Below are 255,106 nucleotides of genomic sequence, written 5' to 3'. Positions count from 1 at the left end.
ATACTTATTATTCAAATTTAACTGTCAATTTAACGTTGAAGTGTATTCAACTGTATACTGTGTTAAATATTTATGTTAATGTACATTTTTTAAAATGAATTATATTGATGTAATTTTTAGTATAAGATACATTTAGAATTGTGCATAATTTAAAATATTTTGATATTTTAACACTAAAATATGTGTATGTATGTGTGTGTGTATAGATATATATTTATTTATTTATGTATACGAAAGGCTTCAAAATTATTTATAGTTTATTAATAATACTTTTCAAACTTTGTAAAATTTTTATTAATATTTGTTGATTTATTTCCAATTCACCCCTTAACCCATTAAAGCCCATGCTAAGACTGGTTGAGATAGCGATAAACAAACTGTGCTATCCTTTGCATAAGTGAAAAATAAAATATACGTATTTTTTCTTATGTCATTTGCAATTGTTTATAACAAATTATTTAAACAAATTACAAAAAAATTCATAATTTTCCAAAATCTGAATGCGGAAATCGATTCTGGAGGTAAAATCGAGACGAAAACCTATATAACACTTTTTTGTCAGAGTTCAATTTGTTATTTTTATGTAGAAATAAACTATTGACAAATAAGTGTTTTCATTCTCTTGCATGGTATGTGGAATCATATCAGTATTTTTTACTGATAAATTTTGTGATCTTATACTGTAATTGGATAAGTTTACTTCATTTCAGAAATCCTTCCGTGTTAGAGATCACGTTTGAGTGGCGGGCTAACGGTTGAAAACATTCATACATTGGATCTATTCTTTGAAATAATAATTTCGGAAAACTTTTAGATTTTATTTTGTTCTACATTGGTAACGTCACTGATAATGCCGAGACGGAGAATTAGAGATCTACCAGATTTAGTTGAAGATTCTGATAGTGATGAAGGTCAACATATTGATGTAGCATTCATTTCTAATGAATATGAAAGTTCAGATGGAGATTGGGACGGTGATCCAAATGAAGATACATTATCAAATGAATTACCATCAGGTTCTTACGAACATGTTAAAAGTACATACACAAGTACTCAAAAATTGTTGGAACCGAATCATAAGTACAGTTGGAAAAATGATGCTTTGAATGATATTTCTCCTCATGTCGAGAGCAACTTTAATATTTCACCTATTTCAATAATTGCAATCCAAAAATGCTTTGGAGTTGTTTGAGGTTTTCTTTTCGAAATCAATGAAAAACCATATCATTGAAGCCACTTCTGAAAATCATTTTGATTTATGTATGGATGATCTAGAAAAATTCATTACAATCATAATGATTACTATCTTCAATTCTAGAAAAAGTATTCATGATTACTGGTCAAAAAAGCGAATCCTTCAGTGTCCAGTAATTGCGGAACTTATGTCTAGAAATAATTTCGTTGCCATAAAAAAGAACATACGATTCTATAAACTTCAAGACACTGATCAAAATGATAAAGTCTGGAAGGTTAGAACTCTGTATGATATGTTTCGTGAGAATTGTATGCAATTTGGTTTCTTTGACTATAATTTATCAATAGATGAGATAATGGTAAAATACTTTGGTAGGTTTGGTATCAAGCAATGTATATGGAATAAACCCATCAGATTTGGAATAAAAGAATGGGCACTCTGTTCTTCTGATGGGTAATATGATCTTGATATTTACACTGGTAAATCAGGAATCGATGAACGAAATCCTTTAGTTGCCGTTGGTTTAGGGTCTCGAGTGGTGATAAAGTTACTTTCGACTTTATTAGAAAAAACACAAAGAGAAGAACTGAAAAAATATCATATTTATTTTGATAACTTTTTCACGAACCCAGATCTTATGATACATTTGAAAAAAAATGGTTTATCGGCGACAGGAACTGTTCGGCATAATCGTGTGAAAGTGAAAGTCGAAATGCCAAAAAAAGCTGAAAGAGGATACACTATTTCAATGCATGAAGTGAATTCAAAATTGAATTATATTACAGTTATGGACTCAAAGCCAGTATCGATTCTCTCTTCGAAATATGGGAATGAACCAAAAGTTGAAATGCAGAGATGGCAGGAATCATCGAAAAAATCTATTCTTTTTCCTCATTGTTTCTCTATGTATAATCAACACATGGGTGGCGTCGATCTACATGATCAACACTGTAATGCTTTGATGCCTACAATTCGAAGTAAGAAATGGACATGGTGCCTTGTATTACGACTCATCCAAGCATCCTTAGCAAACGCTACAGTAATTTACAATAAGTTACATCCAGACGAAAAAAAAGGTTCCAAAGATATTGTTCAAGATGTTTGTGAATATTATATTGACAAGTTATCTTTCAAACGTCCCCCCAAACGACAGAAACAGAGTGAACCTTCATCCCAAGAACACGTGATGAAAGATGGAAGTCTTAGGAAATGTGGAATTTCAACATGTCGGACAAGAACGGAATGGTTTTGTGAGAAATGTTCTATACCTATTTGCAAAAGTCATAAAGTAGGACACGACAATGAACAATAATTCAATCCCACCGAACATATTTACAATAATTCATGTGAATATTGATGGATAAATACAATAATTAGCTTCATTCTATACGATTTTATGAAACACTCTCAGGAGGCCGAATGTTTCTTCCTACATTACACTAACAAATTGAACTCTGACAAAAAAGTGTTATATAGGTTTTCGTCTCAATTTTACCTCCAGAATCGATTCCCGCATTCAGATTTTGAAAATTATAAATTTTTTTGTAATTTGTTTAAATAATTTGTTATAATCAATTGCAAATGACATAAGAAAAAATACGTATATTTTATTTTTCACTTATGCAAAGGATAGCACAGTTTGTTTGTCGCTATCTTAACCAGTCTTAGCATGGGCTTTAATGGGTTAAGAGTACTTCAGCATATATGCATCATTTTGGTTATTTCCTGTTCATTTTTGGTATATTTCTGGTTCATTGCCGGTAATTTTGTATTTTTTCCGATCACTTTTGGTCAACTTCCGGTCAACTTCGAGTCTACTTCCGGTGAACTTCCTGTTCACCCCAACCCCCAAGGAGGGGTAGTTTTGGGGGTGAAGTGAACTTATAGCCAGAGACTACCAGACACATTTTAATATAATAGAGGAAGACGATGACTTGAGATTTGTGAATAGTTTTATGAATGATTTCTGACATGATTTTTCACGTGAAAAATCACGCTACGTAATTCATTACGTAAGAATTCAAGCAATCTATCACGTAATTGATTGTGTGATAAATCACGTTATTTTTCTCGTCAAGGTTGGTAAATAAAATGGAATCCCTTTGGTATTATATTTAATACATCACATCGCATACATTTAAATAATAAGTATTATGTTTTAATGTTATAATGCAATTACTTTTGATTTTAAAATGAAATTATATTTAAATATTGATATATTTTTTTATTATTGTTTTTGTTTCATATTTCTATTATCATCAAATTTATGGAATATATATATATATATATATATATATATATATATATATATTTAAAACGTGAATCAATGTTAAAATAGAACGAGCAAGCGTTAGCGAGCGAGTTTTTAGCTAGTATATATTATTTAGTATAGAAGAATCACTACAATTTATAAGGATTAAAACACAAAATAATAGTACATGACGATACGTGTGATTTAAATGGTTCTTTTTTACACGGCGCAGTTAGCACCTGAGCGTAGCGAGGGCGCTAAGCGCCGTGTAAAACTGAACCATTTAAGTCAAGAGTATCGTATAAAATTTTATATATATTTGCACCGTGAGGTTAGCGCGCGAGCATAGCGAGTGTGATAAACACCGTGCAAAAAAGAACTACTTTAGTCACAGATAAGCATGACTTAACAGCGTATTTTAGCTACACTGTGCTATAAACGTATGTTAACTTGATAAATTAATTTTTATTTTAAGTAATAAAATTGTTTTCCTTATTTTATCGGATAACAGCAGAGAGTCTGTACACGCAAATAATATATTATTTAGATTTATATATGATCTGCAAGTCATCATTATTAAGACAAGTAAAAATGGCTCAGTGGGTAAGATAATGGATTGTGAAGTTGAAGACCGGGGTTCAATACTTGGTTAGGACAGTTTTTTTTGCGGTTAATTAAGTTGGATTAGCATCAAAAAACATATTTTTCGTAATTGTATAGTAAAAATAAAATAATTTATTTTAGTTAAAACAAATACTTGAATTTTATGAGTAATTTCTGACGTGATTTTTAACGTGAATCATCACATGAGAAATCACGCTAAATAGTCATGTGAAAAATCACGTTATTTATTACGTGAGAATTCAAGTGATATAATACGTGTTTAATCGTATGATAAATCACGTGATTTTTCTCGCTAGGGCAGATCTTCGCGAATTTCCCCTTTCACAAACTTTGCAACTAATCAAATCTAATTACCCCTTCTACAGTGTCTTAACTACCCCCATTCCTATTCGAATCTCAATAAAAGACGACGTTTCTACTGAGACAAATCATTCAGTCTGCGGAGCTTGAGAATTTCAATCTCTCTTGAGATTAAGACTTCTCTCTCCTGAGTATAATCAACATCATCATGGCGCAGTACTTCAAGGAAACATCTCTTCACCTATGGAAGTGCTATCTAAACGTGTTAGCTGGTGACACTACCCCTGAGAACATAAGAAGATGGTTAGATCTTGGTGATTCGGCCACAGCTGACACAATTGATTTTGCATATTCTACGAATGACAGTAGCAGAAAAACAAAAACTGCAATCTGCTCATTTAAAAAGTGCTGTGCTTTTTCTACGCGAGCATAAACTAAAATGTGTAGTAGCTGGTGTAGGTGTTGACGTAGTGAACAATCAAGTGAACGTTCCATCCGTGAAATAGGACAACGTTGAAAATGCTTTCAAAAATCGGATAATAACAGGTGTGATCACGAATCGCAAACACCTGGAGATATCCAAGTTTTTGAAAAATGCGCGGAAGCAGTTCGTTGCAGAAGTGAACAAGGCTCTTGCAACAGATTATAATATTAAAGTGAATACTATGTTTGATGCTGCATATGTAAATGCGAAAAATGGTGAAGAGATATCGGACATAAAATATTTTAATACAAAGGCAATTCCAATACACTCAAACACGGACTTGGACGAGTGGTTTAGGTCGATTGTTATACAACGTATCGATGCGGACTCTGAAGAATTTCTAGGGCAAGAATGGGACTGGACTCTGCGAACGGTGTTGAATTTAGTTGTTAAAATTAACAAGTACAGTCCGTTGCAAGGTAGTTCTTACATCGATTTGCCGCAAATGATCAAAAACAAAAAAGCCTGTATAAATGGTATAAATATGAATGATAATAAGTGTTTCAAGTGGGCAATCTTGTGGGCTGTACATCCCGTTGATAGTAATCTACATCGAGTTTCGTCTTATACACAGCACACGGACAAGTATAATTTTTATGGAATTGATTTCCCCGTGGATCCGAGGAATATAACGAAGTTTGAGAGACAAAATGGCATTTCAGTCAATGTATATTTTTTAAAGAAGAAGGGTGAACAGTACACTGTCTTACCTCGACACTTGACTGTGCAGAAGAAGGATAAACATGTGAAATTGCTACTCGTTAAAAGCTTTCACAACGACGACGACAACGACGATGAAGAAGAGAAAGAGCCTGTGAAATGTTACCATTTTCATTATGTCTGGATTAAAAATCTTTCTCGGCTATTAATGAGACAACTTAGTGCACACTGCAGTAAAATACACGTATGTGATCATTTCATTCACTATTTTTACTCTGAAGAAAAATTGACATCGCATACAGTGGATTGTATAAGACTGAATAATTACAAAGTAGTGCTTCCAAAGAAAAGGGACAGTGTATTGCAGTTTATAAACTTTGTGCACAAAAATAGAGTGCCGTTCGTGGTATACGCTGACTTCGAGTGCTTGTTGGAACTAGTCAAAGATCACAAGCGCGCATACCAACAGCATAAGCCCTATAGTGTAGGATATTTTATTAAGTGTAGCTATAATGATTCATTATTCATTTACAAGAGCTACTCTAGCAATCTCTATGCTGTCGCTCTGGAGATATTTGACTTACCAGCAAAATCTAGAATTCACCAGGACTCGTCACATATGTGAAAACCCATTTACTCCAAAAGATTACAAGATCCGAGATCATTATCATCTCACTGAAGAGTAAGTTATCTCTCTCTCTCTCTCTCTCTCTCTCTCTCTCTCTCTCTCTCTCTCTCACACACACACACACACACACACTTATTACGCCCGGGCGGCCGCACAGAGCGAATACTCGCACGTTAAAAATACCAATTCCGAGTCAATGAGACATTTTATTTAGCACAGTTCGCTCACGCGATACTGGCTAGGGAAAAGGTAAAAAAGCGCGCAATTTAACCGGTAGCTCTACTGACGATGCCATAGTGATAGCTCACGGAGTGACGAGACTCAGAGTGACTTCCAAATATATTGAAAAGGTTAAGATACGACTCCATGAACTGACACAATAACGTTGCATACGACACTGACGTTAACGTATGAATAAGGATAAGGACAAACAACTTACTTCGAAAGTGCTGAGTTGTAGTTACCGACTGGCTGGCTTGCTCTCGTTCTGGTGCTCTAGCTCGTCTCGAGATCGCGGAGTTTTGAATGGAGTAATTTGTACGCAAGATTTAATAGTTAAGTGAAATGATTTATTCAACTTGTCTGATTATAAATGGTATAAGATATAGGACCTCGACTAAGTAGAACTCGTGTCTGAGGCAGAAATACGACTAAGTCCGAAAACTAGGCGAACGCTCTGAATCTAAGTCCAATTACGGAAAAATATTTTAAGTCGCGAGTTGGGCAGAGCTTCGCCCTACCAGTAAGAACTCCGGAATCCGAAAGATGCTCCTCCTTGCTCTCCAATGGTATTTATAGGGATGAGGGTAATGCATAAGCATAGGGAAGGTTCTAGCCAATCAGGAATTTGGGAGGGTGTGTGTCTCAACGGGAGTGACGCGTCCTCTAGCCTGGCCGTCTGCAATGGTTGTCTTTGCTGTAATTTTCCTCATTGTGGCATCGATTTCTACTTATCTTCGTTTGGTTGCCAGAGATTTGTGGCTTCCTTATTATCCGGCAGCCCCGGGGAGTCTCCCCTTATTTGACCTGGTTTATTCAGGATCGTCGCCCTTTTTTCTGTAGCCGCACGTGTCAGTTGCCAGCTGTTATGCCTACCGCGTAACAGCCCCTGTTACCGTGGTAAGGTAGCTTGTTTGTACGACGTGATATTCGTGTTTTGCTTTGACCGGCCAGTCTAGGTTTTGGTAGGCTGACGTGACACACTTTATACGTGCGTTCGTATGTACAACTACTTATATTATTATTTTTTTTATTATACATCAAAGATATATCTATATCTGCTGCCGCAAACTAAGGAGAGATACATATCTTTCACGAAGTTCGTCGATGACACAGATATGAATATACGTTTCATAGACTCTTCCAAAGGAAGATTTTTTCAGTAGTACGATACTCACATCTCTGACGAAGACTTTGATCATGCTCAAAAAGTATGGGAGGATTTCAATGTATAAACTCTCGGACAGTATTCTGATCTGTATCTCAAGATTGACGTTATACTTCTAGCTGAGGTCTTCGAGAATTTCAGAAGTAACTGTCTAGATGCGTATGGCTTGAATCCAGCAAACTAGTATACGACACTAGGTCTGTCATGGGACGCAATTGTGAAATGCTCACATTCTTTCGCATTTTGATATATTAAAAACAAGTAAGGCTAATTATTATAAAGTAAATCAATACCCTTCCCACTAGAATGCAGCGTATAGTAAAATACGCTCTCGATAGCACAAAGTATAATACTATACTTGGCATCGGGATTCTATCAAATTATCATTAAACAGACCCTAAATATCAAACCGATAGTAATTGACACATTCCATAATTAATGAAATAGATAAGAACAAGGAACGACAACGTAAGGCGAAGTAAGAATAAAAACAAAATTAAATTCGATGTTGACAAGTAAAATCAGTTAAGAAATCAATAATAATAGTAGACTCACGTAAGACAATAATGATAAATTAGAACAAAAACATAATAATGTAAAGACACGCCGATATACACGCACATCTTACAACTCTACGGCAAGAGGCCACGCGGAGCACACAGATACGCACGCACACATTGCGGTTCTACAGCAGAGACAAGAGACTAAGCGAAGCACACCGATATGCACGCACACATTACGACTCTACGGTAGGAGACTAAGCAGAACACACCGATACTAAAACCGAGCTGCTACAAAATATAACAAATACGGCACAGCACAAGTAGAGAGAAAAATAAGAAGCCTACTGTACATCGTGGACCGCGCATACCAGAAGGCGATGCACGTGCAATGAAGGGGAAACCCACAGAGCACGCAGCGCTATCGGCAAGTGACACATAAGTCACGCGCGCTGGAAGCTCGACGAGCCGCCAACGAGGACATCGCGCGAGTCTTCTCAAAATGCATAGAGGAGCTTCTATAAGCCGGCAGATAAAAAAAAGTAAATCAGAGGCGAGTTTGACAGGAGAGGAGCACAAGGGGACTCGATGTACTAGAGGAGAGGATTTTTACGCTGGTTTTCTGATTGGTCCTCCCTGCAACGTCACATGCATTAAACGCTTTAAATAAGGCAATGAGCTGCATCTAGGCCTCCTGATTGGCCAAACACCCACCCCGCCGAGGAGACGAAAATCGGAGATCGCCTCTACTACGAGAGCATAAAAGAGCCCAGCAACAGGTCCACACGTCCTTAGTCTGCTTCAAAAATCGTCGCCAGTATAATCCCGTCACCTGTAATATCAAGACGCTCATATAAGATGGAGTAGGCAGTGGATATGTAGGGCTTCAAGAAACCCGGAAGACTTCGTCTTGAAGAAGCTGGCCATACTGCCCCTCAAGAAAGACGCTGAACCTGTTATACAATTATTCAAAGAACCATTTCCTTAATGCAAGTTATCTCAGAAGTACAAGCGTGAAAATTTATGGCTTGAACTTTATTATCACGGATTAAGCTGGGACTCCGGTGATCACGAATACACAGAAATAGAAAATCTTCTTCAAGATGCACTCAATAACGCCAGCAAGATTTTCATCAAGCCACTGATCATGAAAAACTCGTCACCGTATATGCACGAATCATAATGGAGCGCACAGAGCCACATGTGCACGACAGAACGTCAGACTCATGAGGCGTTACTACTTCGATAACGTGTTCATGGAGTAGGATGACATCTCGTCCGATGAAGCATACTCGCGCAATTGCTCATATCGAGTTGTAAAGACCGTACTTCGTATAAGGACGGGCTACGTGAGTTTACAAATAATTATTTAAATTAAGATAACTAGCCTTTGGTTCGAGAGCCTTCTGTTACTAGAGTTACACGCAGACTGTAGGAATAGAGTATGTCGAATTTGTGCGCGGACGGGTATTCTGTCCGTGACTGCATTTGGCGGACGTAGGAGTGTCCGATGTTACTTACGGTCATTGCAGGCAAGTTGCTTGTGACACTTTTGTGTCCTGCGGACTCAGCGTTATGTTCCGCTTAATTCACCTCGTGCGTGGACGCTAATGATTCATCCACAAGTATCGTACTCTTACCTGCACGTCGTGACTGTGTATCTGATTTAAATTTATTTGTGCCGATTGAGGTTTAATTATTATTAACAATTTAATATACAAGGTTCTCAATTATATTGATTGTTTTGTTTTTATTGGCCCAGAGCACTTCATTAACCTCAGGATCATCCTGACACCTGTTTTCGGTACATTTGTTGTATACTTGGTGCGTTGTATTATAGACCATGTCTCGCCATTCGGATGATTTTGACACCAGGACATCGCCTACTAAAAGTGAAAATTTTTTTGGTAGATTTGTTGTATCCTTAGAACATTGTATGGTAGACCGTCTTTCGCCATTCAGGATGTGATTTTGCAATATTTTTAGGTAACGATGAAATTTTGCACTTTCCAGATTTTTCAGGGAATTTTTCTAGACTTATAATTTTAGTCTTCCTGGAATTTTAACGCAGATCATATACTTATGACTATAAACGAAGTTTATTGTGGTTAACCTTATTGTAATTTTGAAGGTAGCACTATATACCGTTTACCATAACTTTAATAGGTTAATCTCAGAATCATTTTGACACCTAGACTTTGTTTACTAAAGATAAAAATTTCTCGTACATTTATTATATACTTACTGCTTTGTATCATAGACCATGTCTTGCCATTCAGGAGAAGATTTTGATACCTTGACATTGTCTGCTGTGGTTAAAATTTTTTTTAGTGCATTTGTTGTATACTTATAGTGCATTATATCATAGACTCTGTTTCGCTATTCGCTATAATAATAAGTGTCAAATGTTTATGTATCAGTAAAAAATGTATAACCTAAATTAGGGGCCAATTTTACCCAGTTTTCATCGTGTAAAGTACACGCAGAGAATTTGTTATTGTTTAACAACCTAAAAAACTGGACAAGTAAAAATTTTACTAGTGATTTTTGTATTAGGTATAAAATATACCATTTTTATTAAGACATATATTTAATCATAAAAAACAATTAATGATATTTTAAAAAAGGAAGTATATTAAAAAAGTATATATACACTTATATTTAATCAATAGTTAACACTAAACCATTAAATTAAAATAATAAATATTATTATTAATATATGAACCTACGCAATTTATCCTGCTGGTTGACATGCTACCACACGCCCAACGAAACATGGCTTATAATATCACATTAATATAGTTTTTAATTTTATATTTTTTAACTTTTAAATTTAAAATTATCATATTATTATTTTCAACTTAAATTAAAGACTTTAATGTTATTAACTTAAATTTTCATATTAGTTTACAATTAAGTTTATAGCATTAACTAATAAATAGACAACTGACATAGTAACTTTGATAAACGCGCCATAATATGGCAACAGATCCCGTGTTAAGTATATTAGAAAACCGAGTTAAAACAATCACAATTCCATATATCTGTTGTATGTCTTTAACAACCAATCGAAGCAGTTCAATTAACATGGCATCGACATCTATATTATATCGCGCCTTTTTAAAGTTAATTCGTCTTATCGTCAGATCGCGATGTAAACAACATCTAAAAAACCATCACGAACATTTCGCAATTTCCCATTTATCGTCTACAATGATGAAGTTGTGTCTTGACGTCAAATTTAGTCCTTTTTCTCTGGTATTTTGTCCATCGTAAATAAAATCTAATCCCTTCGGTATTATGTTTAATACATCACATCGCATCAAAATAAATATATTTTTTTCAATGACTACATAATATTATTCAGTAATCATATATTCTTCAAATTTAATTTAAATTTAAATAATAAGTATTATGCTCTAATTTTATGGTGTAGTTACTTCTGATTTCAAAATAAAATTATATATTAATAATAATAGTATATTATTTTATTATTGCTTTTGTTTCATTTTTCTATTATTATAAATTTGTGAATTATATATATTTAAAACTTGAATCAATGTTTAAATATAACAAGCAAGCGTTAGCGAGTGAGTTTTTAACTAGTTAAAATTAAAATCCCTGCATTTATACTAAAACTACACTACTACACGTATCCTCCTTAAATTTGAGCCCAAAAGAATCATTCGTTCACTTGGAATCCTACGGACAGTGAACAAATTCACAAAACATTGCACCGAGTACCACAATGGGCCAACAGAGATTATGAAGCTATCTGTTGTAATATAGTAAGTATCATAATTTTGATTATTGTAAAGGTAAGAAGATGTGTTGAAAGGCTAGTAATTTTATATGGTAACAGTATTTAATCAGAGTAGTATGAAATCATGAAGATTTGTATATGCACTGTTGGAATCAGAACAGAGAATTCCATTTGCTTATTTATTGTAAATGTACAAGCCTAGCTACAAATATAACGTATTGTAATATGACGCGCAACGACTGGTAAGCGCGCGTCTCCCCCTTATGATATGTATGTGAGCATCACGTGACTGCGAGAGCTGTTGAAGCTATGCGATGCCCTCGCGTCTTCCTCTCTACTGTAAGACTCTGATGTAGTCGGACGTGCCGACTTGGCTTTTGCCACAACTTTATCATTTCAATATATTATATATTATCAATACTTATTATCAAACCTCAGTGGTAACCATCAGAACGGTAAAGTTAAAAATATTTGTAATAAAAATCACTTAAAAAAATTTCAAATGATTTACTTTAATTTTGTCAACTTTACTCATAATTCATTTTTTCAGGATTTAAAGGTGTTGTGTCCCCTTAATGCATCATAGTTCATGTATAGCAGTTATACAGGAATCAAAATTGCAGTTAGATCTTCCTTTTTCATTTCTATTTTAAAAATGTACTGAGCCATACGTGTGAGCAAAGCGAAGACAAACATATATCTTGAGCAAAGATAATTATTAATGTCACAAAAAATTTTTTTAATTTCAAAAAAGCATTGTAATATCGTAATAATACATTAACGTGTAATATTTAAATAAGAGGTTTCCATTTTATAACATTACGTACAGTATTATCCTAAAATTGTTGTTATTGTATACATGAAATTTTTCAGTCATTCAAATTTTTAGTATATCAATAATTAATGCGAAAGCGTACATAACATTTATAATTCTGAATATAAAAATATTGCTTATAGCAACTTTTTCCAAGTTAATATAATCAGAAAAGGATATTAAAAACTTCCCAGCCAAACTCTCTCAATTTTTGACGAGTTATTAAAGATATGTGCGGTCTAGCGTTGTCGTGATGGAAGACAACGCCTTTCCTATTGATCAATTCTGGCCGTTTTTTTTAATCGCCTGCTGCTATCACATTAGTTGTTGACAGTAGACAATTGAATTAATAGTTTGTCCAGGTTCGAGCAGCTCATGATGAACAATACTCTTATAATCCTATCAAACACTCAACAACACCTTCCTTCGCGTCAATACGGGCTTCGCACTGTTTGTAAAGCTTCTCTGTGCTTCAACTACGATCTCTTTCGCACATTATTGTCGTACGTGATTCATTTTTCATCGCCCGAAATTATTTTTTTCAAACATGGCTCAATTTCGTTTTGTTTCAGCAGGGATTCACAAATGGAAACTCGATTCATTAAATTTTTTGACGTTAATTCGTGTGAAACCCAATTACCGAGCTTCTTTTTGTATCAAGTCTTATGTAAATGGTTCAAAACTGTTTTATGGTCGATGTTTAGTTCCGTAGCGATGTCGCGAGATGAAATATGTCGGTCTGTCTCGATTTTTTCAAGAATTTCATCGACTTGTTCAACGGTTCGCCCACCGAGGTTCATCTTTGAGAACAAAGTTTCCTGAACGAAATCGAGCAAAATAATTCTGACACTGGCGTTCACTTAAGCACTCATCATGAAAAACACTGCACAATTTTCGATTAGTTGCGCGGCAGTTTTCCCTTTTCGGAAGTAGAAAAGCTAAATGTGACGAAAGTGGCCTTCTGGAATCTCCATTGTTAAAGAGCAATAATATTTGAATCATTAAACGAATGACGCTACTTTGTACTCTAAAATATTCTATAGACTTTAAATTTCTAAACATGCTATAGTATGGTTTCATTGAATAAGCATTACTATAGATACACAACTTTAACGCCATCTATTAGGGATAACCGAAATTATTTTATCCCCAACCTAATATTACATATGTCGAAAATATAAAAACCAATACATTGATTCCTTTTATTTTTTTGGAATTGTTCTCACAGATTCTAATACATCTGCACCAAATCATTAAAACGTTTGATGGTAGGAATGTATATTTTTATCATATGTACCTGATACCATTTAATAGTTTTTTATTTATAATGGAAATTTGATGCAATAGAAATTTTTTTTCAGTGATCTGAACGATTTAAGTTCAAAAAACATTTCTACCGTAAAAAAGATTTAATTTTTTTATTTCTATGAGTTTTGGAGGGTTTTTACAAAATCTAACAAGTATACAATTTTAATATAGTGTAGATAGATGTAACATAGAAGATATGCTGATTTTAAGGCTTTCACTATAAAAATTTGAGTATAAAGAAAAAAAGTAGAAAGAGTATAAAAGATGTAAGAAGTGGTAAAAAAAGAGACAGAAGGAGTAGTAGAAGGATGTACAAAAACCAGTAGCAAATTATAAGAAAGAACACTAGTATTGTAAACGGAAACTACAGAGTGGTAAAGATTGCTATCCTCTTGAACGAATATACATCGGAAATTGAAAATAAATAAATAAATAAAACAGGTAGAAAAAATGCTTCTTAGAAAAATGACGTAATTTTGTAAAAGTAATGTATTGCAGAAATATGTACGAGGAAGAATAAGGAAATGGTGACTAAAAATCGTGTATGTTAATTAAATAAGTCAAGTTTTTTTAACTCTTATATTTACAAGTTCTATAATAGCTTTTTTTATTTAATTGTTTACATACATTCGCATTATGATTCTTTAATTTTTGCTGAAAACGCTATTGCACTAAGCATGGGGGGGCCACGACCATTGATTTGCAAAATTTTTATTTAAAAGCGGTTCCCATGGTTTCCAGTCTAAAAAATTTCGGACCAGTTTCAATTCTTTGTCAGCTTGGAGTATTAATTCTTCTATTTGTCCACAATCAATTTTTTTTTCGATTTCTGCCACAGATTCGATCTGCAAAAAGAGAAGTATACTATTTATGAGTTGAACAACAACAAAATAAGAAACAAGCCTAACACTTAGATTAATACTTCAGCATGAACACTTTACAAACAATTATTAGTTATCAACTTATTAGTCTTTATCATTTAAAATTTTATATTAATTCTCTCTAAACGGTATTTGTTATACAGGGTGTTTCATTTTAATCCGACCACGACAAAAAACCATGGAAAAACTAATTTTAACGAAAAATGACCTTAAAAAAAGTTGAAGGGGGTAAAGGGGGCCATCGAATGACACAAACACCTATGACCTTGAACTCGATTTTCAAGGTCATTTGAGGGTAATTGTGATTTTTTTAAAGAGGAACCTCTATTTTTGACCTCGGAATACGGAGCAGCGGAAAAAATTACATCGGAAATGATATTTCAAGTTTGCCTTAGTGACCTTGAGAAGGTCAATTCAAGGTCAAATAAGAAATATCAGCCTAAGATTGTTTTTCTTTCAATTTTTTCGTACAATTATCATTTTGTTATTGTAATAAACATTAAGAGAATAATTGACTTAAAATGTGATTATGCTTTGCTGACTTCAAAGCCATTTTGTAAGGTCAAAAGTGCAAAAATGCAATATCAAATGTTATGTGGAGTCCATATTTATATCCTAACTTTAGTGTTGCCCAGGAACAACGACGTGGACGTAATAGGATTGTGTTCCCTTTGGGGTGCTTGATTAGAGTGAGTCTCCTTGCCTCTCACTTTTATTATGTACAGATTTGAATGTAGGTGCCCAAAGACACCACCATTTTTTTGGATTCTATTCAGTTCTTGGGATGTTTTCATAAGCGAATTTTTATCCTATCTTTAGCGTTACTCAGGAACGACGTGGACACCATTGGCTACTAATTTTCCTCATCGAATTTTGCCTGAATTTATTGATGAAATAAATAATTTATTTTGTAAAGATGATTTTTCATGTTGAATTTATCCTCTACTCATTGTTACTTACACTTAGTATTCAATAGTTTACTAGTTATTGAATAGTTATTGATTAGCCAAACTAATCAAATATCATTTGTTTAACATTTTCTCTTTTTCATTCATTGACCTTTATTTTTTCTATTAAAATTTATTACTCATCGAAAGCTATCTAAATTGTTCAGTTTGGTAAAAACAAAATTATTTATTGAACTCGTTATAAATTTTTAACAATGGCTGATTATCCAGCCGCTGAAAGGGTTAAGATTTTATTGATTCTTGGTGAGTAATCACTCACTCTATCACTCTATCACTCTAATCAAGCACCCCGAAAAGTGAGAGGCAAGGGGACTCACTCTCATCAAGCACCCCAAAGGGAACACAATCCGATTACGTCCACGTCGTTGTTCCTGGGCAACACTAAAGTTAGGATATAAATATGGACTCCACTAATCAAGCACCACTAATCAAGCACCCCGAAAAGTGAGAGGCAAGGGGACTCACTCTAATCAAGCACCCTGAAAAGTGAGAGGCAAGGAGACTCACTCTAATCAAGCACCCCAAAGGGAACACAATCCTATTACGTCCACGTCGTTGTTCCTGGGCAACACTAAAGTTAGGATATAAATATGGACTCCACATAACATGTGATATTGCATTTTTGCACTTTTGACCTTACAAAATGGCTTTGAAGTCAGCAAAGTATAATCACATTTTAAGTCAATTATTCTCTTAATGTTTATTACAATAACAAAATGATAATTCTACGAAAAAATTGAAAGGAAAACAATCTTAGGCTGATACTTCTTATTTGACCTTGAATTGACCTTCTCAAGGTCACTAAGGCAAACTTGAAATGTCATTTCCGACGTAATTTTTTCCGCTGCTCCGTATTCCGAGGTCAAAAATAGGGGTTTCCGTTAAAAAAATACAATGACCTTCAAATGACCTTGAAAATCGAGTTCAAGGTCATAGGTGTTTGTGTCATTTGATGGCCCCTTTTACCCCCTTCAACTTTTGTTAAGGTCATTTTTCGTTAAAATTAGTTTTTCCATGGTTTTTTGTCGTGGTCGGATTAAAATGAAACACCCTGTATGTATAAATTAATCCATTTTCGCTCCCTATAAGGTAGAACGAGCCTACAATAATTTGAGAATCGGAAATCAAGAGGAGCAAAAATGCCCCTGGGGATGAAAACGACCATTTTTGCTCCTCTTGAATTATTTTTTTTTTCATCTCCTTACTAAAGCTTTAAATCATTAAAAACTTTTGAAACAATTTCCAAAATTTTGATCTATATATATACATCTATACACGCACACCATAGTTGTCGACTCGAAAAACTCTATTCTCGATCTATTTCATAGGTGACAAAAATGGTATCCTTACACACATGTTATAAAAAGCTCGTGCTCAAACATCATCCTCGCTTAGAAAAGCCCATTTTTGCCCCTTGTTGTACAATGTACTATTGTCAAATTCCATGTCGCCTAATTTGTTAATTTTGGACATGTTTATCAATGACGCATATAAAAAAACTGCTGCCAATTCATTGGCACGTAGCTTCCTCCAACTAAATTTATAGGTCCAATAAATAAAATATTGTTTTAATATATTAGGTTATGCTGCTAATGTATGAGGCGGTTTTTGATACATAATTTAATATATAAGTTTTGGATGGTTCATTGTCCACAAGTTTGCAGACCCCTCTGTTTTTTATTATAGAATACGAACACTGCCATCAATTTTTTTTTTCACGCATGTTTATGTGTTCCTAACCAACCTAACCATCAAAACAACAGGCTATTCATTAGATAGGTCGATCGCGCAATTTTCGAGAAAACGATTTTTACATTTTAGCTCTTTACTTGACAACCGCTCGACGTGAATCACCAAATAAAATTTTGAAGCATTTGACTACATTGTTTTAGAGATATGAGGAATCAAAAAATTTTCAAAAGAAATTAAAACATTGATATCTTAAGAACTATAGGGGTTTGAAAGCTGTCCTATAAACTTAGCAGAAACACATAAAATATCTACATTTTCCTAAAATCTTAAGTGCAATAAGGCTTTTTTACGTTCGTAATCAAAGCACAAAAAAAACTTTTTTTCAGTTTTCGATTCATTACTGAAAAAATAAGTAGTCATATCACTTGAAATTTTAATGGGATATAGTTTGACACGTGAACCATCGACATAATTTTTTTCGCGAGGTTATGATGTTTAGTTTCAGAGATATGAATTAAAAAAAAATCACCTTTTTCATTTCATCTGCCGAATAAAGCGGTCGATCACGAGGACCAAACGATGAAATGTAGGTAATTTTATTCTCTTTCAAATGCATTATAGCTAAATTGTTTGTTACAATGGGATGATTGAAAAAAACGCAAAATAGTGTTTTTCAAAAATTGAAAAATGGCAATAAAAAAATAGTTGAGATAATAAAAAATCACTGTTTTTCCCGAATTCAGAATCTAAAAATATACATGCACTTGGTGAATCATTTCCCAACCTGCAACGACATAGAGCTGCCTGCTCGGGGGCCATATTGACCTTCTGGAGAAGACCTGACTTACCTAAGTAGGAGAGTGTCTATACGGAGGGAGGTACAAGGGAATCTGCCTAAGTGCCTGTGGTGTTTACGCCCCCTCCTCCCCTCTCTCTCTCTCTCTCTCTCTCTCTCTCTCTCTCTCTATATATATATATATATATATATATATATGATAATACTTAAGAATTACTTGATAATTACTTGATAATCACTTGATCATAACTTGATAATGACTTGATAAATATTTTTTTCACTGTAGGAAATTTGGCCAACTCTTCTAGCAAATTTGAACTAGTAGGCATTTCCAGAAACTTGAATAATTCAGTTTCGTCTTCATTATTGGAGCAAATCATAGGAAACAGGGAACCAACAGTAGGCTATCCAAAATATTTTTAACTATAGTCAGCAAGTTATAAGGTTTAACAAAAATAATAATTTTCAGTTATACAGAGTTTACAGGGTGAGAGGCAAAGAATTCGAATCTTAATATTTTTAAAACTAATCAGTTTTATAAGCTGCAAAAAGAATTTGGTAAGATAAGCAAAAGATATCTTTTTCCAAAATTTCAACTTAATTAAATTTTTTTTTACTCCCGTAATCGTATGACATAAAAAACGCATTTTTGTTGGTTTTCGATTCTTAGCTCAAAAACTAGTAGCCAAAATGACCGAAAATTTTTACAGCAAATAGAGATTATCGTTTTTTATTGCCTTACATTTTTTCAAAACGTTTGACTGTTTAGTTACAGAGTTATTAATTTTTTCTTTTAAATCACCTTTTTTATCATAACAATTGAACGGAACGGTCAATCTTGAAAATCTCTGAAAAAGCGGGAAAAACTAGGCAATTCAATCCTCTTTTAGATACATTATTGTTGAATATATTGTATAAATCATATCATTAAAAAAGCAAGTATATTTTTTCAAGAATCGAAAAATAGACAGCAATTGACCATAAAATGGTCGGAATCATAAAAAAAAATTTTCCGAATTCAGAATCAGAAAATATATATATGCATGTCAAATTTTATTACGATCGGTCACGTACTTCCGGAATCATGACGGTATACATGCATATACACACACAGCCATCCGCACGGTCATTATCTTAAAACGTATGGTTCAAACTCCAAACTCCTTCAAATACGTTTCTATGAAGTTTTAGCGAAACTGAAAATTTTACTATCACAAAGCTTCCTCTAGGAGGAAGCAATTTGAATTTTTAGATTTTGATTTAATATGCTCATACAAGTGAAATAAATTATAGTACATTCTACGAGTTTTAATTTGAGCTGTGGAAGAATCTCTAGATGCTTTGAAAACGGAATTATAATATTCAAGATTTTTAGACTTTCAGGTGTGAAATTCGTGAATGATCATTTTGCGCAGTTTCGCTACGTTAGCTTAAAGCTGCTGCAAAACCGATGAAACAAACCGACCGAAAAAACAAATTACAGGTCATTCATTTTAATTTGATAACTTACGATGTACTTTTTTCACCAAGTCCTGAAGAGAAACAAGCTAAAAATGTTAAAAAATATTATTTTTGGGGAAGATTTTCGACTTAAAACGGTTGTAACTCCAGAGTTTTTGGGAAACAGGAAAAGCCCACAGTATAAAGAAATCGTTGATAAAATGGTGAAGGACTTAAAAAAATTAGGATGTTTAATGAATTTAAAATTGCATTTCCTGCATTCCCATCTAGATAAATTTCCAGAAAATCTTGGAGATTTTAGCGAAGAGCAGGGTGAACGCTTTCACCAAGGCATAAAGGTGATGGAAACTCGATATCAGGGTAGGTGGGATGAAAATATGATGGCAGACTTTTGTTGGATGCTTAAGAGAGATACGCAAAGAAAAGATAAAAAACGTAAAATGATACCTTTACACAGATCATTTGAAGAAAAGAGAACAGCACCAAAAAAGAAAATGAGTAAAAGACGCTTACATAAACTCTAAAGTTAGTTCTTAAATTTATAAAATTTTGACATATATACGTTAAAAACATCGTTAATATACGTTAGTAAACAGCCCTTATCAGGGCTACATGATGTACAAAATCCGCTCGTGCAACCTCCTCGTGGTGTACATCGGGTTACGCTAATGCCGACGGTAACATTTTTTTATTCAATAGAAACGTTCAATCTTATAAAATTAATAGATATATATATATATATATATATATATATATATATATATATATATATATATATATATCCATTCAGAAATTGCTTGTCTGTATGGTCAGTGAAATGACAATCATGGATGGTGGTTTACCCCGCTTTAACGTCTCTTTTGAAATTGAGCAGATGTGTACAGATTGTACAAAAGCGTACAAATGTATAGAATTTTTTCGCCTAAATAGTTCTTTCTCAATTAGACCTTGAAATCACCTTGATCCTGACCTGATAGACTCAAACTGACCGCAGATTAGGATTCAGCAGGCCAAAATACTATAGGATATAAGTCAACTCCAACCCCAGCTCAAAACAACTAATTTTGGTTGTGTGGCTGTGTTTTTTTTTCACGGTTTAATAGTGTTGTGTACCCTTAATTGGTACTGATAACTAAAATCATCTTTCATCTGGTGATTTATTTAACTATTTCAGCCTCGCAACCCCATTTCCACCCTTAAAATAAGGAATGATCGCAGCACGGTTGTCGAATTCTAAAGGACTCGAAAAGCTTCTGCGAATATATTTTTAGCATTTTTTAAAATTTTTGTAAAATCTTGCTTTCCAATTTCCATCCCTGAAATAGGGGTGATGACCAAATGGTTGTACCTGTAGCACCCTGCAAAACCATAAAGTGCACCGTCCTAAAGTGCGATAGAAGCAGAAGAAGATATGAGAGGATTCACATGTTGCTAATATATATCTAAATTTGGTCTTGTATATAGTTTTTCATTTAAACTTTTTGTGCTACAAACTTGTTGAGACTGTCGACTTTATGGGTTTCAGTGGAGGGGCGCTGTTTGCTTCGGCGATCGTTAAGACGGGTCTGAAATTGTTACCCTTAAGTCTATGTTGTTACACAGTTTATAGGACTTCAAAAAATTCAAATGAGATAAGAATTATACTAATAGATATAAATATGTCAGTTATTGAGAAAAGATATGAATGGCTTCACAGCACCCAGGAATATTTAAATAACCTGAAATTATTAAGGCCCAAAAATTTTTAGGTTATAAATTTGAAGATCCAAAACTGTTAAGGCCCAAAATTATATCTTAAGTTAAGTTATTGGGAAAAGATGTGAAAGTCTTCACGGCACACGGGGACATTAAGCACTTTAATATAATAGTAAAAGTAAATATGTAAACGGAAAAACATGTTATCTCTAAGTCTTCTAACCTGCATGAATTCTAAAGCAAAGGATTCTCAATATGTGTTATAAATTAGGTAATTAATCATGTGATAAATCAGGTGATTAATTATGTGATGTAAATTTTGAAATTAACGCATCTTTTTTTAAACAAAATTTTGGAATTCTTACGTTTTTGACTTATTTTTGTGTAAAAGTTTGTGTAAATTTTACACAATAAAAATTGTAATGTTGCGCTTTTTATAACTGATCTGTGGTGACGCAAACAATCAGATTACACTGTTTTCTACTCGATATTCTTATCGCGGACTCTTATATATCTACAGAGAGGGACAACGTGTAGGTACTAGGACAGGCGAGCCTGGCGTGGTATAGGTTTAGAAATAAAGCTTTATTCACAATGGTTTATGCTGAACAAAACAATAATCGTATATTCTGCAACCCCCAGGATGGATCAGACTTGGTCTGATTACAAGTTTCCCGTAATAAATCAACACAGACTCGAGAAGTGATGTTATATATGTTGATATCCTTGGTCAAACGACAATGGATTTGTCAACACGATAACACCCGATTATTGGCTCTAAGACAAGATCACGAATTTCTACTAGAAATCAGCAAACGCGATGCAACAAACCGCGCTTTCGTGACTCTGATATTCGTTATCCGACTCGCCCAAAATGGCGTCGGCGTCGCGATCAAAGGACGCGGCATCCGTCAAGATGGCGTTTTCCTTTTAGATTCACTCCTGGAATTTAGCTGGTAATCAGACGCTCAGTGCCACCTCGCATCTGTACGAATCCTTGCTGAAATGCGCAAAAATCGTAAGACGTCGCGAAAACCACCGCAATAACGGAACGTTTCTGCGGCGTGACAGACAACGCCTACATACGTAAGGCGATGACGCGATTACGACTCGCGAAAGAACTATCGTGACAGCCGCTTCGATCACGGTTTGATCGGCGACGACGCCACGTAGATATTAATCGGGACACTCGTGTTGCCGGATCTTAAAGATCAACGGCGGCTCAACCCAAGGATTCTCATAAATGCTGGATCTTTTGATCAACAGCGGCTCGATAATTCTTCTTGTCGAAAGCTGGATCGCTTGGCGATCAACAGCGGCGCAACGCAATACCCGGGACGATTGCTGGATCACTTAGCAATTCTACAGCGGCTCAACGTAATACAACTGACGGTTTCTGGATCGCTTAGCGATCTACAGAGGCTCAGTAACTTATCCAGGTACATTGCTGGATTGCTTAGCAATCTACAGCGGCACAAATGATTACTTTAAGATGGCGGGATCCTGTTGGATCGACCGCGTCTCAACCGTTACAAACCGAGAATTCGCTCGGTGTAAAACACTTATTCCCAAAACCAGAATTAACACATGAATAATTGGCAACCGTGCCGAATATGCTCTCTCTCTCTCTCTCTCTCTCTCTCTCTCTCTCTCTCTCTCTCTCTCTCTCTCTCTCTCTCTCTCTCTCTCTCTCTCTTACTCTCTGAAAAACTCGGGGTTGCACGATGGCTGGATGGGAACGTCTAATCTCTAGAGCTGTTGAGACTATTCTATACGAGGAGGAAGTCTCTCTCGTCCTCGAAGTTCTGCGCGTACCCGGAAACTCGAATCCGCGCCCTCTATATTAATCGCCGGCGGCGCGACACCGGCGTAGGTAATATACGCGTAGGTAAGATAGAGATAGCGCGAACACGTCAGATTGCTCTGACGCATCATCTGGGGCAATAGGTAAATTTAAGTCACTGTGCAGTCATGGTGCACGGGACCCCCGTTAGCGCACTGGACTGCGCCAGTGCGGCGGTATGGCCCGGTTAGTGGTGCGCGCTAGTGGTGTACGCAGAAAAATAATAAAATAATTTTTATTATTTTTATTACAATATCTATTCAAAATATTTATAGCTGTACTTAAGTCAGGCCGCGTGCACACCATTACATACATTAAACAACCAATAAGATTTCTACAAGGAGCATCATATTTTGTATCTAAATATCATAATTGAGCTTACTAAGAAGTGGAGTATCTACGGAATTACAATCATTTATTTTAAACTGATCCAAAATTGTTTTAATATATGAACTTTGATCTAAAGTTAATTAATTCATTAAATAATTGTTGAAATTGCTCATTCTATTGTTATTCGCAGTAACAATAACAAAGTCGTCAATATAAAGTACAGTATAAATATTTGTGAATACATCATTTTTGTCTAATATGTAAATACAGCGATTAACTGACGAATTCTGAAAGCCGATTTCAATTAAAGCTTTTTCAAAAGTTTGAAGCCAGCATCTTGCTGCTTGCTTTAATCCATAAAGAGCTTTGTTTCATTTGCAAACTTGATTGCTATTACTTTAAACATCTTCCGGAACTTTCATATAAATTTGTTCATTTAAATTTTAAAAAGGCAGTTTTTACACCACGCATGTGATGAATTAATAAATTAAATTGATTTGCAAAAGCTAGAATAAATTTAAAACTTGAAATTCTAGCAACTGGAGTAAAGTTTCATTATAATCAACTAAATATTCTTGAGTAAAACCACGAGCTACTAACCTAGCTTTGTATCGAATTGGATTTCCGAATTCATGATTCTTTATTGCAAATACCCACTAAAATTCACTTTTAATCAATCAGACTTAAACTCTAGTAAATAGACCAGAAAAGAAAAATATTGTTGATTGTATTTTTTCATTTATCGCTTGCTCCCAATGAACGCTATCATCTCTATCTTTTACTTCTTGAAAAGAACTTGAAATTTTACACACTATCGATTGTGCACACAACATATAATCGCTTTCTTCGTATGAAATAGAAGGTTGATGATTAATCCTCTCACTCCTTCGAGGTTCTAATTTTGTTTGTTCTTTACTTTCATTATTCCGGGAGAGTGACTCATTGTATGTATCTGTTTCTTTTACAGATTTTTCTTATTGTTTAATTTAACGATTTTATCAGAATTATAATCCATTCTTGAATTTAGAGTATCTGATTTATTTCTATCAGATTTATTTTCCATTTTGTCTATTTCCTTTGATTCAAGTGTTGGTCTTGAATTTAGGACATTTATTTCATTAATTATCACATCTCTTACAATAACAAATTTTCCTCTATCCACATCCCACGCTTTATATCCATTAGGCTCATATCTAATTAATATACCTTTCCATGACTTATCACCAAATTTTGATTGTTTGACTTTATTATGAATATAAACTGTACTACCGAAAATTCTTAAATACTTTAATTGTAGTTTCTTTCCATGCCACATTTCAAATGTAGTTTTACAAGAATTTAAGGCTTTAGTCGGAGATATATTAATTAGATAAGTTGCAGTTAAAACTGATTCTCCCCAAAATGTTTGTTCTAACTTAGCACCGCTTATCATAGCACGGGCTGTCTCAGTCAGAGTTCTATTGATGCGTTCTGAAACGCCATTTAATTGCGGGGTTCGTGGAACTGTTAAGTCATAAGTGATTCCTTTTTCCATACAAAAGTCCTTCATTTCTTTGGATAAATACTCCCTCCCATTATCAATGTAAAGATTTACTACTTTTAGATTAAAATGAGCCTCACTTTTTGTTATGTAATCTTTGAAAACCGAAAACAGTAATGCGTAAACTCATCGTCTACCGTCGGAGGAGTGATCGGACTGCAAACATCTGAATGCACTATAAACAATGGTCGCTTGACGTATGTCTTTTCTTTGGCTTTATTGAACGGTAGCCATGCCTGTTTACCTTTCACACATGCTTCACAGATATTATCGCATGGTATTATATTTTCAATTTGACTTACGTCATCAACCATTTGTTTAGTCTTAATTTCTAAAAACTTCGATTTGCCTATGTGACCTAGTCATTGATGCCATAATTCATAATCAATTTTATTTACATTATAAATTTTATAATTAGCATTAATACTATGTGCATCGATAAAGTCAACTACTACTAAGTTGTTCATTCATTGGCCTACCTTTAATCACTATATTATTACTACCTCGTATTATCTCAACGCCAGTTTCATCAAAAACGACTTTCATGCCAGCTAGTTGCATTCTGCGTACTGACAACAAGTTGTGTGCCACCTCTGGACAGTAGAGAATATCCTCCAGAGTGCCTTGAACGCCCATATTGCTCGTCACATTGATTTTTCTTTTCTTTGTTGCTGATATGTACGCACCACTTTTAGCAATAGACACTTTGATAGGTGGATTCAATTCAACGAAGCTTCCAAATAATTCTTCGTTGTTTACTAGATTATCTGAGGCACCGGAATCTAATATAAATACTAATTTGACCTTTGTCTCAAACTAAAAATCCCCAGTCATAAAAGCAAAGGGAGAAGTAGTTGAAAACGAAGTTGATGGCTCTTGTTTTCCAGCTGCTTGAGCATTTTAATTGTTATAATATTGCTGTCTTTTTTTTCTTAAAATAACACTCACTGATTTTATGGTTGGTTCTACCACAAAATGGCACATCATTTTCTTTTTATTATCTACATGGTTTTTAAACTTTTTATTATTCTGTAAATTATTTTTATTCTGGTTTTTAAAATTCAAATTATATTAAAATGTATTTTTAAAATTATTTCTTTTGAATTTTGATGAATTCTGTTCTTCTTGAATTACATTAAGCACTATTTAAATAACCCGAAATTATTAAGGCCCAAAAATTGTAATGCCCAAAATTATATCCTAGATGTTAAGTTATAGGGAATAGATGTGAAAGGCTTCACGGCACACAGGGACATTAAGCACTTTAATATAATAGTAGATGTTCTGGGATATTTACACACTTTAAAGATTTTGTAAAATCAATAATTTTATTTAATTTAAACCAAGCAGTTAATGGTGTTTGCCAACTGTTTATTGCACTTTTAATTTTACTCATTTCAAATATCTTATAATTTTTGTGTTTTTCATGTACAGGCATATTTTCAACTTTATGACTTCTAATAAAAATCAGAAATTTTTGAAATCGCCAAACTGCTTTCATTGGACTAAGACATCTACCATCAAAATAAATTGTAATTTCGTCAAGTTTTTCTTGATTACAATTATTTGTAGAGAGAGAGAGAGAGAGAGAGAGAGAGAGAGAGAGAGAGAGAGAGAGTAGTAATTCTTCTACGTTGACTCGATCCCTCGGTGGATATTAAAAGTAGAATGATGAAAAACCTTGGGTTTTTTTTCTCTTCTTCCTCAGGCACAAATTATATACCGCTTCAAGATCCAAATTGCCCAGTATGTTTGGAAGCAAATAAAGATGCGGAGTATGTTTTCTGTGACTGTTTGCGATGCAAAATGGAACGAGAAGAACTTGAGCGTTACCTTCAGACTAGGATGACTCTTGAGTCAATGATGACAGTTATGCTAGCGTCGAAGGATAGCTGGTGCGCAAACAACTGCGTAAGGACCATTCTCAAGAAGGTTAGAAATGACGAAGAGAATAGAAGGGAAGGACAAGGCGAAACAGCTAAGTAAAAGTGTTGCTAGACGAAGGCCACTAGGTAGTAGATACGAAACGCTCCTTGGACTGATGGAGAGGAACGTAGGTGACAGAGTTGAGTTCTCATTCCCCTGCCTGATGCAGAAGAACGTAGGAGCTAGGGTTGAGTACCTCTAAATGCTCCTCAGACCGATGCTGAGGAACGTAGGTAACGGAATTGAGCCCAGACTCCCTCGCCCCATGCAGAAGAACATAGGTGTCGAGGTTAAGTCTGTCCAAAGGATAGCCGGTTGATGCTGCTCGAAGTAAACGACTGGACGATGCTGCAGGAAGCAGACGGTTGGACGATCCAGAATAAAGAAGACGGCAGGACGACGTAGAATGGAGAAGACGAGTTTGATCCTGAACCCCTAATCACCTTGATGGATGGGAGATTTATAGAAATGTCAAACTTCAAATGAGAAGCCAAAAAGGTTAATTAACGGGCTTCATAAAAGTAATGTTTAACGATAATACCTGTGGGGATCCGGTGTCGGAGAGCCACTAGTGCAGAGCTTGCTCTGCCTACGCCACAAAAAAAAAAAGAACACACGTAACAATAGGGAGTACGCGCACAGATACTCACAAAAACAAACGCACATAACCCTCAAACACTAAAAACCAGACATGCACACTCCATGACACGGATAGGATAATTAGGACTTAAGTTGTTGGATGAACAAATTTCCAAAACTAATTTGTCAAACATTTTGAAAAAATGTATGACAATAAAAAACGATTATATCTATTTGCTGTAAAAATTTTAAGCTATTTTAACGACTAGTTTTTGAGCTAAAAATCAAAAACCAAGAAAATTCCGATACATACGAACAGCGTCCCTCTGGTGGCACCTCCACTATAGAGGGTAAAGAAGGCTTGCGATTGTCAAACCGAGACGTGCACAAATTGCAGGTCCATCTAGAATCTTCGAGTGTGCTTATCTCCTTTTTTTACTCACACTTAGATCACGAATCTTTCCGCGGTACACGACTAATTATCCTCGACCGTTTCAGTATGTCACTGAAAATCGTCCGTTGTCCCTGTCTCACTCTTATAACCGTACTAATAACTTTCGTCTAGCCTCGCAAATCTTCGATTGCCATATACAGGCTTGCATTTTTTGGTCATATCCTGGGTAAGGTCATAAAAAACCGTTCTACGTATAGCGCCATTCGTCAGCACTATTTCCATGTTTGGAGAAGTGATAATCTCTCGAATCATATCAAAATGGACTAGCTGACTATTCGTGTAGTTCAGACGAAAAACTTTTACTTCGCACGCACAGTCCTCGTAATAGTTCGGTTTTCTACATTTTTACGCGTAAAATTTCTGACCCCCTGACTGAATTCTTACTTGCGACTTTTCCCTTTGGTAACATATATACTGAATCAATGTCATAACAGATGGCTCTGGGTCCCAAAGCATACAGATATTTGAACAGTTTGAGACGTGCTTGTCACGTTGTAAAATCAGCGAGGACCACGTTTGTCATTGACAATGATATCAAGGATGTCAGAGCCTCGTCTATGTAGCACGAATTGACGTAGAGGGTCCCGCCATTAACAGGTAAAATGCCATTCACCTCTACCTCTGCACTAGTATGTAAATTTATCAACGTCGCTTGATTATTTATAACAAATGTTATTATTAAGTTCGCATGCTGACCCCCCCTCCCCCTACAAAGAGTTTATTAGTTTATTAGAGAGTTCATTTAGACAGATTTTCACCACAGATCGTAAACCGGCATTTAATTGTATATCATCTATTTTTAAACGTATTTCCTCGTCGTGTTCTAATTCATTGATGTAGCGCTCTTGGTCTTTCTCTGTGATGCAGTCTAGTGAGTAGCCCGACGCTGCAACCTTTTGGGTAAAGAACTCGTTAATGATTTCATGTAAACCATAGGCTTGTAAAAATAATTTAAACTATTAATAAACTTTGCATGCAGAACCTCCTTTAAAATTATTTTTAATCTACTCATGACAGCCAATGGCAATACTCGATCTTGATTAAATTTTTGGTTTTAAACACTCCGGTTGTTTGGTCGGTTACATGATGTCTGATAATCATGAATAAGTCTGATCATCATCAATAAGTCAGGTAATCGTAATTTACATGTTATACAAAAAGATATACCGCATTCGTGTGATTTATTTCCTTTATCCAATCCGATTTTGGTATAGTTATTCAAACAAATATTGCCAAAAATAATCGTAAACAGTTATTACATTTTATTAAGTTTTTCCGCCAGACTACATGGCAGAGATCAATAAAATGTGTAGAGCTTGTTGGAACATCTATGCCAATACCCTTTATTACCTGTTATATAATAGCCGTTGCTACCACACCCTCCAACGAGATTCAATATGCGACGTTGTACGTCGCAGCAGAGCAAATCGCACGTTATTGTTTGCGCGGCAACCTCACTCGATGCGAGGAAGAAAAGGCGATCGGTTCCAGCGCGGCCCGCGTTTTCTCGGACGCGAGCTACGTCCCGGGAATTCGTGGAATTCGCTGGCCGACGTACCCAAGGGGGGAGCTGGCGCGAGACGAGCAGCCAATCAGCGAGTCTCGCGCCTCGCGCGGCCAATCGGGTTACGTTATCAGCCGGGCGGCCGACGGCGAGACGCCAAGCGCGCGCGGCAGAGCGGCTCGGCAGTTCCTTTCCGAGCCCTGTCGATGACACTTCGACGTGACGAGAGCGCGCGAAAGTGAATTGCGATAAAAGAGTGAGAGTGAGAGAGCAGCAGCGCCACGACCTGGACCACCGCCCCGAGGAAGAGATCCCTCCCCGGAAACGACCGTCCAGCCGTTCAGCCAGAGGAAGGAAGCCGGAACGAGAGCCAGGCCTTCATCCCCAAGTCTGCAGAGAGAGAGAGAGAGAGAGAGAGAGAGAGAGAGAGAGAGAGAGAGAGAGAGAGAGAGAGAGAGGGAGAGAGAGAGAGAGAGAGGGAGAGAGAGAGAGAGAGAGAGAGAGAGAGAGAGAGAGAGAGAGAGAGAGAGAGAGAGAGAGAGAGAGAGAGAGAGAGAGAGAGAGAGAGAGAGAGAGAGAGAGAGAAAGAGAGAGAGACAGAGAGAGAGAGAGAGAGAGAGAGAGAGAGAGAGAGAGAGAGAGAGAGAGAGAGAGAGAGAAAGCCGCGGGTGTGTGCGAGAAAGAGTGAGCGAGCCGAGAGAGCGGTGTGCGGTGTTTGGGCGCACACCTCAACGTCATCCACGCGAGGCATCGGGCCAGCGTGAGCGAGAGCGAGAAAGGGAAGAGAAGCGCAGCGCAGAAGAAAGGCGGGAAAGTGTGTGAGTGAGATTAGATTAGATAGATTAAATAGTTTTTATTTGCGTACATTATGTTCTACAATAGTAAGATTCAGCATTATGAGGTGAAAGTAGAATGCAGTAAGTTGAGGCGTGTTTAGATTGTGTATAGTGTAAAAGTGTGCCGTTGGTGGAAATGAGTAGCGCGAGAATGAGTAGGTGTGTGCGTGTGCGTGAGTGTGTATGAGTTATGTGTTTTCGAGTTGAAAGTAGTGATCTTTAGCAAGTTTTCGGAAGATGACAGTAGATGAGGTGTTTCTGATGTGTGATGGCAGGCTATTCCATAAGTATGAGGCGCTGATATGAAACGAGTTCCTCAGCGTCTCAGTCGCGAAGGCAGGTATTTCCAGAGGTGTCACCTCGTCCCTCACAGGCCGGAGCGAGACGCGGAAGTCAAAAAAGGCCAGTACGTATGATGGTACGACCGAGTTAAACATTTTACGAAGGAAGCAGACTGTGAAATATTTCCTGCGTCCGTCAGTGGTTAGCCACTGCACCTCCCGCCTGTAAGGGTAGATGTGCTCATCCCTCCTTACGCCATAGATGTACCGGATTCCTGTATTCACGAGCCTCTGTAGTTTTAAGTCGAGTTCCTGCGTCAAGTCACAGTATACAAGAGAACAGTAGTCGATGATCGGAAATAGGAGTGCTTGCACGAGATGTTTGCGCAATCTGAGATTGGTACTCTTTCTAAAAAAGTAAAGCCTGTACATTAGCGAGTGAGCACGTTTACACACTTGTATAACGTGCTCCTTCTACGAGAGTTTAGAGTCAAGCAGCAGTCCCAGATTACGCACAGAGGATTCCAAGCTGACCTGGGCACCCCCGATATTAATGAATGTGTTAGCTGTTGAGGGAAGTAGATTTATGTAGTATGGGGAGGCCAGGACAATTGCTTTGGTTTTTGTAACATTAAGTTGAAGCTTGTTTTGCGCAGCCCAGCCCATTATCCTCTCGGCATTAGCACTCATCTTGTTTGATAAAGAATCGAGCTGCTCGAGGTGGCAATGACTGTAAATTTGCAAGTCATCCGCGTAAATAAGATGGGTAACATCGGAGTCTAGACAGAAACCAATGTCGTTGATGTACAATGCAAACAGCAGGGGACCTAAGACGGAGCCCTGCGGGACACCGATGTTAAGACACTGCGAAGAGGAACGCTCGCTATTGTCACCAACGACGGCTAGCTCTCTCCCAGTGAGATAGGAGGCAAACCAGGGGATAAGCTGCTTAGAGAAGCCGAAGGTGGATAGCTTCCTCAGGAGCCGGACGTGACATACAGTGTCAAAGCCTTGCTAAAATCAAAGAGTAGAAGGAGTGTCACGTTCTTTTTGTTTATCCCGACCCTGACATCATCAGTTAGCTTAATTAGGCCAGACTGAGTGCTGTGGCCAGTGCGGAAGCCTGTTTGATAGTTGTCTAGTAAGAGCCTTGATTCAAGGTATTGTGAGACTTGCCTGTGCACCAGCCACTCCAGGGGCTTGGAGAGAAAGCAGAGAAGTGAAATCGGACGATAGTCAGTCAGGGCTGTTGGTGAACTGACTTTGTTGAGTGCACGCACAAGTGACAATTTCCAGGCAGATGGGAAACGGGTTTCGCTCAGAGACAGGTTGAAAATGTGACATAGTAGAGGAGCGAGAACTGGCAGTGCTTTTGAGATAACAACCTGAGGGATGCCGTCGCTTCCTCTGGCCTGGGTGTCGAAGTGCGATACTGCAGCCAACACGTCCGATTTCGTTATGGTGCCAAACTCGAAATGTTCCGGGAGGTCAAGACTTTCCAGGGTTAGAAGATACTCCTCAACAGCAGGAGCTAATGGATCATTGGAGATCGAGCTGAAATGCTTGTTGAGTTCATCTGTGCTAAAGCGAGGTGGCAAAGGGGCCTTAGTTGCAGAAATTCCAAGTCTCCAGCTCTCTCCAGATCTCGGCAACATCAGTCAAGGTTGACAGGCGTGAATAGTAATAATTCAGCCTGGCTTCCTCGACCTGTTTGTGAGCATTGTCTCTAGCTAGTCTGTATAAGCGGAGATCTGAATCAAGCCTGGAGTCCCTGAAACGCCTGTAAAGTCTCTCCCTCTCAGATACAAGGTCACGAAGAGCCGTGGTGAACCACGGGTGACGTCGTTTTCTCGGTGTTACAGTTCGTAATGGGGCGAGATGATTAATGTGCGTTAGTGAGGTTAGCGTTAAGTGTAGAGATGCATTCATCAAGTGATGAAGCGGTGAGGGATGACCAGTCACATGCGCTAAGAAAGTCCCTTAGCTTCTCGGCGTTGAATCCCTTAAAGTTTCTGTAGAAGTATGTGTTAGGTACGTATCGTGGAATCTGTACGTCAAGAGTGGCCGTGATAAGGTCGTGTCCATTGATGAAAGGTGAGTCTGTCTTCCAGTGTGACAGCAGGCGATCCTGCTCGTCAATTAGACACAAGGCAAGCCAGGTATCCGAACCCTGTTTATGATGCGTGGCACCATAGGGGACAGAAGAAAGGGAATTTTCATCAATGAAGGCCTTGATAAACTTGGCATCTTCAGATGAAGAAAGCTGGTCAGAGTTGAAGTCTCCCATTATGACCTTCGTGGAGTAGCTGTGCATGTGGGTTGTTAGCTGGTCAATAAAGTTAGAGCCTTGGAAAAATGGAGCGTGAGGAGGACGATACACAACCCCCACGAAGATCGGAGAGATTCCCTTTGCCGATACCTCGCAGAAGAGATATTCAGGCTTACCTGGCTTGCCAGACCATTCACCATCAGATAATGAAATAACGCTAGCTGTCAGTGATTTATGTATGTAGAGGGCCACACCTCCTTCGTTTCTGTTTCTGTCCCGTCTGTAGAGTAGGTAGTCATCCAGAGAAGGGATGGACGTAACCTTGTCGCTCAACCAGGTCTCGGTAACAGCTATTACGTGAAACGGAGAGCGAGTGGATAAGAAAAGCCTGATCATCTCAATGTGACCCGTAAGCGAGTTCGCATTGAGATGACAGACTCGTAGACCTTCGGACAGAGATACCTTAGAACCGGATGAAGATATGGCAGATGAGCTTGATGGTGGATGTGGTGGAATGATGTGTTTGTGTTGTAGCTTCAGTGTTGAACGATGTCGGCAGCAAGCGGAAACCGGGCTAAAAAAGTCTCCAGCTCAGTGTCGGTGTTGATTTCGGTAGCACGCTCGCTGTCGTCGTTGCAGCGCATGTAGAGTCTCCCATCTCTGATGAATGTTCGGCAACCCTGCTTCTTCCTGGCCTCTAGCCTGGTTCTCGAACGCAGCTTGTGGACGTCAGAGGGGAGCAGCTCGTTGATGTTTACGAGCCCTTGATGGTCAGGGCTCAGAGCTTTAGCTTCCTCCAGCAAGGTGGCGTCCAATTCGCTGGTGTGCAGCTTGCGTTTCCGAGCTTTGGCGATGATGATCGAGCGTGCAAGCGCACTTGAAGATAAGGTGACGGCTAATGGTGGCAGTCTGCCGTCACCCCTGGCAGAGCTGTTGGTTGCATCAAGCCTCCCCATGGTCCTGACTGATGCTATGTCCCTTCTGAGGACTGTGGGGTCAAGCGCGCTCACGACTGAGAAAGCGAGGAGATGCAGCGAGGTTTCACGGGTGTAGTGCAGGCCCGTGACAACAACCACACTGTTAGAGGTCTGCTCCTGTCGCCTCCTGACCTCTGCCAGTTCACTGCGCAGGCTGCATATCTCCGCAGCGCTGGGTACAGTGCTGCTGCTGTCCTGCTGCATTGTCGGGCTCCTCAATGAGAGATCTTGAATTTGTGCCTGCAGCTCGGTGATGGTGGACTCAGCATTTTGTATGCGGGTCTTGAGTGCAGGCAGCTCATCGAGGGCCTTGAGTCGCCTCTCAATTGGGCCCAGACGCTGCTCAATTTTGGAGATCCTCTCCGACACGATGTTCTGTGTCTTGAGGGCCTCCGTTTGAGCATTGCGAATGTCGTCAAGGGCACTGCGAATGTCCCTCAATGCAGCCTCAACGGACGGCGTAGATGTTGTCACACCGGCCGGGCGGGCTGGTGAGGGATTTCTCGATGTGTTCGTTGATGGTGGTGCTGACCTTATCTTCTTGTTCCCCGGCTGCTGCTGTTTGGGAGTGCTCTTTCCTGCTTATGTTGTTGCAGTTACTCCCGTTGCTGATGTTGTAGCAGAGGTGGACTTAGTCCTCACTTTGGTACCCGTGGGGTTGTTTTTGTCTGCACATGGGAGACAGGCGATGGACTGCCTGTCATTCACCAGGATGGCCTTCACGTTGGTTGTGTTCTGGCACCTGGCGTGGTAGTATAGACCACAAAACTCACACCTTTTGGGGTCTTAGTGCTGTATAGGTTGTGTACAGCTGCTGCATGACTGAAAAGGCACTTCCACACTCTTCTCGCCGTTTGAACTCATTTTTCGTCGATAACTTACTAGCAGTCGGTAAAGTAGATATTCGTAGGAGGATGATAAGTTATCGACAGAGTGAGAGAGTAGATGTTGTAACTCTTACGGCTAGATGGAGCGTTAGTGGAGAGAGTGCGAAAGTACCGGCCTCGAAAAGTGTGAAGACGCCGTGAAGATTCTCCCGCGAGGCAGCAGATGTCGCCACGATGTTGATTGCAGTGAGAAAGAGACTGAATATAACAGGGAAGATTTAATGGAGGATTTGAGGAGGAGGACGCAACACAAAGGTGAGAAAATCACGTTTCTCGCCAAATTTGAGTACATTGTGTCACGCTTCCATCGACCCCCATTCAAAAGAGAATTGTTGCAGATAGCGTATCGCAATATTCTACCCGAGTATCGGAAGGCTATCGGTGATAAGCTCATTGATAGCTTGGAAGATCTTGAGAAGTATGGTCGCCGGTGGGAGAAGCAGCGAGACTTGGACAGTCGATATGCTCCGCCATTGCCAGCCGAGAAGATGCACGTTCCCGGTGCGGCATATACAGGAGGGGTAACTAAGCCCAAGGTCGCTGCAGTCGCAAGCTACGACTTCGGCGTCCGCTTCTGAGTCGGAAAAAGTCGCGAGTGTAAGCACTAACGCCGGCTCTGGTAATAAATCAAAGCCGACGGGAAAAGATGCTGCATCGAGCCAGGATTCGGACAATAAACAGAAGGGCGGAGGAAATCAGCCACGCACCGGAGGGAATCCAGCGGCGGGGGCGGGTAAATCGCCCTTAGGACCGACCAACGTGAGCGCGGGAGAGTTTCTCGGCGCGTGCTTCACGTGTCACCGCGTAGGTCATCGCGCCTCACAGTGTCCCGAAGTAGTCTGCTACAGATGCAGAGAGAAGGGGCACACCTCGAGGAACTGCACAACCCCTTCGACGGCGCATGCGAATTCGACTCCTGCACCATGGATTACGGACGCCCCTACGACCCATTGTCAGTGGTGCGGACGAGAAGGCGTCACTTTACTCTCGTGCCCCGACTGTCGTGTGATAACTACAGCTCTGGGAAACTTGAAGTTGGGGGCCCAGAAATAAAGAAACCGGCGCCTCCAGAACAAGAAAGAACGGGAGGAAAGGAGACTAGAGGAGTTACGTTCGCTCAGCCACTCGTAAAGCTCGACGAAACCGAGAGGAAAGACGAGGGAGAAGCGCGCCGGTTTGCCGAGTTGAGAAAGGTTGAGGAGAAGGCCACGAGGTTACTGAGCGAAAACTAGAAGAGAGAGAGGAGAAGGTGGGACCTGACCGCAGTCCAATTAGACATTAGAGGCTGCCAATGGTTCAAACCGTTGGGAGTAGAGAAAGAGAGCGAGAGACGGAACGCTGCGAGGAGCGAAAAACTTCAAAGCTCGCCGAAACCGCTCTTTGTACCAGGCATTAGCACAAAGGAAAGTGCGGATGAGGGAGAGGTGGTAGCCAGAGCAAACACGGAAAATAGAAATTTAGATTGGCCCAGAAATCGCCGAGAGATTTCGGGAGCGGTTAACGAAGAGCACGACTAAGCTCCGCACAGCCACGGGGCACATTCACTCAGTGCTTGGAAAATTGGAGATGATACTCGATATTGGAGGCAAAGAACAAGATATATCTTTCAAAGCCACACCGTCGCTCGAACAACCAATGATCCTCGGAATGGATTTTTTTAAGAAGTTCGATTGCGACGTGCGACTGGGAAGAGGAGCGTGCGGAGGTGAGAGAGCTAGTGAAAGGGATCCTTAAAGACCAAGGCTTATCGATAGGGCTCACGCATCTTACGGAGCACCATATCGAGCTGATGGACTTCACGCCGATTCGGCATAAGCCTCGGCGTGAATCTGCAGCAAAACAGCAAGCCGCTGTCGAGGAAGTTGAGAGATTGTTCCTTGAAGGAATCATAGAGAGATCGGCGAGCGATTATACGAGCGCACTTGTCATGATCCACAAAGCCGACGGAACATGGAGGTTTTGCGTCGATTATCGAGATCTGAATCGAGTCACTATTAAGGATGAGCATCCAATCCCTAATATGGACTCGATTACAGATAGGCTACGCAGTGCTCGTTATCTATCAAAGATCTACCTGAAGCAATCCTATTACTAGATCCCGTTGTCGCCAGAGAGCAGGAAGTATACGGCTTTTTCTGTGCCGGGCTCAGGCCTGTGGCAGTTTAAGCGTATGCCGTTCGGTCTGTGTAACGTGCCCAGGACCCAGCAGAGACTAATCGATGCTTTGTTTGGGCTACGTGCGAGCCAGCAGTGTTCGCCTACCTCGATGACCTGGTGATCGCCACAGAGACTTTCGAAGAGCACCTAGAGTGGCTCGAGTTTGTCCTGAAGCGACTCACGGGCGCGGGGCTAGTCGTGAATGAGGAGAAGTGCGAATTCTGTTGTTCGCAGATCAGGTGGCTGGGTTTCTTACTGGACAAGGAGGGACTGCGTCCTGATCCCCAAAGGGGAAACAGTGAAAAGAACCAGTGAAAAACTTTCCGGCACCGAAAAACGTCAAACAATTGAGACGATTTCTGGGCATGTTGGGCTGGTATTCGCGCTTTATCGAGCGTGAATCCGAGCTTAAAGTCCCGCTCATCCGACTGCTGCGAAAAGATCAGAAATGGGAGTGGGGAGATGAGCAACAAGAGGTTTTTGAAGCTCTCCTACACGCGCTCACCGTGGCCCCTGTACTTGCTCGGCCTGATTTTACAAGGCCGTTCAAAGTGCAATATGATGCCAGTGGCGCGGCTATCGGAGCCGTTCTGACTCAAGACCATGACGATCGGCGAGCACCCGATAGTGTATATCAGTCGTGTACTAACTTCTGCCGAGAGAAATTACACGACGACGGAGAAAGAGTGTTTGGCAGTGGTCTGGGCTATCAGAAAGCTGAGGCCGTACATAGAGGGGTACGACTTCAGCGTGATAACAGACCACAAAAGTCTGCAGTGGCTGTGGAATTTGAAAGATCCCAGCGGTCGCCTAGCAAAGATGGGCAATTGAGTTGCAACAGTGGCAATTTGACGTGATTTATCGAAAAGGTGAACTAAATCACTTTCCGGATGCGCTATCCCGAAGCGACGACAATGGCGAGGACGCTGTTGCCGCTTTCGAGGAGGTACAAGATCCGGAATATTTGAAACTGCGAGAGCAAGTACCAAGGATGGCGTATCGAAAATGGAGTGCTTTATCGTTGGCACAAGGATGCCTTGCTGGACCCGATAACACACCGCGAGGAAGCGTGGAGATTGGTAGTGCCGGAGGAACAGAAGGAGAGAGTAATAAGAGATGCACACTGTCCGCCTTCCTCGGGTCACTTGGGAATAGAGAAGACCTATGACCGAGTGGCTCGAGAGTACTATTGGCGAGGAGCCTATCACGACGTGTACAAGTTCGTACAGTCGTGCGAGGAGTGCCAAAAATATAAAACGGCGCAAAGCGGAGCAAAAGGGCTCATGGGACGACCAGTCGTCGAGCGGCCTTGGGCCATCGTCGCAGCTGATCTCATGGAGTTTCCTCCGAGCAAAAATCGATTCAAATATCTAGTCGTGTTCCAAGACTTGTTTACACGCTGGATCAAATTGAAGCCGTTGAGGAAGGCGGATGCGAAGTCAGTAGCCAGAGCGTTTGAGGAGTTGATTTTATTCAGGTGGGAAACCCCTGAATATTTTCTAACCGATAACGGAAAGGAGTTCGACAACCAACTCTTGAAGAAGGTGTTGGAAAGTCCACGGTGTGAAACATATCACCACTCCGCCTTATCATCCTCAGGCAAATCCCGTCGAGTATACGAATCGCACGCTTAAAACGATGATCGCGATGTATGTAAAAAACGATCATCGCGACTAGGATTTGCATCTCCACGAGTTTCGTCATGCCATTAACACGGCGACGCAAGCTTCTACTCGAGTCTCTCCTGCGTTTCTCAACTACGGGCGACATCCTCGTCCGGTGTTGAGTTTACGACGGGAGATCGAGGGAGGAAAACCCATGGAAAGAAGGGAGTCAGATGAGTGGGTGGACAGGATGAAGAGATTAGATATGCTGCGAGATTTAGTGGGGAAATACACGAGCGCTGCAAACGAAAAACAAGAACGCGTTTATAACAAGGGACGGAAAAACGCGCAATTTCAAGTAGGAGATGAGGTCATGCGATAGACCCATGTCCTATCCGACGCAGCCAAGAGTGTTTCTAAAAAACTAGCTCCGCACTGGGAAGGCCCGTATGAGGTTGTCGAGGTTAAATCCCCGATAGTCTATGTACTAGGCCATGGTGACGGAAAATCGCGACGGTTGACAAAGGCTTACGTGGATGAACTTAAGCGCTGGGTTCCGCCGCGAAAGGCTAAGCAAAAATACTAATTCAATTTAAAGCCACCGACCAACATCGCACCGCCACGTCCGACGTTCGCCCAGGTAGCGAGATCACCAGCAAGACTGCCAACGCCAGCAACGTCGTCGACGCCTCTGCAGGTTTCAGGGGCGGGGATAACCACCAAGGCTGCGCCTGCGCCAATCCACAGCTGGTCTGATGACGACGCCAGCGAGCAGCCAGCAGCGAGATGGGAGCAACGAGGAGAGGCCAAGGACGGAGACGATCACAAGCCTAAGCCAGGTTATCTCGACAGGGGCAATTCCCCGGCGTTTGGGCCTAATCCGAGAGGAGGTCGAGAGAGAGAAGGAGAGTAGGATTCGGATGGAGAGGCAGAAGCCACCCGCCGAGTCACAAGAGAAAGAGAACTCGGAGGCAGAGGAAAGCAGACGGGCGCAGAGGGAGTTGAAGTTGTACGTCGCCAACTCTCCTGTTGTTCCCGCTGCCGCCCGTACTCCGAGGGGCCAGACCAGAGTAGACTCGGGCGAGGGTCCACCGACGAAGAAGAGGAGGAAGAATAAGAAGAAGAAGAGCAAAAATCCTCCTCAGCTCACGAAAGACGTCTCGGCATATCTATCCAGCTCGGACGACGATGAACCGAGTTCGCCGATCAGGGGTTTCTTCGGCGGTGTCTACTCTGGAACGGCCGAGATAGATTGGGACAATTGGTCTCCGATTCGTCATCAGGAGCAAGAGGACCGGACACCATAACCCAACGAAGACGAGAGGAGGAGAGGAGAGGAGCAACAAAGAGAGGAAGAGAGAAGGCGGCGAGAAGAAATGGAGTAGAGAGAAAAAGAGGCCAGAGAACGAGAAGAAGAAGAGCGGCGATCGCGAGATGAGGAGCAGCGACTACGCGAGGCCCGCGACGACTAAAAGCGGCTCAGAGCTGAGCGAGCTGCTGCCGCGGCAGAGGAAAGAAAGAGAAAGAGCGAGAAGGAGAAGAAGGAGAGAGAGGAAGCTGAGCGTCGTCACCAAGAGGAGCAGCGAACACGAGACGAAGTTGCCTCCACGCCCGTCGTCCAGGAGCAGATGGAAACCGATTTACCAGCATCCGCTGCAACCCTGGAGAACGACATGAGCCGGGAGGAGGCTGAGGAATGGGCAGCGAGGAACGCACGACGCAACGTAGCCAGAGCCGCCCGGAGAAGAGAAGCGAGGCGTATACAGAGAGAGACGAGAGAGGAGACCGACGCCTGCCTGCCAGCCCGAGATCAACCAGTCCCTGTGGCGAGGACAGCGGCCAACGGCTCCGACGAGAGAGGTAGAGAGAGAGAGGGAGAGAGAGAGAGAGAGAGAGAGAAGTGACGCGAGGAACGTCATCGAAGATCGGTCGGCGGATCGAATAAGGAGTCGCTCCTCCAACCGCAGGACCTTGCCCGTAAAGGAAAGGGGAACGTGGTTCGGAGGACTCCGACCGATTCCGACAAACCCGACGATCGACCCGGCCCCGTACAGTTGTTTTAACTGTTGGCAGCCGTGCCATGGTGTTACCCAGTGTAACAAGGGGATCACCCGTGACTTCTGCGGCAATTGCGGAAGACACGGAGTCCAGGTGACCAGCTGCCCGCGATGCACCGAGGCCTTTCGGAGCCGCCAGCAGCGAGGAGGAGGTTACGTTCCCATCGAGACGGCCAGTGGCGTCGACATCGCCGAAGAGAACTGGGACGAACCCGATGACCGGCAGCGAGAGGAGCCGGAGAGACGGCCCGCGGGCGTCAAGAGAGAGAGAGAGAAGAGAGAGAGAGAGAGAGGAACGAGAAGCGAACGATCGCCGCATACGAGAGGAAAGGCAGCAGCAGGAAGCGAGGCATCGGAACGAGGTCGAAGAGCTGGTGACACGAGAGCTGTATCAACAGCTATACCAACAGCAGGAGAGGGAGCGTCTCCGCTGTCTCCGCCCAGAAGAAGACACCCAGAATCGCCAGATCCACGTAGTCAGGGAGGTCCCTAACTGTAGCCAGCAAGAGGAGAGAAACATCCTCCTTCAAATCTTGCGAGGCTTAGAAGGAGTATCACCTGAGACGAGAGAGATCGTCCTTCGGCGCATTTACGGAGGACGTCGCGAGGATCGAGCAGAATAGAGCCGAGAGGAGAGAGAAGAGAGCCACGAGAGAGACAAGAGGGAAGAGAAGTCGGAGTTGCGGTTGTGCTCCAAACGCAACTCCGGGGCGAGTGGGAGGATGTAGGGTGGCGCCCCCGCCCAACTTAAAACCCACTCCAATGGGAATGAGTTAGACGGTCCTTTTCCTGGACCTACGATGGGGTCCGTCTCTCTTGAGAGGTAGCAAAGTTAAGGGAGGGGGATTGCGACGTTGTACGTCGCAGCCGAGCAAATCGCGCGTTATTGTTTGCGCGGCAACCTCACTCGATGCGAGGAAGAAAAGGCGATCGGTTCCATCGAGGCCCGCGTTTTCTCGGACGCGAGCTACGTCCCGGGAATTCGTGGAATTCGCTGGCCGACGTACCCAAGGGGGGAGCTCGCCGGTTCGAGCTGGCGCGAGACGAGCAGCCAATCGGGCTACGTTATCAGCCGGGCCCGACGGCCGACGGCGAGACGCCGAGCGCGCGCGCGGCAGAGCTGCTCGGCAGTGTGTCTCGTTATAAATTGGCGGGTTTTCACGACCAAACGTTCGAAAATTATAAACTACGATCGCCGTAGTTCTACTACTGCTAGTAACTAGCCCGTCTTCTGTGTTTGCTACTTCTGTTTATCGGCGATTCTTAAAGTTAAGTATTAGGTTCTTTATTATAGCATGAAAAAGAATAGATTAATATTATATTAATAGGCTCAATATTTACGGCTATTTTTGTTTAATGGCTGCTGGTTGTCAGGCGTTGATGAAACAGCTTCTAAAAAAACTAGAGTGTTATGTGCCATAATTGAATAACTAGGAAAGAAGGAAAAACCATCTTTATCGTATTTACGCCACTGACCATTAGATATGTTATCTAGATGATTATGCTGTTCTTGTTATAGTTGACTTAACTCTGAAACTAAGTTTTGAGACAATCAAAATATGCAATTAAACAGAAAAGTTAATTTTTTTAATTAACTCAATACTTACAATTAGAATTGCTTGTTACGGAAATCTACAACTCCTGTCATTACACGCCATTATGACTACATCACTTCTGATATACCTTATCAACTCGTTAATCACTGAAGCATGAAAATTCAAGTAAAGCTCATACTGGTTAGAAAGATCAGTATGATTAAAAAAAAACAATAATATTTTATTGACTTTGTAACACGGCAAAATTTCGCCGTGTAACAACGACGTTCGACGCTGTCGGGGTAGAGCGTCCCAAGGCTACCTGTGTGAATGAGAGAGTGAACGTATCTAAGTGCTTCGTTTATTTTTTGAGTGAACGACGAGAGAGGAGCAGTGGCTGCGACAGACGGAAAGGACAACGCACGTCGCCGACTCGTAAGTGAGAGATGCGAGGAGACGACGAGCAGCGTGGGCGCAGCAGCAGCGACCTTTCACCTCGATAGGGCGTTCAAGTCGGCCCCGCGCACCGTAAGACAGCCGATGCAGGTGGCGGAGCCCTTCGTGGGGTCTACCTACGTGAGCGTCTGATGCAGCAGGACCAGCGTGATGGCAGCTCGCCCGCACGAACGCTAGGAACAAAAACTACAGCGTCTCGCGTTCATAGTGACAGATGTCGCCCGAGTCAAGGGCCCTGATGACGGGGCATTGGGAGTTACTACGGGTTCCGCAGTAAAGAGTTATCTTGGTTGTCTGCGAGTGAAAGACGGTATATGTGCTACGAGAATTCGAATCTCGCGGCTATCTACTTCGACATCGTGTCCGCGGGGCTATCTGCACGCATGCGCGTCCGCGTTGACGAATCAGCGCGCGCGTGGTATGGCGGCAAGGGAGAGCCGACACTCGCCTGCCCCGACTGCTCCTGAACGGACGTGCCTCAACTTCAACCCCACCCGGTGTTCCAGCTAGAAGGATTTAAGGTCAGTGAATCGTTTTTCGTTTTCTCCGGTCGTATCCGTCTCGCGGGTGAACGGCAGTTCCACGTTCTGTTTCGCAAACGAAAAGGTTATCTCGCGTACGCGTTCGTTACCTCCGGATCGTTGGCTTTATCTCTTTGTATTGTGTTACGTCCAATAAAGGGTTATTCTCGAGTAATAAGCGAAGTGTAAAATTAAGGATTTTTATGATAGAAGTGTAATTTTGTGAAAACGTAGGTTAATACTTGGCGCCGACACTTGAACGCACGAGGCGTAAGGTGGTCGGGCAACTCTAGGATAAGTCGTTCGGCGTTTGCGGAATTCGCGTGCGACGTAATTGTGTGAGTGAGTGCGAGCGAGTTTGTGTGATCTGGTTGCTTCTTGAGCCTTGAGGCGTGAGTGAGCCACGCGGGATATCTTTCGTGTACGGGTATTTGCTTGTCGGAGTTGTCTTCGTTCATGGGTTGTCTTAGTAATTTGTACGAGTCGATTATAAGTTGTAAGAATTTATTAAGAATATACAGTTCCGTCTGATAAACCACGTGTCTCTATTATCCCGAACCGCCTTCTCTCCTTATCGTTTTTCGGGGCTGCAGCTAGCCGAGCAATCCACGTGCAAAAAACCCTCGCGCCGGGAAACAAAGAGTCGCGAAACATTATATGGGCTAGTGGATGTTCATAGTCGTTACGCAGGCCTATACTTTCCGGAGCAATCGACAAAACATCAGGTTTATGGAATAGATCATTTGTAAACATACAATGGACGTGGTTATTCTACAATGCAGTAGAAGACAACGAAGCCTAAATTATTATTCTGCATAAATTATCTATCGATTGCCGCTGATCTAAAGATCTGAAGCCCACACCATACCGCACATTGTAGGCATGTACGGATCTAGAACTTTCGCAATATTCTATGCATCATGCAAAACTTTTACGAAATGTGTCACACTTGCTCGAATCATTCTATAAAAAGATTTAAAATAAAACTTTTCTTAAAGGTAAAAGGTAGGCAAGTATAAACTGGTTTTTATTTACTATTCATTTTTTGTTTGATGATGATACAATTCATTCAAATAATTATTTATATAAGTGACAAACTATGGTAAAAAAATATATGAAATCAATAGTTAAATGGCAATTACGTATTTGGAATAAATTTATCCAATTATTCTTTAATATGATTTATAATTTCATTGTTTTCCTAACGTCTTTTCTAATTTACTGGCGGTATTCTACACTACTATGAACATACTTGATAAACCCGTCGCTTAATAATTTTACGGTGAGATAAAAAGAATAATTTTTCAATCATAATTTTTCATTTTTCACTATCTGCTTTATTATTAATGATTTTGTGTTTCACTAAATTTGAAAGATGTTATAAATTTATTTGACAATGTTATTAATTTTTATCAATTCAAACAATTCACATTAGGAACTATCAACCGACGGGTTTATCAAGTATGTTCATAGTAGTGTAGAATACCGCCAGTAAATTAATAATGACGTTAGGAACACAATAAAATTATAAATCGCATTAAAGAATAATTTGATAAATTTATTCCAAATACGTAATTGCAATTTAACTATTGATTTCATATATTTGTGTACCATTGTTTGTCACTTATATGTATAAATAATTATTTGAATGAATTATATCATCATCAAATAAAAAATTAATAATAAATAAAAACCAGTTTATACTTGCCTACCTTTTACCTTTAAGGGGTCAAGCCTGGGTTAAATCCTGCAAAAAAAAAGATATTCTTCTTACCAAAAATTTTTGATTTGATGTAATTTGGAAAAAAAATTCTATTGAAAATATATAAAATATACACCATTTTTATCGAAAAAGACACGTATATACCTTGTAAAATCATTGACCAAAATTCTTTGGTAAGAAGAATATCTTTTTGTTTTTTTGCAGGATTTAACCCAGGCTTGACCCCTTAAGAAAGGTGTTATTTTAAAGATTTCACGAATTTTTAAGGGTAATCAAAAATTATAATAAAAACTATCCTCTCGATGGATACATTACATTATACTTCACTAACTTAAAAGAGAATAATCAAACTGTTGTTAAAATACTGAGTATTAGTTTTAGTTCAAAAGCAACCGTCAAATAAGATTTGTAAAATAAATAGATGTACACATTAGAATCTATCTTCACAGCAATACCTACAACCAGTATACACACATACCTCATAAACAACGGAGTGATCAGTGACCTCCGAAACCCTTGAGTAACGAGTTTCGACTAATTACGCTACAAATTTCCATGAAACTCTTGCAGACGACGTTCATACTGTCCACCCTGCGCACCACTTACCTTGGAGGCCGTTGCCGTCGCGATATTCGTGTTCCGCGACCCCCAAAACCCCCGAATAGCAAAATTAGATTCATTTTTATAAATACTATGCACCGAATGCGTCGTTTTATTATACATACATTTTATTTCTAATTCAATTTGATTTTTCGCGCTACGGAAGTTTCGAGGATAAGAACGGAAGTTGGGAGAAGAAATAAAAATTGAAAAGAAAAACACTACACAAAATTTTGGTCAGCTATAGAATGATAAACAAAAGTTCTTTTAATATCTTTGAAAGTAACATTGATTCGCCTGATATAACAACGTATTTCAATAAGATATGAATTTTCGAATATTTTTAGAAGTTAGAAAATTCCATTTCAAAGAATATAAGGTTTCGGTGCGCCCGACAGCCCGTATAGTACTCTAATACTTGTACTTGCCGTCGGGGGCGCTACCGCGTCCCTTAATATGTTTTGACTATCCAAAGGAAACTACCAAGACCTGCAATGGCGACTCCTTAAATACTGCTACTAGTAGACGATTAATTTTAGATTTATACTGGTTATTCAAGCCGAGTGTGCATATGTTTTTCAGAATTTATTTTGCAAAGGTTTCTTAGAATGACACCGACAAGTCTGCATGTTTACAGGGTACATCGTAAACGTCATTTAATAATATCTTAGAAATGAAACCCTATCTAACGGCTCCGTGCACTTGTTAAATACGGACAAGAGCGCTAAGAAAGTAACACTAGTAATTTGCCTCGACGGCCAGCGAATAACATAGTAGATACGCTACAGCTTACCACCTGCTGTATATTATGAAATATATAATTTAGTAAAATATAAAATAACAAATAATGACAAATAGTTAAACAGGTATCCTAACGCAAATAACTGACTCTCACTGCCCTCCAAAAACCCGTGAGCAGAATAGGACGTTTTATTTCTTTAAAATTATTAACTTATTTTTGTCGACTTTTACTGAACAATCATAATCATCAGGTATTGTATCTTTTGTTATCTTTTTCAAATTAAATTTTTAATATAAAAAAATTAAAATTTCAATTATATTCAATAGATTGAAGTTATTAAATACTTCCTTCTAGACAATGTTCAAGTGTTAGATTACCCCCGGATTAACGAGACATTGTCTACGAGGGTAAGCACCAGGTATACCGTAAATGTACTAATAAATACTCAAACATGCTCGCAAGAATAATATTCTTAGACTCCCAAACAAATTTTGTTAAGGTGAGTAGATGATCATAAATAAAAATACAAATCGAAGGCGAAATCTTGTATATTGTAGATTGTATAGTTAAATAAATAAATATTACTTGATTTACTATGTCAGCTTTTTCTTTTACTAGTATTTCTGTATATTGTCTGTAAGAATAATCCGTAGGAAACTTCTGAAGAACGCGAATAATTTTTCCATATAATATCGCCAGCGTTCGCCGAGGATATTGATGAATGTTGAGTCCGGTCAAACCTGTAGTCTATTAAATAATATAAAATGAATTATTTCGTATAAAATAACTTTTCATATATATATATATATATATATGAACACACACACACACACACACACACACACACACACACACACACACATATATATATATATATATATATATATATATATATATGTGTGTGTGTGTGTGTGTGTATGTGTGTGTGTGTGTGTGTGTGTGTGTGTTTATTAACTTTAGCGAAACAGATAAAAAGTTTTAGGAAAAAGTCTGGGGCTTAAAAAGTCTGGGTCTTGGTTTATATATAAAAAAGCACGATTCCCTGTAGAAAATTAACGGTTCGAATTTGCTAAGACCTTTAGACTTAGCTAACTGTTTTAACGGCTGCCAAGCTAAAATTTAACAAAAAATGTGGCTTAGAAACCGCTAAGTTTCCAAGATGTCTGCCGGAGGCTAATTTGAGGTTACGAGTTTACGACAATCACCAGCTAAATGAATCAATTTAATTTTATTAATATTTCAATTTTTAACATTTAATATAGTCCTATTCTACTATCTGAACAAGGTTTGTATGATACGCATGCACTGCACTTCATGACACTTGACCGTACTAAGTCATGAACTGTTATTTCATAATGTCATGCTGCCTGATCAAATAAAATAAATAGAAATTGTTAGTATTAGCAAACTAAATAGTGCAAAATGCCTTGTTCAACAAGACTAAACTAAAAAAGAACCCATTCATATGTACTCGAAACCATAATGAATATTTGAATGGGTTCTTTTTTAGTTTAGTCTTGTTGAACAAGACATTTTGTCTTATTTAGTTTGCTAATACAAACAATTATAATTTATTTATACGCCAAGCGTTTTGCGCGCCTTGTATGGCTTGCATCGCATTGCATCGCCGTAAGGCCGCGTGTAGCGCGCTAGTTTTAAATAAAAATAATTTTCGAAAAATTTGCTCCTATAACTATATCAATTTATTTCCAAAAGTAATTTCAACCTATAGATCATATAAAATTTTAAAAATCAAAATCACATAAAAACTGAAATGGGGGGTTGGTGAGCGAAGCGAGCAGGGGGGCGAAGCCCCACTAATATATATATATATATATATATATATATATATATATATATATATATATATATATATATATATATATATATATATATATATATATATATATATATATATATATATATATATATATATATATATATATATATAGACACATACACACACACACACACATACATACACACACAATATAAATCAATTACAATTAGTTTATTGCGTGCGGCAAAACTAAAGCCTTCGTAACGACTGATAAAGCAAAAAACAGGTCCGGGGTAATCCTTGGACTTACAAGGGCAAAAACAAAACTGCTTGAATAGATCCTTATGGGACATGGCAGCTTGAATGCTCACATACATGTAATGGGACTAACAAGGAGGCATTGGGGAGTCCGGGTCTTGGATTATGATGAAACTTGGTGGGATGGCTTATTTTATAGTAAAAATAGGGTAGTTAAAGCCCTTTAGGCCAATACGTCTTCTATCAAAAGTTACAGCTATATAAAGTGTCAAATTTTGAGTATATTCAACAATAAATCTAATACAATGTCACTTTTTCATTAATACGCTTTGTCCACCCTTATACCTATCACTACTCACTTTTTTGCAACCAAATACATAAAAGTGTATATTATTTCATGAAAGGATCCGTTGTCTACTATAGTTTATATCTATAAACTGGAAAGATACACAGAAATCCGATTCGAAATAAATAAAACTATAATTTCTCATAATTGCTTACCTTCTTTAGATATTTTCTCACAAAATAACAAATACTTTTTTTCTAGGTAATTCCCTTTCTCTGTAGGTTAAGAAATTCGTAAATAATATGCTCTGATAATTCTACTAATTTGATTGGAATATGGACAACAACCTTTTGTGATTAAAAATACGCACATCTAAAGATATTTGTTAAAATCAGGATTTATAAACTTGCACAGACTTCTTATACTCGATATAATAGTCATTAATGACTTAACATTTGCTTTACTTGCAATAATTTTTATCATAGGTATTAACTTTTATAATTAAACAATGCTGCTGGACAATATCAATTCCAACAGGTCCCCATTAGAGTACGCAAAAAAATGTAATATCTTTAGATCTCGTCACCTTATAGATATATACTCATATAATTATATCTTATTGAATTCTAAACTCCTAAAACCTTTTTTACCCCTCTAATAATAATTTATATAGTTATCTGAAAGTAAATAACCATAACATAAATTTGTTCTATGTGTGCTTATCATTTACCAGTTATACCATAATTCATTAACGTTCTGTTATTGTTTATTTGTTAATTTATTTTCTTTTTTTTTGGGGCTTCTTTTTAGTAAAACTTGTTACAAGCAAAAAAGAACAGTCACTTTTATAAAAACACTTATGAAATATAATTCTATCCTCTATAGGGGAGAAAAAGTATGCTATTTTGTACACTCTTTTTAATCTGATTTTTAGATTTACCGTAGTGTAAATGGATTTTGTGCCAAAAGCCGTACAAACTCTACTCAAAAATAACCCTATGTGCTACACAAAGTAATTCTACACAAGTATTTACTGCACGGAAATTCCCTACACATATTTTGCTTGAATTCTTACGAAATGAATGACGTAACTACGTAGTGTGATTTTTCACGTGAAAAATCATGTCAGAAATCATTCATAAAACTATTCACAAATCTCAAGTCATCTTCTTCCTCTATTATATTAAAATGTATCTGGCAGTCTCCGGCTATAAGTTCACTTCATCCCCAAAACTACCTCTCCTTAGGGGTTGGGGTGAACCAGAAGTTTGCCGAAAGTAGACTAGACCCGGAAGTGACCGAAAATAACCGGCAATAAACCAGAAATATACCGAAAATGAACAGGAAACAACCAGAATGAGCATATTTGTTGAAGTACTTTTAAGAGGTGAATTGGAAATAAATCAACAAATATTAATACAAATTTTACAGTTTGATATTTTGAACAAGGTCACAGACGGTCATATGAAGGTCAAATTTACGAAAATTGTTAAAAAATGTGTGTTAACTCGGAATAAAACTTGGAAACATCAAAATGTTTTTAAAAAACGTTGTCAAGGATGGAGAGTTTCACTTTCTGGTTGCAATAACCTTGACCTTGAATTTGGTTTTCAAGGTTATGTCAAGGTCAAAGTGATTTTTCAAGCGAGAACCCCTGCTTTTGATCCCCGATTTGGTAAAAATAAGAGAATGCCCGTTGGAAATGCTAATCAAGGTCATGGTAAGGTCGTGTCAAGGCCAATTTACTGTGCACATCAAAAGTTAAAAATAAATATTTGAAGGTCAAAAGACATCAAAGACCTTGAACATCTGTCTAATTTTGAGGTAAAATTAGCCTAAAATGTCAAAATCACCATACAATTGCACCCACATTCTTTGCCTGGTCTCTAAATCGACATCTTCAAGCAAACCAGGTAAATGTTCTCTCAAAAATTCCAAAAAATTGTGTTGGTTGACATTACCGTTAAAAAAATAAGGACCAATTACATATCCATTTACAATTCCACACCAAACGTTTAAACTCCAACGATGTTGATTATCAACTGTTCTGTGCCAAAGTGGATTCACATCTGACCAGTAATGACAGTTATGTCTGTTTAGTTCCCCAGTGTTTTTAAAAGTTGCTTCATTTGAAAACATAACAAATGTGAACAACTCTGGATGCTGTAATGCCCATTGACAAAACTGAAGACGTTGTGCAAAATGCCGAAGCGTTAGTTCTTGAATTAATGTGATGTGGTAAGCATGATATGATTTCTGACATGATTTTTCCCGTGAAAAATCACACTATGTAGTTACGTAATTAATTACGTAAGAATTCAAGGAATCTATCACGTAATTGACTGTGTGATAAATCACGTGATTTTTCTCGTCAAGGTTGGTAAATAAAATTAAATCTCTTATATTATTAAGTATTATATTTAATACATCACATCGCGTACATTTAAATAATAAGTATTATGTTTTAATGTTATAATGCAATTACTTTCGATTTTAAAATATAATTATATTGAAATATTGATATACTATTTTATTATTGTTTTTGTTTCATATTTCTATTATCATACATTTGTGGAATATATATGTGACGTTCCACGTCAAACGTAACAAAGTGTTAAGTGACGAAGTTACTGGATTAATATTTAGAAATATTAAATTAAATGAAACAAAGACAGCAGGAAAAATCCAGAAACTTCGACGCTTAACGAGCGCAAGAAGTAACCCTAAACCAAAACAAACTTCTCCTCCCTCGGCTGAAAGCGCGCGTGCACAGTCGACGCTGCAGTTTAGCCGTTGACCGTACTTAGGCCCATAAGGCCTAATGAGCAAGAAAGAGAGCGCGACTAAACTGAAGTGCGAAGGAGAAGTAAAGACCCTGCGTGGGAGAAAGCTATGACGCTTTCTTCAAGCTTCGCCTCCCCCGATTTTTCATTCCTGTGTGTGCGATCCAAGAGTAAGGACGCTATTCAAGAGTTCAATTTTATAATTATATTTCTGAGTCTTTAATTTGGAGTTTAGTCTTAATTGTGATTCCGTCTTGATCATCATTTACCGAAATTTTGTCTCATTACATTTGAAAATTATTTGAAGTCTCTAGAAACAAATAAAGGAATTTTCTGAAATAATTTAGTCTAAGAGATTACTTGATTTGAGAGTTTTGATCGTCAACCTTTGGATCATCCCCGTTAACAAACACAAGTAAGTCGTTCTCGTTAATAATTTAATTTTCCTTGGTGTTTTATCATCACGCAAACAGCTCCGCCGCGACAATCAGTGCGAAGTACTGATCTCCCCCATATGGGAGAGTAAGCTATCATCCGCATAATCATACAACATTACTTTGTTAGTTCGGTAAATTTATTATTACCCTAACAAAACTGGGGGCCCCTCCGGGATCTTTATAGCTTTTGTCGAGCGAAACTGTTTGCTTCTTCACGTATTAAATTCTGTGTGATTGAGTGAAAGAGTCATAAACTAAAATTTATATAAGTGCGCGCACATAAATAAAAAAATAAAAAAATAAATAAAAAATCAGAGATCGCGAGTGCGCAAATAGAAGAAGAAATTACTCTCAAAGGAATGCACGAGAATTGAGATTAGGAAAGATTTAAAACATAAGGAAATTTGAGACGCGCGCGAGACAAAGACGTTGTGACGTCAAACCGAGTGCATATCGGGTGGCACGCATGGAACTATTAAAATAATTTTCAGAGTGGATTCTATTTAATGAATTGTCGAGTTTTCTTGGGAAAAGGGGAAATAAGAAAAATACAACACACGCTGGACGGGTCACTATCACAACAACTCGGTAGAAGAGTCATTTTTTAAATAAATTTAAAATTCACATTTTCGTCGCAATAATCCATACAATATTAATTCTTATTTTCACATCAATTTTCTTTACAAAATTAAAGCACAGGCAGTTTAACGTATCCTGCCAGACATTTACTAGTGCCAAAATTACTCCTTTTATACACACAGACACATTTACATTGTAGACACTTAACACACCAGGCACACACACAAAAGTTCAAATTCATTTATTTACTTAATACACGATATACAATTATTTAATGCACACACATCAAAACCATTTCACTCGAGACACTAACATTTGATTAAATTTTGAGTAATCACGCACAACTGATTTAATATTTCAAATACAAAATTCAAAATCACATTTCACATTTTCTTTTTAGAATTTTTTTTTTTTTTTGTCATTTTAACACTCTACAATAAATCACACTTTATTACACCGCACAAGTTTCTTTTGCACGAATACACTTAGTTGATAAGCACAGGAGTGGGCCCGTTAGAACCTTGCTCGTGCTCCAAAAAATACCCAATACTCAAAATTTGGTCGACAAGTAGCACTAGTGTGCACTGGGAAGTGATCGACAGAAGTCGAGCCAGAGCCTGGTCGAGGCTGCTGCGTAGAGTGTAGAACTCTGGGTTCCACAAAGAAGAAAATCTAGTTTTCTGCACTCGAAACAGCCAAATTTGGTGATAAGACGCCAACTGGATCCCTACAAATATTGATAAGCATTAGGTTTACGTACATTTATCTCCCAAATTATAAATAAAGTTACATTTGCCCACAAATCTGAAGTACGCCCAAATTTACATATACAGGAGCCCATTGCGCGTGCACTACAAGCATAAGTTTGTGCAAAAGCACAAAGAATTAATAAACAGATCATAGGAAATATTATTAAAACGAGGTGTGACTATTTTCAGTTGAAAAAGTTAAAATCATTCAATCAAAGGTGGATGCAAGCATGGGAGTCAGTTCTGTGATTTAATTTAAGCAAAGTATTTCCGGTCAAATTCACGAAAATTGATTATTTCAAACAAATTAAAGCAGAAGCTAGTGGTTTAGACTTAAATGCACCTTTCTCATTGGAAAGCTAGTAATGAATAACCGTAGTTATTAACAAAAAGCGACAATTGACCCCGAGGCGCGACAATTTCCCATAGAATTAGTACACAAAAGAATTGATCACAAACTGTATTTTGCGAAAAACATAAAGAGCAAATTAGAAAGTGATAAACAACAAAACTTATATGATTTTAAATAGTTATTACAAATTTATTAAAATTTAAAGTGTAGAAACACGGGTTTAGCAAAGTTAACGTGATTTTGATAATTTTTTTTTTTGCATTATTGAGAATAGCTTAAGGTCACTATTGTTAAACACGCAAATTGAACGCCAAACTATAAATTATTGTTAAATCATAGAATAAACACACGGTTTAAAGCACATAAGAGACGGTTCGACTCACAGTTTTGGTTCGTTTTCTTTGATAAAAGTGAACAATTAATAAGCCGGAATGCGCAATCTATTGAAAGCACTGTATAAATTACAAATAATTAAACAGTGAGAGAGAAAGTGGTAGAGTATCTGGTTGCACAAACATACCCGTGACGTCATACAAAGTCAGCATTGTCCTCCTTGTTCTTGAAACTGTTTAAGAAAAGTAAAACCACTGCTGACTGCATGGAAAGCTGAAAAGGAAAGACAAACAATTTTACATAAAGCAACAGTTCTTGAGTTACTCGAGTGACGGCATTATAAAATTATAAAAGAAAACTTATCTGATGCTGTGAGTAACTTGCGATTACAGCACTGGCGACTATCCTGGGCCACGAGTTTTCACCTTTTCAGGAACGCGGCAATAGCACACTCACACCTTCATTGAAATAGTACGAAATAGCATGCACAGGTTATAAATTGCAAAACTTTGTCAACAATTTATCGCGAAATACACGGCATACGACACGACGCGAGGCAAACAGCTGACGCAAGCAAACTTGACTAGGGAGTTTAATTCTATTGTGAAGTCGGGCGCGAAGCGGTGCCACACCCAACCGAGTAACCAGGCTCGAGAGCGAACGGACGCCATCTTGAGAGCGGCCGAGCGCGCGCGCGGAATTTAAATTTGAAACTGTACATTGAAGCATTTCGGGAGTATACACGGACGATGAATAATAAATCAAATTGTTAAAAATCATTAACATTTAAATTCGAGGATTATTGACACTATAAAAACACATTCATCCGAATTTTGTTTTTTTGACAATACGCAAAATTTTCAAACAGATTGAAACTATAATTCGTTGACAAACTTATAAATACAATTGATCGTCTGCGCGAATACAAAAATTAACTTTGCATCTACTATTAATTATTAACAAATTAATTTCGAAACCGAACTTTGAAAATTTAGTTTTTTTCTCTCCACAAGATTAATAATTGTTTATTTTTCGTGGTTTAACAAGTCAACCAAAGCATTTAATTTTTTTTTTTTTTTTTTTTGATATTTGCTTAGCCTAACTTTCTATATTTTTCCTATTTGTTTAAAAAAAAAAAGAAAAGAAAAGGTCCACAATTTGATGACTCTTGCTGGACAGACCCACTAATTTAGGCACGTATATGCTAAACTGATCAATCATTGTTCTTATCATTAATTATTGTAATTATTACCCACAATTTTGAATGAAATTAGGGGAGTCCCTACCTTTTTTTTTGGGTTTGCCATAAAGTTTTCATAATTTAATTTAGTTAATCCACGCGATACCCATATTATGATTTTTCTCCCATAATCGTTGTTTGCGACAAGAGATATACAAGCAGAGCATGGAAATGAAGCAATAAATAAGAATAATAAAGAAGATTCAAGAACATTTTGTATCAAGAGTATCATAGATTATCAAACAATTTTAAGAATATTTAGAAGAATAGACAATTTATTTAAATTATAGAAGACAAGTGATATATTCAACATGTCTGACGAAAACGGTGCGGGTGATCAAACGGCTGCTGCATTAGCCACTACAATGACTAATAGTTTTGCGCTTATGAATTGCATAAGCGGCATACCAAATTTCGATGGAAGGCACACCAAGCTAAGAGACTACATTCAAGATTTAAAGAATGCGAATGAATTAGTCACTAACGACATCAGACCACAGTTTATGCGGAACGTGTTGCAAAGAATAACCGGACCAGCAAAGAAGAGTCTCAATAACAAGACTATAACAACAGTAGAAGAATTAATCAAACATTTAAAACAAAGATTTGGTCCAGGGAGGGACTTCAGCTATGATAATACACGCATACAAACGCTAAGGATGAGACAAGGTGACACAGTAGGAGATTTTTATGACGAATTGAATGTGCTATTGAGCAGCGCCAAGAATGCTCTAAAAGAGGAGAAAGGAGAAGAAAACATTGATAAAATGATGGAACCATTGGAAATGTTAGCGGTTGACATATACATAAAAGGATTGCCGGCAAATTTATCCGAACGAGTTGACATAATTAGACCTAAAAACCTGCAAGAAGCATACGAAGAAGCTGTACGATTAGAATCAAGAATGGAGGCGAGAATCATACCAGATTCAAGGCCACGAATAACTCGAAACTATTATAATGGACAAAATTCTTATAATAATGGATATGGAAATGAAGGTGGATATAATAATAGAGGACATGAAGGGTATAGAAGCCAGAATAAATACGACGAACGAAATCATAGAGAACAAAACATGTTGATTATGTAAATGAGCAAGAAGACTACGTGGGGTACGTGAATCAACCCGAACAAAGAGAACGTTCAAATAACTATGGAAGAAATAATTATTATCAAAATAACTACAATCGTAACAGTTATCAAAGAGGCAATATTAACTACAATAATTATGGCAGAGGAGGATATCAGCGGAGATATAACAACAGTAATCGACAAGGAGGAAGCAACTGGCCCTCATCGAATAGAAACAATGGTCAAGGAAACCAAAGGCAAATCTTCAATTACGAGAATGGACGTCGCGAAGATTATCAGCCCACTGGTCCAGATCGACGAGAGAACTATAATAATTATTCAAATAATTGGAGAGGCGGCAACGAAAGAAACTACCAACAAAATGAAAACGAAAGAGAGAATTTAAACTCTCAAGGGGCTCGTCATGGAGAAAGAATGACGAACCAGGAACGAAACCAGAGCCAGAGACAACAGCAGGATCCAGATCAACACAAATACCAACAACAGATGCAGAACTACAATTAAGGAAAATAGAATCCAATTCAGAACAGCCAGAACAACTACGGACCACAGAGAGCACCGGTAATGACGATCCTGACAACAACAACCCGAGTTTCAAGAATGTGTTCAGCCAACTGCACGGGACCTGAAGAGTTTAATTGGGAAAATGATGAACCAACAGCAGTGAAAATAAGAGTGTCAGAAGGGACCACCAAACCATGGATGACATTCATGATAGACAATGGAGCAACGGTGAATTTAGTTAAATTAGGCTTCATAGACGACAATATGCCAATAAATATGCAAGATGTACGATGGCTTGGAGGGATTACTGCAGAGACAGTACCAACTCTAGGATCTGTTTATCTACTCATCAAGAATAGTCCAGTGAAATTTCACATAGTTAGAGGCGACTTTCCAACACCACACGATGGATTATTAGGATGAAATTACTTAAAGAAGGAAGAAGCTGTCATCTCTTACCACAACAACGCTCTGATGGTGAGCGGAGACGTAATGCATCCAATGCCATTTTTGGGGCGAGAAAAGGAATACAGAGAGCAAAGAAAAAGACACACAACCCTTACAAATCGAGTGACATACTACAAGTTGAGGAGAGAAATAATGACAAGGAATCATGCAATATGAATGCGTCAGAAAAAGCAGATGTACCCATGAAAACAAGACATATTATAAAAGCCAGAACGAGACAAGTTGTCAGAATCAATTTAATCAGAACTGAATTAAAAGAAGGATATATCCCAAGAATAGATGTAGGAAACAAAGACTTATTTCTGGGAGAAGGAGTAGTGATCAATGACAATAATACCTGCAAAATGCTAGCAATAAACACAAGTGAGCACGATGTTACCATAGAAGTTGATGCCAAAGAACTCATATCGTTCGAGACTGAACCAGAATTCTTAGAAGAGACAGATAGTGATTTTGATGGCGAAATCATAGTAGATAAAATCAAACGGTTAGAGAGAGTGAAAGAAGCTATTCGAAGAAGCCACCTAAATAGAGAAGAACTAAAGATTTCTATTGGCTGGAGACAAGCTACCATGCACAGACATGATTCAGCATCACATACATTTAGAGAACGATATACCAATAAATACGAAACAATACAGGCACACCGAAACACAAACAAGTGGTTAGAGAAAGTGTGGAAAAGAAGTTACGAGACCGAATTATCAGAGAGTCAAACTCACCATGCATTTAACCAATATGGATAGTACCGAAGAAGCCTGATAGTCACGGAAATCCGAGATGGAGAATGGTAATTGACTTTCGAGAGCTCAACAAAAGGACAATCAGAGATGCTTATCTTCTACCCAACATCGCTGATATAATGGATCAATTGGGAGGAGCCACATACTTTTCCATTTTTGACCTTGCAAGTGGTTTCCAACAAATACCAATGGCCCCAGAAGATTGTTACAAAACGGCCTTCACCACAATAACCGGACATTATGAATATACCAGAATGTCGGAAGGATTGAAAAATGCAACGGCTACATTCCAACGACTAATGAAGAAGGTACTCAGAGGTTTGCAGAACATAGAAATGCTAGTTTACTTAGACGATATAATAGTATATAAACCAGATAAAATAGAGTTCTTTAGAAAAGAAGTCGGATTCCTAGGAGACATTATAAGCGCTAAGGGCATAGAGCCAAACCCAGAAAAGGTAGTAGCCATAGCAAAACTTTTCACACGTAAAAATGCGAAAAATGTGAGAGAAGTACTCGGCATGTTTGGGTACTACAGAAAATACATAAAAGACTTTGCAAAAATCGCGAAGCCACTCAATGACCTATTAAAGAAAAATGTGAAATTTGAATGGACGGAAGAGTGTGAAAACAGTTATCAGCAACTAAAAGAATGTTTGAAGAAAGAACCAATCTTGCAATTTACGGACTTCGACAAAGAATTTACACTAACTACGGATGCTTCTGATTACGCCATCGGTGCCGTACTCAGTCAAGAAAAAGACGGTTTTGATCACCCGGTACAGTATTTATCCAGAGCCCTCAACAAAGCCGAAAGAAATGACTCGACTACAGAAAAGGAATGTCTCGCTGTATTATATGCTTTACACCAATTTAGACCATATTTATTATGCAGAAAGTTCACACTAGTGAGCGATCATGAACCACTGAACTGGATGCATAGCAGAAAAGATCCAGGACAGAGACTAATGAGATGGATGTTCAGATTCACTGGATACGAATATACCTTCAAATATAAACCAGGCAAATTAAATAAAAACGCTGATGCGCTATCACGAAACCCACCAGAAATGACTGAAGAAGAAATAAATAAGAATCTACCTACTATTAAGGTGATGGTCATAGAAGAAAAACAAAAGAAACAAGAAAAATCATCAGCAAGTGCCACGACATCATCCAAAGTAACAATACAGCCACGAAGCAGAATACAATCAACGGGTGACATAACAAATAACCCCAGAGGAAGAGGGAGACCAATAGGCTCCAAAACTAATAAAGAAGCACCCAAACTAGACCATAGCGTAATAGCACAGAGAACCAGAGGAAGGCGCACGCAAACACAGAGTCCAGTGGGGCAGTATATTAAACAAGGCGCAATATCAAAAGTACCGAAGACGGCTGTATTAGGAAGAAAAACAAAGATAGAAAAGCCAGCAGAGACCGAAGCATCAACATCCAAAGCCACTGCTGTAAAACAGAGAAAAGTTCCCGAAAGTTCGACCGATGCAGATTCGGATACATCGATGACAGTTAACCCATCTAGAAGATCATGGCTATCATCCACAGCCAATGCAGACAGTGATTTGGATAAACCTCCAATACCTGACCCAAGGTATAGCGGGTTACGACAAGAAGAGTCAGAAACAACAGAAGGAGAAATACAAGACGAAGAGTCAGAAACAACAGAAGGAGAGCCACAAGACGAAGAGGTGTTTTCCTCAGGCGAAAGCCAAGACAAGACCATAAGCAACATCGCCATAGAAGTAAGCGCTGTAGAAACATCCCAGAACGAAGAAAACACCGACGAAGAATCCATAAAGAACCTATCGATCAAAACAACTCTCACGAGAGAAGCAGTAGAAGAAGCAAGTAGAAAGTTTGAAGAAAGCTTGAAGAGATATGAGATGGATAGAAGTACCAATACAACCGAATCAAGCACTGAAATAGAAATACAAATGAAGATACCCTCGCACTTCTCAGATGATGATCATGTACCAGATGATGTGCGCAAAGCAATTTACACATCAGATCCACGATTTTACACGGACGATAAGGCGAATGTGGACGATGTATGGAGAAAGAGTGTTCAAAAACTAATAAAACGAGTACAACAAAAACTACAAGAAACATCAAACAAAGATGATACAGGAAACGAATCGGACGTTGAAAGTGTAACTGACATAATAAGGCCACCACCAAGAAGAACGCTGTCAGTGATGCCAACAATAAAAAGCGACAGACCTACAGCCAACAGTACGCCGAGAGATAAAATCAGAAATCGAAGAAAATTAGGAGTGTTAAGTGAAATAGAAGCAGAAGAAGGATCAATAATAGATATAAGATTTTCAAAACCACCTGAAGTGACAATGCCTTTCCTCTTGCCCACACCACCAGACATGGAACCACTAAACAAAAACTATACTCCAGCAGGAAATGATCATGAATCGGAGGATGCCGCGACACACATAACCAAAGAATTCAAGAAAATTCCTCACAACATAATTACCATAAGAGAATGCCTCACGCACAAAAGAGACAACATTGTTCATTTGCTATCAGCAGACTGTGACAACACGTGGTCTGTGACTAGACTGTAGAAATTAGAGCCATAGACCTATTAAAAATCAAAAGTAAGAAACTAAAAACGGGACAAGTCCTAGTCACACCATTTAAAAAGCACCACATATTCACAGTAATAATAAAAGACAAATACTTCAACGTAATCAAAATGGAAGATTTAAACAGGGCGCTTCAGAATTAAAAAAAAACACTCGTCAACAAAGAAATCAAAAGCTTCCGAGTAGCAAGAAAAGGAGACATATTAGACCAATTAGAGTCACCAGCCATCTTAGAGATGATTTACAAACATTTTCATCAAAGCGGAATAAGAGTGACAATGTGTTACGGAAAAGCAGAAGTACCAGCTGAAAAACACAGAAAAAAAAATAATGAGCCACCTTCACGACAGTCTAACAGGAGGACACAAGGGAATCAATCAAACTTACCAAAAAAATAAGAGAACGATATTATTGGCCAGGAATCAGGAATGATGTTCAAGACTACATTCGAAGATGTGCAAGCTGCCAAGAGCAGAAGATAGAAAGATTCAAAACAAGAGAACCAATGATAATCACGGACAATCCAATAGAAGCATTTGACAAAGTTTCAATTGACACAGTTGGAAAACTCAAAATGACTCCAAGAGGCAACTGTCATCTCTTAACAATGCAATGTAATTTAACGAAATATTTAATAGCCATACCCATCAAGAATCTCAATGCCACCACAATAGCTGGTGCACTAGCAAAGTATCTCGTTTGCCAGTTCGGAGCACCGAAAGCCATACTCTCAGACAGAGGCACCAGTTTCCTTTCCAACATAGTCGAATCTCTACTCAAACTATTTAAAATTAATCATCTCACCACTTCAGGATATAGACCGCAAACAAATGGGTCGTTAGAAAGGAGCCACGCCCCACTTATAGAATTCATTAGAATATACACCGAGAGATACGACGATTGGGACCATTTAACTCCATTTGCGACGTTTACCTATAACACCAGCGTACATGCAGCAACTAACTTCACCCCATTCTAACTAGTTTACGGGCGAATAGCGCGTTTCCCTTTGAGAATACCGTCTGACGAAAAATTAAAAACATATAATGTTTATATGCGTGATCTAGTATTAAGATTAGAGGAAATGAAAATTTTAGCAGGCGAAACCCAAATAGCGAACACGGTCAAAACAAAAGAAAGATACGATAAAAAGGTTAAAACATTTAAGGGTAAGGTAGGCGGGTATGCGAGGCTAATTAATGAACCCCGTGTAAGTAAATTCGATGCTTATAGGAATAAACCACTGAAAATAATTGAATTTTTAGGTAGGAAAAATGTCATTTTGGAATACCCTAACGGCAAACGCATAAGAAAACATATAGACAAATTAAAACCGGTAGAGGATAAGCCAGATGATAATGATTCAGACTCTTTCATCTAATTAATAATAATGTTACAGGATGAGAATTTTAAATATTTTAATAATAATATTCAATCTACTCAACGAGAACAAGTGTGAACCCGTATACCAAATAGAATCCCTAAACCCCAATCCTGGAATATATTTTGAAAAATTGGACGTGATCAGAATAAAAAGAGCAACACGGAAACTCAACATTTACATCAACGTGGAAGATTTTATGCGGTCATTCAGGGCAAGAAGTTTGTACAAAGACGTATTTCAAACCTGTAAAACAATAATGGAAGAAAGGAAATGCCGACACGCTTTAGCCATCGACCTACTAGAAATAAAAGAGCAAGAGTTAACAAATATCGAAGAAACAATAAGAGAGACAATAGCAAGAGTTAACAAATATCCAAAAAACAATAAGAGAGATAATAGCAAGTCTAGGACACATCCAATATCCAACAGCGAGACATCCACGAAGCATCAGAGCAAAAAGACTAGTGCAACTAGGCATAGTAGGAAGTATAAGCAATAGTTTGTTTGGACTAGTGACCGACGACGAAGTGGAGAATATAAACAGAAATATAGACCAGCTCTTCGTAGACCAAACCAAAATAGTGCATCTGATAGACAACAATTCTCATATAATCTCAACAAAATTCGAGGAGCTATACAACATAACCAGCAACCATTACAAAGTGCTACAAGGATTTGAAAGAGAGTTAACAAAAACAATCAAAAGTGTGCTACGAGAAAAGGAAGAAATGAATTACCAGGTCAAAATAATGATATACGTAAAACGACTGGAATCAACATTAGACCACGTCATCAAAAGCAACGAGAAACTATCAACAATTTTACAAAAGCTAAAACAAGGAAAAATGCACCCAGAACTCATGAAACAAGATGTACTTCATTAAATCAACATGGACGTAAAAAGAGTGAGTCGAGACTTAGAATTCCCAATACCACCAGAGCACATGAGGGCAGAAGAACTAGCCAAAATATCGAGTATCGATGCCATACACCAAAACGAACGAACGCTAGCCGTGCTGCATCTACCACTAGTAGACCGAATGCCGTACCAATTATACAGAATGCACCCAATCAAAGTGCCACAGATAATGAAAAACAAAACAATAGGGCAAGCTTTTATAAGCATAGTCGTAACTGATAGCTATAATACATAGCTAGCAGTTACGACCATACAAGATATATTAAATTCAATGAAGAACAGAGACAAACATGCATCACGACACACTATGCAGATATATGCCCGATCCTAGGAGCACTCAGGAACGTGCCCGAATCCAGGGACTGTGAGATAACATTACTCCTAAATCCCAGCCACAAAGCAATCAACCACTGCGATATACGCTACAGGATGAACATACAGACCCAATGGACATATTTAGAATATGATAAATCATGGCTTTAATCCACGGTTGAACCAGAAACATTAAATATTATATGCCAAAACAAACACGAAACCAAAATAACAATAAAAGAGGCAGGAATTGTGCACGTAGCTCCTACATGCATAGCAACGACTACAGAAGCCACAATAACCGGAGAGATAACCAGAAACACAGAATACACTTATTTATACAAACCAGATATAAACATCAAAATAACAGACATTTACCCGTCCCTAAATAAAGAAAACAACGACATAGAATTTCATAGTTTAGAAGAAACAAAGATATTAACACCCAATACAGCTAATAATGACGGAAAATCGTTACACGAAATAATGAGTCAGTTAGAAGAGATAAGCGAACACAAAAGACAGAATTATAAAAATGACACAACACTATACGGAAGTGTGACTATTCAGTTAACTATCATAGCAATAATAGTAGTAATAATCATGAAGATGAAATGCCTCGGCAATTGTCAATGTCTCAACAAAAAACACGCCCACCCACCACCCAAAAGAAATGACAAGAGACGAAAACTCATCTCAAATGATGAAGAATTCGAACTCGAAAATATCTCAATTAGTCGCGAAAGTCCCAATACCCCACACTTAGACCGCAAAACCCTTGAAAGTAAAACCTCAAAAAGCACAAAGAAAATGTTACTATTACCGAAACAAGAAGCAGAATGCTCATAATTCACCAAATTTTAACCAAAATGTAAGCATGAATTTTTACAGGAAGCTTGTACATAGCCAAACAGCGTATAGTAAAATATTATTAATGACGATAACATAATCTAATTACAGAATAAAAAAAAAATAAAAAGAAAGAAACAGAATGGAGTCGAGACCAAGAACCACCATATCAATGTTCTGTGATGTAGACATTCCGCTATCGAACATAGTAAAAGAATTTGAAAAAATAGGAGAACCTCAAAACGCTTACGTAGAAAAACACAGATACGAACGAGAGACCAAGAAGATCACCATATCATTTAGCTCGGAAAGAGAAACACAAAGAGCATACGAACTCAGATCATTGTTAGCAAAACAGAACAAATTGAAGAGAAACAGCAGAAGAGCAGCACCGTACCAGGGCCCCACAACGATCTCAAACCCCAAAGTACCAATAGGAGAATTGATCGACCTTACTCCGAATGAAGAGCCAACAATTAGATCTGAAATCCACGTAGTGAACCAAAAAGCACAAACGCAAGTAATCAGAAACAGATTGTTTTGCCTACTCCCTTGGGACGGAAATGACAGAGAAAAGGACGAGATGTTCTTTAGACAATTTGCGCAATTTAGAACCCTAGCCTACTACGAGACGGCCAGAGACAGGAAAGGACGCCTAGCGTATGGATATGTGCAGTACTTCACATAAGAAGAAGCCAGAATTGCAAAAGAAGAACGTGACCCGATATACAAGGCGACCCTTGCAGAGCCAAGAAGACTCCCACGCATTGCACAAGGAAACACCACCACAAAGTTCCACGAAAAATGCAAGAGAATGATAGAAGCAGAAATATACAGCTTGCACGACGTAACTTGCAAAAAACAAGCAAAATGGTCTCAAGAACAAACCGATGAAGCCCCTCTAGACAAACTACAACCTTCAAAAGAAACCATATTGGAACTGAAAGAAAAAATAGCCAGGCTGGAGAGCCAAAAACAAAACAGAGAAGAAAATCCTGTTACCAGCAACTCAGTACAAAATGCCAGAGTAAATGCTCAGAATCAACATAAATCCGAAACACCCGAGACCCTCAAAGTAATACATGATGACCTAAATGATAACGACATGATTATAGATTAGAAAAGTAAGCAATCAGACAGGACCAATTAACAAATGTGAATGAGAAAATGAATGATTGACCACAATATGACCCATGAATACCCCACTCAATAAAAATGTTAAAATTTTTTTTCTCTTCTACGAATTTGCATATCTTCTTTTACAGACATGGACTAAATCTTCAAGACCATAATCGAGTCAATCGAGTTTGATGAGAACTCAAAACACGTCACCATCCGTTTTGGCCCACCAGGGAAACTACCTGTTGTTATGACATTACTGAATAAATACGGATCGAACAATACTAAGAGCTTCGGAATTACCAATCAAAGGACTGACAATGCCACAGCCATATTAACAATAACGTACAGGACAAGCACAGGTACGACACAACTACTACGCGATTACGAACTGAACAAACAGACAGACCAAGAAACAAACATCGTAGAAACTAATAAACCGACAAACAACCTAGAGACAGGCAACAACACCGACACTTCCAAAAATTCTACTAACTCAAACGCCACTGACAGCACTGACAGTTCTGAGAACTCTGATGACATCGACTCTACGGACAACAGTGACGATCCAGACAATAACGACATTAACAATGATGACAGAATTGCTACAAACGAAAACACTGACAGCAATGACAATAACGACTTCCAAAGACCTGCCAACAATGACGATATCGAAGCTTACACTATTAATGAACCAAACATAGCACTACGCCATACATACAACCCGCAAGACAATGTACAGCTACTCAAAATAAATTTGATAGACGCTTACAAAGTGACAGCCACATATATAGGTACGACAATAGACGCAGAAGCATTATTTAGACAACATGGGCCCTGCAACACCGAACACTACGCAACGAAAAACAAGGACATCAAAGCCATAATAATTAGATACCAAATGAAAAATCATGCGCTTACAGTAATCAACAAATACAAAGAACACATACAACAAATAAACGATGACATACAAAGACCAACGACAGAACAACAAACCAATCGGGAGAAAACAATAGAATACGTACAAACACCAGATACTATATGTGCACGAGTACCCGGACATACGACAAGACAAAATTTAACAGAGACATTCCAACAATTCGGAAACATCACAGACGTACGACACTTAGAGCCTAAAGACGGACAAAATGGACGATACACTGCGTTCATCCAATTTGAAAACCAGGACAGCGCAAACAAGGCTATGGAAAAGACACAAATGGCGCACTCGACAAGACTAGCTTACAACAAAGTATACACATCAACACGATCCACTGCACAGCAAAAGACAGAAAAAGAACAAAACACAACACAACAGAAACAAAAATCAACAACTTGGACCGTTGACCCCGGCAACAACACAAAATTATACATACTAGCACCACCAGACACCACACAACAGCAATTAGAAACAGATTTTACAGTGTTTGGAGAGACAGTGAGCATTGAACAGACGGACAGTACGACAAAAGGAAAAGTAGAGTACATAACATATACAAACAAAGTTGACGCAATAGACGTCAAATTAAACGGACCACAGAAATACATAGTAAAATGGAAATGGACGCCAAGAACAGACGAACCGATGATTCACTTCCTATGCGGAGACCAAATTCCGAAACAAAGATTCGACGACCATATACAGAACTGCAGCATGCCTCACTTAAGACAGAGAATACTAAATGAAAAGTCAACATCAACGACCAAAAAACAAGAGGACCCAAGACAGACAACATCGACACCACAACCGAGCACGAGTGAACAGGCAAACGAGCAAGCAACAAGTCGCTCAACAACATCCAACACGACAACACCAGTGTCAGTGCATAAGGCATTAGACTTAGACTACACGTCATCCAGCGACGAGGATCCCATAGAAATGGAAATAGCCAGACAGAACGCCAGACGCCGAATATAAGAGAGACAATAGCGGACAGAGCAACCGAGACGACAACATACAGAAACCCAAAGACCGACAAGAGCCAGTGCCGCAGCAGAAGAACAAATCAGGAAGGAAATGGAGAAGATAGATTTCAATAAAATATTAGACACTAGTTTTTAAGAGACGACACTGCGACGTTAGCTTTAAGTTAGATGTAAGTAGTTCATATAAAAAAAAAGAAAAAAAAAAAAGTAGAACCACATACCAGTAAAAGTTTCCATCATTGCTTTGCGTCAAAATAAAATGTATTTTCAAAACATATTATCTTAAAAAAAAAAAAAAAAAATGTAGAACCACATACCTTTTTTCTTAAAATAGACCCTTACCCAAAACAATATAATATACAATAATATCAATATTAGAGAATAAGCAATAACAAAATGAATTATTTATTAAGTCACACTAAAAAAATGAAATATAAAATTAGTAAATAAGTGATTAGCGATAAGCGAACACATAACAAAAAGTAATCCACATAAAAACATTAGTAGCAGGTTATAACAGAAATAAAGCGATACGTATTACTAACAATAACACATAAGTTAGATTCAAAAATAAGTCTAGATTGTACGAGACTACCCTTGACAGTTTGTGTGACCGCGGAGCAGAGCCATAACCAAGCTTACAAGGTAAGAGAAAGAACAACAAAGAAACAATCCACCCAAACCCATATCATCATCCTGAAACAAGCTAAAAGTTGACAAGCCTAATATAAAAAAGGAATGAGAAAGAAATCTTGCCGATTGCTTACCAATAGCTTCCAAAATATATATATATATATATATATATTTTTATTTTGAGGAAAGCCGACCTAACACATGCATGAACTTGAATGTTCTGAACATTCAAGGAAAAAGCAACGTCATTGCTTCATCGAACGAACACCGCAGAGCTTGTTCAGGGGATCCAATTGTGGTCCAAGAATAAACGACGCATGACCATACAAATAATTCAAAGCATAGGCACAATTCAATATCTGCAGGTTAGAGCAGATACAAAAAATCAAAAAGCTTGATCCTACCCTAAATCCACAATTTTCCAAATAGCACCTTATACCATTAAAGATAAGAGAGAAACGTCTAAATTTGGCTCGCCAGCGTGTCACCCTTGTTAGACCACTCACCCTTAGGTATAATCGTTTGTCGAGGACGACAAACGTTTGAAAGGGGGGGGGGGAGGATGTTAAGTGACGAAGTTACTGGATGAATATTCAGAAATATTAAATTAAATGAAACAAAGACAGCAGGAAAAATCCAGAAACTTCGACGCTTAACGAGCGCAAGAAGTAACCCTAAACCAAAACAAACTTCTCCTCCCTCGGCTGAAAGCGCGCGTGCACAGTCGACGCTGCAGTTTAGCCGTTGACCGTACTTAGGCCCATAAGGCCTAATGAGCAAGAAAGAGAGCGCGGCTAAACTGAAGTGCGAAGGAGAAGTAAAGACCCTGCGTAGGAGAAAGCCATGACGCTTTCTTCAAGCTTCGCCTCCCCCGATTTTTCATTCCTGTGTGTGCGATCCAAGAGTAAGGACGCTATTCAAGAGTTCAATTTTATAATTATATTTCTGAGTCTTTAATTTGGAGTTTAGTCTTAATTGTGATTCCGTCTTGATCATCATTTACCGAAATTTTGTCTCATTCCATTTGAAAATTATTTGAAGTATCTAGAAACAAATAAAGGAATTTTCTGAAATAATTGAGTCTAAGAGATTACTTGATTTGAGATTTTTGATCGTCAACCTTTGGATCATCCCCGTTAACAAACACAAGTAAGTCGTTCTCGTTAATAATTTAATTTTCCTTGGTGTTTTATCATCACGCAAACAGCCTCGCCCCGACAATCAGTGCGAAGTACTGATCTCCCCCGTATGGGAGAGTAAGCTATCATCCGCATAATCATACAACATTACTTTGTTAGTTCGGTAAATTTATTATTACCCTAACACCAAGCTCTGCCCAAAATTCCTTTTGATCTAAAAATTTTTTAAAATATGGGAAAATTTAGCATTTCTTATGTACTTTCAATTAGGGAGGGTCGTTTTTTAAAATTTTGTTCCCAGACGGAGTTACGCGTTCTCTAACCTTAAAAAATTACTACTTTACGAAATGATTAAGCTGTCAGCAATCACAGGGGTTCAGAAAAATTCTAAGCAACGACTATTTTCAGGTATTTTGAGCTGCTGAACAAGAAACCGGCCGTCTTTTTTACCGATACCTCAAGCGCTTGGCCCTAACCTCAAACAACCATCCAAAATGTCTTTTTTACGCAGTTAAGAAATTTACATCTAGAGGAAAATCATTGACGAAGGCTATTTTTATGGATTTTGGTCCACTGAATTTGATCTCGAAGCTAAATTTTATTTTTTTACTTTTACTTCAGTGCACTTAAATAATGTAACTGATTATTGATAATATGGTTTATACTGTGCAATTTTTTTATTGATTCCTATGAAAGCTCTTTGCGTTTTACAGGGTTGAGACTGTCTTTATTACAAAGCCCGCATTACTTTGTTTTTTTTATTTTTTTAAGTTTTTTAATTATTACTTTTATTTTTGTATATTTGTATTATTTTGTTGAACATATTTTAAATTCAATTATTAATATTGTACTGTTGATAATGGACTTGGTGCATTAGAGTATCTAAACACAGTATTTTTTTTTGTAACAGACGGTGCAGCTGAGAATCTTTTCTTTAGTGATCTAGAAGTTTTTTCGTAATCTTTTTCGGAATAGTGAAAGAATGTTATTGTTTGCAACTTTTTGTCGCCCAGTCATAAACTTGTTTTTAATTTAAAATCGCTTCCGTAGCTTTGGCCTGCAAGCTGGTATGAGTAGCTTCTCTTTTTAACTTGGCTCCTACTCCGTCACATGAACCCTTTCCATGAGCATAGCATGGAAACGCCAATCCTCCATTATTTGGAAATCTGACTCATTTATTAACCAAGTTCATCATTTGATATCTATTTTTATAGTGCTGTTTTGCACCATCTGTGACGTATATAATCTTATTCATTTTTGGGAATCTTTTCTTTATTTCAGAAATAATCTTTTCTTGTAAAATATAAACTGCGGCCGTATCATGAGTAGTACATTCAGAAAGTGCTATAAAACTACAATGCCTTGTTTCATTATCTAACTAAACTATAGAGAAAGATTCTGGACTACAATAGTATACAAAATAATATTATTTTAAATATACTTGAAATCAAAATTTAATAAATGAGAATAATAATCTAAACTTTGATTTAAATATTTTAAAAGAATTCTGGGTAAAACAACGTGTGATACAATTTTTACTAAAACGTTACCGTCAGAAAATATATCAAAGACAAGAGTAGCGTCTGCAACGTTTACATAGTGATATATAGCAAGTACAACTCAATTAATATAATTAAAAATTATAAGCTTAGAATAATTTTTAAAGTATAGAATCTTTGTTGGTTGCATTGGACAGCAAATGAAGTTGTTTCAATGAGAAGGTTTTGTAACTTATATTTCCAAATAAACATACAAAGCAACGAAGTATCAAAATATTATCATAGTTTGATAAAACGCGTTTTATGCGAAACATATTTTAAATATAATAGTTGAGCAATTCCTACAATAGATAACATAATTTAGAGATATTTTTAAATTTTTTATTATAAAAATTATGATTAGAAAAATATGTTTACCGCAAGCGAAGCGAGACCGAAGGTGCAGGTACTATAACATTATCTTTTAACTTGTTTTCGTTTATTTAACAAAAATGATAATGCTATTTATCTCTTGAAAAAAAAAATTAAGTAAAGTAAACTAACTTTACTATATGTCATAATATTTAAAATTAAAATATAATTAAATATTTTAATATTTTTTACAATAAAAATTCTCATTAGCAAGTATCAAAATATTACAAAATTTTGATAGTATTAAGTATACTGCAAACATAATATCTTATTGGCAATAATAATGATAAAATAAATAATAAATATGTTTAGTCAATGTTTTAATGTAGCCCTAACATGAAACGGTTCTAAAAACATTTTAAAAACTTTTAATCCCTGTTGAAAATAATGATGTCATTAAATGACGTTAAATTACGTCATTAGATGACGTCATTTGAAGCTACAAATTGGAACCTTTTATTACGTCATTTTATGACGTCATTATTTTCAACAGGTTGTACTTCTAAATACTTATACTCTTAAATACTACAAAATTGATAAAATGGTTGCCTATATAGGTGCTACCATCCGGATGGTAGTATGGAAAATGGGGGCTAATGTCTAAGAAAATAATAATTTTTAATAATTTTACTAAACAAACAATAATTAAAAAACAATATTTCTTTGGCGTTAGCCCCCATTTTCCGTACTACCATCCGGATGGTAGCACCTATATAGGCAACCATTTCATCAATTTTGAAGTATTTAAGAGTATAAGTATTTAGAAGTACAACCTGTTGAAAATAATGACGTCATAAAAGGTTCCAATTTGTAGCTTCAAATGACGTCATCTAATGACGTAATTTAACGTCATTTAATGACGTCAGTCAATGACGTCATTAATTTCAACAGGGATGCCACACTTTGAAGCGCTGAAATGAAAGTTTAAGAAATATTGGAAAAAACGATAAATAAACGATCGAATGTCCGCACTTTTTGGATTTTATTAATTTGATAAAACGTTTATTTAATGTTATAAAGTTGTACACTGTAAATTGTTATAAAATTCTAATAAAAATAGTTAATCACTATAAAAGATTGTTTGTATTTAGACTATGCTTTACCGTTTTTTACAGTATCATACACTTTTTACATTTTTTTATATTTATTTTTATTATTATATTTTTACATTGTTTTGCAGTTAATAACATTTCTAAATTTGATAAATTAAAAAAATTTTAAACTTTAAAAACGTTATAAACTGCTGAAAAATAAAAAATTAGAAAAGATGTTTGATTGCACAAAATGTGAAATACGTAAAAAAAATATAAAAGGGTAGAAATCTGTAAATTCTTGTAAAGCATGCTTCTTTACGGTTCTCTACTATTTTTAGTATAATTTTATAGCTAAAAAGCTAAATTTCTTTTTTATTTTGGTAATTTTCAGAATATCTCAACTAAGGCTTTTCAGAATAAATTCAATTACAACGCGGGCTTTGTTCTGATAACTTATGAAGTTTAGTAATATTTGGTCATTATGAACGCCATATGGAATTGACGTAATCGAGTTAATTAAATCAATAAATTTTCTAAAATGACAGGTATTTCAATCATTTTCCAAAAGGAATCAATCTATTTCATCTATTTATTTCTTTGAATCCATGAATCAGTATACACGACCAAAAATGTTTTTAACAGGTATAAAGTAAAGGTACGCCCATCTAATTATTTAGGTTTTAAAGGCATTTGGTTTTAATCGAATGTACTTAACTAATAGAAACCAAAAGAAATAAGCGTCGTGTTCGAATTCAGTGGCTTAAAATTCATAAAAATAGCCTTCGTCAATAATTTTCCTCTAGACGTAAATTTCTTAGCCGCATAAAACAGACATTTTGGGTGGCTTTTTGAGGTTAGGGACGAGCGCTTGAGGTACCGGTAAAAAAGACGGCCGGTTTTGTGTTCAGCAGCACAAAATACATAAAAATACTCTGTCAAAAAGTTTCCTCCCTTCGATCACAGGATAAACCTCTCAACTGCGTGAAAAAGCAATTTTGGGGGGTGTTTTTTGAGGTTAGGGACGAACGCTTGAGGTATCGGTAAAAAAGACGGCCGGTTTCGCGTTCAGCAGCACAAAATACATAAAAATACTCTCTCTCAAAAATTTTCCTCCCTTCGATCACAGGATAAACCTCTCAACTGCGTGAAAAAGCAATTTTGGGGGGTGTTTGTTGAGGTTAGGGACGAGCGCTTGAGGTATCGGTAAAAAATACCGTCGGATTATTGTTCAGCAGCTCAAAATACATGAAAATAGTCGTTACTTAGAATTTTTCTGAGCCCCTGTGATTTCTGACAGCTTGATCATCAATAACGCTTGATGCTTGACATATATAAAACTGATTTCACTATATTCATTAACGTATATTTATAAACATATACAGAAACTTTGAAAGCTGCAAACACTTATACAAATGTACAGATTTAAGAAGATGCCCTGGTAGAAATGCTTATCAATGCTTATCGGTAAACTGTTGGCCAAAGTGACGTTTTTAGCAGTAAGTAATACTTGACATATTATTGATTGATTTCACTCATTTCGTTAGCCTGAATTTTTAATATCATTCAGAAAAAATATCGTGTTACTTGATCACTAGACGATCATAGTATCTCATAAAATAAAATGGAATAGAAAAAGAAAATAGATGCAATAAAATATTTTATTGAAACATTAAAGTCTATTAACTTTTCTAGAGCGGAAATAAAGATACTTTATACTTGCCAACATTATACCTTGTTAAAGGTTTTTTTAAAGAAAGATTTCACAATTTTTTAAGAATTCAATTCTTTTAAGAGTTTATTGATGTATCGGAATAAAGAAATTTGTACTTGCTAAAATTATACCTTGTTGAAGGTTTTTTTTAGAAATATTTCACAATTTTTTAAGAGTTATAAAAACACTAATTCATTAGTTTACTACAAAGTCAATAGAACTCTCACACATTATTTAACATTTTTTTCGAATATTAATTTTCACAATGTTTTAAGCTATGTAGGTATATTATTTTTCTGTGATTTCTTCTAAAAAAAGTATATAAGCATCTTTTGCTCCACGTGGCCATGATCTCTGTTTAATTTGCATGTCATTTATTTCAAACCAAAGATTATTTTGACGTACCATATTTAGGTAATGACCAGATTCGATAGAACTTCCACGATGAAATATGCCATTAATAACTTTATACTTTTTTTTATTAATGTGAATTATATCTCTCGATATATTGTTAATTCGAAACGTAGTATTTTTTATAATAGCACTATCCTTGACAGTGAATAATATCAATTGTAAAATTAAAACTGTATTTTTTATATGAATATTCATTTTTTTTGTCGTTTACAACTAGAAGCTTTGCTACAATTTCCTTCTACTTCTTTCCAAAAACCTATATTGTAATCTACAATTTCTTGCAAGCTATAGTTGCTGGAAGTTTCGGGTAAGCAAGTGGCAAAATGTAATTTAAGGTCGTTGAAGAATTTCGTTCGTCACAACTTGGGCACCTTGTCACGGTATTTATTTCATGTTTAATAGCATTTTGTAAAAATATAGAGGCATTGCATAGATGCAATATAAATTCTGCCGCATCTTGCTGCTCAGATAAGGAATATTTACTTTCTGCATATTCTCTCAATGCCATAATATTATCAGCTTTCGCAATGTATTGATTAAACGCAGATTTAAGTAAATCAAATCCTCTAAATTGCAATAAACATCTTCTGACTGTTGTAGAATGGAATAAACTCTGTACAGAAGCATTTGCATAGGAGGATATTTGATCATCATTTCTTAAACCATTCCAACAGCTCTCAGAGATGTAATTTAATTTACTGTTTTGATTTTGAATATCTAAAATATTTTTCGACACCGACCATCGATGATCTTGAATCACCCTTGGTCGATCAAATTGGCAATAATTTGGCATATTCAATTCTTGAAGATCCTGGCGATATTTGTTCATTAATCGTTATATTGAAGAATAGCGGATATTTCAGCTTTGATAGATGAAGGATCAAGATTAATAATGTGTAAACCTTCTAATTTTGTAACTCGCGATAAGGCCATATAAGTTTGGCCAGAACTAAATATACAATTGCCTACGTCTACAATAGCATTTTCTAAGCTTAAACCTTGACTTTTATGTATAGTTATTCCATAACTGTTACAGATTGGAAACTGTTGACGTATTATATATACCTTATCCATAATAACAAACTTATATTCAAGTCGAGGTATTGAATATTCCATCCCATTCTGCAATATTATACGTATATTAGTAACTTCATCGTTTTTATCTTTAGTTACTGAAGTAACTATTCCTATGGTTGCATTCACCAATCCAATCGAGACATCAATATTTCTCCTTATCATAACTTTTGAATTAATTTTGATTGTAATTATACGTTCGATTCCGCATGCATTATCGTCATCCTCGTTCAAAATTTTTAAAATCTTTTTTCGTAAATTTTTCAGACATTCGAAAGAATCGTTCGCTACAAGTTTTATTTCATCGGAATCTATTCTACGTAACATTGCATCATTCGGAATATTGCACATATTTCTAGTAGGTAGCAAACATACTGTATTATTAGGTAAATTATCATAGTATGCACAGAGTTCGTACAACATTTCAATATAATTTGCAGTAGAGAATGTCAATTGTCTTTTTTGCAATATTGTTATATCATCTTCTAATACAAAACCTAGTCTCATTCTCGAAAGTATTGCATTGTATTCTTTATCATTTTTTGTCGCATGTTAATGGTTAACTCATCATACTCAAATAAAGTCCATAAATTGAAGGAATTAATAGAACCAATGTATTTGTCAATTTCTTTTTTTGTTAATTCAACGAAAGCGAATCCTTCACGAACAGGTGGTAACTGTAATAAATCGCCAAAAACAATAATGTTTATCTTCCCAAACCAACCGTCATCACAATCAGAAGTATTAAATATTTCAGTGAGACGCAAATGTATATACATAAGTGTAATATTTGACACTATCGATATTTCATCAATAATAATTAAATTGACATTTTGTAAACTTTTTCTAACTTGTTTTAAAGCTGCAGGTGATAATTCTTTATATTTTGCTGTGCAGCCATGTTCTACAGGTAAGTGCAAGAGTCTATGGATTGTAAGGCCTGAAATATTGTATGTTGTAATTCCAGTAGGAGCTGTAACAGCCGTATCCATCTGACAAATGACTTTATTCCACGCGACTAAAGCTTCAATAAGAAAACTTTTTCCAGTGCCACCTGGTCCACTTATAAAAATTCTTAAAGTATTATCAGATTGTAAAACGTTTCTAATTATGTTAAAAATTTTCGATTGATCATCATTGAACTTTAATATATAGTTTTCTATGTCTGCTTTATTCATAGCTATTTTGTCAGCCATGACTTTGAAATCTTTCATAGCATTTTCTACATCAATTGGGATGCAACCTTCTGGTAAATTGTCTGATTTGAATTTATCATCATTTTCTTGAGTTTCTAATAATTGATTCTGAATTATCTCATTCGTCTTTTCCATAGCTTCTTTAATTGTTTCGCATTTATCGTGATATTTCATTGCTTCGGCGAGTTTGCATTGTATTTTTGCGAATGCATTTGTATATGATTCTTCTCCGCCTTTTAATTCATCAGTATCTCTCCATGGTTGAAATAATAACAATAACGAATAGTAATAAAATTCTGGTTCACTTACGGGATTGTACTTCCAATGATTAATGAGGCAAGGTTTTTTTCTTTTTTTACAAAATATACCTCCATCCATTTCGTAATATTCTGCTTTGTATACTGGCTTTTTTTTGATGATATCAAACCATTTAGCAAAATCATACAAACATAGCACTTCTAATTGCATTGGCCTTTTTGAATAATAATTGTCAATGAAAGAATCGTAGAAAATATCCGTTGATTCTGGCGGAAGATTCTTAATTTCTTTAAACGGTTTGAGTTTTCTATTTCGAATCATTCTTACATCTAATTATCGTATCGCTATCATTAGCATGAAGAGGATATCCTAAGAGTGTATCAGCTGCTTCAATTGCTCCACATTCTCTGTGATTTAAAGCCCGCATTGAAAAAGACCAAAGGCGACTGCAGAGATTTTTGTTTGATTGTATATCAGAAAAATCTACTGTGCTTTTTTCTCCTTTAGTTCCATAAGACGATACATATTTAGTTAACAAGTAAGAAGACTCACAAATAAATTGCGCATCATTATTTCCTTCCCAAATTACCAGAAGAGCAGGCATATAATCATTTATACATTGCTCTTCTCGCGATCGAGGTAAATCATAAAACCTACTTTTATTTTTTAATTTTCTTTTATTAGCAATAGCCACTGAAACATTTCTCAACACTAATTTAGATTTTACTGGGCGAGGGAATCCAAAACGACATGCGGTTTTAAAACCAGTTTTAGTTTTTTTCTTTCGCATGCAATAATTATTGTGTTTATGTTGTTGATAAGCCATAACATGTCTATGAAGTTCAGGAGAAACACGTTTATCAGGTATTCGGCATGTAATGTGTTCTAAAATAAAGTTGTGTATGTCCTCATTAGGTGCGTTTCCGTAAACTGGGGCATTTTGTATCCAAAATAAACAATGATAATGTGGTAATCCTCGGCCTTGATATTCGCAAGCGTAATAGTAATACATAACTTTACCTATTGGTTGCGCTGAAGACATTATATAAGCTAACATTGCTTTAAATCTATTATGTATGTACCTAGAAGCCGATACAGGATCTACAGCTATAAGCTCACTAACCGATCTTTTATCATCTTCCCAACCGTTGACTTCACGTATATATTCTGCCAATCCTGACCACATCCATTCACCAGGACTTAAGGTTATAAAAAACGTTGCTGGTCCATATTCATTCATCATGCAGTTTAAATCATTTCTTACTTATTTCCAATATGCTTCAGTCCCTCGTAATCGAGAAAATATAGTTGATAAGTTTGAATCCAATTGATCTTGTTCTAATTTGTCTAAAAGATCTTGTACTGTATACTTATACCGAGGATTTACAACATTTAATTTATGGAAAATTCCGGCACTAATTTGTCGAATATTGTGATTAAACAATAAATAAAAAAGATACTGAATGTTAAGTCTAAACTGCGAATGTTTTGAAGTTAATCTAGATCTTATATAATTGTATTCTCTCAACCTTGTACGTCTCTCTCCATATTGCCCGAACATTCCATATGGATATAGATCTGGAAAACATTTTAGATCTAAGTCTTGAGCACGAACTTCTAATGCAGTAGCATATACTTGAAGCATTTGGTATAATTTTGCATCAGAGTCATTAATTTTTTGTTTTGTCGGATTACTTCGTATTAAAATGAACATTTCATGATTAGCATTCAAAGGATCAGTATCTGGACAATTTTTTTTAAAGTCTCTTCCAATGGTAGTGGTAAATGAAATGTTCTACCTACAACTTTATCTAGGTATCAATAATTTGGAACATTTTTTTTCATTGCAGCGTTTATCAAAAAAAAAATTAGTCTAATGCAAGTTCAAATTGACAAGAATACGACTGACATAAGTAATGTTATGGCTGCAGTACAAGAATGCAAAATTCAGTGTCAGAGTCTTGGCTAGTTGTGTGTGCTTACCCTCGGATCCGTACTCTCTGCTAAAACAGACTAACACGTATGCAAATGAAATCAGAAATATTGAGGTAAGAAGATGCAACATCTTGTTCTATGGTTTTCCTGATCTGGACACTCCCAGCATCCATGCGCTGTATAATCACGATTTCGAGTTTCTCACTCATTGCCTCAATAATATTGGATTTGGTAATATTAAGGGTGTTGATCTGAGAAGAATTGGTAAATTCAATGCCAATAAATCAAGACCACTATGTGTTAAACTGCCCTCTCGTCAAGCTGTATTTAAGATTATTAACAACGCCAATAAATTACCTACAGGAATCACTGTATCCACCAAAAAATCAAGACTACAGCAAAACACGTACTTCCAGCAGAAAGAAACCATGCAAGAACACAACTCGAAATATCCAAATGATCAGTTACACCTCAAATTTATTGACAACATTCCTAACTTGATTGACTCTAACAACGACATAAGGAATCCAAAAAACTCCCTGTTAAAGTTGCAGCATCAAGGAACCAGATAACTCATAATTGACCAGCTATCATCTACTCCAAGCATTATTGTATTGTCAGAAACCTGGCTTAACTCGAGCATATCCTCTTCTGAACTGGGACTGGTCAACTACAACATCTATCGAACTGACAGAGAGGATACTGGATCATTGCTTAGCGGAGGAGGAGGAGTCCTAGTGGCTGTATCAAAACATATAAAATCCTTCAGAATTGATAAATCAGTGTGTGGAACAAGTTTTTGTTGGCTTATCTCTCTGTGATACTGACTTGATCATCTGTACCGTATACATTCAACCTAACTTGTCTATTGATTGTTTTGATTATCACTCTAATGCCATGTGTGAAGTTAATACAAGGTATCCCAAACATAGGATTGTTGCAGTGGGTAATTTTAATATCCCTAACGTTCAATGGTCATCAAATCCTCTTCAATACATAACAAATTCTTATTTGTCTCCAAACTTGATATATGGTGCTAGAAAATTGGTGGAGACGTACTCTTTTCTGAACCTTGTACAACAGTACCCTAATCACCCATCGAAAAATTACACGCTGGACCTATTATTTGCGGAACATGGTACGATACAAGTCGATGAAGATGTAGATGAACTCCTCCCAACTGACCAACATCATCAAGCATTACTTTTCAACTCTAATTTTAATTATAAGTGTAGCATACGTTATACTTTAAGAAACTTTTACAAAACAAATTATGTTAATATAGAAAGCAATATTAAAAGTAATCCTAAATCCTTTTGGTCTTTTATTAATCGTAATAAGTCTAAACATGATCTTCCATTTAGTACTAAATCCAATGGCAACATAGCGAATAACGATGTAGATATTGCAAATCAATTCGCATGCCTCTTTGGATCCGTTTACTCTAATAATTTCACATCATTTATACCTTCCTATTTTAATAATTCAAGATTGTTTGTGGTTAGTTTCACTAAGACTGAAATGTTAGACGTTGTGAATAAACTAAAAGATACTATGACCTTAGGTCCCGATGGAATTCCAGCATTTTTTATTAAGCGTTGCTGCATAGTTTTGTTGATCCACTTCTGTCTCTGTTTAATTGCTCTCTAATTAACGGCATTTTTCCTAAATGTTGGAAACTATCATATGTTAACCCAATCTATAAAAAAGGGGACAGAAGTGATGTTTCAAACTATAGGCCTATATCCATAATTAGTTGTATATCGAAAATCTTTGATGCCTTAGTTGCGGACAGCTTTAGCACTTTCTTAATTGGAAGAATTATTAAGGAGCAACATGGTTTCGTCAAAAATAAATCAACACTATCCAACTTATTAGTCTACACAAATTGCATCACTCAAGCGTTCACTGACTCGTCGCAAGTAGACTCTATTTACCTAGATTTCTCCAAAGCATTTGACATGGTTAATCATAGTTTGTTGTTAAGGAAGGCATGGGGTATTGGACTTGATGATAGCATATTAAAGTGGCTAGAGTCCTATCTAACAGGAAGAACTCAAGTTATCAAGGTTAAATCATCACTCTCGTACGAGATACCAGTTGTGTCTGGAGTTCCTCAAGGCTCCCATCTGGGTCCCATACTCTTTGCCATATTTATCAATGATGTACGCCCATACTTAAAATCTGTCAATTTAGTGATATATGCTGACGACATAAAAATGTATAATATTATAAAATCTTCACTTGACTGTGGTAAAATTCAAAACGATTTGGACAATGTCTTTAAATGGTCTACAGAGAATGGCCTGTTTCTTAATGTTAAAAAATGTAATATAATATCGTTTCATACACGAGTACATGCCTGTCATTCTAATTATAAGCTCAATAATTGTGATCTCACCAGGGTATCAGAAATATTAGACCTAGGAGTATTACTAGACACAAGCCTGTCATTCGAAAAACATATTGAATATATCGTGAGCAAGGCGGCAAAAATCGTTGGCTTTATATTAAGATTTACTAAAGATTTCCATAATGTAACATCAATATTAACATTATACAAAACTCTTGTTCTACCTAATTTTACATATTGCTGTCAGATATGGCGTCCTTTTAAGAATTATCTAATCAAGTATATTGAATCAGTGCAACATCGATTCCTTAGATTCGTTGCAAGAAAAGCAAACATTAATTTCCACATATTCGATCATGATTATTCATGTATAATGAACCAACTTAAGATCAACTCTATTGATTCAGTTTTTGTCTATCATGATGCTCTACTATCTTTCAGACTCATTAATGGCACTATAAATATTCATTAACTTACTGATCTTTTTACACCCAGAATAGTAAATTATAATCTGCGTAATCCCCGTCACTATCATGAGGATACTTCTTGTAAGAACTACATGTTCAACTACACTAAATTGAGACAACCTAGACTCTGGAATTGCATCCCGAATGAATTTAAGAATCTTAATATACTTGCTTTTAAGTCTAAGTGTAAGGAATGGCTCTCTATGTTTTAATGAAATTTTTGTTTATTTTGCTATGTTAATGATCAACTGATACAACTACTGTTATATATGCTATATTTTCCATTGTAAGCGCTACAGCGACACTCTATAACATTTGTCATTTTTGAGGGGAGAATGCCCGTATATTTTTAATAAATAAATAAATAAATAAATAAATATAACAAAATGTGCCATACTCGTCTTACCAGAAATACCTTGTATGGACATTTTAATATAGCATAATAAATAGCATAATAAATAGTTCATTTAAATATTAATGAATTTGATTAATATAATTTTCATGTAAAATACTACTGCAAACTTAAACGTTATTTTCTAAATATTTGTGTTTTTATGATTTTAGATAACTTATTACAAGATATCTCAACATACGGATGGTCAGAAAGTTTTGAAATTTAGAAAGATGTTCTAATAACATTTTTTATAATCTTATTGACCAATTCAGGAAAAAATGCGTTGCATGCATAGATAAGGTAACCATGATTAACCATGATTACTAATATTATCAAGTTATGTTAAGTAAGAATTACAAATAGAATTTTGTTATTCTTATGAGAAAAACAATATGAGTATTGTGTTTTTCGAATTATCTACATATTATAGACTGAATGGGAGTAATATCTTTCATGAAATTAATAAATGATTATTTATAACCTTATTTTTTGCTTTCTTCTGTTGCTTTTCAAACCATCAGCAGAGTTATTTCAGTATATACTATATTTAGAGTGATACGCTGAACCTGGCTTTTGCTTCAGAAAAGTAATATAAATAACCGATATCAACATATAGAAAAGATTCGTACAGATATCTGATATGTGAAATGACGACTGTTTGAAAACTTTTCAAAATAGTGTAATGAAATATTCTAAAAGCATAAAAATAATTGTGACAATATTTACATTTTCAATTTTTATATCCGTTCTTATCCTTAGACAAAAGAGTGAGAGACTTTTTAGTTAAAAACATAATAGATCGTTCACGCTTTTTGCTGATAAAATCAACATTGGCATACAATTTTGTATACTAAACTAGACTAGAAGTTAATTTATCCTTACCTTCAATAATTTGAACCAGGTTATAAACAAGCATGTATTAGCTGGATAACTAGCCGTAAACAATGAATACATCCACAAGCGAATTTTTGACGTAAGCAATCGTTGATAACTTGAATTAATGTGATAAAAAAATACTTCTATCTAAAGATTTTGATCATTGTGTGCACATGTCAAAACAAGAAAAGCTTGCGCCATATCTAATATACGCATAATATACGAGGTATAATAGACGTGTATTAATGAGCACTGAACTATACGCTTTCTTTATAAATGTATATAACACATTTTTTTGCACACCTGTGATAAAATCATAATGTATATACACTATATAATAACAAATTGTAGAGTTGCACTTTGTAAAATTTGTAACATTTTGTTTTACATGTGACTCTATAGTTCGGAGTTTCACCACCAAAACAGGTGAGATTCGGGTGGCGCTACAGTTGTGCACGGAGCAAATACCGCAGTCCGCATCGCACGTAGTTCGTGGCATACCAACCTTGTAGCGAATTGTATACACTTCCGGCATTAAACCGCGCTTTCTTGCTCTTAGTAGTCGTTTGTCTCTTTAAAACTTCAGAAAGAATCGAACTTCTCACTTTATTCTTAAATTTTAATTTATTATTAAATTTGAATAAGCAAGATGAGTGACCACGGTGGAATCGACGAGTTAGCCCACATGGCGATTGAAAATGGAGGTGAAGGTACATAAAAAATATTACTTAAAAAATAAAGTTCTAAATACTCATTAAATAAAAAAAAATGCATACCATGTGAACACGAGTTGCTTAGTTATAATAATTTTAACGACCATAACATTTCCTTCATTGCTTTTTTGTTTGTACGTACATATATAATTATGGTTTCTAGGTAATGGAAATGATGTAGAATTTGATGTGCCGCTGTCAGATGAAGAAATGGAAGAAATCCCCAATCCTCAACAAATAATATTCAACCGTAAGTTGTATAAGTTATATATATATATAGACACACACACACACAATTGCAATAATTCATATATATTATAAAAATATATTTGGGAAATATTTCAGTAAATCCAGCAAGATCATGAACTAGGATTACAGGCACAGGGCCTGGACAATGCTGTAGGCGAAGAAGCTCTACCAAACCAACTACCAAACTAATGCCAGGGCTCAAGGAATAGTAGAAGCTCAAAGGCATGCTAATCCTGGCCTGAGAAACGCTGTTGCTCCAAGAAGACAGCTCCAAGGCCAAGAGTATGCTGATGTAGCTGGTGGTAGACGACAGCCACCTGGTCTGATTAATGCAGCTGGTAGAGGTGGACAGCCCCAGGACCAAGGCAATCCTGTCGCTGGAGGAGGACAGCCCCAGGGCCAAGGCAATCTTGTTGCTAGAGGACGACAACGCCAGGGCCATGGCAATCCTGCTGCTAGAGGAGGACAGCGCCAGGTGCAAGGGAACAATGGTAATCAGCAACGCTCAAATGAAGGAAATGCAGCTGGGAATAGTAATATATATTTTCTTTTTGAAAAAAAAATGTATGTATGGTGAAAGATAAAATAAATAATTGATTTCATTGCATAATTTTAGATCAATCTTGTGGCAACAGAGGTGTACGGACTGGCCAAAATCTGAGACGTCAAGCTCATAGATTCAATCCGTACCAGCAGGATCTAGTGAATGTCGCTGAATTCTTTGTAAATATAGCACATTCTAGTGCAAATAGAACAAGACAGGCTTTAGCTGCAGCAAGACAGGCCAGAGATAATGATCAGATTCAAGAAGAGAACAAAAATTAGTTTAAAAATATTTATACTGTACCATTTTATATTATTTAGCATCTTCTTTTATAATATTTAAATATTAAATACTAACTATTCAGTACTGTATGCTTCAATAATCATTTTCATATAATATCATAACTGTAAAATAAATAAAGTTCTTAAATGTTTTCCATAAGAATCGTGATTATAACCGTATTCTTTCTTTTATAAATAATCCTTTAATAATTTATTAACTTTAATGGAAGATTTATTTTAAAAATTTCATTTTTTTGTCTATTTTTTCTTAGCTTATAGCTTAGTACATATGCATACTTTTTTTGCTCCAATGTTATTATTTATTGTTTATTATAATAATTACACCTTCATTATTATTATTGTTGCATGTTATAACTCTCATAACATTCAAAAGTTATTGTTCTGTTACCTTCAAATTTAATATAAGCTATAATCGGAACGGGTGTAGTGCGCACCTATTTTATGCGTATAATACACGGTGTAATACTTATTACACGCGGCCGTGTAATTGAGAGTTGTTTTTGTGACTGTCAACCGGTATCGTCGTTGCAAGTTTAAAAGCAAAATCAGTTTCGTTGACAGAATATACTCTTCTATTTATAACAAATAAAAGGTAACTATTATTTATAGCTTATATTGTTTCTCTTATTTTTGTTTTAATTACAATAATAAGTCGTCCTAGCCTTAACCTAACACTCTAACCTAAAAGTTATAAATGATTTTTCATGCAAAAAAATTTGTGTGCAATATTTTTCAGTAATCGTTTATTTTTAGCAAAATGGGAAGAGGCAAACATCAGAATTGGACAGGCTTTTTTGAGATAAAGAATGACAAGAATGTTATTGTTGGAGCCAAGTGCATGAGCTACGAAAAGACTTTTGTGAAAAGAGATGCCATTACATTGGGTAATCATAAGTGAGTACAAGTTTTTTCAAGGTTCTATAATGACAATTTTTTTCGTTTTTCCTACAAATAAAAATTAAAAATTATTTATTCAATATCATTTCAATTATATTCATATAAGTAATAATGAAAATATTGCGTAAAAAATATATACTAGACAAAAAGTTGTAATTTATAATGAGCAACCATTTGACTACACTTTGACCATGAATAAATATTATAAATATAATGTATACAAAGTTAAAACAGTGCTTTTATTGCAGGTTGTCGTGCCAAGGCAAAAATAATCAGAGACAAATTATGCTAAATTCTAATGACAATGCTGCTATTAATGCTGTGGCAGACAAGGAAGTTGCACTGCCTATTAGTTCTAAAAGTGTAAGTTGTTTTATCGAATAAGCATTCACAGAGAATTAAACTCATTCTTTACTGGAACATAAAATGAACACTCGACTAAAAAAATATTTATATTCACATGCTAAATTAATGAAAATCTGATCAGGATTTCTAGCTGATATTGTATACATATATGATACAATATCTATCAGTCATTCTGATGACATTTGCATTTTTATTTTAACTAGATATTCATCAAAAAATGTTCAAATTGGCTGCTATGATTATTTTCATGTAACTGTCTCTATTGCAATTTTAATCTTGAGGCATATGAAAATTTGTACATTTACCACGTATAATTTTTTATGAAAATTGCTAAATAGTTCTAGTATATGTATATATTGACACAAAGATTTAAGATTGCACTACTTTTTATTTACCGTTTAAAACATTTGTAGTCCACATTGCTTAATTAAAATTCTTATTACTGTAATTATAAATCATTGTAAATTATTCAAACTGCAAAATATGTTCTAATTTTATGTTATTTACACTCCTATAGAAATGACAGCATATTTTTTTATTTATAGGAAATTAATGTAGATGTGTCTATGAGTTCTTCGCAATCATCAATTGTAGAAGTGCTTATGCCAAACCGTGTCACTGACGAAGAAAAAAATGTATTGCTATTAAAATTTTTTTTAGCTTGTGGAATTGACATTCAAAGAATAAGTTCAATCCACTGTACTAACTTCATTCGTTGATTGAACACAGATTATAACTTACCATCTTTACAACATTTACAGGATAGTGTACAAAAACTAGTAGAAAAAAATAGACTTATACCTAATTCGCAAACTCTTTCAAACATTATATGCGTTCAAACACATGAATCTAAAGATGAGTTTTTTGCTATCAGTTTACTTCTCAATTGTGACAAGAATTATATTTATATTAATTCAGTAGTATTAAAAAAAGATGAAGAAATTATTAGTAATTTTGAAAGTTTCTGCGACAGAACTGTTCAAAAAGTTTTTAAAATGAATAAGAAAAACGTACAATTTTTTATTTACAATGGTAAATATTGTCTGGATGAAATGTGCATGATAAACAATGTAAAGTGTTTTCGATTGCATTGCCTATCAGTAATGATGGACCATTTGAGGCATAAACATGGTGTTGTTGATGAAGCTTCTCCGAATGATACAACAGTAATGACCAATTACTATATGTTTTTCTGAGAACGACAAAATTAAATTTTGGTCCAGTGCAGTATTAGCTAGTAAACCGTTGAGTGAGTTTGCTCTAACACTGTTTACTCTTCCACATATTATGCCAAAAATAAGCATGGCTAGAATGATTGACCTAAGATCCAAATTATTTGACGAAAAAGATACAAGTGCCAAAGATTTATTATTTTCTCTTATTATTGAAGAATCATAAAAAATTTAGAATCTAATCGAACATATCTTAAAAATATGCTTATAATTTAATAGAAAAAAATTTAGCTGATAAAATAATTTATATGTATGAAACAGTATTTCCTTGATGTACAATTATAAAGGTTTAAGTTTTCTTTTTATATTGTTTTAAATGTTGTAAAGTGTACTTAAAAATAGATAATTTTGTTATCGTATAAAGAGTATAATGTAGACAAATACCGTTGTGAAAAATTCTTTGTACAAATAATCAATATAAAATAAAAATATGAACAGCAATTTCCTGATTATTATGTTTTATTCTGGCGTTGCAGAAGTTTTTTTTTTCAAACGCATTGGTGTATCATCACACGGTGTAATACAAGCGTAATTCTAACCTCTGCAGAGCACTTACACGCAGCTTATTTTAAGGTCGTCAAAAAATATATTCAGAGAAAAATGAACACTAACTATAAAAACATAAATATATACGTCGATTCATATATTATTTAATTAATCTTGGTATAATTTTTAGTATATATGTAGTATATAACGTATTACACCTATTACACTGCCGACCGAGTCTCATTAAAGAAATAAAAATTGCGATAATGACAAAAAAATTACACACACATACGCCTATTACACCTATTACACTGTCAACCGGAAGTCTTTTATGGAAATAAAAAGTGCGTTATTGAATTGAAAAAATAGAGGCCAAATTTCAATCTATTTTATTACATTAAAGATGTGATGATTTATGAAAATTCTTTTTTGACGTGAAAAATAAGTTGGATACCTTTCCAATTAATGCCAACAATCACATGAAATGCTACTGTAACATTTAAAAAATAGTGTTAGAAAAATAAAGTAAGGTTAGAAACCACGATTTCAAAGAATATAGGGCGCGGTGCTTCCTGAAGGCTTCGTACTTTATACTTGCCATCGTGGCGCTATCGCGCCTCTTGATTGTGATTCCGTCTTGATCATCATTTACAGAAATTGTGTCTTATTCCATTTAAAAATTATTTTAAGTCTCCAGAAACAAATAAAGGAATTTCTGAAATAATTGAGTCTAAGAGATTACTTGATTTGAGAGTTTTGATCGTCAACCTTTGGGTCATCCCCGTCAACAAACACAAGTAAGTCGTTCTCGTTAATAATTTAATTTTCCTTGGTGTTTTATTATCACGCAAACAGCTCCGCCGCGACAATCAGTGCGAAGTACTGATCTCCCCCGTATGGGACAGTAAGCTATAATCCGCATAATCATACAACATTACTTTGTTAGTTCGCTAAATTTATTATTACCCTAACATTTATGTATTAACGTTTATATGCGTTTATACATCTATACATATTTTCATCCTTCGCGCCGCCATATTGATCACGTGAGCCCTCAATCGTTTAAACGTATCGTTAGCAAACCAAATTTTCAAAACCATATTACTTAACAAATATTGCAGTAAAAATCGTAACTTTTGTACTTTTGTGTAAGATTTATTCTTAACTTTATTTTAAAAAAGGTTTTAAAAATCATGTCTGTTCCCTATTGAAGAAGTTCCATTTACCATGGTATGAAGACATTCCATTTAGATTAGGATTCGCAATGACTATAAATAAATCTCAATGTCAATCGTTATCGTCTTCAGTTTTTAGTCATGGTCAATTATATGTTGCTTTATCTAGAGTACGTCAAAAAAATAATTTAAAATATTATTAGCAGAAGATTCAGTAATAACAGAAAACCAAGATGATACAATTAATTATTTGAATAAATGTTTCAATGATAATCTAAACATTTATATTAAAAATGTTCTTTATCATGAAATTTTTGAATTAGACAATTTTTAACAAATTTTATATTACGTATCATCTAGTATTCTCGATAATTAATATTTCATTTATTTATATACGTTAATACTGAACATTAATTTAATTTTTCTATACATTGTGGCGTGCATGTTTCCCGCATCTGCGGGGCCTGGCAGAGAGCATTCACAACGCTTTCGAGTTTTCGCCAAGCGGTCCCTCGCTTTATTGCCTCACCGCAATAAAGCGATCCGCCGCGCGCGCGTTCGCTAATCCCCCAGACGAGGCAGTCCCCGGATTTTCGGCATCCGAGCGGTCTGTCGCCTATTGCACTTAAAGCAATAAAACGATCGGCCGCGCGCGCTCGATAATCTTTGGAATTCTCAAAAAAAGCACGCGCGCCACTCATCCGCTAAAGTGCCCAAGCTATCCCTTCCCTTCGGGCCTCATGAGCGAGACCAACGTCTTCCCTCCGAGGCCTGAAGGGTGGCTTCGCTGGGGGCACTCATCACTCTCGCTCGAACCAGAGACTTGCACAGACCCAGGCCCTCCTGCCTGTCCTGCGGTCTGCGTTCTGCCGAGCCAAGAAAAGTTTGACATCAGTATTTCCAAGCTCTCTAAATAAATACAAAGTTCAATCGAACACACGTGTCCAATTTCTCCCTACCTCACCTCTACAAGCGCTTGGAGACTAAAACATTAAAATTTTTAATATGGTTATGTATAAGTATGTTCTGCATAACAATTAAACAATAAGCATCAAATAAATAAAAATAGCAGCAACCAATTTCATTGCCATTGGTAGCGCTTATATATTATCATTTTTATATAATACTAGGAATGAAGGCGCGCTTCGCACGCTCTTGATTCTATCCCTGTTTAATAACTCTGGTAGAAAATTCACTATAAGTGTTGGGCGGCACACTAACTTTTGCTAATATTTTATAAGCATCTGATACGTTACCATACCCGCAATGCTATTTTAAAATAAATAATTTCCAATGTCGTCGTCATTAAGGTTTGAGTAGTGAATTTGAAGAAAAGTTCAGTATAAGAGTCAGTGAGTTTGTCTATCATTACAATTCAAAGGGCATTGTATGATGATAGACTTAAACTTACTGACTCGGATACTGAACTTTTCTTTAAATTCACCTCTCAAACTTCATCGAGGGTGACTTTGGGCATATAGAGGCACAGTATTATATCTTCATACTTTTCATTCTTTTAATTGCACTTCTCACTGACATTTCAAAAAAACTGAATAATATTCACACACATTATTACTACTTTTAAATAGGGTTATGGTGCCACTTTTCAATACACATGTTTTAATACTACACACTTGGTAATGATTAATTTACTAAGGTTTCTTGCTAGTTACATTTCATATATTTTTTCTGCCATCGAGGTTTCCAAATTTCATTTTAAACACCTCAAATATTTCTACCAGGGTTATGACTGTTTTAAGGTTATGAATTTAAAGTGCACGGTTCTGATCTCGTTGCCTAGACAACCAACCAGCAACCAATCAGAATTACGTATTAAATGCTTCACAACAAAGTCCATCATTTTTTTAAGAGAGGAAATCAATTAAATAGCAAAATATAAGTAATTGATTAAAAAAATTTTATATAGTAAGCATCAAACAAATAAAATAGCAGTAACCAATTTCATTGCCGTTGGTAGCGCTTGTGCATTATAATTTATATATTTAATAAATTAAATAATAAAGTTATTTAAATATTATTAAATTAATAGTACAAAACTACATCTTAAATTAATATAAAGGCTGCAATTCTAAATCTCAAATTTAGTAGCGCTCTTTTAATTATATTTACAAATTCATGGTATAGAATATGCATATAGAAATTTAAAAATAAACCATGTGTAAAATATAAATTTTGAATTTATTAATGAGAATTAAGATGTATAATTCGTAAATAAACTACTAAAAAACTGTAAATTTACTACATATTTAGTAAAATATTCATTCCAAAATAGTAAAGTTACAATTTTGTGTAGTAATTTTACAACTTTCAAAATATGTTCCATAATTTCCTACTCTGAGAATAGTAGCTCTACAATACCTCTTTTTACCGGGTAGATCACATTTATTCGACAATAAATGATAAATTTCTACAATAAGTAAATAATTTTAAATAATTTAAATAATTAATAAATTGAAATATAACAATAGCAGCAACTAATTTTATTTTTTGGTAGCGCTAATATAACATCTGCAATAGATAATATATTATAAAAATTAATAAATCAAAATATCAATAACTAAAATAATTACAATTTAATTTTGATACAAATATGTGCCTTTAATAGTAGAATTTATTAAGCATTTTAACAGATTTATTAATTGAATAAACTCTACTAAATTATATTATCTTTAACATTTACTTTTTTATAATAATTGTATTGACCACAAATTATTTATCCTAACTATTTGAACAATATTTATTTATAGTCTCTTGAATTTGATAGAGACTTGTGGATCAAAACAATTAATGTGAAAATAATAACACGCTCTTTAAATTTGAGATGAAAAGGTATACTATGTATACCGTCAAACTATTGATGTTTATTGAAAAGAAAAGAGTGTGATTACAAATGTATTGACTATGGAAAATTGAAGAGTATTAGAAGAGTGTTAGAGCACCGACGGCAGAAGACCGCTCGCGAAACAGGCGGAGAGAGACAGAGTAGGAGCGAGCAAGCGCGTGTTGCCATGGCAACCTCATTGGTGCCGTGCGGTCTAGCGAAAACCGTCGAATTTGAAATTAAGATGACAAGTTTCTCGAACCTTCTCGCTCTCTCTCCGTATATCAAACTAATTTTCGAACATACCGCCCCTCTTGCTGCCTCGCAGCAATAAAGAGACCGGCAATAACAATAAATTAAATTTAAAGATAGGAAAGCCTACTTCGAAAGAAGCTAATACCTACCATGACTCTACCGATCGAACTGTTCTCACTAAAATTTCTTTGGAATCAATTCCTTAACGAACAGTCGATCAACAACAAGTTTACAATGCTTTAAGTTTAACAACATTACAATAAAATTTGATACAAGGTTAAATTCGCCTATATTCTTGAAAAATCTAATGCAAATTTTCTAGCAAAGCTAATACGAATGAACAAAATAAAAACTTGACTCTAATGAATCTACACTTAAACATTCGACTAGGATGCTATCTATTCACGAGCTAAGTGAGTTTACAGTGTAGGAGTTGTGCGTAAAATCTCTTCGGTTGATGACATCTGGGCAAATCTTCATTCTTGACTAGACTCTGGTTGAAGGCAGGAAGCAGCGCACTCTCGTCCGTGGGCAGAAAGATGACCTTCACGACAGGTCGCTGGAACTCGGAAATGGCGGTACGGATGGTTACAACTCGAACAAGACCATCTTTCCCTGGATGTACCGCTGTAATTCGACCTAGTGGCCACTTGGACGGAGGACAGAGGTCGTCCTTCAGAAGCACCAAGTCGCCGACGACCAACTGTCGTCCAGGAGTCAGCCATTTGTTTCTCTGCTGTAAATGATGCAATACCTCCAGTCGCCATCGCTCCCAGAAATGGTTTCTCATAACCGATAGATGCTTCCACCTGCAAGTGCAAGATTTTAGATTTACATCGACAAAGGGTTCTGGCAATACATTGAGTGGAGTTAACAAGAAAGTGCCAGGCGTAAGGGCCACAGAATCGGTGGGCTCATAGCTCAATGGGCAGAGCGGCCGAGAGTTTAAGCAAGCTTCGGTCTGTGCAGCAATTGTAGACATCTCCTCGAATGTTAACGGCGTGTCCCCAATGACACGTTTGAAGTGTAGCTTAAAACTCCTCACTGCCGACTCCCATAATCTTCCGAAATGAGGAGCTCTAGGAGGTATGAACGACCATACTATACCGTCCTTCGCCAATGCAGCTGCCACTTCTTGTGATACTGATGAAGCCCATTGGAATAACTTGTCAATGTCTGTGGCAGCGCCCTTGAAGTTGGTGCCGTTATCACTGAATACCATCTTACAAAGTCCACGCCGAGCGGTGAATTTGCGAAACGCTGCTAGAAACGCAACAGTGGACAAATCTGACACAACTTCAATATGAACGGCTCGGACAACCATACACACAAAGATTGCTATATATCCCTTTGTAGACTTGGCACCTCTGCCTTTGGAGAACAATATTAGAAACGTTCCAGCATAGTCCAGACTGGTGTATGCAAAAACCCGCTGAGAAGTGACTCGATATGATGGAAGCGGTGCCATTTGCTGCTGTACATTCTGAGCAGCGTATCGAATACATCTATGACAGTTTCGATAGACTCCCTGTACAACTCTTAACCCACGTGAAATCCAATACGCCCTGTTGAGGGAACTGAGCATCAGCTGAACGCCTCCATGAAGAGTCTGACGATGTATCTCCTCAAACAACCTCTCGACTATGATACTGGTCGCTGGCAGAATAATCGAGTGCTTCTCATCGTACTGCAGAAACGAATGCTGTAATGAGCCTCCAACTCAGAGCAACCCTGTGGACATATAAATGGTACAAGTCGCAGCAAGTGACTGCGAGATTACAACCGTTGTTTACTTCTGAGACACCGCAATTCCTCCTCGTAGTGCTTTGCACATAACGAATCAGACCGACTCGAGCAGCCTCCATCTCCTCAGCAGTAAAATGACCAGTGCAGTGACTCCCTCTGGGCTTGTGTGGGTTTCAGCCACATATGCTGATATTTTTTAGGTGGTCCCACATCCACCGGAAAGGATGTCCAGGAGATGAGGTCGAAATTCAACACTCAGAGCGTCTTCGGAACTTTTCTTTATTTCGTCTCTGGGGTACACGAGGTTAGCTTTCCTCGGGAGTCGGAACGGTTCTGTCTGCCGCTGCGCAGAGCGGCTCTTCCCTCACTCTGCCGCGCTTCCCCCACTACCGAAGCGCTAGAGTATTCGTGGCGAGTACCCACACACTCCCCCCCGAGTGACAACGACTTTTTTCTAAATGTGATTACTCGGAAGACTAGGAGTCAGACATTGTTACAAAGTCTTAAACGTTGGTACAAAAGTTACTTAAACTATTACAAAGAACACTTATAAACTATGGTTTCGCCTCGAATACTTTCGTTTGGTTCGCAGCTAAATTAAATGAGACCTTTTTCTTTCGCTCATACGTTTTTAGTTTCGGTACCGGTTGCTCTACGCTCTGATCTACGGACGCGTTTCCCTGCGTGCTTTGCTCGTTGGTTTCCTTAAACGATAATGGAACCAAATCCTCGGGAATGAAATACGCAGGCTTCAGCAGTGCCGTCGTGACAACGCGCGGTGTACCGTTAAAATCGATTTCGTAATCGAGATCAGAGATTCTTTTTAACACCTTATGTGGACCGGTGTATGGTCGTTCAAGGGATTTCTTAAAGGCACCTGTCTCCAGAAGTACGTGCGTGCAGGTACGGAGGTCCTTGAAAAAGAACGCACGCTTCTTGTGCCTGTGAGCAACTGGGACGGGTCCAATGTTTCGCATGTGTTCGCGAAATTCCTCGATGAAGATCTGCGGATTCGGAGAAAAATCATCGGGAAAACAAAACGCACCTGGAATTCGCAAGGTAGTACCAAAAACGTATTCCGCTGGCGACGCGCCAGTATCTGAGCGTACGTGCGTGCGAAGCCCTAACAAGACTGTCGATAGCTGTCGAACCTTATCGGTGTGGCATTTTAACACTGCTTTCAGGCACCGGTGCCATCGCTCTATCATGCCGTTTGCCTGAGGGTGGTAAGCGGCAGACCTTATTCGTTGACAACCGATAAGGGATAGTAATTCGCCAAACAGCTGAGACTCGAACTGTGCACCTTGATCCGTAGTAAGGATTTTTGGAGCACCGTATCGAGATACCCATTGATCGAAGAACGCTCGCGAAACTGTTTCCGCAGTTATATCTTTTAGGGGAATTGCCTCAACCCAACGCGAGAAACGATCAATCAGCGTCAACAAGTACTTATATCCGTCGATGTCCGTTAGGGGACCAACAATGTCCATGTGGACATGTTGAAAGCGTCCATCAGGAGCTACGAACTCGGCTGGATTATTTTTTACACGCCGAGTGATCTTAGATGTTTGACAGTCAAGGCAGTTCTTAGCCCATGTCTTGATGTCACGATGCATGTTCGGCCACACATACAGCTTTCTAATTATCTGGTCCGTCACCTTGCCGGTTGGATGAGCGGTTTGATGAAACATGTCGAAGATCCGTTTACGCAATGGCGCAGGAATGATCGGTCGCAGTGTTTCACCAGTCAAATCACAATATATCTTATTGTGGTCCGGACCCCACTCTAAACACCTGATCACTAACTTACATTCCGGAGATTCGCGTAGCTTCTGAAGCTCTACATCGTCTTTTTGAAGTTGCGAAAGTTCGAGAAGATCAAAGTCTAAAGGTAAACGAATCGAGTCTACGCGCGATAACGAATCGGCTACTACGTTCTCTGCACCAGACACATGTTCAATGCGTGTGGTGAACTGAGAGATGTATGATAGTTGTCGGACTTGACGAGGAGATGCCTTGCCAGCTCGTTGTTGAAATGCATAAATCAACGGTTTGTGATCGGTTACAATTTTAAAATCCGTTCCTTCGAGGAATTGTTTGAATGATTTTATTGACTCGAAAACAGCGGTTAATTCGCGATCGTATGCACTATATTTCTGCTGTGCCGGAGAAAACTTTCTTGAAAAAAACGCTAATGGTCTCCAAGAGCTGTCTAAAAAATTTTCGAGAGATACGCCCATTCCGAAATCCGAGGCGTCCGTTACTACACGTGTTTCCGCACCCGGAAACGGATGTCTAAGCAGGGTTGCATTGGCAAGGTCAGATTTGACTTGCTCGAACGCTTCCTTGGCTTTTGCGGTCTAACAAATCTCGCGTTTATCGTTTTTCTTCGAGTCACGCGTGTATTCGTACAGAGGTGCTTGCACGCTAGCGGCGTTAACGTCGGTAAAAATTAACTAATCCTAAAAATCGCCTTAATTCTACGACAGTTTTTGGTTTCGTGTAGTTCAAGACAGCTTGAACTCTCTCATTAGTGGGTTTGGAGCCTTCTGAGTTGATCAAGTGACCTAAAAAGGTCAACTCAGACTTACCAAACTCGCACTTCTTGAGGTTCAATTGCAGAGAGAACTTCTTTAGCCTCTCGAAAACGATGCGGAGATGAGTCTCATGTTCTTCTTGTGAGGATGAGGATATGAGAATATCATCAACATATGCAAATACGAAATCGAGATCCGCTAGTGCTCGATTTACGTAACGTTGGAAGGATTGACTTGCATTACAAAGACCAAATGGAATTGAGGTGTACTCAAATAATCCAAAGGGAGTAATCACCGCAGTTTTCGGAATATCTTCCGGGGCAACTGGGATCTGGTGATACCTTTGAGAAGATCGTCTTCCCATGGAGATTTATCGAGTAGTCATGGAGATGCGGTACCGGGTACCTATCGGGAGCGGTTTTGGCATTTAAACGCCGATAGTCGCCGCAGATTCGCCATGTGCCATCAGGTTTGCGAACCATTTGGATGGGCGAAGCCCAGGATCTACTGGAAAGACGCAGTATTCCTTGTTCTAACAGTACCTTAAATTCGGCTTTAAGTGCCTTAAGTTTTTCCGCGTTAAGACGTCTGGCTCGCTCTGACACGGGGGCACCAGACGTAACGATATGGTGAAAAAAAACTACCGCAGAAATCGCTCCTTTAGAGTAAGAGTTTAGTATTTCTGGGAATTCTGAAATGATTTTATAATACGAAGTTGACTTATCAACGACGCTTATATCTAACGTTGGAATGTCCTTGACAAAACCTACAGAAGAGACCTTTGACCACGGGTCAACAATTCGCTTTATAGCTACATCTACAATGAGACCGTAATTGTCAGGCAAGTCCGCTCCTATAATAGGATGGGGAATTAACGTGACGTGAAAATCCCAAACGATGGATCGTTTCAAGTTGAGGTCGAGCGACAGCTGAGTTTTTCCGAAAGACTCAATCGCCGTATTGTTCGCAGCGTACAATACGCTAGGGTTATCGACGACGGTACTCATGTTTCGCACTGAGTATATCGGAATAGTAGAAACATCGGAACCCATATCTATCAAAAAAGTAAGGCCAGTTTTGGCATCGCGAACATGGAGACGCTTTGACTGCTCAAGACCTTCTCCAACCATCTCCACGCGAGGAGGTCGAGTCAGTTTTCCGCCTTCTTATGATACCCACGCGCACGGTTTGTAGCAGTTAAGTGCTTTCTCCCTGTACTTTTTGTGTAAACGGCAGAGCTCCTTGGGATCACGATTCCGATTGTTGCGCGACTTTGACCTACTACGATTCCGCCGATCAGGCTTAGATCCGGTTTGAGAACCTTGGTTACTCGACAGCCGTGCCTCAATGCGTTCCATCTTCGCGGTCAAAAGCTCGATCGCGGACTTTATGTCAGAGTTAACGGTGTCTTTGGCACCAATCGCGGAAACGTTTCAGCGAGGTCTTGTAGCTCTGTTTTTTCCGAAACAGATAGCATTGTGCGACATGGAGCAGGTAGAAGCTTTAAAAATCCTGCGCGGACCACCGCGTCACCGCAACCAGTGTCTAAAGCTCGCAAGCGATTTAGGATGAGCGAGGGTTTTCCTAACCTTGAGACTTCCCCCTGAATAAGCTGGGACAGGCGAGCTTCTGACGAGCTACCGAAAGTGGAGATTATTCTATCTTTTACGCGCTCATATAAATCAGTCGGACGCGGAGTCAATTGAATGAGGTCTTTGATCGATTGCAGCTCCTCTGTCCCAAGCTTTTCAGCAATGTAATCAGCTTTCGTAGCTGAGACTGTGATTCCTGCATTACGCAAGGTTATTTTGGCTTGCAGAAACCACGTGGCTGGGTCATCACGCTTGAAAAGACCAATTTTCGGTTGCCTGTATATGGCTGCATTTTGAATTGGAGTCGGGTTAGCACGTGTTCGCGCGAGCTCAGCACGCAGCTCGGTGAGTTCAGCTTGTGCCAGATCTAGTTGTTCCTGCGCGGTAGCCATGACGCAATCCTCGTATTCGTCTATAGAGGTATTTGACATACAAGAATACGCAACCTATCTTGCACGCGCAGGTGCAGTACAAACACGCTAAAATCTTACGTACTAAAAATCTTATACACTAAAATTCTCGCTATCGAGCGTGCGCCTGTATCGCCATTAACACACGTCGCAAAAATTCGGAGGACGCTTCCGTATGATTTTACGTGACCTGCACGAGCTACGTTTTGGCTAAGATTTCAAAAAGGATACGTTGTGCGAGTTTACTATTACTCGAGAAAAGAAAAATCTTAAATAGAATAATTTTAAAACGTAAAAAAAGATTTTTGTCTAGGAGTTTCTGTAATTTTTCTACTAGTTGAAAAAAAGAAAATCTTAAATGGAAAAATTCTAAATCGCGAAGAAAAAATTTTCGTAACGGAAAATCTAAAACTAAAAATCGCTTAAAATCTAGAATAAGATGAAATGCGCGCGATTCTACGAATCCGCAACGGCGGACGAGCTTGCTACGTTTTAACGTGCGCGCGATTTCACGAACTTAACACTACCGCCAAGATGGCCGCCAAGATGGCGGGCGAACTTACTGCGAATTTTGGCGCGCTCGCCTCGTGCCGGTGTGCACGTGTTGATGATGCGACGACCGCCGAAACGATGCTCTCCCTGGCGATGATGTTGTTCGTTGGTTCGTGAAGTCCCGATGAAGGAGCCGGTGACGGTGGCTTCTCGCAAGAGTCTCCTTTGTCCTCGATGACGCTGTCGAACAGCAGCAGCAGCAGAGCGTTGTCTCGATGTCGAGCGTCTTCACGAGTCGCGTGTGTACGCCAGCGTGCCTGCACGTACACACGGAAGGATTCTTTCTTGTTGTAAGCAGGTAGCAACCTGCCTCGTTCCAAAGGGACGAAAACTCCTTGGACTCTTGAATACTGACACTTTCCTTTGTCTCGCTATGGCGCGAATGTCGGGGTCACCAGTTGTGGGTTTCAGCCACACAAATGCTGATATTTTTTAGGTGGTCCCACGTCCACCGGAAAGGATGTCCAGGAGATGAGGTCGAAATTCAACACTCAGAGCGTCTTCGGAACTTTTCATTATTTCGTCTCTGGGGTACACGAGGTTAGCTTTCCTCGGGAGTCGGAACGGTTCTGTCTGCCGCTGCGCAGAGCGGCTCTTCCCCCACTACCGAAGCGCTAGAGTGTTCGTGGCGAGTACCCACACTTGACCGCATTCGAACGCCATCTGTTAGCACAAGCCAAAATCCGCAACATCTTTGGAAAACTCGAAAACTTCTCCAAATAAGACAGCGATTGTGATTCTCGTCAACCTTCTTCTCAACAGCAACCTGTGCATTTACTACATCTAGCGAAACATCCACGGGCAATCTATCAATTACCTTCCTCCAATCATTCCTGATCCACTCAGGTCCCTCCCACCACAGGGAAGACTGCTGAAGCTGCTCCAAGAAAACCCTGGAGTTGCGCAATCGGCTGGATTGTCTTCGGACTTAACATGGCGCCATTGCACCCCAGGCAGAAAATGAATATAGCGACGGCTACGGCCTCCAAGGTATCTGGAGCCCAGGGTGGATAGTATCAATGTCGTCTCCGAGAGTTTCACGGGAAATTAACAACATATTTGGTCGAGACTCGTTACTCGGGGGTTTTCGAGGTCGCTGAACACAAATATAGCAACGGCAAGGTCCTCCTGGGTACCTGGCGCCCAGAGTGGGCAGTAATAACGTCGTCTCCTAGAGTTTCACAAAAAATCAACAACATATTTCATCGAGACTTTTTATTTGTGGGTTTTCGAGGTCGCAGAACACGAATATCGTGACGGCAACGCACAGTGGTCTCAAAATAAAAAAAATGGGACAAATTCAGTCTTAGATCGAGTATTCAGTAAAATTCATTTTAAAAAATTGACAATATATCTTGATGTACCTAGGAATGAAATAGGATACCGCTTTTTTATTATAAACCCGCGTATAAGGTTAAAAAATTGATAAAGTTAATCAAAAATGTAATTATTATTTCCGCAATTTATAAAATGATTGAAAACAAAAACTAACTCTCTAAATAAGTGCAGATATATGTTTTCGATATTTTTTGACGCTGAACCCGAATTTGATGTCGGAAATGCAGTAAATATAAAATCAGCCCCTAAAATACGGCAAAAACCGACCTGTTTTCCATAATATCGACTTATTTTCGAGAGGTGAGTAAAGATACGGGTTTTCGGTATTTTTTGACGCTGAACCCGAATTCGATGTCGGAAATGCAGTAAATAAAAAAACAGCCCCTAAAGTAGGGCCAAAAACGCCCTGATTTCATGTAATATCGACTTAAAAATTTAGAATAATAAATGTATTCTTCATAATTTACTTTTAATATCAAATATCTATAACTAACTGATGGTAAATGAGAAATAATGTATGTTTATATTGCTTTACAGCACAATTATTAGCATAGGGATTCTCAAACTTATTAGCATACAATCTAATAATAGCAAAAATTAGTCAGTACTGTTATATCGTTTTCGAAAAATCGCAACACTGTGTAATTTAGTGTTTTTATAGATAATTTACTAGCAAGAAGTTAACTTGAAAGTTACTAAGTAACTTTATAAGCAAGAATATTTGAGACAAATTTATCGTTTCATTTTATTACCTTGTACTGGTAATCCGTTATGATTTAATTATTTATACTTGCCTGGTTCGTAAAACTCGTCGTTTATTTCATTGTCGTCGATGTCTTTGTTGTAAGATATTTTCAATTCCTTAATCAGCCAGGATACATACCAAGTTTTAAACAAACTGGAGCTTTTCTTTGCTCGTTTAATTTTAGCTAATTTAGCATTATAATTATTATAAAATCCTTTCCCAAGTCTCTTTTTTATTTGGAAAATTACCGATTCATTGTCCTGAATTTTAAATTTTTTGTGATATATTCCAGAACATTATTTTGTCTTTGTTTATCAGTAAGATGTTTACAATATATAAATGCCTCATAAAGTTCGTTGTTTGTTACCGTAATAGTATTCATTGTAACAAAAAATATTAACGTAATTACATAAAATAATATTTAAAATCACATTTGAACGAGTTAAAAGAAAAACAAATATCACTTCATAATCACTGTATACACTTTAGACAAGATAATACAAAATCTTCAATGCTCAACACTACTATATACACTATACTACACTCTACTACTATATACACACTCTTTGCATTCAAAGATAATAACAAATTAGACAGTATCACCTGTGCTCATCAATGCTCTTCACTACTCGAAAGCCGCGAATACACTAAAACTATAACAAAGCTTATTACCTCCAAGTCGATGCATGTTTCAAAATACGTTTGACCGCGCGCATATATGTTGTATACAATAAACAGAAGTTTTCCTGGCGCACCGATTCGCTGAAAAACACACACATAAACAAACGCGCGCTTGTGTGTGTTTATTATGTGTGTGTGCGCGTGCGTGTGTGCATTGTAATTTTAATTATTATGTTATCTATAATTATTATTTAAGAAATATATACACATATGTATACCTATACTAGCCTCGTAAAAAATTGATCATATTACGGCCTAATTAAGCATATATATATATATATATATAAAATTATACACGTATATATTGTATTTTCGACAGTTCGGACTCAGCATTCAGATGAGGAATCAAAGAATGAGCCATGTTAAAAATATATATTTTAGTCTTCTATTAAATGTTATAAAAAAATAATTTTTCTGAATCTTTTGTAAAAACAAAAAATTCCCTAAAATTTAATAATCACTGCATAAAATTAATTTAATTGATTCGTGATAACAAAAATTATAATAAATACTGCATACTGAAACAACTATTAAATAATTTAGCAGTATGCTTTCTATTTGATGGGCTGATTGTGAATTTATTGAATTTACATCATTTACTCACCTCTCGAAAATAAGTCGATATTATGGAAAACAGAGCGGATTTTGCCGTATTTTATGGGCTGATTTTATATTTACAGCATTTCCGACATCGGATTCGGGTTCAGCGTCAAAAAATACATCGAAAACATATATCTGCACTTATTTGGAGAGTTAGTTTTTGTTTGCAATCATTTTATAAATTGCGGAAATAATAATTACATTTTTGATTAACTTTATCGATTTTTTATGTATCCAGGGTAGATAGTGTCAACGTCGTCTCCTGGAGTTTTGTGGGAATTTAATAGTAATTGAGTCAAATTCGTTACTCAAGATAATTCTAGGAGACGACGTTGATACTGGTCACCGTGGGCACCAGGTACCCAGGAGGACCTTGCTGTTGCTATATTTGCGTTCAATGAGTAACAAGTCTCGACCTAATATGTTGTTAATTCCCACAAAACTCCAGGAGACGACGTTGATACTGCCCTTCCTGGGCACCAGGTACATCAGGGAGCGTTTGCCGTCACGATATTCGTGTTCTGCGACCTGGAAAACCACTAGGTACCTCGGAGGTCGTCGCCGTCGCCATATTCGTACTCAGCGACTCCAAAAACCTCCAAGTAACGAGTTTCTAGTCGCTATGTTACAATTTTCCGTAAAATTCTCGGAGACGACGTTCATGCGGTCTACCCTTGGCATCAGGTACCTGGGAGGCCGTTGCTGTTTCCATATTCGTGTTCAGCGACCTCAAAAACCCCTGAGTAACAAAACTGGACTCATTTCCATCAATATTTACCGAGTTGTACATTTTTTTATTTAGTATCTCCTTGGAATGCAATTTTAAAGTGCTTATTATTTGTGGAAAAATGCATTTTCAAAAAAGTAATTAATCACACAAGATCACAAACTTTCCTGACGCTCTGACGAATCGAATGCAAAAAACCGCATTACGGTCCGTCTTACTGCTCAAAAACTCGACAGTCCATTGCTTTATTTCCTCGACTATAGGGACTTATCACCCTCGCTTCGCTCAAGAGATATTGTTCCCACGAAGGTGAAACTACTTTACCGCACTAGTATCGTAATTTACTATTTTCCCCAGTTATAATTTCGGCTTCAATGTTATACTTTAATAACTAGACGTGGCGCAGTGCGCTGCGTGCACTGTAGTAGACTATAATTTCATTAACTTATTAAATGGAATATAAATACTTGATTGATATTTTTAATATTTGTTTTCTATCACGAAAATATATCAAACTTTACAATATATGATTCATTTCGCGCTCATATAAATTTCAAAATTGCCGCGGTTTCAACGCCAACTTCCTTTTAAAATTTTAAGGTTATGTCTCGAGAGTAGAATGTCTCTAGAATATTATAAATACACCAATTATAATTTCATATGTATTATAGTATTATATTACATTTTCAATATTAGAATCAATTTTAGAAATCAATAACAAATCAAAAAATTCTAACGATACTTTTGACGCATGCGCACTACATGAGCCAATTATATTCACGCATTCTTGGCTTCACTTCATCCGGTCATGACTTTTTTATATAGGGATTAGTAACTTCTAATCGCATGCCATTGCACAAACTGTCTGTTATGCACAAGTTTCTTATTAACATAATAATAGCATTAATTTTAAATTAAGTTCATGAGGTGGCAATCCTTCACGAATACTAGTTAATATTTTGATCGAAAAATTTATGTAAATGTTATCATCAAATTTATCAACACCTTGATAGGTTGCAGTATCTACACTGTAATAAGTTTTTGTCTCTCCTTCCATTTAATTTGAGATTTCATAATTCAAAAAATAAGTGTATTCATGTGGGTGCCCCACCGATAGGTGGCGGCACATCCGACCGCCGAGAGAGAGGGAGAGCGGCTTACGCCGCGAGAGAGCGCCGAGCTCAGTTACGTCCCGACCACGACACGAGTCACACCGGAGAGCACCTACGAATAAAGAAGCTTAGTTAGGAAGATAAAGGACTTCTCCTTTCCTCCGGCTCCCGACTTCCTATATTGGTGACCCCGACTGGAACATCCAGCAGCAGCGAACGACGCAACCAACGGGTCTCTCCGGCAGCGGACAACGACACCTCTCAACGCGTCTTGGCGGGCAACCACAGGTCGACGCGACCGCCGCAATCTTTTCGTTGTCTGCGTGCAGGCACGCCGGCGCACACAAAGACCAACACTTTCGACGCTCACACCTATCTCTCGAGAAGACGTGGACGTCTTCTCCACTGCGGAGCAACGCTTTGTTGCGCAACGTGGAAGCCTTCGCCGCGAGAAAACAGCCTTGCGCGAAGCCATCGTCACCGGCGCCTTTCTTCGCATCATCAAGCGCAACGAGGATTTTTGCGTGAAGCCACCGTCACCGGCGCCTTATCAACGATCCGGCACCCCCACAAAAAAAGCCAAATGGAAAGGCAAGCCAGCCGACCTCAAGCTCTACGCCATCAACGGCTCAATCATCAACATTTACGGCGTCGCACGTCGCGAACTAGACATACGCTTGCCTCACAGACTCGCATGGATCTTCCACCGCACCATCGCTGACGTCCCACACGCCATCATAGGAGCCGACCTCCTGGTGCACTACCATCTTCCAGACCTCAAAAAGAAGAGGCTGATATATGGCAATCAATGTACGTATGCAAACGGCTTCATCAAACCGGTACAACCCGTACAAATCTCACTCATAACGCCAAATCACCAATATGCGCACATCGTGAACAAATACCTACAAGTTTTTGGGCCTGATCAGTTTCGTTCAGTCAAGAAACGTGGCGTATTTCACCACATAACCAAGGGCCCTCCAGCCTCACAAAGAGCTCGCCCGCTTTCGCCTGCCAAACTAAAGGCAGCGAAGAAAGAGTTTAGTAAATGGTGCGAGCTGGGCATCTGCCGCCCTTCAGACAGCTCTTGGGCCAGCCCATTACACATGGTACCCAAGAAAAACGGGGAATGGCGTCCATGCGGCGACTACCGCAAACTAAACTTGGTCACGATCCCAGATCGATACCCCATTCCTCACATGCACGATTGCATGACCTTTTGCCACGGCAAGAAAATCTTCACGGCACTAGACTTACGCCAGGCCTACCACCAGATATCGGTAGCCCCTGAAGACGTGCCCAAGACAGCAATCATCACTCCATTCGGACTCTACGAGTTCCCAGTGATGACGTTCGGATTTCGTAACGCTTCACAGACTTTCCAGCGCTACATCAACTCAGCGCTTGGAGATCTCGACTTTGTCTTCGTCTACTTAGACGACATTCTCATCGCCTCCACGTCTGAGGACGAACATCAGAAACACCTTGCAAAATGCAGTCTCGGCGTCACGGAACTCATCTTTCTGGGTCATCTCATCGCGCCCAACGGCTTCAAGCCAAATCCAGAAAAAGTCAAGGCTGTTCAAGAACCACAGCTCAAGACACAAAACCACAGACCATCGAGGAACTTCGCAGATTCCTAGGCCTCGTGAACAGCTGCAGACACGCAACGCTCCACGAATTTTTGAAAGGAGCCAAAAAGAAGGACAAACGCCCAGTTCCTTGGACTCCAGAAGCTGAGGCGGCCTTCCATAAATGCAAGAACGACCTTGCCAATCTAGCATTCACCGCCTTCCCAAGCGATAACGCAGAGTTGCGTCTCATCACTGACCCATCGGACACAGTCATGGGGGCAGCCCTCGAGCAATGCATAGACGACTCGTGGCAACCGCTAGCATTCTTCTCGCAGAAGTTTTCACCGGCGCAGAAGAAATATGCCACATATGATAGAGAACTGACGGCGATCTACGAAGCCATGAGATACTTCCACTATTATATAGAAAGTGCTAAATTCAAAATCTATACAGATCACAAACCGCTGATCTATGCTCTACAGCAGAGCCACGACAAAATGCCAGCAATTCGCTCACGACGATTGTCATACATCGTACAACATATTGTCGTAAAACATGGAGATCCTTTATCTCCCAGGAAACGAGAATGACGTTGCAGACGCTTTGTCTCGAATCAACGCTTTCACATCTCCTGCACTCTTCGACTGACGCGATCCAGAACTTCTCGCCGACCCACAGGTCAGAAAAGTTCTAGCGAACATTAACGCATTCAAGCTACCAACGCTGTTCGACGCGAAACAGCTGAGCGAAGAACAAGAGAAGGACGAGCAACTCGAGGAGATCCCTGCCAACGCAGCACATCCGCTCAAGCTTCGCAAGCTTACATGGGGCTTCAATCACGCAGCATTCTTCTGCGACATCCACGACGATGTCATTCGTCCGTATCTCCCAAAGAGTTTAAGGAAAGAAGTTTTCAACAACTTCCATTCACCATCGCATCCTGGAGCTAAAGTCACAGCTCGACTCATCCAACAACAATACGTGTGACCGAACATGAGTCGCGACATCGCCACTTGGTGCAAAACATGCGTAGCTTGTCAACAATCAAAAGTGACAAAGCACAACAAATTTTTGCCCAAGCATTTTGTTACTCCAAATGCAAGATTTGATCATGTCCACCTGGACCTCGTAAGACCATTTGCCTACAGTCACGGCTACTCGCATCTCCTCACCATCATCGATCGTTACACGAGATGGCCTGAGGCTATTCCAATTGCTGATACCACGGCAGCGACAGTACTTGCTTCCAACGGGATGGTGGAACGCCTCCATCGAGACATCGAAACAGCTCTCATGTGCCACGGAAACAGCCAGGAATGGGTTCGCTTACTACCCACAGTCATGCTTGAACTGCGCACTCGTGTTCGTCTAGACACAGACGCCAGTCCAGCTGACTTAGTTTATGGAAAATCAACGAGAATCCCCGGTGATTTCTCACCCTTCACGAACGAAGAACCAAACGTCCGTCAATTCTATAACGAATTCCGAGATCGCATGCAGCAACTGAGACCAGTTCCAATCAGTCACAAGACAGCGATCAAGCCATTCTTGCACCAGGACATTAAAAAATTGACACGGCCCTACACTGGCCTGCACAAGGTCATTTCTCGCAACATGGAGAACCAGACCTTCATCATTGAAGTCAATGGCACACAGAAGACAGCATCACTTCAACGCTTGAAGCCTGCATTCATACTTCAAGAGGATCCTGACGGCACTAAGGCTGACAAAACGCCTGAACCGATCAAAATTCCCGAACCAACGCAGCGTCTAGCAGATGACACACCTCCCGCACCTCCTACTCCGCCTACAATCGATCCACCGGATCTACCGACTCCCACACCTCAACCTCCCGTTCCCAAACGTACGAAGTTTGTGCCGAACATTCTACGACGAAATAAAAACATTGATTCGGCTCAGTCAAATAAAGAGGTACCGAGAAAGCGAGTCTCATTTGCGGCGAGGCCGAAGGTCAGAACCTTCAAACCTGAAATACCGATTTAGCGACCAAATTTGACCTAGTTCTTAAAACAAACAAAAAAAAAAAATCTGTATTATATTTTTTCGTTTATAATATATTCTTTTGTATCACCGCTAACCGAAGCGCACGAAGTCAGATAGAGCGAAACCGTCAATACAAACATTGTATTATATTACGTTACACTACAAGAAAGTACTTGTACAATCAACACTTTGTGATTCTAATTATTAACTACGTTATCTTGTAAAGCGCAAATCTCACACAGTGAGAACTATCATCAAGACCAATGTAACCCCAACATTTTTTTGTAATCTCTCCCCGATCCCTGACAACCAGCATTCATAACATTTTGTAACACGTCGTAAATTTTGTAAATCTTCTCTCTCGCTACTTTACTTAAGCTCAATCAACAAAAAATGCTTCTTATTTTTTTCTTCCTTCGGGGGGAGTACTGTAGGCGCCCCACCGATAGGTGGCGGCACATCCGACCGCCGAGAGAGAGGGAGCGCGACTCACGCCGCGAGAGAGTGCCGAGCTCAGTTCCGTCCCGACCACGACACGAGTCACACCGGAGAGCACCTACGAATAAAGAAGCTTAGTTAGGAAGATAAAGGACTATCCTTTCCTCCGGCTCCCGACTTCCTACATTCATTGGGAGAAATGAGTATTACACTATTCAATGAAAAATCTACTAAAAAAAAAAACTTTTTTCAAAAGTGAAAATCTTGGCAAGAAAAAGGCTAATAAACGTAGCGAAATCTCTAAATATAAAAATGTCAAGTAAATGTTTTTTTGCTATACGCATTAAAATATCATTTTTTGGGAAAACATAATTTTAACTTTAATTTTATATCTTAATGCGTATAGCAAAAAAACATTTACTTGACATTTTTATATTTAGAGATTTCGCTACGTTTATTAGCCTTTTTTCTTGCCAAGATTTTCACTTAATTAATAACTTAATATTCTTGAATGAACCTTTTATACATGAAAAATTAGGATAATACATTTAAGTAGATACCAACAGATTGCGCATACGCGCAATAATAATGATTTAAAGGCAATCAAGATTTTTTTTAAGGTTAGGAACACCTAATTTCAAAGTATATAGGGTCGCGCCGTCGACAAATCGTACTTCGTACTTTTTCTTGCCAAAGCGGCACTATCGCGCCCCTTGGTGCTATAACCAAAGATTTTTGAACATATATCATTCGTTTTCCAGACTTTGGGAGTTTTAAATTTTATTTTTTTTCTCCTACTTTTAATAATAATTTTGCACATTTTCTATTTAGTGAACGCATGTTTATGTTCAATTTTCAAATATGGAAGTGTAACCAAAGGTATGATGTTTTTATAGTTTCTGCTATTATAATAGTTCTACTAATATTCTTTACAACAGGTAGAATTTGCCAAAATTCTCCTCCTAAAACTATCAATTTGTTTCCGAAAGAATGTTAGTATCACAAAGATCATGTAAAGTTCAATCAACTATTTTTAGAGCTTTTTTAGGAATTATAGAAGCTTCATCCCAAATAATTAAATCTGCTTTCTGTAACTTTTCTTTATCAGATTCAAATTGTGAAAATGCAATTGTCAAATTTGTCAAATCTAAAGGTAAACCTAAAGTTCTATGAAAAAAATATAATCAAGTGGCGCGGTAGTGCCACGAAGGCGAGTTTGAGAAGCAGACGGAGCCGCGGCGCCCGTGACACTATTTACTTCTATATTGGTGTTCGGATTTTTCATGATACAGAAAAAAATGCTTATCGTTACTGTTTGTGAGTTTTTTTGGCTTATTAGTATCTTTTCTAAGCTGAACTATGATTTTCAATGAAAATTTTTGTAAATAAGCCGTTTTTTTTAAATAATAAACGAGTGTATATATCACGAATGCTCGGAACAGTTTTTCTACATTTTTCTCCAGTGAGGGAGGACCGTGAAGTTGGCTTCCTATAGCTGAAAAGTGGTAGTAGCGTGAAGTTGGCCGCACAAGCTATTATGTGTAATACAGTTGGGTATCACTTTTTCACAGTAAGCTATTAGTTTAGTAAGGTTATGTTTTTGAGGTCTAGGTGGTGGACTCCGTGATTTTTTATGTCTAGGTAAATAGATCATTCGAGGGTGGTGTCTAGGTGTACAGGGTGGTCGATGGTGAAGTCTAGGTGGTAAGCTTCGTGGTTTTTGGTGTCTAGGTGTAAAAATCATTTGAACGCGGTGTCCAAGTGTACAGGGTGGCCGATGACAAGGTCTAGGTGGTGCGCTTCGTGATTTTTTGTGTCTAGGTGTAAAAATCATTCGAGGAAGGTGTCTAGAGGTACAGGGTGGCCGATGACGAGGTCTAGGTGGTGCGCTCCGTGGTTTTTTGTGTCTAGCAGTAAAAATCATTCGAGGAAGGTGTCCAGGTATGCATGGTGACCGCTGACAAGGTCTTGGTAGTTCGCACCGTGGTTTTTGGTTTCTAGGTGTAGAAATAATTCGAGGGTGGTGTATATCAGAACAATCAGTGATTTCATGTTAGTGATAAAAATGTTACAAAAAAGCTGTGGTCAAAAGATGCTAAAGATGCTTGCATTTTATTTTTAAGTTTGATATATTCTGCAACGAAATCACATATAGAAAAGAACTCAGATCAATTAAACAAAGTCAAGTTTATTATATTTAATCGTAATAAAGCGAGGAACAACTCTCAAGATAATTACTACGTAACTTGCCATGCCCGTTTCATTTTGTTTATTGGTGAACAACTAAAATTTTCTTTTTATGTATTAGAACGTCATACAAACACCATAATTTGTTATTAACACCAGTACAATGAAACGGGCATGGCAAGTTACGTAGTAATTATCTTGAGAGTTCCCTGGTAGCAGTGTTCCCGAGAAAGTATCTGAAAACTACCGAGATTTTTCAAATCTAGCAGGTTTACAGAGTAGAATCTAGATGAAAACGACATGATTTCTGGAAGAAATCTCGGTAGAATTTTTTCTCCACTATGAATTGTTCATATAACCTTAACTTTCACACCAATAATCCTGCTCTGCATTGACATTGTTTGAAAATATTCATAAATTGATGAATATATATACCCTATAAATTCATCTACTATGTTTTTTGAAGGGTAAACATGATTTTTAAGGCGCACATTAATAGTGAAAACCTAACCCTAACATGCATGCTCTCGTACATGACAGTATGTACAGCATTGTGTACTGACAGACTTTTTATTATTCAAGTACAATTACTGTATAAAAAGTGCCATTGATGCACTCAAAGTCAATAATAATGAGTTTTGCACATAGGTATTTCAACCTCATCAGTATGCGAGCCAGTACTCTCAACCATCAAATCTCTTATAATCATGGTAAATAATTAGTGAGAGCAAAAGCAAATTTTTATTGATTTTGATTACATTTTTGACAATTTTATTTTGGCTCTCATTTGAAAACTATCATATTTAGAGTGCTGAAAATTTGCAACTTAATTTGTGTCGGCATGTTGTAACAATATATTGAGTTGAATTGATACTAGCTGATATGAATTCAACTTTCATGTATAGACCCACCTGTATTTTTTGTTATCCAGACATCCACTTTTAATATCATGGATTTACCATGATTATGAGAGATTTGGTAGTTGAGAGTAACTGGCTCGCATACTAATGAGATTGAAATACCTGTGCAAACCTGATCATTGGTGACTTTGAGCAACGATGACACTTTTTACGCAGTAATTGCACTTGAACAACACAAAGTCAGTCAGTACAGCATGCTTGTACATATTGTCATATATGATAGTATGCATGTGTAGGGTTCGGTTTTCACTCTTAATGGGCACTTTGAAAATTATATCTGAAACTGTGAAAACTGTAGTTCTGTCTGCTATGCTATTCTGTTGTATAACATAGCAGACAGCCTCTACAATACGCGTCCTATACTTCTAGTATGCCTGTGCCTGGCCTGAACCGTACGCTCATGCGCAAAAAATTAAGAGAACTTTTGCTACTCAGGTTTTAGCGTAGAAACTACGCATATTTCTCGACAGATTCTGGGTTTCATTTCTACCGAGTCGCTAGAAAACGGGCCAGAACTTATCGGCCATTGGCTACCAAAGTTGCTACCTCGCTTTATTACGATGAAATATAATGAACTTGACTTTGTTTGATTGATCTCAGTTCTTTTCTATATGTGATTTCGTTGCAGAATATATCAAACTCGCCTAACCTTATACTTTATCAAAAGTTGTTTTAAAGTTCTATGACTCGTCATTCCTTTTGGGAGTAATATTAAAGCTATACTAGTCCATGCCATTGATAAAAATTTTTTATTCTGAGAACCTCATTTTTGAAACTCAACTGTATAAACATAAACTAATACTTCACCAAAAATATTTTTGTGTGTTATATCATTCATTATTGATTGTAATTTTGTGTGAAATAGTCTAACGGTGATTGAGGTATATCATTTGGAGTTGAATTTTTTCGAAATCGTTTTAAAATTGATTTTAGTTCTTTCCATTTTGGATTGCATGTTAGACATCATAACTTGCAAGTTTCTAGCTACATCTGTTGGAGACCATATCGTCGCTCCATACGAAGACTAGCACAGTTCTAATTTTCAAACGAAAACTATCACAACTCACGATTTACCGCGAAGAGTAGCACAGTTCGGAAATGCGGTCAAGAGTAGCACAACTCGCGACTTTATATTACTTAAAATGTGAGTATTTTACGATTTTATTGGATTATTTTGTTGGTTAAGTTCACCTTGGACAAAGACAGACAAACCTAAAAGTTTAAAAGGGTTTCGGAAATTTTAGAAGGTTTATAAAAAAAGTGAATAATTTCAAAAAATTATTGTACTTGTGCAAACAATTTTAAATTCGGTTATAAATTGTGAATATTTAAAAATGTTCATTAGGGACAGTTTCGCAAAAATCGGCAAATTTTTATAGAAATTCGTTGTTTATGTTGTGAGAAAGTTTGAGTTGTGCTAGTCTACGCGGGAAATTTTGAGTTGTGCTAGTGTAGCGTGCGTGAAATGAGTTGTGCTACTTATAACGGGAAATTTGAACAGTGCTACTCTTCGTAAAGAGCGACGATATAAATTATTGATAGATGGCGGCAGCTATAAATTAGGAGTCGGAAAATGAAAAATAAAATTAATTTTGAAAAAAAAATCTGAACCACATATCATTTAGATTTATATTTTCCAAAAATTCACATAGAAAGTAAAATGGTGGTTGGCGAGCGAAGCGAGCAGGGGGCCAAAGCCCCACTAGTATATATGGGTGGTTCTCTGTGAAATAGATTTTAATTTTTCCCTAAACTGTATATATATATGTTCTATACGTTGTATCTGACTCCCAAAAAAAATTTCAGCGCGATTCTTTCATTTGACTTCGAGTTCTAGCTGGTCAAAGTTGAGGTTTTAAGCAATTTTTGCATATTTTCAATGATTTGTAGCTCATAAGGGATGCATTTTTAACTAAAACTACCTAAACACTTTTTTTGTGAAATTTTCTGAATTTTTCAATACAAATACTTTTAAAGCCCTATATATATGTTAATGCTACCTTATTTGCATTTTAAACCTTAAAATATAAAAATCTGAATGTTTGATCCGGACTCCGACAACCTCAATACAGTAAAAAGATACCTTTTTATAGTAAAAATGTAGCTGTAAAGTTTCAGAATGGGCCTGACCTTCTACTAAAAGTATATACTAATGTATATTATGACCAGGGACTCTTGCTCTACAGTTTGTCTGACGCTCGGAAATAGTACATTACGATACGTGTGACTTAAATGGTTCACACTTTCTTACACGACATAAAGCGCCGTGTAAAAAATAACTATTTAAGTCAAGAGTATCGTATAAAATTTTATAGCACAGACTGTTAAAGTCCGCAAGTCTCGCCTATTCGTGACTAAAGAAGTCCTTATTTGAAGTGATTAAAGTAGGACTACTTTAGCCACAGATAGGCATGAATTAACAGCGGATTTTAGCCACACTGTGTTATAAACCCTATTTTTGGTCCACTTTATAGGCGCCGAAAATGGTCTTTTTTATGCACGTTTTATTCATAAGGCGAACTCATCAAAAAAATATTTGTAAATAAAATGTTTCATAATACAAATTAACATTAGAGCTGTATTAAATTTTTTTTAAACAATTTTAATATTTATAAAGATATATAAATTATAAAGACTTTTCAGCTGAGTTGTAAAGAATTATATTACAGCTTCGTCAGAAGCCAACATTTGAAAAAGTACCACTCGTTAATCGAAAATAGAGAAAAAATCATAATTTGTGTATCTTTTAAAAAATTTATTGCTGAAAATGATTTGTGGGTAGAGCTTTGTCTCAGTTAGCGTGAAATTCTCCATGTATATTTTAATCGTTAGTTAAAAAAAAAATCAAATTTTAATGGTTAATTAAACAAAATTTAATTAATAACTAAATTTTAATCATCTATTAGAAACAGTTTAATCAACAATTAAATTTTGATCGCCGATTAAAAAAATTTTAATAAACGATTAAATTTCAATAGTAGATAGGCTATAGGCATACTGGCTCATGCGGATTCTGGCTCACCCCCTCTTCTCTCAATGTGAGCCAGAATCCGAGCTGTGTATTTTAGATGGAGGGATTGTCGTTCCCTCCCTTCCCTCTCCTAGCGATCGAGAATTCACCCCACTCAAAGTGAGCCAGTAACCGTAGTATATATAAGTCCCAATCCTCCCTTCTCCGTATCCCGAAAAAAATTTTTTGGTGGGTCCATGCTCCTCCCTCGCGCAGGTAGAGACGGTGACCCTCGCACAGGTGTTTTTCTTTGCCTTTACACATTGTATTGGAGACATTATGCATACTACAGACTGAGTGTTAATCACTCTCGGATAGGTATACAAGCTATCTTACGCAGATGCATGCAGCTTCTAGCGTCAGCAGTTTCTTCCTTTCGACTGAGATATGATAGTCCCTCGACTGCACGAACAGATTGTGCAGGTACTATCCCTCACACTTTCCATACGATCCTCGCGCAGGTATAGACGGTGACCCTGGTACACACACTTTCCAGAGTCAACTTATTGGAATATGTGGTTGCGTGCTTTAACACAGAGCCTTATGGAGCCGTAACTCTTTTATGCACATTTTCATTTATAGCGCTGAAACTCTTTTTTAGATTTTGTTAAAAAACTAGTATAATGTAAGCAAGAATATTTGGAAGAGGATTTTATAAATGTTTATAGCTCGAGCTTTATTATTTTTAAATATATACAAAGTACCCTGCTAAAATGAACTTTTACGCGCCGAGAGCGAGAAAGTCAAAGCACTGTTGAGACATGACAACTCTTCAGCAGCGTTGCCATATCCTTATGCCCTCGCGCGGCAACTTGTGTGCGTGTACAAAACGCATGTTTGCAAAGATAGACACTACTCACTGCTAAAAGATGGGACTTAGGAAGAAGAGTGGGGATTGCGCCAAGAAATCAGATTGCTTAACACTCAGTGTTCTGTACTTTTAAAGAGTATTGTAACCACACCCCTCACTTTTAATATTTCACGCAGAGATGACATTTGGGTTTTGTAGGTGAAGACGAAGGCTAGTAGTAGTATACGCAACTGACTGCATACAACTACTTATTCTACACACCTTCTAGTGTCAGCTGTTTTTCGACTAAGATAACGTCCATACATATCCGTTCCTGAGTTATGGTGGGGATCAAAATTTGAGAAAGAAAATAATAATTTTTTAATTAGACGTTTTAATAAATCCAGAATGTCACGGGCAATCATACTCAAAATTTAATGAGTTCTAAGTACAAGCATAGTTGAAATGCATGCTAAATTTCAGCATACATCCATGCATACATTTCTTTTTGGCTCAGAAACATCGAAAACATCAAAATCTTTAATGCGGAAATTTGCATCGTTATAAAGCTTTCTCTCTGAGAAAGTGCAAGAAAATATCAAAAAGTATCAAACAGTATCAAACAAGTATAAAAGAAAGTATCAAAAAGTATAGATAAAGTAGCAAAAAAAGTAGCATATCAAGAGTATCGAAAAAAAGTATCAAAAAGTATCAAGAGTATTGAAAAAAAGTATCAAAAAGTATCAAGAGTATCGAAAATAAGTATCAAAATGTATCAAAAAGTATCAACAGATGTCAACAAGTAGTAGAAAAAGTTTCAAAGAAAAGTGACAAACGTGTATATGTTAAGTGGTTAGGCTTTAGTGATGAGCATAATAGTTGGATAAGTATATTAACATTCACATGCATAAAAAAGGATTAGGTTTTAGTAAATAAAAGAAAACAAATGTATTATGTCCATTAAATTGAAATTTATTTGTGTATTATTGTTCTGTACATGATGATAAAAAATACTGTCTACTGCATACTCCATTTTTCGGTACAACTTAGACGAGCTTCTTGATATCTCCACTGATAGGATTATACTGAACGACACGATCGTGTAAGATTAGGCAGTATGCTGAAGTATTAGTAGGAAAATCTTTTTTAGCCTCAAACTCCAGACGTACATCGACAGGAGCGCTCTTGATAGATTCATTTTGACGTGAACAGTCAATAACTGTGAGTGGTGCTAAGTTGAGAAACAAAGACTTTGTCAGCAGCGGTTGCGGATCTTTCCCATAGTAAGATTTTTGAAAATTAGCATACATATCGTAGAGAATGGCAAACTGATTTTTAGATATGTCGAGATTCATATTGTTGTATGGATAATATTGTGAATTCAAGTAAAGTTTCACATTACTAAACTCACAATAATCAAATCGACTGGCGTTTGCAGTTCTCGATGATTTTCTCTTTGTTTGTAGTCCAAGAATCACAAAACGAGGTTACCTTCCTGGATTATTACGTTCAAGTCGCTTCTCGATCTTGTGAGAATAAGCTCATGCTTCATATTAACTATAATCTTTTTATAGTCTTCTGCAAAACCCAAGATCATATTCAGTAGAATGGCAACGTCAAAATTTCCCTTGTTATCTACGACCGATTTGATATCATCTTGAATAGCAAGCCAGCCTGCATTCTCCAGCATATCATTCTAATTCAAATTAAATGAAATCAATCCTTTCATAATACTGCTCAGACCAACATTTTTACTTTTATCTATCTCCACAGCATTAATCTCATAACGAATTTCATCAAACAGATGACAAATGGCATTGTTGACAAATTTAGTTTTAGCAAGTGCTGCTGATCCACTTTTTACTTGCAATTTTCCACATATGTGGATAGAGCCGCGCGATGGTAAGAGACATAGATCTTGATGTTGGATAGAAATACGAATTTCATCGCTGTTGTCAAAGCTTAATGATGAGTATGGTTGATGTGCGTGTACTTCGTAATGAGCAATAGACTGATCGAATACGACACCTGATTGAATGCTTAGAATTTCGTCCATTTTTCTGGAAGCAGCAAAGAATTACACATGTGAATTTTTTCCACGAACTTTTAGACCTAGACTTTTCAGAAACTGAATGCTCTTCCGTGTTAACGGTTTGAGTTTCTTCGGTCGACTGATGACTGGTTGACATGATGGCTGACTTATATATGATCCAGAATTGTAAACGATACCCATTATACAGATTTGATGTGGAGTCTAATAGTGATTTCCTCTCCTCGAAAATTTACCAAATTTCCATCCTGATCGACGATTCGAAGTTGTAGATGATCTATGTACTTGACACTGAGCGGTCGATATATGACGCGTGACGGAACTTCTATGATTTTATATCCCGGAGGCACTCTAAGAAAGAACTCATGGATTGTATGAACTTTTTTATTATTGATATAAGCACCTCCAGTAATATTGCACTCAACTCTAAGTGCATTGATTCTCAATATTTTCACTGGTAAATCAGAGCCGTGTTGAATGTTCTTTTTGAGAATGCGAGGAGCAAAGCCAAGGAGACGGCCTATGGAATCGTGAGGTGTGAGATCTATCGGATGACCAGAGAATTTCACTTCTAAGAGTATTGTTGTTAGCTTTCACAGAAAATTCAATTCCTTTGGATTTCAATGTTACTTGTAAAAATTGATTAGTAGCATCAATCTCATAACTGCCAGTAGGAATACTAATAACAGTATCTCCGTTTAAATGCAGTTTATTATTTGGATAGTCAACATTGGGAATAGAGTTAAATGATAAAAGTTCAACTAAACCCCAGACAAAATTTTGTCCCCAGATGAATTTCCTGAGAGACTTAGAGAGTGAAGCTGTCTTCCATTACTGATCGGAAGATAATGACTCCATTTGTCTGTGAGCACCTCTTTTATAGTCTTCCAGCTAAGAAATAAAGACAAAGATGGCCACATATAAATGAGTCAAAGTTTTGATGTCTTTTATAGTTGTATTTCACTTCCTTCGCGTTAAAATACAACATAAGATCTTTGGGAGGTTTGAGATCGCCGAAACTATCAAAATAAATCACTTCAGGACCACGTTTGCAAGTAAACCCAGTGAGTCCCTCTATTTTGAAATTCATCCAAGATTACCACTGCTGATTCATTATGCAATGGGCCATCAGGAGGTAGATTATTTCTCACGAAAACACCACGGAAATCTGAGATCATATGAGCATATTTCTTTAGATCGTAGTCAGTCAGTGCACGATTTGGCAAAGTTAAATCGAAGTTTTTTTTCCTACAGATTTGATGACCACGACCTATATGAGGTTTCATAAATAATCCCATTCCACTTTTATAGGGCTTGAGGTAGAGACGTTTGCCTAAAGCAATAGCTTCCATGGCCTTATTATGCCTCTTACTTTCTTCATGATTTTTCTGCGCAGCTTTAGCATGATTAACTGCTTTAGCTATTCCAGCAGCACCTCCTGCTAGAGCACCGGTGGCACTTAGTCCTGCGAACATTGGAATGAGAAAAGGAAGAACTCCACCAATTTTTGATGGAAGCGGCAGAACACGTGGAATGATAACTTTTTTCTTTCCACCTACACTTTTAACAGCTTGCCGTGCACCCTTGAAGGCTGATTGAATAACCTTGCGAGAATGTTTACTTACTGTCATTGATTTTTTAGCTACAGACACTAACTTATTAAATTTCAGTTCCATTCCAGTTTTTCCTTTTAATTTCATAGCATTGCTAACAGCAAAAGCAAAAGCTTTTTCACCAAGACTAGCATCCTTGGCTCTGACACGTTGCATAGCTTCCTCAGCAAGCTTCTTGTCAGCAGCTTTACGATCTCCGTTTTTATCGGAGTAAGCTATGTCATGTTTTTTACATGCCTGATCAAGCGGATTAATGCCAGGATCTCCTCTTTTCATTCGCCTTTTCAATTTGGTTCCGGGACAGCAGTATTGATATCCAAGAAGATGCATTTCAACAGGTAAGTTATTGATAACTTTATCAAGCAATCCATAATCTTTCAGCTGTTTCTGAGATTTGTGTATGATCATCTCTCTTCGAGCGTTGATTCACAACTGACGTTCAAATTTCGATTTTGGAAAAGAGAAGAGAAAAAAGCGTCATGGGGAATTACTACCAGATAGTATACGGGCAGTTTTCTGCGGGCCATCGAACTGTGGAAAAACAAATAGTTTATTGGCTTTAATAACACATTACAATGGTCTTAGGTTTGAAAATTTGTATGTATACTCTAAATCCCTGAATCAGCCAAAGTATCAATTTCTCAAAAATGTCCTGGATCCGATTAAAGGAGCATCATATCTTCCGTTCAGTGAGCATGAATCTGTATTATCTCCGGATGAAGCCCTTCCAAATTCAATTATGATTTTTGATGATGTGGCATGTCAGAAGCAGAATAACGTCAGAGCATTCTTCTGTATGGGGAGGCATAAAAGTTTAGATAGTTTCTATCTATGTCAATCTTATGCTCATATAGGAAAACATCTGATTAGGGATAATGTCAATTTGTTAGTAATTTATCGACAAGATGATGTAAATCTTAAACATATCTATGAAGATCATCTGAACACCGATTGAACTTTTAATGAATTTCGGAATCTTTATTCAGAATGATGGAAGAATATCGATGAATGAGGGTAGATACAGAAAAGGATTTGACTGTTTTGCAATAAAAAAGGAATTATGAGTCTCAAACTTGCAGTTCAGTTGTAGACATCACCACGTCAGCATGTCAGACTTCAAGAAAAAGAAGAATGTTCTTAGTGAGCTCTTGCGAGCTCGTGAGGCTATTAAAAAAAAAATACACTTTATTAAAACAGGAGAAAGATGATTTTGAAAAAGCCATCGGTGATACTCTAAAACCAGTCATTACACCAGTTCAAAAACTTGTTGAGATGAAAAGTGAAAGCCTACTACAGCAATAATCTAATCACATTTTGGATAAAAACAGCAGCAGGAAGAAAATGAAAAAACGAATGAAAATCGATCGATCACGTTTGCTCAACGATCAAAATAATAATAATAATAAATCAAGTTTATTGGATTATACTGTTTATGATTATCATGATGATGGTTATTATTATTATTATTTTTTAGCATTGCTAGATAAAACTCAGCAGCGAATTGAATTGTGTATCCAACAAAATGGTGGTGTCCTTGAGCACCTGCGTTGAATTTTGAGCAAAAGTGAGAGGCAAGGGGACACACTCTAATTAAGCACCCCGAAAAGTGAGAGGCAAGGGGACTCACTCTAATCAAGCACCCCGAAAAGTGAGAAGCAAGGGAACTCACTCTAATCAAGCACCCCGAAAAGTTAGAGGCAAGGGGACTCACTCTAATCAAGCACCCCAAAGGGAACACAATCCTATTACGTCCACGTCGTTGTTCCTGGGTAACGCTAAAGTTAGGATATAAATATGGACTTCACATAACATTTGATATTGCATTTTTGCACTTTTAACCTTACAAAATGGCTTTAAAGTCAGCAAAGCATAATCACATTTTAAGTCAATTATTCTCTTAATGTTTATTACAATAACAAAATGATAATTCTACGAAAAAATTGAAAGGAAAACAATCTTAGGCTGATACTTCTTATTTGACCTTGAATTGACCTTCTCAAGGTCACTAAGGCAAACTTGGAATGTCATTTCCGACGTAATTTTTTCCGCTGCTGCGTATTCCGAGGTCAAAAATAGGGGTTCCCGTTAAAAAAATACAATGACCTTCAAATGACCTTGAAAATCGAGTTCAAGGTCAAAGGTGTTGGTGTCATTAGATGGCCCCTTTTGCTCCCTTCAACTTTTGTCAAGGTCATCTTTCGACATCAGTAAAATAAAACCAGACAAACAGCTGTTTAGCAGATTTGTTGTTATTTGACCTTGAATTGACCTTCTCAAGGTCACCAAAGCAAACTTAAAATATCCTTTGCGACGTAATTTTTTCCGCTCTATCCGATTCCAAGATCTAAAATAGAGGTTCCTATTTAAAAAAATCACAATTACCCTCAAATGACCTTGAAAATCGAGTTCAAGGTCATAGGTGTTTGTGTCATTCGATGGCCCCCTTTACCCCCATCAACTTTTGTTAAGGTCATTTTTCGTTAAAATTAGTTTTTCCATGGTTTTTTGTCGTGGTCGGATTCAAATGAAACACCCTGTGTGTGTATATATATATATATATATATATCCTATAACGGTGTGCTGGGTGCAGTTGTTCGTGTCGCCGAATTTTCTCTCTCTCTCTCCCTCTCTCTCCGCCTCTCTCGTGTCGTCCAGCGGCTCTCCCCGCCTTGCCAGCGCTGGTACCTGTAACAGTGTGAATTTAGTACAAGTCTTTCTTCTCGCGGCATGCTGAGCTTATGAAGTGCTAATATCGCCCGTCATACACCCCCCCTCCAGACGCTGGGTAACCGCCAGGTGTACCAGCTCTCACTCTATAAAACTCGCCAGCATGCAATAAAAAGGTTAGTAAGGAAGGGTAAATAAATCAACATTGAGAGACGGAAAAATTTTTGATGAGGCTTATTTATTGAAGGAAACTGTATTTAGAGAGAATGAGAAGAAAGAAAAAAAAAGAATAAATAAATGAGGGAGTAGGAGAGAAAGGAAAAAAAATATATATATATAGAAGAAAAGAGGGAAGAGAAAAAAAAATTTTGCAGGGCCTTAGGCCCTTATTATAGGGTGTTTCTTCCCGCCGCTTGACGAGCGAGGCGCAGCAAATTCCCGTGGTTCCGGGCGTTCGGGCATTCTCTGCCCCTCTCCACACCTAGCATGCCGCAGATGTAGCACTGCGGTGCTTTTTCTCCTTTCAACAGCGCTAGGTTGAGCCTAGCGAGTCGCAGTTCTTCCAGGAGCTTGGGGGGAGGGTGACCGAGATGTCGCCGGTCCTCGTAGGCTTGGTTGAGCTCCTCAACCAAGCGGGTTCCTTCCTCGATGCGCTGTTGAAGTGCTTCCTTGGCCTCCTCGGCTGCGCGGCGCTTTTTCCTCCCCTCGACGTATTCTTGGCGGTGGCGTTTGACGTCGCGCTCATCCGCCACTAGCTTCGGGTAGTTACCCGCGAGCGCACGGCCATCCTCCCCGAACTTCTCCAGGAAGTTGTCGAGGGCCAAGAAGGCTTCCTCCTCGACTTTGAGGACTTCCCTCTTCAGCGCCCTGGCTTGCTCCAGCTGCTTCTTGGTGGCCTCCCAGGCCTCCTCGACTGTTCTCGTGGGCGCTGGTGCGTTGGAGCTGTGGTCGGTCGAGGGGGTCTTTGCCGTGGTGGAGGGCGTAGCGCTCGCCGACGTGGTGCTGTCAGGAGTCGGTGGTAGAGGCATATCCTCTATCTGAACCCAGCGGGTTCGGCCCCCCTCCATGACTCTGATCCAGCTGGGGTCTGACGCCATCATCTGCAAGGTCAATAAGAGGGAGTTCTAGGAAGTTTATGAGGGTCTTTTGGACCGAGTACGACGGGGGGACAGGACAGGAGGAGTCTCTCGCTTGTTCACGGAACCTTTTGGGCGACCTCGCTTTTTCATGGGTACTACTAACGGGGTTACCTCCTCATTCTCGATACTAGGAGGTGGTTCGCTAGTTTTCTTTCCGCGCGTGACTCTAGTTATCGCACGGTTAACAACGATGCGCGTCTTCCGCGGTCTACCTCGCTTACGTGGCGTTTCCACGTTTACAGACGTATTAGTCGAAGCCGGGGCAGCATCTTGTGGATTCGCAGTCGTCGTTGCGGTGTCTGTTGGTTCTTCGTCGCTCGATGGGTCTTCGTCGTCCTCATATTTCTTCAAATCGACTACATGTATCTTTTCGAACTTGTCACCTTTGTCGTTCTCGAGGGTGTACACATCTTGTCCAATTTTGGCCGTAATTCTGAATGGGCCAGCAAACTTCGGCGCGAGCTTCGCATTTATGCCTAATAGAGCGGACGAAAGAATGCGATTATGCTTCCAGACTAGGTCACCGACCTGATACTCGGATTGTCTGCGTCTCGCGTTATAGTAAGTTGCTTGTTTTTCAGAAGCTCTCTGTGCGTGTCTAGCTGTACGGACTTGCAGATCCAACAAACGTTGCATTCTATCTTCCCAGTCCTTGATGGCTTGTTCTTCTGCCTCTTCTTTCTTGAGAATCTCTTCTGCTCGGCGGCTGTTGTGGGGTGGCTCTAAGTGCCGTCCAAAATTTAGAAAGGCCGGACTAACACCTGTGGTCTCTTGGATAGCCGTGTTGTATGCAAACATTAGTTGGGGAATGTGTTTGTCCCAGGACCTGTGTTCACCTTCGATAAACGTCGTAATCATTGTCTTGAAAGTGCGATTGACACGTTCTACCGGGTTGGCTTGAGCGTGATACGGTGGGATAGTTCGATGTTGTATCCTCAGTTCTTTAAGAAATTGGGCTAACACTTTGTTTCGAAATTCCGTCCCGTTGTCAGATAAAAATGCCTCGGGCACTCCGAAGCGTAGAATAACACGTTCATTTAGGTTTTTCCGGATTGTTTTTCCATCCGCCTTGCGAATTGGGATGACTTCGATCCACTTCGTGAAAACATCTAATAAGATGAGGATGTATTGGTAACCTTGAGTCGACCGAGGGAACGGACCCATAATGTCAGCGGCGACAATTTCCCAGGGTCCAGGGACTCTTCTCTGACCCATTAAACCAGCGGGTAACGCTTGTTTAATGGGTTCTACCTTGCACTGCTGGCAGACCGTGCAAGTACGAACGAAGTTACTTACATCTCTATACATTCCTTTCCAGTAGAAGTATCGTGCGATTCGCTCGTAAGTCTTGCGGCGGCCCAAGTGACCAGCTGTGGGCTCGCAGTGCGATTCCCGCATCGCTTCTACGGTCTTCTCTGGTGGCAAAACCATTTTCCATTCGTCCTGTTCGTCTAGGATATCGTCTAAGAGAGGATCAGGACGTAGATGATACAGTCTGCCCTCCGAAATCTTCCAGTTTGGATGATCGGTTGGGTTTTCCCTTACCTTGGCACACATGTCAGTATACCATGGGTCGTCTGTAAATTTTCCTCCTATACCGAGTGTGGCTAAGGGCGTATTCTCGTCTTCATCCTCGTACATTCGGGATAAGGCGTCTGGTACGCAATGTAATGAGCCCTTTCGATGGATAATCTCGAAATCATAGGCTTGCAATTCGAGAGCCCACCTAGCTAATCGACCGTTGGGGTTACGCATATTACACAGCCACTTCAGACTACTGTGGTCGGTAATAACTTGGAAGTGATAACCCTCAACATAGGCTCTAAATTTGCGTATCGCCCACAATACAGCCAAACATTCGCGTTCAGTGACAGAGTAATTTCTCTCGGCTTTTGACAGGGTGCGGCTCGCAAAGCTTAACACGCGTTCTTCGCCATCATGGACTTGAGTCAACACTGCACCCAGGCCGGTGTCACTAGCATCCGTCTGAATCGTGAACGTTTCGTCGAATGATGGACTATGTAGGATTGGAGCCGAAGCTATCAGCGTTTTAATTTGTAGGAACGCTTCTTGCTGCGATTCGCCCCAGTTATATCTCACGTCTTTCCTGGTTAACTGACAAGGAAAGGTACCCAACCCGAACTCACCGATTTTGATGATTTTCATATATGTTGTAGAACATAAAAAAATAAGAGACACGTATTTCTTTTTATCGGCTAATTTTCACTTTTAAGGGGTAAAAACCTCCCCTAAAGTTAACCCCCAAAAAGCGTTTTTTTTAAATATCTCGGCTTAAAATTAATATTTTTCAATAAAACAAATTGGAGGTTATTTCTTACAAAAAGAGCAACTATTTCATGGTGATTTGAAGAGTAAGGGTAGCATCCCCTATTTTTTAGGGGTTGAAAACATATATTTTTTGGCATAATTTTATAATAAAAATGTTTAAACCGACTAAAAAAAATTGGAAAAAATGTTTAAACATCCTTAATAACAAAATTTAGTTGACGTCTTTCGGTGTTTTCATAAATATTACCCCTAAGGGGGTAAACCACCCCTAACACAAAATAACTGTAAATATGTAATTCAATACATAATATTTCGTAGAAAGTTTGTATATAGAGGTTTTCGAGGTCGCTGATTACAAATCTGTTATCAGATTTTGAACATTCAAAATGGCGGAACCAATATGGCGGACGGAAATATCGAAAAAAAATTGTATATAATAAAAAAGTTTTAAACGACTAAAAAAATTGGAAAAAATTTGTAAACATCTATAATAAACAAATTAAGTTTTTCGATTTTTTCATAGATACTACCCTTTAGGGGGTAAACCACCCCTAACACAAAATAACTATAAGTATACTTCAATCCATAATATTTTGTAGAAGGTTTGTATATAAGGGTTTTCGAGATCGCTCTTTGCAAATCTGATATCAGATTTTGAAAATTCAAAATGGCGGAACCAATGTGGTGGACGAAAATGTCGAAAAAAAATTTTAACTTTCATAAAAACTTGTTATAAATGTGTGATCTTTATAGCCTGTACATGTGAACTAAAGAGCCTTAAACCCTAAACCCCTAAAGAACAAATAGGCTAAATGGTTGTGCTTTTTAACCAAACCACCTCAAATTCCTAAATTTGTAAACAAGAAAATTCTGTGTGTGAAGCAGTTTTATAATTTCCGTAGAAATTGTTATCAGAATGTTATTGAAATTCCTTTATTGTAAATTCAACTTATAATGTATTTTTGTTTATAATATTAGAGTATAATAATAATCTACAATCTTTTATCTTTTGCCATAGTGCATTTTTTGTATTGAGCATAAAATATATTATTTTACGATGTTTTTACAATAATGGTAGTCCTCATAAAAGTGTTTAAAGCACAATGCTTTTTTGCACCAACCACATCGTACAATTGCAATGTTTGTGCACTCTTCTATTTCACAATGTGTTGCACAAGACTTTCCAAAACTGAAATCTATAGGATTATCAAATTTATCTGGTTTTTCATTGACGTAACCGCTTTTATACCAGGAATATTTAAACAAATCTATATATCTCGGTGAAGACAGTTGGTTGTGAACCAATGATTGAAGTTTAATTATATTATTTCTCACATGTAAATTCATATCATGATCCATTAACATTACATTATCAGAAAATGTTCGGACAAAGTTTTTCCAAATACGGAATCCATAGACATCAAGTGGTTGTATTTTTCCTGTGGTTCCAGTTGAAATTTTTTTTGTGTTAATAATTTTATTTTGTGGCATTGTTTCTTCTATAACTTTGTCACAATGACCACTCCAAGAATCAAGTAATAGTATTGAGTGATGGCCTACATAGGGATAAAATATTTTTTCCAACCAGATTTTGAAGTGATCTGCAATTAAATGACTTACTAATTAACTGATCAACGATATTGCAATGTAAAAATAGTTATTAGTTCCCTTACTTGTTGTTAATTTTCCAGATTTGGATGCTTCCACGTACATGTTTTCTGGTCTAAATATGTTTTGTTCTACAATAGGGCCAAACTTGCCACTTGGTTCCTTTAAAACAAGAAATAGCGGTGACAACAGTTGTCCAGTAGCTGATATTAGTGGCTGTATAGTATAACTATGCGTTGTTGCTGAAATTGACTGTACCAGACATTGCACTTGCTTTTCTCTTTCTACTGCTAATGTTCTTCCAGAATGCATTTCTAGCTGAAATCCGCTCTGATCTGTATTATACAAATTTTCGAGTCCAATCCTTGGTATACACGATTTAACGTCATCGATAAATGCTTCAGCTTTAGCCGTAAGTTCTGCACTACTTTCTAGTGTTTTTCTTGTTATGAACTTATTTATTTTCCTAGAAACTATTCGGTGTGCTTGCTTAAATTTGAGTAACCAATGTTTAGAAGCTTTGAATCAAATATCATCAAAACCAATTTCTTTTTTAGCTTGTAAGGCCCATCGAATTATATCTTCATCATGGATAATTGAACCACTGTCGATAGCTGCTTGAAAATTATCCAGGGTATACTGACAAATTTGTGCTACTTTTTCTCTATACGTGCCACCTTTATTAATTGAATGAGCCCAACGACGTAGCTGACTAATAGATGATACTTTTTTGAATCTGTTTTGCACTGTTTTGAGACTTAAATTTTGCTTCGTTTTGCTACTTCTCCAAAATTCTACAGCTCTTTTTTGTATTCAAAATCTAGTTCTTCATTATCTGCTGTACATTGATTTGTTGGTGCTATATCCGGATCAGGAAAATGATGTTGCACTTCATCTTCAATTATTTCCACATTATGGTCTTTATACTCTTCTTGAAAATCCAAAGAGTCATCAGTAATCATTTCTACATCGTTGAAATCATGTGTTGCATCTATTAAAATTTCTTTTATTTTTTCGGCCAACTCTGTTTCGTGATAATTCGTGACACTATCTGGTATGTTTAACGCTTGAAAGTATGCTAATAATAAGTTTAGAACGTTTAACGGATTAATTTTCATTTTTCAATCTAAAATGAAAACAAGCGGTAAAATTTATACAAGCTGTGTTTTTGCATGTAAGGCACGACTGCTACATTTCTACCAGAATAAAACGAGTGAATGTAAATTGAATCAAATCATTAATTTATGCATTGGAGAAGAATTCTCGTTCCACTTTGTGATGTTCGGAAAACTCTATTTTTGGTTTTATTCAACTTTTATTCACTTTGAAATTGAACAATGTAAATCTATATAAAATCACTAAAGAAAATTTTCTACAACTGTATGATACCACTGACAAACAAAAAGACGTACTATTCATACTTTCCGGCATCGAACTAGAATATCCACAAAACTCACTCACTGCCTAAAAAATAACACAGGCAGCTGAGGTAAACTCGATGAAAACAATCTAAAAAAAGAACATACTGATTCGCACATATTGTCAACAACTTTTATGAGTGAAAGACATTTATCTGTGGAATTATCATTGAATGTACGATAACATTCATTAAACTAATGAATGCATATAAAATTCCCTTTCAATAACAACGTGTTCTTTAATTGCAAATGAAGTTCGAGTATTAATATTCTTTTATGTATTTTTACCAATAACAAAAATTATCATAGTAATATAATAATAATAAGAAGAATAAGCATAATTGCAATAGCAATAATAACAGTAATACTGATAATAGCAATGATAATGAAAAATAATAATAATAATTAGAATAATATTTATTATTAAATTTAGATTTTTTGATAAATTCATTAAATCGTATCAAATAGTATTATTATGGAATTCCAGACTGTAAATATTTTACTATAGAAACAATAATCATTACTTCGAGAATTCATCTAAAAAACGTTTGGCTTACGAAATAATTGTAACAATGAAAAACTCCCAAGTTTGACAACATTAAATTTTATTACAAAACGCAAAAGAGTTTGATAAACTAATTTTATTATCCTATGTTTTTTCATTTGCAAAAAAGTGTGGACTTTTTGAATTTATAAAATTATATAATTATGCAATTTATGAAATACTTTATAATTTATGAAATTACTTTTGAAATTATGCTAATTTATAAAAGCAGAAAAATAAATAATCTTTGATTGAAACATAAAACGAGACGTTATTTGTTACATACGAAATGATAGAATAAAATATCGGTAATATGTCTATACTCGTGTCTACGGTAAAGCATAGGCCTTCGGCTTGTCTGGAGGTTAGGGGTTTGGAGTCGTTTGGTTAAAATGCACAACCATTTAGCCTATTTGTTCTTTAGGGGTTTAGGGTTTAAGGCTCTTTAGTTCACATGTACAGGCTACAAAGATCACACATTTGTAAACAAGTTTTTTTGAAAGTTAAAATTTTTTTTCGATATTTCCGTCCACCATATTGGATCCGCCATTTTGAATTTTCAAAATCTGATAACAGATTTGTAATCAGCGACCTCGAAAACCTCTATATACAAACTTTCTACGAAATATTATGTATTGAATTACATATTTACAGTTATTTTGTGTTAGGAGTGGTTTACCCCCTTAGGGGTAATATTTATGAAAACACCGAAAGACGTCAACTAAATTTTGTTATTAAGGATGTTTAAACATTTTTTCCAATTTTTTTTAGTCGGTTTAAACATTTTTATTATAAAATTATGCCAAAAAATATATGTTTTCAACCCCTAAAAAATAGGGGATGCTACCCTTACTCTTCAAATCACCATGAAATACTTGCTCTTTTTGTAAGAAATAACCTCCAATTTGTTTTATTGAAAAATATTAATTTTAAGCCGAGATATTTAAAAAAACGCTTTTTGGGGGTTAACTTTAGGGGAGGTTTTTACCCCTTAAAAGTGAAAATTAGCCGATAAAAAAAAATACGTGTCTCTTATTTTTTTATGTTCTACAACATATATGAAAATCATCAAAATCGGTGAGTTCGGGTTGGGTACCTTTCCTTGTGAGTGAGAGGATCGGCGAGTGTCGCAAAATTGTCCAGGAATTTCCTGTACCAAGAGACCATCCCTAGGAACCTGCGGAGTTGTTTTAGATTCTTGGGGGCCGGGTAGTCTAAAATTGGAGCAACCTTATCCGGATCGGGACGGAAGCCATCTCGATTTACCATCACCCCAAGGTACTTAACCTCGCTGCAACAGAATTTGCTTTTCTCCCAATTAATCGTGAGTCCAGCATCGCTGATCCGCTTGAGTACGACTTCTAACCAATGTAAATGGTCTTCGAACGTGTCGGTAGTGATAATAATATCATCCAGGTAAGAAAAAGCATGAGGTTCCAACTCAGACCCGATAATCTTATCGCTAAGCTGTTGGAACGTCGCAGGGCCACCAACCACGCCATAAGGAAGCCGGGTGAACTCAAAAAGTCCAAGTCCGGGCACCGTAAATGCTGTGAGGTGCATGTCTTCCTCCTTCATGGGGATCTGGTGGTAGGCACTACTCAAGTCGATCGTCGAGATGTAACGAGCATTCTGCAATTTGCTAAGGATGGAGTCCATGAATGGAAGCGGATACGCACTGGCCTTGGAAACGGCGTTGAGTTTACGGTAGTCTATGCAAAACCGGTAGGATCCATTGGCTTTTCGCACCATGACTACGGGGCTCGACCATTCGCTGTTCGACCGTCGAATTATTCCTGCTTCTAGCATTTCCAACACTTGCTTATGCATCTCCTCCTCAATCTTCTTCGACACGGGGTAGTACCTCTGCGTGATAGGTCGAGCGGAACCCACATCAATGGCGTGCATGATCAATGAAGTGCAGCCAAGTGGTTGTTCGTTCTCTGGTAGCCACCTATCCAGCAGTTCGTTTAAATGGTTACGCTGCCGCGGCGTAACATCAACTAGGCCAACGGCCGCCAGGGCATTACTCTCGCCGTCAGTGAGACTAGATAACTCCAGAGGGATAGTCTCCGACGTGCCCTCAATCTCTAGGACATTCTGACGAGGTCTAAGCGTGGCGCCAAATGCACGGATGAAATCCATCCCTAAAATGCAGGAGGAATCAAGTTCGCTCATGATCATGACTTTCCGTACTTTTCGACGACCCTGTACATCAAAGGGTAGGTCGACGTGACCATAAATCGGCACTAACTGGCCATTAGCGAGCTTCGCTCCTGGTCCTTTATGGGGCGTAATAGTTTGTCCACAGGCCGAGGCAATCTGAATGCCGACCGGGCCAATGGCGGTGCGTGCAGCTCCAGAGTCGAACAAAGAGCGGACTCTGAACCCTGCAATTCCAACCTGCATCCACCAGCGGCGGTGATCCTCTGGACTTGGATCATCGGCCTTCAACGGCATGAGTGCGTCCTCGCTCTTTAAATTGAGCGATTCGCTAGAGGCCGTTGTTGCCTCGGGAGAAGTGTTGGCCTGACTCACTTCTTCCCTTGGTCTTTTCCCGACTTCTGGGAGCATTCTGGGCACGAACTTTTTACGTGTTGTGGCCAACTGCAACCATAGCATTTAACGTGGGGCTTATATGGCCCACGAGCCTTCTGGTCTTTATTGTGGTCACTATCCGGTTTGCGTACCGTTCGTCTCGTTTTCTCCTCTACTACCTCTTCAACTGTCACGGTAGAGACACTTTCCGGCTTCGACTTCTTGCCGTTCTTCGGGTTATTTCTACCCGCTGTGATGGCTTTCGGCTGTAGTTGCGATGGTTGCTGCTGAAAGGCAGCAATGCCCGCAAGGCCTAATTGGGCTAGGGCCTCCTTTACTGCCGTCGCGACTAGCGTGCTCTGGATCGGGCTCGCTGGTTCGACGGGTTCTGTTACAGCGTTCATGCTAGGAGTTTTCGCAGTGGTGGCTGTCGGTGTAGCCGGCTTTTCCTTATAGGCGACATGCGGTAGCAGGCTACGTTCCGGTGGAGGTGGCGGCTTGTAGTTGTCTCGATCGTGAACCAACTTCTCGGCGTCCCTCGCTAACGTAACTAGGGCGTCTAAGTCTGTGACGTCTTTACGTGGTACAATCATCTTGATTTCTGGCAACATATTGTCATAAATCATCTTCAATTGTACGTCTACCGGTGGAGGTTCATCTAGCCTGCTGAGGATCGTCAGTACTGCGAAGATGTGTTCCCTCACTGACTCCTTTTTCCCTTGGGTACGCGCTTGGGCTTCGGCTAACAGCTGCATTTGGATGTCCTGATCGACTCCGTAACTTCGCCTTGCAGCTTTGCAGAAATCTGTCCATGTACACCAAGTGTGTCGCAGTTGTCTACACCAGATTAGTGCTGGCCCCGTTAACACGTGCAACATAGCATTCAGTGAATCGGTGTCGTCTAGATGAGATGACATTCTGCATTCGTTGACTCTCTGTAGGAACTCTTCGATGCAAGTGTCTTGGCTGCCATCAAACTTTATTTTCCATTCTCGGGCGATTTTTCCGATGTCTTTACGTGACTGTGATGTCCACGTAGGAGTGTGGGTGTGGTTGAACGGATTCGTTTGCGTGGCGTTAAATGGCCAAAAAGGATTCGTGCTATTAGCGTATGGTGTTTCCCCAGGCTTGAGGAATGGATTGTTATTACCAATCGGTGATCCGCCCCTCCCCTTAGACTCTTGATAGTCTGGAGTGTTACTCTGCCTTCTGAATGGATTTTGCCTGGTCTGATAGTTCTGTGTACCGTCTAAATTAATTATCCACGGGTTTTCGCTTGCGTATCGCGTACTATGCGCGTCAGGTTCAGGGTGTCGAATCTCTAGCGTCTCTTGAAATCGAACTTTCCTACTATCAGCTGGCGTCGTCGGAGTGTACGAATTACTGGATTCCGCCATGTCTAAAATAACTTGTTCCAGCTGTTCTAGTTGTTGTCGTAAAGCTTCCTTCTCTTTGACGTCTGCGATGCGCATTCTAATCAGTTGTTCGTTTTGTTGCCTGAGGTACTCTTCGTTTACCTGGGCATTGTTTGAGTACGTTACTTGCGTATTCGCTTGCCTTGTTCCTTGTGCTTGCGTTGTTATTGTGCTGGTACTTGTCGTTGCCGCTGTGCTGTTGCTAGTCGGCAACACACTTGTACCCGTTTGCGTTATGCTTGACATTTGTGGATTATTAATCTGAGGTTCGAACTCATCTATGAATGTCGAATTTGTGTCGAACACGTTTACTCTGCTTCCTCTGCGCTGTGCTATTATGCTATTCTTCAGCGACGTAGGTAACGTTTTATCTGTCTGTATTAATCTGTGGAGATCTGTGTCTCTTCTTGAACTAACTATAAATATTGGATCACTTGATTCTTGAAAATCTTCTGCAGTGTACGCGTCTCAGTCGCGTGTCGCCGAATTTTCTCTCTCTCTCCCTCTCTCTCCGCCTCTCTCGTGTCGTCCAGCGGCTCTCCCCGCCTTGCCAGCGCTGGTACCTGTAACAGTGTGAATTTAGTACAAGTCTTTCTTCTCGCGGCATGCTGAGCTTATGACGTGCTAATATCGCCCGTCATAATCCAATATATCCCTATATAAAAAAGTCATGATCGGATGAAGTGAAGCCAAGAATGCGTCAATATGATTGGCTCATGTAGTACGCATGCGTCAAAAGTATCGTTAGAATTTTTTGATTTGTTTTTGATTTCTAAAATTGATTCTAATATTAAAAATGTAATATAATACTATAATACACATCAAATTATAATTTGTGTATTTATAATATTCTATATTGTAAATATTACTATTGTTACAAAAAGAAACATAATGTGAACGTTGACACGAACTGAGTTGAGACATACTTAACCTTAAAATTTTAAAAGGAAGTTGGCGATGAAACCGCGGCAATTTTGAAATTTATATGAGCGCGAAATGAATCATATATTGTAAAGTTTGATATATTTCCGTGATAGAAAACAAATATTAAAAATATCAATCAAGCATTTATATTTCATTTAATAAGTTAATGAATTAATAGTCTACTACAGTGCGCGCAGCGCACTGCGCCAAGTCTAGTATAATTAAAAGTATAATGGATAGAAAAACCTTAATGATGATCTACCATGCATTCTTGCAGGGCCTAGTCAATTATAGAATAATTACCTGGGGTAGAGCATATAACAATTGTATGTTCTCGATACAAGGAGTACAAAAGAAGTTATAAAAAATTATTAACAGACATCACTTTGAAACACAAAATTTCCCACTAACAGTTAGGCAGTTGTCCCAAATTGAAGCAATAACATATCACTATGGGAAACTAAGGAAACTAAGGGATATTTATAGTAAAAATACGAAAACTATTAGGAAAAAGAGTATATCATTGCCAAAAATTAATAAATCTGTAAGTAAGAAAAGCAGCTAATACATGGCTGTGAAAATTTTCAATTTACTCTCTAATGATCTCAAAGAGTTAACAGTTAGAAAAGTAACTATAAAAAATAAATTAAAGGATTTCATAAGAAATTTAATAGTATGAAATGAATTATAGACACTAGTTTAACTTCTGTTATAAGTAAAAGAAAGAACAGTACGAAAAAATTAATTTTAGTTTTTAGTTTTTAAGCTATCTATATAATTATTGTGTCATACCTAGTAAAGGCAACTTGTTTGCCTCTATAGGAAGCCTTTAAAAGACTTATGTATATGGTCATAAATAAATAAATAAATTAATTAAAAACCACTGCGAATGCTTTAACACCCATTTTCTTCAATATTATGCAGTGCTTGAATATCAAAATTGTTTATTTATTTATTTATTTAACTCCAGAGTTAGTTTTTTCCTCTTATGCACAACATTTTCTCTGTTGAGTTGAGCCTAGCCGGACACGTAAGTCCAACCGCACAGGTTGGAACATTTCTTTGTGCTGCTTAGATGAGTCACATTTACAGTCTGATGTAAAAATTATTACTTTGTCCTTATACGGTGACTATAATTTGAGAAAAGACACTGAGTTTGTAAAAACCTGTTTCCTTCTTATTCCTCTGTCAAAGTAAAAAAAGGCCTTGTTTGATCCTAGATAGTTAATGTCGACATAGGTCATTCTATGGCTGGCTGATTCCGTGATTTTCTGTCTAGGTGCGGCAGCGGCTTCTCTATTTTTTGCTTTTTTGCTATTTTCTGCAGCCATTACATCTATTATGGAGAAGACCGTTTCAATTGGTTTATATTTTTGAATATTAGGATTTTTGATGTTTTCCAAGTCATTACATGTTCCTTTAATAAATTTAATGAAATTGATATTAGCCGTATTGTTTTTTGTTTTGAACACCCAGGTATTTATAATATCGTTTGTTATATCGTCTAAACTATCAATAATATTTAGATACGTATTATTAATTTTGTTGTAATTGTAGCTGGAGATACGACGATGTTTGCCTATATTGTAGGAATTACATTTGCCTTTTGCGCAAATGTAGGTTCTAGTATCTAAATATACATGTTTTTACTTTATAATTCTATAAAGCTGTTGTACTTTTTCGTTTGATAGATAGAATTATTTCTAATTAATTATATATACAAACAAGCCTAGGTAGAGGCCTTAATAGATTAAAATCCATTAAATAGAAGCTGAGATCCAAGCGATGCAGTTTTCAGTTATCTGGAATATACAGGGTAAGAAAAAAAAATGTTGAATCTTAGTAACTCTTTGAAACTAACTGGTTCCATAAACAGCCCAAGGAAATGGATCAAGATACTATATAATACTAGTTACTTTTTTCAGGTTTTGATGTTTTTTACTGGATCTGCCCCATGAAATGACTTAAAATTAAATTAATATATAGTTCTGATAACCTTCAACAACCATGTTTTTTTTTAGAAAAGTTTGATATTTAACTTTATGGTATATAATAAAAGAACAACAAACAATAAGATGAATTCTGTGGTAAAAAGATAGGTAATTTAATTTTCTTTTACGTACATATTAAGCAATTTACTTTCGTCAACTTTTTAAATAACTTTGTTACAAAAAACAGAAACCTTAAAACTGAAAAATGGCTATAAAAAATGCGTTATCAAAATGTAAAAACGGACTGTTTTCTAATTATGCTATAGTAATAAAAAAAAGAGAACTTCGAATTAAAATCTATACTGAGTAGAAGCTGAGATACAGATGCATACAAACAAATACACACACACACATACACATACATCCATACGAACATTTTCCAAAAACATTATTTTTCGATTAAAAATGCATCAAAAAACACTTTCTACATGTTTTTACACAAACTTCAGAAAGTACTATTACAAAGATTCCTTAGGTAGGAAGCAAAAATATATTATATTACTTATTATATAATTATATAAATGTTATAAATTGTGAAAATTTGTATGATTAATAAAATGTATCAAACCTTACATGTTTTATAGCTTGTGACATATTAATAAGGTTTTTTAGATATTCTGTTGAAAAAACTTATTTTTTTAAAGATATACAAGACACAAAGTACTTATATGATCTGTTATAAACCGCTATATTAAATAAAAGAATATGAAACTTTTACCGCTTGGTACTTGTACTTTCTTTTAAATACAAACCAAAGGCAGTAATTATTTTATTTTTGTGTAAAGTGTAAAGATTATTTTATTTATGTTTTGTGCAGGGAGTAAGAAAGAAGAAGGTCAATCTCAATATTTTCGATACAGTACCCGTACAGTACCACTTTCCTAAGGCTCTTTCCACAATTGAGTAACTGTTGCTTGTAACTGCAACGAATATGGCGATTTTGCTATTGCTGCCAACCTGAAGTGTATGAAGTTCGGTAATCTTCGTTGCAGTTACAAGCATCGGTTACTCAATTGTGGAAAGCGCGGCCTTACTTTCCGATTCAACTAGCTTTTAAAGTGGATCAACGATTGGTCTAAAAGTTTCTTTAACAGTTTTTTCGTAATTTTCCTTTCCAAATTTCAGTAAGTTGTATTTACGCTTGACAGCGTTTCGAGCTTTGATCAACTGATGAAGTACGTTTTTCTCTTGATGAAAATCAGACATGCTTAGCACTTTCGCATTCAATTATGTCAGACTAAGTATGTCGTACTAAGCACGAGCTTATATTTATAGCAAACTTATCGAATACTTTTCGATATTATCGTCCAGCATTGATTGGACTATCTTTGTCAATCATGGGAAATCTATGATTTACGTCTGACCAACATTGCGCGCATAAATCCTTGAAGCGAGCATTATACGTCATGTCGGAATTTACATGATCGTCGTACAAGTGCTTTAGATTCACATCGTCTTGTCGAAATACCACCAACAAATTGACGTTATCTCTCACAAGGTTTTTACTCTACTGAAAAAAATCACATGATTATCACGTTATTATCATGTGATAATTACGTAAAGTTATCGACAAAATCGTCGCGCGATTATCACGTGATCATTGCATAATAATCACGTGATAATCACGTTATTTTTTCAGTAGGATAGGGACTTGCGCATATGACTGACAAAGATAGAAACAGTCAACCTTTTTATGCCTACCCATGCAAAAGAATGCTCTGACGTTATTTTGCTTTTCACAGGCTATATCGTCGAATATCATCATTGAATTAGGAAGTGCGCTATCTGGTGCTATATATAACTTCTTCGTGTTCACTAAAAGGAAGAGACTTTATACCCTTGAGAGGCTCCAACAATTGTTTTAAAAATGTATACTTTGGTTGATTATTGTCCTGTGTAAAATTTTCAGGCTCGATTCCTGTTGTCCGATGTTTTCTCGAATTGTATGCTTTAAGCAAGTTAGGCAGAATATCCAACCATTTATAGCTTCCTTGTTTGCTGAATTCTATCCACATTGCATTTTTTAATGTTCTATTGAATCGTTCGCATATACTTGCATGAAGATTACTATGAGAAGAATATAAGTGTATATTGTGCTTCTTCATAACTTTTTGAAAAATTGAATTGTAAAATTCTGCTCCTTGGTCAGTATGTAGATTCTTCGGTACTCGTCCTTCTTTCAGTATTGACTCCATAGCTGCAATAACATCATTACCACTCTTTGACTTGACTGGAACGGCCCATGCATACTTTGAAAATATATCCATGACAGTGAGTAAGTAATGAAAACCTTTGTTCTCTTTAGAATATGGTATCATTTCTAAAAGATCAGCTTGCCAAGTCACATCTATTCCACGTATGTCATATTTTCTTCTCTTGTATCGCCGACGTGCTGGCTTGTGCAGCTCTTCAGCTACTCTTTGACGTTCCATCATCGTGTACAGTAGATGAAAATCCATCTGGAAATTCGTCTATACGAACTGTTAATTATTTATTCACTTCTTCAATGATATAATCAATACCAGAGTAATTACGAAGAGTTGTACTATAAAGATAACGCAATTTTGCATTCACTTCCAATTGATGTTTTTCAACTTGCTGCTTATATTCTTCTATAACTTCACCAATTCCAGCAAGTTTAGCATCTATATAATTTATTTCAGTTTGTAGAATAACTTTTAGTGAATGCAAGGTGTGCATCGTTTGGATGATTGGACTGTCCTAGGTTGCAAAGTCGCTTATTTTCTAAATCAAAATCACCATCCGGTGTAAAATTGAAATCGAGATTCATGGTAGTACTGATGCAAAGAAGAAAGTTGCGTGACAATATATATGCCCAGCTTCACGTAATTCCTCAATAATCGACTGGATTTCATTGACGTGATTATTATTTCCAGCTGTCGTTCGGCAATCAATAATCGAAGTCTCTCAGTAAGCTCGTTTGGATCATCCCAGTAGACGAGATCAATGGAAGAATTTTTCTTATCTATTTTATATTTAGGTATGAGTCCTCCTCCGCTGCTGCTGTTCTTTTTATGTGGAGTGCTGCGGAACATTGGTGCTAAGATATTCTTATATTTATTACTCCTCGAACTTCGCATGGATTCATTTTTGCTATGTTTTTTCCGATGAGCATTTGTTGCTTCCATAATCTCGCGATAATTTTCACGATCTGCTGAACTCAAAGGAAAATCATCCGGATATTTTTTAAATAGCAATTTCATTAGTCCACTCGTTTTAGGATAACCATCATAATCATAAACAGTATAATTCAATAAACTTGATTTATTATTATTATTTTTTTTTTCATTTTCTTACTGCTGTTTTTATCCAAAATGTGATTAGATGGTTGCTGCAGTGGGCTTTCACTTTTCATCTTAAAAAGTTTTTCAAGTGGTGTGATGACTGGTTTTAGAGTATCACCGATGCGTTTTTCAAAATCATCTTTCTCCTGTTTTAATAAAGTGTATTTGTTTTTAATAGCCTCACGAGCTCGCAAGAGCTCACTAAGAACATTCTTCTCTTTCTTGAAGTCTGACATGCTGACGTGGTGATGTCTACAACTGAACTGCAAGTTTGAGACTCATAATTCCTTTTTTATTGCAAAACAGTCAAATCCTTTTCTGTATCTACCCTCATTCATCGATATCTATCTTTGTCAATAACAATGAATCCATATCTATCATTCTTCCATCATTCTGAATAAAGATTCCGAAATTCATTAAAAGTTCAATCGGTGTTCAGATGATCTTCATAGATATGTTTAAGATTTACATCATCTTGTCGATAAATTACTAACAAATTGACATTATCCCTAATCAGATGTTTTCCTATATGAGCATAAGATTGACATAGATAGAAACTATCTAAACTTTTATGCCTCCCCATACAGAAGAATGCTCTGACGTTATTCTGCTTCTGACATGCCACATCATCAAAAATCATAATTGAATTTGGAAGGGCTTCATCCGGAGATAATACAGATTCATGCTCACTGAACGGAAGATATGATGCTCCTTTAATCGGATCCAGGACATTTTTGAGAAATTGATACTTTGGCTGATTCAGGGATTTAGAGTATACATACAAATTTTCAAACCTAAGACCATTGGGATGTATTATTAAAGCCAATAAACTATTTGTTTTTCCACAGTTCGATGACCCGCAGAAAACTGCCCGTATACTATCTGGTAGTAATTCCCCATGAAGCTTTTTTCTCTTCTCTTTTCCAAAATCGAAATTTGTCACGGGGACTTTAACGTTCTGCTTGGTAAAATCCATGTTCACTCGCCAGAGTCAGATATAACATTGAGCTCTCGAAATATAAACGCTCGTTTTATACCATGAACAGTCATGTTCATGTCAGTTGTGGCGAATGATAAGAGGAGATCCTGGCATTAATCCGCTTGATCAGGCATGACATAGCTTACATCAAAACATGACATAGCTTACTCCGATAAAAACGGAGATCGTAAAGCTGCTGACAAGAAACTTTCTGAGGAAGCTATGCAACGTGTCAGAGCCAAGGATGCTAGTCTTGGTGAAAAAGCTTTTGCTTTTGCTGTTAGCGATGCTATGAAATTGAAAGGAAAAACTGGACTGCAAGTAAAAGTGTAGGTGTAAAGAAAAAAGTTATCATTCCACGTGTTCTGCCGCTTCCATCAAAAATTGGTGGAGTTCTTCATTTTCTCATTCCATTGTTCGCAGGGCTAAGTGCCACCGGTGCTCTAGCAGGAGGTGCTGCTGGAATAGCTAAAGCAGTTAATCATGCTAAAGGTGCGCAGAAAAATCATGAAGAAAGTAAGAGGCATAATAAGACCATGGAAGCTATTGCTTTAGGCAAAGGTCTCTGCCTCAAGCCCTATAAAAGTGGAATGGGATTATTTATGAAACCTCATATAGGTCGTGGTCATCAAGTCAGTAGAAAAAAAACTTCGATTTAACTTTGCCAAATCGTGCACTGACTGACTACGATCTAAAAAATATGCTTATATGATGAAAATCTCAGATTTGCGTGGTGTTTTCATGAGAAATAATCTACCTCCCGATGGCCCATTTCATAATGAATCAGCAGTGGTAAACTTGGATGACTTTCAAAATAGAGGCACTCACTGGGTTTGCTATCGCAAACATGATCCTTAAGTGATTTATTTTGATAGTATTGGCGATGTCAAACCTCCCAAAGATCTTATGTTGTATTTTAACGTAAAATAAGTGAAATACAATTATAAAAGATACGAAAAATTTGACTCATTTATATGTGGCCATCTTTGTCTTTATTTCTTAGCTGGAAGACTATAAAAGAGGTGTTCACAGACAAATGGAATCATTATCTTCCGATCAGTCATGGAAGATAGTTTCACACTGAGTCTCTCAAGAAATTTATCTGTCCTAGAAGAGCAATATTTTCCTTCGATTGAACTACCACAGGATGAAAATTTTGTCTTGGGTTTAGTTAAACTTTTATCATTTAACTCTATTCCCAATATTGACTATTCAAATAATAAACTGCATTTAAACGGAGATACTGTTATTAGTATTCCTACTGGCAGTTATGAGATTGATGCTATTAATCAATTTTTACAAATATCATTGAAATCCAAAGGAATTGAATTCTCTTTGAAAGCTAACAACAATACTCTTAGAAGTGAAATTCTCTGCAGTCATCCGATAGATCTCACACCTCACGATTCCATAGGCCATCTCCTTGGCTTTGTTCCTTGCATTCTCAAAAAGAACATTCTTACACGATCGTGTCGTTCAGTACTATCCTATCAGTGGGGATGTCAAGAAGCTCGTCTAGGCTGCACCGAAAAAGAAAAAAATGGGTATGCAGTAGACATGACTGGCTTCAAGCAAACCGGAGAAGATTATATTCTAAAGGAAATAGCAATTATACCTCTCAACGAAAATAGTGATCCTATTGTTCTAACATTTAAAAATCCCTTCTCATGAAAAAAACTCTCAGACAAAATGCAAAGGGAAAACAATTGGCTTAAACATAATTATCATGGCATCAGCTGGAAAACGGATGGACACGACTACTCAAATTGGAAACTAGCTTCGTGACGCTTTACATGACACATTAAAAATGTTTGTCCTAGGTGCATTAAAACAGAAAAGGCTTCAACGATTCAGATTTCCTGTTCACAACATTCATGAATATGGCTATCCATCAAAACCATCTTTTAAGTGAGTCACAGTATGCACAAATCATAATCCAAGCTACAAGACTGCCTACGCACTTCACACTGTCAAACTTATAAAATTATTCTATCAGTCATGCAAACATTTGTAATAAAAAAAAAATTAAAAAAAAATATTATAAATAAATTCTGGCTCACATTGAGAGAGGAGGGGGTGAGCTAGAATCCGCATGAGCCAATATGCCTATAACCTATCTACTGACGTACAAACGAATTTTAAAAAATTTTAGTTTACTTCCGGTCTACTTTCTGTCAACTTCTGGTCAACTTCGCGTCACTCACCAAATCTGGGAAGGATGCGAGATTGTGCTTGCTCGTGCACCGACACATATTCAAGCATCTATTGAAAATCGGTTGAAAAATATTGCAAACTTTGAAAAAAATGGTATAACATAAAAACAAAGTATAGAAAGAACCTTCTAGATCAAACTCGTGCATCATACATATACAATTGTTAGGTTATACGCATAATATGTCTATGTGAAGCTTGAGCAATTCGAAGGTTAGATATTGTACAAAACTAGATATTGCACTTTTAAAAAAACAGTAATTGAAAATACTCATTCATTATATTTCGCAAGCACTCAAAATTATGCTTTGTAATACCATTAAGCTGCAGGGCGTTCAGTCGCAGGCGCATAGCTCGCCCGTTTGGACGAGTTACATGCCCGCAGATGGTAGCGCAGCTGTACTGCAATCAGGGAGAACTGTGCGACACATTTTGGGGCAGCAGCGTTCTCATTTTTCTCCCAGTGAGGAATGAAGTAAAATATCAAAAAGCGGACCTGCAAACAAAATTCTAGAACATCCAGTTTACTTACGGTTAACTGCAGGTTCACTTCCGGTCAACTTCCGGACAACTTCTGGTTTACTTCCGGTCAACTTCCGGTTCACCCCAACCCTTAGAAGGAGTAGTTTAGGGAATGAATTGAAATATCGAAAAGTGTCACGACGTACGCTTCTTAATATGATAATAGAGGAATTGGATTGTATAAATATTGGATGAGTATTCGAAAAATTTATTTTGTTACAATAATATTACAATAATATTACTATCATAATCTATGCAACTGAATTCCGTATTTAGTACCAACAATTTGGATTGAATAACAATCTTCTATAATATTATTAAAAGATTATTTGTAAACATAAAGTTCGGGTAATAATCCTTACATAATTGCATATTTTATATCTAGTAAACCTGATCGAACATAATTTGTAAATAATTTGTAATGCGGACATTATTATTAAACATGTTACATTTAATAATTAACGACAGTCTCCACCCTGTAAAACGCAGAGAGCAAATTAATTATCCTTACTGGTAAAAATCACGTGATAATCGCGTGATATTTTCAAGCAAATTATCATGTGATTATATTGTGATATTCAAGCGATTATCGTATGACTTATAATATTGTTAAATATTATTAAAAAGGCTAAAAACAACATTTATAAATTAAAAATAGTTGATTAACGAGAAATAAGGAGCAATCAAATTCTCTGATTGAAATTTGAACTCAGAAATTTGACGAGACAATCCATTGCTCTACCAACTGAGCCTTTTTCTTTCTTTAACGCATAACACATAAAACTAATTTCTATATGCAGATATTTATTTTTATTTTTGAACTCTTTTAGTAATATTCTATTCGAGACGAATACAAATAATAAAAAGTAAACTTATTGTAATTAAAATAATAATAGATAATTTTCATTAGTCTTTCATTAACTTTACGAAAATTCAAGTCATAAAATAGGGAACTTGCATGAAAAAATCCATTAGGTCCGTCATGTAGAATACAGAAAAATAATCGATACATATTTTTTCTTTTTTCAATTAAACGATTATTAACAAAGATATAGAGAGTTGAAATGTATGACGTCACTGATTCGGACTGTGTATAGTATATCTATATCGTCCGATTCAGTGATGTCACACGATATTTCAACCCGCTGTATCTTTATTTTCTCCTTATTTATTGTTAATTGTCCAATTTTTACTTATAAATATTGTTTATAGAATTTTTAATAATATTTAATAATATTTATTGTGAATCACGCGATATTCGTGATAATCGCACCAATTTTCGTTAGTGCGACTTATTCTTACAAATCTTCTCGGGGAGAGAAAGAGTCATACAGCCGGATACGCGAGTGACAAAAATTATATAACCTGCGGCGCCTTTTCTATAAATTTGACCGTAATACTTGGAATTCGGGTAAAGAATAACGAGTGGACGAGTTAAGCCAAGAGACCCAACCCGTAAAAATCCACATCGTTACAAGTACAACGCTAATGCTTTTTTTAAATTCATATTTTATTTTATTACAAGAGATGTAATTGCTTCTTTTCTGAGGAAGCTTTATAATAGTAATTTTGGGAGTTTGTCTAAAAACATGTTGAAACTGTTATTTGAAGTATTTTAGGTCGAAAAATAATGTTTTTGGAAAACGTATGGATATATCCGTGTGTGCGTATGTATACGCCTGTATCTCAGCTACTACTAAGTGGGTTTTAACCCTGCTAAAAATGACCAATTAGACCCGATTAATGATTAATGTCGATTCCAATCGGTTTTAATTTAGATAATCGAGCAGCACGATTACTAGTTAATTGGTTTCAATGGGCTTTAATTGGAAGTCGGTCCGAATACGTAAAACCCCGATTTATTTTAATCGGTCTTAACCATTGATTTTTTTTGTAATTTGAATCTTATACGGTAATCATCGGTTGTAATCAGAATCGGTCCTAATCAGTATTCAATCAATACTGTGTGATCGGGATTAATCGGTTCTTATAGTGGTGCAAATGCTATCGTGTTTTGAAGTATTAGCGTTTGTGTCTGTGATATATAATCGGTTGTAATCGGAATTGGTTAAACATCAGTACTCAACCATGATTGTATGATCAGAATTGATCGGTTCTAATATTGTTGTTCTAAACTTGACCGTGTTTAAAAAATTAGTGTTGGGATCGGTAATAATCAGTTATAATCGGAATTGGTTGAAATTCGTATCAACTAACATTTTATGATTGCGAACTATCTGTATTCGGTCATCGGTCAAGTGATAGTGACGCTAGAGCACCACTTCATTTGAAGGGCAGACAAAGTACCTTGGGAAACATTAGTTTTGTCGTCGAAAAATGTGTGAGATGCGATATCTCACGATATCTCACGCAAAACTAATTTTTTTTTTAATTTGTTCAATTTTTGCGTGTTTTTTTAATAAAAATTTGGGTGTCACGCGATTATCTCTAAGACTTTTATCAATAGGGCTAAAAATTTGTGTGCAAACTCCCCTCGTAATAGTAAGGTGCCAAATTTATTTTGGGTTTGATCCTGCATGTATACGCAGAATGCGGTCACATCCAAAAATCGCTAAAAACGGTTTTTTAGTTCCAACCCAAATTCTATGCATTCTACAAAAAAAAAGTTAAATAGAAAAGTTGTAGATCTCGAAGAAATACAACTTTTTCCTATTAGCACTTAAGCGTGAAAATGCTTTTAATTTGACTTCACAGGCCAAAATCGATTTGTATAGCAATAAATCAATATTTATCATAAAACTTAAAGGCTATACATTTTACATAAAAACCTTAAATGTAAAAGTTGTTGATATTTTGAAAACACAACTTTTTACCGAGACAAACATTTTTTCAAAACGCTTATACATAAACAACAACCCTAGAAACGATTTTTGGTATATATAATTGAATAACAATTTCGGTGTGACACGCCTTATCTGGCCCAAAAGCTTTAATTGATTGCCTATGCTCGCGCGAGCGTCGGTGGATCGGGCGAGCGCGTAGCTCGAGCGTCAGCGTTCGTGCCTTACACGATGCATCCGTTGCATCGCGAAGCGATGCAAGACGGTAAGCCACCGCAGCCGTGAGGCCGCGTGTGGCGCGCTAGTTTATTTCTATCCAAAATAGACATGTATAAGGCAAACAAAGTGACTGTTGCGGACACGCTGCCAGGGGTAGTCCGGTATTTCTCACTCGCAAGCACAAAGAATATATGATGGTCATCATATAAGGCCGTTCAAGTTACTATACTAACCAATTAATCATATAAGATACGTGCGAATATAATCCATTAAAACCCATTAAAATCAATTTGTACAAATTTCGATCGATTAATACCAATTACTACAATGAAAACCTGTTTCAACCGATTAAAGAACCATAGTAATCTAGACCGCAAAATTTATACAATTACAGATGATTTAGACCGATTTAAAAAACCGCTGCCAATTCATTGGCACGTAGCTTCCTCCAACAAAATTTATAGGTCCAATAAATAAAATATTATTTTAATATATCTATATATCTGCTTGCTAATGTATGGGGCAGTTTTTGATACATAATTTAATATAAGTTTTGGATGGTTCATTATCCAAAAGATTGCAGACCCCTCTGTTTTTTATTATAGAATACGAACACTGTCGTCAATTTTTTATCACAAAAATTTTACAGAAGATAGGCCGCTCAATTTTCGAGCAAACGATTTTTACATTTTAGATCTTTAGTTGAAAACCGTTCGACGAAATCGTTTAAAATTAAAAAAGCTTTTTTTAAGGTGAATCACCAATTAAAATTTTGAAGCATTTGACTACATTGTGTTAGAGATAAAAGGAATCAAAAAATTTTCAAAAAAAAATTGAAACCTTGATATTTTACGAACCATAGGGGTTTGAAAGCTGTGCAATGAACTTAGCCAAAACACATAAAATATCTACTTTTTCCCGAAATCTCAAGTGCAATAAGGCCTTTTTGCGTCCATAATCGAGGCACAAAAAAACTCATTGTTTTCAGTTTTCGATTTATTACTGAAAAAATAAGTGGTCAAATCACTTGAAATTTTAATGGGATATAGTTTGACATGTAACCCATCGACATAATTTTTTTCGCGAGGTTATGATGTTTAGATTTAGAGATATGCATTTTTTAAACAAAATCACCTTTTTCTTTTCATCTGCCGAACACAGCGGCCGATCCCGAGCACCAAATAAGGAAAAATAGGTAATTTTATTCTCTTTCAAATGCTTTATAGCTGAATTGTTTGTAACAATGGGGTGATTGAAAAAAACGCAAAGTAGTGTTTTTCCAAATTCAAAAAATATAGTTGAGAAAATAAAAAATAACTGTTATTCCCGAATTCAGAATCCAAAAATATATATGCATGTCAAATATTATTGATATTTACGGAGTGGTTCCAGAAATATTACGGTATATACACATACACAGCGATCAGAACGTCGAGGAAACCTTTAAAACCACGAATATCCACAATTTTTACATTAGTTTATAACAAGATTTTTTATGAAAAATAGGAGCATGAATATTCGCATTTTCACATTATTTTGTTTATAACAAAAAACTGGACCAAGTACGGGCTAGATAACCATCAAATTCGGATTCCTTACCTCAGAAAACACAAAGAACCATAATAATATTGAGAGAGCCTGAAATGGTACCTCAGACCTCATCAGCCACTCGATTATAGCGTTTGAACAGTTCGAATTGCATTAGTGCTAACTGTTACTACTGCAGTTTACTTGTGAATAAGGGTACAAAATTATTCTTCAGAATGTAGAATTATCTCATATATTTCTGCAAAAAGGAAAACTTATCACCCTACTGTATATATACTCTACAGTATAACCCTCCTAGTGCTCAAGCAAATGTTTTAAAGTTGAATCTGCCTTAGCACTACCGCTGTTTTTACCTGGGAGTAAGCATAAGTATAAAAATTGAATATTTAATAAGTGATTCAGTGTTTTGGCATGAAAATTGGTTTACAAGTCCTCAGAGTACAGTTTATCGTATTTGTAAACTTTCATGATCCCAAAGCAGAAGGTTTGCTTAGCTCTGACGAGCTTATGGCAACATCGGGTTTTAAGGGCAATGCAGGTCTACGTCTTTCAGATAATTCCCACACAGCATGAAATATTTCCGAAATATTTCGGAAATATTGGAACGAAATATTTGAAATCTTCCAGGAATCTTTCGACGAAATATTTCTGAAATAATGTTATGTCCCTCGAATTCCTATATTGAAATATTTTTGAAAGAATTCAGAAATATTTCTGAAATTTTTCACTAAATATTTCAGAAATATTACTGCAATAATATCATTTCATAAAATGCCCCGCCTTGCAAATCTCTCATGAAATATTTCTTTGAAATATTTCTGAAATGTTTCTAAATTATTTTGTGGCACGCAGTCTCCTGGGATTTGTATTTGAAATAATTCTGGAATATTTAAGCAAGCTTCCGTAACATATTTCTTTAAAATATTTCTGATTTATTTCTGAATTATTTCAGTGTTTAATATTTACTGGAAAATTTGCAGTAAAATAATTCCGGAACATTCAAGAAAGCTTTCATAAAATATTTCTTTCCTAGATTTGAGAAACACTTCAGAAATGTTTCTAAGTTTAATAATCACTATAAGTTACTAGTGAAATGATGATTCAGAAATTTTTCTGAAAAATTTAATAAAATATTTCACCTGAAATAATTCAGAAATATTCCACATATCTTTCGTGAAATATTCTTCAAATGTTCCCGAATTGCTTGCTCCAGTGTGAATTCATGCGCAGGCAGCTAGAGTTAAAATAAAGGGCTTTTCGATACACGATTCGATATACGATTTTTATAAAAAATATATGTACTGGTTTACATAAACCAATGATGCATTGACGACATATGGCTTTTACACATTCACTAATATATAAAAAATTACGTATTCATGGAGTCGCGCCTTCAAATAATTCAAAAAATTTTTTTAAAATATTAAAGAAAGATTGAAGAAATAATCACATGAAAGTTTGTAAGACATATGTATGGAATGATTCATAAATATTTCAAGAAATATCCAAAATTTATTTGAAAAGTTCCAATAAAATATTAAAGAATTATTTCATAAATATTTTAAGAAATATTCCATTGTAATAATGAAAAAATAATTATGTAAAAGTTTACAAGATATATCTATGGAATATTTCATACATTTTTTGATAAATGTTTAAAAATTCGTTACAAAAGTTCCAAAGAAATGTGAAATGTGTGTGTTCAGTGTATTATTAAGTAAATAATTCTGAGCAATATTTTATGAAATATTTATATAAGATTTCCTAAAGAACATATTGATATATTTAAAAAGGAATTTCATAGATTCCAACAAAATATTTATGGAATATTTCTGAAATATTTCACGAAATATCTCCATTGATTCGGTTGATAGCTCTTCTATGGAATATTACTGGAAGGGTTCATAAATATTCCGTGGATATATTTCACTGAAATCTTTCGAAATATTTCATGCTGTGTGGGAAGCCAAGAGACTTTACAGGTATGTCACATTGTACTCTGAGGTCTTGTAAACCAATATTCATGGCTGAACAATGCATTGATTCATAATTATTTAAATTTTGTGCTTCGGCATAAGTATACAAATTTTGAGGTTAAGAGGTTAGGTTGTACATATATTGCAATACTTTTTCTCAAATCTTTCGCAAAACTTTTTCAAATTCCACGAATCCAACAGGTCCCTTACAAATTTGTCACATTGTGATATATGCTAAAAAACATAAACATATATGTAAAACCTCATGTGTTCGTCGCGGCTGATATAGCGCGGGGAGGAGCCAAGCTTGGACTACTGCAAACTCCGGTAGAATTTGCCTGAGTCCACCGCTAAATCAGCTATGGTCGTCCAAGGCTAATACCACAAAAAATTTACGGCTATTCTAATTCTACATTTCTCTCAGTGTACGAAGAGATAAGTGACCTCCGAAACCCTTGAGTAACGAGTTTCGACTAATTATGCTACAAATTCCCATGAAACTCTTGGAGACGTTCATACTGTCTACCCTGGGCACCAGGTACCTTGGAGGCCGTTGCCGTCGCGATATTCGTGTTCCGTGACCCCAAAAACCACCGAGTAGCGAGTTTCAACTAATTATGCTACAAATTCCCCTGAAACTCTTGAAGACGACGTTGATACTGTCCACCCTGGGCACCAGATACCTCGAAGGCTGTTGCTGTCGCGATATTCGTGTTCAGCGACCCCCGAGTAGCAAAGCTGGACTTATTTTAATAAATACTATGCACCGAATGCGTCGTTTTATTATATATACATTTTATTTCTAATTCGATTTGATTTTTCGCGCCATAGAAGTTTCGAGGATAAGAACGAAAGTTGGGAGAAGAAAAAAAAAATTGAAAAGAAAAACACAACACAAAATTTTGGTCAGCTATAGAATTATAACGGATCGTTCATTTTTTACGAAACTTTTTTAATAAAAGTTCTTTTAATATCTTTTAAAGTAACATTGATTCGCCTGATAAAACAACGTATTTCAATAAGATATAAATGTTTGAATATTTTGTAGAGGTTAGAAAACTCCATTTCAAAGAATATAAGGTTGCAGTGCTCCCGACAGCCCGTGTATAGTACTCTAGTACTTAAACTTGCCATCAGGGGTGCTACCGCGCCCCTTGATATCTCAGCGCTCGTTGCAATCGATAAAGATAACTATTATTATAAAAAAAAATTACTAATTTTTATTAGATGCCCACTAATCGATTTCGGAAACATACATTCGTCAAATATTGATCCTACAAAAATCCTTAACAGAAACTGTTTGTTAGATATGATAAATGTTTTTAAATAAAAATTCGTAAAATATGATTCTTTATAGGACTTTATAAAAAAAAATACTTTTACTTACATCTCGTCACTAAGGTATCCAAATTTTGTATAAGCTTCTTATTGTTTATTATTTCCAAATCAAATGAAACTTCTAAAGGGGCGAACAGAGGTAAAAACGCTGTTTTTTAATGATAATAAAACTTTTTAAATAAACCTGTCAATGAAAAACCGGTTCTGTACCAACTTAATGTCAAGTTTACTAAATCATTCAACCGAAAGAAAATTTAAATCACACTTTTTTTTAAACTTTGGAATAACAACATGCAAAAAGGGGGCGGGCCTCCGACGTTAAGGGGATGTCATCGCAAAAGCTTTGTAAATCCACCACGGAGTATTTTGTATTTCCAAACTTTTAGAAAAACAAAAGGTCTGATCGAAATTTCCTTCGGTGGAACGATTCATTAAACTTAACACTACGGCGCTACAGACTCGGTTTTCCATTGCAAGTTTTACTTAAAAAGTTTTATGTAAAATTAGATTTTAAGGTTGGCGCTGTAATCACGTGAGTACGCGTAAACATCTGTTCGTATTTCCAAGATTTAGAAAAACTAAACGTATGATCGAAATTTCCTTTGGTAGAATGATTTATTAAATTTAACACTATGGCGCTACAGGCTTGATTTTTCATTACAAGCTTTATTCAAAAAGTTATATGTGATGAAACAAGTGTTTTTAGCGACGACATCCCCTTAAGACCATTGTATGAACAAACTATTGTTCTTAGATAGTCGGGGATATTCTTGTAAATAATTTAATAAGGAACAATCTGTAGAAATAATTTTAGGCTCAAACCAGATCTTCATTCAAGACGGGCAATTTTTGCGAATAAATATATATGGTACTTTCGTACGGCAGTCATAACTAAAAATAAAATATTGATGTGATTTTAATTTTTTAGGAACATGGATTTACTTTATTCTGTAAGAAAATAAGATGTATTGAAAAGTTTCATATTTATTTATTTTTTAAAGAGAAACTTTACATTTAGCGGTTGGACTTCGCAACACGTTCAAGTTCATCTTTTTTTTTGATTGCATATGAATTAGATGAACCCTTAGCAGCATTAATAAGTTCATCTGCCAGACATTCAGCAATAGTTTTGATATTACGAAATGCAGCTTCTCTTGCTCCAGTACACAATAACCATATAGCTTGGTTTACACGACGGAGAGGGGAAACGTCAACAGCTTGTCTTCTTACAGTGCCAGCCCGACCAATTCTTGTAGAATCTTCACGAGGCCCAGAATTTATTATTGCAGTAACTAAAACCTGAAAAAAAGTATTTTACAAGCATTACTTTTAATGTTTCATAATTTCACAAGATTTAATATAATTAGTTGTAACTATTTAAGGTTTTAGGCGCGATGGGTGGCAAAACTCAGCAGATTCGTGCCAAAGCAAAGTAAGTATCATAGCATACTAATCCAGTGACTGACTGAATGAGTAAATAAATCATAATTTTTCTGACTTCTCAGTAATCACGCTTATAGTGGTTCCGTGCATTGAGCAAAAATCCAGCATGTAGCACTGTGTGTGCGAGAGATTTTCCTTGTTAAAACCTCTTGCTGCGCCTCTTCTGGCGAAAATATGTACTAAAAGTTTCAGTTTTTAATTTTAGTTTTTAAAGCACTTGTACAATACCTATGTACAAGCAACTTATTTGCCTCCGTAAGAAGCTTTTTAAAGGCTTTATATGGCTATATATGGTTTCAATAAATGCATAAATAAATAAATAAATTATTCATGTAAAATTGGAAAGGTTTTTTGTACATTCTGTCATGATCTTTTCGTAACTTTTATGTAGGTCAGTGAAAGAATGTTAAAAGCTTCTGAACTATTTGGATTATCTTTAGCATTTTCATCAAGAAATTCACCTTGTTCATTGCTACAAATATTTAAGTGCAATACAAATATTTAAGTGTTATTATTATTTAAAAATTTTAGGTATTTTTTTAGTAAGAGCCCTACTGAAAAAAGCAGATGAAAATCAGCTGATTATAAGCTGATAATCTGCTAATTATCGTGTCAAAATGTCAGCTAATTATCAGATGATAATCATCAAAAATTTTTTAACCTTCAGTATATTTTTTCAAAAATGTTTAAAATTAATAAAATTTATAAAATGTACATAATTAGGGGCAAATACGGTTTTACCATCCAGATGATAACACCAAAACACTGGCGATGAGCTACAAAATTTTTATTTTTTAATAATTTGATTTAAACAAATAATTTTTTAAATATTAATAAATATAAACGCATATTTGTATCTATCAGCTTAAATAAAAATATTAAGCTGATATCACCTGATAATCAGCTGACATTTTTACACAAATATCAGCAGATTATCAGCTAATAACCAGCTGATTGTCATTTGCTTTTTTTCAGTAGGGAGACGTATGGACTAAACCTAACTGATTATGCGGAGTTTCAAGGATTGTAGTTATACAATGAGTCAGTAAATATCACAATGTTTCACGACTTTTATAATTATGAAAATTAAAATCAATAAAAATGGAATCAACAAAGTTGAACTTTTAAATTATAATCAGAAATAACAAAATGAAAACAAGTGTGAAAATATAGATGTAGAAATCCATAAAAAACTGATAATAAAAATAAAAGAAGCAATAATTTGGAATACATTCTGCAAAACAAGACAATTTTAGGATCTACAATTTTTAAATTGAGGATTCTAATAAAGCCTGGAGTTTTGCAAAATGTACGGTAATCATGTTGAATTTCATGTTGGTTTAAAAGAAAACCTCCCTCCATGCTACCTACACTATTCATATGAGTTCGCAGCAGACTAGCACAAATATGTATTCAGCTATGTTATAAATGCAGCCATTATCCCCTAGTACCCACAACGGCGTAAACCAAGATTTGTTGAGTGCTTTTTTGAACGAGTGTGGCATAAATCAAGGTTTACGCCACAGTGTCGTAATAAAATATTTATTTATAGAAATGGATGTAATTTGAAAAAGCACACAAACCTGAAGGGGGTTTTCACCAGTTAGAAGATGAATGATCTCAAATGCATGTTTAACAATCCGTACTGCCATCAGTTTTTTGCCATTGTTTCTACCATGCATCATAAGAGAATTTGTCAAACGTTCTACTATAGGACATTGTGCCTTGCGAAAACGTTTAGCTGCATATCGCCCAGCTGAATGAGGAAGATATTTAGCATTTTTTTCTTTAACAGCTATGTAATCTTGAAGGGACATGTCATTGATGTGAACGTCATCACAATTCCATCTACCAAACAATTTTATTTCTGGTAATTCAGTCGATAAAGCTGCTGTGACAGCATCAGGAGTTTGCACAATATCTTCATACTTATCTATTTCAGTCATGTTTATGCTGTAACCAAGAATAAGACTTTGTTAGAATAGTTTTTAAAAGAATTATTAAAATTCACACCCGCACATGCAAAAAACTTTTGAGCCAAAGATTTGGCTAGAATTGAAGAAAACAAATTGTTGGCTATAAATGTCTTTGCGTCGCAAGGTTTTGCTTTATAGACCTTATTTATCAAGATATAAATTCTGTGGCTGACAGGCAAAAAGAGTGGATTTTTTGTGTTTTTGAGAAAAAGCAGTTTTAATGTCTAAATTTATATGTAAAATCAGAACATACAATATTGTGCAACACAACAGTGCACATGTTTACACCCTGTATGATTAGGTTATATATTTGTTACTTCATGCAATTCATTGAGATGTGCAGGGAACCCTAGACTGATTGACACTAGTATTGGCACACCAGCCACAAAACATTACTCAAGTTTTTTCCAAAATTGTACTTCTAGCCTTAACGCCCATGACTGCAAAACTAAAGAACAAAAGTCTTTTATTGTTTTTTTTCCACAGAATTCACTGAATTTGAATTGATTATTAGTAGTTTTTCTGAAATAACCTTTGGAATTTCTGCAAACAGGATGTAAGGTAACATTTTGTTGTAAATCAACAAGGCTCTCAGAAGATACCATTAGATACAAATAACTCATTTTAGAGTACACTTGATCTTTATGTCCAGAACAAAACAAAAAGTCAGACTTACAGACTTATTACTTGGGTGCATCCTAGCATTAGGGCAACCTTTCAGCAACTCATGACCTTTTTACATGAAAAAAAGGATCTTTCTTAGATATGAATTCCATAATTATTTCAATATTTGCTAAAAGTGGACATATAGCATTTTGCTTATCAGCCACAGAATATGTCATAATGCGCGCACACCATAGACATAAGAGAGATAGACTGCGTGTGAAGGTTAGCAAAAGTGGCCTCTATTGACCTGTGTGTAAGACAAAGACACCATACCTTCTATCCAATGCTTGGTATATGGGATAGAAGGTATTCTGTCTCTCACTGGGTGCCACTTTTGCTAGCCTACACATGCAGTCTATCTCTCTTATGTCTATGGCGCACACACATACATATAACATGTGAGAAGGTTCATATCTTGATAATTAAGCTTAAATGAAACAAAACACTGAAACGCAGCCTCCATTTTATTTTTACAGCTAGCAACTAGTTTTCTGTAATTTTAGCCAAAGTGTATGGACTCTCCTTGTTATTAACTGTGTCATGTATTCTTAAATTTTACTTTTCTAGGTTAGAAATTTATGAATGTAAAGATCTTGTGCGAAAAGGAACAATCAATCACAGTGCAGTATAGTCAGTTAATAATTAACATTTTAAGGTTATGTTGAGCCTGGCTCTAAAATATCACCATGGAGGTGCATTGCGCACTCTTGATGTTTCTACTCAATTAGATATTATTTAAAACACAACATATTACATTATTATTGAAACTTTACAAGAGAGTTCTAGTTTTAACAGCTTGAGGCAAGCCTATTATAAACTTGAAAAAGTACTCCAAATAAAAAATAACTCAGTGTACGTTTTGATACATTTGATATATTATGGCAAGGATTCTTTTGTTTATTATGAATAATTGGATATGAAGAATAATGTTCATTGAAGAAGTTTATCCATGACTAGTGGTTGTACGTTTCTGTACCATTACGAACAAAAACATACAGAAATAATATACAAAAATGCACAGAAACCTACATAATAGTAAAGAAAGATACAAAAACGTACAATTACATACTAAATTGTACAAAATCGTACAAAAATACTCAAATATGCGGAGATATATAAATTTATCTACGGTATAAGGAAATATTTTTTTTACAAAAAATTACAAAAACATACGAAAATATACTTAATTTTATGCAAAGGTATTAAAATGTACGTGAATTCACCCAGGATTCTTAAGGGTGTTCTATGTTTTAAGCCAGTGGGAAGAGGAGCAAGGCATCTCCTACCACTATGCACCAGCTTTCCTCTCCACACACTTTCTTGAGCAGCCGACAAGTTTCGCGTTTTATTTACGATTTATTTGATCTTATATTAGCGCATCAACATAAACTGAAATTTTGCGTAAATCTACTTAAGAAGGTGACAAGTATGATCCATAGTTTTTCATTTCATTATTTAAACTGTAAAATCATGGCACTCATGTCAATCTATTATTCACCATGCTACATAAAAGCTTATGTGTAACCTGCAAACTTTGAACTCGAATATCACGAAGATATGTTCAGTAATAATTTTAAGGAAAACACGGATCATTTCTAATATGCTAGATGAATACATTTTCAAATTTTCAGTTCATTCTCGTGACTGTTGTGTAACCATAGAACACCCTTAATGCAACAGTCAGGTAATGAGTTTATGCAAAGAAGCAAATTGAAAAAATAAATACACTTATAGCTTAAATGGCTTCATTGATGTATTTTATATATGACAAATGACAATCCTATCTTCCTTTATTGAAAAAAGGGATGAACGGATGTTCCTAAGTCATCGGATTTCGAAGGGAAATTACAAATTTCAAATTTTAATTTGTGCTTGTTATAGATATTTGAGAAATAATTTAGAATTTTCAAAAATTTGGATTCTTAATTTCAGAAAATTTTTATTAATTATTGAATTTTTTAAGTTCATAACTTTACTTATAAAAGATAATACAGGTTAAAAGTTTCTTGTACCCATAGACATAAGAGAGTCTCTTATGTCTATGCTTGTACCATAGTTCTGATTTATTTGTCCTGTTCCAACTGTTTTAACCCCCAAAATTTGAAAAGTTTGGTCTGATAATATAACAATAATTAATATCGTGAAATATATTTGATGATATCCAAACATTTAAAAAATGATTAACAACAGTTTAGGTAACTTATTCGTGCACACAAAGCCTGCTAGGATTTTGTTGGTAGCTAAAAAGTTTGCCCGCTAGATTGTGTCAATACAAAAGTCTTATGAGCTAAAAGTGCAAATATTTTAAAAACATTTAGGCAAATTTATGGCCTGACTGCAATGCTAAAAGTTTTTTACTCTTTTATGAGGAATTTTTAAATTATATTTTACAAGGAATAAAAAGGTTAATAATTGTAATCAGATCATTTAAATAAATGAACATTTAGAATAATATTAATGTTTATTTTAAAGTAAAACAAAATTATTAATATCATTATTTTTTACTATATCAGAAACATTTTTCTTTTTTTTTATTAAAAAAATGATATATATATATATATATATATATATATACACATAAAAGAGTTAAAAATGTGTTTTGTATGCACAAGATTTGATTATTTTGGTATATTTAAACACATATATCATGGTGTAAAAAATGATGATGAATGAAAAATTTGATAAGATAGTTTTAAATATTTAGCAACGTATAATCGTTTATGGTTTACAACTTTTTCTTAATTTTTTATTAGTTGTTATTGGTTATTGGTTATAATTTGTTATTAGTTATAAAATTAAGAAACTAGATAATTATACATGAATCGTATAATGAATTAATTTAATTATACAACTAAAACTTTGTTAAGCGACATACATTACAAAATTTCTGACACATGTTTAAGTATGCAAAATAATTGTATGTATAACGAAATTTATCAATATTTTTGTATTTTTTTGTTTTGAAAAAGTGTTGTAAAAAATAATACACACAATCTATTAAGTAATAATCAATTAAAAATAACAAAATTGCTTAAATTTTTATTTTTACCTTTGACACAAAATAGCACGTGTTCATCAAACGCGGCATAGACAGGAAAAGGATACAACAATTTCCGTGACGTCATTCAATGTGATAATAAGGCCTGCAACACGCTAAAAAGAACAGGAACAGGTATTAGAGCACGACGTAGTTAGGGCTATCACACGTAAAAAAGTACACCGAGGAACAGCAGCTGACAGCCAATCAGAAGCAATCTTTAAACGGACTCATTCCTTCATGTTCTCTCCCCCCACCACCTCAATAAGGAACAAGACCGTTTAACGCTTACTTCTGATTGGCTGTCAGCTGCTATTCATCGCTATTCCTTTTTACGTGTGATACCCCTTAGGGCCCCCGCGCGCTAAAAACTTAACTTCAGGGTAATAGGAAATAAGGACTAATAAAGGGGGGAATAAGCCGGAACAAGATACTTATATTCCCCTTTTTTCCGCTCATTTCCAAGCTCGGCGTAACCTAACCTGCAGGAGATTGTTTATCAAAAAATTAATTGAAATTAAATTAAGTAAATTAAATATAATTTTTTTGTTTAATTTACTCAATAATATATATATATATATATATACACAGACTCTAAAGTCCTAAACAAAAATACATAGTAATAAGTGAGGTAGTACGCGCGCAGTCTCTATACACTAATTTAGACATCATGAATACAAATATTAAATAATATCAGTTATTAGAAAGAAATAATGATTTACAGTTAGTTTTAAACCTGCTTGCATCTACATTTCTAGTTTCAATAGGTGAGTACGTGTGTGGCGGTGCCCTCCTACCACCACACGCGTCCCGACGCGCCGTCGAGCGGAGCACCACGACGTGTCAAGCGCGAGGGGAGCTTGGAAACTTAGTCACTTTCGTGAATCAGTCACGGCCTGGTCGCCGGTGCGAACAGTCCTAGTCATCTTGTACATAGTTAAATATTATCTAGTCACAATCAGCACTCAGTATTATCCTTATTCCTTGTACCTTGTCTGTTCGCCCTTGCCTACCTTATCTCCTATTAGGGAGCGTAGAAGAAGAGATTCAACCAATCATTCTCTAAACGTGCCAGTCCGCCCAACGCGCCATTCTGCCCAACGCCGAGAAGTTCGTCTGCTTGAGAGCGCTAGAGCGGGGGTATAGTCTGTAAGGCCAGAGTATAACACTAAGTAACACACTATATTATTCATGATATAATTTTGGTAAGATATATATATCCGATTATAAATTTTGAATTAATAATAAGACTTCGTAAATATATAGCAGTTATACATATTTGAAAAAAAATGCCAAAGGAGCCGTTTGAGCGATTAAACTTATTTTTATCGAGCAATCTCGATAGAAGTAATATTTAAAAACCCTATTGAATTTGTTATTATACATTCAGAAATAAATCGTCAAAAATACGAATATTCGGTTCTGCATATTGCATCCAAGTAAAGCGCTTTAACTAAACTACTCAACGACCCCCGAATTTTATTTAACAGAATTACCCGCACGCAGCAAGTTTGATAGCCAGATTTTTCAGCACATCAGAACGAGGCTAACAAGCGCGAGCGTTTATATAAAACGGAAATGCTCAAATCCACCTACCCCGCGCGCAGCGAGTTCTATAATAATTCATTTGGCAAATCGGAGGGAGCGAGCGAACGCGAGCGATCACTCTTAAACTGAAATGCTTAAATCCACCTACCCTGCGCACAGCGAGTACGATAATAATTTAGTCGGCAAATCGGGCGGGTAGGTGGTTTTCAGAATTTTCGTTTTAGAACTATCGCTCGCATTCGCTAGCCTTTCTCCGATTTGCCGACTAAATTATTATCGAACTGGCTGATCATGGGGTACGTAGATTTAAGCATTTCATTTTCAGAATGATCACTTACATTCACTCGCCTCCATCCGATTTACCGATTAAATTATTACCGAACTCGCTGCGCAAGGGGCAGGTGGATTTGAGCATTTCGGTTTGAGGATGATCGCTCGCCTTTGGTCGCCTTCCTCCGATTTGCCGACTCAATTATTATCGAACTCGCTGCGCGCGGGGTAGGTGGATTTGAGCATTTTGATTTAGAGTGTTCGCTCGCCTCTGCTTGCCTTCCTCCGATTTGCCGACTAAATTATTATTCAACTCGCTGCGCGTGGGGCAGGTGGATTTGAGCTTTTCAGTTTAAGAGTGATTGCTCGCATTCGCTCGCTCCCTCCGATTTGCCAAATGTATTATTATAGAACTCGCTGCGCGCGGGGTAGGTGGATTTGAGCATTTCCGTTTTATATCAACGCTAGCGCTTGTTAGCCTTGCTCCGATTTGCTGACGTATTTCGCTATTAGACTTGCTGCGCGCGGGATAGGTAGATTTTAGCATTTTAGTTTTAGAGCGATCGCTTGCATTCGCTCGCCTCCCTATGATTTGCCGACTAAATTATTATCAAACTTGCTGCGCGCGGGTAATTCTGTTAAATAAAATTCGGGGGTCGTGGAGTAGTTTGGTTAAAGCGCTTTACTTGAATGCAATGTACAGAACAGAATATTCGTATTTTTGACGATTTGTTTCTGAATGTATAATAACAAATTCAACAGGGTTTTTGAAGACAGTGTAGCAATTGCGCAGGTCATTTGAATATGAATTTTTGTATGAAACGTGTTTTTACTAATGTTATTTTTAAATATTACTTCTATCGAGATTACTCGATAAAAATAAGTTCAATCGCTCAAACAGTTCCTTTGGCATTTTTTCTTTTTCGAATATGCATAACTGCTATATATTTACGAAGTCTTATTATTAATTCAAAATTAATAATCGGATGTACATCTTACCAAATTTATATCATGAATAATATAATTAGTTAATTTAACACTTACTTTCTTCAAGAAGCGCTATTACAAATTAAATCGTCGTCGCGCTTAACGATGATTACATGTTAACATGGTGTCCTCATGCGAGACAGCGCTCAGTGTTATACTCTGGCCGTACAGACTATACCCCCGCTCTAGCGCTCTCGAGCAGACGAACTTCTCTGCGTTGGGCGGAATGGCGCGTTGGGCGGAATGGCGCGTTGGGCGGACTGGCACGTACCCTAATAGTTATACTATTTCACAAACTAGATAGATATGATGAGTAATTTCATCAAACAAGTAAGAAATCTACAGCTGTATACCCTTGAGTATACCTTACACTTTTACAATTTATTTTATTAATATTTTAATGCATAGACAGTTTCTCTAAATTTTGATTGTAAACTAAATTGTTTTATATTTTTCAATAAAAAAATAAATAAAAACAAAAAATCTCCTGCAGGTTAGGTTACGCCATGCTTGGAAATAAGCGAGAACGAGGGGAATAAGTGACTTGTTCCGCCTGATTCCCCCTTATTCCTTTTTATTTCCTATTCCCATGAACTTAAGTTTTTAGCGTGCGGGGACCCTTATATATGAAACAGTACTTATGCAGACTTTTGCGGACTTATGCGGACTGGTGCATAACTTTTCGGAAATGCGCAAACTTGAGACGTGATTTGTGTGGACAGAGAGTGATTTTTGCTTTAGCACTTTAGGTAATTGTGCGGACACTTTTATACATACACATTTAAAATAGAAGAGATGCAAGGAATAGAGTGCTATTCGCAAGTTAAAGCAAAAGTGGCACTTCTGGCGGATAAAATTGGAAGATCTGTAAGTTATTTGCTGGACGAAGCTGTTCGCGCCAGCTTATTCGTATGAAAGCGGATCGGGATTGACAGGGTCGTACTAAATAATGAGACAGAGTTCAGACTTCAATAAAAACTTTATTCTCCGATTGCAAAATAAGAAGAGACTTTCCTGATCGGCAGCCAGGCCGTAACTGATCGCAACTAGCGATTAAGATCTGCTCGCGACTGCCACGCCGTGGTGGTTCGCCAGGCGGCGCGACAATCCGAAGCTGATGAGAGGGGAGCTCCCGCTCTAGGTAAAGTCCGGTCACGGAGGCAGCGTCTGTTTGCGACTGCTGCGGTGGTGGTGAGATGTTGGAACCCCCACAGTTATACCAGAAGACCAAATTATATATATCGAGATACCCCAGTGGAAATAAAAAATATGCCAATCTGTGCCAGTGCTGTGCCATCACTGTGCCAAAACATTTTAGACATTTAACACACTTATGGCACAGTTTGGCGCAGTTTTGGCACAGCTGTGGCACAGTTCTGGCCCAGTTTGGCATAATCAGTTTGACATAATCAATTTTACTACAATTATTTACTCAATTTTCGTGCATTATGGCACAGTTTGGCATGATATTGATACAGTTTTCCTCGATATTGGGTAAGTTTGACACGATATTGGCACAGTTTGGCATAACATATGTACAGTTTGGCACAGTTTGGTACACATCAACACATTAAAGTATTCGATATAAAATTTTGTTTAAATAAAATTATTATAAAATAAAAATTTTGGAGCTCACATCCAGAGTTTTGGTGTTATCATCCGGATGGTAACACCTATTTAGACCCTCATTATGTAAATTTTATGAATTTTAATAATTCTAAACAACTTCTCCAAAGAAAATTCTGTGCCAAACTATGCCAAACTGTGCCAATATTGTGTCAATCTGTGCCAATATTGTGTCAATCTGTGCCAATATTGTGTCAATCTGTGCCAATATTATGCCAATCTGTACCAAACTGTGCCAGACACTGCGATAAAATTTGCACAAATTTTATTAATTTTCAGTATGACAAACTGTGACAATATTGTGCCAAACTGTGCCAATATTGTGCCAAACTGTGCCATAAGTGTATCAAATGTTCAAAATGTTCACGTTTTGACACAATTGTGCCACAATTTTGACATATATTGGCACTGTTTGGCACATCATTTTTTTTCACTGGGGCACAGTGGGAGAAAATGGACAAAATTCGAGCCACGCGTCATTTTTAATCGTAGAGCCATGATTATTTTTTAAACTCTTTAAAAAAGCATCAAGTTTAAGCTACAGGTGCTGAAATTATTGTATCACCTTCCCCTAAACCCATGCGACCCCTAGAAGCCACCCCTACCAAACCACAAGCAGTCTAACTCATCTGTACCAGGGAACGGCGAGTTAAATCGCTTTATTTTTTCTTAAAATAATAAAGCCACACACCATAAGCCAGCTAACCACCTAACCACTCACCCCCTACCCCTAGAAATCACCCCTACCAAACCACAAGCAGGCTAACTAACATAACCCTGGGAACAGAAAGTTAAATCGCTTTATTTTTTCTAAAAATAATAAAAATCCACTCCACAGGCCAGACCGGAAACACGCAGAATCGTATAACCACGTAATTCAAGACATTATTACAAGTACATTAGTCACATTATTTGTTAGCTGTAATTGTTTAATGAACTGCTATTAGTCATCTGCGTTGAAACATATTTAAGCCCATTCACCACGTCAATGTTGCAGTCTTCAAAGAGGTTTTTTTGTTGTTTTTAATTTTTTTTAGTTTTTATATCTGTAATGTTTTATAATTTTTACATAGCAAAGTTGAGACATTTATTGAGGATTAGAATTACTGAATTATCATTTCATCAGAAATGTTTGAGCTTGTGAAGTTAATTCTTTAGTTTTTTTTTTCTGCAACATCTCGCAAGCTGCTTATGACTGGATCTGATAAAACTAAGCAATAATGAAGTATATCTTCATTCGTCTTTCTTCTTTCATACATTCTGCTATGTCGAACTCGAGCATGGCGAAATATTTTGTTGTTGGATTCCTGGGCTTCTTCTGAAAAATACCCAATAGGTCCATCAAATGTCCTCATAATGTCACATCTATGTATTAGCACTTTATACACAGAAGGTGGCATCTTATACCACGGGTAAATTTCTATGCATTTTTTAGCAGTTTCTAAGCAATATTTTTTAAATGCGTTTAAATTAACTTCTTTTGTGCAAGATATAATTTGTAGAATTACATGCATTCTAATTAATAACTCTTCGTCTACACCGATAATTTGAGATACTGCTTTAGATTTCGCAAAAAAAGAACGTACCACATTTCCTGTGTTAGTTGTTCCAGAACCTTGCTTGACTACATCTACCGTTAAACCAAGTTTGCTCTTTAAAAACTGCTGAACTAACGATTTTCTCTCTTTTTTCAAATCTTTATATGAACCTCTTGCTGATCCTTTCTTAAAATCTAGATTGTAAGAAATATGTAAAATATATTCCATCCATCGAAACCAGGTGTGTAAGATAGGAAATCCCCATTGGTAAAACTCCGTATTGCCCTGAAGTTTTAAGACAAAATTCATATCATTAATATCTTTAGGAATAACTCCACAAATGTTGCAGCGAGAAGAAGCCTTTTGTTTAGTTAAAACATTGCATACTTTGCCATCTATCATGGTACATTTTATATCAAATGCTACGTCAAATGCCATCTCCATACATTCAAAGTTATAATTTTTTATTTTCTTTAGCAATGCTGAAATATTTTTGTAATGTTTCTCGGTTACTTTATCGCTTTCTTTAAGAAATTTGAAAGAAATTTATTGGACGACAATAATATATAACCCATAAAATTTCGTTTTTTGTAGTCCTTAGCTGCAGAGGTACAAAATTACAAATAAATACAGATGCGTCAGTGGCTGTAGTTTGATAAACAGAATTATCATCGCTTGATTCAAGATCGGTGGAGTCGACATCACCAAAATTCCATTTTTGTCTTGTCGTCTGTTGTTCTGAATCTCCATCCATTCCCCACTTGCCCACAAATATTAAACTTTTCGTTGCATTTGTTAATACTTCTTTATCTAAAGTCATTAGAATCCGTTTTATAGTATGCTCTAGCAAAGATATAAAATGAACTTTCGCTCCACTATTAGAACAAGTGATATGCTCAGGGTAACAAGCTTTCTTAGCTTCTACGATTGCAGAATAAGGTGGATATAATTTATTTCCATGCATATTGTAAGTGTGGTTCCTTAATTTCTTATATGTTCGTTTTGTGAAATCTAAGTCCATAAACATCGCTAATACTTTATTTGTATATTCGGTACTACATACATTTTCTATAGTATCCGTAGTATTATCTGCTGAAGATGTTTGTTCTTTTAATTTTAGCGCCAACGATAGCTCCTCTTTAGAATGCTTTACAGAGATTTCACGAGCTCGTCTATTTTTTAGTTTTGAACATCCTTTGTCATAACTTATATGAGGTCGACCTATATTACGAACATTAGAAAATTTTTCAGAAGTACGTGAAGTATTACTAGTAAATAATGTTAAAGCTTCATTATTCATGATTGATATTGAAGTATTCATATTTGATGTTGAAGTATTTATATTTGACGTTGAAGCTTCGTCAAGTAACTGAATCACAAAAGAATTTTCAAAAAATTCTTTGTGTTTCGATTTAAAAACATCTTTCTTTCGAGAAACATCTTGCCATTTTAGTTTATATTTTAGATAAAATGATTTGGTTAGTTGGTTTCTTAGATGCTGTGTATGTCTTTCAGAAAGTGCCTACTTTATTTTTACATCATTTACAACTATGTCGAGAATACAATTTTGCTCACTAGGATGATTCCATATTAATTCACATAAATATGAGTGTTCTATATTGAGTAACATTATTTTAGCTCTTAAATAATTCTACGTTGTAGTTATTTAATAAATTTTATACCCCTTCAGAAAATTATTATTGACAAAGTAAATACCATTTCGTTTTCACCTACCCTAGTGGAAATAATTGGGTGTGCCAAAGTATGCCAAAGTATATTAAAGTGTGTCAAAGTGTGCCAAAGTGGGCCAAAGTGTGCCAAAGTGTGCCATACTGTGCCAAAGTGTGCCAAAGTGTTCAAATTCAGAAATTTGGCACACTTTGACACACATGGGTTTTTCGGAAACAAACATCTCTTTTTTGACAAAGTATGGCACAGTATAGCACAGTTTAGCACGGTATGGCACAGCATGGCACACTTTATTACACTTTGGCACACTTTGGCACACTTTGGTACACTTCGGTACAGTGAGATATATCCCGCCGCCCGCACGCCAAAACATTGCCATTGCACGATGCCGTCATATCGACGGCACGCATGGAGCTTGAAGTCCCAGTTATAGAAGGTAACAATAAATAATTTAATAAAAAAAAAAATTCTAGCGTCGGTAAGACTTGAACCCGGATCCTTTAGGTTAGTAAGCTGAAGGTCTACCACTGAGCCACAAATACTCGTTACAGTTAATACAAAAATTTAAACTCATGTACTTCAAGCAGCTTTAGATGATACTTAGTACTTTTAAAATATTAATTAACAATTGCCCATAATTGCCTTAAAGCTGCTGTCCGCCGTAAATGTTGGAAAAACATGCCTCAACCAAGGAATCCGTCGAGAATACAAGTTTTCCAGATTTCGTGCAAAAATTTTCTAAGTCCTCAATTTCCGAAAAACCCATGTGTGTCAAAATGTGCCAAAGTATGCTAGAGTGTGCCAAAGTATACCAAGGTATGCCAAAGTGTAATAAATTTCCGAACATTATGACACACTGGCACACTTTGGCACACAATCCATTTCCACTAGGGTAAGTATTTATTTTATTAAGAAAATCAATATGATGTCTGTATCCATTATTTCATTTCTAAATAAATCTTAAAAATGACTACTGCTGATATGAAATATTAGAAAAAAGTTAAGTAATTTTACATCCTCAATTAAAATTGAAGTTCATGTGTTTATTAATGTAGTAACAGAAAATATGAAATAAAAGTTGATTGATTCTTTAATCGCAGCTGTATTAATTAACAAAAAATAAATACATAGAGTTAGAATCAACAGAACGCACGTATGCCTTATGTTATGACAGACGTAATAGAAAAAATTTTACTGAAGAGAAATATTCTTAGATTTGACGGAAGTAAACTTAATTTAAATTTAAACTGTTTTTTTCAATATGATAAAATAAATATTTGTACGTATTATACTATAATCTAATAAATTCAAAAAGTAAATATTTAGCCATCGAAAAATCGAATGATCAATATTTGTATGTATTATACTATAATCTAATAAATTCAAAAATAAACATTTAACCATCTAACACTCGTATGATCAATAGATTTAATTATATTAAATTATACAATAATATAATAAATTCGAGAAATCTTCAAAAAATTCCGATAGAATTTCAACGTATTTTTTTATTTAATCTAAGAACTTTATCTTCAGTAAATTTTTTTCTAAAGTCTATCATTCTCAAGTAAAAAATTCTGGAAATTTTTCACGATTTTCCCGTGTTAGCCGCCATTTTATGTGCTTTTACCCTTTTTTTTTTCAAAATTTAAACTGTGACACCGAAGTTTAAGTCTCGAGGACACGATTTCTTCGCTCTAAACATTAAATCTTAAATGATTTCAATGTGAAAAATCGACATGAATAAAGATTTTTTTTTAATCCATGTTTTATTGTGGTTTGGTAGCGGTGGTTTCTAGGGGTTAAGCAGGTTAGGGGTAGGTATTTAGGTGATTTGTTGGCTCATGGTGTATGGTTTAATTATTTTAAGAAAAAATTAAGCGATTTAACTCGCTGTTCCCAGGGTTAGGCTAGTTAACCTGCTTGTGGTTTGGTAGGGGTGGTTTCTAGGGGTTAAGCGGATTAGGGGTAAGTATTTAGGTTATTAGCTGGCTTATGGTGTGTGGCTTAATTATTTTAAGAAAAAATAAAGCGATTTATCTCGCTATTCCCTGGGATAGATGAGTTAAACCTTTTTACCTGTAGCTTAAACTTGATGCTTTTTGAAAGAGTTTAAAAAAAAATCATGGCTCTACGATTAAAAATGACGCGTGGACAAATGACTCGAATTTTGTCCATTTTCTCCCACTGTGTAGGGTAACATCGCATTGGCCCCTGGGGCCGTATTCTGCAGGCTAGATGTGGACCAACACTGTGTGGTACCGAAGACATAACTTGTCGCGACGAATGTCGTATTGGGAACTCACACACTTGCCCTGACCCCTTGTGGCGAGCAGTGAAAGTACTTCATCTCACAAGTTTGCATTGAGAACCATACCAATTTGCATCTTATTTTGCATTTTTTAATAATAAAATAATTAGAATGGAAGTTGGAGAGTTCACATAAAGTAGAAAAAGTTTTAACAGAGATGCAGTAAAAGGTTGTTTTAATTCGAGTGAACATAATTCGAGTGTTGGCGAACGAAAGCTTTGTAAACAAGCAGAATATCTTCGGCAACTCCGAAAAGATAAATTTGTTTAATGCATGGAAAATTGCTTTAAAGCTCTCAAATATCACTAGAAGGATAACAGTATGTTCACTGCATTTCCAAAAGAGAATATTTTTAGTTGCAAAAGGTCAAATGCACATGTAAGGTAAATAGGTTAGGTATAAGTTACAAACTTACTGGTATATATAAAAGAGCAGCAATAATGTGCTTAGATTTCTCGCCTAGACCAGCTTTACATGTGCAAGAGCAATGAACAATATCGCCACTTATCGATATTTCACCATTAATTTCGTGAGGATGTTTATCTTTGACAGCAGTAGTCTGCACGCAGACAGCTTCAAAGCTAATCGTACCACTGTTTTTAGAAACTACATTTTTCCCACATTTAATGATGGCCTGGCCTGGCCTGATAAACCCTTTCACATTCTATAAATTTACGTTGTCCAGGATTAGTACCAGTAGCATATAATCACAAATATTCTTCATGAATATCATTTTGTAGCCGAAAAACTAACTACCATCCATCTAAGCACTGTGTAGAGTGTGGAATGCTTCCGCCATGTTGGTTTACTATATATATGAGTTTGTCGTTTACATATAGTCCAGTCGAATACGGTGAAAACTCGTAATATATTTTCAAAAATTAAATACAGCAATGTTTCTGCACTTTATGGCGAAAAAGGGTATGTAGAATGATAATTTCCAAAAACTATTTAAAAAGGAGAGGTGGAAAGTTGTCAAATTTGCATATAAGTGGCAAAATTACGCATTTTTTTAGTTTTTGCAGTGCCTATAAAAATCTAGATAATCGACCGAAAAATAACTCATGCTATGTTGAAGGTACTTGAATTACCTACACATAAATGCACCTGAATTATTTTTTCATCAATTAGTTAAGTGTAAAATCAATGCCGAACGCGAAAAAATGCGTTTTCGAAATTTAGGCACTATTATCGAAAAAATCGATGGATGTTGATGTAACTTACGGAAAAGATGGTCAATACAACTGTCAATGTGTGTGCCAAAAGCTGATTTGATTAACTGTCAAATTGTTGCTAGAGACATTTGTTAATTTATTTTGATGATTTTTTTGCAGCTGCTTGTTTAATTACTAACCGTTGGTTTCATAAGGTAATATCGCGGTTACAGGTTCTATTTGGACCAAAGAAACGTGTGAAAAAGAAAAATTTCAAAAAGTTAAAATTAAGTTACTATTAGCAACCAAGAAAGTGGGACATCTAAAAAAGCGTTATAAATAAATTCTGCCATAGTCTTTTTGCGTTTAATAGGGCATATTTTTGTCGTTATTTTCGAAGAAGAAAAATTCACCTAGGTCTCTTTCTTTTCAAAATAGCTTTTTTTATATTTAATATACATTTTTTATTATTCTACTCGACTTTTTTGAACAACTAGATATCTTACAAGACGTAGAAGATGATGATAAAGTAAAACCTGCCAAAAATGTCGAGTAGAATAATAAAAAGTAAAAATATAATAATAATAATAATAATCTTTATTGTTTCACTTGTCGTGTTTACAATCTTAGTGCTTTCGCTTCCTTTATTTACATTTTACTATACTCCTACTCTATCCTATACTAATGGGTCATGTGTGTCTCCGTAGGTTATGTTCCTGTTTGAATGTGTGCGAGTGTGTGATCTCTCCTGCTGCTTCTATTTTCGTGTCTGCGTGTCTGAGTGTGTGTAAGAGTATATGCGTGTGTGCGAGTCTGTCAGAGTATGTGTGTGTTTGTGAGCGTTTGTGAGTGTTTTTCCTCTACCCTGCCTATGTGTGTGTGTGTATTGATTACATTAATCAATCTTTCTTCTCTCTTTTTTCTCTCCACCGTCGTCTGCTACTCTTCATCCTCCTCCTCTGATTCTCCTGATCTCCAGATTTTGTATCGTCCCTCATCTCTTCTTTCTATCCCTTTTCCTTTCTTAACTATTCTATCCTCCTTCTCGTCCCACTTGTACATTTCTCCTTCAATTTCGGCTACCCATCGTCTTCTCCTTTTCTTTTCTTAGCCATATTATTCTAGATAGCTTCGCTAGATTTTTTCTTTCCCCATTTAGAATATTTTTCCAGTTGTCCTGCCTGTTACCTAATTTTTTACATCTCGAGAATACGTGCTCGTAACTTTCTTCCTCTTCTTTACATAACCTGCATATTCTTTCCTCCTCTTTCAGCCAGTATTTGTATCCTCTTGCTTCATTTCCCATTCTAAATCTTGCCGTTATCGCTAGCCCCTTTTTTCCTGTGTTACCTACTCTTCTGAGATATTCTGGTGTCTCTCCCAGTGTGTTTTTATTAATTCTTTTATAACTCTCGCTTGTCTGGGCTCGTTCATTTTACTTTCCCAGCTCTGCCATTGTATGTCCTTCTCTGTCCCTTCCAGCTCCAACCAAACCTGCTCTCTTCCTCTCATTTTAGCATCTGCTTTAGCCCTGTCGCGTTGTTTGCCACCATCACTACGTCATCCGTATATGAGATCGACCAGAATTTCTTCTTTCCGAATACTATCACCCCTTCCTGTACTTTGCTTAGTTCCTTCTCTATGTCCGCCATTGCTACGTTAAATAGCGTCGGGCTTAATGGGCACCCTTATCTTACTCCTTTATGTATCTCGAAACCTCCTATCTTTTTCCTCTTCTATTCTGATTTCGCTCTTAGTCCCTTTGTACAATTCCTTTACCCTCTTCCTTATTCTGACACCTATTCCTAGCTTTCTCATCATTTCCCAGACCTCTCTCCTATTTACTTTGTCGAAGGCTGCTCTTATATCTGCGAAAAACGCGTATACCTTACCTCCTTTCTTATCTAATTCCTTTTCTATTGCCTTGCTCAGAATAAAAATAGCATCTGCTGTCCCTCTTCCTTTCCTGAAACAAATTTGTGTGTCGTCCAGTAATTCCCTTCCCTCTAATTCGTTTTCCAGCTTTTCTCTTATCATTTCTGCATATAGTTTATATCCCGTGTTCATAAGTGTTATCCCTCTGTAGTTCTTTGCCTCCGCTTTCTTCCCTTTCTTGAAGAGCGGCGAAATCACTCCTGTTTTCCATTCTTCTGGTATTTTTCCCCCTTTCCTTATTTTATTTAGTATATCGATTATCTCCCCTATTACCTGTTCTTCTCCGTGTATCCATACCTCATTTTGTAGACCATCTGCTCCCGGTGCCCTTTTTCATCTTGCCAATTGCCTTTCTCACCTCGTCTTCGGATATTCTTTCGTTCTCCTCTCCATCTCCTTCTTTATCTTCTCCCTGTGAACTTACTCCCAACTCGTCCTCTATCTCTTCTCCTAGTTGCCCTTTGAAGTGAGTTAGCCACTCTTCTTTCTGTATTTTGCTGCTGCATCTTATCCTCTTTTTTCTTTTCCTGCTTTTTACCACCTCCCAGAATTTTCTCCCGGTTTTATCATCTCCTGCCTCTGACGGTAGAAGACTGGATAAAGAAGAAATTCGAAGTAGAGGTAACGTTGAGGAAAACATGGTCACTGAACGGGTAGATCCGAAGAATAGGGGCGGAATGTAGAAACTGGGAAGAAAAAGGCGTTATCATGTGAGAGAAGGCTAGGTTACAAGAGTCTGATATATTCATAGACCACGATCTAACCTGGAAAGAGAGAAGAAATAAAGAAAATCTGAGAGAATACGTGGTAAAGGAATGAAAAGAGGGAAAAGAGGTCAAAATAGGATATAACAAACTGTGGATAAATGGGGTAGAGTATTTATGGAAGGAAAGAGAACAGGAATTTTTTCGGAGAAACAAAAGGACAGGAGAGGAAGAAAAGCGAGGAGGAAGGAAACATAAGAATAATGAATTGGAATGTAGCGGGAATAAAAGGTGTAAATGAGAGGACCTGGGGATATATAAAAGGGTTTGATGTAATCTGTCTGCAGGAAACGAAGAATGGGGGAGAAAGAGGTAGAGTGAAAGGGGGAATAGTGATGGCGGTAAAACAGGGAATAAAAACAGAGAGAGTAGAGTAGATGGAAGAAAAGACAAACGAATTTATAGGGGCGAGAATAATAGGGAAAAGAGATATATGGTGGATAGGTACCATATACATGAGAGAGGAAAAACAAGAAAACTTTAAAGAGATAGAGGGGATGACGGAAAGCGCCAGGGGCGAGAAATTGATTTGGTGTGGAGATATGAATGCAAGAACGGGTCATGAAGGAGGCGGACTCGACGAAGAAGGTAACGAAGAGAATAGGGAATCGAAAGATGAAAAGAAAAACAGAGAAGGGGAAGAACTTCTAGAAAAAACAAGAGAGATGGGATTCAGTATATTAAATGGTAATACCGAAGGAGACGAAACGGGAGAATACACATACATAGGAGGAGCAGGATGCTCAGTGATAGATTATGTGATCACCAATGAGGAAGGAAAAAGATGGGTAGGTAAAATTAACATCGTTTATAGGCTAGAATCAGATCACAATGCAATAGAAACAGAGTTAGGAAAATTATCCTGGAAAACAGAGGAAGAGGATATAAATACTGGCTGAAAGAGGAGGAAAGAATATGCAGGTTATGTAAAGAAGAGGAAGAAAGTTACGAGCACGTATTCTCGAGATGTAAAAAATTAGGTAACAGGCAGGACAACTGGAAAAATATTCTAAATGGGGAAAGAAAAAATCTAGCGAAGCTATCTAGAATAATATGGCTAAGAAAAGAAAAGGAGAAGACGATGGGTAGCCGAAATTGAAGGAGAAATGTACAAGTGGGACGAGAAGGAGGATAGAATAGTTAAGAAAGGAAAAGGGATAGAAAGAAGAGATGAGGGACGATACAAAATCTGGAGATCAGGAGAATCAGAGGAGGAGGACGAAGAGTAGCAGACGACGGTGGAGAGAAAAAAGAAGAGAGAAGAAAGATTGATTAATGTAATCAATACACACACACACATAGGCAGGGTAGAGGAAAAACACTCACAAACGCTCACAAACACACACATACTCTGACAGACTCGCACACACGCATATACTCTTACACACACTCAGACACGCAGACACGAAAATAGAAGCAGCAGGAGAGATCACACACTCGCACACATTCAAACAGGAACATAACCTACGGAGACACACATGACCCATTAGTATAGGATAGAGTAGGAGTATAGTAAAATGTAAATAAAGAAAGCGAAAGCACTAAGATTGTAAACACGACAAGTGAAACAATAAAGATTATTATTATTATTATTATATTTTTACTTTTTATTATTCTACTCGACATTTTTGGCAGGTTTTACTTTATCATCATCTTCTACGTCTTGTAAGATATCTAGTTGTTCAAAAAAGTCGAGTAGAATAATAAAAAATGTATATTAAATATAAAAAAAGCTATTTTGAAAAGAAAGAGACCTAGGTGAATTTTTCTTCTTCGAAAATAACGAAAAAATATGCCCTATTAAACGCAAAAAGACTATGGCAGAATTTATTTATAACGCTTTTTTAGATGTCCCACTTTCTTGGTTGCTAATAGTAACTTAATTTTAACTTTTTGAAATTTTTCTTTTTCACACGTTTCTTTGGTCCAAATAGAACCTGTAACCGCGATATTACCTTATGAAACCAACGGTTAGTAATTAAATTATTATTCTACATACCCTACATCTCCAAGAACTACGGTGCCAATGAAATACCGCTACAGCAGGCAAGAAAATTATCAATAAGATACATTCTGCGCAAATAAATTTGCGGTCACCGAGGCTCACGACACCACGTCGGAGCACAAAGGACAAAAACACACTGAAGCCGACTCAACCGAATATCCACTCGCCAGCCAATCTCTTAGCTGATCTCAGTCAACCAAGCCTACCTGGACCAACGAACGAGCACAGTTGTCATTGCGGAGCAGCTGCTGACAACAGCGAGAGCAACCACCATGCGAGCAGCAGGCGTATTCGTCGTCATCTTACTGTAAGTCTCTCACAAAATTTTTGCAAAGCTTGGCTTCCGTGGATAAAATCAGTGGGGAAAAAAAGAAAAAAAAAGGAAATAACAGTAGCGCGCGCCATAAGTAATCGATCAAACCCAAATTAATAGTGTACAAATATGGCTCCGCCGAGTTTAATTAACGTAGCGAAAAGTGCACTCGAGCTTGGGGCGCGTCCCAAAGAAAAAGACGGTAACCCAATACTAACGCGCAAGCAACTACAGCGTGCAAGAAAAGTCATAATATGCACAGAAAAATGCCACCGCGTCTCGGGAAAGCAGTTGCAAGCACGCTGTATACAAAAGATTCGGATTCGAGTAGTTCGGGCAGCAGTCGCGTGCGCGAGAGAATGACTAACAATTGGACTGAGGCGTAGCGGCAGCTTCTGGAGAAGAACGGTACGGTATCGCGTACAAGCGAAATATCCAAGCCCAATAATGATGAAAGCCAAGAATAGCCAAGCTGAGCTCAATCTGCAGGCTTGAAGATTTACAACTAAGCTTAACATCACCGAGCGCGAGGCAATGGGGAATAATCTGCGAACCCATGGAAATGCCAAAGTGGCTGGCAATAAAGAAAAGGTGCCAGCAGAATAAATTAAATCTCTGTGGCGTAAAAAATATAGTTTGGCGTAACGATGATCTGCTTGTGAACAGTCCGAGACCGCAAGATTACCTAACTCCCCCTACAGCTAGCGACAGCACGCGACAAGCGCAACATGCTTTCGGCGGAATTGCCGCCAATTAGATACCCAAAAAAACCGTGTACTCAGCTCCGACTGAGAAAAATCTAACAAAAGTTAGTAGAATACAGCGAGAACAAAGGGAAAATGTCTTTAAAATATTCAAACAGCACAAGTTACCAGCGGTTACAGAAGCGCGAACAAGTCGATAATCTGAGAATAAAATCGCGCCGCGAAATTTCGCCCAAGCGCGAAAGGTCACCTGCAAGGACGGAAAGTTCACGCAGTAGAGTAATTAAACACGGTGGAACAAAACAGAGCGAAAGCCCGCGCGATAGAATTCCGTCAAGCCGAAATTACAGCAACGAGTTCCAGCAGGAAATTCACCGAAGAGCAGCAAAGAGCTCGCCGAAAAGCGCGTGTAAGCAAGTAGTACCAGGTCAGAGACCTGAGCGGCGCAGGAAACGTTCAACGCACATGCGCAAGCGTCATAGCTTCGCTGCAGCGGCGTCAGCACATAGCGAAACAAATTCAACTTCAGAAACGGAATACGAATCGGAGACGGAATCGTACCTAACATCCGAGTTTAGCTCGCCCGATAACTTGGTAAGCGGACTGGAATCAAGTACAGGCGATGTAGATTCACCCGACAACGATGGTAAAGCCTGGCGTGGACCAAAACACACCAAGCCGGGGCAGCCAACTCATAGAATAGAGACAAAAATCCGCAAAGCAACGCTAAATCGGGGAGATGAAAACCAAAGAAAATCGCCTGAAAAAAGCCATTCGAAAAAAAAGAAGAGGAAGCGGCTTGGAAGATACTCGGTGCGACTATCGTGACAGGAAAAACCACCGGCAACCAGGGGACGGCGAAGATAAAAAGCGCGGTAACTACAGGCACCCTCGCAGGTCCAGAGACCGCGACGGAAGCGCACAACGCCACAGATCCCCAAAACGCAAGAATAAAGGCGAAATTAGACACCAGGGACGTATTAAACATGCATAAGGATGCGTGGATACAGCCAACAAGAGCCTCAAACTCGGTGATATAATGTTACCGTTCGAGTCAAATGTGCAAATATCAATACCCCCAAGGGTCAAAATGACAATTAGCGCGCACGTACGAAACAACGATGCAAAATAGGGTGGGTTCCACTGACGGACCTACAGCCAAATCTGCTATTCGGCAATTTTATAACCAAACATAAAAACGGATGGGTCTGTGCGGAACGCATAAATATTGGCGAAACCGAAATATCAGTAGCGATCCCTATCGTAGATCTGCTAGAATGCGAAATGGTTGCCGACAATACTTTATACCAAGCCAATGAGGACGGCTCAGCTGAAAACATCGCGGACTTTACAGCTAACTTGCGGCGCATGATCGACGTGAACAAGCAGCAAGATAAATACAGAGAAGTAAGTGCGCTAAACAATCAACTACTTGCAGACAATGAAGCCAGGCGCGAACGAGTCATAAAAATACTAGAGTTAACTGATACCGAGGGCTGTAACGCGGAGGAAATCAAGTTTGTACGCGTAGTTATCGACGAATACGCGGGCTTATTTGGACTTGAAACGGTCCGCGAAGTTGTTGTTTTGTGGTGCGTTTCATTTATAATATTTTGTATTATTTTTACGTATCGCGACCAGCCTTTATGTTTGTCGCTTACAAATGTGCGAAAAAATCGTCCTAATTCCCTGTGTACCCTTTCCACAATATTACTTTGCGGGTGTCGGATCGATGAATATACAAGTTTAATGTTGTCGTTTTTTAACGCGTTTACAAATTTGTCGCTCGTAAATTGCGTCCCAGGGGTCGCATATTACCGCTTGTGGTTTATCGTACGTCGGTATATAATCCTCTGATAGTTTTTTAATTACCGCGTGAGCTCGTCGGAGAGGGTAAAACACAACGTATTTACTGAAGACATCTATGCTTGTTAACCCATTAAAAACCAGGCAAAACCAGGCAGAGATATCGAGAAACGAACTATGCCATCCTTTGGATAACCAAAAATAAAAGTACCCGTGTTTTTTCTTTTGTCGATCACAATTGTTTATAACAAATTATTTAAACAAATAACCCAAAATGTTGTAATTTTGAAAAACTAAATGCGGATATCGATTCTACGGGAAAAAACACGACAAAAACCTATGTAACATTTTTTTGTCAGAGTTCAATTTGTTAGTGTAAAATACCTATAAACAATCGTACTCTGGGAAGGGGGCATTGACCATGCCAAATACCATGCAAAATATGGCAGAGATATCAAGAAACGAACTATGCCATCCTTTGCAAAACCAAAAATAAAAGTACCCGTGTTTTTTCTGAAGTAAGCTTGATGCGTAGAAATTCTCACATAGCATTTTATTTAATTTTCGCCCCCCTATGTGGCCGTATTTTTTGTGTACCTCTTTTATAAAGTCTCTTAATACGCTAGTCGGTATTACAATTTTTGATCGCTCTTTTGCTTTTTTATATAACACATGATCTATAAGTTCGTAACGCTTACAAGTTTTTTCGTTGTTTTCTACAAGCTCGTCGATTAGTGTACGTGTTTGAGGATCCCGCCTCTGGCTCTTTTCTATGTTTTTACATATATTAATGAGTTCGCGGTTGAGTGACCACACAAGGACGAGCATTTCTTTTTCTGTAGTAAAATATGAGCATTCGCTAGCCTTGAGTGTTTTGCTCACAAAGCATACAACTTCTTCCACTCCCTAATCGTTTAGTTGAGAGAGGACCGCGGCGAGCGCGAGGTCTGACGCATCTGTCGTCAGTATGTACGGCTTTTTTGGATCAGCATATTTTAAAATTATGTTATCATCAAAAAGCGTTTTTATTTTTTCGAACGCTTCTTGATGTTCAGTTGTCCAATGAAATAGCACATTTTTTCTCATTAGATTTAATAATGGTATTAGACTTTCAGCAAAGTGTTTTATAAATTTTGAATAGAAATTTATGAATCCAACGAAGCTTTGTAGCTGTTTTAAATTTTTTGGTCTTTTGAAATTACGAATTGTACGTATTTTCTCCGGATCCGGTCGTATTCCTTTTGCGGAAATATAATGCCCAAGTAAATCTGTTTGCCAGTAACTAGCCGTGAAATCTGTTACGCTTGTTATTGGCCTATCAGCGCATCGTTGTAGTACCTCGTCGATACCGGGAGGTCCCTCGTAATTATTTTGGAGAACCATGTTTAATTTTTGTGCGTTTAGGCACGGCCTTACCGATCCGTCGCGTTTCCTTACGATCTGTATCTGGTTTATATATACGCTATTTCAGCGTCTTCTTATGTTTAATTTTAGCATTCTGTCAAACTCATCTAGTGCGTCTTGTCTGTCAGCGATGGGTATTGGGTGTGGTCGGCAAAACTAAGGTGTGTTGTCTGTAATAATCAATTCGTGCTCATATGTAGTTAAAAGACCGGGTTTCTTTTCAAATACTTCTTTTCTTTTGATAATTAAATTTTTTAATATATTTCTTTGTGCCTCGTTGAGTTTTTCACAAGAATTTACTTTCCCGTCGATCTCATCGATTGTGAGTTCGTATGGGTTTTCATAATTATTTTCATAATCTTCGTAAAGATCATTGAGATCCGTGTGGTACCCTTTTTCGATGTATCCCCACCGGCGTCTTAAATTGTTAGCGACGTGAATTCATTACGCGGCATTTTTTTGTCTACGTTCGTTATTACCCCGTCGTTTTTTACTGAAAAGAGAATTTGTTCGTGTACCGTGTTAATTAACATTTTTAATGATTTGATTGTGTCGAACCCGATTATATAAGGCTTGACTAACTTTGGTATGACTAAGAATATGATTTTTTCAGACAGTTTTTCGAATTTCGTCTTTAAACGCAATTGTATTTTAAGCCGAGCCGATTTGTTACCCGTAGCGCCTTTTATGACTTTACCGCAGATAGGTAATGTTGGACAAAGCTTAAGAGTTTCGTGATTTTGATAATAAAATTCTTCGGTGATGGCCGTTACCTCGCTTCCCGTGTCTACGAGTGCGTCAACCTCGATGTTTTCTATGAATATTTTAATTTCTGGGCAGTGGGATACTTCCACTTCGTGACCGTCCGGGTTTATGTCGTGCAATAGTTCGTTGCGCGGGTTTTCCATGATGGATGCGATTTGAGCAGCTGCGTCGTTCTTCCCTAGAGAAGGAAGTGCATCCGCCTTGAACGCAGCTACTGCATGTTTCCCGAATTTTGTTTATTTGTGTCTTGAAAACAATCCAAGACGTCGATGTCATAGGCATCTTTTTGAGAGGGTTTATTATTTCCTTGTTTTTTGCTACCATCGTTGTTTTGTGACCCTGATCCCTTGTTGGATGTGTCGTCTGCTGTCTGCGTAACGTTCACGCCATGTCCCGTCCATGTCTTTTTCTGACCAGGGTTGTTTCCTGTTGGCTTATTAGGCTGACTGTTTTTTAACTCGTTATTACCCGCGGGTGGATAGGTGGTTTTATGATTCTGGTTATTTTGTTTGTTTTGCGGGTTCTGATTATTTTGCGCGTTGGCTTGATTTTTATTTGTGTCATCGTTATCGTAGTCGGCAAGTATCTCGAGAAATTTGTTGACCGATTTTATCTCGTGCCCGGTTACCGTGCGCCGTATGTCTCGGACGAAGTGCTCCGCGATTTTTTTCACAAGATCGTGCTCTTCTAGATTTAGTTCTAGCTCGCGGGCTAGACCGAACATATAAGTGGCATAGCTGACAAGGCTTCGAGGCCCAGGGCTGTACTGTCCAAATTCTACTTTACCACCATTAGTTCTTTGAATTTGATTATTCCAGTAGCGTTCCCTGAAGCGCGTTGAAGACGTCTCGAAACTATCCACCTCTGCTTGAAGCAGATACCACCAGTTATGCGCGTCGCTCTCCAAGGCTTGAGATATTACGTATTTCAACTCGTGGTCTTCCGGTTTGACCAACTTTATATAATTGTCTAGTTCTGATAGGGACTTCATGGATCTTTCGCTTGCTAGGTCTTTGAATTTCGGCGTAGCTATTTTCACACGTTTGGTAATGTCAGGAGTAGATTCCGAAGAGCCACTGTTACTTTTTATAAGTTTTTCGAGTCGTGTAGACTCTCTTGCCTGTGTTTCGATAATTTCTTGCATTCGTAGACATAGTTCCGTCTGGGATGCTTTAGTTTCGATTAGTCCGCGTATGTCATTAAAATCTGACTGTAGTTTACTATGCTGATCGGAGAGGGCATCATAATCTGACTCAACGGTCTCTAGCCTCTTTTTCATTGTGTCATGGCTTTGTTGTAAGTTATCTATGTCGATCTTATGATTGTCGCTCTCTCTATTAATCTTTTCTAATGTTAAGGCAAGAGCATCTATGGGCTCGATAGTTTCAAACTGTTTGTGTTCTTTACTCGTATTTAAAAGACTCGTACGGATTTGTGTCTCTCCGAGTGAATCTAGGTCCTCGTTTGTTTCTAATTTTTCTACTCGTTCCTCGAGTGTGCTTTGTTTTTTATCTAATGTGGCAAGCTCGTATACTACCGCGTATTTCCATTCTAGCTCTTTCACTGCATTGTCTGGGTTACGTTCATCTTGTAAATGGATTTCTTCCAGGATCGCTAGAGAGCGCCTGTGGTGGGTTTTACCCGTGGCAACCGCCATTTTTCTTTTAAAAGTATTTAGTGTCGCAGACAAAGCTAGGAAAAGGCCTGTAGGCTAAAAGAATAAAAATGTATCCAAAGGTTATCTATATTTCAAGCTGAGATTGGCACACAGATGGGGGAGAACGTTCCGCGTCTTACATCAAGTTGCATGTAGGTTCGTGAATCGTTAACTTACTCATTCCGTTGGTAATTTTCGATATCTCCCGGTCAAGCAAGTCGAGACGTTTATTTACGATTAGTCTGATTAGTTCCGCTTCTTCGTCGACGAATTCATCGAATCTCTTTTCCAAGATGCGCATATCCCGATCGAGATTTAAGACATTTTTATGGCAGGTCTTGACATTCCGATGGATGTTCTCGAGGTATTCGAAATGGCGTGATTTATGTTTGGTCAATTCCCAGATTGCCTCGCAAAGATTATCGATGCGCTTGTGTATCTGATGCTCCGCGAGCGTTAACTGAAGAAGGGGGATCATTGAGCGTAGTGGAGTCCTCTGATCTCCAATGTGTAAACCAGTGTGTAAAATTCGTCAATGATTCCCCTTGATAAACCTCCGTATTATAACAAACCTGGGTCCCTGTGCGGGCGCCAATGAAACGGTCCGCGAAGGGTTAGAGCGCGAATGCGAGAAATTCGTGACCCGAGGTTAGTAAATCAGGAGACAAGCACATACGAAGAACGACGACGAACTCTGATCCATCCGGTAATATCTGTTGAGTGAACAAAAGCTTTCCCTATGCTCTGAAGTGGAAGACCCACCAGAGGAGAGCTGCTCGCGTGTTGAAGGAGGTGAGTAGGGTCTATCCACTACGCACGCCCCGCGCGCTTAGGTAAACCACGCAGCTATTAGACTGATGTGTGAGGTCCTACCATCTCACCATGAATCTACGACCAGATGAGCCACCTAAGAACAGGGTACTACCATCCTGCACCGATGACACAACTGATGGGGGGATGGGAGAGAATGTTCTAATAAAGGGTAAAAATTATTTATATTTTGCGAAGAGTTATTCATTTATTCTTTTAATAAATATTTGTGACCGATGCTGGATCTCAGCCTACAGGAGATGGAGTGGACTGCACACATACTCTTCGAGAGCCTGGGGCTCATGGACTACTAGGTATGGTGGAGACCGGAGCAAGCAGCGAGTGCTATCATTCGAACGTTACTCAGTTGAGAGCCAGATCATTAATACTCGCTGCTGGCTCCGGGGCTCCTTATATACCCGAGTTGCTCTCTCTCTCCTATGTTACATGCGCGTACGCCATCTACCCGCGCATAGATAGACTATTTACATTTGGCTACTAGCGCCACTCGGTCGGTAACTTGACTACGCCAGGCAAGTTATCTGTTGCTGTTCTCTTATCCCCGGGCTGGGCCTGTCGTCACAGACTAGAGGGCTAGCCACTGCCGTCTAATAAAATAATTAGAAACACCCGCTTCAGATTTCCCCCAGCCCTAAAAGAACATATGTTCAGTTATCAGTTACTACACTTCAACCGGATGGCCATGGGCCTAAAACAGGCCACAATCACGTTTACTAGGGCCATGTCCCTAGCAATGGCGGGCCTACAGGGCGAAGAGGTAGAAATCTATCTCGACGACCTTATTGTGTTTTGGGTTCTAACCGACCAGAAAAAGCTTAAACAAGCCCCCGACTTATTTAGCTATTACCCCCGCATTATCAAGAACTTCTCCAAAATCGCTCGCCCGCTATTCAAGCTGCTGCAGAAGGGATCGGACTTCGTATGGGACGACGAGCAGGAGACTGCATTTAACAAATTACGAAAACTCATGTCAACCAAGCCGGTATTAAAAGCGCCGGACTTAAATAAGCCATTTATAGTAACGACAGACGCAAGCGACTGGGCACTGGGCGCGATTTTAAGCCAACGTAAGCTAGGCGCAGACCAGCCATGCGCATACGCGTCGCGCTGCTTAAAAGGGAGCAAATTGAAATATCTAACGTATGTCAAGGAACTCCTTGCCATAGTTTTCGCAAAAGAAGCATTCCGGCTCTATCTTTACGGGCACAGATTCACAATCTGTACCGACTATGAGGCATTAAAACACTTTCACACGACGAAGACGCCTGATTCAAGAGGTTAAAAGCAGCGCTAACCGGGTAGGATTTTGACATCGTATACCGGCCAGGAGAGAAAAATGCCAACGCCGACGCCTTGTTGCGGAACCCAGTAATTGGTAAGGGCGAAATTAAGGTGGGGTTCTACCAAATATTTCAACGTTTTGAAATTTTGTATTTTTTTGTAACATTTTCTCAAATTTTGCACCCATATTTGGTATAAAAAAAAGAAGATACCTAAATTTTTAGCAATTATTATAAATTTTTTAATGAAATAATGCAAAAAAACTGTTAAATAATGGGATTACTTGCAAAAGTCTCTTGCGCACTAAGTTTCGACTAAAACCAAAAAATTAATGAATGTTTTTATTAATCTAACATGAACAAAGTTCAATAAACCAACTTTTAAAAAAAAGCTTTTAAGCATTTTTGACGTAGAAAAAAACTGATTTTTGGGCCAAAAAACTACAAAACTTTTGGCTCAAAAATCAGTTTTTTTCATTTAATAACGTCATTTTTTCAACAGGGCACTAAGAGAAGACCTCCACAAATGCTTGAGAACCTTGAGAAGCGTACTGTTTGCACCGCAGCGACAAAATTCATCGATTTATTTGACGCGATTTTCGCGAATAAGCGCATAGTAGCAGTTTTGTATAAAAATAATTTGCCAGTGCCATCAGTAACTGAGCGGTTTAAAGTCATAAAAGAAACTACAGCAAAATCGCTAACGATTTCTACTAACAAAATATGCGCTCAGATGTCAAGCAATTTGTCGCGCGGTGCGCAACGTGCCAAAGCAATAAGTTGATGCGGGTAAAAATGCGTCTACCAATGCTAATAAGCAACACACCGGCGCTACCTTTCGAACAGATCGCGCTAGACTTTTACGGCCCTTTAGATCCGACGAAGCGCGGCAATAGATATATACTCTCCGTGCAGGATATGTTAAATAAGTATACGATTCTAATTCCCAAGAAGTTCGCAAGCGCAGACGAGGTGGCACACTCGCTAACAGAAAAAGTAATTTGCATATTACGGCCACCGGCAGCTATAGTTACCGACCAAGGTACCCACTTCCAAAACAAAATACTACGGGTCAATCGAACGCATGCATCACACACTAACTGAATACCTACTACGCGAATACGTAAAAAATCACGACGACTGGAACGACTAGGACGACTGAGACGACTGGACAGCAATATGTCAACACGCGTACAATTGCACCGAACACGAAAGCACACTAGGATAATTGCGCAACAAGAGACGATAATGGCACTCGACCACGTGCGTCATAAATATAGTAGCTGCGACGACATTAACACAGCGTAAAGACCAAGAGCAACTAAGACGAGCACTCTGTATACCGCGCTATCATAAATAAAAGCAATGCCAAGCCACGCAAAAGCGTGAGAAACAGAGTGCAATTTTGTACCACGTGATCTCACCTCATAATAGAACATATTCATACCTACGTAGCACGTACGAGCCAACTACTAAAATTAATTCCTTGTATGTTATAGAACCTCAGGCGCAACGTCTGCAGAAATTTTTAGGACATAATATTTTTATACTCTATTTTCTTAGGTTATCACTACTATATCATTTCCAGCAAAAAATACCGACAACTTGTCTCTGGAAAATGCCAAAAACTACATGGTAAAGGGAAACAAATAAAATTAAGTAAAATGCTAACAAGAAGAGCTGTGCCAGCGAACATGAACGCTAGAATCGCCAATTGCTCAGTCAATACTGGCAAATAATCTTATCGCTATAATAATTTACAATCTATACACAGAAAATATTACTTCGATAAATAAATAAGCAAGTGGTTGCGCAAATCGAACTTTGCTCGAAAATGTAAAAAAATATAAAAACTAAATGTATAAATAATCAATGTAAGGGAGTTCCTACCATAGAGTATGTAAAGCAGCAGCGGCTGCTAAAGAACAAAACCCGTGTCATACTTTACGCGAAACACACACACACACACACACACACTCACATATGCACGCACGCTCACACAATTTAAAGGAAAGAATTGGAGTAGAATCCAATGCGCAAGGGACATAGCAAGAACTTAATTTTTGCAGCTTTGAGCTGCACTGGCATCTGGACATACACACATAGAATACACGAACTCTTTCACAGCACACGAACAGCTCTACGACGTGGTGTTAAAATAAACCAACTGTTTTTTTGGGCAACGAGGACGTTAGCCCGCATGACCTCAGACGTGTCACGGACGAGCGCTAGGCTCTCCGACGGCACTTCCACAGGTAGTCGCTGCCGATGCTAGATCATCGTCAGCAAAGAACACTGCGACCCAAGAGATCGCGCCACGAAAATGAAGAATATGCATTTCTGCACGCGCCATCGCTCGCCATCGATGTGTCGCGTCGATGGCGATGCGAGCAGATTACCGGCGCCCAACTAACTGGACGGAGCTCCTTCCTCTTGCTATAATACACGCACATTACCAGCACCCTGGTCTTTTCTTTTCGCCTGCCTCTGTACTCTCTGAGAGCACTCGACCCATCCGTAATAGTATATTATTTTATTATTCTTTTTGTTTCATATTTCTATTATTATAAATTTGTGGATTATATATATTTTTAAAACTTGAACCAATGTTTAAATATAACTATCGAGCGCTAGCAAGCGAGTTCTCAGCTATTTTTAATATAACCAGACTTTATAACGAAAAATCTATATGTGGATGCGTATCACACACTGTTCTCTGGTACGAGAATGCTCTTCCTCAACGAGGGTAATTAAGTGACGCATAAGAACTTTCACCACGGGTACTGTCCTTTTGCTTTTCATTTGACTCCTGATTTATCGGCAAGTGACTGCAGCTACTGGAATTTGATTAAAAACGGTAGCGTTAGAATAGAAGTACGTGTTAGCAATGCAACAGAAATGGTCAATTGCATTCTGTGCGCACAGTATGATAATATTTTAGAAATTGATGCCTCGTGTCAAGTGATCATCGATTTTAGCAGTTAAAAATAGTTTACTTCTCAAAGATGTCACTATTCTCTACTGTAAATATAAACGCAATGCAAACGAATTCCAAGGTCAGTCTCTTCCTGGAATTTTTTGCAATCCAGCACTGTCATATACGCTTCACTCAATTATGGATGTAATCATAGACATACAGTTTTTCAACGGTACTAAACATTAAAACGTGCCAAAAGAGGTTGCAGTAGTGGCTGTTGATGGGAACTTTAGTAGTCATTGGATACTGACACCGGCGATAGCGATTGATTATCTGAGTGAAGATATACGAAACGATTGGCTGACCTAATATTATCATGGTCTGGGCTACTTTGACAGCGTTGTGTCTTCTAAGTCAGTGAAAGAAACTTTAAGAGAACTTTAAAAAAGTTTGCGAAAAATATATGATAGAGGTAATGATAAATGGCTATTGTAACGCAAAATAATACCTTGTTGAATTTTTAATCTCGAGTACGATCAGGAATGTCCGTCTTTCCATAAATTATCGTCTAATGTTTACTGTTTCCAAAAAAAAAAAAAACAAAATTCGAAACACTTTAAGTGATCTTTGCAATGGACAGTCTTCAGATACTAAAGAATCTAACGAAAATTTACTCGCATACTGTAGGTGTATTTCCAGTTGATCAGATACCGAAGGTGTGGACAAAACTGACAGCGTTTGTTGTAATTACGGATGATTATACGAGATCGGGTATGCATTGTGTCGCCGTATATGCGGACAAATCTTGTAACGCTTTTTACTTTGATAGTTTTGGAGTACCCCCATTTATTCCTGATGATATTTATCGATTGAGGAAAAATTGTAAACATTTTCACTGGAATAATGTTCGACTTCAGAGCGATTCTTCCGATGTTTGCAGGCAATATTGCATCATGCTTTTCCAATAAAAAATTATGACTTGATAAGACGATATGTCTGCTGTAAACAAGGGAAAAAGCTAAAAAACTGTAGTTCTATAGACTTTGAGCTCAGAATTAGTCGATCGAAGGTGGTGATCGTGAAAGAGTCGCAATAAATGTCCGGTCGGAAGTTGTCTGCTAGATGATATGGACGATGTCATTTGGGTAGCCCAGCTGGTTGAGCAGAAAGATAAAGCCGTTTATCCAGAGTCAAATGCCTGTTAGAGATCAACTAAACAGGCGCCAACGACTTTGCCGTTATTCGAGTGTGAACAAATTTCGTCAAGCACTTCGTGAATTGCGTGTGTTGTGGAGTGTTTGTGTTTGAATTAGAATTGGCTACTGGGAATTATGCTATTGTTAATTGTGTAGTTTAGGAGAGAGTGATGATCATTTCGTAAACTTTACTTATTGCTGAGGTAAGGCTGGTAGGTCGATAGCTGGTCGGGTTGTAGGGGGTTTTTAAGAATGGGAAGGATTTGTTCCACTGGGTGGTAATGTTTCAGTACTATTAGCGGAATATTGTCAAGGCCGAAAGAAGATTTGTTTGGTACGTTGATAAATAAGTACTCAGTTTCGAGTGTATTAAAAAAAGAAAGAGACTTTGCTATTTGTTATAGTTGCTTGCTCACTGGGTTAGTGTCGGAGAAAAAGGTTATTGAGTTAGGGTTGTTGGAAAGATAATTGGTTAACTGATTAGTTTTACGGTCTACAATTTTTTGAAAGTCGTATTTTCATTATACATTATAGGTGAATTCACTTTTTGTAGTAAGCATTTATAACGTTGAGTATTTCGTCAGGATTTTCGACTATGTATTTATCGTTAGTCAGAGGGATATCTGGAACGTTTATACTACTGAGGGTGACTAGGTCATTCGATTTGACCACTAAAAGGAGTGGATTTTTAGTGGTTTCTTAGGGCGAAAAAAATATATTTATTTTTAGGAAGAAGTTGTTTGGGTTTCTATGGTTGATATTTTTGATCTGAGGATTCCAATAGTTCGTGTAGGAGGTACTGTAGTTGTTCTTAAGAATATTAATTTTGTTAACTAATTGTTTGAGAAAAGGTAGGTTGAATTGCGGAAAAAGGAGATTGTTACGATAGCGCTGATTGATAGTAGTAATCAGGAAAGACTTCCCTATTGAAAATTTGTTGCAAGATCTGACGTAAGATCATATCAACGATCTTATACAAGATCTGGTATAAGATCTTGTCCCAGATCTTACACAAGATCTTATCATCGATTTCCAACCACGAACCTACATAAGATCTTATCGTGTAAGCAAGCTTGTGTAAGATCTTCTGCAAGATCTTGTGTAAGATCTTCTGCAAGATCTTGTGTAAAATCTTGCGTGAGATTTTCTGTGAATTTTTAATTTATTCATTAGTTTTAAAATATGTTGGAGGGATATGAGCTCATATCATACACATATTTATTCGACATTCCTTGCGCGAAACTATTTCGCATACGCTGTGTCAGAAAAGCGCATGATAAATCAACCTTTGCACAAGTCGTGTTGAAAATTTGGTTTTAAATACGAGCGAAAATATGATTTTTAGTCCCCTGGTAGAATCGGTAACCAACTTAATGGTCAGTTCTTGGCATGGAATCTAAGAACTGGACACTTTTCTTTGCCGTTTCTTAGGCAGAATGTAACTTTTTTTCTTCAACTTAATAGGCCGTTCTTTGATTGAGGTTAGAATTGGAAAATGGTAGCTAGCAGGCTTGGATTTGAGTTTTTAGTTTAGAGGAAAGTATAGAAAAATGATTTGTATCAGAAAAAATTCTGTCTGACCGGGGACTTGAATCCACACCATGTACGAGGCCAAATAAGTACGTTCGTGCACCATAGCTGACTGAGCCACGTAGACATTGTTACACACGAGCCCTGTTACACACAAACTGACGATGTCGTATAGTCATTTCGAACAAAGACCAGGGCTTTGAAGTAAGTGCGAAGCAGAGATAAATTCGTACATACAGTCAGCATCTGAAAAATATAAAATAATTTACAGACTAATAATTACATTCACTTATTTCGATCATTAAACGGAAGTTGGCGTTATTTGAGAATGCGTTTTAATAAGACGCCATTTCAGTGTGTGATTTGCGTGCTTCGAAAAGGTGTTATCTGGGAACATAGTTTGAGAAGATGCTATCATGCACATCGCGCTCAGGTACATACTTGCACTTTGACCTACTTCGATCTAAAAGAATAAAAAAAAAACTAACAAAAATATTTGTTCACTATTAATTACGTTAATAATAATTAGATTTCATCAAATTTCGTTGTTCGCCAATCTGGTAGGCACAAAATAGCTCTGTCGTTTCTGCGACTATTGTAAACAAGACATCCCTCTTGAAAGACGTTTCGCAGATTGCCTACAGCACACGCACTTACAAATCCGATATACGTTCCCAACTTGCACCTTTTCGAAGCGTTTTCTGAGATTATTTTGTTTGATTTTTGATGTATAAAGATGTATAAATTAATACTTAAGACATGTAATAAGTTCTAAAATATTTCAAAAATTAAATTTAACTTGTTCAAAAAGTTATATTATTATACGCATTTTTATTCTGAATAAATTGCTTCTTTGATACAATCGTTTAGTACGAGAAATATTAAATATTTTTAAATAATTTAATGAAAATAAATTCCAAAAACGGTGTTGGACATGATTTAACTATCTTAAAACGCATAAACCCTACTGAAAAAAAAGATGTTAAATGACTCTATCGGTCTATACGAGTACAATTAATTTTGAAATAATAGGCTATGACACTGTTCATTCTCAAAATTTGAGATCTCTGAAACAGGCATGCCTTTCAAAAATAAACCGTCAGATTGGACTCCTCAGTAAGGATCTGACGGCTTCCATAGACGCCTGCCGACTTGTCGAGTCGCGACCTTTAAGTAGCCCGAGTCTCCGTTTTCCCTTTCGAGGGAGAGAAAAAGAAGACTTAGCCATCTAGTGGACACAATTTTCAACCAAGTGTCAAAATACAGCTAATATATATATATATATATATATATATATATATATATATATATATATATATATATATATATATATATATATTGTCATGAAGTATATAGGTAATTTGTATATTTACGTTTTTGTACAATACATATCCCGTCGTTATGTGTTTACTTTTTCACGGTTTCGAAATAAACAATTTTGATACACACTGAACCGATTAAAAACATTAAAATACGATCTACCAAATAGGATCCATCCTAAAATTATTAGTGTTCTCGATAATACTAAAATAAACTTATAAAAGAAAATGTCTGAATCTGACGACTCTGGTGAAGAAATAGAAATTAAAAGATACAAACGTTATCTAAGATCAGGAAGAAGAGAAGACCTTACAAATTATTCCATGCGGAAAAGAACATCCAACGAAAATGACTGCAATCAACAAGTACGTTCATGAATAGTATTTACATAATAATTGTACATGGGGGATTTTGATTTTACGTGCCTGCTTCTCAGAGATTTGTATATACATAATTCATGAAAAAAAAGTTACCCTAATATATTAGAAATTATAAAATTTTATAAACCACGCACTGATCTTTTCCCAAAATTTCAAGTTAATTATTATAAAGCCTTCTTACTCCTATAACCGTACAACATAGAAAATTCATTTTTTTTAGGTTTTTGAATTCTAGCTCTCAAACTAATCACTAAAATGACTTAAAATTTTTACAACATGTTGATATTATCATCCTTTATTGTCATTATTTTTTTCACCAACATTTTTCCCTCCGCAATTTAGTTTTGAAGATAGGAATTTTTTAAAACCCCCTATTATTATAACAATTACAACTAACTGCATTTATCATAAGTAGAAGCTGAATATGAAGGTTCATATTTGAAACCAAGTAGTGCAGTATGCCCTAAATGTCAGTTTCTTAACATGTCTCCAACACAAATTATAATTTAAACCTATCAGTACACAATAGTGGACACCTAACAAACTGTACACATAGATACCCTACACAAACATATTTCCCTACGCGAAAAAATTCTACACGGATATTTTCTGCATAAACATTCCATACACTTATTTTATATTATTATACTACACTGCAAAACTCTACTCAAGCATATAACCTATTGTTGTAATAATGGTATAAGAATACATAGGTTATGTGAACTATATAGATAGATTTTACAACAAAATGTATAGCTGTTGTAATAGATTTCAAATAATTTAAAAATTCAATGAAAAGTTAATTGACCATTGAACATTACATATATTAATTTCAAAAGTGTTCAAGTGTATCGTATAATTTTGCCTATCGGTTAAATATCAAACTTCAATTACTATTTATTTTCCGACATTTACGGTACTATTTATTTAGTCCAACCAAAAAATGATTCGAAAATCCACAATTCTGTAAATGCAAGCTGAATAATATCTCAATTTTAATTACCAGTAGCCTTTGTGCTAACTCCTTAAGTTAATACAAAGTATACTTTAAATTTATTAATACGATAGGGAATATAAGTGAACGTACACGAATGTGCGCATATGTACGGAAAAGTACACGAACGTATGAATAAAATAAATATTTAAGACCCAAAATTATACGGATTATTTGCAGAAATCTTCAATATAAACTTGTACGACTTGATTTCTTGCTGCTATAATTAACTATATTCGTAGTAACCTTATCGGTCGTATATACTAACTAATGTAAAAACTTAGCACTTGTGAGAAGAAAAAATCGGACGCCACCGAGGGGCGGGTCTGAAACGATGATTATTTTTCTTAGTTTACTACATAGTCACACGTTCACTTACGGCTGCGTAAGTTTGCGTACGTTTGCGTACGTTTCTGTGTAATGCTGTACAAAATATTCGAATCTCAACCATAAGGTACGTGAACGTACGTGAGCATGCGACACCGTACAAAAATCTACAGCAGCGTCCCGTAATATAACAAAAACGTACGATTTCAATTTCCATTAGGGAAGGCGGTTGGGAACGGAAGAGAATAATCTCGGGAAAATGAAACGAATCCTGAAGTAATATAGAATGAAATAAATAATGTATTGTGCGGCTAATCTTGTTTCTACACAAGCATGCACCGAATCACATCAAGGTCGACCCTGCGCACAGTGGGAGAAAATGGACAAAATTCGAGCCACGCTTCATTTTTAATAGAGCCATGATTTTTTTTAAACTCTTTAAAAAAGCATCAAGTTTAAGCTACATGTGCGCAAATTATTGTATCACCTTCCCCTAAACCCATGCGACCCCTAGAAGCCACACCTATCAAACCACAAGCAGGCTAACTAGCCTAACCCTGGGAACAGCGAGTTAAATCGCTTTATTTTTTCTAAAAATAATTAAGCCACACGCCAGAAGACAACAAATCACCTAAATACCTACCCCTAACCCGCTTAATCCCTAGAAGCCACACCTATCAAACCACAAGCAGGCTAACTAGCCTAACCCTGGGAACAGCGAGTTAAATCGCTTTATTTTTTCTAAAAATAATTAAGCCACACGCCAGAAGACAACAAATCACCTAAAAACCTACCTCTAACCCGCTTAATCCCTAGAAACTACCCCTACCAAACCACAAGCAGGCTAACTAGCCTAACCCTGGGAACAGCGAGTTAAATCGCTTTATTTTTTCTTAAAATAATAAAGCCACACACCATAAGCCAGCTAACCACCTAACCACTCACCCCCCTACCCCTAGAAACCACCCCTACCAAACCACAAGCAGGCTAACTAACATAACCCTGGGAACAGAAAGTTAAATCGCTTTATTTTTTCTTAAAATAATAAAGCCACACACCATAAGCCAGCTAACCACCTAACCACTCACCCCCCTACCCCTAGAAACCACCCCTACCAAACCACAAGCAGGCTAACTAACATAACCCTGGGAACAGAAAGTTAAATCGCTTTATTTTTTCTAAAAATAATAAAAATCCACTCCACAGGCCAGACCGGAAACACGCAGAATCGTATAACCACGTAATTCAAGACATTATTACAAGTACATTAGTCACATTATTTGTTAGCTGTAATTGTTTAATGAACTGCTATTAGTCATCTGCGTTGAAACAGATTTATGCCCCTTTACCACGTCAAGGTTGCAGTCTTCAAAGAGGTTTTTTTGTTTTTGTTTTTAATTTTTTTTAGTTTTTATATCTGTAATGTTTTATTATTTTTACATAGCAAAGTTGAGACATTTATTGAGGATTAGAATTACTGAATTATCATTTCATCAGAAATGTTTGAGCTTGTGAAGTTAATTCTCTAGTTTTTTTTTCTTCAACATCTCGCAAGCTGCTTATGACTGGATCTGATAAAACTAAGCAATAATGAATTATATCTTCATTCGTCTCTCTTCTTTCATACATTCTGCTATGTCGAACTCGAGCATGGCGAAATATTTTGTTGTTGGATTCCTGGGTTTCTTCTGAAAAATACCCAATAGGTCCATCAAATGTCCTCATAATGTCACATCCATGTATTAGCACTTTATGCACAGACGGTGGCATCTTAAACCACGGGTAAATTTCTGTGCATTTTTTAGCAGTTTCCAAGCAATATTTTTTAAATGCGTTTAAATTAACTTCCTTTGTGCAAGATATAATTTGTGGAATTACATGCATTCTAATTAATAACTCTTCGACTACACCGATAATTTGAGATACTGCTTTAGATTTGGCAAAAAAAGAACGTGCTACATTTCCTGTGTTAGTTGTTCCAGAACCTTGCTTGACTAAATCTACCGTTAAACTAAGTTTGCTCTTTAAAGACTGCTGAACTAACGATTTTCTCTCTTTTTTCAAATCTTTATCTGAACCTCTTGCTGATCCTTTCTTAAAATCTAGATTGTAAGAAATATGAAAAATATATTTCATGGATCGAATCCAGGTGTGTAAGATAGGAAATCTACATTGGTAAAACTCTGTATTGCCCTGAAGTTTTAAGACAAAATTCATATCATTAATATCTTTAGGACTTTTGTCTTTAGCAATGCTGAAATATTTTTGTAATGTTTCTCGGTTACTTTATCGCTTTCTTTAAGAAATTTTACATTTATTGGACGACAATAAAACACGGATGAAGGTTTTTTGTTAACCCATAAAATTTCGTTTTTTGTAGTCCTTAGCTGCAGAGGTACAAAATTACAAATAAATACAGATGCGTGGCTGTAGTTTGATAAACAGAATTATCATCGCTTGATTCAAGATCGGTGGAGTCGACATTACCAAAATTCCATTTTTGTCTTGTCGTTTGTTGTTCTGAACCTCCATCCATTCCCCACTTGCCCACAAATATTAAACTTTTCGTTGCATTTGTTAATACTTCTTTATCTAAAGTCATTAGAATCCGTTTTATAGTATGTTCTAGCAAAGATATAAAATGAACTTTCGCTCCACTATTAGAACAAGTGATATGCTCAGGGTAACAAGCTTTCTTAGCTTCTACGATTGCAGAATAAGGTGGATATAATTTATTTCCATGAATATTGTAAGTGTGGTTCCTTAATTTCTCATATGTTCGTTTTGTGAAATCTAAGTCCATAAACATCGCTAATACTTTATTTGTATATTCGGTACTACATACATTTTCTATAGTATCCGAAGTATTATCTGCTGAAGATGTTTGTTCTTTTAATTTTAGCGCCAACGATAGCTCCTCTTTAGAATGCTTTACAGAGATTTCACGAGCTCGTCTATTTTTTAGTTTTGAACATCCTTTGTCATAACTTATATGAGGTCGACCTTTATTACGAACATTAGAAAATTTTTCAGAAGTACGTGAAGTATTACTAGTAAATAATGTTAAAGCTTCATTATTCATGATTGATATTGAAGTATTCATATTTGATGTTGAAGTATTTATATTTGACGTTGAAGCTTCGTCAAGTAACTGAATCACAAAAGAATTTTCAAAAAATTCTTTGTGTTTCGATTTAAAAACATCTTTCTTTCGAGAAACATCTAGCCATTTTAGTTTATATTTTGGAAAAAATGATTTGGTTAGTTGGTTTCTTAGATGATGTGTATGTCTTTCAGAAAGTGCATACTTTATTTTTACATCATTTACAACTATGTCGATAATACAATTTTGCTCATTAGGATGATTCCATATTAATTCACATAAATATGAGTGATCTATATTGAGTAACATTATTTTAGCTCTTAAATAATTCTACGTTGTAGTTATTTAATAAATTTTATACCCCTTCAGAAAATTATTATTGACAAAGTAAATACCATTTCGTTTTCACCTAAGTATTTATTTTATTAAGAAAATCAATATGATGTCTGTATCCATTATTTCATTTCTCAATAAATCTTAAAAATGACTACTGCTGATATGAAATATTAGAAAAAAGTTAAGTAATTTTACATCCTCAATTAAAATTGAAGTTCATGTGCTTATTAATGTAGAAACAGAAAATATGAAATAAAAGTTGATTGATTCTTTAGTCGCAGCTGTATTAATTAACAAAAAATAAATACATAGAGTTAGAATCAACAGAACGCACGTATGCCTTATGTTATAACAGACGTAATAGAAACAATTTTACTGAAGAGAAATATTCTTAGATTTGACGGAAGAAAACTTAATTTAAATTTAAACTGTTTTTTTCAATATGATAAAATAAACATTTGTACGTATTATACTATAATCTAATAAATTCAAAAAGTAAATATTTAGCCATCGAAAAATCGTATGATCAATATTTGTATGTATTATACTATAATCTAATAAATTCAAAAATAAACATTTAACCATCTAACACTCGTATGATCAATAGATTTAATTATATTAAATTATCCAATAATATAATAAATTCGAGAATTCTTCAAAAAATTCCGATAGAATTTTAACGTATTTTTTTATTTAATCTAAGAACTTTATCTTCAGTAAATTTTTTTCTAAAGTCTATCATTCTCAAGTAAAAAATTCTGGAAATTTTTCACGATTTTCCCGTGTTAGCCGCCATTTTATGTGCTTTTACCTTTTTTTTTCAAAATTTAAACTGTACACCGAAGTTTAAGTCTCGAGGACACGATTTCTTCGCTCTAAACATTAAATCTTAAATGATTTCAATGTGAAAAATCGACATTAATAAAGATTTTTTTTAATCCATGTTTTATTGTGGTTTGGTAGGGGTGGTTTCTAGGGGTTAAGCAGGTTAGGAGTAGGTATTTAGATGATTAGCTGGCTTCTGGTGTGTGGCTTTATTATTTTAAGAAAAAATTAAGCGATTTAACTCGCTGTTCCCAGGGTTAGGCTAGTTAGCCTGCTTGTGGTTTGGTAGGGGTGGTTTCTAGGGGTTAAGCGGATTAGGGGTAGGTATTTAGGTTATTAGCTGGCTTATGGTGCGTGGCTTAATTATTTTAAGAAAAAATAAAGCGATTTATCTCGCTGTTCCCTGGGATAGATGAGTTAAACCTTTTTACCTGTAGCTTAAACTTGATGCTTTTTTAAAGAGTTTAAAAAAAAATCATGGCTCTACGATTAAAAATGACGCAGGGCTCGAATTTTGTCCATTTTCTCCCACTGTGCGTCGGGCCGCGTGTGATGATAGGAGGGGCCGCCACAGCTACTCCCCCACCAGTGACAACCCTGGTAAAAATAACTTATTAAATCCGATTCGAAAGATAATAGGGTTTAATTGCATTTCTTAATCAGAAATTATCGAATTAAAACCTATTTAATCGATTAAAATCTATTTAATCTGATTATAAGTTTTAGTCGGTCTTAATCGGATTTAAACAGTTGTGTTTTTAAATAAAATGTTATATTTGTTGAAAAATATAACTGATTGAATCCGATTAAAACCGACTAAAAGTTATAATCAGAGTAAATAGATTTTAATCGATTAAATTGGTTTTAATTGAATAATTTCCGATTAAGAAATCCAATTACAACCTATTACCTTTTGAATCGGATTTAATAAGTTATTTTTACCAGGGAAGGGCGGACTTCCCGAGGAACGATGATGAGTTTCCTGTAGAGGAGGCCCTGCCTGGAAGGGATACTGCAGATGCGTGACGTGGCGTGTGCTGATAAGGGCTGCTGAGCCTGGATGAAGCGAGGCTGAGATGATGGTGACGGTGGTTGGCCAGAGTCGCCAGGTCCTTATTGGCTGGATGGACTTGGGCCCAGAAAATATGTCCGCAGAAGCCTATAGCTGGTGATGCTGCTTAAAAAAAAAAAGATGTCTGCCTGGGCTGCAGTGTCCTCGTTCGGAGGTTGCTGCGCAGCGTCCAGGTGTCGTTGGCGTAAGGGCCTGAGGGGCGAGAAGGTCACCCTCAGGACGGCTCTTGGCGAAGTTGTCGCTGCTGAGGCCGACGACCCGGAGCCCTAGGTTGTCGGTGTTGAAAGGCGTCATTCGCTGAGCATCCTCGGGTACCGGGATGTACCAGGACGTCGGTGCCGAGGATGTTGTTGAAAATTACGCTGCGTGGTGGCATGCTGCTGCCAGAGACGGCTCGCTGGGTGCAGCGAAGCCGCTTGGTGATGAGCGTGCTGGACGACGGCGATCGGCTGCTTGCGATAGCTACAGGAACCGGAGCGATGAGCTCGGCGAGTCGTTGGCCCAGCGGTGTGCTGGACTGCGCGGCGTCTGTCGCTGTGAGCAAGACGTGCGGCTGCTCGTTGTGCCGTGCTAGAAGCGACGAGGCGCGAGAGTGGGGCGCGCGCGCGCGACATGACGCAGCTCGGCTTGAAATGGCGCGATGAAGCGTGAGAGTGGGGCGTGCGCGACATACCGTAGCTGCGAGGCTGTTGATGATGCTGCGTTTGACGCTGTTAAACCTCGAGGAGCCTGTCAGTGATGACGGTGGATGTGGCATCGGCGCGCTGGCGATGTTATTGCCTATGATGATATTGGTGATGACGTCGCTGATGTTGTTGACGCGTCGCGCATCGCGCGAAGTGATGCACGACCCGAAGATGACCGGCGTCCATTCTTTGGTGCTCGGTGATGGAGTTGTTGATGCCGCTGATGTTGGCTCCGCTGCTTGCTGGTCTCCTCATCCTCTGCAGCTGTGCATGGGCCTTTGAGGGGTAAAAAGGTGTCGGCGCGGGCTAAAAATGGCCGACGCGAGACGTGGTGATGTTGAAAAGACCGAGGTGAGAGCTAAAACCTCGAAGTGAGCGAAAGGCTGCTGGCCGCCGAGAGCGAAAGCCGAGGCGAGCTCTGAAAAAAGCGAGCTCGCGGTCGAGGCTTCGCTAAATGGTGCGGCGTCGAAAATGGCGTCGCGCGATAACACGCGGATTGCGAGTATTCAAAGTCGGGGTCACCACTTTAGAGATTGATGGTTGGATCTCTTCCCTTGCGCTTCCTGATAGGAGATAAGGTAGGGAAGAACGAACAGACAGGGTACAGAGAGTAATGATAAAACTGAGTGCTGATTGATAACTATATTATATTAAACTATGTACAAGTTGACTAGGTCTGTTTGAACCGGCGGCCAGGCCGTGAAAGTTTGATGAAAGTGACCAAAGCGCTTGCCACGTCGTGGTGCTCCGCTAGGCGGCGCGTCGGGCTGCGTGTGGTGGTAGGAGGGGACCGCCACAGAGATGGTATAAATAAGATGGAACTCCAACAATAAGCGAATAGAGCGATGAACAAGACTGGACATAGGGTAGTTAATTACTACCTCATGCAGTTTTTGAGCGGACATGGGTGCCTCTAAGCTTACCTGCACAGTTTTAAGAAAGATAGATAGGTCGCGTGTAGTAAGCAATTACATAGCAGCCATTCTTAAGAATGTTAGAAAAGAAGAAAAAGACGGAGCAAATAGATAAGTATCAGGTTCGAGGCTGTACAGAAGATGATCGGACCTTGCTACACAAAACAACGTAAAAATAATAAAACGAGTTACATCCTGAACCTTTAATCATCTTAGTGGAGGGATAGGGAAATATAAAACTTTAAACGAAAAACCGGCTAGACTAATTAGCCTAGCCGGTTTTTCGTTAATCCCCATTGATTAATCCCCATTAATTAACGAGTCTTACTGAAGTATTGTCTAATAATAGTGACGGTACACGGAGAAAAAAAACGTTGCGCTTACTCAAAATCTAAGTAAATTTAACCTGGGTCGTTCAGTAACAGACTATCAAGTAAATCTAAATCGCTCGCGAAGTTTCAACTGAATGAACAGTTCGGTAGTTAACTCCAGTAAATAGATAAATGCGATATGCATCTTATTGATGATTTAATCAAAAGTATCAAGGTTCCACATGTTGTAAGTCGCTTGTCTAGACCATTTTCAGACAGAAACTATTGGAAAGAACGGGAGTGGGAAAATTGGATCATATATTATAGCATCCCAATTCTAGCTTCTAAAATCAGTAGTGAAATGCTTCACTACTGGACTTTGTTTGTAGAAAGTTTATACATTTGCTTATAAACAGATATAAATGAAGCTGACTTGGACAGAGCAGATGAAATGTTGCACATATTTGCATTCAAAACGCAAAAATATTTTGGAAAGACTGCTATGACTTAAAATATGCATCAATTGTTGCATTTAGTAAAAAGTGTTTACAATTGGTGTCCGCTTTGGTCTCATTCCGCCTTTGCATTTGAATCTGGAAATCATCAATTGTTACAGGCAATTCATTGCGCAAAAGGAGTGATTTTGCAAATTTTGCGATTTCTTAACATTAATTCCAGTACTTTTGTGCTCGAAAAGAAAGTTTATCCAACTGCATGTGAAATTGTTCGAAACTATTGTGTTACTATAAAAAAAATACCAGTGAAAAAAAGTTATAAATTAATGAATATAATATATTTTGGAAAAGAACTAAAAACAAGTCAAGAAAAAGCTATTCAATTTGGTGTATCAGAAGATAGTAGAGTATATTATAGAATGGTGAAAGATGGATGTCTATATGCATCATGTTTAAGACCCAATCTTCGCTCTGATAATTCTTTTGCTTTATTAAAAGATAACAGGACAATAAAAATTCACGAATTTATAGTAGATATTGAATCGAAAAATGAAGTAACGATTTGTGAAGATATAAAAGGTTTACCTCATAACCTCGGTAGCTATCATTTTTTTTTTAAAGTTGCATGCCCTAATAATACGACAGTAATAGCAGTACCAACTAATGACATAAAATGTATTTGCGTCTACTCAAATATAGATGAAGAAGGATTTATAGTACCAGTACCTAATTTATATTACTATTGATATTTGAAAAGATACACGAATAAAAGTGGGGATATATGAAGAACATCATATAGACAAAAAAGTAAGCAAACAATATATTTAGTTTTTTAAATAATTAGCACTACAAATTTCTTTAATAATATGACGTCGCCAATCTGAGGTGAAAAACTCGATTTCCAGCCCCGTTTCGAAACCTTGAAACTATAATTTGTTAAGTTTAAACTTGGAGGGAGTTCCGCGAGAATTCCACGGTTCAGGATTTCCATGGTGTGCGACGGTATAAATCACAACTCCTTAATTTGTTTACAATTTCGTCTATTGCTCTCTCTTGTAAAACTTCTCCGATAGATCAGCTTCGTCGCCCACTCGTACTCGTCGCACGCACGCATACACGTTCACGCTCACACACTCGCGAGGCTTGCTGCCTCCGCTCGCTTCTCTCCGACGGAGATACCCGGTGGCGCTCGCACGCTCTCGCAGACACGCTCTCTCTCTCTCATTCCTTCACTCTTGTGGCGTGATCTTCGGCCCGCCGACGAAGCACGCGTCCGACTCTCCGACCGCTGTACCACTTCCCCTCCTTAGGCCAACGCGCGCGCAATTCCACAAATTTAGCCACGTGTGGCTTTCTGTCCGCGATCGGCAGTCCGGCCGCGCTTCTCTGCCGCTCACGATTCCCGCGTTTTCTTGCCCATGCGATTCACACACTAATGCAACGATAATCACTTTTCTCTCACTCTCGCTCACACACTCACACTTTTCACGGCACGCTCGAACAAAGATTAGGACTCAGCCTGAGTAAGATAGACTTACAATGGTCGTGCGACCGACGCGGTCCTCTGGCTGCTTTCGGCTCCTGGCTGCTTTCGGTCCTGGCGGTGCTTGTCCCGTCTTCTTCCTCGCCTCGCTGTCCACTGCTCTTCTCTCTCGTTTTTTCCCGGTCCTGGACTGGCCTGGCGTCGCTGGATCAGCTCTCCTCCTGGTGACCCTTGTCGCCTCGGTCTGGTTTTGGACACAGATGATCGCCCTCTTTCTCGCCTTGCTCTTCGCTATCCAGCGCTCTCACACACACTCACTCTCACGACTTCTTGAACCCACGTACGCACTCTCCTAAAAACACTCTCGACCTCGTCCTTCTGCTCACTCCACGAATTCGCCTCTAACACGGGAAAAATGCGCGACTGCTACTTGGACTGCTACCGCTACGTGTGTCTCGAGAGACAGTCGAACAAGAAGTGGCACGCCTCGCCGGCCACCGCGGCGGTGCGCGCTCTCTCTGTTCTGGCCCGGCCAATCAGCGATCGCGAATCGGCGAATCCCTATGTCAGCGCTCAACTCACGCCTCGACTAGTCTGAATTCGGGCTAGTAGCCGTCCATGCGGCCCCTTCTTCCCATACCTCCGATAACTCGACTCCGCGCTTGCGTTCGGCTCGCGCCCAGCAACGCGTTCCCCTACGACGCTCACCAACGCTTGCCCGCAAACACATGCTGACAAATTCCGCGAATTCTTCGGTCGCAGCCGGAGTTAAAAAATTTTGTGTAGACTCTCACACACTCGGTTCTTCTTTCCGAACTTCCTGCTTCCTCGAATCCTCCGTTGCGACTCCTTGTTTTCTCTGGCTTCTCGGACTCCTCTCCAAGACACTTGCGCGAAAAACAAGAAAACACACGGGGTAATGTTGAGTCGCACGTATTTGCGTGCACGCCGAAAGACTTTTCGTTTGAGGAGTCATCTTCAGATCATGTCACCTAAATTGGCTTACACCACGCTTACAAATTTTGCATTTCAAACTATTTTATTTGGAAATTAATTTTGCTAATTTAGCAACTAATTACGTGACAAATACGTCAGAAGAAGTTCGATAAGTTTAAGCGATTCATCAGGAAATATCGTAAAAACTCCGCGATTTTTTTCAGTAGGTAATAATATATATATATATATATATATATATATATATATATATATATATATATATATATATATATATATATATATATATATATATATATATATATATATATATATAGTGAAAAATTCTGTGTTTTGCGTCTCTGTCGTATATTATCTTTGAATATTTTATTTTTTATAATAATAAATTGAGACACATGGCGCAGGAGTGGACGGGAAATCTAAATAAATTGACACAAGAGTATAATATATTTGCTGAATGTGATAGTTATGTATTTTATTTTATTCGTTGAAATATTCACGAGTCGTATATATATAACGTCATATTGGTCGAAGAAATTAAGGATATTACAAAAGCAAATTAACACATTAATAATGATCAATCATTCGTTCTGAAAAGAAAATATCATTGTAATATACGCGGTGTGACAAAGGAATGAATAATAATATTTGAACGCGAAAGGATGGCGTGTTGATTCTGTTGTGTGATGCGTGAATCTCAACGCATACTCAACGCCCATATCTACGTAAGCCCGTAAAACGCGAATACTATATTGAAAAAGAAAAGAAAAGAAAGGAAAAGGAAAGTACCTGCTCGTGTGCGTTTGGCTTTATTAGTGAGGAATTTATGGCTACTTTCTATGAAGTAGTAATGAGGTGCGTCCTGGGGCAACCGACTGGGGCTTGACGTTGCTAGCCCAGTCGGACGGCACACAGCCGTATTTTTACACCCGTAAGGAGGCTAGTTAGTAAGGTTAATTGATGTGCCGGAGACGAGCTGTTGCTTATCTCCCCCAGTTTGGGCTTAACGCCTTATTCCTGGGTGCACGTTAGTAATAAAAAATAAAAGATTTTCTCGGAAGAGGATAACCCGGTTACCTAGACCAGTCGGGGTTGCAAACTCATATATGTATAAGAAATGCTCCAGTACCCCGTGTCTCCTAGTTGAAGGCCTCACGAAGTCTCTCGGTCACGACGTCTTGAGCGGTTTGCGGGAAAAGGCGCTGCGGCGTAGTGTGCTGAGTGAGAGTCCAAGTGAGAGTGAGAATGGCGTCCGCACGACGCGAGCATGTGCGAGAACGTGGCGCACGACAAGATAAACTCGGTAACGCATTTACATATACGCAATGCTCTTACCGAGTTTATTCACGCGCAGACGCGATACGAGAGCACCCGAAGAAAACCGAAGCATACGCGGCATAAGAGAGCGACAGAGAGAGAGATAGAGAGAGAGAGAGAGAGCGACCCGGGCGAGCTCCGAAGCGAGAAAGTAGGCGGAGCTAGCGCGCACTGACGTACTATGTACTGTCAGCTCTCGCGCCTCAGTACAGGCCCGTACCTACAAAAAATAAAGGCTAGGGCGCAAGTGCCCGAAAGGTTCTGACTCGGCGACGAGACGAACCAAAATCTCAAATTTTGCTCCCACACATCCATGGAGCAGCAATGGCCGGAAATTGGACCTTGCAATAGTTGTATAGTTAGCAGAAGGAACTAGCGAAAACTGTGATAGATCTTAAGGTATGTATAGCATATATATGTAATCATCTCATCTCTGGTTGAATATATATATACCCAGAAAACATCGCAAGGCAAAATGCAAGCAATTTGAAGGCAACATGACGACGCGCACGCCGCGCACGAGCGGGCAAACTACCCCGGCTTTTTGACGTCAAGTTGCGGTCAAATTGCCGAGCGCGCGGATCGCGCGCTGTACGCCGCGCAAAATGCCGGCGTGCACGCCGTCATATTGCAGGCATATTGCGGTCATTTTGACAGCGCGGGTGCGCATTCGGCGAGCGTTCCTAACCTACAAATCTACAAATAAAGGCGCGCAAATTCAAAAATCTACAAATTTATTTATTTTTTAATTTTATTAGAACATTAAAACATTTTTTTTAAATACAACAAGTATAAAATTATTTGCCAATGGACATCAGGTTATTGAAGTAGTAAACAGCAAACCTGTAAAACAAATAATGAATAAATATAATATTAAAATTGTTATTATAATATATAATTAATATATTCAATAAACATTTACCTGATGTATAGATTAACTAGTACGAAAGTGGGCTGCGGATGGATTGCAAAAGGAAATCCTGAAATAAATCAAAGAAATTATATTAATTTTTTTTTTGGGGGGTGGTTGGAAAGGGCCCCGACCTCGCCCTTCCCTGTGAGGCTCATCCCTTGAACCCTTAAAAGGCACCGAAGCTCTCCAACCTTCTGATGAACCTCCGTCCGTGCGATGATTTTGTTAATACACCTAAAAAATATAAAGTTTATTCAGTTTATGATTATAAGAAAGGCTAACAATATAAGAAAAGAATTTATAAAGTAAAAGACAAAGTTATTGCATGATTCAATAATTCAAAAAACAGTAAAAAATAATAGCATCATTTAATTTCTTATTATTAATTTTAATTTAAATCGAAAAAGAATTGAAAAAGCATGTCAATGTATGCATTCTGAAAGGTTCTTGACTAGTGAAATTAATTTTCTTTTTTAGATTGAGGTCTCTAAAATTTTACAGTTATTATAAAACCTATTACAAAACTATCTACCGTAGCAGATTTTATTTAACTTAACCCTGTGACACTGTTTACCTGAACAGCCAGACGCGCAAACTGGTAATGCGCCTCTGGCTTCACAGGTAAACAGCCACACAGAGTAGAGGTAAATGAAATCTGCTGTGGCAGATACTTTGGCAATACTTTTTATAATAACTGTACAATTTTACTGACCTCTATCTAAAAAAGAAAATTAATTTTACTGGTCATGAACCTTTCAGAATGCATACATTGAAAGGCTTTTTTAATTCTTTTTTAGTTAGAGGTCTCTAAAATTGTACAGTTATTATAAAAAGTATTGCAAAACTATCTACCGTAGCAGATTTTATTTAACTTAACCCTGTGACACTGTTTACCTGAACAGCCAGACGCGCAAACTGGTATGCGCCTCTGGCTTCACAGGTAAACAGCGACACAGAGTAGAGGTAAATGAAATCTGCTGTGGCAGATACTTTGGCAATACTTTTTATAATAACTGCACAATTTTACTGACCTCTATCTAAAAAAGAAAATTAATTTTACTGGTCATGAACCTTTCAGAATGCATACATTGAAAGGCTTTTTTAATTCTTTTTTAGTTAGAGGTCTCTAAAATTGTACAGTTATTATAAAAAGTATTGCAAAACTATCTACCGTAGCAGATTTTATTTAACTTAACCCTGTGACACTGTTTACCTGAACAGCCAGACGCGCAAACTGGTATGCGCCTCTGGCTTCACAGGTAAACAGCCACACAGAGTAGAGGTAAATGAAATCTGCTGTGGCAGATACTTTGGCAATACTTTTTATAATAACTGCACAATTTTACTGACCTCTATCTAAAAAAGAAAATTAATTTTACTGGTCATGAACCTTTCAGAATGAATACATTGAAAGGCTTTTTTAATTCTTTTTTAGTTAGAGGTCTCTAAAATTGTACAGTTATTATAAAAAGTATTGCAAAACTATCTACCGTAGCAGATTTTATTTAACTTAACCCTGTGACACTGTTTACCTGAACAGCCAGACGCGCAAACTGGTATGCGCCTCTGGCTTCACAGGTAAACAGCCACACAGAGTAGAGGTAAATGAAATCTGCTGTGGCAGATACTTTGGCAATACTTTTTATAATAACTGCACAATTTTACTGACCTCTATCTAAAAAAGAAAATTAATTTTACTGGTCATGAACCTTTCAGAATGAATACATTGAAAGGCTTTTTTAATTCTTTTTTAGTTAGAGGTCTCTAAAATTGTACAGTTATTATAAAAAGTATTGCAAAACTATCTACCGTAGCAGATTTTATTTAACTTAACCCTGTGACACTGTTTACCTGAACAGCCAGACACGCAAACTGGTAATGCGCCTCTGGCTGTTCAGGTAAACAGTGTCACAGGGTGAAGTTAAATAAAATCTGCTACGGTAGCTGGTTTTGCAATACTTTTTATAACAACTGTACAATTTTACTGACCTCTATCCAAAAAAGAATTGAAAAATCTTGTCAGTGTATGAATTCTAAAAGGTTCTTGACTAGTGAAATTAATTTTCTTTTTTAGATTGAGGTCTCTAAACTTTTACAGTTATTATAAAACCTATTACAAAACTATCTACCGTAGCAGATTTCATTTAACTCTACTCTGTGTCATACTTTACCTGTAAAGACACACCCGCAAACTGGTATGCGCGTCTGGCTATATATTACAAAGCTATTTGTCTCAGCAAACTTGACTTAACAAATTTTGTTCAACACATACCTGCTAGATAGCAATCCAGTTGAGAGTCCTCCAAGATGATGTTATTGGAAAGTGCGATGGATGGTCAGCTTCTTAAATCTGCTCTCCGTTTGTGAACCTGCAACTACAAATATATTGTAAACAAAAACTGTAAATTTATACGATGGGAATCTATGGCAAATAAAAAGGAAATGTTGAGAGTCGTCCAGTTGATGTTGCTGGAGACTGATGAACTGTCAGCTTTTCACTCGCAGCTGATAAGGCTGGGCTTTCCTGTACAGCCGCCTGGACAGGCCTTCTATGCTGTTGCTACCCTCGATGATAACTTCTGCTTTTCCAGTGACTACATGAAGGTGATCCAACGTAGTTTAATTGATTTCCCTCTAGAAAACACGATACCCAAAGAGGAAGTTTTCACATGATTGCAGGAATGTAAGCCAACATTTTCTTGAAGACCAAGATATTTGTCTGCTGCACCATACATTTTATTTTTTCCAAAAAGCTGCTTCCTATGGTCAGCCTCTTCCCACCGCATGTTCAAGTTTGTTGGCCGATGTTCAATTACTGCTACAACTTTGTACTGACCCTGCTAAATAAACAAATTACTTGAAGTAAACAATTTTATAGAATAATTCAAATGCAATGTCCTAACAATCAATCTCTGTTTTAATTTTGATTAAATATGACTGAGATTGATTGTGAGGTTAGGTCAAAGTATACATACTCATGGTTATGTTTTTGAAGACTCCGAACTGCACAAAACTCATGAGAAATACTGCACTAGAGTTAATAACTGCACTACACACATAGTTTTCGTTTTATAACTCTTGTAAATATGTTTATTTAAACTTCTACTGCTGCTCCAATTTGTACTACTGCGCGGTGCTAGAGTAAACGTAGACTGCTGCAGAAGACACATCTCCAAATATGATGGCGTCTGCTTTGCATCCTTGCTCCGAAACGGGATATTGTATTAAAAAAATTACTTAATTTCTGAACAACAAAATGCATTGCAACATCATCGCTGTTTTTTATAAGTTGCATTGCAAACAAACAGCGCAGTGTACTGAAAAATTGCAGGCAAATTGTCACTTCAACATGTCCCGCAATTTGTCGGCACGCGTGCTGACAATTTGCCTGCTTACAGTGCGCCTGACAAAAGCTGACCGCAAAATGACGGCAATATGACGGCAAACGCGCCGAGCAACGGTTGCGCTGATATTGCTCAGCATGCGATGTTTTCTGGGTATATATATAGATATATATATATATATATATATATATATGTGTGTGTGTGTGTATGTTTGTGTGACTATATATATCTCCGTAGCATTTGTTACAACTAAACTAATCAACGACGCAAATACAAATTCAACGAGATAAATTAATATCTAATAGAAATAAATCTTAATTAAAGATTTTGCGTATATACGTGATCGCGATTCTTCAAATAAATATTTGGAAGGAAAATTGACCAACATTGCTTTTTCTACAAAACTTGGTAAAATTCGAGGTAAAATTGCATAATTTATAAATATAAAAAAATGTTATGGTTTTATAGTGTTGATAAGGCATAAAAATTGACATGCAATCACACTATGTCTTAATTAAAAACTGATTAAATTGTGTATTTAGATGATGAATTCGTTTTGATTTTATTGATATGCCTGAATTTAAAATAATACTTTTTTTTCAATTCTGTTGACATCACAACTCTAAATTTATTATGTAAAGCAAACGATTTTACAAACTTTTTTTACACTAATTAATCTGTTGTCAATATAACAAAGGTTATACTTAGAAATTGTTTCTAGTACAATGAGTGTGCAAGAAACTTCTTTAAATGCGCCGGAGGTACATAGCATTTTAAAATATGCCTGCGTTCATTTTGATGATGATGCATCAAATTTATACATCAATATCCATTCAGTGCATCATCGAAAAGACTCCAGGCCCAACAGGAAAAGTTACATTCAGACAGTTTTTACCAAAACATGAGGATGATTTTGATAAAAAGAAATGTTATCACGTGAAATGACAGTGTCAAAAGCCATGTACGATAAAATCAAGTCATAGATGTGATCCATTTTTAAAGGCTAATATTCTGTATCTAGGTGGTAAGTGTACTTATAAATATACTTATTTACTTCTATTAAATGTTAATTCATTCATTTTTTGTGCATGTGTATTTTTAAAGCGCAACGATTAAGTTTGTTTCTACCATTATTTAATTTCTTACTGCAATTTTTCTATAAACTAGAGTTTGAACAGCGCACATTGCATGCTCTAATCTCAGAAACGTTTAGACTTCCTGACTTAGACACATGCACACTACATGAGCCAACCATATAGCAATTAAGTAGAAAATTCAAAGAGAGTTCGTCGTTATTAAAAAAACAATTTGTATCATTAAATATATCATTTTGAACAAGTAATTTCAGTACAATTTAAAACTGTAGGCTTGTAAGATCACTTTAAACTATCACTACTAACAGTTGAGTTTTACCCAACTTTTAATCTTAATAATTTGCGCATGTTTTTCTATATTTACAGTTTTTGATTCATTTGAAGCGCATTAAATATCACTATGGCTTTCTTAAAACTATTCTTATAACTAAATCTTTTCTTGTTTTTGGGTATAATAATACTTTTGTTTCTTGTTATACTATTTGACGTAAGATAGTTCATATTATAACTGCTTTTTGAGTGCTGTTAAATCCATACATTAGTGCAACTGACCATAAGACTGCCTAAAAAATCTGATCAAAATTATTATTATAAAAAATTATCATCTTAAAAATTACATTGAAAAGTCCTCGAAAATTCTTTAAAAAGATCTTTTTCACTCATAACGAAGGAAATCCTTTGACTCGAACCTTACCCATTCATTGCAAAATAGACGATGTGCATTTCATTGTTTTATTTGTTATATGAAAGTGTGACAGAGCTGTTAAAAAATGTTACATATTTATTTAAAAAGTGCTATATAAGTATTATAAAATGTCCCCACTACAACAAAAATTCACGTTTTCATATTATAAAATTACACTACCCTATATTAAAAGTAACACTTTTATCACACTTCTATTTCTACCATGGTATATAACAACATGCATTATACATATATACACACATACAGAGAGGCCTAAACACACAAAAGCAGACCTGAGAGAAGTTTGTGTGTAAAATAACTTGAGCTTTTCAATCACGTGATGCTTCGTCATATATAACATTATAAAATATAGACAAAAATAGAGTAATAATAGACAATAGGGATTGATTAAATTTTCAATCAAATTAGAAGCTATATCTTAATCCCACTTATTGTATTAGAAGTCGATTAAAATCGATCGAATCGACAGGGATTGACAAAATTCTATACGAATAATCCTATCTAAAAGAATTGATCGCGCCGTCTTAAAGGACAGCGAAGAGTCGTTCTGATTGGCTGTTCGTTTTCGCGCGCGATCTGTGCAGATGTATGAATTCCTAACCTCAAAAAGTGTATATTGTGAAAATATATGATGCGATAAAAAGAACACATGGAGCGCGTCTAAACTCGCTACCGACTATAAAAGTTTATAAAAGCCAATCGTTGGAATTAGTAATCAATATTTACTAATAATTTAGTCGTTGTTTTTCGCATTAAATTTCATTAACTTCTATTGATTTTATCGATTTTAATCGAGTTCTAATATAAAAAGTGGGATTAAGATATAGCTTCAAATTCGATTGAAAATTTAATATCGAGTATTTTTAGCAGGGCCAATTATTTTTACCAGTGCAATTAAATTCACTTAAACACTAATTCACTTAACCGCAGTCTTGGCTACCACTTCACTGAGTGTTTTTATCATCGTGTATTTAGACACGGTAATTCACTTTCTTCCGTTGACGAAGGTTGTATCGCGGGTGCGATTCGTCGTCGTCCTCGGTGCTGCTCCTTGGAGCGGCGGTTTCCTGGCTGCTGCTAGGAGTGGCTCCCTCCTGGGTGCCTGTAGACGGGGCTTTGGGCTGATCGTCTGTGAGTGGAGCATCCTCCTGGATGTCCTCGGGTTGAGCGTCCGTCCGGGCGCTCGAATGTGTGATGGGTTGCCCGCCGTCGGTGGGGGCGTTGAATGGTTGGGTGTCCTCGTGAGCTCTACGAGGAGTTGTGGCGGAAGACGTGTGCCCGTCAGGGGGGCGTAACGACGTCTGTGGTGCCGATGGGGTATGGTTAGCTGCTTGCTGGCCGTGGAAGGGTTGCAGCTCCTTGGAGTAGACTTTCGTGGGACTGCCGTCCTTGTCTACCATGAAGATGTCGCTGCTGAGTTGGTGGGTCACGCGGTGCGGGCCTTCCCATTTCTGGGCGAAGCCGGCGTGGAAACCTTCTGCCGCTTTTGACAGAGGGTGGTTCCGTATGTGGACGAGGTCGCCGACCTTGAATCCGCATGCGGGGGTTTGGGCCTTGGCGTACTTCTGCTGGTACTGGCCTTGACTGGCCAGGGCGGCTGCAGTGCGCTCTTGTAGGGTGGGGGGAGGGTTCTTTGCCTGAGGAATCCTCCAGTCCCCTGGTCGCGAGAGCACTCGGCCCATGAGCAGCTCTGCGGGAGTGAGTCCGGTGGCGGCGTTGCGCCGGTTGCGTAGCTGATAGAGGATTTTGGGCAACTGTGTGTCCCAGTCTTTATGTCGGCGTCCGTGTAGGTGGACTCGGAGTCCTTTCTTTATCTCCTGGTTCCTTCGTTCGGTTGGGTTGGCTTGTGGGTGGTAGATGGCAGTCGTCCAGAGCTGCGCTTCCCAACGCTCGCATGCGCTTTCCCAGGCTTTGCTAGTGAACTGAGGGCCGTTGTCGGACAGGATAGCCCGTGGGTACCCCCAGCGGGAGAAAACTTCCTCCTCGAGGATCTTGGTGAGTCGGCTGGCGTCGGAGGAGCCGAGCGCAAATGCCTCGGTCCACCGAGAGAACAGGTCGGTGATGACGAAGATGAAGCGTCGCTTCTTCGCTGTGAGCGGGTATGGTCCCATGAGGTCGACGGCAATCGTGTCCCATGGTTTTGTGGGTTGGTGTGGCCGCATTGGACCTGAGGAAGTGGCTCTACTCTTGTGGCAGGCGCAGAGCATGCACTGGCGAACGTGATTTCTCACGTCGTCTCTCTTTCTGGGCCACCAGTATAGTTGCTGGACGGCTCTGAGGGTTTCGTCGGATCCGGGGTGACCGGCGTACACCGAGTCGTGGTGTTCGTGGAGAATTCGCGGAGTCAGCGCTTGAGGAACGAGGATTTTCCAGTCGGACTTCTCCGTGTCGCGTATCCAGAGAATTTCGTTCTCGATCTTGTGTTTGGACGCTTCGTCCTGGGTTGCGGCTCCATCTTTTAGCAGCTTCTTTGCCAGCTTGGTGCAGTGCTGGTCTGCTTGCTGCGCTGCCTGAATCTCGTCGATAAGAGGCGTGGTGCTCTCGATGAGGTTTATGCTCAGGTGTTTTTCGGAACTGACAGGGGCGCTCTTAGGCGGCAGGAGTCTTTCGTAATCGTCGACACCCTCGGTGGTTTCGTCGGCTGGGTTGCGAGAGAGAAAGTCGGCAAGCTGGTTGGATTTTCCGGGGCAGTGCTCAATCTTAGGGTCGAACTCTTGTAGGAGCAATGCCCATCTCCTCAGCTTGTCTCTCGTGTCCTTAAAGGTGCGCAGCCAAGTCAAACCTTTGTTGTCTGTTCGTAGCGTGAACGGTTGGTTATCAAGCAGATGACGATAGCGCTTGATGGCCCAGACTGCCGCGAGGCACTCTTGCTCGTTGCTGTGGTAGCGTGATTCGGTTGGATTGAACTTGGCGCTGGCGTAGCTGATGATGCTACGACTGCCGTCAGGTCGTTCCTGATAAAGGACGGCACCCATGCCTTTGGCGCTGGCGTCTGTTTGAAGAATATAGGGCCAGCCTGGGTGTGGTCGACTGAGTTTGAGCGGTTTCTGAAGTTCTTCTTTAAGCTTCTCGAAAGCTTGCTGCGCTCGTGCGTTCCATCGGAAACCCGATTTGCCCGTGGTCAAGTCGGTTAATGGAGCGGCGATTTCGGCATAGCCAGGGACGTATTCCCGTAGCCAGTTGCATGTGCCAAGAAATGATTGGAGCTGTTTTCGTGTGATGGGGACTGGCGCTTCGGCGATTTTTTGCACGTGTTCTGGCTTGGCCTCGTTGCCTTTGCTCGTGATGACGTGTCCGAGGTATTCGAGACGATCCACGGCGAAGCGACACTTTTCTAAAGCAGCCGTCAGGTTGTGTATGCGTAGTCTTTCCAGAACCTTAGCTACGTGGACAAAATGGTCGTCGAGGCTTCGGGAGTAGACTATGATATCGTCCAAGTAGACTAAGCAGAAAACGTGGAGGTATCCGACTAGTACTTCTTGGCTCATGAGCTGTTGGAAAGTTCCCGTGGCTGCCTTAAGGCCAAATGGCATGACATTGAACTGGTAGCAGCCGCCAGAGGCTGTTGAAAATGCTGTGTATTTTTTGGAAGCTGGGTCCATTGGGATTTGCCAGTACCCGCTCTTCAGATCGATCGATGTGAAGATGCTGGCGTCGCCCAGATCCTTGAGCGCGTCAGCGATGTGAGGGACTGGTTGTGCTGCGTCTGTAGTAATGCCGTTGAGCTGGCGGTAGTCGACGCAGAAGCGATATCGCCCGTCCTTCTTCTTAGGCAGGACGATCGGCGAGCAATAGGGTGAGGTCGCTCTTTCGATGACGTCGCTCGCTAGCATCTCCTTTATTTGTTTGTCAATTTCCTTTTGCTTCGTCTCGGATTCCCGGTGTGGGGGTAGCCTAAAAGGCTTTTCGGTGGCCACGTTTATGACGTGTTTGACTGTCCTCGTTCGTGGAAGTTTTTGACCATCCTGTGCAAACACGACACTGTGCTCTTTCAAGAGTTGGAGTAGGCGTGTGAGATCGCCTCTTGTGAGGCCGTGATGCAGTTCACCAATGTTGATGAGGGCTGGTTGTTCCCGAGGCGCGCAATGCGTGAGTGGTGCCGTGATGCGGATCTGTTGCCCGAGATAGACAACATCTTGTGTGAGGTCCACCACGCATTCTTCCTTCTTTAACCAGGGTAATCCGAGCACTAGTGAGTGTCGTATGTCAGGGGATACGTGTGTGTGTAAATTGAAAATTGCTCCCTGAATCTCTATCTTGAGATCGGTTTCGCGCTGTGAGCTTCGTGCCTTCGCCTGCCAGCTGACAACTCGTCGAGCGCTGCCTTACGTGCTGGCCGGCGGGCAAGAGAGATGATTTTATCACGTTGGCGGAGGCTGCGGTATCCACAAGTGCTATTATCTCCTCTCCTTGAAGCTTGACTTTTATGCGTGGGAGCTGTTCGGATCTGCCGAAGCAGCTTACTTCCGGTCGTTCGAGTTGGTGGCGTCGGACGCCGCTTTGTCCGCCGCCTTGCGCCAGTTTTCCGACTGGCTTCCTCGTTTGGCTTGGTAAACGGCGCAGTCTTTGTGGAAGTGCCGCTCAGGGCAATGCCAGCACTGTGGAAGCGTCGTCTTTTTGTCGGAGTTTTGGGAGGCGGGTTTGTTGTCGCTGACGACGGGTTTGGTTGCCTTTAGTTTGTTCTGCGTTTCTTCTCCTTCGTCCCTTTCGGCCTGTAGGGACCTGTTTAGAAGGTCCGCGAAGTCGACGAGCGTAACGGGGCGCAGGGTCTTGCGGAGAGATGGTTTGACGAGGTTGACCAGGGTGCTGACCTTGTTTGCCTCGGTCTCATTCGGTCTGACCCGTTGAAAGAGCAAGTATTTTTCCTGTAGGAAGGCTCCTACGGATTCCTTGTCGCCTTGCTTCTTGGAGTAGAGCTGAGCGATCAGTTCTCCCTTGATGGCGTCGCTGTCGAAGCGATTTGTGAGAAGCTCTCTAAAACGTGGCCAGTCAAAATCAAGGGTTTTGTAGCATTGCCACCATTTGTCTGCGTCTCCGCGCAAACCCTTCTCTATGACACTCGTCCTTTGACCCTCCGGGATCTGGTAGGATTCGATATATTCTTCGCACTTGCGAAGGTAGCGCTGTGGGTCTTCATGCCCAAGGCCTTTAAATTCAGGGAGAGGTGGTCTGTGACCGTACAAAGCTTGGCAGAAGGCGTTCCAGTTTTGCATTGCGGGTGGTAGGCCTCTGAGGCCTGCGTCCCTGTTGCCTCCTGCGCCTCCTGCGGCATCGTTGCCTCCGTTGTTCCCTGCGTTATCCATGTCGGGCGGATTTCTTTTAGGTATGGGAGCGTCGTCTAGCGCGTCGCCTGGGGCGCCTTCTTCGCTCTGTGCGACGTCTGACGCGTTGCTCTCGTTCTGTGGTTCTGGCGTGCGCTCAGGTGATGGAGATCGCTCTTCTTGGTTGGAGCTTTCGTTGTCACTTGAGCTGTTACTGGGATTGGGCGCCACTGCGTTATTCTCTACTCGCAGAAGTAGTGCTTGTGAGCGGGTGATAGGTCTCTTGACCGGTGAATGCTGTACGGGCATTGAGTTGTCGGAAGTCAATGGTGAAGCGGTATCGAGGAGTTCTCGAAGGGATGATGATCGGCCGGGAGTTGATGTTGGTGTGTGGGCGACTAACGCCTCTGGTTCGTGCCCTGATGGCTCCGTCGGTCATGAGTTCGCCTGTGATCTCAGACCACAGCTGACGATGTCAGGCCCCACGTTCGGGCCGCCACTTGATGTAAGCGGGCTTGTTGGGGTGGCCCAAAAGAGCGGGCGAGCGGAGGGAGAGATGTGTGCGCTGCTGTAGAACTGCTGGTGCTCGTGAGGCTCTCTCTCTCTCTGAAGAGCGGAGTGAAGGAGGGCCTGATCTCAGGCAGGCGGCGAGACAGCAGGTAGACAGGCGAGGAGGCCTGCTGAGGTTCCTTGTCCTTGGCTTCTTCGTTGCCTAGAGAGCGGACACTGCTCGGACCTCTCTAGGTCGACTCTTGGAGCGAGTCTGGACGAGGGAGGGCCGCCCAACCCGGTGAAGGCTGCACCACCCAGTTTCGTATAAGGGGAAAGGGGGAGCTCTGAGGAGCTTTGTGTTTGTATTTATTGCGGGGCCAATCCCAGGAGAGGGATCGGTCCACTCAAAAATGACTAAGAGGCGCGGAGCGCTTTAGTCGGTGATCGTTAGATCAATGGCCGCTTCAGCTATCTTTCCCTCGGCTAAGGACACCGGAGGATGAGGGGCGTGAGCCACCTTCTTCCTCGGTGGAAGTCGCAGCGGAGTCCTGAGGAGCTCGTTGCGGACAATCTTAGGCTTCGGGATCCCGGGTTTTTGCGGGGCGGTCCGCTTCCTGACGGCTGGCGAGGGCGACGCCTTCCGTTTGGTCGGAGAGACCAGCAAGACCTTGCGGGACTCTGGCCGAGCGGCTTGGCCCGCTGCTATCTTCCTGCTGATGATGCTCAGCCGTGGAAGAGCGGCTGGGGGCGGGTCTGTCGGAGGAGCCGCCAAGAGCGCTCGGAGGTCAGGAGAGGCAGGGCGAGCGGACGTGTCCACCAGTTCCAGGTGCTCCGGCCACTCGGCGCAGATAACGTCGACTGCAGGCTCGGGAGCAGGCTGTTGCGGCGGAGACGGAGGAGGGGCGAGAGGAGGCCAATCCACCTGGGTAGCACAGTCTTGATGGGCGCTCGTCGGCTCGGTCTGAGTGGCGGCGTCGACTCCTGGCGGAGGCCGACGTTGCCGTTCCAAAACTCCTGCCCGATGGGCCTGAGTGAGATAGAGCCGAGTGAGCTCCAATTCGGCCCGTAAGGCTGCGTAAGATGGTCTCGGCATGCGAGAAGGAGGGGGAGGCGAAATAATTACGAGAGTAATTTATCCGTAAACAAAAATCAGATTTATTTCCGTGTTCTGGTAAGCTGTGCAGGTTGCCTAGGCACCGTGCTCCAATACTAGATCCGGAATCTGATCGGAGGGGGGGGGGGGTGCTTTAGCGCCGGGCCCGGCGCCTCTATATGCCCCCCCGGAACGCTCTCCCACTACAGGGAGGGCGAACTGGTGGCGTCGGACGCCTAGCGGCCGGGCGCGGAACTACTGGCGCGGTGCGCTATAGTGACGGTATGTCGGGTTGCGCGTGTTTAGGGGCTTGTGCGAGAGAGCCTGCGGGTGGGTTATAACAAAACTGTGCTAAGCTATTACCAAATGTTCGAATTGGTATATATGTAGCACAGTGTGGCACAGCTTGCCACAGTCTGGCACAGTGCGGCACAGCTTGCCACAGTGCGGCACAGCTTGCCACAGTCTGGCACAGTGCGGCACAATTTCCATTTCCACTAGGGTAGTTATCAATAATTTATTATTGAATAATCGATAAGATCGTAATTTTAACTCGGAAAAAACGTTTTCTCAAAGCTTTTTAGCTGCGCTCTCAGCATGGCTTCCCCCTATCTGCAGCGCAGATACTTTTGAACGCGCCTCTACAGGCCGCTCGCACACATCGTTAGACTCGCTGCGTCGGTAAGCAAGAGACTCACCGTGCTCGCGGGCCCAGCATAGGGATCGTGTGTTAATCGTCCAAACTTTAAGTCCATATATCTAAGCTTCTAGACGTCGGATTGATCAGAAATTTTAAAGTTTCATCATTCATTTTAAATTGCAAAGTTTTATCAATTTCCTACGAAAATGATTTTGGTGGTGAACCTCCTTAAGTCACGAGTATCCTATAAAATTTTGTAGCACAGACTGATAAATCCACAGATCGCACCTTTTAGTGACTAAAGTAGACCTTATTTGCACATCAAGGTTAGCGCCCGAGCTTAACGAGTGCACCCACACGGAGCAAAAAAAAACACTACTGTAGTCACAGATAGGCGTAACTTAAAAGCAGATTTTAGCCACACTGTACTATAAAATATTATAACAAAAAAAAACTTTATCTCGCAAAGAGTTGAACTTGGGATTTTAAAGTTATGAATTAATTGTTTTGATCGCTTAGCTATCGTAATCTTTCATATCTTTAGATTTAACCTGTCATTAAAAATTACATATCTAAATGCTGTTTCTTAAAGGCTATAGCCGGGTTACTATGGTGAAATGGCCCCCTTGGAAAATGTATATATGTTATATACCATTCGATGGGGGATAAAAAAAAACTCCCATAGCCAAATTTTTAGCTCTCTGCCTAGTGCGCATGCGCAGTAACGTCGATAAACGTGTTTTTTTTATTTTATTTTTTTCTGAAGTCCCTATAGGATAAAAATTTTTTTAAAAATTCACATTGGTGTATTTTTATGTCATGAATAACTGAAATTTTTTTGGGATTACATAACCTCAAATATCGGATCTAAAAAAATTATTAAAGTTTTCAATCGATATTTTGACCCCCTTGTTTTTGAGGTGCAACTTTTTAAGTAGACTTTTTTTGTGTACTTTTTCCCGTTCTTTACGATGGCACTAAAGTTTTTTCCTTAAAAATGGTGGCACAACTCGATTTGAGCCAAAAACTGATTTTTTTGCCATTTTTTCACGTTTTTAGCTGGTTATGTTACAATTTAGTTACTAAAGTGACTCCTTTTGAGTAGTTTTGCATATCTTCCCATGAAAACATAATCAAATGAAATATTTTGTTCGCTCCAAGCCGTATTTTTTATATTATCTTACGTTTTCAATGATGGTCTTATCAGAATTGTGATATCACCTTATTATAAAACTGATGGCTAATGTTATGTTCTTTTTAAACGTTCTGTGATTGGTGGAAAGTATTGTCTCTGTCGCACTTTTTTGTTTATTGTTTATTTTTATTTATAATAAAAGGTTATGCTTGGCCGCGCGGTTGACGCGGCGGCTGCAATGCAGACGATCTGCGTAGTGAATGGTCAATCATAAAATTAAGAATTATCAGGAGCATAAACAAATAAAGTATTTTGATTTCTTAATTAATTAAACGATGCGCAAACCAATGGCCAACATTGTTTTTTTCAAAACTAATTTTTTTTTTTCTTACAATTGTCTATATAAGGGAGAAAGTACAATACGTCCCGTCCCGTCCCGTACCGACCCCGGGACATACCGTCTGAAATAAGTCACTTTTATATTATTGGCTAATTCTGTTCGATAACCCAATCGACGGTACAGAATTAGCCAATCCCGTAAAAACAGCTTATTTCAGACGGTATGTCCCGAGGTCGGTACGGGACGACGGACTCAATTGTACTTTCTCCATAATATACTAATACAAGTGAATGGTGAAAACGCTGTTAGTATAAGTTTATAACTTTTAAAGTAAATTAAAATCTAGCAAATAAAAATTGTTTCGATTTTTCTTTTTACTATTTCGGCTTTTGACTGATAATTGATAGCAATACTAGAAAAAATAATAAAGTAGTTAAGTATTTATTTTCAAATACATTGGAGTTAGTTGGAACCGAAGGCTGACGCGGCTACTTTAAATCTTTCTGCTGTTTACTTCAAAACTAACAATCTTGTATATTTAAAGTGAGTACTATATATTTTACATATCTTTTAAAAAAATGAAGATTTAACAAAGTTTTTCAAAAGTTTTGACATCACAGATTATATGCTTTGATATTAGGGTTATATGTATTTCTAATACATATTACACAATAAATTAATATTTTGTTAAATAACTTCTTTAAAATCAAAACCTATTATTAATATCTAAAATGTTATTTTTATGCCGACACTTTGAGTTTTGAAAAAAATACTGTAACCAACCTACTGATAAATAAAAAATCTCCCATGTATTTATAATAAATACACTTGTATTTTACCGGTATATGCAGAGTAAGACTTATTAATGGGTAGAAAAATAAAATTTTTATTATAAATTCTGTAGTATTAAGAGTAATTGTATCAAAAATAATGACAGATAATATAGTAATATAATAATATGATATAATAATATAATAATATGATATAATAATATAATAATATAATATAAAAATATAATAATGTAATAATAATAACAGATAATTATTAGACCTTTTTATACGCTAAATAAGAAAAACATGTTGTGTACGTTATTAAATTCTTGCATAAAATCAAAAGTTTAAACCAACATTAAATTATAAACTGTTTTAGTACTCGCATAAAGATCCGATCTTATCCTAAAACAAAAATAGCAATCAGATTTTAAATCAATAAGCTAACAAAAAAGTAATTAATAAAAATGAATTTTCAATCCTATAGATATAGATATACGTACAATGCATGTAAGGGGAACGAGTCTTTATCTATTTAACTTAACCAATTTAGGCTAATCACATAAAGTAAAATGAGAAATTAGTTAAACATAAAGTTGTTGAAACTATTAACTAAATAAAATTAAGAAGGAAAAACATTTGAATAAAATATGACAATAAACTTTTGCTAGAAACGGATTTGACGATTGATGCGTTGCATGTTTTGATGTAATGCGGTATATTAATTATACAAGTATGATTAAATTGATAAAATATAGAAAGTCTTGAACAATAATTAATTTGTTTATGTATAAAATACTGTCAAATTAATAAAAAATGCACATAAATATCTGCATATGACTATATATGATGTGATTTTTACTATAGTTAATTATTATGAGATGAGAAAAAATATTTGGTTTTACATAAAAACAATACATGAGAAATAATAAAAATGAAAAATAGAACTAATAGGATGCGAACTTATTAATTGTCAATTAACTTTTAAGTTAAAAAAATGTAAAATGAATAAAGTAAACACAAGCTAACCTATGCTTTAAACACATACGTATATGAAACATCATTAAAAACAACATTATTTATTTATTTTAAAATACACTATTATTCATGTCTAGATACAAGAACATATTTTTACAAAAAAACAAATTGAATATAATAATTTCATAGGTTTGTTGATTTTATAAAATCACTAGGTGCAAGCACTTCAATACAGTTTTTATGACAAAAAAAAATTATTTGCTTAAAATACTTATAAATGAAATACAACTTATTTCACTTTTACTAGGCAATATTATTTTTTTACTTTTCATGTAAAGCTACTGAGAAAACTGGATTATACAAGAACTTAGATTATAATATTTTTGTAATATTTATTATTCATTCTAGTTTTTAATTTAAAAAAAGGCAAACAATTTTTTTAGATTTTTAAAAACTAACTAACAGCATTTTTAAATGTATTGTAAAATATTTATATTTTATTATTTCAGAAGTGATCTTCTTGTCTAATGGTTAAATAAATATGGCATCTAATAGTAATGAAGAGTCAGATAACATCAGGAAATGCGATGATCGAAGATGTGCCATGTGTAATATTTATATTAGAAAATCAATTGGTCGAGAAAAGGAAATCGAATCTGAAGTTGAAATCGAATATGCTAAACAATTATCAAATAAAGATATTTACATCCATGATGTAATTTGTGATTCATGTAGAAAGCGATTATCCAAATACATATCAAGCTCTAAACCTAAAAAGGTTAATGTTCCAGCAACTGCTTCGTCTCAAGATTCAAATGTTTCTGAATCATTTTCTCAGCTAACTGTCACTTCATCATCTCAGGAAAGTACACAATCATCTGTATACACAATAAAGGAACAAAAAGTACGAGCAACCACGGAATTACTTATTCAAAGGACGATTGCGACACATAAATATTGCTTTGTTTGTGAGTACCAAAAACAGACTAATAATATATTAGTTCCTTTAGAGGCCCGAATTCAAGTTTATAGTAAAATGAATGTTTTTATTCCACATGGCAATAGATGCTGTTGCACACATTTAATTAAAAAAAGATTTTATGAAGATGAACTAAATAAAATTAATATTTTTTCCACTACAAGTACGGTATATATTGATGAATTACTACAATTTTTGAGTCAATTATCAATGAAAGCAGACGAAACTTTATTAGATACAGTAGCTGAATTTTCCATGCCTGAAAAAAAATTGAAAGTTTTTACGGGATTAACGTGGGAAAATATTAATTATCTTAAAGATCAACTCACTTCTCTGAAGAATTCCTGTGTAAGGACAGCGACACAAGCCATTGTCGTATTTTTATTCAAAATGCGCTCTGGGAATTCTAACTCGCTCATCTCTACAATATTTGACATTGAAAGCGAACAACAAGTATCTCGTTTTTGTCAATCAGTATTATTATCTTTCGAAAAAGATTTACTACCAAAACACTTTGGATTAGAAAATGTAGACAGAAATGAATTGATTGAAAATCAAACTTCTAATATGGCAAAGAAATTACATCCTGGTAAACAACTTATTTTGATTGCTGATGGTACTTATATAAGGCATGAAAAAAGCTCTAATAACGAGTACCAAAGAAAATCTTATTCAGGCCAAAAAAAAGTTCCTCTGACTAAACCATTTACTATATGTACTACTAATGGTTATGTTGTTGACCAGTTAGGTCCATATCTTGCAAATAAAAATGATGCTACAATACTGATTGAAATATTGGAAGAGAAGCAGAATATTTTACAGAAACTTCTTCGCCAAGGGGACATTTTTATACTGGATAGAGGTTTCAGGGACATTAAACAAAAATTAGAAAATATGGGTTATATTGTTTTGATGCCTGCACTCAAAGGTTCAAAATCTCAACTTTCTACGCAAGAATCAAATGAAACAAGATTCACGACAAAACTGCGATGGGTTGTTGAAGCAGTGCACGGAGTTCAAAAGAAAAAATATAGGTTATTAGATCACAAACTTGATAATAAAATGGTGAAAAATACTGGATCTTATTGTAAAATTTCTTGCTACTTAAATAACTTGTTTGGCAAACGCCTAGATTCTGATGAAGACATGCAAGATGAAATATTTAGTGCTATGCAATCTAGAAAAAATGTTGAAAATACATTAGCAGTTTTAGTAGCAGACAAAAGATGGAGTCGTCGGAAACTACCATTTAAAATAATAACTTCGGATGATTTACCAGACTTTCCTGAATTAACAATAAAAGATTTGAAAATTCTGTTTACAGGAACATATCAGCTTAAACAGACAATATCTTACTTAGCGGAAATGCTTGACGCAGATAATAATTTGAAGATTGGATATTCAAAAGAGACTAACAATATTCTCAAACTTGAAGTTCAATCCAGGCATATTAACAGAAAACAATACAAATGTTTCGTTGAGTATAAACCAAATGGTATTGGTTATTCTAGCATCTTAAGACACTGTTGTGATTGTGATAACGGTAACCGTACTATAGGATGTTGTGCGCATATTGCTGCCATAATCTATTATCTTTCACATGGAAGATATTTATCAAAAATCATACGACCAGCTGAAATTCTTTCTAAAATGTTTCTTAATGATCAAATTGAAGTGTGTATTGATGAAGATAGTGACAATGATGAGTGAATCATTTTTTCTATTGTGAACATTCGTTATTTTTAAAAAGCTACTTGTATACGTTCCATAATTTATTTTAAATAGCCTATGAAGATAATAAATTATACTTTGTACGAATTGAACATACTTAACTTCAATTCCTTTTTACCTGATAATTATTACTGTCAATAGATTTTGAATAATCAATTAAGTAGAGGCAGATAAGCCAAATATGGCCTTTTTAAGACCACAAGACGCCAAAAGTACCCTCAAACGATCGATTTCAAGGCTATGTTTAGCTAAAAACAGGCTTTTTTGCGTGAAAACCCTTGCATTATGACATTTTTAGGTTAGTTTTGGGTTACATGGTACCAAAAATGGCCTTTTTCGGCGTTAAATCACTCAAATGAGGGCATTTTTAGGTTAAAGAGAAAAGCAGACACTGACAGAGGCGATATTCTTTTTATATATAGAGAGAAACCCTTTATTACCTCAAATTCTGATAAGACCATCATTGAAAACGTAAGATAATATAAAAAATACGGCTTGGAGCGAACAAAATATTTCATTTGATTATGTTTTCATGGGAAGATATGCAAAACTACTCAAAAGGAGTCACTTTAGTAACTAAATTGTAACATAACCAGCTAAAAACGTGAAAAAATGGCAAAAAAATCAGTTTTTGGCTCAAATCGAGTTGTGCCACCATTTTTAAGGAAAAAACGTTAGTGCCATCGTAAAGAACGGGAAAAAGTACACAAAAAAAGTCTACTTAAAAAGTTGCACCTCAAAAACAAGGGGGTCAAAATATCGATTGAAAACTTTAATAATTTTTTTAGATCCGATATTTGAGGTTATGTAATCCCAAAAAAATTTCAGTTATTCATGACATAAAAATACACCAATGTGAATTTTTAAAAAAATTTTTATCCTATAGGGACTTCAGAAAAAAATAAAATAAAAAAAACACGTTTATCGACGTTACTGCGCATGCGCACTAGGCAGAGAGCTAAAAATTTGGCTATGGGAGTTTTTTTTTATCCCCCATCGAATGGTATATAACATATATACATTTTCCAAGGGGGCCATTTCACCATAGTAACCCGGCTATAGCCTTTGTGTACAAACCACATGTCAATACTAACAAGTATCATTTCATTATTGTGTGACGTGGCAAAAATCCGTGAAAATGAATTTTTTACTTTCGTTTCTCGGCCTCTTATCTACATAATTTTTATTTCTAAAATGTTCCATTTCCAAACTCGGAAGAAGTCCCGCTAGATTGCCTCAAGTCGAGTTACACAGGGATGACTGGAAGAAATACACCAAAGTATAAGATTCAATTGACTCTTCATTGCAACCCAAAAGTTAGAAAATATCTCTAAGTTTGCGCTACCATTCGTCGCTTGCAACTCTCTCTCTCTCTCTCTCTCTCTCTCTCTCTCTCTCTCTCTCTCTCTCTCTCTCTCTCTCTCTCTCTCTCTCTCTCTCTCTCTCTCTCTCTCTCTCTCTCTCTCTCTCTCTCTCTCTCTCTCTCTCTCTCTCTCTCTCTCTCTCTCTCTCTCTCTCTCTGCGACACCGGATTTCCACAGGTACTATCGTTGAACAATACTTCCGTGGGGCCCATTAACTAGCCTTTTTTGGCTTCTCCTTTGAAGTTTGACATTTCCATACATCCCCATCCATCAAGGTGATTAGGGGTTCAGGATCAAACTCGCATTCTTCATTCTGCATCGTCCTGCCGTCTTCTTCATTCTGCATCGTCCAGCCGCCTGCTTCCTGCCGCATCGTCTACTTCGAGTAGCATGAACCGGCCATCCTCTGGACAGACTCAACCCCGAAACCTACGTTCATCTGCATCGGGTGAGGGAGTCTGGGCTCAACTCAGTTACCTACGTTCCTCAGCATCTGTCTGAGGAGCACTTACAGGTACTCAACCCTAGTTCCTACGTTCCTCTGCATCGGGCAGGGGAGTGAGAGCTCAACTCTGTGACCTACGTTCCTCTGCATCGGGCAGGGGAGTGAGAGCTCAACTCTGTGACCTACGTTCCTTTGCATCAGTCCGAGGAGCGTTTCGTATCTACTACCTAGTGGCCTTCGTCTAGCAACAGTTTTACTCAGCTGTTTCGCCTTGTCCTTCCCTTCTACTCTCTTCGTCATTTCTAACCTTCTTGAGAATGTTCCTTACGTAGTTGTTTACTGCGCACCAGCCATCTTTCGACGCTAGCATAGCTGTCATCATTGACTCAGGGGTCACCCTAGTCTGAAGGTAACGCTCAAGTTCTTCTCGTTCCATTTCGTATCGTGAACAGTCACAGAAAACATGCTCCGCATCTTCGTTTGCTTCCGAACATACTGGGCAATTTGGATTGTCCTCTATCTTGAAGCGGTATAGGTTCGAAAGAACCCATGTCCACTCAAAAACTGCTTAAGGTAGTCATTCACTTCGCCGTGTCATCTATTGGTCCAGCCCACGTGGTATGAGGCGGTGCGTCCATCGCCCCTTTCCACTGGAGTCCCATCGTCTTTGCCACTCAGCTAGGGTTTGTTCCTTCGCGGATTTCCAAACTTCCTTTTGAGTATTGTCACCACGCCGGCTTTCTTCGTATATATTCTTTCGTTCTGTTGCTAGAAATTCAATAGGCGACATACTTGAGATAACGCACACTGCATCTTCTGATACTGTTCGGTAGGCAGAAGCGCCCCGCAATGCACTTCTCCTATAAACTGTTGACAGCTTTCGTGCATAGGATTATACCTACTGCCTCGTTAGCGATTTCCATCACCTCTTTCTTTTGCTTTGCTACTACCACTACTGCAATGTCATCTGCAAACCCTACAACCGTTGCCCCTTTGGGTAGCTCTATCCTAAGTACTCCATCGTACATGATGTTCCACAATACTGGGCCAAGCACTGACCCTTGTGGGACCCCTCCGGTTACTTGATAGGTTTTCGTGCCGCTCTCTGTGTCGTACAAAAGGGTTCTGTCTTTCAGTTAGTGAGACATAATCCTTCTTATATATGCGGGTTCCTCTTTTTTCCGTAGTGCCTCGTGTATCTTGATCCTCTTTTCCATCTTTTTGCTTCTATTGCAGTTCTAGCGGTGTCGACTACTAAGCTTATGGCGTCAAGAGTTGAGCGTTTTTTCCTGAAGCCGTATTGATATCCCGCTAGTCCATCTGGTTTTTCAATGACTTGGTCCATTCTAACGCCAATTATGCGCTCTAAAATCTTGCCCGGGGTGTCCAGCATGCAGAGTGGTCTGTATGAGGCAGCTTCTCTAGGTAGCTTATCTTCTTTTGGTAGTAGCACCAGGCGTTGCTTCCTTCAGTTCTTAGGAAACGTCCCTCCTTCGAGTCATGAATTGTACAGGTCGACAAAGACATCGGAGCCTGCCCGTATAACTTGTTTCAATGCAATATTGGGTATGCCATCTAGGCCTGGAGCCTTATTGTTCCTAATTCTTTTGCATGCAGTCAGTAATTCCTCTGTGGTAATTGTTGGAATGATTTCGTCATTTACCTCCGCTTCAGGGATAGCTGTTACTTCCAGTTGAAGGGGAAACAGTTTGGTCACAATACGGTCCAGCAATTCTGGGCTCTTAGGAGGGGGAATATAACCTCCCTTTATCTTCTTCATTACTACTTGGTACGGTCGCCCCCGGGGATCTAGCTGAACCTCGTCCTGTAACTCTTTAAGGCACCGTCGTTTATTTTCTCGGATTTCTTTCTTGAGTATCCGTTTAGCATCCTTCATTTCTTTGTTTACGGCGTCTACTATTTCTCTACCTCGACCAGTCTTGTAGTATTTCTTCCGAGCCCGCTGTTCCCGTCTTCTGGTTCGATGACACTCGCTTTCTTTATCCCACGAGTATACTGGCGGTCGTCTATTATTGGGAGCCCTCCTTGACATCGTTGCGTTACAGGTTCGGGTAATATTTCCTATTACCTGCTCGACCCTATCATTCGCCGATCCAAACAACTGTATTTCTTCTAGAGCCAGCAGGAATGTCCCCTTATCATAATCATTTTCCTTCCGACTCTTTTTGTCGTTGCCCTCCCGTTGGATTTCTGTTTTGATATTTTTATCTCCATTATTATCGCTTGGTGGTCACTATTTGTGTAATGATTGCTTACCGTTCACGATCTAACTAAGCCAATCGGGCAGCTACTGACAAACGTGAGATCTATGATTGACCCTGCGTCTCCTCTTTGAAATGTGTAAGAACATTTCTGGTTAATTAAGACCAAGTCAAGGAGGGTGAATGCTTCCAATAGCGCTCGCCCGCTTTCGTTCATCCTTTGGCTGCCCCACTCTACTGATCAGGCGTTGAAACCGCCTGCTGTCAGTACCGGTTTTCTTCCTACAGCATCCTGTACTAGCCGGTCCAACAGTTGTCTGAATTGTTCTATCGACGTGTTAGGAGAAGCATATCAGCTGTAAATGTGTACGACTGCGACCTTAGCGCGTACCAATTCTTCATTACGTCTTGTCAGTTTTTCCTGGAAAGCGGCGTCTCCGCATGCCTATATCGCCGCTTTACCATTACTGTCCATATCCCACGATGGTTTGTCCAGGTCTCTGTATTGTTCAAAGACGATGGCTATGTCGATTTCTGTCTCACGGACATACTGGCTCAGTAGGTCTTGTGCAGTCGCGCAGTGATTTATATTCAACTGCACTATTTTCATTTTATTCGTCTGTTAGTGTCTTCTACTGCAGCTCGGTAAACTGGGCATGCATAGCTACCAGCTTCGTGGTCACTCTTTCCACCTGTGCCTCCTTTGCAGAGTACACGGTTGGGTTGGTTCTCACACTCCTTTGCTTTGTGCCCATCTTTTCCACATTTAAAGTAAAGCTTACTTCTATCTTCAGTTACTGTGCAGTTTCTGCCGATATGGCCAAAACCAAGACATTTATAACACCTAAGCGGCTCGTTTTTGCGGTTAGCCACCCGGATCCTACAGTTGACCCATCCTTTTCTGATCTTAGCCGCTATCTAAGCTGGTACCCGTCTTACTGCAATCTGCGTGTCACCGTACGTCTTTCGCAGAGATCTTATCGTAGAGCTTTCTATGATGTTCTCTTCGCCAATTTCCTTTTGTAGTACTTCTAGTACCTTCTCTTTTAAGGTAAGCATATCTAGATCTCTTACTTCAATGGTTTCTTGCTGGAGTGCTTTTATTGTGGCGCCTTCCATTAGTACCGCTTTAACTGCTTCTTGGAAGTCCGAGATTTTTACTTCTCTTGTGCGTTTAAGCTCTATCAGAAGATCTCCTGCAACTGTTCTGCGTATTTTATTTACGCTATTCACCAGCATCTTAAGTGACGAAGCCGCTTTCATTTTTGACAAAATGTCTGCATAGCTCTTTCCTTCTGCAGCCTTGATGATTAAAGCATCCGGTCTAAGAGGTCTTGCCCGCTTTGGTCCATCCTTGCTGGTCCTATTCTGGTTTGTAACGCCATGGACACTTTTATCCTCTTTGCTTGCCTTTTTTTCTTTGACTTTCTTGTGGCGACTTTCTGCTATGCTGCCTTTTTAGGTTGATTATGCTCTACTCTATTTCCTCCATTTCTATCCTACGGAGTAGTTGGGGCTTTCTTTGTTGTACCTGCCTTCCGAGATCTAAGACTTGGGGTTGCCTGGATTTCCCTCCCCTGAGTTCCCGGGCGTTGGCATTGCTATAAGTTATCATCTGCCATGCAGAGATTCTTATAGCTTGCTCTTATGATTCGGGCAAGATCTTTAACTTGTTTGTGCATATTGTGCCTGTCCCTGACATAGTCCATCAATTCATCGATTCTGCTGCCAAGGCGATCCAAATGCGCATTCCTTTGCGTTATGCAAACAGCTCTCTTATCCTTGTCTGCATCAACCTTTATTTCCATATCACCTGCGTCTCTACATGCAGCAGTGGTCAGGTGACAAACCTCTGCGGCTCCTAAGTGAGTTTGCCTCCTCCCCCCTCAAACTCTATGGGGCCAGCGCCGACCACCAGGGCTTTCACCTGATCGGAATCGACGGCGGGACTGGGCTCTGTGGCTTGACCCGTGTGTGTGTGTGTGTGTGTGTGTACACGCAGGCAAACACACATAAAACACTCATAAACCTACATGCTAAACGATTTTGATGACGTTTACAAACGTTATAGCTGACTTTAACTTTTTATAGCTACGGTTAGCACACCTTAAAAAGTAAAGTCACTATACCTTCTGAGAGCACATCGCAGCTCATGTCGCTTCTACTATAGGGTAAAAGCAATAGCTGCATTTTCTTCTTCTTAGTTTTAACATAAATACGGTCATTAATATACGCCTATGTATGACACTTGTGAACGCAATTTAGAGATTCTCTGAAACATTAGCTAAATCCTTGAAAACGTATACATATTGTACAATATTGCTAATCTTTTTAATATTTATTTTATATTATTTATTTGGTTTCTTTATTTCAAAATTGAAAAAAATTTTTACTTTTAACCAATTAAATAAACTTTGTCTTTTGATATTGATTTTTTGGGTTTGAAGATTCAAGAGATGCTGTAAGTAAAAAAATTGAAGCTGGAAGAGTTAAATTTCCTAAGATGGATTGGGCTTCGGAATCTACTTACGTGACTCCTGAAAGAAATACATTTTCACTTGAGAGTAAGGAACAAGACGTATCAAATGCTAATAATAAGCCAGGAATTTTCAGTAATGGAATCATCAGCGATGAATCTCAATCTAATGGAGAAAATGAAGATGATGACTATGTAATATAATTTTACAACAACAAAAAAAAGTTATAATCAGAAACAATTTTTACTGTTTCAAATAGTTACTTAAGGTGCGGTTGGAGGTACAAACACTGTTTTTCAATGATGATTGTTTTTTTTAAAGAAACCTTCTAATAAAAACCCAGCTCTGTACGTGCCTAGTGTTAAATTTAATGAATCATTCTACCAAAAGAAAATATAAATCAGACTTTTTTTCTAAACTTGAAATTACGAAATGCAAAAACGAGGCAGACCTCCAGCCGCCCCTTGACCGTGTACATTAACAGCTATTTGTTTTAGTTCTGTTTGTTATTGCTAGCAATTGTGGTCATCTCCCGTTTGCTACCTTTAGTGTATTTATTCTCATTAGAGATTATTGTAGTTTAGGAGTAAATATCTTCTCATAATAAACGTGTTTCTATCCCTAATGAAAAAAAAATTCCCACCATTGGTCGCACGATTTTTCATGCGATTAATCGCGCGAAGGAAATAACGACTTATTGGCAACTATCAAACTTTTTTAGTCGTGATTAGTGACGTGTTTCATCGCACAATAAGTCTCGTGACTAATCGCGTAACTTGTATGCAATGCATTTTCAAATAAAATAAAATTGTTCTAAATGCAAAATTAGTAAGCTTGGTAGCAGATTCAAAAGGTATCATCCGAATGGTAACCTATATTGGCCACCACCCTTACAAATTTCGTATTTTGAACAATTTTATTTTATTTGAAAATTGATTAGAGATAAATGGCGTGATTGGTCACGTGACTAATTGTGATACTCATCACATGACTAATCGCGTCGAAAAAGTTTGATAAACTGATGCAATTATTTGCGCGATTGATTATGCAAATAATCGCGAAATTAATCGTGTGATTTTTTAATAGTGATAATCTCCTATATGACGTAATTTTTTGACAATGAAGGTTCATCAAAAGACTATGAAGTCCTTCGACTATATATTGAGATACTTTTTGGAATATTTCCTCGGGTATTCTGATCTGCTAAAAAAATGAAGTAAATAACGGACATCTAAAACATTAAAGACAGTATGACCTTAAGTTAATGATAGGAAGTAACTATTTTAAAAAATTGTTTCTGATTTATCCATAAAAATATTTAAGGTTTTTTTTATTCATGACTTTAGTATATTCCCTGGTAAAAATAACTTATTAAATCCGATTCGAAAGATAATAGGGTTTAATTGGATTTCTTAATCGGAAATTATCGAATTAAAACCTATTTAATCGATTAAAATCTATTTAATTTGATTATAAGTTTTAGTCGGTCTTAATCGGTTTTAAACAGTTGTGTTTTTAAATAAAATGTTATATTTGTTGAAAAATACAACTGATTGAATTCGATTAAAACCGACTAAAAGTTATAATCAGATTAAATTGGTTTTCATTGAATAATTTCCGATTAAGAAATCCAATTACAACCTATTACCTTTTGAATCGGATTTAATAAGTTATTTTTACCAGGGTTATTGCTCAAAAAAATACTGCAGGTTGTGTGCGTATAGTACACAGCTTACTATATTTCCTCGAAGACAGGTGTTTTCTTATTTCTTTTTTAATTTTTTTAATAATTACATCATGTACCTCAATAATATCATAATTATAAAATAAATTAGTTTGAAAGGAGCTATATACTAATAAAGAATTAGACATTCTGTATTTAAATTCGGTTGTAAATTCACCTTGATCGACCCTTTATGATATTATTAAATAGCAAACAACAAAAGTAACAATTTCCTTATAATAATAATAAACGTTAAATTACGATAAACCACGACAAAGTTCCCCTACGTAATGTAATTATTTATCATTTCGCCAAGTTTGAAGTTTATATGTCAATATCACACAAAATAAATATTAAATTACATGATTTTGAGACATTAATCAAACTTTGTTCCAAGATATGGACATATAAACTTTAAATTGTATTAAATGAGAGATAGTTAAAATACGTAAGGCAGCTATTGGATTCTGACACCGAGGCGAAATACATAGATATAGCTCATCAAGATGACGTCACTATCCCAGCGATTAACATGGAGTCAAATGTAGCAGATTTAGTTTTCTGTTAAAAAAATAATTTCTTTGTCAAGTATTTGCGATCAACAGTAACGTATTGACAAATGGCAATATTATATAGGTTGTAGTCATCGCGTGAAAAGGTGCTGCAGGTGAAAAATGTCTATACATCTACTAAAACGACAGAGGATAACCACACTTTTTTCGATACCTGGCTTGCAAAAACATGAACATTTTTTACAAAATCCAGTGAGAATTTTTTTATTTTTCTCGGTTGTTAATGCTCAAAGCGATTTTCTGTGCATTAAACAGATCTTTTTATTTAAGATTTTAATTCTTGTTTTCTCTGTTCCCACAATTTCCCACTGTACAAGAATTGTTAACAGTAATTATTAGTACTTTTTCTACGTTGTGTAAACTGTCTGCTATCCACCGCACTTATGTTAATAATAAAAATCACGAATTCATCTTAAATTGCTATGCTTCGTAATTATTTTATCTGAAATCGTCTAGTTTTACTGATCACCGCGAGATTAGGGGCAAGTGTGTTAGATACCAATATTGTAGTTTATCTTGATTTTGTTTTTATAATTTGTTAAAAGCAGATTAGTTTCTTTTGTTGTCCGCTATTTTGTGGCGGGGAATCCGGATCTGAATTTACTTTCGGACCTCATTATCATATAACTAATATATTGCATTGCAGACAAAGAATAATTCATTATCTGACAAGCATAAATCAATAAAATAAAAAATAGTTGAAGATTATAAGCTTAAAAAATTGCTCTCAACGAGAAGCCTATTAGCAGAGAAAAAAGCGATAAATTACAAGTCGCAATAGCAGCCAATGGTGATTCAAATGGTGATGATGATGAAACTCTTGCTAGCCATGAGCCTTTAAATCTTTTGGATGAAGAAGAGGAAGCAAATAAAGAGAATCAAGGCACTATGACCGAAAATTCAACCAATGCGCAGAGTAATAAAAGGAAACCAAACATCCAAAAAAGGAAGCCAAAGAAATATAAAATAGCGGGTTAGTAGTTTCATCTTTAACTTACATTTTTTCCTCTGTGTAACATTTTAAACTGCTCTTTTCCCCCCTCCCTCCCTCTCTGTTCCCCACGCCTCTCTCTTCTCATCCCACCCACTCCCTCTCCCTCTCTCTCCTCTCTTTTTTTTCTCCCCACCTCACTTTTTTCTAGAACTATTAATTTTCTTGTTTCATGAAAAGTGGTGTTTTTCATGCACGTGTCATAAAAAGTCCATTTCTTGACTGAGTTTGGAAAATATCCATGTATGTGTCTTTGCCTATATTACAATAATATGATAATATTCAAACATTTTCAGATCTATTTCGGATTAGATGTCTCAGTAGACAAAGAAATATGGAGAGAAATGAATAAGAGAAAACCTAAAAATTCTACGATCTTTTTGAGAGACTTAATGGAACTTATATGGCCTGAAAACGAACTAAAAAATAAATGTCTTAAATTACATCTTACTTCGTTTCGATACCCTGGAGAAGAAAGAATGGAGTTTGAGCCAGATCGAATGCAATTACTCAAAGGTACTTTTGTATAATTAATAATAATTATGAATAAGCATATGGATTCAGTTACAGAAATATTTTGGCATTTGCATATGTGTATGCAGAATGTTTTTCTCTCGGAGAACAATATTATATATATATATATATATATATATATATATATATATATATATATATATATATATATATATTGTGTATCAAGGTCGTAAAATGGGCTTTGTTAGACCGAGTGTGGATTTTGTAGTACGAGTCGAGCCGCAGGTAAGTCTACACTCGGCCTAAAAACCCACTTAGCCTTTGGTGCACATCATATTTTTTGTAACGAGCTGACATATTTTTGTGTTTTTTCGTACGTGTTAAACAGGTCTGACGTGACTATTTTATAACATGGCAACTACGCTTTTCTTCGAACATTACACAAAAGTGAAATTCAATTTTTTCGTAAATAATAAATAAATAATGAAAATAAATCAAAATCAACGTATTTTTAAAAAGATTAACAGATTAATAGATACAAAAAACGCGAAAATCGTTCGTTTGTTACAAAAAAGACATTTAAATATTTCTGATCCACCTGATCCCTCGTAATTACCCGTCATGATCCCTCGTACTTACCCGCAATTTTACGTCGGCTGGATACCGCTGTCGATTATGATGTAGGAACGAACTTGGCACGAATGATGGAGAATCAGAACTATTTATTACTATATAGTGCACCTAGGGAGGGGAGGGGGAATTGGAATTTTCTACCGAGCCTTTAGTGACTTTGACTCTAGTTCAAGCATCATCTTAGACAGAAAAAGCCACTTTCTCCTTGTTACCCATCATACTTTTTTAACTACCTCAAAAAGGCTCCTTTTGCGCACGAAAAACGAATAGGAAATGAAGGTCTTCACAGTGTATATCATTTCAATAAAATGTCATTCTTACATGTTTATATATTTTTAAACAAATTTTAACTAATTTAAACATTTAATAACAATTTTGAAAGTCTCTGAGCAGCGGAAGGATAAGTACTTTTCTCTCGCTGCGTGAAAAACTTGATTTTCCATTCTCTTTTCATGCACGAAAAAAGCCCTTTTGCATGCACTTGTCAAAAAAAGTTATTTCGTTCCTGAAGTGTTCTTGGAGTAAAACTTCGGGCTCTGATAGTTCCGATGGTCAAAAGTCTCGATAGGCTCAAATTCTAAAAAACCTTTTACTAAGTTTTTTCAAAAAATCATAATTTATTAGTTTTCTCTTTATGCATTCATCTATGCAGTAGCATCGTGCTGTAGAAAAATGCTCTGAGAGCCCATCTTCAAAATGTTATTTCTTGAAATTATATTGTATCTTGAATATAGAACATTTATCAAGACTTTTGATTAACAAATGAAGTACGACCAGAATCTTAAGTTTCAAAGTTTTTCAAAGAACGCTTGTCTTCTGCTGCAACAAAGATGAACTCGATACGGACAGTAACTCGTGTAGACTTTCGTCAAGCGCTTATTGATACAAATTAATAAACCACTGAACATATACAACCCTTATCTCATAATCGCATAAACTCCTGAATCTATAAATTTGTATTACTTCCTTACAACCATTAATCAATTAACCATAAAATCCTAAAACCTTTGAATCCAGAATTTCTTGAATAATGGTTATTTTATCACTATTCCAAACACTTTTTTAGTTGTTTTACTCTAAAGGAGGCACGTGGAAAGTGAAAAAAACGCGCCGAGCGCATCTAAAGTAGTTAACGAGCATCAAAAATACAACAGGATCTTTCTTTAAATATATAAAATTCTTTCTTTTCCTTTCGTCGTTTCAACAATCAGTACCGTCCTTATCAGGAAACTGTCAAACTAAGTTTTATTTGATCGAAATGTTCCTGTACGTGCAAAAAGTTAATTAACAATAACCTAAAGTCAAAACTCGCAATTACGGAATCGTTGTCAGTATAGAATGTTTTCCTGCTGAGCTCAATTTTTGCAGGTCAACAGCGAATTTATGAGTAAGTCAGTGCTATAAAAGAAAAGTGATGGGCTTATACACTAGTATCCTGCTCGGGCATTGATAGTGTTTTTATACCTTTATTCACTTTAACACTCTATTTTTTGCCCCTACTTTTGTTTTGAACGCATTTTTACTACCAATTTTCTGGCTCATACCTCTTACGCCTGCGAGGCATTTCCGGTCAGGACCCAGACTCACACATTTGCTAGTTAAGCTGACAATAGTTTCAGTTTTAGCGCCCAGCTCCTCACCAGTAAGGCCAACTTTCTCTGCCTAATGCATCGGACTGGCTACCCTAACCTTTTTTTTTATTTACCTCTGATATATTCTTCACTATTGTTTCGCTTTCGCCCAGGCATGTGACTGTGAGACAGGAAAACCCCGAAATTACACTAAAAAAAAACTAAAAAAAATCCAAGTGGCTTTACGGGGAATCAAATTCTTGACGCCTTGAACAGCTGAGTTTTCGTTAGTTAAGGTGTGTGCCTTTTGGCCTGTCCAACTCCATTGGCATTTTGCTACCTTGCACAACGTTGCTATTTGCCAATAATTCCAACGTCTGTCAACAGTTTAGAACAACTTTTAATGTGACCTTTACAAGAGATTGTATGCTCTCTCGACCAGCATACCATTCTTCCAGGGGCCATTACAGAGTTACTTCAAAAGAACTTCTTAGCTGCAGACAGACGCTGAAAGTACTAGCAAATCGCTGATAACCTCTGCGCTGGCTTAACAAAGAACTGAGCGCCAAATGGCAGAATGCCGAGGGACTGAGACAGTCCAAGAATATTTTAGGCGATATCCCGCCTACAAAATTGCTGAAGGCTGCAAGAGGACTTAGTAGAAATGGATTAAGATTAGCCGTGGGCGAGTATCGCTTTACGTAGAGACTTGCTCCAAGTGACCAACAATCTCCTGATGAGTAGGAGCGTCAGTCGCGCCATTCAGTGCATGAGTTGCATCGGTGGCCACGGTAAGCCTACTAGGCTACGTTAGGCCATCTAGGCCTCATTGATTACCACACGAGAACACAACCGGCTCTTTTCAGGGCCACAAAGCTGTCCTACTCTTTGGAGGGGTATAGCAATGTCTTCTTGATGAACCTGTCAACCAGCTTTTCCAGGGTGAATTTGATGATTCCATGAATGAAATCAGACTGATTAGTTTGAAGTCCTTCGTGACCATATGTTGCGCTTTGTCTGTTTTAGGCATGAACGCCACCTTTGTCAGTCGCTATTCTTTCGACACATACCCTAGTGCCAGGCATGCTTGATACAATTTCTTCATGGCCTGTGTTAGTATGTTGATGCCTCGCTGTAGTGTCGGGAAAATAGCATTCGGACCTGTATCTTCGTAAGGCTCAAACAAACTTCTTGCTCACCTTATCCTTGCTATATGTCTGCGTAACTTTAACTTTATATTTCTTGCGAAGTCGTCGTCAGTATATAGTTGTTTCAGGGAGATCGACGGAGTATGTGATTTTTTAAAATATTATTTATACTTTGGATTACAGAGCGATCCTAAGGTATTTCATCCCCGTTTGAGTCACCCGGAATCCTGACACTCATAAACTTTCAGCGCTTGTTCGTTCCCACTATTCCCAGCTTTCTAGCCTCTTCTAGCCTCCTTTAAGATTCTCGTAGATACTTTATATATATATATATATATATTTATATACTTTTTATAAACTCCCTTATTATAACTTAAATTTAATTAATTGTACGTATTCAGAGCTAAAAAAGAAAAATTTTTTACAGATGAGGTGCCAATTCACTTATCTCGTCACTACACAGTGTAAGCTTATATTATTAACATAAACTTATAGAAATTAATTTTTCAAATCCTTAATTTCATCACATATCCATTTCTTCCAAACACCATAGACCTCTATTATATAGTTTCTAAATAAATCAAATTACAATTATTATAACCTGTCCTACTAAAAACCCCATTCGACAACTCCCGTGATAACTCTGCTGATTACTCACGCGTTTACTTACGTGACTAAACAGGTATGTATATCGATAAATTAATGACCCACATGAGAACTAACTTGATTATATAATGAAGCAATTTATTTTAATATTAATCATGAGATAATCACGAAATCAATTACGCGACTAATAACATGACTACTTACGCGACTATCCTGTTGTTACGACCGGGCAGCCGTACAGAGCGATTACTCGCACGATAGAAATAATTACAAATTCCGAGTCGACGAGACCTTTTATTTAGCGCAGTCCGCTCACGCGATACCGCCTAGGGAAAAGGTAAAGAAGGGCGCAATTTGGCCGGTAGCTGACGGTGAGATAGTGATAGCTCACCAAGTAGCGTAACTCAGAGTGACTTCTGTACGAGTTGATATTAGCTAAATTAAGACACCATGTACTGACACAATAACGTTACATGCGACACTGACGTGAAATTGTGAATAATGATAGGAGGAACGACTTACCTTGACGAAGCGGACCTGTAGTTACCGACTGGCTAGCTCGATATCGTTCTGGCGCTGTAGCTTGTCTCAAAAGGGCGCGAAGATTGTAATGTAATAATTCGTACGCAAGGATTAAGTAACTGAGTGAAGTGATTTATTCAATTAGTCAGATTATAATTAGTACAAGATATAAGGCCTCGACTGACAAGTCCAAAAACTTGGCGAACGCTCTGAGTCTAAGTCCGGTTACAGAAAAATAGTTTAAGTCGCGAGTCGAAAGTTCTGGCCAATCAGGATTTAAGGAGGGTGTATGTCTCAGCGGGGGTGGCTACCCTTTTATTAGTCATGTTCCTTAGTACGTGTCCCCTAGCCTGGCCGGCTGTAATAGTTTTCTTTATTGTAATTTCCCTCATTGTCGTATCGATTTCCGCTTATTTGGGTCGTTCGGCTGAGATTTATAGCTTCCTTATTGTTTGGTAGATCTGGGGTGTCTCCCCCTGTTTCACCTGGTTTATTCAGGATAGACGCCCTTTCATCTGCCGTCGCGCGTGTCAGTGGCTTGGCTATTGTGTCGTGCTCTGCGTTGCCGACTGTTGCTGGTTTGTTGGTCTCCGTTATGCCTGCCGTGGAACAGTTCCATTTATCGTGGTGAGGTACTCCTTTGGTCGAGCGTGGTATTCGCGTGAGTATTGACCGGTCAGTTTAGATCATAGTAGGCTGACGTGACACTGTACTCACACGAAATTTTTTACTATTCGGATGTTATACATGCAATTACTCATGTATCTGCTTTAATAATCGTGAGAGTAATCACGTAAGTTATTTCAACAAGATACTGTAAACGATTGATTTAAAAACTGTATTCATGTGATACATCAATCCTTGATAGTGAAAAATAATTTAGTCCTAATAATCCAAACTACATTGATTAACTACAAAACCCAATTTTATTAACCTTTAACCCATTATCCTAAAATCTGAATTAATATAAAAATCTAAATGCAACTACAAATCAGAAGTTTATTCTAGTTTATAGTATTATACATTTTTATATGTCTAGTAATAATGATTTTCTCGTTGGAAAATACATTTGAACTTTATAAATATTATTAAGTTAATGAGCAGACGGAGGTAATAAAACTGTTTTTCTATGATTATTTTTAGCTTTGGTATTACGAACGTGTTTGCAGGATTGTAGATAAATCGAGATTTGCGAAATAACTTTATTTTATTAAAAAACTTTTATTGAAAAATGGGCTATTGATCGCCAAAAAATATGTAAAGCCGAATTTTAGTTTTTTTTTTAAATTTATTATTGTAAATTACAAAATGCAAAAGAGTATTGCAAATATACAGTTTAACAGTTTCTATCTATACGGGTGTGGAAGGTGGTTACATACATGCTTACATGTGCGATTATTTTCGAATACAAACAAAGCGAAATTTTATGCTACCCTTTACTAACATAATGTGCAAACACCTGTGCACAGATTTCTGTAGAGATTTCTACACACATATTTGCACATTATTTTCGTAAGGTTATGCTATACAAAATCTGTTACAATGCCGCTACCCTAAGCGGGTCTTGGGCGTTGTCGTCCAGATCGGACGGGTGGGTGCCTATCACCACTACACAGCGCGTCGTTAGGTTGCGGATAGAGGAACAGCCCCTGAGAAAGAGGTTAGCTGCGAATAAATTGAATAAGCAGCCACGGACAGCCGCTAGGAACAGGCGTGGGTGTGATGAGCCCACACTGTCGAACGCATTCATCTAGAAACACTACGCAAGCACCACAACAAAAAAAAAAATACTTCACATTATCTCTTATCTCTCAATCTATCTCTTTCATCACACATTACAAAAATGGGCAAAAATCCTGCTGCCGAGGAGGATGCGGGAGCGATGACAATTGCCCCGAAAGGGGATGTGTAGAATGATTCGTCACCCGGTCTTACGTTAGGATGCGAAAATGAAACCGTAGTGTGTCTGACGACGAGTTGACACTGTCCTCGTCAAAGTCTGAAAGCTCTCATACTTAGTTCTAGAGAGGTATGGGGGTTATCACCTCTAGAACGGTGGACTCACCTGCGATCGGAACAGGATCCGAAGCGCGCGGGTTTAACATACTATCATGGCTCAAAAAAATTAAATCCGAACCAAAAGGGAATTAAGGATTGGAACTTGGAATGTTCGCAGTCTATACAGAGCAGGCGTGTTTAAAGAACTCGTAAAGGAAGCTGATAGGTACAATCTAGATTTGGTAGCAATACAGGAATTGCAGTGGCCAGATGGCGGAGTACTACCATCGGGTAACTTCACGTACCTGTATGGGGCCGGGAGTGGGGGATCTCTAAGCACCGGATTTCTCGTAAGCAAAAGCATCATACATTCGGTTAAATGTTTCAAATCCGTCAATGATAGGCTCTCGTACATCATTATCGAAGGTGAATGGTATAGATATGTATTTATTAGTATACACTGTCCTACGGAGGACAAAGAAGAAGAAGCTAAGGATCTCTATTACGAAACCTTAAAACAGGTAATCGACCAGTTCGCGTCTTACGACACAAGAATAGTATTAGGCGATTTCAATGCTAAAATAGGTAGGGAGGAAATGTTTAGGCCTACTATAGGGAAGGAAAGCCTGCACGAAGCCAGCAATGATAACGGTATTAGGGTCATAAATTTCGCGGCGGCAAAAGATCTTATAATCAAAACTACGTGTTTTAAGCACAAGGACATACACAAGGCAACGTGGACATCGCCGGACGGGGCCACACAGAACCAAATTGATCATTTTCTCATTGAAAAAAGACGTCAAACTAACGTTCTCGACGTAAGGGCTTACAGAGGGGTAGATAGCGACTCGGACCACTTTCTAGTAGTAGCCAAATTAAGAGCTAGACTAGTAGTGAATCAAAATAGTACGCGAGCAAACAAGGTAGAAAGCTTCGATATTGAGAAGCTACGAGATAGAACAGAGCGAATTAGGTACCAGATAGAAATTAATAACAGGTCTCAGGCACTTGAAGAAGCAAACACATCGCCGGAGGGGAATGACGAACCGAATAGCTTATGGGGGGACATCAAAAAAACGGTAAAAGAGGCCGCGAACAAAGTACTGGGTAAAAAGAAAAAGCCAAAGAGCAAACCATGGTTTGACGAAGAGTGCGAACTCTGGTTTGAAAGGCGCAAAAATGCTAAATTAGATAGCTTACAAAATAGAAGCGATAGGACCGTAGAAGAGTATTCTAACGTAAGGAAACAGACGAGCGCGATCTACAGAAATAAGAAGCGGGAGTATCAAAAGAATCTTATTAGGAGAATAGAAACTAACAGTAAGGAAAATAACCCCCGCGAAATGTACAGAGGGATTAACGCCATCAGAAAGGGTTTTAGGAGTAGAGCGCAATTGATGAAGGACGAAAACGGGGACCTTGTAACAAATGACAACGAATTACTGTCGCTGTGGAAAAATTATTTCGATAAATTATTAAACGTGCACGAAAATAGCGAAGAATTAGGTGACGAAATTCACACTGCTGAACTTCACGTGGAGGAACCGAGCTACCAAGAAGTAGAGGCCACGATTAAAAAACTAAAAAACAACAAAGCCGCGTGAAATGACTCTATATCAGCTGAGTTACTCAAATATGGTGGCGTCGAGCTCACTTTCAAAATCTATAAACTAATATGTGCCATCTGGAAAAATGAAACAATACCCGAAAATTGGAAGGAATCTATCATTATACCGATTTTTAAAAAGGGGGATAAGACAGACTGCAATAACTATAGGGGTATCTCACTTTTAGCAACGTGCTACAAAGTTCTGTCAAACGTAATACAAGCTAGACTCACTCCATTCGCGGAAGATATAGTAGGAGATTATCAGTGCCGATTTCGACGCAACAGATCGACGAGCGATCAAATGTTTACCATAAGACAGTTGTTAGAGAAAAAGTGGGAATTTTGCGAAACCATACACCAACTATTTATAGATTTTAAAAAAGCGTACGACTCAATTAAGCGAAGCAAAATGTATCAAATTCTAGTACTTCTCGGTGTACCGAAAAAACTCGTGAGATTAATTCAAATATGTCTGAACGGAAGCACGGGAAAGGTCCGAGTAGGCGGTCATGTATCACAACCCATTTACGATACGCGATGGTTTATAACAAGGGGATAGGCTCTTCTTCAACTTAACGTTAGAGTATGTCGTTAGAAAAATGCAGGTTAGCCAGCTGGGCGCAACGCTTAATGGAACAACGCAGATACTAGGCTACGCAGATGATTTGGATATACTGGGGGATTGTAGGGAAACGGTAGCAAGAAACGCGGAAATCCTCATAAAAGCGGTGGAGTATACAGGGTTAGAAGTGAGTGAATCAAAAACAAAGTACATGATTGTGGATAAGCTAGGCATCTGCAGAGGGGAGGACGATCTCAGAGTTGGGAATTTTACTTTTGAAAAGGTTAGCGAATTCAGGTATCTGGGTACGACCATAAATGATAGAAACGAGATTAATGTCGAAATAAATAAGAGACTCCATTTGGGTAATGCTTGCTTCTACGCCGTGAGTAATTTACTTAAGTCGAGGCTGTTGTCTAAAAACGTTAAAATAAGAATATACAGGACAATAATACTGCCGGTGGTTCTGTACGGGTGCGAAACGTGGGCTGTCACTAAGCAGGCGGACAACCGTTTTAGGGTATTTGAAAATAAAGTCTTGCGAAAAATATACGGGCAGAAGAAAGATGAAGAAACCGGGGAATGGAGGAGACTACACAATGATGAGTTACACAATCTGTACGCGTCACCAAATATTAACAGAATAATAAATTCGCGCAGATTGGGATGGGCAGGGTACGTAGCGAGAATGGGAGACGACCGTACGGCAGTGCGTGTCATGAAGGGCAGGCCGATGGTAGCGCGACCTCTAGGTAGACCTAGATGTAGATGGGAGGACAACGTAAAAGCGGATCTAGTAGAAATAGGACGGGTGGGTGTCGATCGGAGAGGTGCATCTTGGGTGGGGTTGACACAAGATAGGGCAGCGTGGAAGGCTTGCGTAGATGAGGCGATGAACTTTCGAGTTCCAAATGCCACTTAAAAAAAAAAAAAAAAAATGCTATACAAAATTCTGAAGGTTCATGTATTCTCCATTAATTTTATTGATAAAACTTCATCTTCTTTATCTAAAAAATGTAAAATACCATAAACATAAAAATCTGCTACAAAAAAATATGTGCATAGATGTCTGCAAAATTTTCTGCACTGATCTCTGCACATGATTTGGTCCGTATTTTTTTTAATTCCAAAAAAAATTCTTAAAAGCTAAAAACATAATAAATGCCTTAATAGGTGTTATCATCCTGATAATAACACCAACACTCTGGTTGTGGACTCCAAACTTTATTTATTTAATAACAGATTAACATAAAAATTTTTTAAAACTTGGAAAATAAAAATTGTGGTATTCACTATCAAAGTTATAGAGTTATCTTCTAAATAATAACACTTAGTAAGGCATTTTTCATCATTTTTTGATTTTTCTGGAAATTAAAAATAGACGATCCAAATTTTTGACAGAGATCAGTTCAGAAAACTTTGCAGAGATCCATGCACAGATCACTGCACATTATTTTCGCAAGGAAATATTCATTTCATTTGATTAATTTTTTTAATTTCAGGGTTGTACAAAGACTTTTTAGAAAAAAAAAGACAAGGACACTGTCGAGCTTCTAATGAACACAATGAAGCCGTATATCAGTCAAAAGCTACAAGACCTACGAAAAGAGACACATTTAGCTAGTGTGAAGAAAAACCAAGAATAAATATTGTTTCCTAATAAAATGTTAATTTACAGTATGTAAAATAAAACACGAGTTAATTTAAAAAAAATTTTTTAATCCAGAATAAAATAGTAAAACTTCTACTTTTATTGGCTATCTTGCGTCGTGGTTATTTGCGAATCCACGAGCCTTTCTTCCAGGCCCAATCCTACTAGTCTTATTTTTCATCGGCAGCTGTAGTTTGCTTTGTAATTGCTACTTACCTAAATATCAATCATTTTAAGAGAGAAGGTAATAAGAAATAGCATTTAAAAACAATTTTTAAGAGATTTTATGTACGAATTTGCAGGAAATCTTGCTTTTATAAAAAAAATATTTTTCCTGATAAAATTATACGTGATTTTACAGTAAATATCACGCAAAAATCTCCCATCAGATCTGACTTAAGATCTTACACAAGATCTTGCACAAAATCTTACATAAGATCTTACACAAGATCTTGCACCAGATCTTGTATAAGAGCTTGCTTACACGATAAGTAAAACAATTTTTTTCCAATAATTCACTCAAGATCTTATGCAAGATCTTATGTAGGTTCGTGGTTGAAAATTGATGATAAGATCTTGTGTAAGATCTGGGACAAGATCTTATACCAGATCTTGTATAAGATCGTTGATATGATCTTACGTCAGATCTTGCAAAAAACTTTCAATAGGGTTATCTCTCTATATTATAAAAAAAAGCTCGCCACCGCCACCGCTCGTTCAGAAATTTTTCCCTCGAATTTTCCCTCCTAATTTTCCCTCCTAATTTTCCCCCCTAATTTCCCCCTAAATTTGCATAGCGGCTTCGAAAGTTAAGTGCGCGCGTCCGAGTGTGTTTAACCCTTTTACCCTCCCCTGCGCCCGTATAAACCTAATTATCATGACCTTTGTGTTTATCAAATAAACCCTAAAAGAAATAGATCTAACTTCTATTTTGAATAACTTATCTTTTCACATAGATCCTATGATTTTCCCTATAATTTTTCTTTACGGAGATATAGGATGGAATCCAAAATTTGAACAAAATCATAACAATGATAAAAATGTATCTCCTTTGCAATATTATTCATATCAATCAGCTAATAGGCCTATGTCAAAATTTAGTCCTATTTTATATTGTGGAAGATTAACTCAACAGTATATTATTCAAGCTTATATCATTTTAGAATATTGTACACTGAATTTTTTAAGGTATAATAATTAGAAATTACGTGTAGAATGTTATCAAGATCTTGTTGATCGCGTAACAAAAAGTGCTCTTAACACTAATAAAAATTTTGAAAATAACGAAAGATTAGGTAATATTTTTGTCTTGCCATCAACGTATATCAGAAGTCCTAGATACATGCATCAAAGTTTTCTTGATTTAATGGCTACAATGCGAAAATAAACAGCCCACCGGATATATTTGTTACGATAGCAACTAATCTAAAATGGCCTAAGTTGAAAACAGTACTAAAAAAATTTCCGCCAGGAAATGATATTGCAACAATTACAGTTAGTAGGAATATTTTTGGAAAAATTATTGCTTATGTATACGTGATTGAATTTCAAAAAAGAGGTCTTCCGCGCGCACATTTATTGTTAGTATTGAATCATAAGTCAAAATTAACAAACTGATAAGATTGATGAAAATATTTTAGCTGAAGTTTCTAATGAGAATGATGTGGAATTACAAGAATTAGTATTCAAACATATGTTACATGGGCCTTATTCAAAATAAAAAAACACTTATGTTATGATGTAGTTAACAAAACTTGTTTAAAAAAATGTCCAAAAGCTTTGTGTAATGCAACGCAATTTGAAAAGAATCGTTTTCCTAAATATCTTTGTCGTAATAATGAAAAAAAAAGGTTCCTTTTCCTAACTGGTGTCAGAATACGTATGCAATATAGGCATTGTTACAAATGCGTTTTTATACGGCAATTTCAATAATTTGGCTGATATTTGCTGAATATTCCACGAATCCAAATAAATTTTACTTTTGTTGACGACATTTATTTTTAAATAACTTGATGCACAAGGAATTTCATAAAGACTATTTGTTGTTATCATTTTTTTCCCAATTACACATATTTCTCCGTTTTGAAGTCGTATGAAGTTTACAGCAATTACAACATGTTCATTATCTATATGTTCAGTATACAGTTATTATTTGAGTCACCGCATTTTCTTTTATAATTTTTTAATTTTTCACAATTGTACTGTAGGATGTTAGTAGAATCATTGTCTAAAAGTGGGCCTTCAAAACGCTCCCAGGAAATTTCTATAACTGTATCATTAATGTTATAATTTTGGTCATTTTTTACTGCATCTATTTCACCGCATCTGCGCATTAGCTGCTGCAATGGTTGATTGCCTTTTCTAATTAAACTTTTTATCTGTCTAATAGAATTTTCAAATCGAAATGCTGAAAATTGCTCCAAATCTCCGCATTTTCGCACATCATCTACTAAATGTAGTAAATTGTGAATATTATAGGAGATATATTGTGCTCCATACAGCTTTTCGAAATGTTGTACGAATGTTTTTAACAAATCTTTTGCGTATTTAAGGTACTGCTCTTTTTTGCTTAGTATAGGATTGCTTAGAATGGATATTGCAATTTGTAAAGTTACAAAATTCAAATATATGTCAATTGATACAACATCTTTTAAAACAATAATTCCAGTTGTGATGTTGCGTTTTTTATAACCGATTCCGGTGACGCAAACAATCAGATTACATTTATTTTTACATCGATCTTCGTACCGCGGACTCTTACATCTACAGAAGGGGACAACGTGTAGGTCTAGGTACAGGTATGCCTGGCGTGGCTAATGGTTGAAATAATCGTCATCGTTGAAGTAATCGTAATATATTCTTCAACCCCCGGGGTGTATTAGATATGGTTACAATGTTTTCCCACGGTCAATCGATTTTGTTACGGTTGATGATTGCTTTAGGCTTTCGTGTTATCGCCAAACGGCGGTAAATATTACTTCATAATTACGGCAATATTAGTCGCGAGGACGCGATTTACCTTCAATAGTACGAGAATCTTTATGGGCTTCAAAACGCGACTCCTAAATTCAATTAACGACTTTTAATAATCACGCGACTTCTCAATATTCTCCAAAAACAACCGATTCAACACATTATTCAGTACTTCTCTGCGATCTTAACACTTCAGTGGTCCAAAATGGCGGTGGCGTCCTTTTAACCGACGCGGCTCGACCACGATGGCGATTGACAACTCGCCTAGGGAGAAAATCCTGGGAAACGCGAACTCTATTATTTTAATCGTGGACCTTGGTCTCAATCCCTTGGTTTCCTGAAAATCGCGAGAATAACCGGGACACGGAGGCCCGTTGTGGCGCAATGATAGGAGGAAGGAACCCTCGGTCGTAATGGCCTGATGCCGACGCTATCCAGCGTTTTCTCTGATCTATTGTCGCTATCTGCTTCGCGTTTGTGATTTGCCAGTCTATTATTTAGTCCTCGACTTATTGGCGTCACGATCCAAAATACCATTTGTCCCGTTCGCCTTACCTCTCTCCATCCAGACTCTGCGATCGCGTCATCTAACCGAAACGGACAATACTTGTTGGCTTATTTTGCGCGGTTCGTACAACAACAAAACGACGAGGCAGCGCGATCTCCTTCGTGACAACTTCGGTCGTGATTTAAGCGAACACTCGCGACTCTACGATTTCGCGACTCGACAACTCCATACGTACGCTGGAGTGGCTGGTGCACAAGCAAATTTCTGAATATCTTGAAACAAGGCTTTACCTTGACAACTTCCAAACTGGCTTTCGCACTGGCCACAGCACGCAGTCTGGCTTGATTAAGCTGACTGATGATGTCAGGCTTGGGATGGACAGGAAGAAAGTCACTCTGCTACTTCTATTTGACTTCAGCAAGGCGTTTGATACAGTGTGTTACGTCAGGCTGCTCGGATAGCTATCCTCTTTCGGCTTCTCCAAGCAGGTCATCCGCTGGCTTGCATCTTACCTTTCCGGAAGAGAACAGGCCGTCATTGGTGACAACAACAAACTCTCAACATTCCTATCACTAAACACCGGTGTCCCACAGGGGTCAGTTTTGGGCCCCTTGTTGTTCACGTTGTACATCAATGACATTGGCTTCTGTCTTGATTCAGATGTATCCCATCTAATCTACGCGGATGACTTGCAAATCTACTGCCAATGCCCCCTTGAGGAGCTCGACTCCTGTTCTGTCAGGATGAGTGCTAACGCCGAGAGGATAATGGGCTGGGCAGCACTAAATAGACTTAGGCTGAATGTCAGTAAGACTAAGGCAATCGTCCTGGGTTCCCCCTACTATATCAATGCTCTTCCCTCTACTGTCAACACCTATATAAATATAGGGGGAGCCCAGGTCGACTACGAATCATCTGTACGCAATCTGGGGTTGGTGCTCGATTCCAAACTATGATGGAAAGAGCACGTCACACAAATTTGCAAACGTGCTCACTCTTTAATGTATCGTCTCTACTTTTTTCGGAAGAGCACTAACTTCAGATTGCGCCAACACTTACAATTAGTGTGACCTGACGCAAGAACTCGACCTGAAGCTTCAGAGGCTTGTCAACACGGGGGTCCGTTATATCTACGGTGTAAGGAGGGACGAGCACATCTCCCCTTATAGGCGTGAGTTGCAATGGCTTACCACCGCCGGACGTAGGAAATACTTTATGGCATGTTTTCTTAGAAAAATCTTTAACACCTCAGTACCCTCTTACTTATTAGCCTATTTTGATTTCCACGTCGCGCTCAGCCCTGTGAGGGGTGAGGTGACCCCCCTGGATATCCCGCCCTTCAAGACGGAGACGCTGAAGAACTCATTTTTCATCAGCGCTTCCTATCTCTGGAACAGCCTTCCATCTCACCTACGTAACACTCTGTCCACATCACACTTTAAAGAGGCGGCTAAAAATCACTTCTTCAATTTGGAAAATACACAAACATGACGCAAACATTTCATCTCATGAACACACTTTCATCTCATCTCACTTAATTCCATTACTCACTTTCACACTTACACCCTGACACAACAATTATTATCTTTATTTCACCAAACTACTATAATGTATATGTACAACATAATGTACAAAAATAAAACCAATCTAAATCTAAATCTAAATCTAAAATCTAAATCTCTATCGTCGAGGCTCACGCGCGCGTTCCCTCTCTCCGCGGTTATACACTATCGCGGCTGCCATATGCTCGCGGCTCGGCGTTTACCTACACGTGCGAATGTTTTTGGTCAGTTGCGGCCTCGTGGCTATCGCGCGCGGATCTTCTCGTATTCCCGAGGACGACGCTAAGCCTCCTGGTGCCGTCACCAGCAACAGGCACAACGGTTCTGCCGATATAACAGCGACCCAGGATTTCTGTTGGGCCGCATTGGCGCTATTTCCGCGAGTGATGCTCTATCTGTCAGTACCGGGGAGCCACCTCTTGCTCCGGCGCTGACGGGTGAGGTTAGGAACCCCAGGCATACCGGATCACCGGAAATATATTCCAATGTTGTTGATTCCCCGATGCATTTACCACAAATACATCTGAGAATCAACGGCTCGAAATTATGTGTTGTAATCGCGTGTCGTTTGAATAACGACACGTCGCACAGTATATAAAAGAAACTGTCTGAGCTCTATTGCTTTGAATTTCTTGATATATTTCAAACTTCGAGGTTTCCTAGCAAATTCATAAGGAATATTCACTCTTAATGATACTAATTTATTCGAGATATTATCTATTTGTGTTTATTGTAATTTATGTGTAAACGTCGTAAATAACCAAAGTAGAAGTAATTTCCGGGTGCAACCTAAATAAATAAGGTGCATTGGATCCAGAGGTACTCCTGTTACGAGACCTAACCTTGGTATTTCATTTAAGATACTGTTCTTTCTTTGACATTCACCCATGTACATGTTATCTTTAAATTCTTCGTCAGTTCTCAATTCAGCTATACCGCCAGGACAGCATACGCTTCTAAACATCGTTCCTTCTGTTTTACATTTTCTGCAACAATGATAGCCACCGTGGTATTTAACATTCAATATAAATGAGGCTGCAGGAGCATTGCAAATAATGGCATAGATATTAATTGTATAAGTATGCTCATCAATGATTTTTTCATTGTTGATCACTTCCATGGAATCTTTAACAAATCGTTGTAAAAATTCGTTTACGTCATTAGGTTTAAATTCTTCAACGTACACACAATGATAAAAACTTCATTTATAATTCTATCAGAGCACAGTATTGGCCACATGTTCTTTTCAGAGCTTGCACCCAATGGTGCTCCATCCATATTTACAATCAAATCTATATTCGTATCAGTAACGTTTTTAAGAATACGGTTATTTATTATTTTTTCCACGCATGTATGTAATCCAAAATGAATATACTGACCACCATCAATATCATCTAATTTTGTACAAATTGGTGTTCGAAGAAGCGTTCGAGAATCTAACGGTAATGACAATATAAAAATTTTATCTCGTATTCGATGCAATAATTTTGTAAGGGCAGAGTGAGTAATATTGCATTCTATGGTCCAAGCAGTGAGCACAGTTTTTAATGAACTTGAAATTAATTTTGCAATGGTGTTCTTTGTATTAGCATCAAGCTTTTCTTCACTGTCTGGTTCAAACAATTTATTTGCTTCGATATTTTGTACGTTTTGTATGTCTGAATCCTCATCAGAGTCATCACTGTACCTATCAATGAATTCCACATCATCACAATTGATATCATAACTATTTGAAAGCTGTTCATCTATAACAGTTGTGTTATAATGGATTATTTGTTGATTAACAAATATATTATTGATAGTCTTGTCTGTATTATCATTTATGGTATGATTTATTTTAAGCTTATGTTGGTTCAATGTATCCTGTCCACAGCACAAGTTATTAAAAACCCGAAATTTGTTAAGTGACGAAGTTTCTGGATGAATATTCAGAAATATTAAATTAAATGAAACAAAGACAGCAGGAAAAATCCAGAAACTTCGACGGTTAACGAGCGCAAGAAGTAACCCTAAACCAAAACAAACTTCTCCTCCCTCGGCTGAAATCGCGCGTGCACAGTCGACGCTGCAGTTTAGCCGTTGACCGTACTTAGGCCCATAAATAAATTATTGTTAAATCATAGAATAAACACACGGTTTAAAGTACACAAGAGGCGGTTCGAGACACAGTTTTCCTTCTTTTCTTTGAATAAAAACGAATAAGTAACAAGGCCGAACACACAATTTATTGAAAAGCACTATAAATTATAAATAATTAAACAGTGAGAAACAAAGTGGTAGAGTATCTGCTTACACAAACATAACCGTGACGTCATACAAAGTCAGCATTGTCCTCCTTGATCTTGAAAGTGTTTAAGAAAAGTAAAACCACTGCTGACTGCATGAAAAGCTGAAAAAGAAAGACAAACAATTTTACACAAAGCAACAGTTCTTGAGTTGCTTGAGTGAGTGATCATAAAATTGTAAAAGAAAACTTATCTGATGCTGTGAGTAACTTGCGACTACAGCACTGGGGACTATCCTGGGCCACGAGTTTTCACCTTTTCAGAAACGCGGCAAGATCACACTCACACCTTCGTTGAAGTAGTACGAAATAGCACGCACGGTTTATAAATTGCAAAACTTTTGTCAACAATTTATCGCGAAATACACGGCACACAACGCGAGCCGAGACAGACAGCTGACGCAAGCAAACTTGACTAGGGAGTTTAGCTCTAGTGTGAAGTCAGGCGCGAAGCGGTGCCACACCCAGCTGATTAACTAGGCTCGAGAGCGAGCGGACGCCATCTTGAGAGCGGCCGAGAGCGCGCGCGAGATTTGAATTTGAGATCATACATTGAAACATTTCGGGGACATACATGCACAATGGGTGATCAAATAAATTGTCAAAATTATTAATATTTAAATTTAAGAATTTTAACATTATAAGAGCACGTTTATCCGGATTTTGATTTTTTTTACAATACGCAAAACTTTAAAACAAATTGAAACAATAATTCGTTCACAAACTTATTAAATACAAATAATGATCGTTTGCGCGAATACAAAAATTAACTTTACACCTACCATTAATTATTAACAAATTAATTTCGAAACCGAGTTTTAAAAAAATCTAGTTTTTTTCCTTCCACAAAATTAATAATTGTTTATTTTTCGTGGTTTAACAAGTCAATTAAAGCATTTAAAAAAAATTTTTTTTTTGGACCCACAATTTCGAATAAAATTAGGGGAGTCCCTACATTTTTTTTTGGGTTTTCCATAACGTTTTTATAATTTAATTTAGTTAATCCACGCGATACCCATGTTATGATTTTCTCCCATAATCGTTGTTTGCGACAAGAGATATACAAGCAGAGCATGAAAATGAAGCAATAAACAAGAATAATAAAGAAGATTCAAAAATATTGTGTATCAAGAGTGCTATAGATTATTAAACAGTTTTAAGAATATTTAGAAGCATAGATAATTTATATAAATTATAAAAAAACCAAGTGGTATATTCAACATGCCTGACGAAAAACGGTGCGGGTGATCAAACGGCTGCTGCATTAGCCACTACAATGGCTAATAGTTTTGCGCTTATGAATTGCATAAGCGGCATACCAAGTTTCGATGGAAGGCATACCAAGATAAGAGACTACATTCAAGATTTAATGAATGCGAATGAATTAGTCACTAACGACATCAGACCACAGTTTATGCGGAATGTGTTGCAGAGATTAACCGGACCAGCAAAGAAGAGTCTCAATAACAAGACTATATCATCAGTAGAAGAATTAATCAAACATTTAAAACAAAGATTTGGTCCAGGGAGGGACTTCAGCTATTATAACACACGCATACAAACGCTGAGAATGAGACAAGGTGACACAGTAGGAGATTTTTATGACGAATTGAATGTACTATTGAGCAGCGCCAAGAATGCTCTAAAAGAAGAGAAAGGAGAAGAAAATATTGATAAAATGATGGAACCATTGGAAATGTTAGCGGTTGACATATACATAAAAGGATTGCCGGCAAATTTATCCGAACGAGCTGACATGATTAGACCTAAAAACCTACAAGAAGCATACGAAGAAGCTGTACGATTAGAATCAAGAATGGAGGCGAGAATCATACCAGATTCAAGGCCACGAATAACTCGAAACTATTATAATGGATAAAATTCTTATAATAATGGATATGGAAATGAAGGTGGATATAATAATAGAGGACATAAGGGATATCAACCCGAACAAAGAGAACCTTCAAATAACTATGGAAGATATGGAAATAACTATGGAAGAAATAATTATTATCAAAACAACTACAATCGTAACGGTTATCAAAGAGGCAATGGTAATTACAACAATTATGGCAAAGGAGGATACCAACGGGGGTATAACAACAGTAATCGACAAGGAGGAAGCAATTGGCCGTCATGGAACAGAAGCAATGGACACGGAAATCGAAGGCAAATCTTTAATCACGAAAATGGGCGTCGCGAAGATTATCAACCCAGTGGTCCAGATAGACGAGAGAATTATAATAATTATCCAAATAATTGGAGAGGCGGCAACGGAAGAAACTACCAACAAAATGAAAACGAAAGAGAGAATTTAAACTCTCAAGGGGCTCGTCATGGAGAAAGAATCAACGCAAATACCAACAACAGATGCAGAACTACAATCAAGGAAAGCAGAATCCAAATCAGAACAGCCAGAAAAACTACGGGGCACAGAGAGCACCGGTAATGATGATCATGACAAAACAACCCGAGTTTCAAGAATGTGTTCAACCAACTGCACCGGACCTGAAGAGTTTAATTGGGAAAATGATGAACCAACAGCAGTGAAAATAAGAGTGCCAGAAGGGACCACCAAACCATGGATGATAGACAATGGAGCAAGTAGGCTTCATAGACGACAATATGCCAATAAATATGCAAGATGTACAATGGCTTGGAGGGATTACTGCAGAGACGGTACCAACTCTAGGATCTGTTTATCTACTCATCAAGAATATTCCAGTGAAATTTCAAATAGTTAGAGACGACTTTCCAACACCACACGATGGATGATTAGGAAGAAATTACTTAAAGAAGGAAGAAGCAGTCATCTCTTATCACAACAACGCTCTGATGGTGAGCGGAGACGTAATGCATCCAATGCGATTTTTGGGGCGAGAAAAGGAATAGAGAGAGCAAAGTAAAAGAGCACACAACCCTTACAAATCTAGTGACAAACTACAAGTTGAGGAGAGAAATAATGACAAAGAATCATGTAACATGAACGCTTCAGAAAATGCAGATGTACCCATGAAAACAAAAGCCATTATAAAAGCCAGAACGAGACAAGTCGTCAGAATCAATTTGATTAAAACTGAATTAAAAGAAGGATACATACCAAGAATAGATTTAAGAAACAAAGACGTATTCCTGGGAGAAGGAGTAGTAATCAATAACAATAATACCTGCAAAATGCTAGCAATAAATACAAATGAACATGATGTCACCATAGAAGTTGATGCCAAAGAACTCATACCGTTCGAAACTGAACCAGAGTTTTTAGAAGAGACAGATAGTGATTTTAACGGCGAAATTATAGTCAACAAAATTAAACGATTAGAGAGAGTAAAAGAAGCCATTAGAAGAAGCCACCTAAATAAAGAAGAATTAAAAATTGTAGATCGCATCATAGAGGATTATCTAGACAGATTCCTATTGCCTGGAGACAAGCTACCATGCACAGACATGATTCAGCATCACATACATTTAGAGGACGATATACCAATAAATACGAAACAATACAGGCATCCACCGAAACACAAACAAGTGGTTAGAGAAAGTGTAGAAAAGAAGTTACAAGACCGAATTATCAGAGAGTCAAACTCACCATGCAATTCACCAATATGGATAGTACCGAAGAAACCTGACAGTCACGGAAATCCGAGATGGAGAATGGTAATCGACTTCCGAGAGCTCAACAAAAAGACAATCAGAGATGCTTACCCTCTACCCAACATCGCTGACATAATGGATCAATTGGGAGGAGCCACATACGTTTCCATTTTTGACCTTGCAAGTGGTTTCCAACAAATACCAATGGCCCCAGAAGATTGTTACAAGACGGCCTTCACCACAATAAATGGACATTATGAATATACCAGAATGCCGGAAGGATTGAAAAATGCAGCGGCTACATTCCAACGATTAATGGAGAAGGTACTCAGAGGTTTGCAGAACAAGATCTTCAGGAACATGAACAAAGAATTAGAAACTTGATGTTCAGATTCACTAGATACGAATATACCTTCAAATATAAACCAGGCAAATTAAATTAAAACGCTGATGCACTATCACGAAACCCACCAGATATGACTGAAGAAGAAATAAATAAGAATCTACCTAGTATTAAAGTGATGGTCATAGAAGAGAAACAAAAGAAACAAGAAAAATCATCAGCAAGTGTAACGACACTATCCAAAGCAACAATACAGCCCAGAAGCAGAATACAATCTGCAGGTGACATAACAAATAAACCCAGAGAAAGAGGGAGACCAATAGGCTCCAAAAATAATAAAGAAGCACCTAAACTAGACCATAGCGTAATAGCACAGAGAACCAGAACAAGGCACACGCAAACACAAAGTCCAGTGGGTCAGTACATCAAACAAGGCGCAATACCAAAAGCACCAAAGACGGCTGTATTAGGAAGAAAAACAAAAAAAGAAAATCCCGCACAAACCGAAACATCAACATCCAAGGCTACTACTGTAAAACAGAGAGAAGTTCCCGAAAGTTCCGATGCAGATTCAGATACATCGATGACAGTTAATCCATCTAGAAGATCATGGCTATCATCCACAGCCAATGAAGACAATGATTTGGATAAACCTCCAATACCAGACCCCAGGAATAGCGGATTACGGCAAGAAGAGTCAGAAACAACAGAAGGAGAAACACAAGACGAAGAGGTGTTTTCTTCAGGCGAGAACCAAGACAAGACCATAAGCAACATCGCCATAGAAGTAAGTGAAGTAGAAACATCCCAGAACGAAGAAAATATACTGACGAAGAGTCCATAAAGAACCTATCAATCAAAACAACTCTCACGAGAGAAGAAGTAGAAGAAGCAAGTAGTAAGTTTGAAGAAAGCATCAAGAGATATGAGATGGATAGAAGTACCAATACAACCGAATCAGGCACGGAAATAGAAATACAAATGAAGATACCCTCGCACTTCTCAGATGATGATCATGTACCAGATGAAGTGCGTGAAGCAATTTACACATCAGATCCACGATTTTACACGGACGAAGAGGCGGATGTGGACGATGTATGGAGAAAGAGAGTTCAAAAACTAATAAAACGAGCACAACAAAAACTACAAGAAACATCAAACAAAGATGATACAGGGAACGAATCGGACGTTGAAAGTGTAACTGACAGAATAAGGCCACCACCAAGAAGAACGCTGTCAGTGTCGTCAACAATAAAAAGTGACAGTCCTACAGCCAACAGCACGCCGAGAGATAAAATCAGAAATCGAAGAAAATTAGGAGTGTTAAGTGAAAGAAGGATCAATAATAGATAAAAGATTTTCAAAACCACCTAAAGTGACAATGCCTTTTCTCTTGCCCATACCACCAGACATGGAGCCACTAAACAAAAACTACACTCCAGCAGTAAATGATCATGAATCGGAGGATGCCGCGACACACATAACCAGAGAATTCAAGAAAATTCCTCACAACATAATTACCATAAGAGAATGCCTCACGCACAAAAGAGACAACATTGTTCATTTCCTATCAGCAGACTGTGACAACACGTGGTCTGTGACTAGACTGTTAGTAGAAATTGTTGCCATAGACCTAATAAAAATCAAAAGTAAGAAGCTAAAAACAGAACAAGTCCTAGTCACGCCATTTAAAAAGCACCACATATTCACAGTAATAATAAAAGACAAATACTTCAACGTAATCAAAATGGATGATTTAAACAGGGCGCTTCAGAATTTAAAAGAAACACTTGTCAACAAAGAAATCAAAAGTTTCCGAGTGGCAAGAAAAGGAGATATATTAGACCAATTAGAGTCACCAGCCATCTTAGAGATGATTTACAAACATTTTCATCAAAGCGGAATAAGAGTGACAATGTGTTACGGAAAAGCAGAAGTACCAGCTGAAAAACACAGAAAAGAAATAATCAGCCATCTTCACGACAGTCTAACAGGAGGACACAAGGGAATCAATCAAACTTACCAGAAAATAAGAGAACGATATTATTGCCCAGGAATGAGGAATGATGTTCAAGACTACATTCGAAGATGTGCAAGCTGCCAAGAGCAGAAGATAGAGAGATTCAAAACAAGAGAACCAATGATAATCACGGACACTCCAATAGAAGCATTTGACAAAGTTTCAATTGACACAGTTGGAAAACTCAAAATGACTCCAAGAGGCAACTGTCATCTCTTAACAATGCAATGTAATTTAACGAAATATTTAATAGCCATACCCATCAAGAACCTTAATGCCACCACAATAGCTGATGCACTAGCAAAGTACCTCATTTGCCAGTTCGGAGCACAGAAAGCCATACTCTCAGACAGAGGCACCAGTTTCCTTTCCAATCTCTACTCAAACTATTTAAATTAATCATCTCACCACTTCAGGATATAGACCGCAAACAAATGGGTCGTTAGGTAGAAAGGAGCCACGCCCCACTTATAGAT

General features: G+C 37.7%; 7 protein-coding genes and 1 long non-coding RNA gene across 14 annotated transcripts; 5 read left to right on the top strand and 3 right to left on the bottom strand.

The window, feature by feature from the left end:
• Nucleotides 1-14,487: 14,487 nt before the first annotated feature.
• On the bottom strand, nucleotides 14,488-135,428 carry Ndufa5 (NADH dehydrogenase (ubiquinone) 1 alpha subcomplex, 5, 13kDa). Its single transcript, NM_001172353.1, has 3 exons — nucleotides 135,148-135,428; nucleotides 46,814-46,975; nucleotides 14,488-14,759 (listed from the first exon to the last, which is right to left on the bottom strand). The coding sequence occupies exons 1-3, from the start codon at nucleotides 135,166-135,168 to the stop codon at nucleotides 14,586-14,588; spliced, it is 357 nt and encodes a 118-aa protein (NP_001165824.1). The 5' UTR covers nucleotides 135,169-135,428; the 3' UTR covers nucleotides 14,488-14,585.
• Nucleotides 37,356-39,350, top strand: LOC116416239. The gene is made up of 3 exons (XM_031923921.1): nucleotides 37,356-37,843; nucleotides 37,970-38,589; nucleotides 39,193-39,350. The coding sequence occupies exons 1-3, from the start codon at nucleotides 37,356-37,358 to the stop codon at nucleotides 39,348-39,350; spliced, it is 1,266 nt and encodes a 421-aa protein (XP_031779781.1).
• LOC116416238 (uncharacterized protein DDB_G0283357-like) lies at nucleotides 64,730-66,952 on the top strand. The gene is made up of 2 exons (XM_031923920.1): nucleotides 64,730-64,990; nucleotides 65,201-66,952. The coding sequence occupies exons 1-2, from the start codon at nucleotides 64,730-64,732 to the stop codon at nucleotides 66,950-66,952; spliced, it is 2,013 nt and encodes a 670-aa protein (XP_031779780.1).
• LOC103316047 lies at nucleotides 98,235-106,016 on the top strand. Its single transcript, XM_031923919.1, has 6 exons — nucleotides 98,235-98,361; nucleotides 98,689-98,792; nucleotides 101,930-102,113; nucleotides 103,843-105,049; nucleotides 105,118-105,532; nucleotides 105,708-106,016. Exons 1-6 carry the CDS (start codon nucleotides 98,235-98,237, stop codon nucleotides 106,014-106,016), a joined length of 2,346 nt encoding a protein of 781 aa, XP_031779779.1.
• Nucleotides 106,023-107,033, top strand: LOC103316048. Its single transcript, XM_008207560.1, has one exon. It carries the CDS (start codon nucleotides 106,023-106,025, stop codon nucleotides 107,031-107,033), a length of 1,011 nt encoding a protein of 336 aa, XP_008205782.1.
• Nucleotides 135,429-150,439: 15,011 nt separating the features above from the next.
• Nucleotides 150,440-156,728, bottom strand: LOC100114592 (40S ribosomal protein S5). Of its 7 annotated transcripts, XM_032601475.1 has the most exons (5): nucleotides 153,948-154,127; nucleotides 153,569-153,624; nucleotides 153,425-153,435; nucleotides 152,500-152,869; nucleotides 150,440-150,772 (listed from the first exon to the last, which is right to left on the bottom strand). In XM_032601475.1, exons 2-5 carry the CDS (start codon nucleotides 153,587-153,589, stop codon nucleotides 150,488-150,490), a joined length of 687 nt encoding a protein of 228 aa, XP_032457366.1. In that variant the 5' UTR covers nucleotides 153,590-153,624; nucleotides 153,948-154,127; the 3' UTR covers nucleotides 150,440-150,487. The 7 variants fall into 7 exon arrangements, with proteins under 7 accessions (XP_032457366.1, XP_032457367.1, XP_032457368.1 ...); XM_032601476.1 differs by lacking the exon at nucleotides 153,425-153,435; XM_032601477.1 differs by lacking the exon at nucleotides 153,948-154,127 and adding an exon at nucleotides 153,146-153,340 and having other exon boundaries at nucleotides 153,425-153,818.
• Nucleotides 153,880-156,012, top strand: LOC116416267. The gene is made up of 2 exons (XR_004226750.2): nucleotides 153,880-154,051; nucleotides 154,126-156,012. It is a non-coding gene; the product is annotated as an uncharacterized LOC116416267 (long non-coding RNA).
• Nucleotides 156,729-213,545: 56,817 nt separating the features above from the next.
• On the bottom strand, nucleotides 213,546-214,205 carry LOC116416237 (proline-rich receptor-like protein kinase PERK10). The gene has a single exon (XM_031923918.1). It carries the CDS (start codon nucleotides 214,203-214,205, stop codon nucleotides 213,546-213,548), a length of 660 nt encoding a protein of 219 aa, XP_031779778.1.
• Between the last annotated feature and the right edge of the window lie 40,901 nt (nucleotides 214,206-255,106).

This window comes from Nasonia vitripennis, assembly GCF_009193385.2.
Source record: "Nasonia vitripennis strain AsymCx chromosome 2 unlocalized genomic scaffold, Nvit_psr_1.1 chr2_random0002, whole genome shotgun sequence".
Lineage (NCBI taxonomy): Eukaryota > Metazoa > Arthropoda > Insecta > Hymenoptera > Pteromalidae > Nasonia > Nasonia vitripennis.
The sequence above is the reverse complement of the archived record's forward strand: the minus strand, read 5'-3'. Positions and strand labels throughout refer to the sequence as shown.

What these genes read in the sequence shown, in the direction of transcription:
- LOC116416237 (XM_031923918.1), bottom strand. Translation starts at nt 214,205, where the DNA reads ATGCCGAGACCATCTTACGCAGCCTTACGGGCCGAATTGGAGCTCACT.
- LOC116416238 (XM_031923920.1), top strand. Translation starts at nt 64,730, where the DNA reads ATGATAGAAGCAGAAATATACAGCTTGCACGACGTAACTTGCAAAAAA. An exon ending in AAACACCCGAGACCCTCAAA is followed by an intron (nt 64,991 to 65,200) that starts GTAATACATGAT and finishes TAAATCTTCAAG; the next exon opens with ACCATAATCGAGTCAATCGA.
- LOC100114592 (XM_032601475.1), bottom strand. Translation starts at nt 153,589, where the DNA reads ATGCACCCAAGTAATAAGTCT. An exon ending in CTGGTGAAAACCCCCTTCAG is followed by an intron (nt 150,773 to 152,499) that starts GTTTGTGTGCTT and finishes ACTTTTTTTCAG; the next exon opens with GTTTTAGTTACTGCAATAAT.
- LOC116416239 (XM_031923921.1), top strand. Translation starts at nt 37,356, where the DNA reads ATGTTGGGCTGGTATTCGCGCTTTATCGAGCGTGAATCCGAGCTTAAA. An exon ending in TGCAACAGTGGCAATTTGAC is followed by an intron (nt 37,844 to 37,969) that starts GTGATTTATCGA and finishes AAACTGCGAGAG; the next exon opens with CAAGTACCAAGGATGGCGTA. An exon ending in CTCCGCCTTATCATCCTCAG is followed by an intron (nt 38,590 to 39,192) that starts GCAAATCCCGTC and finishes TTCAATTTAAAG; the next exon opens with CCACCGACCAACATCGCACC.
- Ndufa5 (NM_001172353.1), bottom strand. Translation starts at nt 135,168, where the DNA reads ATGTCACAAGCTATAAAACAT. An exon ending in TGTCACAAGCTATAAAACAT is followed by an intron (nt 46,976 to 135,147) that starts GTAAGGTTTGAT and finishes ATTATTTAATAG; the next exon opens with ACTACAGGTTTGACCGGACT. An exon ending in AAGCTGACATAGTAAATCAA is followed by an intron (nt 14,760 to 46,813) that starts GTAATATTTATT and finishes CTCTTTTTGCAG; the next exon opens with ATCGAATCTGTGGCAGAAAT.
- LOC103316047 (XM_031923919.1), top strand. Translation starts at nt 98,235, where the DNA reads ATGGCCGCCAAGATGGCGGGCGAACTTACTGCGAATTTTGGCGCGCTC. An exon ending in AAGGCTGTTCAAGAACCACA is followed by an intron (nt 105,050 to 105,117) that starts GCTCAAGACACA and finishes GAACAGCTGCAG; the next exon opens with ACACGCAACGCTCCACGAAT. An exon ending in AGAGCCACGACAAAATGCCA is followed by an intron (nt 105,533 to 105,707) that starts GCAATTCGCTCA and finishes GCCGACCCACAG; the next exon opens with GTCAGAAAAGTTCTAGCGAA.
- LOC103316048 (XM_008207560.1), top strand. Translation starts at nt 106,023, where the DNA reads ATGAGTCGCGACATCGCCACTTGGTGCAAAACATGCGTAGCTTGTCAA.